The sequence below is a fragment of the Oncorhynchus kisutch genome, linkage group LG10 (genome assembly GCF_002021735.2).
Source record: "Oncorhynchus kisutch isolate 150728-3 linkage group LG10, Okis_V2, whole genome shotgun sequence".
In the NCBI taxonomy this organism is placed as follows: Eukaryota; Metazoa; Chordata; class Actinopteri; order Salmoniformes; family Salmonidae; genus Oncorhynchus; species Oncorhynchus kisutch.
Window position 1 is genome coordinate 47,089,657 of NC_034183.2, and position 246,465 is coordinate 47,336,121.

General features: G+C 41.9%; 6 protein-coding genes and 3 pseudogenes across 11 annotated transcripts; 4 read left to right on the forward strand and 5 right to left on the reverse strand.

Annotated features, from left to right (window-relative positions):
• The first annotated feature begins 14,701 nt into the window (after positions 1-14,701).
• Positions 14,702-29,892, forward strand: LOC109897554 (homeobox protein Dlx4a-like). Of its 2 annotated transcripts, none has more exons than XM_031833808.1 (3): positions 14,702-15,286; positions 18,708-18,904; positions 25,958-26,256. In XM_031833808.1, the coding sequence occupies exons 1-3, from the start codon at positions 14,926-14,928 to the stop codon at positions 26,102-26,104; spliced, it is 705 nt and encodes a 234-aa protein (XP_031689668.1). In that variant the 5' UTR covers positions 14,702-14,925; the 3' UTR covers positions 26,105-26,256. The 2 variants fall into 2 exon arrangements, with proteins under 2 accessions (XP_031689668.1, XP_020347647.1); XM_020492058.2 differs by lacking the exon at positions 25,958-26,256 and adding an exon at positions 28,172-29,892 and having other exon boundaries at positions 14,703-15,286.
• Positions 29,893-39,469: 9,577 nt separating this feature from the next.
• Positions 39,470-47,504, reverse strand: LOC109897555 (homeobox protein Dlx3b). 2 transcript variants are annotated; one of them, XM_020492060.2, is made up of 3 exons: positions 46,901-47,504; positions 43,828-43,850; positions 39,470-41,810 (listed from the first exon to the last, which is right to left on the reverse strand). In XM_020492060.2, the coding sequence occupies exons 1-3, from the start codon at positions 47,250-47,252 to the stop codon at positions 41,490-41,492; spliced, it is 696 nt and encodes a 231-aa protein (XP_020347649.1). In that variant the 5' UTR covers positions 47,253-47,504; the 3' UTR covers positions 39,470-41,489. The 2 variants fall into 2 exon arrangements, with proteins under 2 accessions (XP_020347649.1, XP_020347648.1); XM_020492059.2 differs by having other exon boundaries at positions 43,666-43,850; positions 46,901-47,501.
• A 6,447-nt stretch (positions 47,505-53,951) lies between these two features.
• LOC109897246 (26S proteasome non-ATPase regulatory subunit 11A-like) lies at positions 53,952-70,411 on the reverse strand (annotated as a pseudogene).
• A 595-nt stretch (positions 70,412-71,006) lies between these two features.
• On the forward strand, positions 71,007-76,715 carry LOC109897556 (cyclin-dependent kinase 5 activator 1-like). The gene is made up of 2 exons (XM_020492062.2): positions 71,007-71,715; positions 72,685-76,715. Exon 2 carries the CDS (start codon positions 72,810-72,812, stop codon positions 73,749-73,751), a length of 942 nt encoding a protein of 313 aa, XP_020347651.1. The 5' UTR covers positions 71,007-71,715; positions 72,685-72,809; the 3' UTR covers positions 73,752-76,715.
• A 1,244-nt stretch (positions 76,716-77,959) lies between these two features.
• On the forward strand, positions 77,960-118,819 carry LOC109898251 (vesicle-fusing ATPase-like). 4 transcript variants are annotated; one of them, XM_020493149.2, is made up of 23 exons: positions 77,992-78,276; positions 92,894-92,911; positions 95,063-95,148; positions 95,622-95,721; positions 95,903-95,942; positions 96,188-96,354; positions 96,572-96,679; positions 96,990-97,065; positions 103,978-104,133; positions 104,386-104,585; positions 104,966-105,131; positions 106,959-107,033; positions 107,425-107,612; positions 110,268-110,363; positions 110,514-110,670; positions 110,840-110,973; positions 111,382-111,448; positions 111,693-111,772; positions 111,940-112,074; positions 112,220-112,333; positions 112,567-112,622; positions 113,084-113,127; positions 117,846-118,808. In XM_020493149.2, the coding sequence occupies exons 1-22, from the start codon at positions 78,265-78,267 to the stop codon at positions 113,112-113,114; spliced, it is 2,262 nt and encodes a 753-aa protein (XP_020348738.1). In that variant the 5' UTR covers positions 77,992-78,264; the 3' UTR covers positions 113,115-113,127; positions 117,846-118,808. The 4 variants fall into 4 exon arrangements, with proteins under 4 accessions (XP_020348739.1, XP_020348738.1, XP_020348737.1 ...); XM_020493148.2 differs by lacking the exon at positions 113,084-113,127 and having other exon boundaries at positions 77,993-78,276; positions 117,846-118,819; XM_031833809.1 differs by lacking the exon at positions 92,894-92,911 and having other exon boundaries at positions 78,048-78,276.
• Positions 118,820-120,580: 1,761 nt separating this feature from the next.
• LOC109898252 (thyroid hormone receptor alpha) lies at positions 120,581-214,965 on the forward strand. Its single transcript, XM_031833810.1, has 10 exons — positions 120,581-120,945; positions 166,586-167,022; positions 195,630-195,886; positions 206,194-206,255; positions 207,168-207,289; positions 207,773-207,920; positions 208,073-208,278; positions 210,635-210,781; positions 211,451-211,709; positions 212,054-214,965. The coding sequence occupies exons 3-10, from the start codon at positions 195,831-195,833 to the stop codon at positions 212,302-212,304; spliced, it is 1,251 nt and encodes a 416-aa protein (XP_031689670.1). The 5' UTR covers positions 120,581-120,945; positions 166,586-167,022; positions 195,630-195,830; the 3' UTR covers positions 212,305-214,965.
• A 5,744-nt stretch (positions 214,966-220,709) lies between these two features.
• LOC109898254 (dual specificity protein phosphatase 3-like) lies at positions 220,710-232,511 on the reverse strand. Its single transcript, XM_020493152.2, has 4 exons — positions 232,203-232,511; positions 225,725-225,957; positions 224,992-225,233; positions 220,710-220,754 (listed from the first exon to the last, which is right to left on the reverse strand). Exons 1-3 carry the CDS (start codon positions 232,376-232,378, stop codon positions 225,025-225,027), a joined length of 618 nt encoding a protein of 205 aa, XP_020348741.2. The 5' UTR covers positions 232,379-232,511; the 3' UTR covers positions 220,710-220,754; positions 224,992-225,024.
• Positions 232,512-234,061: 1,550 nt separating this feature from the next.
• Positions 234,062-236,573, reverse strand: LOC109897247 (prolactin-2-like; annotated as a pseudogene).
• On the reverse strand, positions 236,438-239,428 carry LOC109887646 (prolactin-2-like; annotated as a pseudogene).
• Positions 239,429-246,465: the final 7,037 nt, after the last annotated feature.

Sequence of the window (246,465 nt, forward strand, 5' to 3'; positions counted from 1 at the left end):
TGTAGCTCTTTCTTTGTATCATATATCATTGTATCTCTGCGCGCACACACACACACACACACACACACACACACACAGACACACACACACACACACACACACACACACACACGTGGGAGCGGAGACGCCAAGCAGTCTGGGCTGAGTTGAGAAGTATTGTTATTAACTTTTTTTCTCCAGTGTGAATAAAAGCCACAGTAAGGGCACATCCCTACTCCATAGCTGCAGGGCCTGGCTTTGTTCTCCTCCATAATGCACACATAATTACAGTCTTAACGAGAGGCTGAGCCTCCCCTGCTCACTCTCTTTCTCTTTCTCTCATCTGTCCCTCACCTTGCACAGCTATGACAAGTGTCCACGACTCCACCTAGCTACCTACACATGCCCCAAAACAATTGCTTGGTACCAGGTCACCAGTTTGGTAACCCTGCTATCACTTGCTCCCAGCAATGTCCATCCCTCTATCGTTAGAGCATTTTTGCAGAAATACCTCTCAATTTAATTTCACTCTCATCAATCCCTCCAATCCTCATCAATACCTCTGTTAGGTATTTGCACTAACTGTAAGGCGCTCTGGATAAGAGCATCTGTTAAATGACTAAAATGTAAATGTATATAAAAAAGGACATCGTTTTCATACTGTTGAGCTGAGGAAAGTTGGTAGTAGCTTTCATCCCAGAGGCAAGGTGATGTGTGCATCATCAGCAACATGAGAGTAGAGAGATTATATACCAGATAATGATATGACCCTGGGGGAACAGCTAAACAGAAAATAGGCCTAGAACTGAACCCTGTGGGACACCACAGTCTTGAATCTACATCCTGAACTTACAAGTCAGTGGTATGCCTGTCAACCAAAGGGTGATATCTATTCCATGCTCTGAGGGAGTACAAGACAAATCACCTTTAATACATTTTGTTTGTTGCCCTGTGGCAAATTGCATTCTAATATTCACAATGCCAGTGAATAGCATATGGTGTTAGATTCTTGAGTTTGTGCATGGTGATTGATGACTTGTGGTTGATGTATACTGTGCCACACTGAGTCGAGAGGGGTGGTATACTAATGCAGAGGCATGGCCTTACATAATCTGTGGAGGCCCTGCAAAACAAAATAAGAATACTGTTTTAATGAGTAGACATGAAGACAGCTTTGTGAGAAAATGTCCATGTAGATTCAGTCAATCCCCACTGGCCTTAAATTTGAGGCTGATGAACAGACTGACACACAAGATGTGTCACAATGTGTGAACCCATGATTTCAACTCAAACACATAGGGGACTAATATATCATGACTCATGACATTTCTATTTTACATTGTGCATCTATCCATGCTAGACTTCAAGATTAGCATGATGTGGTGATAGAAATGCTAGGGGTGACATACAAATCAACACATTGAACCCCCCCAAAAGGAAATGTTACAGCCAAACATTATATTATAAATGTGATATTAATTACTGATTATTTTCTCAACGCTATTGGCACAGTGAGCATGGTACCAGTGTAGTTTTTTATTTTATTTATTTTACCTTTATTTTAACCTTCCGGCTTGTCTTGGATAAAAACCCACGAGCTGGCAACATAGAGGTAAAATGACATGGTTCATGCGAGGGGGAGGGCGTGTCCGGCGATTACTGAGGTGAAATCTGAGCACGAATGTTGGTGCGAGATGAAAGCGCAGGAATCTATCATTCTCGACACGTCATTTTTTGGCGTAATAACGTCGGTCCTTCGGCAGAAGACAACAAACATGAACTTCTGAAGTCGAGAGAGGCATTACTGTAGGCTTTTTCTTGGAACTCAGCACAGGGATAAAAGTAGTAATGTGAATTTCACAATGGAACCTGTTACGACGTCTTATCTTCAGAAGACCAATATTTATCGTTCAGACTAATTATTTTCAGTAGGCTATATAGACCTAGCTTTTTTGCAATAGCCTATACAAAGACTGCATACAAACCAATAATTTACGAAGATCAATTAGCCTAAATTTAGCCTATGCAATTTACAACAACAGGGCATCATGTCCATAGAACAAACATATTCTTGATTTGTGCAGCAATCCAAGTAAACACTAAATGACACTACTTTAAGGTGCATGTAGCCTATTGAGTTAGGCTTTCCATTGGGTTCCAATTCTATTATAGGCTACAAATTGACATTTGGTGAATCTAAATGTGCAAACGTGTTGGCTCATTGTGTTGGCTCATTGGTTACAATGTTGGCCCCTTGCCAGCCAAGTGGATATTGCGATTTGTTTTCACTTCAAAGTACTTTAGTTTGTTAAACTCCAAATCTATTTTGCATGAAGAAACAACCGGTCATTCATCACAAACTTTGTGAATATCTGGGTTTTCATAATCCAGAAAGACTGCATTTAATCAGTGGACGCCACTAATTTTATTACCTGTCATAATTGTTTTCTTTACTAAAGTAAAGGTTTATTATTTTTATTATTATTGTTAATGGTACTGCATAGGTGTAAACATAATTGTTTTAGCTAGAAATAGCACTTGTATAGCCTAAGAAAGTAGAAGAAATGTGCAGAAACTAGTTTTGAATGCATTTTATTTAAGGGAAACAATAACACTCTTGAACTTTTTTGGCAAAATAGTGATAGTCTTAGAGTTGAGGTCGGAAGTTTACATACACCTTAGCCAAGTACATTTAAACTCAGTTTTTCACAATTCTTGACATTGAATCCAAGTAAAAAGACACTGTTTTAGGTCAGCTAGGATCACCATTTTATTTTAATTAAGAATGTGAAATGTCAGAATAATAGTAGAGAGAATTTAAATAAATAAAAATATTTCACCTTTATTTAACCAGGTAGGCTAGTTGAGAACAAGTTCTCATTTGCAACTGCGACCTGGCCAAGATAAAGCATAGCAGTGTGAACAGACAACACAGAGTTACACATGGAGTAAACAATTAACAAGTCAATAACACAGTAGAAAAAAAAGGGGGAGTCTATATACAATGTGTGCAAAAGGCATGAGGAGGTAGGCGAATAATTACAATTTTGCAGATTAACACTGGAGTGATAAATGATCAGATGGTCATGTACAGGTAGAGATATTGGTGTGCAAAAGAGCAGAAAAGTAAATAAATAAAAACAGTATGGGGATGAGGTAGGTGAAAATGGGTGGGCTATTTACCAATAGACTATGTACAGCTGCAGCGGTCGGTTAGCTGCTCAGATAGCTGATGTTTGAAGTTGGTGAGGGAGATAAAAGTCTCCAACTTCAGCGATTTTTGCAATTCGTTCCAGTCACAGGCAGCAGAGTACTGGAACGAAAGGCGGCCAAATGAGGTGTTGGCTTTAGGGATGATCAGTAAGATACACCTGCTGGAGCGCGTGCTATGGATGGGTGTTGCCATCGTGACCAGTGAACTGAGATAAGGCGGAGCTTTACCTAGCATGGACTTGTAGATGACCTGGAGCCAGTGGGTCTGGCGACGAATATGTAGCGAGGGCCAGCCGACTAGAGCATACAGGTCGCAGTGGTGGGTGGTATAAGGTGCTTTAGTGACAAAACGGATGGCACTGTGATAGACTGCATCCAGTTTGCTGAGTAGAGTGTTGGAAGCCATTTTGTAGATGACATCGCCGAAGTCGAGGATCGGTGGGATAGTCAGTTTTACTAGGGTAAGTTTGGCGGCGTGAGTGAAGGAGGCTTTGTTGCGGAATAGAAAGCCGACTCTTGATTTGATTTTCGATTGGAGATGTTTGATATGAGTCTGGAAGGAGAGTTTGCAGTCTAGCCAGACACCTAGGTACTTATAGATGTCCACATATTCAAGGTCGGAACCATCCAGGGTGGTGATGCTAGTCGGGCATGCGGGTGCAGGCAGCGATCGGTTGAAAAGCATGCATTTGGTTTTACTAGCGTTTAAGAGCAGTTGGAGGCCACGGAAGGAGTGTTGTATGGCATTGAAGCTCGTTTGGAGGTTAGATAGCACAATGTCCAATGACGGGCCGAAAGTATATAGAATGGTGTCGTCTGCGTAGAGGTGGATCAGGGAATCGCCCGCAGCAAGAGCAACATCATTGATATATACAGAGAACAGAGTCGGCCCGAGAATTGAACCCTGTGGCACCCCCATAGAGACTGCCAGAGGACCGGACAGCATGCCCTCCGATTTGACACACTGAACTCTGTCTGCAAAGTAATTGGTGAACCAGGCGAAGCAGTCATCCGAAAAACTGAGGCTACTGAGTCTGCCGATAAGAATATGGTGATTGACAGAGTCGAAAGCCTTGGCAAGGTCGATGAAGACGGTTGCACAGTACTGTCTTTTATCGATGGCAGTTATGATATCGTTTAGTACCTTGAGTGTGGCTGAGGTGCACCCGTGACCGGCTCGGAAACCAGATTGCACAGCGGAGAAGGTACGGTGGGATTCGAGATGGTCAGTGACCTGTTTGTTGACTTGGCTTTCGAAGACCTTAGATAGGCAGGGCAGGATGGATATAGGTCTGTAACAGTTTGGGTCCAGGGTGTCTCCCCCTTTGAAGAGGGGGATGACTGCGGCAGCTTTCCAATCCTTGGGGATCTCAGACGATATGAAAGAGAGGTTGAACAGGCTGGTAATAGGGGTTGCGACATTGGCGGCGGATAGTTTCAGAAATAGAGGGTCCAGATTGTCAAGCCCAGCTGATTTGTACGGGTCCAGGTCTTTCAGAACATCTGCTATCTGAATTTGGGTAAAGGAGAACCTGGAGAGGCTTGGGCGAGGAGCTGCGGGGGGGGGCGGAGCTGTTGGCCGAGGTTGGAGTAGCCAGGCGGAAGGCATGGCCAGCCGTTGAGAAATGCTTATTGAAGTTTTCGATAATCATGGATTTATCGGTGGTGACCGTGTTCCCTAGCCTCAGTGCAGTGGGCAGCTGGGAGGAGGTGCTCTTGTTCTCCATGGACTTCACAGTGTCCCAGAACTTTTTGGAGTTGGAGCTACAGGATGCAAACTTCTGCCTGAAGAAGCTGGCCTTAGCTTTCCTGACTGACTGCGTGTATTGGTTCCTGACTTCCCTGAACAGTTGCATATCTCGGGGACTATACGATGCTATTGCAGTCCGCCACAGGATGTTTTTGTGCTGGTCGAGGGCAGTCAGGTCTGGAGTGAACCAAGGGCTGTATCTGTTCTTAGTTCTGCATTTTTTGAACGGAGCATGCTTATCTAAAATGGTGAGGAAGTTACTTTTAAAGAATGACCAGGCATCCTCAACTGACGGGATGAGATCAATGTCCTTCCAGGATACCCGGGCCAGGTCGATTAGAAAGGCCTGCTCACAGAAGTGTTTTAGGGAGCGTTTGACAGTGATGAGGGGTGGTCGTTTGACTGCGGCTCCGTAGCGGATACAGGCAATGAGGCAGTGATCGCTGAGATCCTGGTTGAAGACAGTGGAGGTGTATTTGGAGGGCCAGTTGGTCAGGATGACGTCTATGAGGGTGCCCTTGTTTACAGAGTTAGGGTTGTACCTGGTGGGTTCCTTGATGATTTGTGTGAGATTGAGGGCATCTAGCTTAGATTGTAGGACTGCCGGGGTGTTAAGCATATCCCAGTTTAGGTCACCTAACAGAACAAACTCTGAAGCTAGATGGGGGGCGATCAATTCACAAATGGTGTCCAGGGCACAGCTGGGAGCTGAGGGGGGTCGGTAGCAGGTGGCAACAGTGAGAGACTTATTTCTGGAGAGAGTAATTTTCAAAATTAGTAGTTCGAACTGTTTGGGTATGGACCTGTAAAGTATGACATTACTTTGCAGGCTATCTCTGCAGTAGACTGCAACTCCTCCCCCTTTGGCAGTTCTATCTTGACGGAAGATGTTATAGTTGGGTATGGAAATCTCTGAATTTTTGGTGGCCTTCCTGAGCCAGGATTCAGACACAGCAAGGACATCAGGGTTAGCAGAGTGTGCTAAAGCAGTGAGTAAAACAAACTTAGGGAGGAGGCTTCTGATGTTGACATGCATGAAACCAATGCTTTTTCGATCACAGAAGTCAACAAATGAGGGTGCCTGGGGACATGCAGGGCCTGGGTTTACCTCCACATCACCCGCGGAACAGAGAAGAAGTAGCATGAGGGTGCGGCTAAAGGCTATCAAAACTGGTCGCCTAGAGCGTTGGGGACAGAGAATAAGAGGAGCAGGTTTCTGGGCATGGTAGAATATATTCAGGGCATAATGCGCAGACAGGGGTATGGTGGGGTGCGGGTACAGCGGAGGTAAGCCCAGGCACTGGGTGATGATGAGAGAGGTTGTATCTCTGGACATGCTGGTTGTAATGGGTGAGGTCACCGCATGTGTGGGACAAAGGAGTTATCAGGGGTATGAAGAGTGGAACTAGGGGCTCCATTGTGAACTAAAACAATGATAACTAACCTGAACAACAGTATACAAGGCATATTGACATTTGAGAGAGACATACAGCGTATGTGTTGAATTGGGAAAGATAGCTAAAACAGTAGGTGAGACAACAACAGCTAATCAGCTAGCACAACAACAGCAGGTAAAATGGCGTTGACTAGGCAACGGGGCCAACAGATAAAACAAACAAGCAGAATGGAGTACCGTGATTAATGGACAGTCCAGCGTGCATCAGCTATGTAGCCAAGAGATCAGTGTCCAGGGGGCAGCGGTGGATGGGGCAGGGAAGCTGGACTGGCGAGTGTTATCCAGGTTTAAAAAAAACTAACAATGACTAAATAGCTTGTAGCTAGTTAGCTGGTTAGCTTCTGGAGGTTCTTGAGTGTGTTCTAAAAATTAAAAATAATAGCAATTCCGTATCACATTGGGTGAGGCAGGTATAAACAAATCAAAAATCAAAAAGAGATAGAAAGTAAATATGGGTCCAGTGAGTGTTTGGGACGCGGCGATTCAGACGGTTAGCAGGCCTGTGCTAACAAGCTAACAGTTCGTAGGCCCGGGCTAAACAAGGTAGCAGTTAGCAGGCCGGAGCTAGACAAGCTAGCAGTTAGCAGGCCGAATTAGCAAGCAGGGAGATAGCGAGGGCTAGAGAGTTAGCCTTTGGGGGACGTCGCGATGGGGTGAGTCTGTTTATTCCTCTTCATGCGGTGACATCGATATACCGGTCGTGGGCCCGGGTATTGTAGCCCAGGAGTATGCTACGGTGGTAGCACAGGTGCTCTGGCCGGGCTAGCTTCAATCTAAGTGGGTGGAAACGCTAGCCAGGAGTAATCATCCGGGGTTGCGGTTTAGCTAGATAGCTAGTTGTGAAGATCCAGCTGAAAAATGTTCCGTTTGCGGTGGGAATCCGGGGATGAAAAATAAATAGGTCCGTTATGCTCTGGTTAGAGTCGCGTTGTTCGAACTGGCGAGAGCTTTCCGAGCTAAAGGTTAGCTGATGACCGGTTAGCTGAAGACCGCTAGCATAGCTGGTGGTTAGCTGGCTAGCTTCAGTTGAGGGGTTCCGGTTCCGAAGTAAATATAAATACTTTAGGAAAAATAGCTACATTGTGTGTGGCGGGTTGCAGGAGAGTATTTGGAAGCTTAGGTTTAGCAAAATGTTTTTAAAGAGATATGCGAAGAAAAATATGTAAAAAACGAAAAAGAAACGATATATACAAGGGACACGACAGGACAACTTACTGCTACGCCATCTTGGATCATGGTTGAGATCCAGGGATACTGGATTTATTTCAGCTTTTATTTCTTTCATCACATTCCCAGTGGGTCAGAAGTTTACATACACTCAATTAATATTTGGTAGCATTGCCTTTAAATTGTTTAACTTGGGTCAAACGTTTCACAAGCTCCACAAGTTTCCACAATACGTTGGGTGAATTTTGGCCAATTCCTCCTGACAGAGCTTGTGTAACTGAGTCAGGTTTTTTAGGCCTCCTTGCTCGCACACGCTTTTTCAATTCCGCCCACAAATTTTCTTTTGGATTGAGGTCAGGGCTTTGTGATGGCCGCTCCAATATCTTGACTTTGTTGTCCTTAAGCCATTTTGCCACAACTTTGGAAGTATGCTTGGGGTCATTGTCCATTTGGAAGACCCATTTGTGACCAAGCTTTAACTTCCTGACTGATGTCTTGAGATGTTGCTTCAATAAATCCACATAATATTCCTTCCTCATGATGCCATATATTTTGTGAAGTGCACCAGTCCCTCCTGCAGCAAAGCACGCCCACAACATGATGCTGCCCACCCCCGTGCTTCACGGTTGGGATGGTGTTCTTCGACTTGCAAGCCTGCCCCTTTTTCCTCCAAACATAACGATTGACAAACAGTTATATTTTTGTTTCATCAGACCAGAGACATTTCTCCAAAAAGTGTCCCCATGTGCAATTGCAAACCGTAGTCTGACTTTAATGCGGTTTTGGAGCAGTGGCATCTTCCTTGATGAGCAGCCTTTCAGGTTATGTGAATATAGGACTCATTTTACTGTGGATATAGATACTTTTGTGCTTGTTTCCTCCAGCATTTTCACAAGGTCCTTTGCTGTTGTTCCGAGATTGATTTTCACTTTTTGCACCAAAGTACGTTCATCTCTAGGAGACAGAACACGTCTCCTTCCTGAGCGGTATGACGGCTGCATGGTCCCATGGTGTTTATACTTGCGTACTATTGTTTGTACATAGGAACGTGGTACCATCACGGTATTTGGAAATTGTTCCCAAGGATGAACCAGGCTTGTGGAGGTCTGCAATTTTTTTCTGAGGTCTTGGCTGATTTATTTTGATTTGCCCATGATATAAAGAAAAGAGGCACTGAGTTTGAAGATAGTACTTGAAATACATTCACAGGTACACATCCAATTCACTCAAATTATGCCAATTAGACTATCAGAAGCTTCTAAAGCCATTCTGTAAACAATTTTTGGAAATATTACTTGTGTCATGCACAAAGTAGATGTCCTAACCGACTTGCCAAAAGTATAGTTTGTTAACAAGAAATTTGTGGAGTGGTTGAAAAACGAGTTTTAATGATTCCAACCTAAGTGTATGTAAACTTCCGACTTCAACTGTGTATACTGTACAATGAGGAATTCAACAACAAAATACTAGTCTTCTCCCGTTTTTTTAACCATTGCCCAAACCCACAAGGTGTATAAACAACAACACTAAATAACAATAAAATAATATAATAGATACAAAACATAAACGTGAAGAACATAAATCAATCAACTCTAATTAGCGGGTAATCTCTGGTAGTGAAGTGAGCTGTATCATAGTCCTGTCACTGCTTCACTCCCTAGGAAGTGTGTGTGTGCATGGCCTTTGCAGATGTATTTCTCACATATGCAGCACATAGTATTTGTTTTACAGTCCTTCTTTGGTGTGCAGAATTGGCATATCCTCCTCTTGCCTGCCCCAGCTGCAGCCTCAGGTGGGTCAGGACAAGATTCAGCCCCCAGAAAGGCCTTCACAAGTGCTGCAGAGGCTGCTGTGCGGGGGAGGCACTCCCTTCTTTGAATGTGTGGCGTTACAAGTGCCTTTCCCAGATGCTCCAGGAACACCCTCCTCTTGTTTCGCTTATCAGGCATCCAGGTAGGGTTGATCTTGTTCCATATCACGAAGGAATTGTATGAGGACACATCAATTATGTTATGGAAGATGACTAGGGACCAGCGGGCAGTCATCCTCCTACAGCTGTAAGTTCCAATCACCTTGTCCAGGTTGTCCACACCTCCTTTCTTGTGGTTGTAGTCCAGGATGATGGCTGGCTTCCTGTCCTCACGATCACTGATCTCAGCCGCGTTTTGTGCAGTGTGCTCAGGAGGACCACAAAATCTGATCTACGACCTGTTGGGCACTGAAACGTGCACTCATGGCCTCAGCAAAGAGAGAACTGGGAGGACTGTCATCTGCAGCACCTTTACAGCCTCTGACTGCATTCCCCATTAGTAAACAATGCTTTCAAGAAAATTGTATTTTGTCTGAAATGCTGTTTATTTTGTCTGAAATGGTTTTTATTTTGTCTGTGAACTTGAGTCATGTGTGGAGTCATGGAGGGTAGATGCTTCACATGCACAAGAAGGTTTTAGTTTTGTCTGAGTTCAATCAGTAGCACACATAATCTCAATTTCTAATAGTGTGTGTGTGTGTGTGTGTGTGTGTGTGTGTGTGTGTGTGTGTGTGTGTGTGTGTGTGTGTGTGTGTGTGTGTGTGTGTGTGTGTGTGTGTGTGTGTGTGTGTGTGTGTGTGTGTGTGTGTGTGTTTCTGTTTTTTGTGGTGTGTAAATTATTTATTTATTTATTTACAGCTTTCATGGAATATGAACAAAGGTGATGTTTCACTTTTTCTAATGTTGGGGTCATTCTCTGAAAAGTCATCACATTTCAAGTTGAAAAAATATAATTTAAGGGGCTTTCTCTGCTGTTAAAATTAGTGGAGGGCAATTTTTTACCCTTAAGAAAACACAAGGGTTAAGCCTACTCTGCATTTGTATCCTCCTAAAACAGATAGGCACCTGATGTGTTATCATGCATTTTCATGTATTTCCTGCAATAAACAAATTGTCACGATCGTTGGTTGAATTAATAGACCAAGGAGCAGCGTGCATAGAGTTCCACATGTTTATTAGATGAAACTCACAGAAAACAATAAAGCGCAAAACGAAACGTGAAACTAATGTAGTGCTCGCAGGCAACTAGACATAGACAAGATCCCACAAAAACCCAGTGGGAAAAGGCTTCCTAAATACACTGCTCAAAAAAATTAAGGGAACACTTAAACAACACAATGTAACTCCAAGTCAATTACACTTCTGTGAAATCAAACTGTCCACTTAGGAAGCAACACTGATTGACAATACATTTCACATGCTGTTGTGCAAATGGAATAGACAACAGGTGGAAATTATAGGCAATTAGCAAGACACCCCCAATAAAGGAGTGGTTCTGCAGCTGATGTTTTGGTCACTTTTGAATGCTGGCGGTGCTTTCACTCTAGTGGTAGCATGAGACACACAAGTGGCTCAGGTAGTGCAGCTCATCCAGGATGGCACATCAATGCGAGCTGTGGCAAGAAGGTTTGCTGTGTCTGTCAGCGTAGTGTCCAGAGCATGGAGGCGCTACCAGGAGACAGGCCAGTACATCAGGAGATGTGGAGGAGATGTGCAGCAGGACCGCTACCTCCGCCTTTGTGCAAGGAGGAGCAGGCGGAGCACCGCCAGAGCCCTGCAAAATGACCTCCAGCAGGCCACAAATGTGCATGTGTCTGCTCAAACGGTCAGAAACAGACTCCCATGAGGGTGGTATGAGGGCCCCACGTCCACAGGTGGGGGTTGTGCTTACAGCCCAACACTGTGCAGGACGTTTGGCATTTGCCAGAGAACACCAAGATCGTCAAATTCGCCACTGGCGCCCTGTGCTCTTCACAGATGAAAGCAGGTTCACACTGAGCACATGTGACAGACGTGACAATCTGGAGACGCCGTGGAGAACGTTCTGCTGCCTGCTGCCTGCAACATCCTCCAGCATGACCGGTTTGGCGGTGGGTCAGTCATGGTGTGGGGTGGCATTTCTTTGGGGGGCCGCACAGCCCTCTATGTGCTCGCCAGAGGTAGCCTGACTGCCATTAGGTACCGAGATGAGATCCTCAGACCCCTTGTGAGACCATATGCTGGTGCGGTTGGGTTCCTCCTAATGCAAGACAATGCTAGACGTCATGTGGCTGGAGTCTGTCAGCAGTTCCTGCAAGAGGAAGGCATTGATGCTATGGACTGGCCCGCCCGTTCCCCAGACCTGAATCCAATTGAGCACATCAGTCTGTTGCACCACAGACTGTCATCAGGAGCATGCCCAGGCATTGTAGGGAGGTCATACAGGCACGTGGAGGCCACACACACTACTGAGCCTCATTTAGTCTTGTTTTAAGGACATTACATCAAAGTTGGATCAGCCTGTAGTGTGGTATTCCACTTTAATTTTGAGTGTGACTCCAAATCCGGGCCTCCATGGGTTGATAAATTTGATTTCCAATGATAATTTTTGTGTGATTTTGTTGTCAACACATTCAACTATGTAAAGAATTTAATAAGAATATTTCATTCATTCAGATCTAGGATGTGTTATTTTAGTGTTCCCTTTATTTTTTTGAGCAGTGTATGATCCCCAATCAGAGACAACGATAGACAGTTGCCTCTGATTGGGAACCATACCAGGCCATCATAGAAATGAAAAAAACTAGACTACCCACCCTAGTCAACACCCTTACCCAACCAAAATATTGAATAAAAATGATCTCTAAGGTCAGGGCGTGACACAAATAGTGAAAATGATTGTGTTACACAAATATGAATATGGCGAACCAATTGATATGCCAAAATTCGTTATAGACTAAATGTTTCAATATTATTTGAAAGAAATATAAGCCATCATTATGGGATAGGCCTATTTATTTCCACCGAATAGCAGGCGTTGGAACATGATTACATAGTCTACAATATGAGGATGAATGGTCTACCATAACGACTACAGTATTATTTTTATTTACGTATTACTGTGTAGGCTAGTGTAGTGTAGGCTAGTGTAGTGTAGGCTAGGCTAGTGTTCCCCTCTTTCCACTGGGATTCTCTGCCTCTAACCCTATTACAGGGGCTGAGTCACTGGCTTGCTGGGGCTCTCTCATGCCGTCCCTGGAGGGGGTGCGTCACCTGAGTGGGTTGATTCACTGTTGTGGTCATCCTGTCTGGGTTGGTGCCCCCCCCCCCCCTTGGGTTGTGCCGTGGCGGAGATCTTTGTGGGCTATACTCAGCCTTGTCTCAGGATGGTAAGTTGGTGGTTGAAGATATCCCTCTAGTGGTGTGGGGGCTGTGCTTTGGCAAAGTGGGTGGGGTTATATCCTTCCTGTTTGGCCCTGTCCGGGGGTGTCCTCGGATGGGGCCACAGTGTCTCCTGACCCCTCCTGTCTCAGCCTCCAGTATTTATGCTGCAGTAGTTTATGTGTCGGGGGGCTGGGGTCAGTTTGTTATATCTGGAGTACTTCTCCTGTCCTATTCGGTGTCCTGTGTGAATCTAAGTGTGCGTTCTCTAATTCTCTCCTTCTCTCTTTCTTTCTCTCTCTCAGAGGACCTGAGCCCTAGGACCATGCCCCAGGACTACCTGACATGATGACTCCTTGCTGTCCCCAGTCCACCTGGCCATGCTGCTGTTCCAGTTTCAACTGACCTGAGCCCTAGGACCATGCCCCAGGACTACCTGACATGATGACTCCTTGCTGTCCCCAGTCCACCTGGCCATGCTGCTGCTCCAGTTTCAACTTCCACCTGACTGTGCTGCTGCTCCAGTTTCAACTGTTCTGCCTTATTATTATACGACCATGCTGGTCATTTATGAACATTTGAACATCTTGGCCATGTTCTGTTATAATCTCCACCCAGCACAGCCAGAAGAGGACTGGCCACCCCACATAGCCTGGTTCCTCTCTAGGTTTCTTCCTAGGTATTGGCCTTTCTAGGGAGTTTTTCCTAGCCACCGTGCTTCTACACCTGCATTGCTTGCTGTTTGGGGTTTTAGGCTGGGTTTCTGTACAGCACTTTGAGATATCAGCTGATGTACGAAGGGCTATATAAATAAATTTGATTTGATTTGATTTAGTGTAGGCTAATAGTTAGGCTATCAAAATTATTCAGGGATCTCTGTCCTGAAACGTTAGCTTCTGCGCGTTGCTCAATTGTTACCAAAAGCAGCATAGGCTAGAGCTCTGGCATAGGCTATGTTCCTACACGTTGACAGCAACCTGTATCATTTAGACTTGTGACTGAATTACATAAAGTGACAACTCTAAATGTGCCATTTAGGCCTAATGATTTAGAGAGTCTTTGGCGCTACATCTGTCATGCCCTGGGCCCGGGCCGGCGTGCGAGTTGATATCTATCGTCATCCATCTGTCTGCAACCTACAGACATAGTTACACATGACCGACTATGTAATGGCTTCCAGTCGAAGGTGAAAGTCTTCTTTCATCACGGACAAGGTTGATAGATGGGGGCAGCCTCTCTTCCTTCTTCAGAAACTATCAGTAATTACAACTTGTCCTCTCACCAAGTACAACCTCCTAAAGAATGGTTTCCCATTTGTTGCATTTTTGTTTAAAAAACATGAATCTTGTATGTTGTGTGTTAAACATGTGCTGGGAAATAATATATGTTTTTGTGTGCGTATTTGATGTTTTATCTTGAGCGTTTTGATTAAGTCACATGTACAACGGTATTATAGCCACTGTGTTGAGCTTCTGTGCCCTCCCTTGAGTCTAGGTATGCGTAGGCTAAATCACGCATTGGCGCCAGGTGTAAATTAAATGTATAGGTTTATCATGTAGCTATGTGTATTGCGTATTAATTAGGCAGGTATACATATATAATAATTGATTATCCTATGGCCTAACTTGCGCGCAAAAGGTTTGTCCTTACGTAAAAACATCGCTGGCAAAGTTGTCAAGTTTGTTGACAATCTTTGCAAACGCTAAAAGGCTACATAACAAAATCTAAACATACTTGACATTAGATTAGCCTAGTTAATATCTGTTACAGTAGGCCTATCTTCTCATTTAGCATACATTGTTTGCAAATTCTGCTGCATTGAAATGTCATTACTGCCCAAACTGGAAGACGGACTTCTTGTAGTTTGTATTAATCTTGTATGGTTTGGCCTCCCGGCAGGATGACATGATTAGCCACCGCAACCAATGAGCAGGCGCGCTCGTGTATGCCAAGCGAGGTAGCAACAAGTTTAAACCATATGCACAAAGTGTTCAGAGAAACAGTGAAGATTTTCCTCTTCTCTTTTTTAGAGACGATAAAATAAAGGGACTGCATAATTTAGAATTTGGAGACAAACGGAAGGATTTAGGAAATAACCTCGTCACCTTAGCTTCGTGCTCTTGGTGTTTTTGTTAGGTAGCCTAACTTCCCTTCTCAGTGGATATGCATCGGTCCCATCTGTAGCACTCTATGGTGCCCTTAACTGCGCCTCGAGTTTATGGACCCCCGCTCAATGATGACTGTTCATTGTCGGACAGTCTGGTTTCTTCTGATCCCTCAAAATCGGCCTTTCTGGAGTTCGGACACGGCTATCCCGGCCACCAGCAGCATCCCCCCGGCTTATCCCACAACATCTATCCAGTGCACGGCTTGCATCCCGTCGGACCCTCGCAGCACGACAGCTCCTTTTCTTCCAGCGGGTCATCCTATGGCCGCACGCTAGCCTACCCCTACCACAGCACTGTAAGCGCACACCACCCAAGTGCCTACCTGCCATACCAGCACAGTAGCCACAACAACGGTCTGGGACGCACGAGAATAGAGGAAACAGGTACGTTTTTAAAAACATCGGTGTTGACATTATGGAGTTTATTCAATGTTTGTTGCCATTTTCAAGATGTAGTTACAGTGGCGAAGGCTATACGGACGCGATGGACTTCAAAATTAGAATTGGGCACTTATATAGCCTACCTAAACCCTATCAGAAGTCTACAAATAAACCACTAATGAAATATAGGGAATTCATAACATATAGCAGGCAGCATTACGGAAACAGTGCTCTGACCTAAAGTTATTAATTAATAGGATAGTAATTTGTAATGCAAAACGCCCATGTTCCCATGTCACATATGTAGTCTATAACACCTGAGCACGTTTGAAAATATTTTATTTTTAACAGTCAATAGTTTACAGGCTACTGAACTTCAAGATACATGCATGGATAAAGCAAGGGACTGTTCTCGTTTCAAATTGAAATGAGAATCAATTTTCATAAGATTTCACATTACCTAGGGCTAATGTGTAGCCTATTTCACCATTTTAATTAATAGTCTAATCTGATATTAGGACAGGTGTTTAGACCTAAGGGTAGGCTACTACTGGTCAGTTTGCATTTATATTATTGGGCCGCGAGACAGGTCGGTTGATTGGCACAATAATTAGCCTACTCTGGATGATGATACAGGTCACATGCAGCCGACATGGGAGGGAAAAACCGAGCCACTAAACATTTTATCCTGTGGTCTCCCACAAAGCACAGGGCCCAAACAAAACATGTAATCTGAAAACCATTTACCTTTGATTACGTTATTGCTTCTGTGATCCTACATTACTTAATTGATATGTTAAAATACAGATAGCCGCATAGGACTAATGAAAGAGTTACATCATTTTACCTCGTTTTAAAAAAAAATCTAAACGTTAAACAAAATACATACAGCATTAATTCCAAGTAGTCTAATGTCAATGATCAAAATAATCCTGTCTCTAGGCCTATACATAAAATCAAGTTGTTTAGAATGGCTAGTCCTATTTGATGTGTGAAGCTGTTTGGGACTAAAAACTCGAAGACATTCAGATAGGAATCAACCTCTCAACAACAACAAAAAAATATGATGAGTGAGCTCGTTTAGGGGCAAGTCAGTTAAGAACAAATGCTTATTTACAATAAAGGCCTACCGGGGAGCAGTGGCTTAACTGCCTTGTTCAGGGGCAGAATGGCAGATTTTGACCTTGTCAGCTCGGGGATTCGATTCAGAAAACTTTCGGTTATTGGTCCAACGATCTAACCACTCGTCTACCTGCCGCCCCAATGCAATCTCACAGGCATTTCGTGTGTTGGCCATGTTAGAAAGTCAATAAGTTTTTAAGGCCCCAGATATTATAAACATTGGAGTCCTCTAGAACATTAACAGATTCATTATGTTATTCTTAGTTCTGATTAAAAGCTGGTCATTGTTCTGAACAATGCATTATAATAATTTTTCTGATGATAATATAACCATGTAATGATTAGTTTAATTCCTACCAATGACAATATAATGGTCCAATAATAATAAAGGAAACTATTGCAACAAATGTTATATCAACATTGATTACGTTGTATGTTGCAATAATTTTTTGGAATGCATAGTTCTAGTTTTAGGGATTTTAAAGGTGCTACACGGGATTTTAATTTTTGCATTGTAATTAAAAAAATGTCCATAACATATCTGTCGCTAATAGTGGAATATTAGTGTTTCACAGTATTACTTACTCCCCAGTGTTGTGATTGGCTGTGATATTCGCCCATTGATTTCTCGCGCTAGAGTGGCATCTGTTGTCAAACTAGGAAAGCTGTTCTGACTTTGTGGCTGTGTTGTCTAGTGGAATAAATACTTGCATTTTGTTGAAGAATTACATTTTAATAATAGCATATTCACTAAAGATCTTCCTTGGTTAAGGCCACAGAACAAAAACAAAAAGACTGCAACAACAACCATGTCTCTGTCACTAATACAGTTGTTAATTTAACACTGAAAAGTGTGGGCCTGTATAGACACTGGACCAGTGTTAAATTGAACACTGTCAGCGTTGATTCAACACGGGAGAATTGTCTGTGCAGTAGCATGTGAGGTAAGGCCTATGAGTTTATGTTTATTATTTGCTATTTGAATGGCAGGCTTAGAATAGAAAAGGGACAATCAAGATTCAACAGTTCCAATGCAACTTATTTAACTCAAAAATACAATACAATACAATACAACTTTATTTTCCATTAGTTATAGCAAACAACAGAAATGTGTCTTCTGCTCATTCTCAACTGCCCCAGACAGCACAAATCACACACAGTTAAGGCAAGCACCGGGTCACCCCTGTATGTTTTGGGGTTAAGGGCCTTGTTCAAGGACCCAAGCCACAAAACAAAAGGGGAATGTCTTAAGGATGTGAACCCAGTAGCATTCCAATTGCCAGATAATCTTTTCTCCAGCTCCTGGCCTGCGATTCAAACCTGCCATCTTCCGGCCACAGGTCCATCTCCCTTAGCCATTGGGCTACCTACCTCCTACCTAAATTCTCTGCAATTATTGTTCAACTTAGCAAATCAAATCTAAATCTTCCGCCCGTGTAAAACAAAAAGTTAAGTATTTATTTGATTTATTTCACCTTTATTTAACCAGGTAGGCTAGTTGAGAACATGTTCTCATTTGCAACTGCGACCTGGTCAAGATAAAGCAAAGCAGTTCGACACATACAACAACACAGAGTTACACATGGAATAAACAAACATACAATCAATAATACAGTAGAAAAATATATATACAGTATGTGCAAATGAGGTAGGATAAGAGTGGTAAAGGCAATAAATAGGCTATGGTGGCAAATTAATTACAATATAGCAATGGTAGAATGTACAGAAGATGAATGTGCAACTTGAGATACAGGGGTGCAAAAGGAGCAAGGTAAAAAAATATATACAGTATGGGGATGTGGTAGATTGGATGGGCTATTTACAGATGAGCTATGTACAGGTGCCGTGATCTGTAGATGAAGTAAATGAAAGATTAACCTCCTCACGCTATTTCACTGGTTGTATTATAAGGATGGATTCATACAGTGTCATGTTACTATGAATGTCTTGTGGGGCCTAACGCAGCTGTTTCCCTAAGCACTAGTCGGTATGTGCACTCTTCATAACAATGGGAATAATGGGGATCAATATGCAGTCATTATATTCCTCATGCTCAATGATCTCTTTTGCCACATGAGATAGAAAAGAAAAGTTGAGCTCTTGCCCATTGAGGGCAAATTAAATGGCTTAACTTAAACATGTATTATTCATTAAATGTATGATTATTATGATGATCATTATTATTATTATTATTGCTGTTGTTGTTGTTGTTAATATTGTTATTATTATTTCCACATTTCTGACCTCAATGGGACTTCCTGGTGAAATAAAATAAAACTTTTCCTTCTTCATCCTTTTGAAGAGCTTGAGAAGCCAACCACGGTGATCGAGAACGGAGAAATTAGACTGAACGGAAAAGGGAAGAAGATCCGAAAACCTCGGACCATCTACTCAAGCTTACAACTGCAAGCACTCAACCAGAGATTCCAGCAAACCCAATACCTTGCGCTACCTGAGCGAGCCGATCTGGCAGCAAAATTGGGACTAACTCAAACGCAGGTACATATTTCTGTATTTTGGCCCAATTTAATTCGTCTATTTCAGTTATTTTGACTGATTTAACTGTTCCATAAGGTGTTTATTACAAGAGGCTCTTCAATGCACAACAATTTTGGTGTCAGTCTCTTTTTAAACATGGTCTGTATAGGTCTCAATAGTTTGAATGGAATAAATGGGCAAGCATTACACAAACGGTTCACAAAGTGAACAATTCCTATGGCCTGTTGTTTACTCGAGTCGGGCAAAATGTTCCTTCTTTGTAAGCATCTCATCTCTCAAGGTGGTGAGAGGTTTAGTCAAAATGATGTGCATGCCCATTCTCAATGGCACGCCTTCTCTTTTCATCTAGGCTACAACACTATATGCATAAGTGCTTGATTAGATACTGTTAAGGCCAAATGTCTCATTAAAAATGAGAATGGAGCCTAATGTTATGGAGTTGTGTATTTAAGGCTTTGAGAATTTCCACTCTAAGTAGTTAAAGTTTTCCGATGCTGTATTATTTAACATATAGGAGAAAATACTGGAACATTATGTTCCTAGGTATCAACCTCCATTAGTTTGATGTCCTGCCATGTTCATGGAGGTGTTAGCCTACTCTCTCTGCCTGTAACTGATATTGTGTCCCCTCCTGAGTGGGAGGCACACACTTTCATGTATATTTGAATGCAACATGGCTGGAATGGCAGGTCCCCGTTGGCAGCGAGGCAGCAGAAGTGCAGGGTGTATCACTGTCCTGTATTACCACTACTTGTCTTACTACTGTGTTATCTATCTCCTACTATTACTTACTTACTCATCTGGGCCTGTATTCACTATGGGCCAGTTTCCTGGACACATTAAGCATTGTCCTGGACAAAAAAAAACTGTTTCAATGGTGATTCTCCATTGAGCATGCTTTTCAGTCCAGGTCTAGGCTTAATCTGTGTCTGGGAAACTGTCCCGAGTCTCAGAGTAGGATTGCTGATCTAGGATACATTTAGCCTTTTAGATCATAATAAATATGATTATGGACAGGGGGAACCTGATTATAGATCAGCACTCCTATACTCTTGAGACGCTCTCATTCCTTGAGGATTTTAGAGGTAACACTCCAGTCTCAGTCATCTCCTTTAGCCTATATAGCTCTTGGTTCAGTTTAAAGTCCTCAATCTCTCAGCCAATGGGTTCCTTTTGTAACTAACTCCTTACTTCTCACTAAGTGCTGTCTGTCTGGCAAGGGAAGAGGAAGGGAGAGGGGGGAACGGTCGCGGCCATTTTGTCTGTCAGTAGGAATAGAGGAAGAGAGCTTAGCAAGTTATTGCTTCACATTTTGTATAAATATTGTCCCAGGAAGTTTTTGGGTTCCCGAAATGAGAGAAAAATTACAGCAAAGAATGCCATTCTGAGGTCGAAAGGAGGTCAACGCAATATTAGCAAGGTGTTCCTAATGTTTGGTATACTCTCAGTGTACGTATATGCTAAATATGAAGAAGCACTTCTCGAAACCTCTCTGATATGGGGCGGCAGGTAGCCTAGTGGTTAGTAACCCAAAGGTTGCTGGATCGAATCCCAGAGCTGATAAGGTAAAAATCTGCTGTTCTGCCCCTGAACAAGGCAGTTAACCCACTGTTCCCTGGTAGGTTGTCACTGTAAATAAGAATTTGTTCTTAACTGACTTGCCTAGTTAAAAAAATATATTATGTTACCTGGGAGGAGGCAGGAATTATTGATAAGGTCATATTGATAAGGGAGCTAGATATATTGGAATCACTCATGTCTTCTTATGTTACCTGGGAGGAGGCAGGAATTATTGATAAGGTCATATTGATAAGGGAGCTAGATATATTGGAATCACTCATGTCTTCTGTCTTCCATGAGCAGCAACCACCTGGCAGATTATGCATGGTCTTTTTTTGCACCAGAAACACTCACCACCACTCGCCAGTCACCACACATTTAACTAAGGAGAGTGGTTTCCCCAAATTGTACGGTACACACATTGATATTTAGTTGGATATGTGGGACAGGATTTTCTGGCGTGATTTCTTAATTACCAAACATTTCAGACTGAAAGCCCTTGTTAGCTGAGTGTTGCTGTTGAAATCTAAAACCAATATTTCCAATTATTATAGGAAAAGCTACTTACATTAGCATGCTGTTGATTGACATTAGGGTCAAATTAATTCATAAATATATGTTCGGTGCAATTCGGCATTAAAGGGGTAATCAGCAGTCGCTATATCACTTTTGGACTAAATGAATGATATGTACCCATTGATTCTTGAAGAATATAACTCATAAAGACCTCATGAACTTAGTTAAACAGTCCTACCCATAAGAACCCAAAATATAAGCTTGTTTTACTCCAGTGGTTTATGTGAGACTTGGTTTTTGTTACATCTGCAAGAACTGTTAATTATATTGCTGGCATGGAATGTGATACACCGTTTTAATTAATATACCCATTTAGTCAGTGTTAAAATACACTGGAGTGTGTTTAAAAAAATTATATATATATATATATTTATAATTTTAACACTTATAGGGGTGCCCACATTATTACGTTTAGGCCTATGGGAGTGTCCTAATGTATTTATGGGAGTGTTATGTTATTGTTATGGTCCTACTCTTTTATTTCATGTTGATCAGAACTGATGATGTGTAGGCTAAAGTCAGAGAAAACGACGTAAAAGTTGGCAGACTTGTGGACTCCAGTCACATGACTTGGACTACTCGAGTCACATGACTTGGACTCGAGTCTGACTTAAATACATTAACTTGAGACTTGACTTGGACTTGGAGCCTCAAGACTCGGGACTTGATTTTGACTTGAGACTGAAGACTTGAAATTATCTGTCCAGGTTTTGTAATGTTTTGTCACTCATTTTGTGGCACAGAGTCTACGTGGATTACACTACATGCAGCCAGAGACAATAGCCGCAGCATAGCAGCATATCACAGCATCACCATTTTGGCTCGTGAAACGCACACTCACCACTAATTGGACCAGAAAACTATCAATCAACACAGGCGAACAGATTGGTGATTTGCTATACAGCTATAGGATCGGGTGCAGCACAAGCATCAAGGCATCAAAGTGCCTTGGTAAAATCACTGGAGAAGCCAGTGTTAGATAAATTCGATTTGGTTTCTCAAGGGGAGGGTGTACTGTCTTGCCCTCTACCAGTGTCCGTTCAGATAGGACAGGTTAAGCCTGATACAGAGGCTATTAATTTTGGGCTATTTCCTGTGTATATTTGGTAAATCTACCTGTATATTTTGTATGGTATGGTGATTTCACCATTGGATCACCAAAACCTAATAAATCTACACTCTGAGCACGTCAACCTGCCTTGCCATCAGCTGATTTCATGCCCTTACCACAGCTACAAGGTCCACATTTTACAATTATATAGGCTAATAAAAATATGTTGTACACAAAATAATGAAAAGAGCTGTCTGGTAGCCTCAATAAATAAACAAAGATTTGTAGTTCAGCAAGTCGTTGCATGTATATATACAGTACCAGTCAAAAGTTTGGACACACCTACTCATTCTAGTGTTTTTCTTTATTTGTACTATTATCTACATTGTAGCACAATAGTGAAGATATCAAAACTATGAAATAACACATATGGAATCATGTAATAACCAAAAAATTGTTAAACAAATGAAATATATTTTATATTTGAGATTCTTCAAAGTAGCCACTGCCTTGATGACAGCTTTGCACACTCTTGGCATTCTCTCATCCAGCTTCATGAGGTAGTCACCTAGAATGCATTTCAATTAACAGGGCTACTTTGTTAATTTGTGGAATTTCTTTCATTCTTAATATGTTTGAGCCAATCAGTTGTGTTGTGACTTAGGTAGGGGTGGTATACAGAAGATAGCCATGGTAAAAACCTTGGTAAAAGACCAAGTCCATATTATGGAAGGAACAGCTCAAATAAGCAAAGAGAAACAACAGTCCATCATTACTTTAAGACATGAAGGTCAGTCAATTCTGAAAATGTCAAGAACTTTGAAAGTTTCTTAAAGTGCAGTCGCAAATGATGAAACTGGCTCTCATGATGATCGCCACAGGAAAGGAAGACCCAAAGTTACCTCTGCTGCAGAGCATAAGTTCATTAGAGTTACCAGCCTCAGAAATTGCATCCCAAATAAATGTTGAGTGAAATGAGTTCTATTATTATTATTTAAAAAAAATTAAAAATTCACCAGGTCAGCTAGTTGAGAACAAGTTCTCATTTACAACTGCGACCTGGCCAAGATAAAGCAAAGCAACAGACACATCTCAACATTAACTGTTCAGCCGAGACTGCATGAATCAGGCCTTCATGGTTGAATTGCTGAAAAGAAACCACTACTAAAGGACACCAATAATAAGAAGAGACTTGCTTGGGCCAAATCTGTCCTTTGGTCTGATGAGTCCAAATTAGAGATTTTTGGTTACAACGGCTGTGTCTGTGAAACACAAAACACAGAGTAGGTGAACAGATTATTTCCACATGTGTGGTTCCCACCGTGAAGCATAGAGGGGAGGAGGTGTGATGGTGTGGGGATGATTTGCTGGTGACACTGTCTGTGATTATTGAGAATTCAAGGCACACTTAACCAGCATGGCTACCACAGCATTCTGCAGCAATACACCATCCCATCTGGTTTGCGCTTAGTGGGACTATCACTTGTTTTTCAAAAGGACAATAACCCAACACACCTCCAGGGCTATTTGACCAAGAAAGAGAGTGATGGTGTGCTGCATCAGATGACCTGGCTTCCACAATCCCCCGACCTCAACCCAATTGAGATGGTTTGGGATGAGCTGGACTGCAGAGTAAAGGAAAAGCAGCCAACAAGTGCTCAGCATATGTGGAAACTCCTTCGAGACTGTTGGAAAAGCATTCCAGGTGAAGCTGGTTGAGAGAATGCCAAGAGTGTGCAAAGCTGTCATCAAAGGTGGCTACTTTGAAGAATCTTAAATCTAAAATATATTTTGATTTGTTTAACACTTTTTCGGTTACTACATGATCCCATATGTGTTATTTCATAGTTTTGATGTCTTCACTATTATTCTACAATGTAAAACATTTTAAAAAATAAAGAAAAACCCTGGAATGAGTTGATAGGTAATGTATTTCTTTGGACTTGACTCGAGTCTTGACCACGTTCTACTTGGGACTCGACTTGAGACTCTGACTTTATGACTTGAGACTTGCTTGTGACTCGTTTAATAGTGACTTGGTCCAATCTGAAAGTTTGTAAAGACTGCCGCATTCGAAAAGTATTCAGACCCTTTGACTTTTTCCACATTTTGTTACGTTACAACCTTATTCTAAAATGGATTAAATAGTTTTTTCCCCTCATAAATCTACACACAATACACCATGATGGGGCCTCCCTAGTGGCGCAGTGGTGCAGTGGTCTAAGGCACTGCATCACAGTGCTAGCTGTGCCACTAGAGATTCTGGGTTCGAGTAAAGGCTCTGTCGCAGCCGGCCGCAACCGGGAGACCCATGGGGCGGCCCACAATAAGCCCAGGGTCGTCCAGGTTAGGGGAGGGTTTGGCTGGCAGGGATGTCCTTGTCCCATCGCGCAACAGCGACTCCTGTGGTGCGCCGGGTGCAGTACATGCTGACACGGTCACCAGGTGTACGGTGTTTCCTCTGACACATTGGTGCGACTGGCTTCTGGGTTAAGTGGGCATTGTGTCAAAGAAGCAGTGTGGCTTGGTTGGGTTGTGTTTCGGAGGATGCACGGCTCTCGACCTTTGCCTCTCCCGAGTCCGTATGGAAATTGCAGCGATGAGACAAGACTGTAACTACCAAAATTGGAGAGAAAAAGGAGTACAATACTCTATGATGACAAAGAAAAAATGTTTTTTATTTATTTTTGTAAATGATTAACAAATAAACTGATTTATCAAATTTTCATAAGTATTTGCAAAAGTATTCATCCCTCTTGGTGTTTTTCATATTTTGTTGCATTACAACCTGTAATTTAAATGGATGTTTATTTGGATTTCATGTAATGGACAAACACAAGATATTCCAAATTGGTTAAGTGAAATTAAATAAATAACGTTTAAAAAAGAATGGAAAAGTGGTGCATACATATGTATTCACCCCTGTTGCTATGAAGCCCCCAAATAAGATCTGGTGCAACCAATTTCCTTCAGAAGTCACATAATTTGTTAAATAAAGTCCACCTATGTGCAATCTAAGTGTCACATGATCTCAGTATATATACACCTGTTCTGAAAGGCCCCAGAGTCTGCAACACCACCAAGCAAAGCAACACCACCAAGCAAGCGGCACCATGAAGACCACGGAGCTCTCCAAACAGGTCAGGGACAAAGTTGTGGGGAAGTCTAGATCAGGGTTGAGTTATAAAAACATATCAGAAACTTTGAACATCCCACGGAGCACCATTAAATCCTTTATTAAAAAATGGAAAGAATATGGCACCACAACAAACCTGCCAAGAGAGCCCACCAAAACTCACGGACCAGGCAAAGAGGGCTTTAATCAGAGAAGCAACAAAGAAACCAAAGATAACCCTGAAGGAACTACAAAGCTCCACAGCGGAGATTGGAGTATTGGTCCATAGGACCACTTTAAGCCGTACTCTCCACAGAGCTGGGCTTTACGGAAGAGTGGCCAGAAAAAAGCCATTGCTTAAAGAAAAAAATAAGAAAACAAGTTTGGTGTTCACCAAAAGGCATGTCGGAGAGTTCCCATGTCACAAATCCCGCTTCCTGAGCCTGTGTTTGCCTGTGTTTCTGTCCTGGAGTGTGTTTCCGGTGTCCTGGAACTGTCTGGTTGCCGGGCGAATTAGCTTGTTGGGAGATCGATGTTCACCCGCACCTGTATCCCATCAGTAATCTGCACACCTGTCCTGATCATCACCTCTCCCCTTCAAAAGCTCTGACCTGACATCCATTCCCTGCCGGATCGTTAGCCATGAACAGTATGTTGTGCCATAGTATCAGTCTCAAGTTGGATAGAATTTGTTTTGTTGTTTTTTACGTATTGCTTGCCTTAAACTTACCTCCGTTTGTTCTGTCTTCAGTTACTCACCCGGATCATTTACCCCATTCCAGCCTGGTCGGAGGAGGATTCCGCTACCCCATTGGATCCACCTATTTACTCCCATCAACTCACCACCGCTGCCCGCTACGCCACCTGGATATATCTATCCATTCACATTCACTTGTAAATAAATACTCACCTTCTTCCTACTCTCCTTGTCCTGGTCTGCTTCTGGGTTCGATTTTGAAAGAACCCCAAGCATATGGAAGAACCGTACTCTGGTCAAATGAGACTACAATTGAGCTTTATGGCCATCAAGGAAAACCCATCAAGCACAAACTCAACACCTCTCATCACCTGAGAACACCATCCCCACAGTGAAACATGGTGGTGGCAGCATCATGCTGTGGGGATGTTTTTCATCAGCAGGGACTGGGAAACTGGTCAGTTGAAGGAATGAGGGAAATTCTTGAGGGAAACCTGTTTCAGTATCTGTGGTATGACTTGAAGATTGCAGTACACCAGTATAACCCATCCAACTTGAAGGAGCTGGCGCAGTTTTGCTTTGTAGAATGGGCAAAAATCCCAATGGCTAGATGCGCCAAGCTTATAGAAACATACCACAAGAGGCTTGCAGCTGTAATTGCTGCAAAAAGTGGCTCTACAAAGTATTGACTTTGGGGGGGGGAATGCTCAAGTTTTCTTTTTTTTTGTCTTATTCCTTGTTTGTTTCACAATAAAAAATATTTTGAATCTTCAAAGAGGTAGGCATGTTGTGTACTGTCACGCCCTGGCCTTAGTATTCTGTGTTTTCTTTATTATGTTGGTTAGGCCAGGGTGTGACATGGGTGATTTATGTGTCTTGTTTTGTCTAGGGGTTTTGTTCTGTCTCTGTGTTTTGCACCAGTTAGGACTGTTTCGGTTTTTCCACATTTTCTTATTTTGTATAGTGTTCACGTTTTCATCTTTCATTAAATATGTTTATAAATAACCACGCTGCATTTTGGTCCTCCTCTCCTTCCCAGGAAGAAAGACGTTACAGTTCCAAACTTATTCAATTTAAGAATGATGGCGGCCACTGTGTTCTTGGGAACCTTCAATGCTGCAGACATTTTTTGGTACCCTTCCCCAGATCTGTGACTTGACACAATCCTGTCTCGGAGCTCTACGGGCAATTCCATCGACCTCATGACTTGGTTTTTGCTCTGACATGGACTGTTACCTGTCGGACCTTATATAGACAGGTGTGTGCCTTTCCAAATCATGTCCAATCAATAGAATTTACCACAGGTGGACTCCAATCATGTTGTAGAAACATCTCAAGCATGATCAATGGAAACTGGATGCACCTGAGCTCAATTTCGAGTCTCATAGCAAAGGGTCTTAATACTTATCATACTTATCTTTGTCATTGTGGTGTGTGTGTGGGGGGGGGGGTGGTGAGGGAAAAACAATTTAATACGTTTTAGAATTAGGCTGTAATGTAACAAAATGTGGAACATTTGAAGGGGTCTGAGTACTTTCCCAATTGCACTGCAAATGTAATTAATTCAAGAAATCACAACAGTATTTCTGTCATTGGCATGTTTGGGGTGACACTCTTGGGCAGCCCTTGCGAAATGTGAGCTATCTGAGCCGTGTTTTCCACTCATCTCCACAATCAATTGCAATTCATAATTAGATTTTACGAGAGCTGCTTTTACCACACTGTGGGTGTTGCGGTTACATAAACGTCTCACCAGGCTCTCTCCATATCAAAATATCTCTGTAAATTCTCTGTATTGTTCGTAGAATGGGGAAAACAACCTTAAAGGAATGCCAAACGTATTGCTTGCCTGGTCTGTAGTGCGGTTTACAGTTCATTCTCCTGGCAACCTGAACTCACCCACCAGCTTTATTTTGTCATTCTTGTGAATGTTCTGTTTTTTGTCCAACGTATTGTTCTCAAATGGAAAATATTTGTATTATTCCTTTTCGCTAACAATGCAGTCAAAGCCTACAGTTATAATTCCAATAATGTAATGCTCTATTTGCCAGTATGCTGGCAACATGCAAAGGTACATAACAATATTATCAAATAACAATTATATTAACAACAATGAGGCCATGGATATTATAATAAACTATTATTATTTGTATTATTATAGTGAGTACTGAATAGACTAATAATAATAGTAGCTTATTAATTATGATAAAGATTATAATAATAGCCTAATTGCAGGATTAATATACTAAATTGTATTTATTGTTGCAGGTTAAGATATGGTTCCAGAACAAACGCTCCAAGTACAAGAAGATCATGAAGCATGGCCCGGGCGGACCGGAGGGAGAACACCTGCACCCTGGGTCATCTGGGTCTCCGTGTTCCCCAGGGATGCCGCCACTTTGGGACGTTTCCATGGCAAATAAGGGGACGCCTGCGCAATCCAGTGGATACATGAACAATTTCGGACACTGGTACCCAAGCCACCACCAGGAATGTATGCCGAGAACTCAAATGATGTGACGGGATGTGGACAATGGGATGGAATTCTATCCGCTCTCCTCAACTGACTTTACTCAATCTCAACATTTAGATTCGTGTTTCGTCTCCTCTTGTACACGAACCGCGTAGCATATCCCCTTTTAAATGTAGCTCCAAGCCCCAGCTATCACATTAGAGTCTTAATTTTTTTAACGACGTTTAAAGGTCTTTTGCTTGAATTTCATCCGAGGTTTTGCCTACAATTTCGTGGACATGAAGAAATGACTTTGCCTTGGAGGCTTGTGTGGATCTGGAATTTGAATGCAGTTCAGTTTCAAATAAAGCCTCAGTGGTCAACTATGCACTGCAATAATATATCTTTTTACGAAATGAGCAATCCGAAGATTTCAGAAGTTTGAGCATGAAAATGCCTAACTCTAACATATATATATGATTTAAATATTTGATGCAAATACATAAGTTCGATTAGGCATGAGTTTATAATTATTACTATTATTATTAGTAGTAGTAGCGTTATTAGTAGTAGCCTATTATTATTATTAAAGTAAATATCAAATATACCAAAATACGGAAAAAAACGGACATCTATGGCGCAATGAAAACTAACAAAGGGTCATGTATTTTACCCTAAAACATTTGAACAAGCAAAAGAGGGTATTATTTTAATGTTGACAATGATTTTATAAAATGGTTATGTCAATTAAAGGTAATTGGGATATAGCTTGTTAAATAAAACTTTCATTCCAACAGTATAATTACCAGCAATTTGCAGGCAACAAAATATTATTCTCCAAAACTGAAAGTCCATAGGAACTAATAGGAAAAGAACAAGGAGCATCCATCGGCTGTTGCGGGTCTACAAGGCAACGGAATCGTCATTAACCCAAATTGCTTGCAGGCGTAAGCTAATTGTAGCCTATCAGCAGTCCGGCACAAATAGCTGAACAACGAGAGGCAAAAGACATGATAGTGAGAGTGCTATCATGAGGGTGCAAACAAACCAACTGTGGTGATTTTTTTAGTATAGGACTAACTATTGAGCACAAAGGTGGCAACACATGTCCAAGAGTGGTGTGGCGATAAAAACAATTCTGGGGCCCGTAGTTTTTCTTGATCTTGTAACCTATCCACGTAAAAGTCAATGCCTTATACTGTATACATGATTCACCTCTTGTAAAAAAGTTTTCATATGGGCTGTGATGGGACCAGAGTTTTTCTAATCAGGTCACGTGGGTTTAAAAAAACTCCTGGGAAAACTGGCTTTGGTGAGGATACCCTGGATACCCACCCTGTCAACTGCTGCAACCTTGTACTTGCTCATATCTGAATTGTGTTTTAAAGGGACTGGGGGGTTCCTTTACACGTACACACAGAGAAAGCAACATGATTGGACAATAAAACACACAGGGCTGAGCTTGCTTTATGCAGATTTGCATCGTGTAGTCCTGCTCTATGCAACTGTAGGCTGAATAAAACATGTACTCACAGTTTTTCAGCTATTGTGTTTATTGATTAATTCCAGTTAATAATTTTGGACTGAAAATCCTAAATTGCCTAGTCAGCCCAAGTTTGAATATAAACCACATTTGATCCATTCACATTTTCTCACAACCAAATGGGCTATAAATAAGCCTACACAACGTTACCTCTTCGTTAACATAGGCTAGAGGGAGGCTAGACAATGCAGCTACTGTTGTTTAGTAGCCTACAGTTGATCAGACTGAAAAATTGTCTCGTTACCAGGCAATACAGTGTGTACGATGGCTAATGTTTAGGTGTATAGGCTGTTACATTTATGTAATAGTCTTTGCTTGTGTATGTCGGGAGTGTTGTGTTATTATGCTTGCTAAATAAATACCAGCCAGAGGAAAGTGAAGAGCGCACCTTGAGCTTTGTCCAGCCCGCGCTACCTGCGATTTCCGTGAATCTGATTGGTCAAGACAAGCAAAGAACCCGCAGCAGCACTCGGATGGAAGGACAGAAAGGACAGAAATTGTGCGGGAGTTGACAAATAAGGCAAATCGGTCTAAATAACAGCACTTTGCCCCTCTTTTGAAAACTTTGCTTCGATATATTTTATTGAAGAAAATTAACGTTAAATAAAAAAATAAAAAAGTGAAATAAAAGTTAAATTAAGTAAAAAAGTGGTTGTAAAATGTGTTGTAAAACTATTTTCTTATAGCCCGGCGGTTGTCAATGTGCGGTTCGATTATTTTGCCCAAATGGCTACTCAGGGTTAAATATGCTAACTACGTTATATTGTGTTGACCACAATATTACCACTGCGACCTACCTTGGTCTGAAGGTAGGCTTTGGCACGTGCTACCGGAGTTATCGGAAGCTCTTAGTTCCCAGCGGGGAATTTTACTTGAACGCAGTAGCGGTGCGTGGGTAAAATCACTGGGGAAGCCAGGGAAAAAAGCCATATTACAATTGATGTGTTATGATAATTGCGTTGTTTTCTCTATAACCAATTAGTTCATTCATATGCATTACGAACGTGATATACAGGCCTAAAGGCCGAGACAATAAGAAGACACAGTGGCAGAATAAATTCAATCACACGTTTGATTCATCACAAAACCGGGGATCAAGTCCATAAAGCACATTGCATGACCTACAGAATGGTAAAGCAAGTTAATGTTTCCAACATTTTCGGACCACTAAACAACTATTGATTTACACTGAAAATAAATCTAAACCCAACATGCAACAATTTCAAAGATTTTACTGTTCATAAGGAAATCAATTAATTTAAATAAATTCATTCGGCCCTAATCTATTGATTTCAAATGACTGGGAATAGATACAGATATGCATCTGTTGGTCACAGATACCTTTAAAAAAAAGGTAGGGGCGTGGATCAGAAAACCTGTCTTCGCATATAGAGTTGATCGTGGTCTGTGGAATATTGTCCCACTCCTCTTCAATGGCTGTGCGAAGTTGCTGGATATTGACGGGAACTGGAACACGCTGTTGTACACATAAATCCAGAGCATTCCAAACATTTTTATTTTTTTATTTGACCTTTATTTAACTAGGCAAGTCAGTTAAGAACAAATTCTTATTTTCAATGACGGTCTAGGAACAGTGGGTTAACTGCCTGTTCAGGGGCAGAACGACAGACTTGCAACCTTCCGGTTGCTAGTCCAACACTCTAACCAGTAGGCTACCCTGCCGCCCCAATGGGTGACATGTCTGGTGAGTATGAAGGCCATGGAAGAACTGGGACAGGAATTGTGTATATATCCTTGCGATATGGGGCCATGCATTGTTATGCTGAAACATGAGATGATGGCGGCGGATGAATGGCATGAGCATTCAAATTGCAGTCGATAAAATGCAATTGTGTTTGTTGTCTGTAGCTTATACCTGCCCATACCATAACCCCACCGCCACCATGGGGCACTCTGTTCACAACGTTAACATCAGCAAAAAGCTTATGCGTAGTCTGCGGTTGTGATGCTGGTTGGACATACTGCCAAATTCTCTAAAACAACGTTGGAGATGGTTTATGGTAGAGTAATGGACATTCAACTCTCTGGCAACAGCTCTGGTGGACATTCCTGCAGTCAACATGCCAATTGCACGCTCCCTCAAAACTTTAGACATCTGTGGCCTTGTGTTGTGTGACAAAACTGCACATTTTAGTGAACTTGTATTGTCCCCAGCACAAGGCGCACCTGTGTAATAAGCATGCTTTTTAATCAGCTTCTTGATATGCCACACCTGTCAGGTGGATGAATTATCTTGGCAAAGGAGAAATGGCCACTAACAGGGATGTAAACAAAAAAAAAACATTTTAGAGAAATAAGCTTTTTGTGCGTATGGAACATAATGTGGGATCTTTTATTCCAGTTTATGAAACATGGGACCAACACTTCCCATGTTGCGTTTATATTTTTGTTCAGTATAGAACCATAGAGCGTTACCACAATTCACATAGAAAACAAAACTGCCTCCACTATTTCAGCACCATTTCAACTTCAAAATTTCAACATCATCAAATCACCTATGCTTAGTGTTATACAGTGACAACTAAAAGATACCAAAAACAATTTAGTCCAATCAATGTAAGCTAAATATGATGTGGCTGTCTATGTTTCTGATTTTAATGTGTGTGTGTGTGTGTGTGTGTGTGTGTGTGTGTGTGTGTGTGTGTGTGTGTGTGTGTGTGTGTGTGTGTGTGTGTGTGTGTGTGTGTGTGTGTGTGTGTGTGTGTGTGTGTGTGTGTGTGTGCGTGTGTGTGCGTGTGCGTGGGTGTGTGCGTGGATACGTGCGTGTGCAAGTAGAAAAACATGTTGACTCACCCTACTTGTAGAGAAACTCCAATGCCATCCTCCTCTCTTTCATGTGGATGAAACAGACTATCACTGTCATACAGTACATACTTTTATTTTTTGTTTTCTTAAGTTTCCTGGCTAAAATGCTTCCTCGTTAAACTAACTTACTTTCATGGGCAATGTTAGCTAGTTAACATGAGCCTTCTACTGTTCATCTAGTTACATATTGAACTTCTATCCTCACAGGCCAGGGGCACAATGTATGGATTTATGGCTGGATCAGAATCACTGGCTGGTATGGAGAATTAAGTAAAACTACAAGTCCAAATCCCTTTCTCCATCCATGGCTAATTTAGGAAAGGGACTATTTCTGCTAGCTAGCCACTGGAGGACAACAACACAATGAGATGCAACAATTCAAGATGTTTCTGTCAATGACGTATGCTCTCCATGCGATGATGGGAGTGACGCCAAATCCAAACTGGCTTCCCTTGACACTGGACCCATCACAGTTGAGCTCACTTTAGCTTAACGCTGATTGGCTATTCTTTTATACTTTTTTTATCAAGGGGAGGCCAAATGCTTGCTGGCTTCCCTTGCATTCAATGCTGCGGGCGGCAACAGTGTCATAATCTTGTGGACCAGACAGCATCAGATAGATGGCCGACACATGCAGAGACAGAGGGGCGCTGTTTTGCATGCTCGGATGCATTCTCCGGATGAGATACATTTAGCCTCTTGCGAATTGAAGTAAAATTATTAAACACAGAGAGGAAAGATGTTTTTCCTATTTTTTCTTGGTAAATGTTTTGGGGAAGCCTGGCTTCTTTTGCCATCCGTGAATACACATTACTGCTTGAACAACACTCCAAGTTGGAATTACAAGTGGGAAACTTAGAGAAAATGTTGTTACCCGAGTTGACGAGTTGTGACATTTCACCACTGACCTTTTACCTTTTCAACCAAAAGATGACAAATACGTTTTTGACAATTACAATGTAATTAATAAGGAAAATATAGATAGTTTGTCCATTATGTCAAAGTTAAGCAAGTTATCTAACTTAGTTATAAGCAATGTTAGCTAGCTTATCAACATCTTATTGGTTGAAGAATTGTTCCGACTTCAAAGGCACGTGAACACATTCATGTAGACTTAGCTACCATTTCCCAGTTTCCCATTTCCCACGAGTACATGAAGCAACACTTTATCCATAATCGGTAGATGGTTTCGGCCTATATGAATTCTGCATCATTTACAAAGCAGTGCGCAAGAAACAAACCTATTCAAAACAGAATTGACCCCCCTTCCCAAATCAAACATGGGTGCTAATGTTGTCTCCTCGTTTTGCATGCACATGCTTCCCCTTCTTCCTGTCTGTTGCAGCCAATCATAGGTGGCAGCATGACACGCATGTTTAGCAGGGCTCATTAGCTAATGGGGGGATACCTAGTCAGTTGCACAACCGAAAGCATTAAACCAAAACACGTCTTTTGCATTTAACCCAACCCCTCTGAATCGACTTCCATGTTATCAGCACCCGGGGAGTAGTTGTTGTTAACTGCCTTGCTCAGAGGCAGAACAGCAGACTTTTCCACCTGGCCAGCTCGGGGATTGAAACCAGCAACCTTTCAGTTACTGGCCCAATGCTCTTAACCTCTAGAGATACAGGTGTGTGAACCACAGACACAGGTGTGCACGCAAAGCAAGACAATTCTGTCCTAATTATTTTGGAAATGTCTACGTACAGTATATGGATAGACCTATAATTTCCAACCTCGGAAAAGTGTCCTAAACAGGTAGGCCTACATCACAGGTACAGTCATTTCAGCACGACTTATCTCGACCACATCTATAATTAAATAACGAATAAGAGGTCTACGTTTAGGGTTTGTGGAAGGAGAGGTAGTGGTCAGAGCAAGGTGGCAGAATAAATATGCAAATGATATGGAACCAACCCAACCTTAGGTGCAATGCATCCCCATCTACAATTAGTAACACCCCAAGCAAGTGGCAGAAAAGTGTCCCTGCTGCAAACATCAACACTGAGAATAAATATTCCAGCGGCCAGTGGGCCAGCAAAAATTCCACAGCTGCCTCTCAAGCCTCTTTCCATCCCATCTTTGTTTGTATGTTTCTTTCCCCATATGAAAATGACAGTGGTGAGTGATGTTTGTGGTTGGCATGAAACAATATCCCTTCCATGACATCTGTAAGCTGGGATGTTGTCCTCTGTGCTTCTCAGTTCTCACCCAACCACCAAATCCACCGCTAGATACCCCCCCCCCCCCCCCCCCCCCCCCCATAGGTTTGCTTGTGAGAATAAGAGTGGGAATATGGATTCTAGCATCTATCTCGTGTAAGTGACAATTAGCATTGCCCTCACTGGTTCCCAATAATACCGTAGACGTGGACCGTGGCTGCACCTACTACACCGAGAATACAAAACATTGAGGACACCTGCTCTTGCCATGACACAGACCGACCAAGTGAATCCAGGTGAAAGCTATGATCCATCATTGATGTCACTTAAATCCACTTAAATCAGTGTAGATGAAGGGGAGGAGAATGATTTTTAAGCCTTGAGACAATTGAGACATCGATTGTGTATGTGTGCCATCTAGAGGGTGAATGGGCAAGACAAAATATTTAAGAGCCTTTGGGGGTATAGTAGTAGGTGCCAGGCACACCAGTTTGTGTCAAGAACTGCAACGCTGCTGGGCTTGTCACGCTCAACAGTTTCCCGTGTGTATCAAGAATGGTCCACCACCCGAAGGACATCCAACAAACTTGGCACAACTGTGGGAAGCATTGGAGTCAACATGGGCCAGCATCCCTGTGGAACGCTTTCGACACCTTGTAGAGTCCATGCCCCAACTAATTGAGGCTGTTCTGAGAGCAAAAGGGGGTGCAACTCAATATTAGGAAGGTGTTCCTAATGTTTGGTAAACTCAGTGTAGTTACTTTGTTTGTTTGTTTTTCAAATGTGGTGGATTCTGATCGATCATGTCCGACTTCGTTTACGATTCAGTTACCATGACAATGTTGAATGTGCTAAGTTGCTTGGTGGGATAAAACCCCAATGCTACCCCCTCGGCCCCACACACCAGACATATAATCAACTCATATCTCCTCAGGCTTAAGGCATCCAGTCAGCCTGCTGAGTGAGGCATGAGAGACCAGAGGCCCACACACAGAGCCAGGGAGCGCTCCTCCTACTAACTACAACATTCATAATGTTCTTCCCCTAGAGTCATTGGTAGAGGGGTGGCAGGTAGCCTAGTGGTTAGAGTGTTGGGCCAGTAACAGTAAAGGTTGCTAGATTGAATCCCCAAGCTGACAAGGTAAAAATATCTGTCATTCTGCCCCTGAACAAGGCAGTTAAGCCATCATTGTAAATAAGAATTTGTTATTAACTGACTTGCCTAGTTAAATAAAGGATAAAAAATAATGTTGTTTATGTACTGTGGATGAAAATAAGCATTTCCTCACACAGATGAACAGAGGTAAAGCACATCACATTGGTCTCGTTGCTTGACTGGTTTAGGTGAGTGAGCTGAGAGATGGGGGACTATGACCTGAGGCGGGGAAGGAAACAGCAGCCCAATCTTCCACGACACAGCTACAAACTTTCCTTCCGCTTTTGAGTTTTCCCGTTGTGCTTGCGACAGGTGATGTCATCACCTTGTCTTTCCGCATCTTCAGAGTTACCGGCGGCTGCCGAGAGGCATTTTTCTTTGTCACTTGAAAGGTCTTTAACAATAAGATAAGCGCAAAGGCTTCTATAAACAGAAACCAAAAATTCAGCCCAGCCCAAAAAGACATAGGTCTACTTCCTAATTTCACGCCATCATATAAATGTGTCAATCCTTCATAACAGAAGAAAAAGAATGAATGAACATATATGATAGTAAGGACAGTGCTGGATCAGGGTGACATACATTAACTATTTCATTTCATTTTGTTGTTGTTGATGTTTGTCAAAGAGCACAGTGACATCATGGAAAAAATGACCTTGAATTGAAGGACCTAAAAGGTATTTACATTCATCAAACCCTGTGACACCATCTTGTGCCATTCAAGTGAAAACCAATCCAGTCCAAGTAGGGCTAGATCAGAACAGATTTCCAGCATAAAGGTAAAGTAACTTCTATAGCGAATTTTATACGCTTCAAACTGAAGAGTAATTCCAGCTCTTGAATAATACAAGGAAAAAAAGCAGGAGTGATTGTCAGGATCCATCCTTCAATGACTCTTACGCCAATGATTGGCTTTCAACATCAAATAAATTAAGCTGGCTTGGATCAAAGGAAGATGGCAGAGAATGAATCTGCCTGTAGTAAGTCACTTAAAAAAAAGGTAATCCCAATCAATTTTAGTCGATGTTGAAGACTGGATCTATGCATTCCCACTAGCTGGGCACAGCTGACAACTTGGCCTTTGAACTGCTATTGTAAGGTTAACAATATACAGCCATTTTAAATATTGTATTCCACAATGCAAATGAAGATTTTCACAATATACCTCTAATATGTTTTCTTATTTTTTTTAGATAGTAATGTATTTGTTATCCCTCTAATTTTCCAGACTGAATTATTTTCTTATCCCCACAACAGCAGTACAGTCAGTGCTGTACTAAAAAAAATGTTTTTCGTCACCACAGCAATACAGTCAGGGCTGTTCTAAATTATTTTATTTTCATCACCACAGCAATACAGTCAGTGCTGTACTAAATAATTTTTTGGTTCAGCAGTGTCATATTGGGATGCACCTCTCATAGACCATAATTTATATCTATGCTCAACCCCAGGCTTGAACCTCCTGCAACATAGTTTTACTTTGAAGTCCAGAGTGTAGGAATACAGGTGAAATCAGCTATTGACACACATGGTGGCATAGCAGAAAGATCAGAATGCCATGAACCAAGAGTTTAGATCCCAGGTGAGGACATGTTGAATAAAAATGATTGTATAATTAAACATTCACAATGTAATTATGTATGTCAATATCACGTTTAAGGTAAGACCCAGGTGCAGACAGTGTCGAAAGAACAAAAGTTTATTATTCGAACAGGGGCAGGCAAAAGGACAAGTCAGGGACAGGCAAAATGACAGGTCAAAGGGCAGGCAGAGGTCAGTAATCCAGATAGGTGGGGCAAAGGTACAGGGCAGCAGGCAAGCTCAGGGTCAGGGCAAGAAAACAGGAGCAAAAGCAGACAGGAGCAAGGGGGAACAATGCTGGTAGGCTTGACGAACAATACGAACTGGCAACAGACAGAGAACGCAGATATAAATACAAAGGGGATAGTGGGCGACACCTGTAAATATAATTAGGTAAAACAGATCAGGGTGTGACAGCCAAAGTGTGCCTAATATGTCAGTTGAAAACACTGTGACTGCATGACGTTCCGGAGACATCCTAACCACAATTTTCTGTTTGCAGGGCATCACCTGTGAAATCTCGTTAAAAATATCCACATGTGAAACTTCATATAAAATATCATCACGTGAAGTGTTCCAAAACCACATGGTTTCACTTGAAATTTCAGATGAAAAATAAAATGTTGCATGTGCAAAACTTGAAATCACGTCATTTTTCTGTAAGTGAGTACTGTAACAGTGGGGCAAAAAAGTATTTAGTCAGCCACCAATTGTGCAAGTTCTCCCACTTAAAAAGATGAGAGAGGCCTGTAATTTTCATCATAGGTACACTTCAACTATGACAGACAAAATCAGAAGAAAAAAAATCCAGAAAATCACATTGTAGGATTTTTTATGAATTTATTTGACAATTATGGTGGAAAATAAGTATTTGGTCAATAACAAAAGTTTATCTCAATAATTTGTTATATACCCTTTGTTGGCAATGACAGAGGTCAAACGTTTTCTGTAAGTCTTCACAAGGTTTTCACATACTGTTGCTGGTATTTTGGCCCATTCCTCCATGCAGATCTCCTCTAGAGCAGTGATGTTTTGGGGCTCTTCTGGGCAACACGGACTTTCAACTCCCTCCAAAGATTTTCTATGGGGTTGAGATCTGGAGACTGGCTAGGCCACTCCAGGAGCTTGAAATGCTTCTTACGAAGCCACTCCTTCGTTGCCCGGGCGGTGTGTTTGGGATCATTGTCATGCTGAAAGACCCAGCCACGTTTCATCTTCAATGTCCTTGCTGATGGTAGGCTTTGTTACTTTGGTCCCAGCTCTCTGCACTATTCACTAGGCCCCCCATGTGGTTCTGGGATTTTTGCTCACCGTTCTTGTGATCATTTTGACCCCACGGGGTGAGGTCTTGCGTGGAGCCCCAGATCGAGCGAGATTATCAGTGGTCTTGTATGTCTTCCATTTCCTAATAATTGCTCCCACAGTTGATTTCTTCAAACCAAGCTGCTTACCTATTGCAGATTCAGTCTTCCCAGACTGGTGCAGGTCTACAATTTTGTTTCTGGTGTCCTTTGACAGCTCTTTGGTCTTGGCCATAGTGGAGTTTGGAGTGTGACTGTTTGAGGTTGTGGACAGGTGTCTTTTATACTGATAACAAGTTCAAACAGGTGCCATTAATACTGGTAATGAGTGGAGGACAGAGGAGCCTCTTAAAGAAGAAGTTACAGGTCTGTGAGAGCCAGAAATCTTGCTTTGTTTGTAGGTGACCAAATACTTATTTTCCACCATAATTTGCAAATAAATTCATTAAAAATCCTACAATGTGATTTTCTGGATTTTTTTTCTCATTTTGTCTGTCATAGTTGAAGTGTACCTATGATGAAAATTACAGGCCTCTCTTATCTTTTTATGTGGGAGAACTTGCACAATTGGTGGCTGACTAAATACTTTTTTGCCCCACTGTATATGCCATTTATGCAGCAGACACAGTCCACACATTTTGGTATGTGACCCCAGTGAGAATCGAACACACAATTCTGGTGTTGCTAGTACCAGGCTTTAATAAACTGAGCCACATACAGGACTTCTGCAAATACATAAGTACAGTACTGCAAATTACAATACATGTCTACAATACAGATGGAAGACGTATAATTGCCATCCCCATGAGCGTACCACCCTCCTTCTGGCTATAGAGGAGGCATGCAATGATTCCAATCCAGACCAATTTAGACCGAAAGATCTTTCCCAAGGTACATGAATAATGAGGATATTTACTGCCATTTCGATCAAAACCTATGGCCAAGGCCAAATGCTCAAGACAGGCTTGATGCAAACTAGTTTATGCTAAAGATTGTTTCTTTCATTTCTTTCATTTGATTACATTGTGAAAGATGTCTTCAATGATCACACTTTTGATCACACATGGGATAGAAATGATGGAAATTTGATGTTCAGTCAATTTTCATGGGTAGTGCAAGTCTATAGCCTAATGTAAAACAGTGTAATGTACTGTAATTTACAGTACTGTAGCATACTACATTCAAAGGACAAGTTTTGGTATTGGATTAAATGGTTGTTAAAATAACTCAATTGAGAATATATCATTATGTTGTGTTTTTGTGATTAAACCAATGTACTAATTATATTTCACAGTAAACGTATATTTTAGATATATGGTTGTGTGGTGACAGATGTTTACAAACAAAATGAATGCACTATGAAAGGTTTTGAATGTAAGACTGGCTGTGTTGCAAGTGTTTTTGTGCTAAAGTTTAAAATATTCACCACATACTTGTGAAAGTAGTACCAAAGTGATAATTTAAAAAATATATATAATGTGATTCCATCTCAATAGAGATCAAGCTCTAAGCGCCTATATATTTATTGGTCTGGACTGTTAATATATAATTTCTTCCATTCCATTTTGTCCTTACAACTGTTTCATAGGATAATTTGTATAAAGAAGTCTATGGAAACAAGATTTGAATGTTATCTCAAGGGGTTATTTACATCTGTGTGTGTGCATGTGTGTGTAAATATTACATCATTTCAATTGGTGTAAATATAATTAATAAAAACAAAAACTTTATTATTCACACAAAAGACTAACTGTAAAATATGTGTTTCTCAGGCACCAAAGTGTCACAATTAGATGTTTTAAGTTCTCACATTGAAGTTCTATTAACATATCAATAGAGTATAAAATAGGCTACATTATAAATAACAACCTGAGTTTATGGCTTTTACCAAAAATCTATTGCAAATGCAAAGTACCAAATACAAATTTTTATTTCCTATAGTTCTCTGCAACTTCCAAGAGATGTTTTGTTTTGAACCATTGTGTAATAAAATGTTGTATGGCTCAATATGTGAATTGAGCCTTAATTACATCTATATAAATGCAAGAAATGGTAAGTATAATTTATGAATGTATGAAAATGGTACACACCACTTCCATGTATCTGTGGGTGTTTCATATTGTGAAGAAACAAAGGGTGTTGAATGCACTGACAGTATATATTTGAATAGCTGTAGATCAAAGAATATGTTCATTTAATGGTCCCACAGTGGTCCCACAGTGGGCCACTATAAAGGAAAGTGCCACCAAATAGGCTGCTATTCCATCCATTCTCATATCAAATCTCTCCAACAGAGTTAAATGAGCCACTGATAATATTAGCAACTCATCACTCTAAACATCCATCTAAACAGAACATGGATTTGTCCATTCGTTTTGTATACAGTTCCTCTGTTTTGAATCCAAAAGGAACAACAGAGACAATAAGTCCTTGTCCATGTTTCCCAACTTGTCCGTGAACTCCAGCCCTCTGTATTGGCACACAAATCCCATCACAGCCCTCTGGGCTTTATTTCCAATGAGTGGCCATGTTGTTGGACCACAGTTTGTTCCGATACGTTTTGTATTAGTACACCGCCCCCATATTCTTTGGTGGTGTTGTGTGCTGAAGAACCAGTCCTGAGTGCTGTGAACGTGACTGTGAGGTCTGTTGATACCAGTGATTAGTGTAGTCCTCCACATAACATAGAGTGGAGCTGAGGGAGGGCTGGGGAGCCTGCTCTCTAGTGGCAGGGTCTGTGGGTATACTACTGTCCCAAATGGCCAGGGACGGGGGTGAATTGCAGGACATAGAGTCACTGGCTCCTGGGCTGTGGTCCAGTGGAACTTCCCCGTATGTGTACAGCTTCTTGAATTTGGAACGCCGATTCTGGAACCAGATCTTGACCTGGAAGAAAAAATATTTGAGCCACAGGTTGTTTGGGATGTTTGTACAAGAAAATGTGAAGGTATGAGTTAAAAATATATTATCTAGCAAAGTTTTGTAATTTCGTATTGACACCCTATGCCTTATTAGAATAGAATATACCTAATTATATTGCATTGAAATTTGGAATCCAGATGCAAACTTAGATCCATAAATGAAGCTATCAATTATCAGATATGAAAACAAACAGGAAGAGGTTAATAAACCCGGTGGTTTGAAATATAATATAAACAATACTGTTTTTTTATCGCTTTGGTAAAAAATGTACAAGTATGTGGTGAATTGTAAGATACATGTTTCAAATTTGTACTTTGAATGTAGTATGCTCCAGTACTGTAAATAACAGTACATGACACTGTTTCCACATTAAGCTATACACTTGCACTACCCATTAAAATTGACTAAACAACAAATTTCCATAATTTCTATCCCATGTGTGATCAAAGGTATGATGATTGAAGACATCTTCACAATGTAATCAAATGAAAGAAATGAAAGAAATATGTTTTAGCAGACACTAGTTTGCATTAAGCCTGTCTTGAGCATTTGGCCATAGAATTTGCAGTAATTATTCTCATTGTTCATGTACCTGGGGAAAAACCTTTTGTCATGGCAAACTTCATTTTGGATACATGTTTATTGTATAGGGAATGCATTTCTTTCTTGTTTTGGACTTTCTGGATTATTTATGCATTGGTATTGTATTGATATTGTATTACTGCACTGTAGGAGCTAGAAACACAAGCATTTCATTCAACTGCTGTAACATTAGCTAATCTGTGTACATGACCACTACACTTTTGTTACATACAGTGCATCTCTGATCAGATTTATTTTTTTACTTACTGTGAAGTAAAATCAGAGTCAATGTCATAGTAGTACATAGTAGTATCATATTTTTTATGTTTATACTTTACAGACATACTTTTTAATATGTAATTCTCAAAATCTGTAGTAGACAAACCAGTTTACGTGTACAATCTATAGGTTTACCAAATATTTAAATGATCATCAAATCAAATCAAATTTATTTATATAGCCCTTCGTACATCAGCTGATATCTCAAAGTGCTGTACAGAAACCCAGCCTAAAACCCCAAACAGCAAGCAATGCAGGTGTAGAAGCATCATCAATTAAGAACAGTCAGATTAAGTAATAGTAACATGTCTTTTAACAAAAGAAAAGTGAATCATATCAAAAGTAATGTGAGTATTGCATTGTGAAAGGAAATTACTTTATATGAACATGTATTTCTAGATTAAACACTGTTTAAGTTGGGCTCCCGAGTGGCGCAGCAGTCTAAGGCACTGCATCTCAGTGCAAGAGGTGTCCTACAGTCCCTGGTTTGAATCCCGGCTGTATCACATCCAGATGTGATTGGGAGTCCCATAGAGCGGTGCACAATTGGCCCAGCATTGTTTGGATTTGGCTGGCGTCATTGTAAATAAGAATTGGTTCTTAACTGACTTGCCTACTTAAATAAAGGTTTTAAAAAACAGCATTTAATTAAGTTTGGTGAAAAAGTGACTATGATTTTGCATGTTGTATTAAGTCAATTGAACATGTGCTAAGAGTTTAAAACAACTGCCTTTTTGATCATCTGTTTTGTACTAAGAGTTGTGAAAATGTACCAAATACTTTTGAAAATTAAAAGCGATAAAAACCTATAACGTCTCAGATGATTCACTAAGTGTAGAATTACAGTATGCAAAAAGATGCCAGCATAGTTCATGGTTTTATTAGACAAAAGAACATAAATCGTAGAGATATTTAATCTCTCAAAGCGTGTCATAACAGTGGTATGTGTCTTCCTCACCTGTGTTTGTGTCACGCCGAGATGAGCCGCTAGTTCGGCTCTCTCAGGAAGAGACAAATACTGAGCTCCCTGAAAGCGATGTTGCAACGCAGCGAGCTGGTAACTAGAATATATGGTGCGAGGTTTTCTGATTTTTCTAGGCTTTCCGTTGACCATTCTCACCTCAGGCTCTGGTTCCTCTTTCGCTAAAAAAATGAAAAATGACAACAGAGCATTAGTAGGCTAAAGGACTTGAGGGGCTCATACATTTACACTAGACTACAGAGGGCTTCAACAGTAGACTATAGGCCTATGCCTACAGAAAAAAAGTATTATGATAACAGATTAATTAATTTATGATATATTTCATAAGTAAACATCATTAAAAAATATATGATTATGCCTTACATTGTTTTTACCAGCTCTGAAATAGGCTTTACTCAATAGCCTAAACAGGGTTTGGTGCACAAAATGTCTCTGTCCAAGATATTACAATGCCCCTCACACTATAATGGGAGATGTCACTAATGAGAGAAGATGATTGGTGCATCGAGTATATAGGCTATTTAGCCGTCATGTATTGTTTGTGGTGTTTTCACATGGAGTGATCAAGTCAAAACTCTAAGACAGGCTATTGAGCCAAAAACCAATGTGTGCCAGACTGACATGTCGTGACACCTCATGTTGATGCATGTGGTTTTGGGCTTAGCCCTGGGCTAAGAAAGATTCTTCCTGGAATGTCAATGCTACCAGCTAAACGGTATGTTATAGGGCCTGGATACCTAAACATTGTTAACACTAAAATTACCAATGACAACGCAAACACAATAGTAGTTCTCTCTCAAATGTGAAGGTTTCAGCTGCTTTGCAAAACCAATTTTGGAAAAAATAAGGAAATCTTTTGCGTTTATAGAATAGGCTACATTTTCATTTTCATTCTAGGCCATATGAACAATTTATATTATTTAAGAGCTTAATAGCATAGTGTGTTATTGCAAAACAATCAAAGTAGACTAGGCCCAATGGGTAATTAGAATTTTAGGATAAAAATTATATAATACACTATTCCCTGGGAGCTCATCTTAAAGGTAAAGAACAGTCAAAATCATGTATTTCATGAAATGTAATGATATTTGGATGAAACCAGATCAAGTATGATGACCAATGTATGAAAAGTATGACTGTTGCTTCTACATTGATCAAGTTTGATCATAAAGTTACTGGTCCCCTCCCCCATGTCAAACAATTGGTTCAGGAGGCGGGATTATTAAGGTGATAGGGTCTCATAACCTTAATTTTCTATTACCTAATTTAAATAAGTACCACCTTGTAACCAACATCGGAGAAGGCGTGGTTGCAAATGGGCCTGTGTAACCGTATAGCTTCCATCCCTCTCCTCCCCTACCTGGGCTCGAACCAGGGACCCTCTGCACACATCAACAATAGCCACCCTTGAATTACCGTTACCCAATCGCTCCACAAAAGACACAGCCTTTTGTGAACAACTACTTCAAGGTCCCAGAGCGAGTGAAGTCACTGATTTAAACGCTATTAGCGCGCACCCCGCTAACCAATTCACATTGGTTACACTCAGCCCCCTTTTGACCTCCTCCTTTTCCGCAGCAACCAGTGATCCGAGTCAACAGCATCAATGTAACAGTTTTGCTTCCGTCCCTCTCCTCGCCCGTACCTGGGCTCAAAACAGGGACCCTCTGCACACATCAACAACAGCCAGCCTCGAAGCATCATTACCCATCGCTCCACAAAAGCCGCGGCCCTTGCAGAGCAAAGGGAACAACTACTTCAAGGTCTCAGAGCGAGAGACGTCACCGATTGAAACGCTATTAGCGCGCACCCCGCTAACATTTTACATCGGCTACACATGGTTTATATAGCTAGATAGCTACTTTACTGTGCCAAAATTTGGTGGTAGGGTATCAGCAAATATAATTAAAAGTTTGCCATATTCATCTATGGCAATGTTTACATTTTCATCTGTGTCTGGTGTTAGCTAACTACTGTCTTCAGCCATCATGGAACAAAAGAGAGGGAAGGGTCGTTCAAAACTCTGACGCAGTTGTCAAGTCAAGACATTCGTTAGTGCTGCCTGTGAACCGCATCAGAGACATGCCAAACGGGAAATGTATAAAACATTTTTGACATCAAGCAAATTTGGTGATATACATTGCTATATAATATAATATATATATAATGTATATAATGATATAATCATTGCTTTGTATATCACCAAATTTGCTTGAGATGATTTTACTGCAACACTGCTCAGTGCAACCAAGTTGCTTGAGAGCTCTCATATATGCTCCCCGCCCACTCGCCTGTCTTCTCAAACTTCCTAGTGGTTAGCTATGAGCTAATTTTGAGCATTTCTATTCAAAACTAATATTATGGGTAATATTTTAGTCACTCAAAATGCTATTTTACATGGGATTTAGAATGACTGTTTGGTACCTTTAAGACTTTTTTTTTATTTTTTACAAAAATACAAAATGGGGTAGGATTTAGCTCATTTTATTTTAATTAAAAGTTGTCACATATCACATGTTGTTAGCTTTGCAGCCTAGAAAGCAGAATAGCAAAAAAATATGTTTCTGCATAGCATATCCTTGCAGATTTTTTGTATCACGTGAAGTAAATGTGATAACATGTGAAACAAGTAAAAGCAACACGTGATAACATGAAAGTACACATGTGAAAACATTTCAGCACACATGAAAACATATTATATGAAATAAATCTGACAATTTGGGGAGGCAAAATTTCTACGTGATACCATGCTACATGTGACAACATTTGAAAGTTTTTCAGTTATGAACGCCATGAACCAAGAGGTATTGAGTTCATATCCCACATGAGGACATGTTGAATAATAATTATTGTATAAATAAACATGCACAAAATAATCATGTATGTAAAATAATGTAGGTAGGCCTAAAAATCAATAGTAGGCTACGCTAACGTATACTATTTTCGAAACCTTTGAACTCCCCCCAAATTAATGCCCAACACCAATATTAGGCTGACCAAATGTAAATTCGATTCATATCAATTTAAATAGGCCCATTTAAATTATGTGGCATAAAGGTTGGTCCTCGTCGATAAGCGATAGCCTACGCATTTGGGATGGTTAATTTAACATGGGCCACATTGACACTATTAATAAACTATTAATAAACATAACTTCGAGACAACTCTTTATTCACCAAAAATGGCAACGCGTCTCATGCGTAAAACTTACCGATATCTTGGAGATGTGACTGTATGTCCCGGGTATAATGAGCGTATTGCTTATGGGGATAAGGGGGATACGGGTATTCCGATTTTGCAATGTAGGCCCCCGATACCCCAATCCCATGGAGATTGTAATGGTGATGATACGAGTATGGTTTCATTGGTTGCGAGTAGGACTGGCCGTGGCTGGGGTAGTAGCCGTGGTGGCTGTGCATCGTCTGGCCGCTGTAGAACCCCATGTCCATGGGAGAAGACTTTGGCAGCGTCGGGAAATCATTGGAGCCAGGGTGACAGCTCACTGTGGCGTGGGGATCAGACGACAGGCTCGATGCCGCCTTCTCAGAAGTAGTTCCATTCATCCTGCTCCGCCCTCCTTCACTCTCCTAATAAAAACCTCCAGAAAGTGTGGAGACTTGTAAGAAATGCGTAGTAAGTTGAAAGTTTGAAAAGAAGTTTGAAAAGAAAACATCAACTCCCGAAATAAAACAAAAACAATAGGCCTATTGTGGAGCATCGAAATCCTCAGAGCCCATCCAAAGTCCCTCGGCGAGACTGCACTGCACTGTGGCGGCACCCAACCCAATTGAACTCAAATTTACAGAGCGAGGGGAGTGGATGCTTCATTCCCATTGGTTCCAAACAGCCTCTGCTTCGTTTACCCTGAGGGATAAACTCGAAAATTTCAAGAACCTCCCCCGGACAGAACCACAGTCCCACAACCTTTCTGAAAGTAGAAGATACATTTTCTGTTGGATGTGTTTATTACATGTTTAGTCTGTCTGCAACAAGGATTTGCACCATTCTTCAGTGGAGTTGTGTATACAAACAAAAAAACGTAGCCTATATATATAACTAGGCAAGTCAGTTAAGAACAAATTCATATTTTCAATGACGGCCTAGCAACAGTGGGTAAACTCCCTTGCTCGGGCAGAACGAAATATTTTCACCTTGTCAGCTCAGGGATTCTAGCTTGCAACCTTTCGATTACAAATCCAACGCTCTAACCACCAGGCTACCTGCCGCCCCTATATGCATAGGTTTGGTCCTATGCTATTTATTCATGGGCTTTTGGATCAATTTGATAGACTAAATCCTCTTTAGGTTGGCTCGTGACTTGCCCTAAGGCCTTTCCCTAGGTGTAGCAGCCCTATAATTGTGTCATCGCTAGTTACCACAATCAATAAGTAAAACCCCCCCTATTTCTACCATTTATCTTCTTAAAATCGGATTTTAAACCTACCCGTAACCTTAACCATACTGCTAAACCTTATGCCTAACGCTTTTTGTTTTCATTCATATTTACGAAAGCCTAAGCCAATTCTGACTTTGTGACTGTGGTAACTAGTGGAAACCCAAGACGTGGCCGGCCATTCCATGCACATCCTCCAAAATGACACCAAGGTTTGGATAAATCAAGGTAACGTGTGTGTAATTCGACTTCGCTTATTATCAGATATGCAGCAAATGACTCATACAAAACACAATTAACTCATATACCCTATAGATAAGTGAAAGTGAAACCAAGTGAAACTCTCATGAAGGTGTGTAAAAACAAGAAACATCAACTTTCGCTTTCCTCTTTTAACTTCCATGGTTGAACGTTTTTAACTTTTGTCTATTAGCAGTGGACCATGTTGTACAGAGCCCCTTGGGGATCGTGATAGGGGGTTAAAACAGCCAGGCTAATCAGTTCCCTCGGATTTTATCCATTCCCTCTGTTTTTTATTGATTTGTTCTCTCTATTTTATTATCCATTCCCTCTGTTTTTTATTCCTTAAATCGTTGGTTTTTGTTCATATAAATTACTCCTGAACTCCTTGTGGATTTATGTAGCCTCTCTCCCATCATGGTCTCATAGACTAGACATAACATAGTAACTTTAAATCTGGTACATTCAAATTCGTGTGATATGTGACATTTGGTATGGAGTTTGAATCTCATCACAGACAATTTTAGCTAATGAGCAACTTCAACTACTTACTAGTTTTTAGCTACTTTGCATGTCAGCTAACCTTTCCCTAACTCTAACTTTAACCCTTTAACTTAAATCCTAAAATTAACCCTAACCCATAGCCTAGTTAGCCAGCTAGCTAACATTAGGTCACCTAGCTAGAATTCGTAACATATCATACATTTTGTAAGTTTGTAAGATATAATACGAATTGTAATTCATAACGTAAATGGGTGACGGAATCCAAAAATGTATACATACCATATGAAACATAGCATACTAAATCTCAGATTTGCATACAGAATAATACAAAATGCCCTGAAACCAGCTTGGATCTCTAAATATAAATCTACATAAATATGCATGTATAGGTCTTGTAGTTATCATCCGCTAGTATATAGACTTTTCCTTTTGAAGGACTGTCTGTAACTATTCTAAGCCTAACCACCTCCGAGGCCTGAGCCCTAAGCCTAACCTCTCTGACCCACATGCCTAATCCTAACCACTCCTGAGGCCTGAGCCCTAACCTCTCTGGCCCCTGTGCCGAACCCTAACCACCCCAGAGACCTGAGTCCCAACCATAACCTTTCTGGCCAATAAAACCAAACCATAACCACCCCAGAGACCTGAATCCTAACCTTAACCTCTCTGGCCTCCATACCTAACCCCAACCATTCCTGAGGCCTGAGTCCTAACCCTAAACCCTCCTTGGTTCTCATGCCTAACCCTAACCCCTAGGGAGATCCAGTCCCTTTTCCCACCATGATAAGTTTAATTGACACTTTTACCTACAACTATAAAAAATATTTGTCTACAAATTATTTTGAATATACCCCCCTATTTTCTTATGGCAAAATACATCCCGTTTTGTTCAATGTATATGAGATCATCCTCAACAGCTAACATCACTTTTTGTGAATTTTGAAGAATTTATGTAGGCCAATAATATAAAACATAAATCACATAAAAGCCTCAGAATTCATAAAGGTCATGTTAACTGACTGCTATTATCGGGGAGGGGGGACGTATTATGCGCGAAATGAGGGCGGAAAGCCTTTATGCGTAGATATTGATATAGCCTATAACCATCACATCTAAGTAAACTTGGGAGTCACGCGATGATATGGTGTGTTGTCCTCCCACTATGACTCGTGAAAACATGCAGTTTGTTAGGCTACAGATTAAATAAATGTATTAACTTCAGTGGTGAACGTGCACAGTGATGCGTTTTATGCCGGTTTCCAATAAATATCTCGTGTGACATGAGGATCGATGCTTGACTGCCGTTTGACAAATACAAATATTCTCGCTATTATCCATAATAATCTCATGTCGACTAGCCTACCCGCACAGGCACTGTATCTGTCAGTAGTTGGCTGGAGCGCACGTGCCAAGACCAGAGTAGACACATTTTATATTTAACACAAGCCACTGATAGCTATTTGCTTTGTTGCAATTACAATATGTTCAATTGGATATTTGCCAGGCTAGGGTATAGATAGCTAAAAAAAAACTCCTCCGAAATACAGATTTAAGGTCATGAAGCAGAATTCCTGCCTAGGGATGAGAGCACATCATTACACCAAATTTGCACTCTGAGTGATTTTGCATGCCCGTTTCTATTATTTGCCCTTATGATTCAGAGGCATATAAAAACTCTATGGCATATGGAAATAAGCTATTGAATGGTCAGTGGTCATCACCATTTGAAGCATGTAATTAAATATAATTACAATTTGGCTGCAATATGTTATAGGCCAAGTGGGACCATCATGGTAGCCTAAAAGAGAAGAGGGAACTAATAAAACATGAGGGAATGGATAAACCTTGGAAGCTAATAAAGAGAGGGAAAGAGAGGGAACAAATAAAAAAAGAGGGAAAATCATTTTTAAAAAGAGGGAATGGATTAGCCTGGCTGTTTATTTTTCAAGACCCCTAAGTGGCTCCATAAAGGTTAATTAGGTGGGATATAAAATGCAGTCTTATTCATGATTAGATTAGACCATTTTTGAAGTTGGAAAACATTTGACAAACTGATTGGAGTGAAATGTTTCTTGAATAAGCATGTAGCCTGTTATTTCATAGTACTTTTGTCAGACAGTAGACACACCAATTACAATGTTAACATGGCTCAAGCAGAGCGTGAAGGATTTAGACATATATATTACCAAATTAGTAAATCTAAAGAGATTATTTTCCCCTTTCATCTGTGACCCAACTACAAAACAATTTAACTTGTGAAAATTCTAATCCAATAGCGCTCCCTGGTGTCTGATAAGTGTAGCTACATGATGACATTCAGATGTAACCTGTGCACCTTTTGGTGTCTGTCCCAGATGACACTGTTCCCTATATGGTTTACCACTTTAGGACAGGCCCTATAGGGCTGGGCTATGTTAAGATGCCCTAGCTGGGTAAAATGGTTTGGTGAATAGACCCAGGACTCATTGCAGCTCTGACTGTTCAATCATCTTTTGCCTATGTTTGAGTTGTCTAAAATTTAATAAAATTTAACAATTAATTTACCCTGATAAATGTAGCACATATGCTGAACCTGATAACATATGCAAGATAAAACTCTATATACAGAGACACGATAGATTTGAAAACAAATCAAGGTATTTCTTGATTATTGTAATAGGCAAAAACGAGGCAAAGTCCATCTAGTTTAGGTCCTTCAAACAGAAAATTAAGCTGTGACATTCAATATATTTATTAGCACTTGTCTTTTCTCTGTCTCATGGGAAATGGTCGACTAGTAGTCCTTGCAAAAAGTAGTCCCCAAACCTTACAGCTTTTAACTGTAAGCCCTGTTTTTTTAAATACATGAGGAATAAACAACCAACGCACTGCACTCCCTGTCAGCTAGTCACAACACATACAACCAGGTCAATCACCACCACTCCCGAAAGCACAGAGGGCTTATTTTATTCTCGTTTAGTGTAATAAAAATAAAGGGATGGGCGGGGTGTTAGCATGGCAGGCCTGACAGACACACACCTGGCAACATTATGTACAAACTGGAATTGGAGGCAGGGAAAGGAAACAATTACACCTGGATTAAAATACTATTAGAGATCATATCAGGTACTTTATATGTTCTCGATTGAGCTAACCTGTTGAAATGGAACAAATAGGAAAGTCCCAAAAAGGAAAATCACACCCTCCTGGCTCCCCAGGCAGGATAAAACAAACACTCAGTGCTTGAACGATTTTCAAACAACAGGTCTGGGAACTATAAAACGGTGTGGCGATGACTGTGTCCTTTTCCTGTGGCATGTTCGCAGGGACAGTGGTCCGTTTCATCTGTCCACTCTGGCACAAAGCCAGCAGACCCAGATTGCCATCTGTGTGTGTTGGGGGGGATGAAGGCAAGAAAACATATGGGTTGGCCAGGGGTTGTTTGGCAATAGAACTGAACCTTAAGGCAATGTAAGCCCACCAATTACACTCTTTCAGAGATCTTTCATGCATGTTATGTATATGTTTGTTTCTTTATTGTTCATTTTTTACAAGATTCCCTGATGGTCGGCAAAGAGGGGGATGCCGAGGAACATAGAAACCTGTGATGGAGATGCCAGTAGTTGGAATGTCTGTTTTTTTATTTTAAATGTACCCAGACTGAATTGAAGAGGGGCGGGGGTGGGGGGGCAGCCTATCCCTGTCAGTTTGTGGGTTGGTCGGTTGTTTTTTTTGCTTGCTGGGTTGTTTGAGTCCGAACACCGCCCTCTCTCCCCTTCCCGGAGTGCTTCACAAACTTGCCGGACAAGCTCTGTGCTGGGGTACAGGTGGTCTCCTCTTTGGGAAGAGACAAAAGGGAAAATATATTAACTAGCAGGCTGGGGCAGCAGATTTAGGGACCCCGATCAAGCCTAGTCATGGACTAAATAGCATACTCAATTGAACGTGGTTAATCTGTGTTCGGGAAACCGTCCCATAATTTCCAAAGCAGGGCTGTCATACATACCTATGACACATATTCAACATACATTTATTCTATAAGACTCCAATTCTGCTCACGGCTCAGGGGACTGGCTGACCCATGTGAGCTTCTTGGCTTTGTTGTAGAGTGAGTCCACCACTTTGCTCATGTTCCGAATGGTCTCCATGACCGCCTCATACGTTGTGTCTACTGCAGGCTCATCGAAGATGATCAGCACACCCTCGCCTTTGTCCAATATACCTAGAGAAGGAGGTGGAGGGATGGTGTCAAGTAGGTACAGAGTAAAGGCAAAAAAAACTCAGACCTAAAAAAATGTGATTGTCTTCCTTTAACTTGAAGTTAATTATTACATTTTCCGTAAAATGACGGGAGGAGGACATCTGGATTTAAACTCCCCTATGTATTTATTTGGGAAGTAAAGCTAAAGGTTTTAATTTGGCTCTATGCTCCAGGATTTTACATTGGTCGGCAGGTTTTAGCTTCAATGTCCAAATGAATACATATATATATATATGTACAAATAGCCTTGCTATGAATTCCCTGCCAGTAACCTATCAGCATCTCACAATCCTTTCAAGCTGCCCACTCCATTTCCCATAACCCTAGTGGTACAATAAACTGGCCTCAATGTGTGACCTGGGTTGCTAAGGGGGTACATAGTTAGTGGGCAGGACACCTGACAGCTCTTCTGACTGTACAGGCCAGTGTCTGTTCACTCCTCTGAGGGGACTTGTGGGAAGGAGTGCGTGCAGAACTGAGTTGTTATTGTTGTAACGTGTGTTTACTATTTACTGTTGGTAGTAGATAATGATAATTGTTTGCTTATATAGTCTTGATCTATACAGTCCTTTATATTTATACAGTCCTTACCAGTCCTCTTGCTGTGCTAATAGTGTACAGCCTATTCATTACTGCGTATGTCCTGTATTACAGATCCACATCCTTCCAACATCTATTCCCTGTCTGCTGTGAGTGTGTACAGCAATAAAGTTCCCTTGTGTGTAACTGAGGTTGCCTCATTCCACTCTTACCGGGGAAGGTGCTAGCGGGTCACAGATCAGCCTAAACCGAGTCGCTCGCTTTCAAGCCTACTACTTTTAAACAAAGAAATTCGGATTTTTACAGACTTAACAAATTCTTAAAGAATTTTACAAGAACAAAAGGCTAGTCTTGGACTGGAAAGCATGCGCCCACCCTCCACAAAATGCTCAGCTGTAAGCTCACCTGTACCCTGGAGAAAGGCTTGATGACACGGATGAGGTTCTGTTCAAGCAGGTTGTCATAAGAGCATGGTCAAGTGTGTGTTTATGATGGAGTCGTCTCTCAGCTCACCTCTGTACTCTGTCAGGGCCTGGAGAGAGGGGGGATAGAGGTATGAAGTGGGGAAAATAGAAGGATATAGATAGGTGAGAAAGTAAAGATTTAGCAAAAGAGGGATAGAAAGAGAGGAAGAGCAAAACAGGTGTTAAGGAACCTACAATATGGGATAAACAATGCAAGGGATAAAAACAGCAAATGAAAAAAATGCATCACTGTTATTCAGATCACTCAACATGCTCTTTCTTACCTTTTCAAAATCGTCCAGCGACCGGTTATTGCTGGCCTGCGCCACACATTTCATAGAGTCTGTCTGTCTCCCGGCGTGCCGCAGGGCTAGCTTTCCACTGACGAGACCCTGGACCTCCTCAGGACTACAACAAGACAACAGGTTACTCACTCATCAACTTTCCTCTTAAGCTCTTATCCACACATAACCAACTCCATAACTAACTGTTGTGCTGCATATTTACTAAAATTCCAAAGTTATATCATAAGTAAGTATAGTGATTACACATTCATCATCATTACAGACAACATAGAGTTGAGCGTTCAGCTGCTTACAGGTTGAGCATGATTTTGCAGAGCAGCATGTATTTGAGAGCGGTGATCGCTCTGGGATGGTCGATGGAGTCATAGCCTTCGAAGGACTTGTAGAAGTAAGAGTAGGCAGTCTTCCAGTCCTTCTCCTTTGCTGCGTGGATGATCCCTGTAAGGGTGGAGGGGTGAGGAGGCTATCAACCTGCTCAAATCTGGACCTCAAGTCCTGTTGCAATGCTGATTGTCATGCTTGCTCTCTAATCAGGGATTGATTTAGACCCAGGACACCAGCTGAGCGCAATGAGGTAAACATGGAAATCTGCATGGCCACCTCTGTACAACTAGAAAAAGTCAACCTGCAGCTGTGTCTAGTTAGGACCCGGGCCTTTATGCTTGGCGGATGTGGAAGAGCTGATGCCCTACCACTTTAAAATGATTTAAATATAAATTATAAAATGTTTAATAAATCACTGAATATATTTTTTAACTGCAGAGGCCACTCCTACACAGTGGACATAAGAATTAACTAGTGTTGTAGGGGAGGCGAATGGAGAGTTATGGACCTGACTGCATGTCCATGGCGGCCTGTAGCTTGGGCGGGCAGTAAATGCCATTGGCGGTGGTGCGTGCAGAAGTGAGGGCAGCACGGGCCTTGGGCAGGTTGCTGAGGCCGTGGTACGTCTTACTCTCCAGCAGCTGTACCTCCACCAGCAGGGCCTTGTCATCCATTTTCTTCAGTTCCTGGAGTAGCTGGGTGCCTGTGGGAGAGAGGGATGGAAGAGGGAGGGATGGAGAGAAAGGGAGAGACATGAATGAATACGCCAAGCCAGAGTTGGCAGATATGAAGGGCATTTTTTAAAGTACTTTAATTGGGACTGTTCAACTGAAGTGTATAAAACAGAGTTAACATGTATCTGATGTGCACTTATTAGGAATACCAACTGTAATCATATTCTGCTCTTTTTGTTGTGATTAATATATTTTTGTTTCAGTACAAACAAAAAACACACCTAGATGAAGCGCCTCTTGATACCGCTTTGTGTCAAAATACAGAGAGATGAGACGAGCCTAGAGAGAGAGACAAAGTCAAGGATAACACCACCTCATCTAACATAACCACCAGAGGTCCATTTTAAGAAAATTCTAAAATTGTTCAATTGGAATTTCAACTCAATTCCCAAATTGACAGAATTGAAATGTGTCATCAAGATCCACCAATGGCCCTTGAAGCAAGAACTGCAGCGCTACATAGAGCGAAATAGACTCAAGAACCCAAAGACGGGCTTAATTTCCATCCACTGTAAACCATTTAGTGAGGTGAACCAAACCCATCATGTCAGTGCTCCCGCTCAGCTCTCTTCCAGTGGAGTCCCCTCTTCCACTCCTCACCTCCAGGGCCTGTCTGAGGAATGTTCTCTTCTCAGCCATGGCCCACTCGATGCACTCCAGACACAGCTCCACCTCCTGGCCTGTAGCTGCCTCCATGTCTAGAAACAGGTCCAGCAGCGAGCGCACCAGCCGCGCCGCCTTGGCATTGCTGATGGAATTCAGAAACGGCCGCACATACTTCAGGAGACCGCCCAGCTCTGAGGGACCCAGACAGCAGGTTGGAGGGGATCAGTTAAAGCAAGCCAAGGTGAGGAACAGAAACACTAATGTTGATCACAATGACTAGGTATTTGGGATGCAAGGTGATTTGTAGATCAGTAATTCTGGGCAGTACGCATGCAATGTAATCAAATTTCAAACTTGCGCAGTCAAGGAGAAACTTGTCACCGTCACTCAACATTATAGAAAAAGTTAATTCCACAGCTTCGTGATTTGTTTCCTAGCCATACTGAAAATCATGACAAAACTAGTCAGTATTAGTGTTGCACGTTATACCCAGGGATGAAAATCTGATATCAACTTGAGGGGACAATTACATTAAATTCTCACCAAAAGTAGTGCTGTAACACATAGCCTACATTGTAATATGTTAAATGCATATTGAGGAACCATAATCACTACTACTGGATAATTGATAGGTAGTTAACTGAAGGGCTGTCCCAAATTGTTCAAATGTTTAAATCATTATAATACTACTACTACATATAATAGTTATAGCAGTGTTCCTTATCAGACCACTATATTTGCAGGTGTTTGTATTTACAACCAGCAATACCAAGAAAGGCCAGTAGGTGGCAATGGTACTGTACACTGTTTATGGGTGCAGTTTTCGTAAATACTGTACAATGAGCATGGTGTGATCTCATCTAAAATAATCTCCATTGTGAACCATCAAAGTTGGTCTCAGTATTGAATTGACATTTGACTTTTTCTGATACATTTATATAGTCATTAAATATGTGCCACTGACCTGAATCTACTACAATAGCTTTACAAGAACAAAAAGCTCAAAATAAGTACAGTTCTAAAAGCGAAACTACTACTAACCCAAATAAATCAACCAAAATATCCTTCAAAAATACTTAATTATTGTTCAGTCAGTGTCTCAACTCTTCAAACAAAAGCTATGGACAAGTATGTCACAAAATAAGCCATTTTAAATAAAATAATAATAATAGTAAGTGTACAGTCATGTACGAAAAACTACTGAACAAAATAACAAATTTACTATATACCAGGGGCTCTCAAACAGGGGTCTGTAGACCCCTAGGGGTCCCTGGTGTAACTGCAAGGGGTCTGTATAATGAACATATTCAGTACCACAAGGTTTCCAGTAACTTTACATATAATATAGAGGGGGCGGGGGTCCTTGAGGACTGCTCAAAACCTTGCCTGCCTTGCCTCAAAATATGCAGGGGTTCCAGTACCCAAAAAAGGTTGAGAACCACTGCTATACACACTGCTGAACCAAACATATATTTGTCAGATTCAATGGATTCAAAAAATTGCTGGCAGACAATTTCCCGCGAGACTGTCCAGCCTATACATTGTACATTACAGACAACTATGCCATTCAGTCTCTCTTGGCCCAAGCTAGTCCGTATCCAAGTCTTCATCCTGCGGAGTGCACTGAATCTCCTCTTAGCCTCACATGAAGACATTGCCACCACAAACAAAATTCTGACCAGCATCTCAACTTGGTGAAACAACCCCCTGCACCTCCACTGGAAGCCTCCTTGAGGACCTCTGCTGCCTCCCCACTGCTGCTACAGGGTTATTTGTTGCGAAAGAGAGGCAACTGCACTGAAAGAGAATCTATGTTTAGCTCAGGGTACTGATCTAGAGACTCATCCAACTCCCCCTCTTTCCACCTTTTGCCGGACGTTTAGACTGTCCTGGTCAAAATGGTCACCAAACTGAACCTCCACACCATCCAACACTTTAAAAAAATTCTGCCCTATAGTGATCCACTGCTTTTCCAGCAAATCATCTTGAGTGTGTCTCAATGGATTCAATCAATGTTGTTGCTTTCTCATACAGTGCAAGGTAGCTTTCGTCATTTCTCTTGCCTCTAAGAGATGACAGCACACTGAGTTTTCTGCAGTGAAATGTTAAAGGATTCAAGCTCTCCAAGAACAGCAGAGGCAAGTGTGAGGCCCAACAGTCTTGCCTATGCTGAAGTGCTCAAATAATCCACTGGCAGTTGAAGCTGTCTTGGATGCAGTTATTGCCATCTCCTCTAGGCTGCTTAGTACCCGCTCATACTGCCATAGCACAGCTCTATTAGCAGTATTCCACACAGCCCTTGTTGGATATAGAGGTGTTAGGGTGGTCAGATGTGCATCGTCGGACGTGGCAAATGATTCAAATATGCTCTTAAACTTTCCTGACTGGCCATAGAGGGCACCTAACTGATTGACCCAAGTAAGGGAATCCCGGATCAGTGGGGAGGCTGAGCAGCCAGCCTGTGTAATCAGATTTACACAGTGTGCTCCACCATGCACATAGAGGGCTAATGGCTACTGCCTCCTCACAATTGCTAGTGCACCTGTGTATTTTCCTGCCATGTTTGAGGCACCATCGTAACTCTGCTCACGTAAGCCAGACATGGGCAAATTGAGCCTCAACACATCAGTTGCTACTTTCACAATGCTCTCGCCTGTTGTCTCCGACACCCTGTATAGCCCAATAAACTCCTATTGAGGGATAAGGTCATGGTCAACATAACGCAGGCAGACACTCTCCTGTTCAGCACCAGAGACATCTTGAGTAGCGTCAACAATTACTGAAAATTGTACAATCGGAAGAGACCTAATCTCAGCTGCAATGCCTCGAATGACTATTGGACATGATGTTCAGAATTTCCTTCTGTGCTTTGGGGCCTGTGTACATTGTGGTACGCTCCGTTAACCACTTCAGTAAAATGGGATCGTCCCCTAAGTTTCAAAAGCTGGTATAAATTCCCACTCATCTGTGTGGCCTCTAAAGGCTTGTCCCGGTCTTGCCACATGCTGCACCGAACTAACAATTTTCATCAAGCAATTCATGCCTTGCGTCCTCCTGCCGTTTACCCCACGCGCTGGATAACAGGGCACGATTGGATTTAGCTGGTGTGCTGCTACAGTTACAAAGTGGGTTAGGCAGTTTAGATGTGCTGTGAATTTTACAATGGATTTTCTCCAGTTCCTAAAACCTGCACTAATGAAGGCAGCATCTGCTTTTTGGCCAAAATATGGCTGGCTTGAAACCCTTGGCTACAGTGCAAACAACACTCCTTTTTTTGATGGATTATAAGGTAGCCAGGGGAAATCGCGAAACCATTTCTCTTGAAACGTCAACACTCACTTGGCAAGAGTTTGCAGTTCTATAAATTGTGGGTGTGGCTGATATGGTTTTGTGCCATCACTGAGGTAACTGAACAATGCTGTGCCACTGTCCCCTATACTGGTGCTGCTGGCAAAAAGGTTGACACCTGGTCCTGCCGTGGCTGTGACACTGTCCTCTGAAGTCTCTGTCCCTTGCTCTTTCCCTTTCACCACCTTCACTGCCTCACAGTCTGTCTCCTAGAAAATAAATAAGATGTTTGAAATACTCCTAAATACTGGTACCCAAAACTACACAATCACACAATCATAAACAAATATTGGTTCAGTCACCAGTTTAAGTTGAGTGGGGGTATCCATGGCATTGTCCAATTATGTCCCTATTTTACAAGTCTAAAAAAGAGAACCTTTCATAATGTTGTCAAACAAAGACTCAACAAACTTACCTGAGACTCCCTGTCTCAGCCAGTCTGTCCCTGCCTATCTGTCCCCAGTTCTACTGTCTATGTGCCATCTGTTGCCCGCTCTGCCTAATTACATCATTATGAAACATTTACATGTCACGTTTTTCTTATGAACATTTTATCAACTAATCTTTGAGATATTCCGGAAACCTGCCTCACCCAATGTGATACGGAATCGCTATTATTTATTTATTTATTTTTAGAACACACTCAAGAACCTCCAGAAGCTAACCAGCTAACTAGCTACAAGCTATTTAGTCATTGTTAGTTTTTTTTTAACCTGGATAACACTCGCCAGGCCAGCTTCCCTGCCCCATCCACCGCTGCCCCCTGGACACTGATCTCTTGGCTACATAGCTGATGCACGCTGGACTGTCCATTAATCACGGTACTCCATTCTGCTTGTTTGTTCTATCTGTTGGCCCCGTTGCCTAGTCTACGCCATTTTACCTGCTGTTGTTGTGCTAGCTGATTATCTGTTGTCTCACCTACTGTTTTAGCTAGCTTTCCCAATTCAACACCTGTGATTACTGTATGTCTCTCTCAAATGTCAATATGCCTTGTATACTGTTGTTCAGGTTAGTTATCATTGTTTTAGTTCACAATGGAGCCCCTAGTTCCACTCTTCACGCCCCTGATAACTCCTTTGTCCCACCTCCCACACATGCGGTGACCTCACCCATTACTACCAGCATGTCCAGAGATACAACCTCCCTCATCATCACCCAGTGCCTGGGCTTACCTCCGCTGTACCCGCACCCCACCATACCCCTGTCTGCGCATTATGCCCTGAATATATTCTACCATGCCCAGAAACCTGCTCCTCTTATTCTCTGTCCCCAACGCTCTAGGCGACCAGTTTTGATAGCCTTTAGCCGCACCCTCATACTACTCCTTCTCTGTTCCGCGGGTGATGTGGAGGTAAACCCAGGCCCTGCATGTCCCCAGGCACCCTCATTTGTTGACTTCTGTGATCGAAAAAGCCTTGGTTTCATGCATGTCAACATCAGAAGCCTCCTCCCTAAGTTTGTTTTACTCACTGCTTTAGCACACTCTGCTAACCCTGATGTCCTTGCTCAGGAAGGCCACCAAAAATTCAGAGATTTCCATACCCAACTATAACATCTTCCGTCAAGATAGAACTGCCAAAGGGGGCGGAGTTGCTGTTTACTGCAGAGATAGCCTGCAAAGTAATGTCATACTTTCCAGGTCCATACCCAAACAGTTCGAACTACTAATTTTGAAAATTACTCTCTCCAGAAATAAGTCTCTCACGGTTGTCGCCTGCTACCGACCCCCCTCAGCTCCCAGCTGTGCCCTGGACACCATTTGTGAATTGATCGCCCCCCATCTAGCTTCAGAGTTTGTTCTGTTAGGTGACCTAAACTGGGATATTCTTATCGGCAGACTCAGGAGCCTCGGTTTTTCGGATGACTGCCTTGCCTGGTTCACCAATTACTTTGCAGACAGAGTTCAGTGCGTCAAATCGGAGGGCATGCTGTCTGGTCCTCTGGCAGTCTCTATGGGGGTGCCACAGGGTTCAATTCTCGGGCCGACTCTTTTCTCTGTGTATATCAATGATGTTGCTCTTGCTGCGGGCGATTCCCTGATCCACCTCTACGCAGACGACACCATTCTATATACCTTCGGCCCGTCTTTGGACACTGTGCTATCTAACCTCCAAACAAGCTTCAATGCCATACAACACTCCTTCCGTGGCCTCCAACTGCTCTTAAACGCTAGTAAAACCAAATGCATGCTTTTCAACCGGTCGCTGCCTGCACCCGCATGTCCGACTAGCATCACCACCCTGGATGGTTCCGACCTAGAATATGTGGACGTCTATAAGTACCTAGGTGTCTGGCTAGACTGCAAACTCTCCTTCCAGACTCATATCAAACATCTCCAATCGAAAATCAAATCAAGAGTCGGCTTTCTATTCCGCAACAAAGCCTCCTTCACTCACGCCGTCAAGCTTACCCTAGTAAAACTGACTATCCTACCGATCCTCGACTTCGGCGATGTCATCTACAAAATGGCTTCCAACACTCTACTCAGCAAACTGGATGCAGTCTATCACAGTGCCATCCGTTTCGTCACTAAAGCACCTTATACCACCCACCACTGCGACTTGTATGCTCTAGTCGGCTGGCCCTCGCTACATATTCGTCGCCAGACCCACTGGCTCCAGGTCATCTACAAGTCCATGCTAGGTAAAGCTCCGCCTTATCTCAGCTCACTGGTCACGATGGCAACACCCATCCGTAGCACGCGCTCCAGCAGGTGTATCTCACTGATCATCCCTAAAGCCAACACCTCATTTGGCCGCCTTTCGTTCCAGTACTCTGCTGCCTGTGACTGGAACGAATTGCAAAAATCGCTGAAGTTGGAGACTTTTATCTCCCTCACCAACTTCAAACATCAGCTATCTGAGCAGCTAACCGATCGCTGCAGCTGTACATAGTCTATTGGTAAATAGCCCACCCTTTTTCACCTACCTCATCCCCATACTGTTTTTATTTATTTACTTTTCTGCTCTTTTGCACACCAATATCTCTACCTGTACATGACCATCTGATCATTCATCACTCCAGTGTTAATCTGCAAAATTGTAATTATTTGCCTACCTCCTCATGCCTTTTGCACACATTATATATAGACTCCCCCTTTGGTTTCTACTGTGTTATTGACTTGTTAATTGTTTACTCCATGTGTAACTCTTTGTTGTCTGCTCACACTGCTATGCTTTATCTTGGCCAGGTCGCAGTTGCAAATGAGAACTTGTTCTCAACTAGCCTACCTGGTTAAATAAAGGTGAAATAAAAAATAAATTAAAAATTAAAAATTAGGCTACTAGGGTTCTTACTTTGCGTTGTGGTGTACTGAAAAATGCTCTGACTTCCATCTTTGCTGGCGACACACAGTGTGCAGTTCATTTACAGTGTGCAGTTTATTTTTTGAAATTTAGGCGCTATTAAGTGTCTATAATCAGCACAAGTGCTTTCATGGCATATTATTGAAATAAATAGTTATGTTTACAGTAATTTATTGGGTGGGACAAATCATGGCGCGTCCACCCCATCCCCCTGGGATTGCCGCCTATGGGTATACTGGTACCACGGTACCAAAACATCATGATACCATTTAAGAATACCGTAGTACTGTTTCATTTGATACTACTGACTTTTTCATCCCTACCGATCTAAAGAACCTGCTGGTGTCCATTATAAAATGTTTATAAAAGTCAGATTTGTTAATAAATTCAGTTTCATGCGCTTATCACGTGTGGCAGCTGTCAACCAGCACCATCCCCTAGACCCTACCAGCCCTCTCACCTGCTTCTCTCCTCCCGCTTTTCACTCACGTCGATTCCCCCATCAGTTTTTTAAAATACAATTTTGCCGTGATAGCGAGCAGAGATGCAGACCCAGATGAGTCTTCTGTTACATTTGACATGCAGATCATTATGCATCTATATCCCATGATGTTGGTGGCACCTTAATTGGGGAGGACGGGCTCGTGAAAATGGCTGGAGCCATTCCATTTGCACCATTCCAGCCATTATTATGAGCCATCCTCCCTTCAGCAGCCTCCACCAATGTGTATTCCTTCCTCCCATTGTTCCTGCCAAATCACAGGTAGGCCTTTGCAAATATTAGCAAAATCAGCCATTCTATGCAGTATTATATTATATACTGAACTGTGCGAAGTTAAATTCAATGTGTTGTATTGAGTAGAAGTCTGAATTTCAGTGACAGGTTTTTGGAGAACGTTTCAAAAACGTAAACAAGCGTCTGGGGACGGGGCGAACAGGATGCTAGGCCACAGATTTTCTTCCACCATGGTATCGCGATACTACTCGGTATAGTGATACTTGGCCTGGTATCGTATTGTTTGCAAAATGTTGGTATCGTGACAAGCCTAGTCAGCATCATTCTCTAGTAGAGGTGATATGTGAGTCTGCACTTATCCACCTGAAATCGGAGGGGATGAGGGAGGGAGGATGTGTCACCTGCAGCCTGGCCCGTCTTCGCCAGCAGACCACCCAGCTCCAGGATGCTCTGCTCTTTGACACACACGGCCTCCTCATCGCTCTCCTGGATGTCCCTCTTTACTGGAAAAAAACAATAGAAGAATACTTGTTGACATTGGCAGCACAACCTTTTACACGTAGACCTAGCGTAATGGCAACCCGTTAATGATCCTTCCGCAGGTTCACCTACGGAAACCTTGTTATGACTTTTACAAATTCCCTAACCCCCGGTACGTCTTTAAACGTTAATAACTAAAATTATAAGTCCAATCTGGATGTTTTTTTGGAGCGCAATGGCACACCAAGTCCTGCATATCCATGCAACCAAAGTTGATTTTGCATCAAATGTAATATCGGATAATCGTGTTAGAAGGTAATAAAAAAAAGTCCTGGGGGCAGGGGGAGGGGGAAAGGACAAACTAAAGGGTGTGCAATGTGTAGGCCCACTGAGTGTACATTCTGAACCTTGTTTGAGGTCAGGTGCTATTGGCTATTGAAATTCTAAAGCTTACAAAACTCATGTGAGATGAAAATGGACAAACAAAATGGTCTGCAATATAGAAGGGTAGTCAGTGTACATTTGGAACCTTGTTTGAGTCCAGTAGGTCACATGACCTATTGATATTGGAAACATAAAAAATGAATGTAAAGTCATGTGAGATGAAAATGGACAAACAAAAGGTTGTGCTACATATCAGGCTACACAGTGGATATTCTGAGTCATTTGAGGGTTGTAGGCCATAAGACTAAGGAGCTATTGAAAGTTGAATCTTTTACAATTCTCGTAAAATCTCATGAGATGCAAATGGTCAAACACAAAAGGTGTGCAATATGTAGGCCCACTGAGTGTACATTATGAACCTTGTTTGGGGTGTGCAGATCACGTCACCGAGGTGCTATTGAAATTTTTTAAATAATTCAAAATAGTGTGAGATGTAAACCGACAAAAAAAAGTGTGCTGTGCGCCTATGTCATCGGGTTAGATAGAACCAGTTTTGAAAGTTTTAGAAGTAATGGTTAAAGAGCTATTGAAATTTGAAAAATTTGATTTGTCACCATGTTGATGGTCCTTAACTGCTGTTGGTGGGCGTAAGGGTTAGAAAAAGGCATTAGTCGGATAGCTATCACATTCGCTAACATTTAGCTAGATTGGTAAATTAAAAAATATTTAGCTAGCTAGATGATTCCAATCTTAACGTATACGTTCAGCTACAGTAGAAGGTTGGAAATGCCTTTTGTTTAGATTAACACAGCGTAGCTGGTGCAAGATATGGCTTAGAAAACGTACCTCAATCAAGGGATATATATGGAATTGTACTCCGAATTGTTCCATTATCCCACCTACTACATGAGAAGATTGAACGACTGCTAATTAAGTAAACCGAAGTTTTTGTTCTCATGCTAGCTAACAGTAGCCACGAAAAAGTGCATTTTAGCCTATTCTTTGATTGAAATACCGGTCGATGTAGCGCGAGAGCTTCTGATACAGCTCAAACAGCTTTGATAAGCCCAATTATTTTGCAACAATTCTAAAGGCAATTTGTGTAATTTTTTTATATATATATTTTAAAAGGCCACGATTACAAATATCACATTTTCTCTCTCAACTGGTAATTGAAGTACACTTCCCTGTCACCATTCAAGTGCATGGCAACTAGGCAGACTTCAGTGCGTCACACAGCACTTTGCAATGAGCTGGAGGCAGTACGCATTTCAAAATCATGCTTAATTGTTTGAAACCAGAACGTTTCATTACATATGAGGCATGTTTTACCTTGCTTCAAAGTAGCCTAGCCAAAATCCAACCAAATGTGCAGGCAATCATTTTATAAAGACCTCCATATGCCATTGAAACCAGTAGCCTTTTTCTTTCATGTTCTATTGGTTTTCAAATCAACTTACTTTCATTGTCCAGCAGCAAAGGCCAGTGGTATAAAATACTTTAAAGTACTACTTAAGTTGTTTTTTGGGGTATCTTTACTATTTATATTTGACTACTTTTACTTCACTACACTCCTAAAGCAAATGTAAATTTTCCCTGACAGCCAAAAGTACTAGTTACATGTTGAGAGCTAAACAGGACATGAAAATGGTCCAAATTACACACTTATCAAGAGAACACATGGTCATCCCTACTACCTCTGACCTGGCAGACTCACTAAACACAAATGCATAATTTGTACATTATGTCTGAGTGTTGGAGTGTACCCCTGGCTATCTGTACATTTTAAAAACAAGAAAATGGTGCCATTTGCTTTGCTTAATTTAAAGGAATTTAAAATGATTCATACCTATGGTAAAAGTACATTTAGAACCAAATACTTAGACTTTTACTCAAGTAGTATTTACTGGTTGACTTATACTTGAGTAACTTTCTATTAAGGTATATTAAGGGTTTGGCCGGGGTAGGCTGTCATTGTAAATAAGAACTTGTTAACCAACTTGCCTAGTTAAATTTAACGATTGCATACTTTTTTTCCACCACTGGCATAGACACACTCCTAGTCATATTGGTCACCAATGCTAGTTGTTGCATAGTGTGCTGCCATCCTGTTAGAAGGTAACAGATTATTTTATTACAATGGTTAAAATGTATTTTCATTGTGTTCCATGGTGTTATTTGCCCCCTAGTGGAGCTTTCTGGTACTTAGAAAGACTACGCAAACAGGAAGTAGAGAATTTGTTCTGCACGCATAGAAGCAGCTATGGTCCGCCTTCTTGTCAAGCTTCAGCTTTGGAAAATATTTGTTTGTAAGTTCGATTCAAGCATTTAGCGAATGATGATAATATTGTTATTGATAGAGTTGCTTACATATCAATGTTAGTTATTTCTTGTCAAGCTTCAGCCTTGTACAGCTACAGTATGTCGGTGTGAATTGAATACTAAAGTATATTCTTTTCTGTATTTTGCAGTTTCACAACAAACGTTTTCAATATATTAATTCAAGAAAAGTCACACCTTGGGAGTTTTATTGAAGACTTAGTTGTAAGCCACCCCTGTTTCCCAGTGGACCCTTAGTGAGGTTTCTTTTATTGAGAATTTCGGTTGAGAGGTTAGGTTTAAATGTTATATATTTTATTGTATTTTACTGTGCATTTGTGTTGTGTTGCATCTACCACCTGTAGATGAAAAGCAATGAGTGAAGTCGTGGGAGGTGCATCTGCGACAGCCGAAAGGCCAACCCTATTGTGGTTTTCCTACAGCAAGGCTCAGATCAACATGACAGTGTCAACGTGCCATTGTTTATATATATTTTTTATTTATAATGTCTAAATAAACATGTTTCTTAACTCCAATATCAAATGGTGACCTGTCATTCAGAGCAGGTGGGGCATTTAGCTTGAGCCCCACCTATTTTGCATGTTATTTTGGCATTCATATCAAATCCAATTTTATTGGTCACGTACACATGGTTAGCAGATGTTATTGCGAGTGTAGCGAAATACTTGTGCTTCCTAGTTCCGACAGTGCAGTAATATCTAACAAGTAATCTAACAATTCCACAACAACTACCTAATACACACAAATCTAAGTTAAGGGATGGAATAAGAATATACACTACCGTTCAAAAGTTTGGGGTCACTTCGAAATGTCCTTGTTTTTGAAAGAAAAGCTCATTCTTTGTCCATTAAAATAACATAAAATTGATCAGAAATATTTCGTTAATGTTGTAAGTGACTATTGTAGCTGGAAACTGCAGATTTTTTATGGAATACCTACATGCATATCAGCAACCATCACTCCTGTGTTCCAATGGCATGTTGTGTTAGCTAATCCAAGTTTATCATTTTAAAAGGATAATTGATCATTAGAAAACCCTTTTGCAATTATGTTAGCACAGCTGAAAAGTGTTGTTCTGATTAAAGAAACAATAAAACTGGCCTTATTCAGACTAGTTGAATATCTGGAGCATCAGCATTTGTGGGTTCAATTACAGGCTCAAAATGGCCAGAAACAAAGCACTTTCTTCTTAATCTCATCAGTCTATTCTTGTTCTGAGAAATTAAGGCTATTCCGTGTGAGAAATTACCAAGAAACTGAAGATATCGTACAATGCTGTATACTACTCCCTTCACAGAACAGCGCAAACTGTCTCTAATCAGAATAGAAAGAGGAGTGGGAGGCCCCGGTGCACAACTGAGCAAGAGGACAAGTACATTAGAGTGTCTAGTTTGAGTATCCAAAAATGGATATGGTATAAAGTAAATTGGCTAGTATTCCTAGTGTTGATTTGTCAGTGTAACATTTATAGTGTTGATTCAGGTGTTAAATTAACTCTATAACTGTTAAATGAACATTCATTGGTGTAAAATAACCTGTGTTGGTGTTAATAACCAGTGTTAAACCAAAACCACGCCCATCATAATGAAATTTCCCCGCACAATTTTTTAAATTGTTTGTTTCAACATCTATGTTTTTGCATCTTCATTAATTGATTCATTACTTGTATCTTACTCAAATACAAATGACATAATTTGGTTTATTAATCCAATCTGTTACTTGTTGCACCCTTTACTGAAATGGTTGTTCCAGGAAGGTCCTATATATAGGGGCAGTACTCAGTGACAGCACTTCCTGAAACAGGAGGTAAAAAATATATAACATAGTTATAAAATTAACATTCAATGTATCAAAATATATGTTCATTACAGTAATAAACATACACATACAATATTAAATTAGGATAAAAAACTAACATAATTTGGACATACTGAAACTATAAAAACGGTTTCAAGTCAAATTCCTCGTTAAGGATAAGAGGAGACAATATATTGAGCATGTGGATCCAGAAAGATTCCCTTTGAAGAAGTTTCCTCTGAATGTCCTCTCCCCTACATGACATCTTGACCATTTCTATTCCAATGTATCTCAGAGAACTAATAGGATGTCCATCTTGTACAAAATGAGCAGCAACCAGATTTTTTGTCTCACCTGTCCGTATAGTGCTGCGGTGCTCACTGATCCGTGTCTTAAGGCTTCTACGGGTTTTACCTATGTAAGACAGACCACAAGGAAATTTCAACATGTAAATAACATTGGTGGACATGCAGGTAATCAGGCCCTTGATCTGAAGTCTTTGTCATGTGCGGGGGTGGATAAATGTAAGTGAAGCTGCATTGATACAAAAATAATTACTTTCACACTACTTGAAGAAAACAAAATTGGTTTTGCAAAAACAACAACAACAACAAACAACAAATGGGGAACAATATACTCAACAACAGAGCATAAAACATTGCACATTGCTGATGTCCATGGAGTCAGAATGGGAAAATGACAATAGCTGTTTATGCTTACTCTGCGTTCATAACCGAGTGGGAAGTGGGAATTTACCAGTTGTGAAGTCATAAATACCAGTTGGATGCATTCACGTGCTTTTGAACTTGTTGAGAAACACAGATTCGCTAATGGCAAACATCTGCTTAAACCGTGAATTAAAAGTAAATCTATCAAGCTTGTAAACAAATGATAGTATTCAAAAACCATATTAATAGATAGCTTTTTATAAATAATGCTTTGTTGTTGCATATAACTGTCGAAAATGCTGTTATCGAGGTAATTTCCTTAGGTGATGTCAGAGGTCAGCATGTGGAATAAGTGGGAGCTCAAGATGATGATGGGTTTCCCACTAGTAATTACCAGTTCAAGTGGAATTTTCCCAGTCATATGTGGTAAAGTTCACTTCCCACTTGTTCAGGAACGCAGTATTTGTGTACAGTAGTAGATTATTCATGTTGCTAACGCCCTCGACTGGGGCATTAGCCTAGATGTCACCTAATCTGAAACTAAAACCGAAATGACATTTTCTTTCACTGATGGCCAAGAATAACATTCTGAAAGCCATGCCCCTACTAAGCCACGCCTCCAGTCTTCTGATCTGACCAGGTGGATTGTAGCCAGGGATGGGCACAAATTACAATTATGCCTCCAGTCTTCTGCTCTGACCCTGTGGATCATAGCCAGGGTTGGGCATAAATTACTATTTCACTTACAAAATACAACTACAAAATACCCTAAAGACCAATAAGAGAAATAAAATACAAAATAATAATAAAAATAAAAATCTACCTTTGGTGAATGCATTGACACTCTGGATAAGAACATCTGTTAAATTACCAAAATGTAAATGTATATGTGAAAACGAACAACTGCAAAGCACACCGGGTATTTTCATTGGCCTTGTTTCAGGGCAGAGCTCAGGGCAGAGCTCATTAGAGTAATACTCAGCATGCTTTGCAATTACTCATTATTACATATACTGTACATTTTCATTTATTTAATTTAGCAGACGCTCTTATCACACCATAGTTCCATTAGCATTTTGATACCAATGTAGAGTGAAAGGGGGGCACACAATTGTGAACAACTATAAAGAAATAGTATAGAAAAGCAGTTTGTATTTTGAAAATACACATTACAGCTTTCAAAAATATCTTGTTCCAAAATACACTGGACTGTTCTTCAGCCCAGTGTAATACAACATACAAAATACTCAGAAGTAATTCAAATACGTATTTCAAATCCATGTAACAAAAATACTTCTCACCTCTGGTCATAGATGAATAATCAAGCATCAACAACCCAACCTGGCTCTGGCAATGGATTGTGAATTGACCCAACTGCTGGCTCAAAATAACCCAACATGTGTTTTGTCCAATATTTACCCAAGTTTAATTGTTTTTAACCCAGCATTTATTTTGTCTATCACCCAACCATGCAGACACGTGTTAGAGGTAGCTGCCCTATTGAACCCAAACATTATTCCAGAATTTAGCATGCATTGGAGAGATGAAAGGGAAAGGCTAATGTCCTAAATGATGATGTATAGTGCTCTTTATTCTCTTGTAATGGAAATTATCGAAATTATAATTTTGATTAAACACTCGATTCCAAGTGTAGGCTATTCAGCATTGTAAAAAAAAAACTGTCCATCAGAGATGCACTAGGCAGAATTTCACCATCAGATTCAGTTACAAATGCATGTTTATCTAAAAGATATAGACCAACGGATAAATCTTGATCTGCCAATGAGGTTTGAGTTTACAGGCGTGTATCCAACTAGTTTGTATGGCGTAGCTGTATTGGTTGTCAGTGGAGTGAAGGGCACCTCTGGATAGCGGATTCAGCACCATGGACCGAGCACCCAGCGGTTGGCTACCCACACATCCACAGACAAGACCATCTCTAGCGCTACTATTGCAAGAGCGACATAGCAGAAACAGCAGCATACAGCGCGGACCAATAGGATGGCTGCATATCAGTTTCACAGCCAACCCGAATATCTGCAGATGCCTGCATCAAAGCGTCGAGATTTATGCTGGTTTGCTGTAGTATACATTTGATCGTTTTCTTTTCTATGTTTACGTCTTCCTTTTATTCTTTCTCGACTTTCCCCACGGCGTGTTTGAGAGAGATACCCCCCTCTGTCTGCTTCGTCGCGTGGACTGAGATAACAGCCGTGCTATTGATTTTTGCTCTTCAATGGAATACATTTGTATTCTAATAGCGAGTGTTGGCAATACATTTCGCATCTGCTGTGTACCGGTATTACCCTCTATGAGAAAGAGAATATTCCATTATTCTTAGCTGAAGATTGAGACACCGCACATAGACACAACAAGTACCGGGAAACGTTCATTCCTAGAGCTTTCAGTTCCATAGCGCCTTGTATTGCTCCCCCCTCGATACCCCAGGACCGTGGACAGCGCTTGTGCTAGTGGCCGCAGCTCGGTGTGAAAAACAACTATTAGGCCTAACGGTTAATCACAATCATAACAAGATACTCAAGAATGTACTAAAAGTAAAGATTATACAGGCCGTGATTCTGTATGGATTATACCAAAAGACTACTGATTTGAAGGTAAGACATGGTGGCGTTATGAGCAGTTGTTATTCTGCAGCTTGTGTCACCATCATTATCAAGTGATTTAATCAACATGCTATAAACAATACAGTATATTCGGTTTCTTTATATTGCACTGTATTTGTCTTTATTGGACACGATTAAGGAACCATTTTAACATTACAGTGCCCGTTTTTTGCTTGCATTTCTACATCTCCATGTCGTGTGTTATAAATAAACAACATTTATCAATATCACAAATAAAAAATATGTAACATCAACAAATATAACATCTATATCCTTATCAGAGCTGTATTGTGTTAAAGGGGATGGTGTTTTCATTCAAGGCTTCCATTTTGAAGCTAAGATGGATGCTTGCGCACATTTCTTTATCATGCTTCCGTATCATCTCGCTCCTTATATAAAATTCATATTAACGATCTAATGTTTGGCCTGGTAAGATTAATTTGAATTTGCATTCGAAATTTGAGATATTGGGCATAATCCATTTTATAAATTATATTAACATCACGATTGAAATTAAGATTTAACAAATCCTTATATCAAAATTGTATAGCGAATGCTGCGAGATTTGGCCGTTATGAATTAACTGTCTAAGAGGTGTTATATAGCCCAAGGTCTATTCATTTATCTGTGACTAACAAAAAAAACATACAACTATGAATCTCCTATAAACATAGGCTATTTAATAAACGTGATAATTATTCATAGCTTAATTAACACACATATAAGGAACTGATTCATTCATTCAAACCAAGCTGTAAAGGAATTTGATCATAAAATACTTTACCCCAGCATTTTCCAAGATCCACAGTTGTTGTTTTTACGAACCATTGGAAATGCATTCAGAAATCAATGTACAGCTTATTTTCAATACAATTTTCACCCAAGTACCAAATGTTTACCATGCACAAAAAGCTGTAGCATACTACTTTGTAATGCACTTTCTCGTCTGTTTATTGACAGGTATCATTTATCTTCTCAGAGAACAAGAATCTTTGGTTCTTCCCGTTAAAAACACTTTTATCAGATCCCCCAGAGAAGAGAGCCAACTCTTCCACCCCTCCATAACTCTCTCTCCAAGAGGAACCATGGGTACCGTACTGTCCCTCTCCCCCAGCTACCGGAAAGCGGCCCTGTTCGAAGATGGCCCGGCCACTGTGGGCCACTACACGGCAGTCCAGAACAGCAAAAACTCCAAGGACGCCAAGAGCCTCAAGCGCCAGTCCCTCATCAGTGTGTTGCCATGGAAACGCATTGTGGCGGTATCGGCCAAACGGAAAGGTTCCAAAAAGCTCCCACCAGACGACGGGCAGAAGGTCAGCACTGAGCACACCATCACCAACAGCCAGAAGCTGAAGAAATCCCAGTCCTGCGCCAACTTGTCCTCTTTCACCACGCAGGAACCCACCATAGCTGCCAACATCCCCACCTCCAAGACCGTCTCCAACGTTGCTGCCACCGCTAAGAAGAACCCGTTGACTGGTTCCAAGGGGGGCCAGGCAACGAACGCGGGCACGCCCAAGCGGGTCATTGTCCAGGCCTCCACCAGCGAGCTAATGCGTAGCCTTGGTGAGTTCCTGTGCCGGCGCTGCTACCGGCTGAAGCGTCTGTCGCCTACCGACCCGGTGCTGTGGTTGCGAAGTGTGGACCGCTCCCTCCTTCTCCAGGGCTGGCAGGACCAGGGCTTCATCACCCCAGCCAACGTGGTCTTCCTCTACATGCTGTGCCGCGATGTGGTCTCCTCCGAGGTGGCCAGCGAGCGGGAGCTGCAAGCCTCTCTGCTGACCTGCCTCTACCTGTCCTACTCCTACATGGGCAACGAGATCTCCTACCCGCTCAAGCCCTTCCTGGTTGAGGCTGAGAAGGAGGCCTTCTGGGATCGCTGCCTGGAAATCATCAACCGCATGAGTGGCAAGATGCTGCAGATCAACTCCGACCCACACTACTTCACCCAGGTGTTTGCCGACCTCAAAAACGAGAGCAAGAAGGAGGAAGAGAAGACAAGGTTGTTGATAGGCCTCGACCGATAAGAGGAACCATGGGAGAAGGGTAAAGGGAGGAACAGGGGAGAAGTGGGACGGGTGGGATGTGGATAGGGTCAGGGTGGCACGCACGACTACAGAAAAAACAGGACTGTTGTCTGGTAATTCCCATCTTGAATTAGGAGGAAATTGGTTTAACTGGAGGCCCATAATGACCAATTAGGAGGCTCTGGTGTCATATATCATGTTAACAATATTTGGGCATTATAGTACTTACAGACAATCACACAGATACAATTACTGATAACCTTTATGTTGAGTGAACATTAAAACACTGCTTTCAGGACATTTGATAACACAGATGCAGTGTGGTCTGTGGCTGGACACATATTACATATTACTTCAATAGCAGCCAAACCTGACAAGATTACAATGATAGAAAATGATGACCCCTCATAAACCCAAAACAGGTAATCAAATGTCAATGACTTGAATAAAAAGAAGAATGGCTGAGTAAAAGACAGATACATTTTGTGTCCAGATTCAGAGTCAAGAGAATCACTTTAGGAACTTCATAAGTTGTGAGGCCTCTGCAACCCTTTTCCCACTCTCTAAGCTGCATTGGCATCCTCAATGACCCTAAATATTAACACAGACAGTGAAAACACCAGATAACTTCACTGTAGTAGTCTGCTCATGTACTGTACATACTTAGGGGGGGAAAACTAATAAACTATAAGAGAGTCATCAAAGCAACCAAAAGCAAAGCTAAAGAGAGGATCCGTGTGGATTCAACAAGGCAATGTGGGGGAACAAGAAACATGAGGATTCCACTACGCATGAGACCACGTCCCATGTCATCACGTGTCCACTCAGGACATCACGTCTTCACACGTCTTGATTTCCTATGTCCCCCACACAATTGCCAATGCCCCCTACCTCACCACCAACAATAGCCCTGCCCAAGTCTTCCCCCACAACATTGCACTTCTTCCCACAACAAGCATGCCTGGTTTTATTTCACCATTTACAGATAAGAGGGTAACATTACCAAACCTCATCACCCACCAAAGTCCTGATTTGTGTTTTGGTATGGAGAGGAAGCTAGTCCTCGTCAAAGAAAGTGATATGGAATACCAGTAGAACATACTGCTGAGTTGATTGACTTCCATTGCACTGAAACAACACTAGTCGAAAACTACAGGAGACTATTATTGTGGCACTTCATATGATGTGTCCACCTCCTTGATTTCCATTGAGGTCAGAACAAAATGGATTCTCCATTCAGTCATCTCCCTTAATAAAGAGACTCTTTCCTCCCCACTGATGGTTATTTATGTAACGACTTCTGTTGACATGCATGTGTGCTTCTATGGGTTCCTAGCATGCTGCTTTGTGTTTGCACACCACGACAAAGTCCTAAATGGCGCCTTATTTCCTATGTAATGGGCTGCTATGGCCAAAAGTAGTGCACTACATAGGGAATAGGATGCCATTTTTGACATACCCCACATGATTTTAGACAGAGTAGTATGCTGCAATGCTGTCCTTACCTTAAATAATTATGAAATCATGATTACTGATTAAGTCTTCATTTTGATGAAATCCCACCTCCTGCAAGGTTGTGCCATATCGTTCTGAAAATTATGATTTATAAAAACAACAAGGCAAGTCTTGGATCATCATGCAGAACAAGAAAGACTTCTTCATGCAATCATCCTATACATTTCATTAGTTATTATTATATTAATGTGCATGTATGTTGGAGATGACAGAACCAGTGACTTGTGTTCTACCAATGGCAACATGTAACAAGAGAAATATGAATTATCTGTCCATTTCAGAATCTCCACTGACTTGGCTACGTAGCGCTCAATTGAAACTGCCATTGATATTACCAACAGTCTCAAACCTCATGAAAAATATGCATATGAAAATTAGATTGCAGAGCCTGCATACACGTTCTTCCTGTATGATGTGTTTGGGAGGGATTGAACAGTAGATAGCTGATGTATACCTTTCAGATAAAATTGGAATTATAATTATCAAGACATTTTCTTTGCTGTTGAAACGAGTTGTGTGGTATAGGTTCAGTGCTTATTCTCATACAATACTGTAATTTACACTTCCATGTGCTTGAAATAGTTACTGAAAAGAAAAGAAAATAATTCACTGAGGTTTTGCTGCATCTAAATTGATGCTAGTAAATGAAAATTTGAATATTGCTCACTTTTCATTGCTATTAATGTTTATAGCTCCAACCACATCTGAATGTGTGTAATTATTATCTTTACAATTTCAGATCGTTACAGTAAATGGTAAAATATTGACATCTGGATATTTTGCGAACTCTATCGATAGGCCTTCCATGAAAATGCACATGTGTAAACTGGCCAATAATACTGATGAGTAGAAATGTAGTGGAAATGACAAGCAGTTAAACTTCTATACTTGGACTTATATATTGTGTAAAGCAACAGAGATAGTGACTGCCAGGTGGAGTTTCCACCATTTTGTTTTAATCTATTCAGTCCATTCAACTCAGCAAGGGCAAGTCGCGAAGAACAGAGGGAAGGAAACAAATGTTTGGAATGGAACACCCAGACAGTTTGGAATGGGAAACTCAGCCTGTTTGGAATGGAACACAGCCTGGGACTCTATGGAACTTTATGGAGAGGGGTGGAGTTCACCTTGCATCCTCTTCTCTTTGACTAAGTCATAACTATGTGCCATGTTTTCACTTGCAACACAAACAAGACAACACGTTTGTACAATACAAAGTTAATGGGGTTATTAAATGTTTTCCCCTTTTCATTTGTGAATCATATTGTGTGCAACTTTGTTGAACAAATCATGTCAAAATAGTGTTATTAGAGGGAAGATGAGGCAATCTGTGACTAATGTATGTGGATGTGTGACTATGTATGTGAGTGAGAAGAATTTGATCAACTGTTACATTTACTTTATATAAAAAAAATACATTTGCAAGTCTTTATTAAATGTTCTGTTTCATTGTGTCTGATCGTGTGAATGAATGTTGAACATTGAGGAAGTAAGACCTCCATTTTAGACAGTTAGGCTTGGTGGAATTTTCACTGTATTGGATACACCAATCCTGTCCAAGGGACCACACATTATACAACTATATTGCAGACAGGCCAAATACTTTCCACCTCCTAGCTATATAAAGCATTGTATAAACAATATGAGGGGAAACATCTTCCCTTCATCTGTAGGTCATGGAAGCCATCCCTGTAAAAAAAAAAAACATCACTTCCCATGAGCCTGCACTACCCAGTCTAGCCACAACGAGGCAGTAGAGAGTTGTGGCCCATCATCAGGAATGCTGAGCAACCTGCAGTTTGGAGATCTGAGAGGATAGATACTGTATCTAAGTACCGTCATGGAAATAGCTTCACCGTTCCCTCTGATTGGCTGGGTGGAATGTTGGATAAGAGAGGATTAGGTTGCTTAATATGTCTGCCAAACTATAGCCATGTCTGCTGTGAGGCTGCTGAGGTAGCCTCCACTATCCATGGCAGGCTGACTTGAGATTGCAGTCGAACTGCGGAGAATCACAGATCGACAAATCACCTTGCCTTCCAAATAACGATTTACTATGTGATTAAGATTAGCAATTTTGCGCCTTGTCTCGCTCAAAGGGAACCCCCCTTAAAAACACTGGGTGCGCATTGTTAGAATCTAGATCCTAAACTGTGCTGGGTGTGTGGTATCTTGCGAAGGCGCTCCTTTCAGCACTGCAGACAGCGCCTCTACATTAGTCAGGGCCAGGGACAGCGGCCTTCACACAAACAAACATCTAATCTGCAGCGGGGTGGGCAACTGCAGTGCGGAATGGCCTTTTCTGAAGTGGTGGAGGGGTTAGGATGAGCTGTCCACGGTTGGTGGTGCTGAAGGAGCAGCTAGCTGTTTGTTAGTGTGAGGGCCGCTGTCCCTGGTCCTGACTAATGTAGAGGCGCTGTCTGCAGTGCTGAAAGGACCTTCGCAAGATACCACACAGCCAGCACAGTTTAGGATCTAGATTCTAGCTGCTTATTCACAATTGCAGATCACAATGTTAATATATAAACTCCAATAGCTATATTGTGTGCGTAATTGGTTAGCCCATATTATTTACTGGTAAGCTAGGCTACATACAATGTGGCGTTTAGCTTGGTTTAATAACAAAATAATTGTATTGCGAATACTCAACATTAAACAGAGAATAGGCTACATGGATAAGAGTGTGTGAGAGTGGGAGGGGACACACACATGGGATCAGGAGGGAGGCCATTCCATAAGATTGCCAGCCTATCCATCAATCGTGCAACGTGAGGAACGTTCATTGCACGAGATCATTGACGAGGAAGAAGAACGTTCATCGAGGGCTTCCTCTGAATTCGGCCAATCAAAACTGAATGCGTTGTACTTGTCAGTCGTGTGTAGCGTTGGTTCCTCCTGCGTAGCTTGATAGGTAGGATACAGTCCTACTGGCAGTGTTTCCGACTGCCGTATGAATTACCATTCAGAGCTGCACCTCTGAACAACACCAAACGCGAATATGGCGGCCCGGGTAAGATATTTTCTCGTTTTTTCAATATCTCCTTGTCAAAATAAAACGTTTATTTCATTGTAAATAGGGTACAATGCCGAGTGCGACGTATGGTTTACAGGCAAGAATTTAGCTGCAGCAACATGTTATCTGAATGTCAAATTCGACGTCGGCTCAGCTATTTCGATGCAGAATGTTTTTTACGCCCTGGCATTAAGTTTGATAGGCTCCCGTAAAATCTGTTTTTTTACGGGTCGCAGAAACAATTGATCTGTCTTGTATAATCAGCCTACAGTCAGAGCTAGGAAGCTATCGGCCTCTAACAGCATCTACTGCATTAGCTGAGTGAATCGGTTAAAACTAATCCTGGATTTTACATGCCCTTTAGCCGACAGAATGCTTAAAATGGCAATTTAAACCTTTTATAGGATATCTGTGCAAAAAGTGCTTGTAATAATATTGTGAAAAGCATATCACAGCAGCGCACACATGCGTCCTTGTCCATAGCACGACCTCGACATCGCGGGTGTCTTTTTATTAGGCTATATAGCATATGGCAGTTTTGGGAGTCCAGAATATAATCTGTGCTTTCTTGTATTGGAAAGCTATTTTTGCGCTATCTAGATCATGGTTGAGCAACCCCCTTTTTTATGCCCATGGATCAATTTCCAAATACAAATATTTTTTGGGGAACTCAATTTACTGTTGAGAGTTAGAATGGTAGAACAAACAATTGCAGGAAATTAACTCTAAAACTTAAAGGGACCCCAAAAAAATCACTTATGGCCATTTCTTTGAGCCCTAAATTTCCTCAATGTTGTCCAGCGACAACCTAAAGCAGGGGTAAGCAACCCTGTTCCTGGGGTGCTGCAGGTATATATGCTACGCTCAACTTGAACAGACAACACCTTTCTGCTGCATTATGTAGGTTAGCTATGCCCTGCCTGGCCTGCTGATAGAGACTGGTGCCACTGTGCTGCCAAATTGCTATTGGAAATACCGTATATCTCTGGATTATAATCACAGGATGGAGCACTATTTAGAGCTGGTCAACTATCAAGTTATGCAACGCACCTTGGCATGTAGGCCCATCACTAATGCTGATTGAAGCTCTTCTCCTGTCTCTCCTAGTTTTAAACCATTAAATGTTATGGAGATCTAAACTTGCCCATTGAATTTACATAGCTCCAGGCAAAATTGTAATATAGGTGGGGAAAAATAGCATGAGATTTTCAAATCAAAGCCTATTCCATTGGTTGATGTTGTTGCACGCCTGCATTATTCAAACTTGTATCAGAAGACACTACTGGCAATACCCCTCTGTGGTTTGAGAATAAGGACTGAAAACTGAAACTGAAACTGAAACAAGGATCACCTTTCCATTCTCAGTGGATTCTTTGTTGAAAGATAGGCCTATCTACAACAAGACAGCTTTGATTTGTCAGCAGGGTTTGCATCCAGCCAGGGCACCGTGGGCACACAGACACGACCAGAGGTGCAATTTGTGAAAGTCTGACTAGAGCTGTTGTGTTCTTTTTAAACATCTTCACCAGAGGTGTCTATCACAAATTCCCGGGCCCTATGCACTGCTAAGTTATATGACAAGGCATTTTTGGGTGAACCAAATATTTCCCCCTATAGTGCTCTAGTATAATGGCCCCAATGGAATTACAAGACAGTATAGAATATGCTATCTTTATCTATGAAAATAACCAAAATGTCATTCTTTAAGATAGTATTCTACTCCTTCTTGCCATTAAATGTCAAGGCAATGATTAGCTTTTGTACATAAGTGTACTGGATTCAGCAGTTCGTTTCAGGCAATAGACTTGTTTATTTGTTATAATTTCAGTCGACAGACTTGTTTATTTGTTATCATTTCAGTCGACAGACTTGTTTATTTGTTATCATTTCAGTCAACGTACTTGCATTACAGGCATTGAGATGCTTTGAAATCTATGCCTGAGTGAGAGGGAGAATGTGCATCTCTCTACCGAGCCAAGGCATCTGATGATACATTTTTAGTAATTTATTTTTTAAATTAATTTTTATTTCACCTTTATTTAACCAGGTAGGCTAGTTGAGAACAAGTTCTCATTTACAACTGCGACCTGGCCAAGATAAAGCATAGCAGTGTGAACAGACAACAACACAGAGTTACACATGGAGTAAACAATAAACAAGTCAATAACACAGTAGAAAAAATGAAGAAAAAAATAGTCTACATACGTAGTATGTACATAGTCTACATTGTGTGCAAAAGGCATGAGGAGGTAGGCGAATTACAATTTAGCAGATTAACACTGGAGTGATAAATGATCAGATGGTCATGTGCAGGTAGAGATACCGGTGTGCAAAAGAGCAGAAAAGTAAATAAATAAAAACAGTATGGGGATGAGGGCTATTTACCGATGGACTATGTACAGCTGCAGCGATCGGTTAGCTGCTCAGATAGCAGATGTTTAAAGTTGGTGAGGGAGATAAACGTCTCCAACTTCAACGATGTTTGCAATTCGTTCCAGTCACAGGCAGCCGAGAAATGGAAGGAAAGGCGGCCTAATGAGGTGTTGGCTTTAAGGATGATCAGTGAGATACACCTGTTGGAGTGCATGCTGGGTGTTGCCATCGTGACCAGTGAACTGAGATAAGGCGGAGCTTTACCTAGCATGGACTTGTAGATTACCTGGAGCCAGTGGGTCTGGCGACGAATATGTAGCGAGGGCCAGCCGACTAGAGCATACAGGTTGCAGTGGTGGGTGGTATAAGGTGCTTTACTAACAAAACGGATGGCACTGTGATAAACTGCATCCAGTTTGCTGAGTAGAGTATTGGAAGCTATTTTGTAGATGACATGAGTTTTACTAGGGTAAGTTTGGCGGCGTGAGTGAAGGAGGCTTTGTTTGCGAAATAGAAAGCTGATTCTAGATTTGATATTGGATTGGAGATGTTTGAAATGAGTCTGGAAGGAGAGTTTACAGTCTAGCCAGACACCAAGGTACTTATAGATGTCCACATATTCTAGGTCGGAACCATCCAGGGTGGTGATGCTAGTCGGGCGTGCGCGTGCAGGCAGCAAACGGTTGAAAAGCATGCATTTGGTTTTACTAGCGTTTAAGAGCAGTTGGAGGCCACGGAAGGAGTGTTGTATGGCATTGAAGCTCGTTTGGAGGTTAGATAGCACAGTGTCCAAGGAAGGGCCAGAAGTATACAGAATGGTGTCGTCTGCGTAGAGGTGGATCAGGGAATCGCCCGCAGCAAGAGCAACATCATTGATATATACAGAGAAAAGAGTCGGCCAGAGAATTGAACCCTGTGGCCTATCTACAATAGAGACTGCCAGAGGACCGGACAACATGCTCGCCGATTTGACACACTGAACTCTGTCTGCAAAGTAGTTGGTGAACCAAGCAAGGCAGTCATTAGAAAATCCGAGGCTACTGAGTCTGCCGATAAGAATATGGTGATTGACAGAGTCGAAAGCCTTGGCCAGGTCGATGAAGACGGCTGCACAGTACTGTCTTTTATCGATGGCGGTTATTACATCGTTTAGTACCTTGAGCGTGGTTGAGGTGCACCCGTGAACGGCTCGGAAACCAGATTGCACAGTGGAGAAGGTACGGTGGGATTCGAAATGGTCATTGATCTGTTTGTTGACTTGGCTTTCGAAGACCTTAGATAGGCAGGGCAGGATGGATATAGGTCTGTAACAGTTTGTGTCCAGGGTGTCTCCCCTTTTGAAGAGGGGGATGACCGCAGCAGTTTTCCAGTCCTTGGGGATCTCAGACGATATGAAAGAGAGGTTGAACAGGCTGGTAATAGGGGTTGTGACAATGGCGGCGGATAGTTTCAGAAATAGAGGGTCCAGAATGTCGATTAGAAAGGCCTGCTCGCAGAAGAGTTTTAGGGAGCGTTTGACAGTGATTACGGGTGGTCATTTGACTGCGGACCCATAGCGGATACAGGCAATGAGGCAGTGATCGCTGAGATCCTGATTGAAGACAGCGCAGGTGTATTTGGAGGGCCAGTTGGTCAGGATAACGTCTATGCCAGTGCCTTTGTTTACAGATTTAGGGTTGTGCCTGCTGGGTTCTTTGATGATTTGTGTGAGACTGAGGGCATCTAGCTTAGATTGTAGGACTGCCGGGGTGTTAAGCATATCCCAGTTTAGGTCACCTAACAGAACAAACTCTGAAGCTAGATGGGGGGCGATCAATTCACAAATGGTGTCCAGGGCACAGCTGGGAGCTGAGGGGGGTCGGTAGCAGGCGGCAACAGTGAGAGACTTATTTCTGGGGAGATACATTTTTAAAATTAGAAGTTCGAACTGTTTGGGTATGGACCTGGAAAGTATGACATTACTTTGCAGGCTATCTCTGCAGTAGACTGCAACTCCTCCCCCTTTGGCAGTTCTATCAAGACAGAAAATGTTCTAGTTGGGTATGGAAATCTCAGAATTTCTAAGCCAGGATTCAGACACAGCAAGGACATCAGGGTTGGCAGAGTGTGCTAAAGCAGTGAGTAAAACAAACTTAGGGAGGAGGCTTCTGATGTTGACATGCATGAAACCAAGGCTTTTTCGATCACAGAAGTCAACAAATGAGGGTGCCTGGGGATATGCAGGGCCTGGGTTTACCTCCACATCACCCGCGGAACAGGGGAGGAGTAGGATGAGGGTGCGGCTAAAGGCTATCAAAACTGGTCGCCTAGAGCGTTGGGGACAAAGAATAAAAGGAGCAGATTTCTGGGCGTGGCAGAGTATATTCAGGGCATAATGCGCAGACAGGGGTATGGTGGGGTGTGGGTACAGCGGAGGTATGCCCAGGCACTGGGTACAAGATAGGTTGTATCTCTGGAAATGCTGGTTGTAATGGGTGAGGTCACTCCATGTGTGGGAGGTGGGACAAAGGAGGTATCACAGGTATGAAGAGTGGAACTAGGGGCTCCATTGTAAACTAAAACAATGATAACTAACCTGAACAACAGTATACAAGGCATATTGACATTTGAGAGAGACATACAGTGAGGCATAAAGTAATCGCAGGTGTTGATTGGGAGAGCTAGCTAAAACAACGGGTGAGACAACAACAGCTAATCAGCTAACACAACAACAGCAGGTAATATGGCGATGACTAGGCAGAGAGGGTCGGATTAACTACACACAGAGCCTGAGTTCGCGGCTGGGGCCGACATGTAAAAAAATATATAAACAGAATGGAGTACCGTGATTAATGGACAGTCCAGCAGGCATCAGCTAATCATAGTGTCCAGGGGGCAACAGTAGATGCAACAGGGAAGCCACCACTACGCTAGCGACACGGCGTTTAAAGTTAGTAGCCCTGGGCTAGTAGGAGCGTCTGCTCCGACGGAGGCCGGATGAAGGCACAGCAGATGGAGTATTCGTCAGCAGACCAGTCATGGTGGTGCGGCGGAGCGCCGCGTCGACAGAGAATCCAAGCCAGATGGCAAAAGAGGTATTGTGGAATTTAGTTTGCTAGCCGGGAGATGTAGCCTAGTAGGGTAGCCTAGTGGTTAGAGTGTTGGACTAGTAACCGGAAGGTTGCAAGTTCAAATCTGTCGTTCTGCCCCTGAACAGGCAGTTAACCCACTGTTCCTAGGCCGTCATTGAAAATAAGAATTTGTTCTTAACTGACTTGCCTAGTTAAATAAATGTGCCTGGCTCATGGCTAACTTGTGCCAGCTTCGTGGCAGTGGCGTTAGCCACTATATCCAATCGGTAGCAGCGGTGATCCGTTGCCAAGGTCCAGAGTTTACAGCAAGGATCCGGTGGAGTATTGGGCTCTAGCCGTGTATGAGTGGGGTTCGGGTGAACAGCTGAGTAGGCCGGGAGGTGGGCCTCAGGGATAGCTTCGGTACTGGGTACCACGGTGAGTGCAAGGTGAGTGTGAGCTAGCTAGCTGCAAGCTGTGAGCTAGCTAGCTGCAAGCTAGCTGTGAAGATCAGAAGTAGTGGTCCAGGGATTACAGCAGGAATCCGGTGTTGTTGTGGAGAGACAGTCCGATACTGGTAGACTAGCGAGTATTATCCAGGCTAAAAGCAGGGCTGGTATCTGTGCAGAAGGTAAAAGCTGTTAGCAGTAGCTAAACAATGACTAAATAGCTTGTAGCTAATTACCTGGTTAGCTTCTGGAGGTTCTTGTATGTGTTCTAAAATTTAAAATAATAGCGATTCTGTATCACATTGGGTGAGGCAGGTTACCTGCCTGTATAATCGAATAAAAAATCGAAAAGATATTGAAAATAAATAGAAATATATATAGAAAAAATACTAAAGTACACGAGAGGACAAACAAACACGTCTTCACTGCTACGCCATTCACAAGCTATGTCCACTGGCATTGGTCTCCCTTCTTCCCTCGCCCTTGCAGAGTGCACTGCATATTATTGCTGGGCCTAGAGTGTCAGAGCTGCTGAGAGGGACATAGATGGTATCACAGACTGACAGCACACAGTGGACATTTTACAACAGAGGGAAATAGCCTACATGAATACCCCTTACTAAATTCCCTTACTAAGAGGAAAACACAGGAAAGTACGCAGATTCACTATGAACAGTAGACCTAGAGAACTCTCATGAGGACCGCCACAAGAATGGAAGACCCAGAGTTACCTCTGCTGCAGAGGATACGTTCATTAGAGTTATCAGCCTCAGAAATTGCAGCCCAAATAAATGCTTCACAGAGTTAGAGTAACATACAAACCTCAACATCACTGTTCAGAGGAGATTACATGAATCAGGACTTCATGGTCGAATTGCTGCAAAGACACTACTAATAAAGGACACCGATAATAAGAAGAGACTTACTTGGGCCAAGAAACACTAGCAATGGACATTAGACCGGTGGAAATCTGTCATCAGACCGTCGGATGAGTCCACATTTTAGATTTTTGGTTACAACCGCCGTGTCTTTGTGAGACGCAGAGTAAGCGAATGGATGATCTCTGCATGTGTGGTTCCCACCGTGAAGCACGGAGGAGGAGGTATGATGGCGTGGGGGTGCTTTGCTGGTGACACTGTCAGTGATTTATTTCGAATTCAAGGCAGACTTAATCAGCATGGCTAACCCAGCATTCTGCAGCGATATGCCATCCCATCTGGTTTGCGCTTAGTGGGACTATCACACGTTTTTCAACAGGACAATGACCCAACACACCTCCAGGCTGTGTAAGGGCTATTTGGCCAAGAAGGAGAGTGATGGAGTGCTGCATCAGATGACCTGGCCTCCATAATCCCCCGACCTCAACCCAAATGAGATGGTTTGGGATGAGTTGGACCTCAGAGTGAAGGAAAAGCAGCCATCAAGTGCTCAGTATATGTGGGAACTCCTTCAAGACTGTTTGAAAAGCGTTCCTCATGAAGCAGGTTGAGAGAATGCTGAGTGTGCAAAGCTGTCATCAAGGCAAAGGGTGGCTACTTTGAAGAATCTAAAATCTATTTTGATTTGTTTAACACATTTCTTACTACATCATACCATATGTATTATGTAGTTTTGATGTCTTCACTATTATTCTACAATGTAGAACATAGTAAAAAAGAAAGAATACCCCCTGAATGAGTAGGTGTGTCCAAACCTTTGATCATCTATGGCCTTGAGGTAATGTCTAAATGGGCATCTCTTACATGCCCGGTGGTGTAGGAGAATCTACATCCTATGTTGACATCCGATCCTCTTTATTTATGGGCCCTCTCCCATCTTAGTATTTTAATTGGAGAGTTAGCATATTATGTTCCGTTTTTGTAATGTACAACTTGTAAATCAACAAACACAACAGCGCAACGGAAAGATTACTCAGCAAAATCTGTGTTCTGTGCATGATGTGATGGAATGGGGAGGTTTTCAACATGACAAGAATCAGGATTTAAGATTGTTGGAGGAGTGTGACAGGATACGAGAAAATTACAGATTGAACTAGATAGCATTCTCCCTCCTGTGAATCTCTACACATCCTCTACAACCGATAACCACCCCAAACTATGACTCCCACAAACTGCAACTAAACTACTAGCAGTGAACTAAACGACCTTACACAACCACTTTCTGTCCATAACTGTCCCTGCCTCCAACAGTGCATACAGGTCTTTTTAAGGATGTCATAATAATGTCATAACTGCACTGGTAGTATGGACTGGCATTATTAGAACATGACAGAGGAGACTGGTGGGCAGAGATATAGGAGGACGAGCTCATTGTAATGGTTGAAATGGAATTAATTGAAAGGTATCAAACACAGGGTTCCATTTATTCCATTCCAGCCACCACTGGACCAGAACACTTATAGCCAGACCCAGACTGAAGTGTATTGAGACTGTGATGAAGCGCTGAGCGATTAACCAAGACTTCATTTTTTGGATATTAAACAACTAATTGACCGACGTCGGTCCAATTACTTGAATACCATTTAGTTCGGCCCAGCACACCATTTCTCTAGAGAGAAGTCAAATAATTCACGAGAGAAAGGCCTGAAGGGAGTTGTAGTTTTCATTAACCTTTTACTGCAGTGGGCTAAATCAGGGTAACACAGAACACTTTCTTGGTAGTCTTAAATAAATCTACTCTAAAACAAAAGTATACACCTCACAAACATGGTTTGCACCTGTACCATGTCAGATATAGAGTTGAAATGTATTACATTTTGTGTTTGTATCCCAATATTACACTTTATATACAGTATATCACAGAATACTGACTTATAGCAAAAATGTTTGACAAAGAAACACTGGATTTTCAGCAGGTATAAAAAACGTAAGTTCATTCATTATGAAAAATAGGTAATTTCACTGCAGGAAAGGGATATGCAAATATTCAACCTAGTTCAGAGCAGAAACCTGGTAATTAACAACAATGATCATAATCAATTGCGCCTGTTCTGTCCGGCTTGGACAGAGATGGTCCGTGTTGGAGAGAATCAAAACCGTAATGTATCATGGGTAAATTGTGACTGACTGATCTACAAATAATAATAAGTAGTTATTTTTGATGCAAGGTCCTTTGTAGATCAATCAGTCGGCAGTCACCTGCAATGTCGTACAAGCCAAAGGAAACACTTTTAAGCCTAGTTTTGCTATCCACTATACGGATAGCAAAACTAGCTTCACCCTCATGTCGGTGCTAGCAAGCAGGCAAGGTAGGTATCAACAGCCAATCGGGGCTGGAAACTATAGTGAGCCTCGATTGGTCAACAGCAACGAGTACGCAAAAAAAGTTCAGCTTTTCCCAACTTTGGTCCCGCCCTGTTTATGCTCCCTCGCCATGCTTGTATCACACAACGGTTCCTGCCCACTTGGCTTCCCTACATTGAAAATGAATGGGGTTTCGTTGTTTCAACGCCCACAACGTGCTGGGTGGATTTCTGCCATTAGGTTTGAGGAAGATCGAGAGCTACCAGTACCTAGCTCACATTTTTTCATGTGTTCCATCGCAGACTGTCCCTGCTACTATCCAATAAAAGCCATATTGACATTATCCCACCCCTGGTTAGCCACTACTGGCTTAATTTAGGGCTGCAATCCCGTTAACGGAATCGATATGACAACAGCCAGTGAAAGTGCAGGGCGCCAAATTCAAAACAACAGAAGTCTCATCATTAAAATTCCTCAAACATACATGTATCTTATACCGTTTTAAAGGTAATCTTGTTGTTAATCCCGCCACAGTGTCCGATTTCAAATAGGCTTTACAGTGAAAGCACCACAAACGATTATGTTAGGTCACCCCCAAGCCACAGAAAAACACAGCCATTTTTCCAGCCAAAGATAGGAGTCACAAAAAGCACAACTAGAGATAAAATTAATCACTAAACTTTGATGATCTTCATCAGATGACACTCATAGGACTTCATGTTACACAATACATGTACGTTTTGTTTGATAAAGTTCATATTTATATAAAGAATCTGAGTTTACATTCCCCAGTTACGTTCAGTAGTTCCAAAAACATCCAGTGATTTTGCATAGCCACATCAATTTTACAGAAATACTCATCATAAATGTTGATGAAAATACAAGTGTTACACATGAAATTATAGATATACCTCTCCTTAATGCAACCGCTGTGTCAGATTTCAAAAAAGCTTTACGGAAAAAGCTATAATCTGAGAACGGCGCGCAGAATTGATTTTTTTTATCCGCCATGTTGGAGTCAACAGAAATCAGAAATAACATTATAAATATTCCCTTACCTTTGGTGATCTTCATCAGAATGCAGCCCCAGGAATCCTAGTTCAACAATAAATGTTTGATTTGTTCGATAATGTCCATTATTTATGTCCAAGTAGCTACTTTTGTTAGGGCATTTAGTACACAAATCCAAACGCTCGTGCAGGTCCAGCCGAACGTTGGACGAAAAGTTCAAAAAGTTATATTACAGGTCGTAGAAATATTTCAAACTATGTATAGAATCAATCTTTAGGATGTTTTTATCATAAATCTTCAATAACGTTCCAAATGGAGAATTCCATTGTCTGTAGAAAAGCCATGGAACGCAGGTCGCTCTCATGTGAAATGACCAGGACCTGGCTCTCTACCAGACCACTGACTCAAAGCGCTCTCATCCGGCCCCACATCACAGTAGAAGCCTCATTCAAGTTTCTAAAGACGGTTGACATCTAGTGGAAGCCCTAGGAAGTGCAACTTGAACAATATCCCACTGTGTATTCAATAGGGGCTGGCAACGGATCACCGCTGCTACCGATTGGATATAGTGGCTAACGCCACTGCCACGAAGCTGGCACAAGTTAGCCATGAGCCAGGCACATTTATTTAACTAGGCAAGTCAGTTAAGAACAAATTCTTATTTTCAATGACGGCCTAGGAACAGTGGGTTAACTGCCTGTTCAGGGGCAGAACGACAGACCTTTTCAGCACGGGGGTTTGAACTTGCAACCTTCCGGTCACTAGTCAAACACTCTAACCACTAGGCTATCCTGCCGCCCCAGTTATCAGATCATTTATTAGAAACACGGGGCAGGCAAAGGGCAGGTCGAGGGCAGGCAGAACTTCGTGATCAGGTCAGAGTCAGGCAGGTACAGGACGGCAAGGCAGTCTCGGGGTCAGGGCAGGCAGAATGGTCAGAATCGGGGGATGATGGGAAGATGGGCTACACCTGGAGGGGGGTGGAGACAAGCACAAAGACAGGTGAAACAGATCAGGGTGTAACAAAACCGACCTCAAAAATCACTAATTGCTCAGCACTACCGTGATGAGACCAAGACCCGTTTAAATATGAAAAACATGAACCTGAGGAGAGTTTAATGACAAAAGCATTCTAGCTCTCCACAGGCCCTTATAAATAAATGTGTAATTCATTTAGCTAGTTTAGGTAAACTAATTATCTCAGAATAGCAGTGTCAAACTTCTCCCTCGCTGTTAGTCACATGTTCAGTAATACACAGCACTGTTGTATCTGACATATAAATTGGTCTCATTTAAATATTTAGTCTGCAGCCATGTTTTTTTAACCTCAGATATGTCACACAACAAAAACAAAAACATTAGTGTCACTAATATGTCTATAGGCCTATGTTTTTAAGCTCTTATGCACCAGATAACTCTCTGCATATATTGAAAATGTTATAACAACATGGGTTGTGTGTCTTTATAGCTATATCTCCACGATGCGTCGTGCCTAAGAACAGCCCTTAGCCGTGGTATATTGGCCATATACCACACCCCCTCATGCCTTATTGCTTAATTATAGTCACATATACATATGTATATGCTATGTGCCTATATACATATATACATTTGAATGAGTGTACAGTGTGTGTGGGTATCTGTGTAATCTGTAATCCCTGTTTTAGTGTAGGGCCTTCATCTGTGTGAGTGTTGAGCTGCAGCTATATTTAGAGAGAGTGCTACTCTATGTGCTATGGGGGCATTGCAGTGGACAGGCTTGAACAGTTCAAACACTCTTTCCATCAGACACACAATTAATCTGATAGTTGAATGTGATTATGCTTAGACTGCACAAAACAAGAAGTTGAGTTTAGGTATTGATCAGGGTGTTTTCTCTAGGACAAGAGCGACCTTCAAATGTGTCCTCTTGCCCTGCTGTGATGTGATGTGTTCACTCACTAAGCAGTGATGTGTTCCTCTATCTCTGCTGGAGGTGTCAAACAATGAGCATGTGGCAGAATCAGCCAATGAGGACAAAGCAAAATATAACTAATGTGAATTTAATTGTATTGGAATGGAACCAGAAGGCATAGACATCCCTGATAGTGACATTAGCCAGATATATGGAGAAATTGCAGGCTGGACATTTGCAAAATAGGATATAAAAAATCATAATAATCAAGTTACAATTATCTCTCATCTTTCACATTTAGCAGCTATATTGTGTCACTCAAATATAGGATGGGAAATTCCCTACTGCACAACGTAGCCAAATTGCACAGAAGAAATACAAGCACATGACCTTTTTGAATCTTCCTCTAAAAAACATACCATACCCTGCAGGGCTATAACAGTGCAGTCACAGTATAGTCTCATTGTAGTCAAAGTGATGTGTCTGCATGGTCTTTCCCTGACATCAATCTCTCCAACTTTGATGTAATTACTTTCCAGTAGGGGAAGACAGCCAAGAACTAACAAAGTGATTTATCTGAAATAGAAAAAGGAATTGGCTTTCAAACCTGCCATATTAGCTCAATAATGTCTTTAGCTGCTTCTGAATTCATAACACATATCCCTGTGCTGACTCTAAATTGCCCTTCAAAATCTGACCTATGGCCTTCTTGTTGACTCGGTTACAATGGTTTCATGTAAAGATTGGTGTTGGGAGAATGATCCCAAATACATTTGTGAAATAGATTGTGTATGCACTTTTTCTGGTGCCATTATGAAAATAACTGATTGTCAAACTACCATGGAAAAGGTAACGCCTCATTTGAAATATTGCATAAATATTGTGGTTTTGTAAACATGAAATATAGGCCCATAGGCATTTACAGTATATTAAAATACACTGAGTATACCAAACATTAGGAACACCTTCCTAACATTAAGTATCACCCGCCATTTGTCTTCAGAACAGCCTCAATTCATCAAAGGATGGACTCTACAAGGTGTTGAAAGTGTTCCACAGGGATGCTGGCCCATATTGACGCCAATGCTTCCCACAGTTGTGTCAAGTTGTCTTGATGTCCTTTGGGTGTTAGACCATGCTTGATACATACGGAAAACTGTTGAGCGTGACAAACCCAGCAGCGTCACAGTTCTTGACACAAACTGGAGTGCCTGGCACCTACTACCATACCCCGTTCAAGGGCACTTAAATATTTTGTCTTGCCCATTCACCCTTTGAATGGCACACATACGCAATCCATGTCTCAATTGTCTCAAGGCTTAAAAATAATTATTTCACCTTTCTCCTCCCCTTCATCTACACTGATTGGAGTGGATTTAACAGGTGACATCAATAAGTGATCCTAAGTTTCACCTGGATTCACCTGGTCAGTCTATGGCATGGAAATAGCAGGTGTCCTAAATGTTTTCTGTTATGTTTCTACTGTATACATCATTAGGCCTACCCATAGGCAAACCTGATGCACTAGAGGGCTAGAGGCAGAGGTGAATGGCTCCTCCTACTGGCTGCATCCATACATATTTATCTCCAGCACAGACATCTGAATGGATACCTCCCCCAGGACTCCAGCTGATGGAATATTGAAAAGGGATTCCTGAAATAAGGCAGGAGAAAAAGCCTGGAGTGTTCTGTCCTACGAGACCGCAGGGCTGGGTGGGGCATCAAGATTTAGGATTGTGTGTGCGTGTGTGTTCGTGTGCATGCGGGTGTGGGTGTGCGTGTGTATTTATACTGCAATCAGAAGATGGATCACTGAACACCCTTTATTCTTAATCCTGAATTGCGCATAGCACCACCAATGAGCCATTTGTAATATATGTTTTGAATACAATCTAGAGGGTTTGTGGGGCGTGACTACTTTTAATTCAAATGGTGTCTCATTAAATGCATTAAGTTAAGGTATTTATGTGAAGGGTTTTATTCTTTGTACATTTTCAAAACCATGCAATGTCTTGCTTGTTTGTGCATGCTACAGCTCCTATTACCATTTGAATCAGCCATACATGACAGTAACCCTGGGGTTCCATCCATTCACCACATAAGATCACCAAAAATACAAAAGATTTCTGCCTCATGAAAATTCATATTTGTTCTCACATTAAGACAATATTTTCTATTTACAACATAAAGACTGTAAAGCATATATGGCTGACAAATGACAATACTACCAGATTTGGGGTATATTTATAATAGGCGCTAAACTTGCTGAAAATTAACATTTCAAAAACAAGACTAGCCACAGAACAATTTATTTGGGCAGTGTAAATTCACTGATGTCAAAATGTGCCCATGTTTTGGTGTAGTTCAGGACTAGAACAAAACTAAAGTGAGTGAAATGATAAGAATGACCCCAACTCTGCCCCGTTCTGCATGCGCTTGCCACTTGCCACTGTCAAGGTGGTATTCCTTCGATTGTGAATCAATGCACCCGATGCTGCTTCAGCTCTCTGACAGACAGTGGTCCTGGCTGTCTCAATTCTCTGTCTTATGTCCTCCTCTTCCCCTCCCTCTTTGCTTGCGTACGTTGGCCCCCAGGTCGTAATATTTTTCAAGGTATGTATGTAAGTCATTTCCTCATGTATGAACTCCCACGCCACCCGCTATACGTCTAATAGTTTAATTGGACAGTCAGTCGCCTTTATTGAAAGTAGCTTTATCCGCCTCGTCAACTCCCAAAGTCTTACGGAGGCTTCCCCCCTGCTGCCACTGCCGCTGCTCTCACCCCTGGTAGTGACTGTCTCAGGAGAAACTATATACATATGATACATATTTCATCTGCCATTGCAAATCCATTGACTGAGTTGCAATGCAGAGAGGGAATATATTTGCTTGAGTTCACAAACAATGAATTATCATCCATTACTCCTCCACTGCAGTTTCACTAAGAATGTTTAGACCTACTCTTGGACCTGGGTCATACAGAAAAGCTTTAGCCTATTTACTTTTCTTCTGGCTGAGCGAGTATGGTAGATGAAGGGGTAGACTAGACTGCATGTGATGATTTTAGAAATGGGGCAGGGCAGTGTGCCAGCACTGCAGTGCAATACACACCTCTCTATTATTTGCCACAACCCAAGCATTCCCCTTGCTCCCAAACATTACGACTCCCAACACCCGCTGCCCTTGCTCTCCACTCTCCGCCCCGCAGCCGCCACCGCTCAAATGTCAGACAAGCAAGCGTACATGGCAAGCCTGTGTCTATGAGTGAGCAAAATCAGAGATGACTATGGCATGCATTCTTCACAGGGTACGTTCACAACAACGTATATGATCTAACTGAAATCTAACTGAAATTAATGGCGATTCGTCTCCTCCTTATGGCCCTCAAGACCCAGACTAAGACCACACCTTATGACACCCAGAGGAAGATACAACCTATACAGACCCAGACCAAACCAGTTGTTATTTTAGTCCCACTTGGCTCTGACATTAGAGAAGTAAGGCAGTGAGTGTTGGACTTGTGTGTTATTTCACTCATACATGGCCAAATAACTGACAAGATGGTATTCAAAGATGCATCTTAACAACATGAGTTAGGGTTAGGGTTCATCTACAAAGACCATGGTGTCATCATAGACCATCAGCCCAGACCCAGACCAAGACTGTTTTTAAAATGGTCTAGACTAGTCTTGAGATGAGGAACCCAAGATCAACTCTCTATCTACCCTGATTTGTCTTAAAAGCTGGAATGAATATTGCATCATCATCCAGATCTTTCTGTCTTGGTCTGAAAAGTGTATTTGTCGTCATGACAATTGGATCAACATGCTCTTGCTTTTTCTCATCTTTTCTCTTTTACTAACAGTGTTTATAGGTTTGTCCTGTGTACCAAAGGGAAGGCTAAGTACTGCATAGTTTCCTTGGTACATTATGACAGTTCACAGGCAGTCTGAAAGCCATGCTCTTGGCAGCAAACAAGCTGACGAGATTCAGTGCCCTGAAAATCTCTTCATCTTTTCACTCTATAGCCTTTTCACTCAGTGAATTGTGTGAACAGAGCTATGTAAGAGAATGCCAATGTGGTAAATCCTTGCAATAATCTGACATAAGAATGTAGAAACTTCTCAACAAGAATTGTGTTCAGATAAGTTACCACAACTGAGAAAGAATTGTTCTTTTGCATTTATATTTTGTGTTTTGAATTTGTCTTTGGTTTCATTGTATTTTGTATGTCATTCATTCATTCATTCATTCATTCATTCATTCATTCATTCATAGTCTTGTAAGGACTGGAATAGATCCAAACAAACTAACTAACTAGCTAGCTAGCTGTATCTGCTGTCTTTTGTAGCTCTCTTGCATTGTCTGTTTCAAGGCTGGTTTATATCTATATTTGACTATCTTGTGATGTTGGACAAACTTTGATGTTGCCTATGAGTTGAAATATGATGAATTTGCAGAGAAACTAAACATGATCAATGTTCCACCCATAGAAATTATGTGACATATCTACAGTATACTGTTGCATTGCTACAAAGTTGAATAGTTCGTTATATACCGTCACACCATAGTGTGAACTACCAGAATTTCTTAATGATTTTTTTGACTTCCAAGAGGCCATCATGGGTGTGTAACCTAAGTTCCATGATGATGCTACTAAATGTAAAATGAGTTTTCCTTTGGAAAATGGAAAGGAAATGCTGCGTCACCGCTCAACTACTAGAGTAATATCTCCCCTTCAACTTCTCTCTCTCTCTCCTGCAGACAATGCAAGCGGCACGATGCCCGACAGATGACCTATCGTTGACAAACTGTGCTGTGGTGAGCGAGAAAGATCTGCAGTCTGGACAGTGAGTAATCATCCTATACAGCATAGCCCTCTGTAGTCTGGAAAATCACACTACATCAGGGTTCCCCAACTGGCAGTTTTCTGAGCTTTTTTAAAATATATTTTTTCACTGTTGGACATAAAATACTGTAAAAACACCTGGAAATTGGGAAATCTGCTCCCAAGTCACACATAATAATAGTCAAACATACAAATTGTTATGTTCCGGGCCCCCCAACGATCCGCTCAAGAAAAAATTCAGACCACGGCTGAATCTAGTCAGATAATTAGTGCACAGTTTTTGCTGTGAAGTAATGTCTTTTTCTGATTTCATACTACAAAAAAACCCTCTAATAATCATTCCAAAAAATCATTAGCAGAATAGCTGTAATGTAAAAAAAAAGCCGTTGTAAATATGATATTCTATTGAGGTAATTTTGTTGCCTGTATATATGGAACAGATGTCCATGAGTCTCTCTAACCCTCTCTCTACAGACATGTGACTGTGAAGACTACGCCAACTCACAAGTTTGTGTTCACCACAAAAACCCACCATGCCATAGTCCCTGGCACTATCGCTTTCAGTCTGCCACAGGTAAAAAAAAACACACTGTATATTATATTGAATTGTCAATGTATTGTACAGTAGACCCATTTATAATCTTAATGAATTTCTGCAAAGCTAAAATTCTAATATTTTAAGCATACATGCCCCTCTTCTCTCTGCTCCCTGCAATTATTGGCTTACTTATCTCTCTTCTTTCTTTCTGTCTCAGAGGAAATGGGCCGGTCTGTCCATTGGACAGGAGGTGGAAGGTAATTCACTCCATTTCTTTGATGAGTCTGAGGAAAAGAAACCTATGACCATAGCGCAAAGATATTGCCTCATTTGCACTGCACCCTGCACAGTCCCTAATATACTGTACCTTCACATCTTGACCACAGCCCATAGCTCACCTTAACATACAGTACCTATTTAATTTTTGACAGTACAGTATTTCTGAGAGTAGAAATGATACGATACTAGAAACATATCTGACATGAGTCCTCTCCCGTCATAGTGGCCAACTACAACTTTGACAAGTCTCAGCAGTGCATCGGTGCCATGACTATAGAGATTGACTTCCTCCAGAAGAAGAGCACGGACACCAGCCCCTACGACTCAGACAAGATGGCCAGCGAGTTCATCCAGCAGTTCAACAACCAGGGCTTCTCTGTCACCCAGCAGGTCAGTCAGAACAACAAACACTACAGCCAGTCACAACTCTTCCCACATTTCCTGCACACTTCCCTTCCCTGGAGTTACAAGGGAAAAGACTGATGGCTTACATCAATCAAATGATTTTCGATGTGGGTAGGAGTGCACACTTGGGAGAATTGGAATGCAACCTAACACAGCCTTCCTCTCTCTTCTCATCCTCCTACTCATCCCTTCCTCCCTACAGATGGTGTTTAGTTTCTGCGACAAGCTCTTTGGGCTGGTGATCAAAGACATTGAGGCCATGGACGCCAGCATCCTCAAGGGGGAGCCAGCATCAGGCAAGAAGCAGAAGGTACCCAGAGTTACCATTGACCTACTGCTGTAACAACTCAACCCTTCATGATATGGGCTCGTCGGAATTACCCCCCCCCCCCTTCCTTTAAGTAATTAATGATTAGAAATGACTGGACAGGTGAACGCCAAGTGGTGGCGCCCATGCTTTCACCTGCCCCTTCATTTCGAATGTGGTCTCTATTTGACGAGAGAACATGCTGCAAGAGTGCTAGTCGAAGTCCAAAGGGAACTCTGCAGATTTGTACGTGTTTATTTGGAACAGTTATTTGTAATAACCAGTAGTTGGTAATAATTCCTGTTTCCCTTAGATTGACATTGGCCTGCTGGTGGGGAACAGCCAGGTGGTTTTCGAGAAAGCGGAGAGCTCCTCCCTCACATTAGTTGGTAAGTTGCAGAGGAGCCCATACAGAATACAGGTAGATTATGTAGGAGCTACAGTACAAGTCAAATGTTTGGATACACCTATTCATTCAAGGCTTTTTCATAATTGTTGAACTCTTTTCTACATTGTAGAATAATAGTGAAGACATCAAAACTATGAAATAATACATATGGAATCATGTCGTAACCAAAAAAGTGCAAAACAAATCAAAATATATTTTATGTTTGAGATTCTTCAATGTAGCCACCCTTTGTCCAAATTTGAGATTTTTGGTTCCCACCGTTGTGTCTTTGTGAGACGCAGAGTAGGTGAACGGATGATCTCCACATGTGTGGTTCCCACCGTGAAGCACGGAGGAGGAGGTGTGGTGTGGGGGTACTTTGCTGGTGACACTGTCTGTGATTTAATTAGAATTCAACACTTAACCAGCATGGCTAACACAGCATTCTGCAGCGATACGCCATCCCATCTGGTTTGCGTTTAGAGGGACAATAATTTGTTTTTCAACAGGACAATGACCCAACACACCTCCAGGCTGTGTAAGGGATATTCTCACAGCAGAGTGAAGGAAAAATCCAACAAGTGCTCAGCATATGGGGGAACACCTTCAAGACTGTTGGAAAAGCATTCCAGGTGAAGCTGGTTGAGACAATGTCAAGAGTGTGCAAAGCTGTCAGCAAGTCAAAAGGTGGATAATTTGAAGAATCTAAAATATTAAATATATTTTTTAACACTTTTTTTGCGAACTACATGATTTCATGTGTTATTAGATTTGATGTCTTCACTATTATTCTACAATGTTGAAAATAGTAAAACTAAAGAAAAACTCTTGAATGAGTAGGTGTGTCTAAACTTTTGACTGGTACTGTATGGCACATCTTTCTGCACCGTTCAAATTCAAAAAAGTATTCAGACCCCTTCCCCTTTTCCACATTTTGTTACTTTACAGCCTTATTCTAAAATGGATAAAATAATGTTTTCCCCTCGGCAATCCACAAACAAAATACCCCATAATGACAAAACAAAAACAGTTTTTTAGAAAATGTTTACATTTATTAGAAATAAAAAACAGAAATACACCTGTCTATATAAGGTCCGACATTTGACAGTGCATGTCAGATCAAAAGGCCAACCATGAGGTTGAAGGAATTGTCCGTAAAGCTCAGAGACGGGATTGTGTCGAGGCACAGATCTGGAGAAGGGTACCAACACATTTCTGCAGCATTGAAGGTCCCCAAGAGCAAAGTGGCCTCTGTCATTCTTAAATGGAAGAAGTTTGAAACCACCAAGACTCTTCCTAGACCTGGCTTCCCAGCCAAACTGAGCAATCGGGGGAGAAGGGCCTTGGTCAGGGAGGTGACCAAGAACCTGATGGTCATTCGGACAGAGCTCCAGAGTTGCTCTGTGGCGATGGGAGTACATTCCAGAAGAACAACTATCTCTGCAGCACGCCTTTATGGTAGAGTGGCCAGACAGAAGCCACTCCTCAGTAAAAGGAACATGACAGCCGGCTTGGAGTTTGCCAAAAGGCACCCAAAGGACTCTCAGGCCATGAGAAACAAGATTCTCTGGTCAGATGAAACCAATATTGAACTCTTTGGCCTGAATGCCAAGCATCACATCTGGAGGAAACCAGGCACCATCCCTACAGTGAAGTGTGGTGGTGGCAGTATCATGCTGTGGGGATGTTTTTCAGCGGCAGGGACTGGGAGACTAATAAGGATTGAGGGAAAGATTAACGTAGCAAAATACAGAAATCCTTGATGAAAACCTGATTGATGAGAGAGTGATCAGGGCCTCAGACTGGGGAGAAGGTTCACCTTCCAACAGGACAACGACCCAAAGCACACAGCCAAGAAAATGCAGGAGTGGCTTCGGGTCAAGTCTCTGTGTGGCCCAGCCAGAGCCCGGACTTGAACCCATCAAACATCTCTGGAGAGACCTGAAAATAGCTGTGCAGCGACGCTCCCTATCAAACCTGACAGAGCTTGAGAGAATCTGCAGAGAAGAATGGGAGAAACTCCCCAAATACAGATGTGTCAAGCTTGTAGCATACTCAAGACCACTCGAGGTTGTAATCGCTGCCAAAGGTGCTTCAACAAAGTACTGAGTAAATGGTCTGAAAATGTTATATTTAAGTTTTTTTGTCATTATGGGGTATTGTGTGTAGCTTGATGAGGGAAAAAGCAATTTAATCAATTTTAGAATAAGGCTGACCTTAGAGCTTTTAATGTCTCCATTTTGGTTTGGTCAGTGTGTTATTTGGGTGGGCATTCTGTTCTTTTTTCTATGTTTTTGTATTTCTTTGTTTTGGCCGGGTATGGTTCTCAATCAAGGACAGCTGTCCATCGCTGTCCATAGCTTTTTGCCACATGGTTTTTGTGGGTAGTTAATTTTTGTTTAGTGTTTTGCACCTTTCAGGACTGTTTCGGTTATTCGCTTTGTTATTTTTGTTATAGTGTTCAGTTTTAATAAAGAAAGCATGAGCACTTTACCACGCTGCGCTTTGGTCCGATGATTCCTCTTCTTCAGACGACTAATACCGTTACAGGCTGTAACAAAACTGTGGGGTCTGAATACTTACCGAATGCACTGATAACACTGTGTCCATGGGATAGCCATCTTCTGCGTCATTAACTACCTTGAACTACATTGGACTATGTGCAAACTGGAAAAAGCTTATCCATTTATTGTAGTTGGGGACTTTAATAAAGGAAATCTGAGGAAACGCTGCCGAAATTCGAGCAACACGTTTGTGCTACACGCACAACATGGACCCTGGATCATTGCTACTCTCCCTTCCGGTATGGCTACAAGGCCCTCCCCCGCCCTCCCTTTCAGCAAATCAGATCACGTCTCTATTCTGCTCCTCCCCACCTATAGGCAGCAACTTGAACAGGAAGCTCCCGTGGTAAAGGACTGTTCAACGTTGGTCTGACAAATCGGAATCTATGCTTCAAGATAGTTTGTTTGACTGTGAAATGTTCTGGGTTGCCTCTGAAAATACTGTAGTATCTACGTATACACTGACGGGGTTCATCAGGAAGTGCATGGAGGATGGTCTTCCCACTGTGACGATTAGAACTTATCCCAAAACTGTGGATAGAATGAAGTATTTGTGCAAAATTGAAAGCGCGAACCACCGCATTTATCTATGGCAAGGTGGCTTGGAACATGGACGTGTACAAACAGACCAACTACTACCTCCGTAAAGCAATCAAAGAGGTAAAATGATAGTACAGGTACAAAGTGGCGTCGCAATTCAACGGCTCAGACACGAGACAAATGTGTCAGGGACTCCAGACAATCACAGATTATGAAGGGAAAGCCATCCAGCTCGCGGACACCGAAACCTGACTCCCGGATGAGATAAACACCTTCTTCGCCCATTTAGAGGAAAACAACATTGAGCTGCCGATGCGGGCACCTCTGTACCCAAGAAAGCGAACTTAACTGAACTAAATGACTTTGAGAGGCTAGTTAAGGACCATATCACCGCCACCTTACCCAACACCCTAGAGTCACTATAATTCTCATATCGCCGCAATAGATCCACGGACAACACAATCGCCATTGCACTGCACACTGCCCTATCCCACCTGGACAAGAGAAATACCTATGTAAGAATGTTGTTCATCAACTACAACTCAGCCTTCAACACCATAGTACCCTCCAACCTCATCACTAAGCTCAGGGCCATGGTTCTCCCTGTGCAACTGGGTCCTGGACTTCCTGAAGAGGTCGACCCCAAGTGGTGAAGGTAGGAACCAACACCTCTGCCATGCTGATCCTCAACACGGGGTCCCCACAGGCGTGAATGCTCAGCCCCTCCTGTACTCCTTGTTCATCCATTACTGCCTGGCCACGCAAGTCTCCAACTCATCAAGTTTCATGATGACACAACATTGGTAGGTCTGATTACCAACAACGATGAGACAGCCTACAGGGAGGAGGTGAGCGCCCTCAACGTCAAGAAAATGAAGGAGCTGATTGTGGATTACAGAAGAGAGCATGGCCCCATCCACACCGTCGGGGTCGCAGTGGATAGGGTAAAAAGCTTTAAGTTTTTCTGCGTGCTCATCACTGAAACCCTAATAGGTACATTCACACAGACATCGTGGTGATGAAGGTGCAACAGTGTCTCTTCAACCTCAGGATGCTGAAGAAATTAAGCTTTTCCCTTACGATTTTCTGCAGATGCACCATTGAGAGCATCCTGTCAGGCAGTATTACAGTCTAGAAGGGCAATTGCACTGTCCAGAGGGTGGTGGAATCTCCAGAGGGTGGTGTGGTCCGCCCAACGCATCGCCCCGGGGCACACTGCCTGCGTTCCAGGACGTCTACTGCACCCGGTGTCACAAGAAGGCCAGCCACCCTAGCCACGGCCTGTTCACCCCGCTACCATCTAGAAGGCGGAGACAGTACAGGTGTCACGCTCGCTATCCTCAAACTCCCTGTAATAAATCGACCAAGGCGCAGCGTGCATGTAGTTCCACATTTATTTATGAAAGTGAAACCGAAACAATCAAAAAACAAACAGGTAAACAGCAAAGAACGTGACGCAACCGAGGTGCACACAAACACACAGGGAAAAATAATTATCCACAAAACACAGGTGGGAAAAGGCTACCTAAGTATGGTTCTCAATCAGAGACAGCTGTCCCTGATTGAGAACCATACTCGGCCAAAACAAAGAAATACAAAAACATAGAAAAAAGAACATAGAATGCCCACCCAAATAACACCCTGACCAAACCAAAATAGAGAATAAAAAGCCTCTCTATGGCCAGGGCGTGACAGTACGGATTGCAAAAGGTGCGGACTGCAAAACCTGACTCCAAAGGGTAGGGTCCGGGTGGGCCTTCTTTACGGCGGCGGCTCGGGTGCGGGACGTAGACCTCCACCTCAGTCTTGGCCCACTTAGGTGGTGCCTCTGGAGCAGGGACCCTTGAAGCGGGCCCCGGACTGAAGACTCTGGCTGCTCCGGACAGACGGGCGGCTCTGGCAGCTCCGGACAGACGGGCGGCTCTGGCAGCTCCGGACAGGAGGGAGGCTCTGGCAGCTCCGGACAGGAGGGCGGCTCTGGCAGCTCCGGACAGGAGAGAGACTTGGGTTCTGGGAGCAGGCACAGGACTCACCAGGTTGGGGAGACATACAGGCGTCCTCTTCCTTGGCCGAGGCACCAGAGACACAGGGCCGTGGAGGCGCACTGGCAGTCTCGACCGCATAGCTGCCCCCCCCCCCCCGTTCTGACTGGATGCCAGCTTCCACCCGGCAAATGCGGGACGCTGGCACCGAGCACACCGGCCTGTGAATAATTGGCCGAGACACAGTGCGCATCACCCCATAGCACGGGGCCTGACCTGTCACCTGCTCGCCCCAGTAAGCACGGGGAGTGGGCTCAGGTCTCCAACCTGACTCCGCCACACTCCCTGTGTGCTCCCCTTGCCTCTCGGGCTTCAGTGACCGGGTCTTGCCCTCTACCATTCTTTCCTCCCCGGTCCAACTCCTCCTCCAGGTTGGCGCACGCTGCTTGTTCTTCTTGTGGTGGGTAATTCTGTAACGGCCGTTGGTGGAAGAAGGTGAGGACCAAAGTGTAGCGTGGTACGTGTTCGTCATTTATTAAATAGAACTGAACACTAAATACAAAGTAACAAAAAGAACAACCAAAACAGCTCCGTCAGGTGCAAAACACAAAACAGAAAGCAACTACCCACAAAACCCATGTGGGCAAGAGCTACCTAAGTATGGTTCTCAATCAGAGACAACGACAGACAGCTGTCCCTGATTGAGAACCATACACTGCCAAAAACAAAGAAATACAAAAACATTTTAAAAATAACATAGAATTCCCACCCTAGTCAAACCAAAATAGAGAATTAAAAAGCCTCTCTATGGCCAGGGAGTGACAACAGGTGCATCAAATCTGGGACTGAGAGACTGAGAAACAACTCCTATCTCTAGGCCATCAGACTGTTTAACAGTCACCAATAGTCTTAGTCACTGTTCTAGTCAACTACCACCCGGTATTCTACACCTTAGAGACTGCTGCCTTATATACATACAGTAGATAGTCATTGGACACTGGTCACTTTAATAATGTTTACATACTGTTTTACCCACTTTATATGTATATACTGTATTGTAGTCATGTCTCATCCTATATAACTACTGCTGTACACACTCTTTCTATTCAGATATATACACTACCGTTCAAAAGTTTGAGGTCACTTAGAAATGTCCTTGTTTTTTAAATAAAAGCACATTTTTTTGTCCATTGAAATAACATCAAATTGATCCGAAATACAGTGTAGACATTGTTAATGTTGTAAATGACTATTGTAGCTGGTAGGTGATTTCTACATAGGCGTAGAGGCCCATTATCAGCAACAATCACTCCTGTGTTCCAATGGCACATTGTGTTAGCTCCTCCAAGATTATAATTTTAAAAGACTAGTTGATCATTAGAAAACCAAAGCTGAAAACTGTTGTTCTGATTAAGAAGGAATAAATATGGGCCTTCTATAGACTAGTTGAGTATCTGGAGTCCCTGCCGCTGACATTGCTCGTTCTGATATTTCTTAATTTCTTGGGATAATGTGTTGTTGATTTATTTATTTCATTGTCATTGCTAGGTATTACTGCACTGTTGGAGCTATAAACACAAGCATTTACCTGCACCTGTTATAATGTCTGCAAATCTGTCTACGCAAGCAATAAACTTTGATTCGATTTTTTATTTGATTTGTCAAAATACATTTTGAGACCAAATTGACCAAGATTGATCAAATCCTGCAACCATGGGAAAATAACTATTCTTTATCCATTGTTACAGTTTTCATTGTGATGTCTATTTGAGTATGTTTTTAATGCATTTTAAATAACGTTGTATTCAATTCCTCTTTGCCCACTAGGCAAGGCCAAGACCAAAGAACAGCGTCAGTCCATCATCAACCCGGACTGGAACTTTGAGCGCATGGGCATTGGTGGTCTGGACAAAGAGTTCTCTGACATCTTCCGCCGAGCCTTCGCCTCTCGTGTCTTCCCTCCTGACATCGTGGAACAAATGGGTAAGGCTCCCCACTCCATAGTCTTAGTTAGATCATGCAGTACTACCTACAGTGCAGGCACAAAAAGTAAGGTCGAGCCGCGGTATTGGCAGAACAAATGTATGTGCAACATCGCGTCTCTCAGTGCCTCCTAGTGATAATTTGTCACAAGCTAAATTGTCTGTGTACACAACTGGAGCATGCTGTGCTTTCAAAAATTCAGAGATTGTCTATCGACCAACGTTTCTCAGTCATTGTTCCAATGCGCCCCAGGTTGTAAGCACGTGAAGGGAATCCTTCTCTTCGGGCCTCCTGGTTGTGGTAAGACTCTGATGGCCAGGCAGATTGGCAAGATGCTCAACTCCCGCGAACCCAAGATCGTCAACGGCCCTGAGATCCTCAACAAGTTTGTGGGAGAGTCTGAGGCCAACATCCGCAAGCTCTTCGCAGATGCAGAAGAGGAGCAGAAGAGGGTGAGGGCCAGCCGCCATCTTTTTTTGATGACCACAAGTTATTAATCAAACTAAAATATCCATCCACGGCCTCCTGAGTGGTGCAGCATTCTAAGGCACTGCATTGCAGTGTTTGAGGCGTCACTACAGCCCGGGGTTCGATAGCCGGCTATGGCCCGGGAGACCCATGAGGGCGACACACAATTGACCCAGTGTCGTCCGGGTTATGGGAGGGTTTGGCCGGCCAGGATGGCCTTGTCCCATCGCGCTCTAGCGAATCCTTGTCCATCCACAATGAGAAAATCACAAACAAATGTTGTACGTCCATGCATGACTGACTATTTCTCTCTCTTTCTCGTCATCCACTCTGCCTTACTCTCCCCTCTCTTCTGTCATCCTAGCTGGGTGCTAACAGTGGTCTGCACATAATCATCTTTGATGAGCTGGATGCCATCTGTAAGCAGAGAGGTACTGGGCAGGGCAGTACAGGAGTCCACGACACGGTGGTCAACCAGCTGCTGTCCAAGATAGACGGAGTAGAGCAGCTCAACAACATCCTGGTCATAGGTAGGTGTCACGTTCACTGTCTTCAAACTCCCTGTCATAGATGAGCCAAGGCGCATCGTGCATGTAAATCCACATCTTTTAATAAAGTGAAACTTTCACAAAAAAAAAACAGGTAAACAGAAACCGACTGTGACGCAACCGTGGTGCACAGAGAAAATAAATAATTACCCACAATATTAGGTGGGGAAAAAGGCTGCCTAAGTATGATTCCCAATCAGAGACAACGATAGACAGCTGCCTCTGATTGGGACACAAACAAAGAAATAGAAAACATAGAATGCCCACCCAAATCACACCGGGCGTGACAGTAGGTAGTAGTACACTCTTCTGTAACATACTGGTCATAGATAGTTAGTGGTACGCTGTCCTATAAATCAAATTTTATTAGTCACATGCGCCAAATAAAACAGATGTCGACCTTACAGTGAAATGCTTACTTACGAGCCCCTAACCAACAATGCAGTTAAAAAAAAATATGAATAAGAAATAAAAGTAACAAGTAATTAAAGAGCAGCAGTAAAATAACAATAGCAAGACTATATACAGGGGGGATACCGGTACAATGTGCGGGGGCACCGGTTAGTTGAGGTAAAATGTACATGTAGGTAGAGTTATTAAAGTGACTATGCATAGATAATAACAACAGAGAGTAGCAGCAGAATAAAAGGGGGGGGCAATGCAAAAGGGTGGACTTTTGATTCGATGTCCAGGAGTCTTATGGCTTGGGGGTAGAAGCTGTTAAGAAGCCGCTTGGATTTAGACTTGGTGCTTCGGTACCACTTGCCATGTGGTAGCAGAGAGAACAGTCTTTGACTAGGGTGGCTGGAGTCTTTGAGAATTGTTAGGGCCTTCCTCTGACACCGCCTGGTATAGAGGTCCTGGATCACAGAAAGCTTGGCCCCAGTGATGTACTGGGCCGTACGCACTACCCTCTGTAGTGCCTTGTTGTCACAGGCCGAGCAGTTGCCATACCAGATAGTGATGCAACCAGTCAGCATGCTCTCGATGGTTCAGCTGTAGAACCTATTGAGGATCTGAGGACCCATGAGTCTCCCGAGGGGGAATAGATTTTGTTGTGCCCTCTTCACAACTGTCTTGGTGTGCTTGGTGATGTGGACACCAAGGAACATGAAGTTCTCAACCTGCTCCACTACAGCCCCGTCGATGAGAATGGGGGCGTGCTCTGTCCTCTTTTTCCTGTAGTCCTCAATCATCTCCTTAGTCTTGATCACGTTGAGGGAGAGGTTGTTGTCCTGGCACCACATGGCCAGGTCTCTGACCTCCTCCATATAGGCTGTCTCGTCGTTGTCGGTGATGAGGCCTACCACTGATGTGTCATCAGCAAACTTAATGATGGTGTTGGAGTCGTGCCTGGCCGTGCAGTCATGAGTGAACAGTGAGTACAGGAGGGGACTGAGCATGCACCCCCGAGGGGCCCCTGTGTTAAGGATCAGTGTGGGGCAGATGTGTTGTTACCTACACTTACCACCTGGGGGCTGCCCGCCAAGAAGTCCAGGATCCAGTTGCAGAGGGAGGAGTTTTTTCCCAGGGTCCTTAGCTTATCGATGAGCTTTGAGGGCACTATGGTGTATAACATACTGGTCACAGGTACTGTAGGTAGTGGTACGCTGTCCTATAATAGAATACCTGTTATAGTTGTTGAACTTTGCTGAACAGGTGTCAGTTTTTATAGATGTAATTTGAGGTATAGATACCAATCTTACATTAAGCCTCACATAGCACCAGAGATGAATACATGACTCTGGTTTAACTAGTAACTCCATCTTTATATTTATATCCACCTTACACTATTTCTTTTTCCCACAGGGATGACCAACAGGCCTGACCTGATAGATGATGCTTTGATGAGGCCTGGCAGGTTTGAGGTCAAGATGGAGATTGGTAATTATTTTTAATTGAACCTTTATTCAACTAGGCAAGTCAGTTAAGAACAGATTCTTATTTACAATGATGGCCTACCCTGGCCAAACCCAGACGACGCTGGGCCAATTGTGCGCCACCCTATGGGACTTCCAATCACAGCCGGATGTGATGCAGCCAGGAATCAAACCAGGTACTGCAGTGATGCCTCTTGCACTGAGATGCAGTGTCTTAGACCACTGCGCCACTCGGGAGCATCTCTCTGTGCCTTCTCCTTTATTTCCTGGGTTGTTCCTTTTCGTATGTTCCACCACCCTTTTTTGTATTATTGTAGTGACCTCTCTACCTCCCTGAATGCATCTTTACCACTTTCATTCTTCCTTCCCTCCTTCCCTCCTTCCCTCCCTCTCAGGTCTTCCGGATGAGAAGGGGCGTGTTCAGATTCTCAACATTCACACTAATAAGATGCGTGACTTCGGCCTGCTGGCTCCTGATGTGGACGTGAAGGAGCTGGCTGCCGGGACCAAGAACTACAGTGGTGCTGAACTGGAAGGACTGGTCAGAGCTGCCCAATCAACAGCCATGAACCGCCACATTAAGGTTACAGTCCAACCAATCAACAAACATGAACATCCATGATACGCTTAGACCAGTGGTTCCCAAACTTTTTATAGTCCCGTACCCCTTCAAACATTCAACCTCCAGCTGTGTACCCCCTCTAGCACCAGGGTCAGCGCACTATCAAATGTTGTTTTTTGCCGTCATTCTAAGCCTGCTACACACATACTACACATTTATTAAACATAAGAATGAGTGTGAGTTTTTGTCACAACCCGGCTCGTGGGAAGTGACAAAGAGCTCAGGGCACAATTAATAATAATCAATAATTTTTCTCTTTTATTTAACCATCTTAAATCTTATTTGGGAATAACCACAGGTTAATGAGAAGGGTGTGCTTGAAAGGATTCACATAACTGCAATGTTGGGTTGTATTGGAAACACGTAAATAATTTTCCACACACAGTCTGTGCCTGTATTTAGTTTTCATGCTAGTGAGGCCCGAGAATCTACTCTCACATAGGTACGTGGTTGCAAATGGCATCCGTGTCTTAACAGGGTACGATTTTCCCAGGCATGACACTCTAAGCACAGCCCAATCCAGAAATCAGGCAGTGGCTTCTGATTAAATTCAATTTTCACAGAACCGCTTGTTGCAATTTCGATGAGGCTCTCTTGTTCAGATATCGGTTAGTGGACTGGAGGCAGGGCATGAAAGGGATAGTGAATCCAGTTGTTTGTGTCATCCGTTTCGGGAAAGTACCTGCGTAATTGCATACCCAACTCACTCAGGTGCTTCGCTATATCACATTTGACATTGTCCATAAGCTTGAGTTGATTTGCAGACAAAAAATCATACAATGATGGAAAGACCTGTGTGTTGTCCTTGTTAATGCAGACAGAGAAGTGCTCCAACGTCTTAATCACAGCCTCAATTTTGTCCAAATACATTGAATATAGTTGCAGAAAGTCCCTGTAATTCTAGATTCAGATCATTCAGGAGAGAAAAAACATCACTCAGATAGGCCAGTCGTGTGAGAATCTTCTCATCATGCAAGCGGTCAGAAAAGTGAAAATTATGGTCAGCAAAGAAAACTTTTAGCTTGTCTCTCAATGAAAAATACACAAGAGTTCAGGGGCCTTGCTTTAATAAAGTTAACCATTTTCACTGTAGTGTCCAAAACGTTTTTCAAGCTATCAGGCATTCCCTTGGCAGCAAGAGCCTCTCGGTGTATGCTGCAGTGTACCCAATTGGCATCGGAAGCAACTGCTTGCACACTCGTTACCACTCCACTGTGTCTCCCATATACCAGGAGCTGTGCCAGGCGCACCAAGTCTGTTGACTCATCCAGCTGTAACGCATAGAATTCACTGGCTTGTATGCGAAGCAGTAATTGTTTCAAAACATCTCCTGCCATGTCACTGATGCATTGTGAAACAGTGTTGTTTGATGAAGGCATTGTCTGTATAGCTTTTTGGCCTTTACCCCAGCAATGTCCTAGTCATATCCGCAGCAGCAGGAAGAATGAAGTCCTCCACAATAGCATGTGGCTTGCCTGTCCTAGCCACTCGGTAGCTCACCATATAAGACGCTTCTTGCCCCTTCTTATTAATGGTATCTGTTGCTATTATACATGTCTTACTACTAGAAAGTCATCTTAATTCTCGCTCAAGAACCTCCTGTGGCTTATTATTCAAAATGGCATGTTTTGTTTCTAAATGTCTGCGCAAGAGTGAAGGTTTCATCGAGTTGTGAGATAGTACTTTTGCACATATAACACACTGTGGGTGAGGAAAGGCACTACTACCAATATAAGTGAACCCCAAATCAATGTAGTTCATATTTGCACCTCTTCGATGGTCCAACGTCCCTGTCTGTTGTTTGGTGCTTTCCCAGGTAAGGGGGCAGTAACTCTTAGGCTGTATCAGATTCACAACTGTCAGTTTCCATGCTAGCTGGGCTAACAACAAATGTAGAATTTCTGATGCCACTATTGTATGTGCTCGTGGAAGCATAACAACTTGTGTTGTCGACAGGTGCAGGTATAGTACTGCTGGTAGTAGCAGTAATACCAGTAGCGCTGGTATGTGTCTCTATGGACCCGGGCCTTACATTTTTTTTACCATTTATCAATTTTCGACCAAACGGAATGAACAGCAGTTGCGTTTGGCTACATACGGACCGTAAGTGGAATTCCCGCGAGAGAGTAATGGTGATTGGATGTTAATTATTTGATTAGGCTACCTGTATTTGATATTGTGTTGTTATTTCGCCGGACACTAGATGGTTTAATTTTATTTTTGGCAGTGAAACGAGGCTACTCAGTCGAGGAAAAAAACTCAACCAAATGTATAGCCCTGTGGAAAATATAAATAGACTGTTTAAAAATGTGTGTGTGTATATATATATATATATATATATATATATATATATTTAATTAATTTTTTAAATTTTTTTTTAAAGTGAATTACATTTTTATTTGGTGAACCCCGATGGCTTTGCGCGTACCCCAGTCTGGGAATACCTGGCTTAGACTATCCAATTGACAGTTTTGAACACACATGACATGGTTAGACTCCACCCCTTAGCAATGTGCTTTTAGGGGCTTTTATTCATCTCTGCCATAACTCTGTCCTTTGTTAAGTCTACTGTATATCACAGTCAGATCAGACTGATATTTATTTCTGTGGTTCCAGGCCACAGCCACCGTGGAGGTGGACACAGAGAGAGCCGAGAAGCTGCAGGTCACCAGAAGCGACTTCATGGGCTCCCTGAACAATGACATTAAACCAGTAAGTATCTCTCTACTATATGTGTATTTATGTAGGACAGTAGACAAAGTGAATAGGGTGTCATTTGAGATTGACTATCATTCCAAAACTAAAAAGTTCTGCCCACTCCCCCTCCTCTTTATCCTCATCCTCCCCCTCTTCCTCCCCCAGGCATTTGGTTCCAACCAGGAGGATTACGCCAGCTACATCATGAACGGCATCATCAAGTGGGGCGACCCTGTGACCCGTGTGCTGGATGACGGGGAGCTGCTCGTGCAGCAGACCAAGAACAGCGACCGCACACCACTGGTGGCCGTGCTACTGGAGGGTAGGCCTGACCACACACACATACACACACACGTGTGAGCGAACACACATATACACATGCAAGTGAGCGTAGGCACATGCAGGTGGAGCTCACACACTTAAGCACACACACAGTTGAACCCCCCCCCTTCTCTCTCTAACAGTCTTTATTTGTCCATCTGTCCTCTTAGGACCCCCTCACAGTGGAAAGACGGCTCTGGCTGCCCAAATCTCGGAGAGCTCAGAGTTCCCCTTCATCAAGATCTGTTCCCCAGACAAGATGATCGGTTTCTCCGAAAACTCCAAGTGCCTGGCTATCAAGAAGGTGGATGTGCACCATGAAAGAAAGATTGATACCTGCATACTGTTGAATGCTCCTGCAGTTTTATTAAGTGTTTTGACCCTAATGTCTTTGTAAGGATGGCACCATGCTTATAGAAAGAGATGGCCACTGTGCCAGAATCTGGTCGAATGGTAGACTAGTTGTGGCACTGCTGACTTTGGACCACGCATTGCCCCATAGAGTTGGTGGTTCGATCCCTAGGTCCCCCTCTCTCTTTACTAGCTACTTCTCTCCAGTTTATCAGTCTCCCCCTTTTCCTTTCTGATGTATCGATAACAACTAAGAGCAGAAGAAAGATATTATTGCCAATACCTACTGTATTTTATTATTATACAGTCTTTTTGTGTTATTTAACTCTGTGTTATTTAACCCCTGCCTTCCTTCCCTCAGATCTTCGAGGATGCCTACAAGTCTCAGCTGAGCTGTGTGGTGGTGGATGACATTGAGCGTCTCCTAGGTGATTCTCTACCTCCTCATTCCTCTGAAACCTCATTCTCCTTTTAGTCTAGTGGACCTCCTAATTCCATCTCTAGTGGAGCAACAAACTCGTATCTCTTCTAAACTTTCTAATGATGCTGCAGATAAACAAAACACTGCATCTAAAGCCAAGACCCAGTCTTCAATCCTGAAAGAATCAGCAGCAACACTCGTGGGTCCTGTCTGAAGTACTGTTCTGATTTCTTTGTGCTCCACTCCTTTAGACTACGTTCCCATTGGACCTCGTTTCTCCAACATGGTTCTCCAGGCCCTGCTGGTGCTGCTGAAGAAGACTCCTCCTAAAGTGAGTGTTCACTGTTCAGTTCAACACTGGTATGGTTGCATTACTTAATGCAGGTGTTGAGTTATATTAATGTGTTTATTTACACCAGTCTGTGTGTCTATGCGTATAAGTGTGTGCATGTGCATGTACGTGTGTGTAACTCTGTCTGTGCTTTACTCTGCTTACAGGGCCGTAAGTTGTTGATCATTGGAACCACCAGCCGTAAGGAGGTGCTGCAGGAGATGGAGATGCTGGACGCCTTCAGTACCACTATCCACGTCCCCAACATCTCTACTGGAGAACACCTGGTGGAAGCCCTAGAGGTGCGCACACACACTCACACACACAAACAAACAAGTGAACACACACACACACACAATGTAAATATTGATTAAGTATTTTAGTAGCTAATGCTACTGTCTTGCTTGTGTGCCATTTGTTTACTCATTGTCATTGTATCCTTTGTAGCTACTGGGAAGCTTCACGGACGCAGAGCGGGTCACCATCGGCCAGCACGTCAAGGGAAAGAGGGTCTGGATTGGCATCAAGAAGCTCCTGATGCTAATTGAAATGTCTCTGCAGGTCAGTGGCAATCAGCACTCCTCCTCCTCATCATCGTTCAGCTGCAGAACAGTCGACCACAAGCGTCATCCAGTAGCTATGGTCGCTAGAAAGGTCTCATGCCTCAAGAAGTGGTGCAAACGGTTTTATACGGTAGAGCCTGCATAATGCCACATATCAAGGTGTGTCTTCTTCTTTTTCTTCTTCTGTAAACCACTGGTGTTAATCTTTGGTTTCCTGCTTCCTTCCTCCAGATGGATGTGGAGTACAGAGTCACTAAGTTCCTGCAGCTTCTTAGAGATGAGGGGGCGTAAGTACTCCCCAACCCCTCCCCCTTACCCACCCATGCAATCATCTTTCACCCTGCCTGCATGCGACTCAATCACAGCCACCCAATCACTTCCTTGCTTTGACTTTATAACCCTGCCTTCCTCTTCTGCATATCCATTACTCCATTTCTATCTCTGTGAATTTTACAACAAGGATACACAATAACAGGCACATATCTAAGGCTAAAGTAAAAAAACACAATTTACTATATTACTAGTAGTATAATTAGTACAGTAGTAGTGCTAGGACATCAGTATTACTTATTTGACAAATGAGTAAACACAAATGGGATCCTATGAACATGAAACACTGTATCATGCTTGTTCATGTTCTTGAAGAGGGCTATGAATAAAGTTGTCATACTATCACTTTACTTGCCCACTGGCTGCCAATGCAAGGTATCAGTCGTTGACCGGTGTGATCTCATTTTGTCATCACCAGGTTGGATGACGCCAAGCACATCCGAATTTAAGCTGTCGCTGAGGGTAAGGCCATCAGTAGAAGCTACGAGGCTAGCTACCCAGACATTTAACTAGCTTCCCTAGCTACCTCCTCTAGCTTTAGGGAATAGCTTCCCTCATTCAGCTTTATTACAAGGATACCAATGTTTTAGAACTCTAGAAGGCCCTGCTGGCACTTCTGAGATCGTTGCTGTGTCTATTTACGAGGAATACCCTCGGACAAACTTGTGCTATGAGCAACCAAATTCTACATTTCAATGATCACATTATCAAACAAATGACATATCAAGCATATACAGTTGCGGTCAAATATATCAGCTTATGGAAACTGATTTAACACTTGTCATTAAAGAAGCTATTGTTTAGGTAAACTGACATCAGCTGTGAAGACATTTTATAACATGTTTTATGTTATTATAATGATTACGTTATGAGGTTGTTACTGAAGATTTATATGCATGACGTACCTGCCACTCCTGTGCCTCAATCATGTCGATGTAATAAAAACATTACATAAGACAACCTTATGATCATTCTCTCCCTATGTCATGACCTGCCATGACATATTGTCCAGATTTAGTGGCTGATATGACCCTGCTGTGATAGTCTCTGACAATGGACACCACTTATTCCATATCAGGGGTGCATAGCCTCAGTCCTCAAGCCCTTTGAACTACAGACCGACTTCTACCTGGGAATCTGTGACATCAAGTACCAGGGGGAAAAAAGCAGCAAGACTGCAGAACCCTAGGGCCTGAGTTGTGCTCCCCTGTCCTAGATTGCTGTTATTGTTTTTTTACAAAGTGTTCTGAAGAATTTTTGCAAGATTTGATGAAAGCTAGCCGACAAGATGAAGAAGTCTTTGCTTTCCTTTTGAATAGACATTCTACGCAATTACCGTATATTAGAAAGGTAATTAAAGTGCTAAAATTACGGTTAAAAGATATAGTTCACCATTATGGTTCTCTTCTTGTTTTTTGGCATATCATGTTCAACATTACTTTCTGTCTTTTTTGTTGTTGTGTGAGTACATGCTGTAGTACAGAAGGATGTGGTTTATGATACGTCAGGCGCCGACAGAGATGGCCGCCTCGCTTCGCGTTCCTAGGAAACTATGCAGTTTTTAGTTTTTTTACGTGTTATTTCTTACATTAGTACCCCAGGTCATCTTAGGTTTCATTACATACAGTCAAGAAGAACCACTGAATATAAGATCAGCGCCAACTCACCATCAGTACGACCAAGAATATGTTTTTCGCGACGCGGATCCTGTGTTCTGCCTTACAATACTGTTTGTAAGGCAGAACACAGGATCCGCGTCGCGAAAAACATATTCTTGGTCGTACTGATGGTGAGTTGGCGCTGATCTTATATTCAGTAGTTCTTCTCGACTGTATGTAATGAAACCTAAGATGACCGTACAACGGAGCAGATCCTATGCAGCGACCCAAAAAAACGACTCCGAAAGAGAGGGAAACGAGGCGGTCTTCTGGTCAGACTCCGGAGACGGGCACACCGTGCACCACTCCCTAGCATTCTTCTTGCCAATGTCCAGTCTCTTGACAACAAGGTTGATGAAATCCGAGCAAGGGTAGCATTCCAGAGGGACATCAGAGACTGTAACGTTCTCTGCTTCACGGAAACATGGCTCACCGGAGAGACGCTATCCGAAGTGGTGCAGCCAACGGGTTTCTCCACGCATCGCGCCGACAGAAACAAACATCTTTCTGGTAAGAAGAGGGGTGGGGGCGTATGCCTTATGGCCAACGTGACATGGTGTGATGAAAGAAACATACAGGAACTCAAATCCTTCTGTTCACCTGATTTAGAATTCCTCACAATCAAATGTAGACCGCATTATCTGCCAAGAGAATTCTCTTCGATTATAATCACAGCCGTATATACCCCCCCCCCAAGCAGACACATCGATGGCTCTGAACGAACTTTATTTAACTCTCTGCAAACTGGAAACAATTTATCCGGAGGCTGCATTCATTGTAGCTGGGGATTTTAACAAGGCTAATCTGAAAACAAGACTCCCTAAATTTTATCAGCATATCGATTGCACAACCAGGGGTGGAAAGACCTTGGATCATTGTTACTCTAACTTCCGCGACGCATATAAGGCCCTGCCCCGCCCCCCTTTCGGAAAAGCTGACCACGACTCCATTTTGTTGATCCCTGCCTACAGACAGAAACTAAAACAAGAAGCTCCCACGCTGAGGTCTGTCCAACGCTGGTCCGACCAAGCTGACTCCACACTCCAAGACTGCTTCCATCACGTGGACTGGGAGATGTTTCGTATTGCGTCAGATAACAACATTGACGAATACGCTGATTCGGTGTGCGAGTTCATTAGAACGTGCGTTGAAGATGTCGTTCCCATAGCAACGATTAAAACATTCCCTAACCAGAAACCGTGGATTGATGGCAGCATTCGTGTGAAACTGAAAGCGCGAACCACTGCTTTTAATCAGGGCAAGGTGTCTGGTAACATGACCGAATACAAACAGTGCAGCTATTCCCTCCGCAAGGCTATCAAACAAGCTAAGCGCCAGTACAGAGACAAAGTAGAATCTCAATTCAACGGCTCAGACACAAGAGGTATGTGGCAGGGTCTACAGTCAATCACGGACTACAGGAAGAAATCCAGCCCAGTCACGGACCAGGATGTCTTGCTCCCAGGCAGACTAAATAACTTTTTTGCCCGCTTTGAGGACAATACTGTGCCACTGACACGGCCTGCAACGAAAACATGCGGTCTCTCCTTCACTGCAGCCGAGGTGAGTAAGACATTTAAACGTGTTAACCCTCGCAAGGCTGCAGGCCCAGACGGCATCCCCAGCAGACCAGCTGAGCAGACCAGCTGGCCGGTGTGTTTACGGACATATTCAATCAATCCCTATACCAGTCTGCTGTTGCCACATGCTTCAAGAGGGCCACCATTGTTCCTGTTCCCAAGAAAGCTAAGGTAACTGAGCTAAACGACTACCGCCCCGTAGCACTCACATCCGTCATCATGAAGTGCTTTGAGAGACTAGTCAAGGACCATATCACCTCCACCCTACCTGACACCCTAGACCCACTCCAATTTGCTTACCGCCCAAATAGGTCCACAGACGATGCAATCTCAACCACACTGCACACTGCCCTAACCCATCTGGACAAGAGGAATACCTATGTGAGAATGCTGTTCATCGACTACAGCTCGGCATTCAACACCATAGTACCCTCCAAGCTCGTCATCAAGCTCGAGACCCTGGGTCTCGACCCCGCCCTGTGCAACTGGGTACTGGACTTCCTGACGGGCCGCCCCCAGGTGGTGAGGGTAGGCAACAACATCTCCTCCCCGCTGATCCTCAACACTGGGGCCCCACAAGGGTGCGTTCTGAGCCCTCTCCTGTACTCCCTGTTTACCCACGACTGCGTGGCCACGCACGCCTCCAACTCAATCATCAAGTTTGCGGACGACACAACAGTGGTAGGCTTGATTACCAACAACGACGAGACGGCCTACAGGGAGGAGGTGAGGGCCCTCGGAGTGTGGTGTCAGGAAAATAACCTCACACTCAACGTCAACAAAACTAAGGAGATGATTGTGGACTTCAGGAAACAGCAGAGGGAACACCCCCCTATCCACATCGATGGAACAGTAGTGGAGAGGGTAGCAAGTTTTAAGTTCCTTGGCATACACATCACAGACAAACTGAATTGGTCCACTCACACAGACAGCATCGTGAAGAAGGCGCAGCAGCGCCTCTTCAACCTCAGGAGGCTGAAGAAATTCGGCTTGTCACCAAAAGCACTCACAAACTTCTACAGATGCACAATCGAGAGCATCCTGGCGGGCTGTATCACCGCCTGGTATGGCAACTGCACCGCCCTCAACCGTAAGGCTCTCCAGAGGGTAGTGAGGTCTGCCTGCCCTCCAGGACACCTACACCACCCGATGCTACAGGAAGGCCATAAAGATCATCAAGGACATCAACCACCCGAGCCACTGCCTGTTCACCCCGCTGTCATCCAGAAGGCGAGGTCAGTACAGGTGCATCAAAGCTGGGACCGAGAGACTGAAAAACAGCTTCTATCTCAAGGCCATCAGACTGTTAAACAGCCACCACTAACATTGAGTGGCTGCTGCCAACACACTGTCAATGACACTGACTCAACTCCAGCCACTTTAATAATGGGAATTGATGGGAAATGATGTAAATATATCACTAGCCACTTTAAACAATGCTACCTTATATAATGTTACTTACCCTACATTATTCATCTCATATGCATACGTATATACTGGACTCTATATCATCGACTGCATCCTTATGTAATACATGTATCACTAGCCACTTTAACTATGCCACTTTGTTTACATAGTCATCTCATATGTTATACTGTACTCGATATCATCTACTGTATCTTGCCTATGCTGCTCTGTACCATCACTCATTCATATATCCTTATGTACATATTCCTTATCCCCTTACACTGTGTATAAGACAGTAGTTTTTTGGGGGGGGGAATTGTTAGCTAGATTACTTGTTTGTTATTACTGCATTGTCGGAACTAGAAGCACAAGCATTTCGCTACACTCGCATTAATATCTGCTAACCATGTGTATGTGACAAATAAAATTTGATTTGATTTGATTTGTTTAAGGTTGGGGACACTGGTAAATCATTGTCACCTAAAGGAGTCTGAATCAGTCTTATTCTCATCTCTCCACACGTCTGTCTCTCCAGAGAACACACCGACCGCAATGACCGCAGCTACAAGTTCGACTAGAGCTGGAGGAGCGTCTGACCAAGAGGCAAAAGGAGGAGAGAAGGACGTCCTCTGTTCGTCATCCATTCTCATCCAACCAATCCGAGAGGGAGAAGAAGTCATCCCCTCTCACCCACGCATGTTTCAGCGGCAACTGTCGTCATCATCCATCCACCTGACACTATCGACATATCACATTACAGAAACCTATTGAAAATAGCACTGTTCCAATATGTTATCTGTATGAAACGCAATATGGATTGCAAAGTGCTGTCTTATGTATTGTGCATATATTTAGCCATGTATGTTTTAGCTTTCTGTATTTACAGTACTGTGTATCTGTCTTGCTATCTATATTTATTCAGACCAGTAGATATATCAGTCTTGAAAACATGATATATGTATTGTATATACACATAGATTCATATGAAGCGCAAGTCATCAAAATATTTTGAATATTCAGATGATAACATACAGTGGAAGTGAGAAGTGTCGTTTCGGGTGTAACTGTATTTCCCTCCACCCTTATATTATTTATTTTCTGTACATAGTATATATTAAATACAGTATATCATGAATTATTTCAAATAATTCTATTGACTTTAATTGAGTAATATATATCAGTATCGTTGTTCATCTCAAAACAAACTTGAAGATTGTGGATGAATAAGATGAATAAGCATTGCTTCTGTGTGTGCCTGTAAGAGTGAGTGTGTTTGTGTCTGTGCGTAAGTACAGTATGTGTGTGTAATTTAATCCAAATTTGACCAGTCTTTTGTTGTGATGCATTTGTTAATTTATTACTTTATTTATTACATGTGAACAGTACTTGTTGTCAAAGGCTCTTTTTTTGTTCTGTCAATTGACCATGTGTGTCAACATACAGATGTATTATTGCAATAAATTATGTTTTTGGAAATTATTACGAATTAATAAAAAAATGTAAGCTTGAGTCAATAACTATTCAACACTTTTATTATGGCAAACCTAAATAAGTTCAGTAGTATTTTCTTCTTCTTACCAAGTCACATAATAAGTTGGATAGAATCATCAGCGTTTGTGGGTTTGAATACAGGCACAAAATGACCAGAAACAAATAACTTTCTTCTGAAACTCGTCAGTCTATTCTTGTTCTGAGAAATGAAGGCTATTCCATATGAGAAATTGCCAAGAAACTGAAGATCTGGTACAACGCTGTGTACAACTCCCTTCATAGAACAGTGAAAATTGTATCTAACGAGAAACAGACGCCTCACAAGTCCTCAACTGGCAGCTTCATTGAATAGAAAAAAAAACACCAGTCTCAACGTTAACAGTGAAGAGGCGACTACGGGATCCGTAATTGAGATTAAACAAACATTTTTGATATTGTCATATTTAAACAAACTACTGACACAAATAAACAAACAGTGGACCACACCACAAACGTTCACAGCACAGTTTAGCCTACATATGACCTTTAGGCACAAAGCACTCATCTGGACAGGTGTACACTGTAAGGGCATGAAGATTTTATACCATTTTAAATCTTCCCCACTAATAAAGGTCCCTTTGGAAACACTGACCAACTTTTTGTTTCCTACCCTGTCATACTATTGTTTATTTAAAGGCAATGGAAAAACTTGATTTCCTGTGTTTTATATATATTTCCACAATTGTAAAAATTATGATAATACCCTTTTAGTGTAAGAGCTGTTTGAAAAGACCACCTGAAATTGCAGCCTGTTTTGGTGGGATGACGTTTTGGCACACCCTGGTGACATCGCCAGGCAATTAATTAGTTAATACACCAATAAGAAAGAGATGTCACGCCTTGGTCATGGTATATTATGTTTGTCTTCATTTATTTGGTCAGGCCAGGGTGTGACATGGGTTTTTGTGGTGCGTTTTTGTCTTGGGGTTTTGTGGGGTGTCTAGCATAGTCTATGGCTGCCTGAGGCGGTTCTCAATCAGTTGATTATCGTTGTCTCTGATTGGGAACCATATTTAGGTAGCCTGGGTTTCCACTGTGTGTTTATGGGTGATTGTTCCTGTCTCTGTGTTATTGCACCATTTTAGTCTGTTTCGGTTTTCACGTACGTTTATTGATTTTTTTTTGTATTGTGTTTATTCTTCTATTAAACATGTATCGAATTAACCACGCTGCATTTTGGTCCGACTCTCTTTCACCCGAAGAAAGCCGTTACAGAGAGATCCAAATCTCTCAGCCAATAACAGCTAACTTTCAGTTTTCTCCTCCCCACTCCCAAGACAGTCCTAGCAAAAGTCTTGCTTGAAAAATTGCTCTCTGCTAAGAAGTTATTTTTGTTTCTTGTTGACCAGCTTAATATATATATATATTTTACAGTAATGTACTTAATTGTTACCGAGAAATGATTTGATATTGAGATAAAAACTGCTGCATTGGACCGTTAAAAATAAAACATTTAGTGTCACTGTACATATTTCAACAAGCATTTTGTGCTCTATAGCAGGGTTTCACAAACTCTGTCCTGGGCTCCCCCTGGGTGCACATTTCGTTTTTACCCCAAGCGCTACACAGCTAATTAAAATAACCGACTCATCACCAAACTTGGATTATTTTAATCAGCTGTGTAGTGCTAGGGCAAAAAAACAAAACCTAGTTTGGAAAACGCTGATCTATAGGGTTGAACTGCAGCGTTGACATTTTTCCTGTAGAGAGCAGTAGACATTTTGATAAAACTCTCTTGGCTGCATACTGCACGCACCCATACTGTAAAGGAGAGGGGCCTATATGTAGTATTGCTGTCTGTTGCGTTTCCCGGTCGTAGCAGCGGAACGAGAACGGTGCTAAAATGTCCATAGTGGAAAACCAGAGTATTAAGAGCTCATTTACTCCGTTTCTGGAATAGTCTGCTCAACTATTTGCATCCGTGTTTACGGATGGTTGGTTAACGTTTCCCGTCTGATAAATTCTAAACTGCGTTGTTCGTTAAATTCCTGACCAGGAGATACGTACGACTACCACCGGTAGCCAGGGAAACTGGTTGGATTTGACACTTGTATCGGCCCGGGACTGCCATGGAAAAGACACCTCCTTTATTCGTCTGCGGCAAGGTGAGTTCTGCTGTCCTCTTGTCAACTCGAGCAGTAAAGCCTATACGAATGGTGTCCATTCATTACTATTTTCCCATTTAGCAGCAGTCTGTGCAGTCAGACATAATCTGGAATGCGAGGCAACACTTTGCTACCACAGTTTAGCCTCGTTTTGTAGCCATGTGAAAAGAGGGTTAATCACTTGGCAAGGCAATTTGCGTGGCTACTGTAACACTGTGAAACTGTTTTGTCAGAGGGGGCGTGTGATCTTGCCGTAATGAGAACATTAGTAGCCTACTTATTTTTGATCCAGTTCTTTTCAAATGAATGTGTTCCCAGTGAAATGTGTTTCTGCTTTGCGCGGTCAAAGTAAATTGCTTTGGAATGACATCCATAGCTTTGGTATTGGTAAATTGGTGTTTTATTAGGATTCCCAGTAGCTGGCACAAAAGCAGCAGCTACTCTTCCTGTGGTCCCATACAAAACATGAAACATGACATAATACAGGACATTAATAGACGAGAACAGCTCTAGGACAGAACTACATACATTTTTTTTTGTACTTTCACAACAGCCATTGGGGTTGTTGTGAAAGTGAAAAGCCCTAGGTACTTATAGAAGGACATGTTAGCCTTTTTTTATTTTTTATTTTATTTAACCTTTATTTAACCAGGTAGGCTAGTTGAGAACAAGTTATCATTTGCAACTTTACCTAGCAGACTTTACCCTGCTAGGTAAAGTCCCCCCTTATCTCAGCTCGCTGGTCACCATAGCATCTCCCACCTGTAGCACACGCTCCAGCAGGTATATCTCTCTAGTCACCCCCAAAACCAATTCTTTCTTTGGCCGCCTCTCCTTCCAGTTCTCTGCTGCCAATGACTGGAACGAACTACAAAAATCTCTGAAACTGGAAACACTTATCTCCCTCACTAGCTTTAAGCACCAACTGTCAGAGCAGCTCACAGATTACTGCACCTGTACATAGCCCACCTATAATTTAGCCCAAACAACTACCTCTTTCCCAACTGTATTTAATTTTAATTAATTTATTTATTTTGCTCCTTTGCACCCCATTATTTTTTTATTTCTACTTTGCACATTCTTCCATTGCAAAACTACCATTCCAGTATTTTACTTGCTATATTGTATTTACTTTGCCATCGTGGCCTTTTTTGCCTTTACCTCCCTTCTCACCTCATTTGCTCACATTGTATATAGACTTGTTTATACTGCATTATTGACTGTATGTTTGTTTTTACTCCATGTGTAACTCTGTGTCGTTTTATCTGTCGAACTGCTATGCTTTATCTTGGCCAGGTCGCAATTGTAAATGAGAACCTGTTCTCAACTTGCCTACCTGGTTAAATAAAGGTAAAATAAAATAAATAAATAAAAATCATTTGCAACTGCGACCTGGCCAAGATAAAGCATAGCAGTGTGAGCAGACAACAAAGAGTTACACATGGAGTAAACAATTAACAAGTCAATAACACAGTAGAAAACAAAGGGGGAGTCTATATACAATGTGTGCAAAAGGCATGAGGAGGTAGGCAAATAATTACAATTTTGCAGATTAACACTGGAGTGATGAATGATCAGATGGTCATGTACAGGTAGAGATATTGGTGTGCAAAAGAGCAGAAAAGTAAATAAATAAAAACAGTATGGGGATGAGGTAGGTGAAGAAGGGTGGGCTATTTACCAATAGACTATGTACAGCTGCAGCGATCGGTTAGCTGCTCAGATAGCTGATGTTTGAAGTTGGTGAGGGAGATAAAAGTCTCCAACTTCAGCGATTTTTGCAATTCGTTCCAGTCACAGGCAGCAGAGTACTGGAACGAAAGGCGGCCGAATGAGGTGTTGGCTTTAGGGATGATCAGTGAGATACACCTGCTGGAGCGCGTGCTACGGATGGGTGTTGCCATCGTGACCAGTGAGCTGAGATAAGGCGGAGCTTTACCTAGCATGGACTTGTAGATGACCTGGAGCCAGTGGGTCTGGCGACGAATATGTAGCGAGGGCCAGCCGACTAGAGCATACAAGTCGCAGTGGTGGGTGGTATAAGGTGCTTTAGTGACAAAACGGATGGCACTGTGATAAACTGCATCCAGTTTGCTGAGTAGAGTGTTGGAAGCCATTTTGTAGATGACATCGCCGAAGTCGAGGATCGGTAGGATAGTCCGTTTTACTAGGGTAAACTTGGCGGCGTGAGTGAAGGAGGCTTTGTTGCGGAATAGAAAGCCGACTCTTGATTTGATTTTCGATTGGAGATGTTTGATATGAGTCTGGAAGGAGAGTTTGCAGTCTAGCCAGACACCTAGGTACTTATAGACGTCCACATATTCTAGGTCGGAACCATCCAGGGTGGTGATGCTAGTCGGGCATGCGGGTGCAGGCAGCGACCGGTTGAAAAGCCTACATGAACTGGCGTGCGTCCGTCCCCCCCAAAAATTCAACATAGTCAATGTTAGTGTAGCAAAATGGATTTGTGGATTTGATCAAGTTAATCTGTCACTATTTAGCTGCATCCTCCCACGTGTCATGAAGGCGAATATGGCTGCTGTAAAACATTTCAGTTATTAATTTGTGTCCATTATTAGCCCAACTAGAAGCCTACAATAGCCTACAAATAGGGCAAAGTGCAATTATAGCATACAGCCTAGGTTAGCCTAAAACTCTCTCTAGCCAAGTTAATTTAGCCACATGGTTGGCCTATGGTTCCTTTCAGTGGAGGCTCCTCAGAGGATGAAGTGGAGGGCCATCCTCAGAGAATTTCATAAAAATATTGGGACATTTAAAAAGTTATTTTGAGATTAAACGTCACCAAATAATTTATTAAAACACACTGTTTTGCAATGAAGGTCTATAGTAGCCTCAGCAGCACGGAGGACAGCTAGCTTCTGTCCTCCCCTGGGTACATTGCCTTCAATACAAAAATAGGATGCTCTTGCTTCTCACCCCCTTCCATAGACTTACACAGTATTTATGACAACTTCCAGAGGACATCCTCCAACCTATCGGAGCTCTTGCAGCATGAACTGACAAGTTGTCCACCCAATCAAAGGATCAGAGAATGAATCTAGTACTGCAAGCATAAGCTACAGCTAGCAAGCAATGCAGTGCATAAAATGTGGTGAGTAGTTGACTCAAAGAAAGACATTTCTTCCAAAATTAAGGAGAAGCGAAAGAGCTAGATAGCTATATTTGGTTGTATGTATTTATTTATTTATTTAGTAGTTTAGTTTAGCCTACTCAAACACCTGGCACACACCGAGAGGGATTTTATGTTAGCTAGCTGACTTTGGCTTATCCAACACTAGAACTCTGCAAAGTCAAGGTAAGCTTTTGGTTTTATTAATTTATTGCCAATTTATTGGGTTGGGAAATTAAATGGGTTCGGAAATGAAAGAGTTCGGTTGATCTCCCAATAATCTGAATTCATTGCACCAGTTATGTCAGAAGCTACAAGGCAGCAGGTTAACCCTGTCAGCTCATCGTCAACATTGCAACACCAATACATAGATTTAGCCCGATATGTCGCGCACAGCCGGGCATGGCGGTTCATCATGCAGAGCAATGAACGGAGAAAGAGAAAAAAATGTTTATACAATAGTGTGGGATTGTGGCACACAATTCGGAATGCCCCCAAGCATCCCATTGGTTCCTGCATGAACCCCTCGAGTGTGCCATCTTCATGCTTGTGTGACACTTTTGATATTCTGGATTTCCCCTAATTTTCTATGTGGTTAAAATGTGTGTCAAAATGGAAATAAAAGTATTATCAGAGTTTTTCGGGGAGGAGGACACGGTCCTAGATAGCTACCTATCCCGCCTGCTGTGTAACGGAGTTCTAGATAGCTAGCTAACATAGTGTCTTTTGCTTCAGCCTGCCGAACACCTGTTTTCGCCATCTTTAATAGAATTATGGGGGAAAGCAGTGCCCAACAGGTGGAAAGACACTGTCTTCCGGTATCCTAGCCAGCTAGCTACCGTTGACACCCCCGCCTCTTCATCTTCTTCGGCGGGGTTTATCGGCAGTTGACATCCAACGTTATGGTGCATTTCCACCACCTGGAGTGCCCCCGTCTCCCATCTGTGTACCGGAGGCCCTAGCTTAAAAATTTACCAATATAAGTATAAATTGCCCACATGCAGGAATGCAGGCCGTAATTACACCCTTCTCAGTTTATATGCATGGTATAGCCGGCGTAGATGGGGAACAAGGTATAATGAACGGTAATGGCTTCATGTATAGTGTTTTGCCTATGTTATAGTATTGGTTTCAAATCTGTTTTTAAATTACAATTATTTTTGTTTCTCATAGTCATCCATTTGGCAGAGATTGACAGTTAAATCATCATATACAGTCATGGCCAAAAGTTTTGGTGAATTACACAAGTATACATTTTCACAAAGTCTGCTGCCTCAGTTTGTATGATGGCAATTTGCTTATACTCCAGAATGTTATGAAGAGTGATCAGATGAATTGCAAATAATTGCAAAGTCCCTCTTTGCAATGCAAATGAACTGACTCCCCAAAAAACATTTCCACTGCATTTCAGCCCCGCCACAAAAGGACCAGCTGACATCATGTCTGTGATTCTCTCGTTAACACAGGTGTGAGTGTTGACGAGGACAAGGCTGGAGATCACTCTGTCATGCTGATTGAGTTCGAATAACAGACTGGAAGCTTCAAAAGGAGGGTGGTGCTTGAAACCTTTGTTCTTCCTCTGTCAACTATGGTTACCTGCAAGGAAACACATGCCATCGTCATTGCTTTGCACAAAAAGGGCTTCACAGGCAAGGATAAGATTGCACAGTAAGATTGCACCTAAATCAAACATTTATCGGATCATCAAGTACTTCAAGGGGAGAGCTGTTCAATTGTTGTGAAGAAGGCTTCAGGGTGCCCAAGAAAGTCCAGCAAGTGCCAGGACCGTCTCCTAAAGTTGATTCAGCTGCGGGATCGGGGCACCAGCAGTACAGAGCTTGCTCAGGAATGGCAGCAGGCAGGTGTGAGTGCATCTGCACGCACAGTGAGGCAAAGACTTTTGGAGGATAGCCTGGTGTCAAGAAGGGCAGCAAAGAAGCCACTTCTCTCCAGGAAAAACATCAGGGACAGACTGATATTCTGCAAAAGGTACAGGGATTGGACTGCTGAGGATTGCTCATTTGAGATTCTCTGATGAATCCCCTTGGCTTCTCAGCCAAGGGAGTGGGCTCACGCACAATTTTGCCTAAGAAAACAGCCATGAATAAAGAATGGAAGGATGTGTTGGTACGAGAGCAACTTCTCCCAACCATCCAGGAACAGTTTGGTGACGAACAATGCCTTTTCCAGCATGATGGAACAAAACTAAGTGGCTAGAGGAAAAAAACATCGATATTTTGGGTCCATGGCCAGGAAATTCCCCAGACCTTAACCTGTTGCAACGAGCAATCCTGTATCCGGGAGCGTAATTATAGCCTCAAGCTCATTACCATAACGCAACGTTATTAACTATTCATGAAAATCGCAAATTAAATGAAATAAATATATTGGCTCACAAGCTTAGCCTTTTGTTGACAACACTGTCATCTCAGATTTTCTAAAAATGCTTTTCAACCATAGCTACACAAGCATCTGTGTAAGAGTATTGATAGCTAGCATAGCATTAAGCCTAGCATTCAGCAGGCAACATTTTCACAAAAACAAGAAAAGCATTCAAATAAAATCTTTTACCTTTGAAGAACTTCGGATGTTTTCAACGAGACTCTCAGTTAGATAGCAAATGTTCAGTTTTTCCAAAAATATTATTTGTGTAGGAGAAATCGCTCCGTTTTGTTCATCAAGAAAAAAACCAGAAAATTCAGTCATTACAACGCAAACTTTTTTCCAAATTAACCTCATAATATCGACAGAAACATGGCAAACGTTGTTTAGAATCAATCCTCAAGGTGTTTTTCACATATCTATTCGATGATAAATCACTCGTTGCAGTTTGGTTTCTCCTCTGTTCAAAATGGAAAAATGCACGCACTTGGAGATTACGCAATAGTTTTGACGGAGGACACCGAGCGGACACCTGGTAAATGTAGTCTCTTATGGTCAATTTTCCAATGATATGCCTACAAATACGTCACAATGCTGCAAACACCTTGGGGAAACGACAGAAAGTGTAGGCTCATTCACAGCCATATAAGGAGACATTGGAACACAGCGCCTCCAAAATCTGGCTCACTTCCTATATGAAATTTCATCTGTAGCCTGTAGCATTAGTTCTGTGGCACTCACAATATCTTTGCAGTTTTGGAAACGTCAGTGTTTTCTTTCCAAAGCTGTCAATTATATGCATAGTCGAGCATCTTTTCGTGACAAAATATCTTGTTTAAAACGGGAACGTTTTTCATCCAAAACTGAAATACTGCCCCCAGAGGTTCAAGAGGTTAATCACATTGAGAACTTGTGGTCAATTCTCAAGAGGCGGGTGGACAAACCTTGATTTCCAGCCCTTTAAGGCTGGATTAGTAATAACTCCCAGAGGACTGGCATTGTTTTGAGGGAAAGCCAAGGCAGACAGGAATCCCCCACATCCATGTTGTGATGGGACGGAGGACTCCACTCTGCTGAGCCTGTCAGTGAGGGCCATCAGTCATGAGAAGGTGGCCATGTGAGAAAGTGGCCTGTCTGCCCGGGGAAGACATTAAAAGACTCGTTCAGCCGCTCCACCGCTAGCAGCCCTATGGGAGCTGAGGGCCAATTCTCTACCTCTCTTTCTCCCCTGAAGGATACACTTGATCATTCTACTCCTCCTCATGGAGTTAAATTAGAAGGGCTGGTGAAAGAAGCATGGTGAAAATAAACTCCAATTATCTCATGCTTACACAGATCCAATGCTTTCCAGCTTCTCATGTACAGGGTGAAGACTGAGACAATTGATCCCAAATCTGTTTTGCATGGAGAGAAATTGGAGTGGAAGAAATCTCATGATCGGCTTGCCCTGCTTATATAGATTCAAGCCAGGTCATTAGAGTTAAAGGAGTAGTTCACTATTGATGGGTTTGGATTTCTGAACTTGAAATGTTATTAATCATTAGTTATAATAGAGACCTGATGGGTCCATAGCTGAGGGGCTACACCAGAGCTTAATGGTTACCTGTAGGGGGAAGGTATATGGTGGAAGCAATTAAACTTGGAATGTACTGAGTGTAGGGATAGCGATCACATATGGCAGGCATTGATAAGGGGAGAGAGCCGTGGATTAGTGATGAAGGGGGACAAGGTTAGGTCACGTTAAGGGAAAAAGAAAAGTTTATTGCCCGTATCACTTAGTTTCCTGCCTAGCAATAAAGATACCATTTTTAGCGAGATGGAGGAGACTCCACCCAAAGGGGGGTTCAAATACCAGCTCTCTAGTAAACATGTTTTTGTCTGTTCAGCTGTTTGATCTTTTGGGAAAAATAAACTTGGTTTAAGCTTTCATAGTGTCCGTCGAGTTCTTACTCTGATAATTAGAACCTAACATGCTGACTATACCGCTCGCGTCAAGTGTGTGTGAGCATTGCAAAATCACTTTAAAAATACACGTTAGTCAATTATTGCACCCACGCTGCTCGCGCGCCAATGAGCGTCTGCATTGCCAAGCGCTAAAATAGAAGTCAGTTCTATTTGTGATGCTGAACGCGGTGCAAGTCCTGCCTCTCCCATCTCCTCATTGGTTTATAGAAGCAGATACCCACGTGCTATCTCGTCATTGGTTATAGCCACGTGGGTGATTGAAAGATGAACTGAGTTCGGTCGGTCGTCATGGTAACTATGAAAGTTAGATGCCAATCGCTATATAAACTCCAAAGAGGGAAAAAGCCTGGAAGGAAGAGACATGACTAGAAACAATTTGGTTTTATGTGTGGATTAATTGTCGGATTAGACGATCTTCAGGTATAATAACAACTCAATGTTTATATCCCAGGACAAATTAGCTAGCAACAGCAAGCTAGCTAAATGGGACAAATTAGCTAGCAACTGCAAGCTAGCTAGCTAAATTTCCATAAATGTTTAATGCTTTTCGGCCTTTTCAATCAAATTAATATAATTTGTTCAGAGTTTTTTTGATATTTCAATCTGCGTGTCGTGATGGAGTTTGGTGTGGGGGGGACAAAATCAATTTGCGCATGATGGTGCACGCGCGCGGCCGATTTGGATACGGTGTAACACTATTTTACGACTTGATGTTAGATGGTTCCTCACCCTGAAAGTAGTCTATGGGCCAGGGGAAATTGTAATCCATAGTTTGGTTATCTTTAAACAGCCATTACAAGCTTCAATTAAGTTTAGCCACCTCTAGCTAAAATCAATGGAAGTGATGGCGGCATGTCAAAATGACCTGAAATCAACTCTATATTTGGTTTGATGTTACTTAAAGCTGCAATATGTAACTTTTTGTGTGACTCGACCAAATTCACATTGAAATGCGAGTTATAGATCTGTCATTTTTATTGAAAGCTAGTCCTAAGAAGCTGTTGATCTGTTCTGTGAGCACTATTTCTGTTTTTGTGTCTTTTACTTTTGGTTTTGTACAACAGCTTCAAACAGCTGAAAATACAGTATTTTTGGTTTTTGAAAAGACATTTCACATCTTAGATGGTACAATGATTATCTACACTATACATTGCTTGTTTTGTCACAAACTGAAATTTGGAAAACTATTCCAATTTTAGCAACCAGGAAATGTGATTACTCCATTATTGCACCTTTAAAAGTGTCCATAAAAAACATGCTCATATGCCCCCATTACTTCCATAGATTTTTAGCTAGCATGGCTAAATATAAGCTGAAGTTTGTAACTGCTGTTTAAAGAGTACTGAACCATGGATTACAGTTTCTCCTGGCCCATGGACTAGTTTCATGGTGAGGAACCATCTAACAAGTTTGTAAAATGTTAATTTATTTTAAATAGTGTCCAATGTCTGTTCAATCACTTGATTTCCATTTAGTATTTTTTTAAATGTGAACTCAATGCACCGTTTCTCTAGAGAGAAATGCTATTAAGCAGGAGAGACACAAATCAAGAACGAACTGTGGGATGCTGTAGGGAGTTGTAGTTTTCAATAGGCAAATAGTCAACCTAGTTCAGCGTAGACCATTTGGTAATTAACTACAATGACCAGAATCCTATGCTCCTATTCTTCCCGGCACTGCCCACAGGCCGCATGAGAGAGGAATGTACACAACACAGCGATGAGAGGGATAGAGACAGTTTGGGAAGTTTAGCTCTAATAACCAATTGATAGTTGTAGCAGACTTGAAAGTATGCCTTAGAACTACTAAAATAGTGATTTCGGCAGACAGCTCTGCAGCATGGGCAGATGTGGCATCCTAGGGCTGGGCAGTATACTGTATTTTACGGTATTGATTCACGGACCAGTTTGGGTTTTTTGTTTACCTTCTATAACGGTATTTGAAGGTTTGGTTTGTTAAATGTTATACGCTGTGTGTAACATCCATTTCTATAGTTTACTTCGCTACTTGAGTCATCTCTCTCCGTGCTCTCTCTCTCCATACCGCTTTTCACACAGACCTAAATCAAAGCCGAATACGAGAAGCAAGAATATGGTCGCTTCATGAAATAACATTCAATGTAGCCAAAGATTATAGGGTCCACTAGGAAACATTTGTCAACACTTTCGTTCCTACCCTCTCACAGTAAAGGCTCCTGAGGGGCGCAGCGGTCTGAGGCACTACATCTTAGTGCAAAAGGAGTCACTACAGTCCCTGGTTCGAATCCAGGCTGTATCACATCCGGCTCTGATTGGGAGTCCCATAGGGTCACGCACAATTGGCCCAGCATTGTCCGGGTTTGCCGGGGTAGCCCATCAATTGTAAATAAGAATTTGTTTTTAACTGACTTGCCTAGTTAAATAAAAAATAATAATAACTCCTCCCTGGCATTTGTCATGTCAAACACTGTAGTGCCCACTATTATATACTAAGTATGGAATTAGAATAATAGTTTTATTTCCATGATTCCAACAGTTCACCCAAGTGTTTTGCTCGAAATCAGAAGTCAAATCGTAATTGCAACATTTGGTAAAAAATAAGGCCTAGGTTGTTTGCCCAATTTGTGCAGCCCTTACGTGGCCTTGTGGAAATGATCTCAAATGAGTGCAGGAAATGCAGAAATGGATGAAAATGGACAAAAATGTTTTTGTTGAATTGAACCGTATAAAACAATCGGAATGGAGAAAGACCCATTGAAATCACTTAGACTGTGTTTCCTCCCTAGGGTCACTCACTACTCATAAAGCAAATGTTATTTTTGAACTTTTATTAAAAAACAAATACTGTCATACCGTCCAATTGTTTTGAAATACCATTATATGATATTTTGACCATATCGCACCCAGCCATATGGCAACTCACTCACTCCCATGTTATCTGGGTACATATGCCGTAGCTTAATTTGACCCAGTTTTTCACTGCAGGAAAATACTCCTTCATCAGGAGGACATTTTAATTATTTTGTGGATTATAATTCATGTACATTTTTGTATGGGTTGTATGCGTCAGTCTCACCATGTGATTTTTCTTATGTGCGTGATGTCAGAATTCGCTATAAATGTATTGTTACGCAACAGGACAGTTAACCCGCGCTTCCCTCAATCCAAAACACACTGCCTGCTAATTATCTGCAGGTTATGTTTCAACTTGTCAATTCTATATGATTTTCGAACAAACCGTTTGAAATTGGGTGCATTCCACCTCAGTAATTCACATAGAAGCAGCACATTTCACTGTGGCAGACAATTTACGTTTGAGGCATGCTATGCTAATGTAACGTGAGGAATATCTAGATGAGCCGGACAAACTTTTCTCTTCGATGCGAACTCAAGCACTCCCCCAGTGTTTCCTGCCCTGTCTTTTTAATTTTGTATATATTTTTTTATAATCATTTATTACAAACAACACAAGGAAGGGGTAACATTAAAGTATTAGAACATGAAGGACAAACAATACAGCATCAAGACACTATCAAACATGTGTCAGTCTTTCCGCAACAGAGCCATCTTTATGTGTGAGGGTGCGTGTGCATGATAGTGATATAAAATATGTCATAGTTTCCTTTTTCATGATCACAAACTTGTGAAACCCGAACCCTCCAAGATCCCCTCCACAGTTCCCCAATAGCTGTCCCTCAACCATTTGAGACCCCGATATTATTAGTATTGGATAGAAAACACTCTGAAGTTTCTAAAACGGATTGAATAATGTCTGTGAGTATAACAGAACTCATATGGCAGGCAGAAACCTGAGAAGAAATCCAAACAAAGTGGAAAATCTGAGTGGAAAATCTGAGGTTGGTCGATTTTCAACCCAGTCCCTATTGAATACACAGTGGGATATGGATAGAATTCCACTTCCTAGGGCTTCCACTAGATGGCAAGCGTCTTTAGAAACTTGAATGAGGCTTCTACTGTGTGGTGGAGCCGGATGGGAGCTCGTTGAGTCAGTGGTCTGGCAGAGAGCCAGGTCCTGGTCACGCGCATTACACATGATATAGCGACCTGTGTTCCATGGCTTCTCTACAGACATAGGAATTCTCCTGTTGAAACTTTATTGAAAATTTATGATAACAACATCCTAAAGATTGATTCTATACTTTGTTCGGCAAGTTTCTTCGACATGTAATATAACTTTTTTAACTTTTCGTCCGACGTTCGGATGGACCTGCACGAGCGTTTGGATTTGTGTACTAAACGCGCTAACAAAAGTAGCTACTTGGACATAAATAATGGACATTATCGAACAATTCAAGCATTACTGTGGAACTAGGATTCCTGGGAGTGCATTCTGATGAAGATTGTCAAAGTTAAGGGAATATTTATAATGTGATTTCTGTTGACTCCAACATGGCGGATAATTTTATTTATTTTCTGAGTGCCGTCTCAGATTATTGCATGGTTTGCCTTTTCCGTAAAGTAAAAAAAAAAGATCTGACACAGCGGTTGCATTAACGAGAGGTATATCTATATTTCCATGTCTAACAATTGTATATATCGACCTTTTTATAATGAGTATTTCTGTAAAATTATGTGGCTCTCTGCAATATCACCGGATGTTTTTGGAACTACTGAATGTAATGCGCCAATGTATACTGAGATTTTTGAAAATAAATATGAACTTTATCAAACAAAACATACATGAATTGTGTAACATCACTAACAGAGGTTAGTGATTCATTTTATCTCTTGTGCTTTGTGACTCCTCTCTGGCTGGAAAAATGGCTGGGTTTTCCTGTGAGTTGGTGGTCACCTAACATAATCGTTTGGTGCTTTCGCTGTAAAGCCTATTTGAAATCGGACACTGTGGTGGGATTAACAAGATTACCTTTTAAAATGGTATAAGATACATGTATGTTTGAGGAATTTTAATGATGAGATTTCTGTTGTTTTGAATTTGGCGCCCTGTACTTTCACTGGCTGTTGTCATATCATCCCATTAATGGGATTGTAGCCCTAAGTTAATGAGACATTACAGGGATCTAGCTTATGGACTTAATATAAAACTTGAGTCATCGGCATACATGGCCACCTTTTTTTTAAGCCTTGGATTTCTAATCCTCTAATGTTGTTATTGGATCTGATTTTAATAGCTAGCATTTCGATGGCCATAATGAATAGATATGGTGACAGCGGACACCCTTGTTTAACTCCTTTTGACAATTCAAAACTCTCTGAGAAGTAGCCGTTATTTACTATTTTACACCTGGGGTTGCTATACATTATTTTTTTACCCATTTTATAAGAGAATTACCCGAAATTGAAAAAATCCAGGCATTTATAAATAAAATCCACTCTTAGTTTATCAAATGCCTTTTCAAAATCCGCTATAAATACCATTCCTGGCTTCTTATGTTTCTTGATGTTCTATCATTTCTAGTAGTTGCCGTATATTATCTCCAAGGTATCGTCCATGTAAAAAACCTGTCTGATCAGGATGAACAATACCTGGTAAAACCCTTTTAATTCTGAGTGCCATTTTGCTAGTATTTTTGCATAACAACATTGAAGTGTAAGGCGCCACCAGTTTTTTAGATAGACCTGGTATTTTATATTTGCCATCTGGGTCTTGTTTTAGTAATAGAGAAATCAGACCTTCCTACTGAGTACCTGACAGACTACCATTTCTATAGGAGTAGTTAAAACAATCGAACAATGGAGCTTTCAGTATATAAAAAATACTTCATACTCTTCCAGTATGCCATCAAGCCCTGCGGTTTTTCCAGACTGAAAGGATTCAATAGCCTCAAAGTTCTTCCTCTGTATTTTGGCCTTCTCACTGATCTTTCTGTACCTTTTTTTTGTTAATTTTCCATTTTTTATATTATTTGGAAATTTGTGTTCATTGTTGTTTTCCTTACTAAATATTACTGTGTGCATTCTTAGTGCCTTATTAGCTGATCCCAATACAGTTTGTATGTTATGTAATTATCTATTGTAGCCTACAATATTTATGTATGGAACATAATGTATTCCTTTATAACCGTCGACACGCGAGGTACTGATTTCATAATGGTTTATACTCAATTGTGCTTATGTAGTTAAATGTTTCTATTAGTTCTGTAGAACAATGCCATATGGTGTCAAATAAGTACTAGCTTGTGTTGTATCATTTGAAGCTGCCCTGGCCTTATCATGACTATTGGATTGGCCTGTGTATCAATTTAGTTTGTTTAGCGTAGCTCTGCCCTGCACCCTTGTGGAGCCCTTGCGGAGCTATATTTAATGACAGTAGCCTCTTCACTGCCAAAAATAAAATTAAACCGTCTCGTGTTCAGCGAAATAACAATACAATGTCAAATACAGGTAGCCTAGTCAAATAATTAACATCCAATCACATTAACTGTTACTCTCTCGCAGGAATTCCACTATGTAGCTGCTGCTCATTCCGTTTGCTTGAAAATCGATAAAAAAATAATAAGGCCCGCGTAGACACATCAAATGTATTTATATAGCCCTTTGTACATCAGCTGATATCTCAAAGTGCTGTAAAGAAACCCAGCCTAAAACCTCAAACAGCATGCAATGCAGGTGAAGAAGCACGGTGACTAGGAAAAAGTCCCTAGAAAGGCCAAAACCTAGGAAGAAACCTAGAGAGTAACCAGGCTATGAGGGGTGGCCAGTCCTCTTCTGGCTGTGCCGGGTGGAGATTATAACAGAACATGGCCAAGATGTTCATAAATGAACAGCATGGTCAAATAATAATAATCACAGTAGTTGTCGAGGGTGCAGCAATTCCGCACCTCAGGAATAAATTCAGTTGGCTTTTCATAGCCGATCATTAAGAGTATCTCTACCAGTCCTGCTGTCTCTAGAGAGTTGAAAACAGCAGGTCTGGGACAGGTAGCACATCCAGTGAACAGGTCAGGATTCCATAGCCGCAGGCAGAACAGTTGTAACTGGAGCAGCAGCATGGCCAAGTAGACTGGGGACAGCAAGGAGTCATCATGTCAGGTAATCCTGGGGCATGGTCCTAGGGCTCAGGTCCTCCGAGAGAGAATTAGAGAGGGCATACTTAAATTCACACAGGACACTGGATAAGACAGGAGAAGTACTCCAGATTTAACAAACTGACCCTAGCCCCCCGACACATAAACTACTGCAGCATAAAATACTGGAGGCTGAGACAGGAGGGGTCAGGAGATACTGTGGCCTCATCCGATGATACCCCCGGACAGGGCCAAACAGGAAGGATATAACCCCACTCACTTTGCCAAAGCACAGCCCCCACACCCCTAGAGGGATATCTTCAACCACCAACTTACCATCTTGAGACAAGGCAGAGTATAGCCCACAAATATCTCCACCACGGCACAACCCAAGGGGGGACGCCAACACAGACAGGAAGATCACGTTAGTGACTCAACCCCCTCAAGTGACGCACCCCTCTTAGGGACGGCATGAAAGAGCACCAGTAAGCCAGTGACTCAGCCTCTGTAATAGGGTTTAGGGGCAGAGAATCCCAGTGAAAAGATGGGAACCGGCCAGGCAGAGACGGCAAGGGCGGTTCGTTTCTCCAGAGCCTTTCCGTTCACCTTCACACTCCTGGGCCAGACTACACTCAATCATTTGACCCACTGAAGAGATGAGTCTTCAGTAAAGACTTAAAGGTTGAGACCGAGTCTGCGTCTCTCACATGGGTAGGCAGATCATTCCATAAAAATGGAGCTCTATAGGAGAAAGCCCTGCCTCCAGCTGTTTGCTTAGAAAATCTAGGGACAATTAGGAGGCCTGTGTCTTGTGACCGTAGCGTATGTGTAGGTATGTACGGCAGGACCAAATCAGAAAGATAGGTAGGAGCAAGCTCATGTAATGCTTTGTAGGTTAGCAGTAAAACCTTGAAATCAGCCCTTGCCTTAACAGGAAGCCAGTGTAGGAAGGCTAGCACTAGAGTAATATGATCAGATTTTTTGGTTCTAGTCAGGATTCTAGCAGCCGTATTTAGCACTAACTGAAGTTTATTTAGTGTTTTATCCGGGTAGCCGGAAAGTAGAGCATTGCAGTAGTCTAACCTAGAAGTAACAAAAGCATGGATACATTTTTCTGCATCATTTTTGGACAGAAAGTTTCTGATTTTTGCAATGTTACGTAGATGGAAAAAAGCTGTCCTTGAAATGGTCTTGATATGTTCGTCAAAAGAGAGATCAGGGTCCAGAATAACGCAGAGGTCCTTCACAGTTTTATTTGAGACGACTGTACAACCATCAAGCTTAATTGTCAGATTCAACAGAAGATCTCTTTGTTTCTTGGGACCTAGAACAAGCATCTCTGAGTTTAAGAGTAGAATGTTTGCAGCCATCCACTTCCTTATGTCTGAAACACAGGCTTAAGACCTAAACCAGGCCAGAACTTGTCCATGTAGACCAATTTGGGTTTCCAATCTCTCCAAAAGAATGTGGTGATCGATGATATCAAAAGCAGCACTAAGGTCTTGGAGCAAGAGGACAGATGCAGAGCCTCGGTCTGATGCCATTAAAAGGTAATTTACCACCTTCACAAGTGCAGTCTCAGTGCTATGATGGGGTCTAAAACCAGACTGAAGCATTTCGTATACATTGTTTGTCTTCAGGAGGGCAGTGAGGTTGCTGCGCAACAGCCTTTTCATTTTTTTTGAGAGGAATGGAAGATTCGATATAGGCCGATAGTTTTTTATATTTTCTGGGTCAAGGTTTGGCTTTTTCAAGAGAGGCTTTATTACTGCCCCTTTAGGGAGTTTGGTACACATCCGGTGGATAGAGAGCCGTTTATTATGTTCAACATAGGAGGGCCAAGCACAGGAAGCAGCTCTTTCAGTAGTTTAGTTGGAATAGGGTCCAGTATGCAGCTTGAAGGTTTAGAGGCCATCATTATTTTCATCATTGTGTCAAGAAATATCGTACTAAAACACTTGAGTGTCTCTCTTGATCCTAGGTCCTGGCAGAATTCTGCAGACTCAGGACAACTGAGCTTTGAAGGAATATGCAGATTCAAAGAAGAGTCCGTAATTTGTCTTCTAATAATCATAATCTTTTCCTCAAAGACGTTCATGAATTTATTACTGCTGAAGTGAAAGCCATCCTCACTTGGGGAATGCTGCTTTTTCGTTAGCTTTGCAACAGTATCAAAAATAAATTGAGGATTGTTGGAAAAATAAGATGATTGAGCAGCAGTGAGGGCTCTTCGATACTGCACGGTATTGTCTTGCCAAGCTAGTCGGAAGACTTCCAGTCTGGTGTGGCACCATCTCCATTCCAATTTTCTGGAAGCTTGCTTCAGAGCTCAGGTTTTTTCTGTATACCAGGGAGCTAGTTTCTTATGACAAATGTTTTTAGTTTTTAGGGGTGCAACTGCATCTAGGGTATTGCGCAAGGTTAAATTGAGTTCCTCAGTTAGGTGGTTAACTGATTTTTGTCCTCTGTCGTCCTTGGGTAGGCAGAGGGAGTCTGGAAGGGCATCAATGAATCTTTGTGTTGTCTGTGAATTTATATCACGACTTTTGATGCTCCTTGGTTGGGGTCTGAGCAGATTATTTGTTGCAATTGCAAACATAATAAAATGGTGGTCCGATAGTCCAGGATTATGAGGAAAAACATTAAGATCCACAACATTTATTCCATGGAACAAAACTAGGTCCAGAGACATGTTGGACAAAACCCACTGAGTCGATGATGGCTCCCAAAGCCCTTTGGATTTGGTCTGTGGACTTTTCCATGTGAATATTAAAGTCACCAAAAATTATAATATCTGCTATGACTACAAGGTCCGATAGGAATTCAGGGAACTCTGTATATGGCCCAGGAGGCCTGTAAACAGTAGCTATAAAAAGTGATTGAGTAGGCTGCATAGATGTCATGATTAGAAGATCAAAAGACGAAAATGTCGCTTTTGTAAATTGAAATTTGCTATCGTAAATGTTAGCAACACCTCCGCCTTTGCGGGATGCACGGGGGATATGGTCACTAGTGTAACCAGGAGGTGAGGCCTCATTTAACACAGTAAAGTCATCAGGCTTAAGCCATGTTTCAGTCAGGCCAATCACATCAATATTATGATCAGTGATTAGTTCATTGACTATAACTAAGTAACCCTATTTTGTTAATTAGTGCCAGTTGATGACAACGCTTCCGGATCCGGGATGGGTAGTTACAAGAGTTAATTAACTACAAATTCTATCTTTTGGGAGGGGCAGAAAACAGGGGGCCAGAGACAATTTCTCTGCTCTACTGGTAGTACTGCTACTACCAGCAGTACTATACCTGCACCTGTCGACAACACAAGTTGTTCTGCTTCCACGAGCAAATCCATTTTTTTTTGCTGTCAGGACGAATCTCTAAACAACTCAGCTGCCAAGACTAAATTCGAAACTCAGTTGGCTAGTTCAGCTATTTTATTTATTTTATTTATTTTTATTTTACCTTTATTTAACCAGGTAGGCAAGTTGAGAACAAGTTCTCATTTACAATTGCGACCTGGCCAAGATAAAGCAAAGCAGTTCGACAGATAAAACGACACAGAGTTACACATGGAGTAAAAACAAACATACAGTCAATAATGCAGTATAAACAAGTCTATATACAATGTGAGCAAATGAGGTGAGAAGGGAGGTAAAGGCAAAAAAGGCCATGATGGCAAAGTAAATAAATATAGCAAGTAAAATACTGGAATGGTAGTTTTGCAATGGAAGAATGTGCAAAGTAGAAATAAAAAATAATGGGGTGCAAAGGAGCAAAATAAATAAATAAATTAAATACAGTTGGGAAAGAGGTAGTTGTTTGGGCTAAATTATAGGTGGGCTATGTACAGGTGCAGTAATCTGTGAGCTGCTCTGACAGTTGGTGCTTAAAGCTAGTGAGGGAGATAAGTATTTCCAGTTTCAGAGATTTTTGTAGTTCGTTCCAGTCATTGGCAGCAGAGAACTGGAAGGAGAGGCGGCCAAAGAAAGAATTGGTTTTGGGGGTGACTAGAGAGATATACCTGCTGGAGCATGTGCTACAGGTGGGAGATGCTATGGTGACCAGCGAGCTGAGATAAGGGGGGACTTTACCTAGCAGGGTCTTGTAGATGACATGGAGCCAGTGGGTTTGGCGACGAGTATGAAGCGAGGGCCAGCCAACGAGAGCGTACAGGTCGCAATGGTGGGTAGTATATGGGGCTTTGGTGATAAAACGGATTGCACTGTGATAGACTGCATCCAATTTGTTGAGTAGGGTATTGGAGGCTATTTTGTAAATGACATCGCCAAAGTCGAGGATTGGTAGGATGGTCAGTTTTACAAGGGTATGTTTGGCAGCATGAGTGAAGGATGCTTTGTTGCGAAATAGGAAGCCAATTCTAGATTTAACTTTGGATTGGAGATGTTTGATATGGGTCTGGAAGGAGAGTTTACAGTCTAACCAGACACCTAAGTATTTGTAGTTGTCCACGTATTCTAAGTCAGAGCCGTCCAGAGTAGTGATGTTGGACAGGCGGGTAGGTGCAGGTAGCGATCGGTTGAAGAGCATGCATTTAGTTTTACTTGTATTTAAGAGCAATTGGAGGCCACGGAAGGAGAGTTGTATGGCATTGAAGCTTGCCTGGAGGGTTGTTAACACAGTGTCCAAAGAAGGGCCGGAAGTATACAGAATGGTGTCGTCTGCGTAGAGGTGGATCAGGGACTCACCAGCAGCAAGAGCGACCTCATTGATGTATACAGAGAAGAGAGTCGGTCCAAGAATTGAACCCTGTGGCACCCCCATAGAGACTGCCAGAGGTCCGGACAGCAGACCCTCCGATTTGACACACTGAACTCTATCAGAGAAGTAGTTGGTGAACCAGGCGAGGCAATCATTTGAGAAACCAAGGCTGTCGAGTCTGCCGATGAGGATATGGTGATTGACAGAGTCGAAAGCCTTGGCCAGATCAATGAATACGGCTGCACAGTAATGTTTCTTATCGATGGCGGTTAAGATATCGTTTAGGACCTTGAGCGTGGCTGAGGTGCACCCATGACCAGCTCTGAAACCGGATTGCATAGCAGAGAAGGTATGGTGAGATTCAAAATGGTCGGTAATCTGTTTGTTGACTTGGCTTTCGAAGACCTTAGAAAGGCACGGTAGGATAGATATAGGTCTGTAGCAGTTTGGGTCAAGAGTGTCCCCCCCTTTGAAGAGGGGGATGACCGCAGCTGCTTTCCAATCTTTGGGAATCTCAGACGACACGAAAGAGAGGTTGAACAGGCTAGTAATAGGGGTGGCAACAATTTCGGCTATCTGTCAAGAAATGGGCGGGTTGTTACTTGATCCTACTGCTACAATTGGATAGGGGGAGGCTGTAGCTCTGCTTCCTTTCATATCTCTCTCCATTGCTCAAATCGCTTGGTGCTGTTTACTGCTACTGTGAGAACTACATTAGCTCAATGGTGATGATATTTGCTATCAAGCCATAAATGTGCAAAATATCTAACAGAATGTGCATCATTGTTTTAATCTTGTTAGATATATTATGCACATTAATGGCTTGTGGAAAATGAACACTTCAATGAAACAATCAATAGTAATTGTCTTATTTGGCAGTCTTATTTGGCAGCAACATGAAGACTGTTGGAACCATGTTCTCTTCCTGCAACCTGTGAATGGTGTACACCTGGCTGAACAAAGTTGGGGTTGTCTTGAATGTTCCATCTGCAAATCAGTCCTTTTGAGTTGAACAGGTACTCAAAGTTCTGTGTAGTTGTGAAGATCAGAATTATTTCTGGCTCGGGTCCACTATCATGCTGGAGGAACAGCTCTCCTTTGTAGCCCTTATAGCTGTCAGGGATGACGAGTTCGGAAAGGGATGTAGGTACAGCGGGCACCGCGTTGTTCTTTTGTCGATGCCTCTGCAACAACTTTACTGTTCTGAAGAACAGAGGCCCTCTGAAGAGAGGGCATTTCTCCCCAAATAGATGCAGGAAGCCATGTGTACCACAGTCCACAACTTGGTCGGTTTCTTCCTGGGTCTCCAGGCTTCTCTCCTTCAGGCCATTCATCACCTTTTGGATCAGAATCCGAGCATTGTCCGGGATATAGTTGTGTTCTCCAGATAACCCTCACTGACAGGGTTATCTCCAGGTTATGTGACCTCAGCATTCGAAAACATCATATTCGGTGCATTTCCAAAAGGATTTATTTGCGATCTGTCATTCCCGTCTGTAGGTCTCATGCACCAGGATATTTTTTTTCACGCAATTTGGATTCCATGCGCGAAATTGCAAAGAAACTGAAGATAATAATTTGCAAATAAGTTCATTAAAAATCCAACAATGTGATTTTCTGGAATTTTTTCCTAATTTTGTCTGTCATGGTTGAAGTGTACCTATGATGAAAATTACACGCCTCTCATCTTTTTAAGTGGGAGAACTTGCACAATTGGTGGCTGACTAAATACTTTTTGCCCCACTGTATGTGGCATTGTGTTTTATGACAAAACTGCACATTTTAGAGTGGCATTTTATTGTTCCGAGCACTCGTTGCACCGGTGCAATGATCAGGCTGTTTAATCAGCTTCTTGATATTCCCACACCTGTAAGAGATTCTCACTAACAGGGATGTAAACTAATTTGTGCCCACAATTTGAGAGAAATAAGCTTTTAGTGCTTATGGAAAATTTCTGGGCTCTTATTTCAGGTCATGCAATATGGGAACAACACATTACATGTTTTGGTTTACTATATACAGTGCATTCGGAAAGTATTCATACCCCTTCCCTTTTTCCACATTTTGTTACGTTACAGCCTTATTCTAAAATTGATGAGGAAAAACATTTATTTGATCAACCTACACACAATACCCCATAATGACAAAGCGAAAACAGGTTTTTAGAAAATGTATAAATAAAAAATATACATTACAATTCTATTTACATAAGTATTCAGACCCTTTTACTCAGTACTTTGTTGAAGCACCTTGGAAGGCTACTGCAATGACTCCTGGCAAAACAGCTGCTTCATGAAAACTCATAATAATGTTAGCATTAGCTACAGTAGAAGATTCAGCATTGTGTGTGCAGCACTAGGCTATGTAGGCAGCTGGTTTGTTAGCAACATTTCAGTGACTGGCTCAGCTTGCAGGCTAATGTACAAATTTATGCTAGCTTTCATGCTTCAGAAAAAAAAAAGTCAAACTTCAGAAATACTGTTTATTGAAGCACAGTAATCCTTAGCTAGGTGTAAAATGGGGCGAAATAAGACTTCCTCACCAACAAAACATTATTCACAGCCTTTGTATTGTTTTAGCTTAGATTAATAAAGACTGTTTTGAGGGAGCATACGATGTCACCTAGGTAAACATTTCAAATGTTAGACTGCACATTTGTAGCTGAACCAGGGATACTTTAAGGAATATGTGGCTGAACTTCTTTTGATCTATCCCATTACTCTTTGCAAGATACGAGACCCGATCAGTGCAGACAGAATCGTCACACTATCTGATGTAAGACAATGTAATATAAGTCTGGCTCCCGAGTGGCGCAGAGGTCTAATGCACTGCATCTCAGTGCTGGAGGCGTCACTACAGACCCGGGTTCAATTCCGGGCTGTATCACAGCCGGCCATGATTGGGAGTCCCATAGGGCGGCGCAATTGGCCCAGTGTCGTCTGGGTTAGGGGAGGGTTTGGCCGGGGTAGGCCAAATATAACATAAATACACTGAGTGTACAAAACATTAAGAACACCTGCTCTTTCCATGAGACTGACCAGGGGAGGATTTTTAAGCCTTGAGACATGGATTGTTTAAGTGCAATTGAGGCTGAATGGGCAAGACAAAAAATGTAAGTGCCTTTGAACAGGGTATGGTAGTATGTGTCAGGGGCACCGGTTTGTGTCAAGAACCGCAACACAGATGTTAAAAAAAAAAAGAAACGCTCAACAGCGACGTGTGTATCAAGAAGGGTCCACCACCCAAAGGACATCCATCCAACTTAACACAACTATGGGAAGCATTTGAGTCAACATGGGCCAGCATGCCCGACTAATTGAGGCTGTTCTCAATATTAGGAAGGTGTTCTTAATGTTTTGTACACTATGTATGTATAATATATAAATGTAAAAAAAAAATACAAGGTAGTATATAGTTTAGGGGCGCAGAACAAGGTAAGCTGACCACACAACGTTATTGACCAGCATACTATTAGTTAAAGGGATAGTGTGAGATTTTTTGCTATTAGGCCCTTTTTCTACTTAATCAGGAGGAAAATGTTATGTCTCTGCATGCAGGTTGTGGGAAGTTGAAGGTAGTTTTACGAGCTACTGCTAACTAGTGTTAGCGCAATGACTAAGTATATGGGTATACTTAGTCATTGCACTGATTCCAAGCGCTAGATAATGGAATTGTCAGCTATAGGCTCCTGAGAACGTGACACCTTGAACTCTCTGACCTTTTTTCTACATGGGAGTGATTACTGTCATTTCATGGAAGTGTTTTGGTGGAGGGTTGAGTGGAGGGTTGGTTTTGGACAGTGTAGTTTTTCCTAAGGTTTTGGTAGGAAGCCTCTTGTGTAGGTGCCTCCCTTCTGTCGGCAAAATGAATGGCAGAAAATTAGCTGTAAAACTGCATGTTGTGTGAGTATGGATGTGGGTTTGCAGATCCGTGAGCAACTGCGGCCTCTCATGAAGAGTTTGCGCAGGAGTGCAGGCGGGTGTCTCCAAATGTGTGTGCGTGCGTGCGTGCGTACTGTATGTGCTCTGTCCCTGTTTGCATTTTTGCTGAATTAGAGAGTAGGTCTACATCACGTTGGACCTCTGCCCAATTCTTTGATAAGCTGACTAGGAAATGAATTTCCACAAAATTGCATAAATGTAATTATTATAAATATTTAACTTTAATTAAATCAAAAGTGCAATACAGCAAATGAAAGCTAAACCTCTTAATCTAGCCACCATGTCAGATTTGAAAAGGTATTTACTGGCAAACCATGCGATTATCGATCAGTAGATAAAACATTATGAACAGTTACCAGCCAAGTAAATTACTCACAAAAGTCAGAAATAGCAATAAAATGTATCAATTACCTTTGAAGATCTTCTTCTTTTGGCAATACTAAAGGTCACGACGAAACAATAAATTGTCATTTTGTTCGATATAATCCATTTTTATAGCCTAACACGAAACATTTTGTAAACGGCTTGTCATAAATTCAGTGTCCTTCAACTTTGGACGTAAACATTCGATGTAATTACTCACTCTAAATGGACGTTTATCGATTATGTTTGGTTTCATTGCAATCTTCTGTTTGTTAGTAATACAGCCATACTTCATGGTTCTTTTCCCGGGACATATTGACCGAAAGGAACTGATTTGAACACACCAAACTATTTCGGACCAATGACCACTGATCGTCTTGAAATCTAGCTTGGTAGATAGCCAGTGAGCTGAGGTAAACGGCAACATGTAATGGTTCTATCCAGGAAGACTAGCCTTTGTGGTAAACTTAAGAGTAAAGACAACTATTCGCCATTGAAAATTCTACTAGAAGCAGCCATGCTGGTTACGTGTAGCATTTCTGTTTTGAGAGCATTTTCAGAGAAGAAATATGCTGAGTAAAACTTTAAAATCAAAGACAAAGACAAAATATACAGATCTACACGATATTATTGAAGAAATTGATTGAGATGGTGACAGTGAATTACTACAAGATGATTCCGACAGTGAGAATTATTTTGACTCTAAATCTGAGAAGATGTTCCTGTATGGAGAAGACTATGTGTTGGATTGGTGAGTAACGTTATTTGAAATTAATCATATAAAATATTATTCATTTGAGTTGTTTGTGATATTTTTATTTGATTTGCCATATATAAAAAATATAATCAGTAATGAACTGTGTAAAGTACACTGCTCTACATTGTGGGTGGGTGTGTGTCTCTGTCTGTATATTTTAGATATATTTTTCAATTTTTATTTTGTCTAAACATGGAATGGAACAGCTCCTCACCCTACTGATTGATTCCCTACTCTATATGTAATCTATGTCTGTGTCTTTATTTCACAGTCCCATCGATTCTGATTGGGAGCCCATACTGCCACGGTGCAAATCCACCACTGAAGCTAGTCCATCCAGCCGGACCCCTGCTGTCTCCGGCACCACACCTACCCCGCCCGGCCATCAAGAGGTGTGAAATCGGTGACAAAGAAGTGGAGGAAGGAAAGTGTGGAACCTGCTGGCAGAGCGGGGGAGGGTCGATGGCACTCTGTGCTGGGTCTGTGCTTGAGGAGGATGTGGCCCCACCACCTCCAATATTCAGACTAAAAAGGCCACCAGGACCTCAGCTGGACATGACCTCCAAGTACAGCCCCATGCAACTTTTTCAGTTGTTTTTCACCTCGGCAGTTGTTGATTCCCTGGTGTCAAACACATAAGTACGGAGCTAAGAAGCAGGAAGGCAAGAAAGTGACATGGAAGGCCATTTCCATGTCAGATCTTTTTTTTTAATACCTTTCTATGGTCATTTACATGGGTCTTGTAAAGCTGAAAACCCTGAAGGACTACTGGAAATCTGCACCCTTCTATCAACTGCCTTTCCCACCACGGTCATGTCATGAAAAAGGTTTCTGAAAATCTCATGGGTGCTTCATATCAGTGACCCAAAAGTTGACCAGGACAACGAGACAAAGCGAGGCACGGCATGGTTTGATAAGCTCTGCAAAATTAAACCTCTCTACCTCATTGAGGCTTGCAAGACTTATTTTCAGCCCGCCCAGAACCTTTCCATAGATGAGAGGATGGTAGCCTCAAAAGCCAGAATTGGCCTAAAACAGTACATGCATAACAAACCTACTAAATGGGGTTACAAACTGTTTGTTTTAGCCGATTCTGCGTGTGCATACACATGCAATTTCTTTGTCTATGAGGGGAAGAGCAGTTGTGCGACCGTTAAGGGACATAGCTATGACTCCGTTATGCAGTTATTCGATTTTCAGCTGCTAGGGAAGGGCTACAAACTGTTTGTGGACAACTTCTACACAAGCCCTACCCTGTTCACAGACCTGAGGAAGCTGGAGATGTGGGCCTGTGGCACCATTCGGACCAACCGAGTGGGATTTCCAAAAACCAGGGTGAACAACATGCCTAAGCGGGCTGAGCGGGGTACCATGAGATGGATCTGTGAATATCGCCTGCTCTTTGTGAAGTGGATGGATACCAGAGAGGTGGTGATGTGGACAACAATCCACAAGTCCTTCAGTGGTGATCACATCGTCAGGCGTGTGAAGGACGCTACTGGGGCATGGACCACCAAAAATGTCCCCATTCCAGCTGTGAAGGACTACAACAAGAGCATGGGAGGTGTAGTCCCATCAGATGCGCTGATAGGCTACTATAATGTTCTCTACAAAACCATGAAATGGTACAAGACATTGTTTTAGCAATTCATTGACATTGCTGTGGTGAATGCCTTCATACTCCAGAAGGAAATAGCTATGAGCTGTGGACAGCCCCCATCTCACAGCTAGCCTTCAGGGAGCTGCTCATCCAGGAGCTTGCTAGCTACAGCAAGGCCACTGTAGCACCTTCTGTCCCCTCTACCTCTTTCCCTTCTGCTCCAACCAGTGGTGTTCACATGCCAAAATTCATCATTGCAGGCTCCTGCCTCAGGGCAAAAAGGGCTCAGTTAGTGAGGCTTCGTTGTTGTCTGTGCCACAAGAAATCCCCTGTCACCTGCACCACCTGTTCGGTGACCTTCTGCTTCACACCAGAAAGAGACTGCTATGGGCTATGGCATCAGCAGCACAATATTGTGTAGAAGACTGAGGGTCTTCACATTATTGTACATTGAAAGTGTAAATAGTTACCCTTGTTATTATAAAAAAATAATGTATTTATTTGCATCAATGTATCACTGTACCAATTTAGCCACTTGGGTGCATTTGGGAAGCTTGGGTGTCACCTGGGTGTCTTCATGCTCAATGGCATGTACCTCCCTCATTCCTGAAGGTATCTGTCTGAAACTTTGGTCAAATACTGTTGCCCACATATTTTCTTATTTGCAATTATCCCCAGCACCATATCTCAATGTTTGGCTGTTCTTGTTAATTTCAAATATGCAACAAAATTAAAAGATCAGAAAACGTCTGATTATTTCCTTGTATTTTCTTCTACCAGATCTATTGTGTTATTCTCCTACAGTCAATTCACATTTCCACAACCTTCAGAGTGTTTCCTTTCAAATGATACTAATAATATGCATATCCTTGCTTCTGGGCCTGAGCTACAGGCAGTTAGATTAGGGTATGTTTTCAGGTGGAAATTGAGAAAGACTGGAGGGGAATCCTTAACAAGATAAGCAGATCATATGGGGAGACCTCTTCTGTTTGCTTTATCAAACTGCATGATTGACAGGTCGGAGTGTCTTTTACAAATAAAATCAAATGTATTTATAAAGCCCTTACATCAGCTGATATCTCAAAGTGCTATACAGAAACCCAGCCTAAAACCCCAAACGGCAAGCAATGCAGGTGTAGAAGCCTGTTTTTTTTGTGATCCAGGCCAGAGCTTTTGGAAGATGGTGTTCACATCACTGACTTAAATTAATATTTCAGATGCCTCAATGTCTAGACAGATGGCGGTTGTACATTTCAGTTTTGGCCCATTTTTATCTACACCACTATAAGTTCTATAATAATGACTTGGAAGAATGGACTTTTACAACACAGAAGGCGAATCCACATTCCTTGTTCCTTGTGACATTTCCTTTCTCTGTGACATCCCTGACATGTCCATATGCCCATTGTCTTACATCAAATATTGCACTGATCTGTTTCGTATCTCACAAATGGTAATGGGATAGATCAAAAGTTGTCCAGCTACAATGGGCTGTCATAACATTTGAAAATATTACCTAGGTGACATCGTCAGCCGAACGCCATTTCTGCCTCCAAACTGTCTGAATTAAGCAAAAACAATAAAAATGTAAATGTTGAGTTTTTTTGGCGAGGACGTCTATCTAATCAAAGATTATTGTGCTTCAATGAGCAGTATTTCTGAAATGTGACTACAGACATAAATGTGTCCAACAGCTGAGCCACTGAAATCATCTTTAACTGAAACGATGCTGCTAACCAACCAGCTACCTACTTAATGCTACACACAACTATTTAGTGTTGCTTTTGCCATGTTGAATCTTCCAACAAAAGCTAGCTAGCAAGCTACTCTAGCTAGTAGTGGTAATGCTTACGTTATGAGTTTTCATGAAGCAGCTGTTCTTTAGCCACAAGTCTGAGCACAGCTACTGTGCTCCTATGACCCAATGATATGATCGCGTAGAAACATGATGATCTACGGACTGATTTCTGATAAGTCAGATCCTCTTAATTGTGTCTACAACTTCAGGGTAATTTAAACATGTAAAGCAAGCTTTTTTGTCAGTATTGGAAGAGCTAGTGGACTAGCTAGCTAGCTATGTCAGTAAGCTAGCTAGCTACAACAGTTAGCTACGCAGCTGATCAAGTCACTGCACTGGCGACCAATGTCCTTGCACATAATTTGTGCAGGAGATAGCTACTGGTCTGTTTTTATTTATTGCCACATATTAAATCACTTGTTTGTCATGTGGCGGCAGCGGTAGTTGATTTGTGGAAAGAAATGAAGCGGACACTCTGAGGTTGACGAATCAAGAACAGGCTGCCGCCATCACTGTTCGTACTTGCTTGTTAAAATGACAGGGTAAACAAAAACACAACGTATGCGATCTATATGCGATGTCACCCTAATTCCTAGTCCACTACTTTTGACCAAAACCATATTGGCCCTGGTCAAAATTTGTGCCCTAAAGGGAAGGAATAGGGTGCCATTTGGGATGCAAATTTGTGTTTTGTTTTTGTGAACTCAGGTGTCTGGCTCCTAAACTCCAGGTTGGGGTAGGCGGGTAGCCTTAGCTTGGCTCCAGTAGCCCCATTCCTCTTCCTTGAGCCGGCCTTTGCGTTTTTGCAGCACGCTGGACCGATTGGTCTGGTGGCTTTGTAACACTTTATTTCTGTGTTGGTAGCCTACTTGTTTATAGTAGTGCATAGTTTCCCAAACTCTGTCCTCGGGACACCAAGGGGTGCACGTTTAGTTTTTTACCGTAGCACTACACAGCTGACTCAAATAATCAACTAATCATCAAGCTTTGATCATTTGAATCAGTAGTGTTAGGGCAAACAACACCACCTGCACCCCTTGGGGTCCCGAGGACTGAGTTTGGGAAACACTGTGTAGCGACTTTGATATGTAAGGTAAGGAAGCCAAGCTGAGCTCAGAACTGACTCTAAGTATGGCCTCCTATCCCCCAGTAAACTCTGGTACTGAGGGTGTTAAGTCTCATATTACCCTGTTGGCTACTAGCTAGCAACCTAAAAAAAGCCTTTCTAGGAATTTCATAATTGGGGGTCCAAGAACCAGTCATGAGGTGGCCATGGGAAATCAGCATTGAAAATTGACTTAAACTACTAATCGTTTCAACTGTTAATTTGTATCTGCCCTAATCTAATCAAATAAATATATTTGAAAATGAACATAGGGAAAATATTCAAGTTAGATACATGTTCAGTGGTAACTCCCCCTCCAATAATTTTCTCCCCTCCTTGGAATTTTTTGAAAGCTGATGTACTGCATTCTAAACCATTTAAAATATTTAAAAATGCTATTTTGAGAACAGAAAAAAAACAAGCCAAAATTACTCCAGCCATATCACCTTGGCTGCTGTAGCTTCATTCACCTTAGTCGCTCTGCTGTACTTTACTAAACTCTACTTAAGCAATAAGGCCCGAGGGGGTGTGGTATATGGCCAATATAACACAGCTAAGGGCTGTTCTTAAGCACGACGCAACTTGGAGTGCCTGGACACAGCCCTTAGCCGTGGTATATTGGTCATATATCACAAACCCCTGAGGTGCCTTATTGCTATTATAAACTGGTTACCAACGTAATTAGAGCAATTAAATGTTTTGTCGTACCTGTGGTATACGGTCTGATATACCATGGCTGTCAGCCAATCAGCATTCAGGGCTCAAACCACCCAGTTTATAATGTACTTTATACCATGGCATTGTTGAAAACATTTTTCTGATTGGCTTGAAGGGCATTCTAGAGTGTGCTTTATTTCTTTTTATACAACGGGTGGGTCTAATGCTGAATGCTGATTAGTTATAACCGGCTAAATCTATGACTTTAAAATGCCTATTTACTATGTTCCATCTGACTGTGCAATCCACTGTCTCATCAGCCCAGCCAGGCAGTTTATAAACTTGATCTCCACTATAAAAAGCATCTAGACATTATCACGCATTACTTTAGACTAACATTTAGTTTTCAACAGCAGAGATTTGTATAAACCTTGCTGTCTGTCTCTCTGACATTTGCATCATCGTTCTAATATTCAAATTCGATCTCCAACTGTCCCATAGTAATGAATGTGATGAGACAGACAGACAGGCAGGCAGCATTTCTCAGCCAGTCGAAATTATGAATCAGCTGTCATCATTTTTATGAATATATACAAATAAATGTCAATTGGAAAAATGAAATGCAGCTAGTTTGCAGTCTTTCCTGCTTCAGTTTGAAGTGATTGTGTTGTTGGCTAGCTCCTCTGAATAACCGTGTCCTATGCCATTTTCTATGCCAGGCGAAATCACGCCCCATTAGCTCATTGTTATGGATGCATCCAAATAAATGTCACTAGAAAGCAGCTTATGCAAATGCAGCTTCTGTTGTTATTCTGGCTGCACTGTTTGACGTGACTGTACGTTAGCCGTAGTTGGCTAGCTAGCAAGTAAGGGATAAGAAAGTTACCAGCCAGTATGGCAATGGAACATTGTGTGCAACTAGTGTGCCAAGCTTGTAGCGTCATAGATAACCTCGAGGCTGTAATCTCTGCCAAAGGTGCTTCAACAAAGTATTGAGTTAATGGTCTGAATTCTTATGTTAATGTGATATTTCCGTTTTTATTTTGAATAAGTTATCAAAAAATTCTAAACCTATTTTTGCCTTGTCATTATGGATATTGTATGTAGATTGACCTTTTTTTAAATCAATTTTAGAATAAGGCTGTAACAAAGTGGAAAAAGTCAAGGGGTCTGAATACTTTCCAAATGCGATGTAAATTACCCTTTCTTAAATATATATTTGACCTTATAATCGCTGGAGACGTGATACTAGTCATATGGCAGCAAACAGAAACATATCAACTGTACCACAGCAATGTTTATGAAATGTTGTGCCATTATGCAGAATTTAAATTGAACAGCCTTTTTCCCTTGCAAGGATTGGGCACTCTCAAATGTCTGGTTCCTATGTCTATCATGTTAAATATTAGCCACAACCTGCATCGACCATCAGTAGGCCCAATAACCACACGTATTCAACTGCCAATTTAGTTCCCTTCAATTGGTACAGCCCACATTTTCAGTCCATTTAACGACATTGTTTTGTTTACCTTAGGGCGGCAGGTAGCCTAGCGGTTAGGAGCGTTGGGCCAGTAACCGAAAGGTCGCTGTTTCAAATCCCCGGGCCGACTAGGTGAGGAAATCTGTCTGTGCCCTTGAGCAAGGCACATAACCCTAATTGCTCCAGGGTCACTGTCAATAATGGCTGATCCCTGGCTCTGAACCCACTTCCCAAGGGTGTCTCAGGGGGAGTGGGGTATGTAAAAATAAAATAAAAATTCCAATTTACTTGTGAAAAAGGACCGATGTATTAATATTATCAATGTGCTTCCTCTGTACACCGTCACGGCTGTGTGGTTGTTGTTGAGGATCAGTAGTAACAGTTGATAATATATAGAAAGTAACATTTTAGGGTAATTAAATCATTTGGGCGTGCAGATCAAGCGTAACAGTTTGAACCCGACGGATGGTGCAATATTTGGTCATCACACAGTTCCATGGTTATTGCAGACAATAGACGAAGGTACTACTTATTGTGCACTAGAACTGAATGAGGCAATTATCAGAATGAATCAAACCATTTTCTTTTGTGTGTGTGAAGGCTCTCCAAACCTGATTTATAAATACTTTCCTAAACCTAAATAATCTTTAAGATCAAAGTATTTTTAAATATACAAATTGGTGCTGAAACAAAGACTAATATACATATATTTAGATGTCTTTCTTTCTTGAGCCCTAATATTCTGAACCCGTTCTCTCTATATTCTAGTGAGTCTGTTGACAAAATTCAAACTTAAATTTACACCGTATTTAAAACGGTGAGGTGGTGAGGCCTAAGATAAATGGTCTGAACCCCCTATTGAATGAAAACTCCACGAGAAAATCTGTTAGCCAGCAAGTGGGAGGCAGAAAAGATTTCGCATGGGCCATCACATCCTCAAAAAGTATTACAGCTGCGCTACAGTGCATCTTGACTGTCTACATCACCGCTTGGTATGGCAACTGCTTGAAATTTGACCGCAAGGTGCTACAGAGGATCGTGCGTATGGCCCAGTACATCACTAGGGCCAAGCTCTCTGCCATCCAGAACCTCTATAACCGGCAGTGTCAGAGGAAGGCCCTAACAATTGTCAGACTCCAGCAACCCAAGTCAGACTGTTCTCTCTGCTACCGCATGGCAAGCGGTAATGATGAACCAAGTCTGGAACCAACAGGACCCTGAACAGCTTCTACACCTAAGCCATAAGACTGCTAAATAGTTAGTCCGGGTAGCTATTTGGTTAAGTCTATCTGCATTGACCTCTTTTTGCACAAACCTTTTTGACTCATCACATACGCTGCTGCTACTGTTTACTATATGTCAGTTCTTTAATCCTAGTTTTATATGTACATATCTACCTCAATTACCTTGTACCCCTCCCTGCACATCGACTCTGTACTGGTACCCCTTGTACTGTATATAGCCAAGTTATCATCACTCATTGTGTTATGTAGTTAGATTGGTAAAAACATTGCCAAATTGATTGTATAATGGTGTAATTGATTTATTAATGCATACAATAGCTGCCTCTAAAAAATGTTGACCTAAAAATTGTCTAATGGAATGATATTGAACTCAAAAGATGCCCAATGATTGAACAGAGCAGTAGCTGAGTTTATCTGTTTGGATCAACTGTCATTCTGACTTTGGCTAATACGCCTTCTTTTTTTGTTGTGGTATTGTTTTGGTATGGAGTATCGTGATGGTATGGAGTATCGGGATACTCAACCTGGTATCGAAGTAAAAATTCTGGCATTGTGACAACACTATGAACTTCACATGTTGGTGCTCATGGGTCCTTTTAGATGGAAATGTCCCTATCCAGTTTTCACCCCCCAGCTCGGTGCCAATGGAGAGAATATGAGGTGAGGAGGCTATTTTAGGTCATTCAAATGCAGCCGTGGTACCACCACCAGTGTTGTGTGCTCTAAGGTGGCATAGGACGACCCCTGGTCTATGTGCCATAAAATAAGATACAGTTACACAGTGCAAGGTTTTCCTCTGGGCTGGGTGGTGAAGTGGGTCCACTTCCCTATCTTTATAGATATGAATTACCTATCCGAATAGTTACGTTTACAGACTCACCAGACATACGAACTGAACTCGCCTCTGCCGCCAAATGAGTGGCATTTTGAGGTTGTTATCTTGTCATAAATGGACAGATGACCTCGTGCAAACCCAAGACAAGTTTACTGTTGTCCCAGCAGGATGCTTTGGCTGTGTTAGTTTGACAGAAGTGTCATTCACCTAAAGTACTGGATACTGCTGAGAACCGATAGCTTACGATGTGATGTGAGATTCTAATGGCTGTAGTTATCATACTTTCTGCATGGCGCCACTGGTAATGCCGCTTTTGTACATTTTGTTCGGAATAAGATGTTCCATAGTATTTTCTGGAAAGTTTAGCAAATTACCAGAAATGAAATGATAGTTGACATGTGACATGTTTCTAGAAAACTATGCATCTCTCCATTGAAAATGCTTCCTCTCTCTTCCCTTCCCTCCCTCCCGACAATGGCAGCCAAAATTGGATCCGCATGTCCCCCTGCCTACACACAAAGAAGGGACAAATACGACAATATCCTGGTGAAATGACTCCCCCTCTTTCTTCCCTCAGGCTAGAGGAGATGAGACATTACTCTTTGTGAAGCGAAAACATATCATAGATCATAAGGGGGGTTTTAAATACAAGAACATTTTGTGGAAGCTAATCAGAAAGAAATCGTGGTCGGGCCATCTGGAGAGCGAGGGGCTATTTTGATCTATGCTTTCAGGCACACTTTATTACTTGACATAATCAAGTCATATGCACTTCATTTAACTGTTTTCTTATTCTGGAATGAAGCAATTTGTCATTATGGGAGCATGTGGTGTTTATCATATAAATTTATTTGGTCAGTGTGATGGGGTCAGTAAAATGATGATCCATGTAGTTGGGTGGTTAGACTATTTGTCATTGCAAGCTGTAGCTACGTTGTTTGACTTTGTGCTTTTTTCCCCAGTTCAGACTGGACAACAAAAAAAAGACTCAAATGTACAGCCCAGGTTTGGGTTGTGGCACTGTCTTTTGAAACGACTCTACTAATGTTTTGCGCTGTTCAGTTACAAATGGATAGGATTTAAATCTAACCTGAAACGCATTCGTACCTTGAGCATTCACAAACATGTCTTTAGACTCCAATTCCAGGCAGTGTCATGCAGTGTCCATATGAATTTGACATGGGTTTTAATGCATCTAAGTAATCTGGTTTGAGACTGATTTGTTTTGGTCCCGCTCCCGCCCACACCCTCAGCTTTTCATACCACACCTGCCCGCTCCTACTGGCTTTATGACTCCCACCTGCTGCTGCAAGAACTGGTCCCGGAACCACCCGCAATCCCGCAATGTTATTTTAGGCGTATGTGACACAGCTCACTTGCCAGCCATGGTCCCAGAAATGTTGCACCCTAAAAATCGAAATGTGTAGAAATAACCTAAAAAATAGGTTCCATTACCAGAGATTCTCAAGTGGCCAATTATATTAGGCTTGGCTATATCAGTATTAAAGGTGTCTGGTTAGACTGTAAACTCTCCTTCCAGACTCACATTAAGCATCTCCAATCCAAAATTAAATCTAGAATTGGCTTCCTATATTGCAACAAAGCATCCTTCACTCATGCTGCCAAACATACTCTCATAAAACTGACCATCCATAGACCATCCATAGACGTCATCTATAAAATAGCCTTCAACACTCTACTCAACAAACTGGATGCAGTCTATCACAGTGCAATCCGTTTTGTCACCAAAGCCCCATATACTACCCACCATTGCGACCTATACGCTCTCGTTGGTTGGTCCTCGCTTCATACTCATCGCCAAACCTGTAGCCAGTGGGTTATCTTCAAGTCTCTGCTAGGTAAAGCCCCGCCTTATCTCAGCTCTCTGGTCATCATAGCAGCACGCGCTCCAGCAGGTATATCTCACTGGTCACCCCCAAAGCCAATTCCTCCTTTGGTCATCTTTCCTTCCAGTTCTCTGCTGCCAATGACTGGAATGAACTGCAAAAATCTCTGAAGCTGGAGACTCATATCTCCCTCACTAGCTTTAAGCACCAGCTGTCAGAGCAGCTCACAGATCACTGCACCTGTACATAGCCCATCTGTAAACAGCCCATCTATCTACCTACCTCATCCCCATACAGTATTTATTTTTTTATCTTGCTCCTTTGCACCCCAGTATCTCTACTTGCATATTCATCTTCTGCACATCTCCCATTCCAGTGTTTAATTGCTACATTGTAATTACTTCGTCACCATTGCCTTACCTCCCTTATCTTACCTCATTTGCACTCACTATAGACTTTTTGTTTTCTTTTGTTCTACTGTATTATTGACTATGTTTTGTTTATTCCATGTGTAACTCTGTGTTGTTGTATGTGTCGAATTGCTACGCTTTATCTTGGCCAGGTCGCAGTTGCAAATGAGAACTTGTTCTCAACTAGCCTACCTGGTTAAATAAAGGTGAAATAAATAAAATAAAATTACTGGACTATATCAGCCAATAGGCTAGACATACAGTAGTTTGAAGAGAGCACAGTTGGAGAGAGCGTGCACTGACACTTCTCTTGAGCTACCTTTTGCATTAGCCTACCTTTTTTAAGGAGCTTGACGATCTTCAAAAGGAGACAAATATGGGTGATCAACATTTATTTCTATGCAATATAGCCTAATCATATTGAAGTTAATTTCCTTGGAAAGATATCTGCCACCTGATTCTCTGCCCATGCATAGGCAGCCTACTCTATTTCATTGAGACCACACATTTATCTCACACTTTCAGCTAGGAGAGGAGAGGTAGGCTACTAAAATTGAAGCAGTGAATTCCACAGTGTGTGAGTAGTGTGACAAAGATGTGCTTTTAATACAATTTATAGAAAAACACATACAAAGCAAGAGGGCCAACAGTTTCCCTTCCCCCAAAAATGAATCCCAAAGTTGTCTGTCTGACCACCCACTCCCTCAGCATGAAAAATGATGACCATGCCGGAATCTCTGTTTGGGACCAGCAGGTCCCGCGTGATGCCCTCTAGTGTGAACCCAATGGAGGTTCGAGGTCAGGATCCACTACTGTTGCCATCCAGACCAAGACTGTGGTGAGGAGCAGGGCAGGTGCAAAGACACAGGGATGCACACACACTCGAACCCATCTGCTTCTGTCTGGAGCAGGATTCTGTAAGCAGTATTCTGTCTCACCCCTCGTTCAGGAACTGGAACACGGCATGGTATCACCTTTCATTAACACCCCCACACACTACACACACATTCCACCACTACCAAATGGTAACAAAATAGCAGATGACTCCTCCCATGTGCTCAACTCAGAGTTTGTTCTCATTCAGGAATGTGCAATGAATGTGTGTGGCCTACATGTGTGTTGGTAGCATCGGTCATCAAAATTGTTATAACAATTATAATAAATGCAACCTTTGGACAATGGATGAATACACTCCAAACCTTTTTAGAAATCTTTTTATCCATCAGATATTGACTGAATTATAGCACTTAAAACATTTTACTGGCACGGACAAATAATGAATGGAGTTCAGGGATTTTGGTGGGAATTTGGCTATTACATTTTTTTGCCAAGTTGCACTTTTTTATCCAATTATATTTACTTTTTCTAATGGTATTTAAAAAAAAAATGTGTAAAAAAAAAATATATATATATATATATGTGTGCCTTGTTAAGTACACTGGGTGTATTTTCATATATGAATAGATTACCATAAAGGGGTGGACCAGGGCTGCAACCAAAAAAAACGTGCAATGTCTAGGCCTATCTGTGCTGTCTATACTGCTTCATTAATTAATTACTTGTTCCATAATTCAATTGTGTAAAAAGCAGGATGCCCTTGGATTAAAAATCAACATGCTTGGCTCTAGATTACACCTATCTATACATACTTTACATTGTTTGCGAGTCAGATATATCACTATAATCCGAGTGTTCATTTTCAGAAGTTGCTTTAATTTCAGCATACATCATTTGTGAACATTTCCATTGTATTAATCTCTACGGGATTGGTGTCTCTCCACCGGGACGGTTGAGCTAATGTGCGCTAATGTGATTAGCATGACGTAACAAGAACATTTCCCAGGACATTGACATGCCTTATATGGGCAGAAAGCTTTACGTTCTTGTTAATCTAACTGCACTCCTCTGCACTGCATTTAAAGTTGCTTTTACTGTGAAAAAAAGACCATGCTATTGTTTGAGGTGAGTGCACAACAACAAACATTTCACTTCTGAAGGTATATAATGTACTTACATTCAGTCATCTTGCTCTGATTTGTCATCCTGAAGGTCCCAGGCATAAAATGTATCATAGTTTTGCTTGATAAAATAAATGTTTATATTAAAATGTAGGAACTGGGTTCTAAAGTTTGAACCCCTGCTGTTTCCACAAACTTCAAAGTGTTACCTTTCAAATTGCTTACTTTTTAAAATTCCACAGAAAATGAACACCCATCAAAATGTTCTCTTTCTTGTGATGTAATTGTCGAAATGAGGCATTAAATACCAGACGAAGCGTTCTTATCGATTGAACGGAAAGACGATGTATTCCATTGAACACATTTCAGCCATTACCTGGGTGTGTTTGATAGGTCATTAAAAACATTTCCGCAGTCTGTGTATTAACGTTACGTAAATGGGAAAAAAGGACAGGTACAAACAAGAGTATGAAAGAGTCGCAGAAGTAAAATGAAAGCAGTCAATCAAGTAAGATTTAAGTGACAAGGTTCTGCGCCCCTCAAACAAAAATATGGCTGAAAAAGACAGATTCTCAGTTGGGCGGGGGCATGCTAGTGTTGGTGGATATGTCCTAATGTGTGTTAAGCTGTTACTGTTACACCCTGATCTGTTTCACCTGTCTTTGTGATTCTCTCCATCCCCCCTCTAGGTGGCACGCATTTTCCCCATTATCCCCTGTGTATTTATACCTGTGTTCTCTGTTTGATGCCAGTTCGTCTTGTTTGTTCATGTCAACCAGCATTTCGTGTCTTAGCTCCTGCTTTTTCCAGTCTCTTTTCTCGCCCTCCTGGTTTTGACCCTTGCCTGTCCTAACTCCAAGCCCGCCTGCCTGACCATTCTGCCTGCCCCTGAGCCTGCCTACTGACCTGTACCTTTTCCCCCTCTGGATTATACCGACCTCTGCCTTACCCTGACCCTGAGCCTGCCTGCCGCCCAGTTTCGTTGCCTCACCTCTTGTTTACTGACCCCTGCCTGCCTTGACCTGTCTATTGCCTGCCCCTGTTGAAATCTTAAACTATTGTTTATTCGAAGTGGTCTGCAGCTGGGTCTTAACTTCATACCTGATAGTACGAACTGGCCATGACTGACCCAGAACACCCGGACCAGCTGCACAATGCCATCTCCTCACGAGAAATTGCTTAGTGGGCTGATGGAGGGGGTCCAAACGTTGGCTGAGCGCCATGACCGGGTGTTGAACATGCTGCTGGAACAATTCCGCATGTGGGTGGGTGGCAGCAGCCTTCCACGGTGGTAACCCCACCATAACTCGGCAGTTAGTAGCGCCGCCCACCGGCTACTCCACCTTCCCAGAAGCCCCGGTTACCTCCTCCCGGAACGCTTTAATGGAGAGCCGAGCACCTGTTGGGCGTTTCTTGCTCAGTTTGCTCTCATTTTCGAGCTTCAGCCCTCCTCCTCCCCCTCAGATCACTTAAAAATAGCCTACCTCATCATGCTGATGTTTGGAAGGGTTCTCACCTGGGCTACCGCCGTATGGGAACAGCAGCCGTATGCGCTGGCCTGGAGGGGTTCGTGGGAGAGGTGAGGAAGGTGATGCCCCGTTCTCCGGGAGAGTAGCTGCACGGAAGCTAATCCAGCTCCAACTAGATGCCCCGATTGTGGCCGACTATGCGGTGGATTCCCGTAAGTTGGCAGCGGAGAGTGCGTGGAACCCGGAAGCACTGTTTGACATGTTCCTGCACGGCGTCTCGGAGGAGGTTATGGACGAGCTTGCGGCTCGGGAGTTACCCACACAATTTAGACTCCCTCATCGCTTTAGCCAATTGTGGGAACAGATGGAGAGGAAATTCGATTTCACTCGCATGTCCAGGGATTCCACTTCGCCTCCAAGTCATCCCGGAAGTCCCTGACAGTCCTGTGGCCGAGAGCACCCGAGATTTCCCAACCTCCCTCGAGAGACACCAAGGAGGGCCGAGGCACTGTTTCCCGAGCCAATGCAATTATGCAGGGCTGGGCTGTCGCCAGCGGACCGGCAAGACCAGATCAGCACAAGGAGCTGTCTGTAATGCGGGACTTTTGTCATTTTGTGTCCTCGTGCCCGGTAAAAGACCAGGCTCACCGGTAGGAGTGAGTACTCTAGTGGGCCATCTGGAGAACTTTTCTGCTTCCCTTACTCGTATCCCTTTTCATGTCATGCTGCTGTGGGGAAACCAGTCCAAATCTCTCCTGGTACTCATTGACTTTGGGGCCGATGAGAGCTTTTTGGATGCCACACTGGCTTCTGAGCTGAACATCCCCACATTCCCGTGGATGTTAACGCGTTGGACGGGCACTCTATAGGTCGGGTCACCATAACACCACTCCCATCAACCTACGTGTTGATCACAGCGAGACCATTTAGTTCCTGCTCATCAAGTCTCCCCAGATCCCTGTGGTTTTGGGATTCTCCTTGCTCCAGCGTCACAACTAGAGGTCGACCGATTATGATGTTTCAACGGCGATACCGATTAATCGGACAATTTAAAAAAAAAAATGTATTTTTAATAATGACAACTACAACAATACTGAATGAACACTTATTTTAAGTTAATATAATACATCAATAAAATCAATTTAGCCTCAAGTAAATAATGAAACATGTTCAATTTGGTTTAAATAATGAAAATAATTGTTGGAGGAGAACGTAAAAGTGCAATATGTGCCATGTAAAAAAGCTAACGTTTAAGTTCCTTGCTCAGAACATGAGAACATATGAAAGCTGGTGGTTCCTTTTAACATGAGTCTTCAATATTCTCAGGTAAGAAGTTTTAGGTTGTAGTTGTTATAGGAATTATAGGACTATTTCTCTCTGCGATTTGTATTTCATATACCTTTGACTATTGGATGTTCTTCAAGGCACTTTAGTATTGCCAGTGTAACAGTATAGCTGCCGTCGCTCTCCTCGCCCCTAACTGTACTCGAACAAGGAACACATCGACAACAGCCACCCTCGAAGAAGCGTTACCCATGCAGAGCAAGGGGAACAACCACTCCAAGTCTCAGAGCGAGTGACATTTGAAACGCTATTAGTGCGCACCCCACTAACTAGCTAGCCATTTCACATCGGTTACACCTGCCTAATCTCCGGAGTTGATAGGTTTGAAGTCATAAACAGGTCAATGCTTGAAGCATTGCAAAGAGCTGCTGGCAAACGCACGAAAGTGCTGTTTGAATGAATGCTTACGAGCCTGCTGGTGACTACCACAGCTCAGTCAGACTGCTGACTCTGGTGTCCTTTGACAGCTCTTTGGTCTTGGCCATAGTGGAGTTTGGAGTGTGACTGTTTGAGGTTGTGGACAGGCGTCTTTTATACTGATAAGTTCAAACAGTTTGCAAATAAATTCATTAAAAATCCTACAAATGTAATTTTCTGGATTTCTTTTCTCATTTTGTCTGTCATAGTTGAAGTGTACCTATGATGAAAATTACAGGCCTCTCTCATCTTTTTAAGTGGGAGAACTTGCACAATTAGTGGCTGACTAAATATATTTTTGCCCCACTGTGCAATGAACGCAAGAGAAGTGACACAATTTCAACTGGTTAATATTGCCTGCTAACATGAATTTCTTTCAGCTAAATATGCAGGGTTAAAAATCTATACTTCGGTTTATTGGTTTTAAGAATGTTTATGGTTAGGTACAGTCGTGCAACGATTGTGCTTTTTTCGCAAATGTGCTTTTGTTAAATCATCCCCCGTTTGGCAAAGTTGGCTGTTTTTGTTAGGAAGAAATAATCTTCACAGTTCGCAACGAGTCATGTTAGCAGGCAATATTAACTAAATATATACAGGTTTAAAAATATATACTTGTGTATTGATATTAAGAAAGGCATTGATGTTTATGGTTAGGTACACATTGGAGCAACGACAGTCCTTTTTCCGAATACGCGCAGAACATCCGTTCATTGTGTGGACCGACCATACAAACCTGGAGTATCTTCGCACCACCAAGCGCCTCAACTCCAGGCAGTCAAGATAGGCCCTGCTGTTTACCCGGTTCAACTTTCCCTCCTGTCGGCCGGGGTCCAAGAACGTGATGCCGGATGCCCTGTCTCGCCGCTATAACCCCATGGTCCTGATTCCAGGAGGTCCCATGAGCTGTTGCTATCGATAAGGTGTCTGATTCACCATTTTCACCTCGATTAGAAGTAGAGGAACTTTTGTCAGAGGTTGCTTGTTGTGAGCGCTGAGGGAACTTTATACACTTGGCCAGATGATTCTGCATCTTTGCTGCATTCTTCACATATGATTTGGCACAGAATTTGCAAATGTACACAGCTTTTCCCTCTACATTAGCTGCAGTGAAATGTCTCCTGTAAAGATTAGAATGATTTATTTGTTTAAATACCAAATACAATTCCATGTACAGATGAATAGTTAAGCAGTTAGATTAAACAACTCCTTTGTAAGATAAATGTTTTAAAATGAAACATGTATGGAAACAGGTGAATTAACACTCAGTTAGCAGGCTCTCTCTCAATCTTTTTATTTGATTTATTTAACCTTTATTTAACCAGGTAGGCAAGTTGAGAACAAGTTCTCATTTACAATTGCGACCTGGCCAAGATAAAGCAAAGCAGTTTGACACACAACGACACAGTTACACATGGAGTAAAACAAACATACAGTCAATAATACAGTATAAACAAGTCTATATATCTTAAACCTACATGGTAGCAAAAACTAACTAGCAGAAGTTGTTAACAAGTTAGAAATTATTTAAACACACTTTGCTGTAGGCTACCATTTACTAGTTAACAGAAAATGTCATATAAAATATATTCACTCCACCCGGTATTGTAATCAAAACTTACCAGAAAGCATGTAGTCCTTGGCTGAGACAGTTTAGTAGTGTGGGCTCAATAGGATCTCATTAGTGTGCAAGATCTTGAGAATCAGCTATACATGTGATGGAAGAATGCACTATACATGCAGAGGTTTTCCACAAGACCTAGAATTGCCTTATGTGTATCCCACAAAAAAGGTTCACTGTTATAAGCTAACTTTTTTTGAGCAAAATTCCCCAAATTCCAGGGCTTTAACTTCCCATGGAAGATTTCCGGATATTTACCAGAAAGTTTCTGACCTTTTGCAACCCTAGCTGCCCTAGCTACTACTACCAGGTGCTTCTGCTGCCTCTACTCTGGAACAGGAGCAATGACTCTCTCATGCAGCTGCCCTGGCCAATGGTTTGGTTTGGTGGCTAGTCAGTCCACTCAGCCTGCATGCCTGGCAGCTTTTATAAATGGGGCATGCCCAAAACCTATATATATAAAATGACATTAATTGTCATCAATCACTGTCATATAAAATAACGTCTGTGTCGTCAATTATCCCATTCTTATCGGCAGAGTCAACAGCCTTGATTTCTCAAATGACTGCCTCGCCTGGTTCACCAACCACTTCTCAGACAGAGTTCAGTGTGTCAAATCGGAGGGCCTGTTGTCCGGACCTCTGGCAGTCTCTATGGGGGTGCCACAGGGTTCAATTCTCGGGCCGACTCTTTTCTCTATATACATCAATGATGTCGCTCTTGCTGCTGGTGATTCTCTGATCCACCTCTACGCAGACAACACCATTCTGTATACTTCTGGCCCTTCTTTGGACACTGTTAACTAACCTCCAGATGAGCTTCAATGCCATGCAACTCCCATTCCGTGTCCTCCAACTGCTCTTAAATGCAAGTAAAACTAAGTGCATGCTCTTCAACCACTCGCTGCCCGCACCTGCCCTCCCGTCCAGCATCACTACTCTGGACGGTTCTGACTTAGAATATGTGGACAACTACAAATACCTAGGTGTCTGGTTAGACTGTAAACTCCCTTCCAGACTCACATTAAGCATCTCCAATCCAATATTAAATCTAGAATCTGTTTCTATTTCGCATCAAAGCATCACTCATGCTGCCTAACATACCGTCGTAAAACAGACTATCCTGCCAATCCTTGACTTCGGTGATGTCTTTTACAAAATAGCCTCCAACATTCTACTCAGCAAATTGGATGCAGTCTATCACAGTGCCATCCGTTTTGTCACCAAAGCCCCATATACTACCCACCACTGCGACCTATATGCTCTCGTTGGCTGGCCCTTGCTTCATATTCGTCGCCAGACCCACAGGCTCCAGGTCATCTATAAGTCTTTGCTACGTAAATCCCCACCTTATCTCAGCTCACTGATCACCATAGCAGCACCCACCCGTAGCACACGCTCCAGCAGGAATATTTCACTGGTCACCCCCAAAGCCAATTCCTCCTTTTACTTTCCTTTCAGTTCCCTGCTGCCACAATGACTAGAACGAATTGCAAAAATCACTGACGCTTGAGACTTATATCTCCCTCACGAAATTTAAGCACCAGCTGTCAGAGCAGCTCCCAGATCACTGCACCTCTACATAGCCCATCTGTAAACAGCCCATCCAACTTCCTCATCCCCATACTGTTACTTATTTATTTATTTATTTATTTATCATTTGCACCCCAGTATCTCTACTTGCACATCTATCCCTCCAGTGTTTAATTGCTAAATTGTAATTAATAGGCCACTATTGTATATTCAATGTCCGATTTGTTATTGTTACCCATCTACCAATCACTGCCCTTCTTTTGCTTCTGCTTTTGAACATCTCCCTGGTCTTTGTAGTTGAATCTGTACTTAAAATGTAATACTTGAAAAAATAAATCATGTCAACCCCTATTATTTCAATTATTAAGACAAAGTTGACTTCTGAACTGATTTAGGCTTGCCTAAACAAAGGGGGTGAATACTTATGTTATGACTTTATTTTAGTTATTAATTTGTAAACATTTGTAGAATTTTCTTTTCTCTTTGACATTATCAAATATTTTGTGTAGATCAATGACAAATATAATTACATCTATTTAAATCCCACTTTGTAACACAATAAAATGTGAAAAAGTTCCAAGAGGTGTAGACTTTTTGTAGGCGCTATGTGTCAGAAGGGCTGCTGTATGCATTACACACACACACACACACACACACACACACACACGCAGGTCCATAATGTCTGTCTTTTTCAGTTCTGCCCACAAATCTTCTATGGGATTGAGGTCAGGACGTTGATGGCTACTCCAATACCTTGACTTTGTTGTCCTTAAGCCAATGTATGCTTGGGGTCATTGTCCATTTGGAAGACTCATTTGCGACCAAGCTTTTACTTCCTGACTGATGTTGCTTCAATATATCCACATAATTTTCCTCCTCATGATGCCATCTTTTGTGAAGTGCACCAGTCTTTGGCAAGTCTTCGGCTTGCAAGCATCCCCCTTTTTCCTTCAAGCATAACGACGGTCATTATGGCCAAACAGTTCTATTATTCTTTCATCAGACCAGAGGACATTTCTCCAAAACGTACGATCTTTATCCCCATGTGCAGTTGCAAACCGTAGTTTGGCTTTTTTATGGTGGTTTTGGAGCAGTGGCTTCTTCCTTGTTGAGCGGCCTTTCAGGTTATGTCAATATAGGACTCCTTTTACTGTGGATATAGATACTTTTGTACTTTGGTTTCCTCCAGCATCGTCACATGGTCCTTTGCTGTTGTTCTGGGAATGATTCGCACTATTCGCACCAAAGTACTTTCCATCTCTAGGAGACCAAACGATTCTCCTTCCTGAGTGGTATGATGGCTGCGTGGTCCCATGGTGTTTATACTTGCGTACTGTTTGTACAGATGAACGTGGTACCGTCAGGCGTTTGGAAATTGCTCCCAAGGGTGAACCAGACTTGTGGAGGTCTACAATTTTCTTCTGAGGTCTTGGCTGATTACTTTAGATTTTCCATGATGTCAAGCAAAGAGGTACTGAGTTTGAAGGTAGGCCTTGAAATACATCCACAGGTACACCTCCAATTGACTCAAATTATGTCAAATAGCCTATCAGAAGCTTCTAAAGCCATTGCATAGTTTTCTGGAATTTTCCAATCGGTTTAAAGGCACTTGACTATGTATGTACACTTCTGACCCACTGGAATTGTGATACAGTAAATTATAAGTGAAATAATCGGTCTGTAAACAATTGTTGGTAAAATTACTTGTGTCACACACAAAGTAGATGTCCTACCCGACTTGCCAAAACTATAGTTTGTTAACAAGAAATTTGTGGAGTGGTTGGAAAAATGACTTTTAATGACTCCAACCTAATTGTATGTAAACTTCCGACTTCAACTGTATGTGTCGTATAGGCCAGTGTGAGTGAATATGTGTGTGTTCCTTTTGAGCAAGAACTATTCATTTATCGGATTTCAAACCAGTCATGCAGGTATTAGCGGCTGCTAGAGCAGACAGGGATTGGATGATAAATGCTAGGCTTAATCTGTGATCCGGAAACAAGTCCGCTGATAGTCTGCCCTGTGAGTTTGAAGGTGTTTCGTACTCAATCGGCTTCTTTGTGTTTATGTCAAACCCTACTAATCTGTGTGTCTTACAGGTGCAGGCAGACTGATCCACTGGAAAGCACCTTTTCAGGAGGTAGACAAGGACAGAGCGGTGGTGCACGTCTCAGAGGCTTTGAGACCCAGGGCTTGCCAAGCTAGTGGGTTGCTGCCTAAAACCAACACGGAAAGAGCCTGAAACAGTTTGCCTGGGTGGCAGCATCACATCTTCAGACCCAGGAAAATGGCACGCCTGGGAGGCAGTCAAAACCAGAAAGCTGCATGCTTGGGGGACAGTCACTTACATTAAACAGCACAGCGGCAGGCCTGAATGGTTTGGGGAACTTAAGAGGAGCGCGCTGCATTAGGGGCTGAGATGGACTAATAAGGGAGCCTGGGTTGCATCATCGGCCAATAATAGCTCACCTCGAGGAAAGGGCTGTAAGAAGAACAGTAAGACCCAGCAGAGCGCGGTGATCAGAACAATCCACAGGTGAGTTCTCTGGTTCCTTCCCACTTGGCCCTTTCTCGCAGCCTTATGATGCAGTGGGTGAAACAACAGAAGTAGTAGGAATAGAGCCTGGTTGGATAGCTCAGAGCTTCAGCTCTTTATATTCGTATCTGCACATGGAATTTGAGGAGTAGGGGCAAGGTTATCTCAAGGTTTATGGTATAGAGTTAGGGTGCTCTTAAGGTGCTCTTGAGTCAAGGAGTTTCTCAAAACGCGGTCGACTAACTTATTTCCCAACATGAGTAGCCTGAGTAAACCAGTCCATCCACTGCCTCTTGTGTGTTGTCTGGCTGTGGCGTTAATCCACTGGAAGCTCCCTGTACCTCTGACCCTTTGATTGGCTAATCCTCTTTGACCCGCCAGGTGGCGTGAGGGTTTCTGGGAGAGAGATTCAAAGTGGAGGAGGGAGCTAGACTGTCTGAGATCGAAGTGACTGATCCAACTGAACAGGGCCCATGTTCAAAAAGCATCTCTTAGTAGGAATGCTGATGGAGGATCAGGTCCTCCTTTTCCATATAATCCTATTCATTATGATCTCTTAAAGGTTAAACTGATCCAAGATCAGCACTCTTTATGAATACTCGACCTGGTCCTTTGTTCGAGCCCTTTTCTGTATGCCTTTTAACATGACTGTGCTAGTGCACTCCGGATTGTTTGTTTGTGGGGCTATGGCGATATCCCACTGCTGACACCAATCTGGCACATTTGGTGTGGACACACCTCGGAGTTGATGTTTGACTGTTGTGCGTCATAGTCTAAGACAAGATCAGAAACCAGAACCCTAGGCCGACCAATCAGAGAGGCTCCTGCCATGGAGAGTTCACCTTACGGAACTTGTGGAAAGCTATGTGTTTGTGTGTTTGTGAGCGTGCTAGCATGTGTGCTTCTGTGTGTGCTCGCATCTGTGTGTGCGTTTTGTGTCCGTCTGTCTGTGTGCATGTGTTAGGGCCGGGACTATAACAATATTATGATACTTATTAGTATCATGGCAAGGAAACAAAACACAAAGTGTATGTAACTTTTTTTGGGGAAAACATCCCTAATGTTGGAAACAAACATTATGTTGTCATCCAGACTCACATGTGTTTATTTTACAAGCAGCAGGTTTTTGAAGGACCAAAGAGTTTGGTATGCTTCGCGTTTACATTTTTTGGCATGGAAAGAATATTGTGATACTGGTATCGTCAAAGTGTCTGTGTCTGTCTCTGTGTGTGTTTGTCCGTGCCTGCTGAAGCTCAGCGTGTGTCCAGACTACAGAGTGCAAACCGGGTTAAAGGTAGATGCTTTCATCATACAGAACAATGTTACCAGTCAGAGACGACAAGCAGGTTGCCTGGATAATCTATGACACTTGCCTATATCCCTACAACTAGTGTTGTCACGATACCAGAATTTTGACTTGGATACCTACACCAGGTTTAGTATCGCACTATTCAATACCAAAACGATACCACACAAAAAAAGAAGGCGCATTAGCCAAAGTCACAGAATGGCACTTGATCCAGACAAAAAACTCAGCTACTGCTCTTTCATTCCATTTGAACATTTTTCTGTCAATTATTGAGGCAGCCATGTATGCATTAATTGAATCAATTATACAATAAATGTTACTTTTAGTTTTACCAATCTAATTGCAAAACAGCATAATGCTAATCATTTGTTTGAATGGTAAGTCTCTATTGATAAACTGAGTAAATCAAAAGGTAGCCTAGGTCTGTCTATTCACAATACTTTACAATACAGGTCAGTGCATATTATTCAATAGCAGTATGTGCATGTATGGATTTTTATTGAGCTTGTTGTAGCTGATTTCAAGGGGCTACAGATGACAAATAATCACTTCCATTTAGGACTTATTTTATTGGAAACTTTAAAGAGAAGGAAAGTTGGCCTACAATTAACTACCGGGATCTTCTTGCATTGTAATGTGTTCTGGCCTGTAAGGACATTGTTTTGTGAAAACAGTAATGAACAGTTTATACATTTCTACATGCCGTGTTGCATTATTCAAGTGTGTCAATTCTGTGCAGCATGCATGGGGACTGGGGAGCAAATGCAGCCCAGACAGCTCTGGCAATGAATGAGTAAGTGGATCATGCTTTGCTCTTCGCGCTATAAATGGGCTGTGCTGATAGACTTGATCCACTCAATCTCTTTAGACATATTTGACAGAAGTACCGAATGTAACAGTCCAGTCTCTATTGGGTAGAGATGGGTTGGGTGTTCTGGGGAAGGAATGTGACAGCCTGCCTGGGCCAGATGGAGATTGTTATTGGGTTTGTGGGGGGCCTTGTGGCTCGTGAAAAGAGGGCATGGTCTTCAACTCATTAACATCCCGTCTCCTACCCTAACCAGGCTCCCTCCCTGTACATTAGATACACTGAGTGTTTTTTGGGTGGATGGAGGGAGTGATGGAGGGCGAGGCACCATGGAGGCACCAGCGAGGTGTAGACTGCTCCCAGATGGCCAGGCCTGCATCGGGGTTTGAGAGCAAAACATTCTCAACACTTCATAAATCCCACCTGGAGCCTACTGCTCTACTGCTGCGGCTGCTGGGGAGTTTCAGGCCAAACACACTCCGGAACCCTGTGGAACATTCCGCCCACCACACCACTGCTCTGAAATAATACTGATCTAGCCCTGATCTATCCCTGATCATGAGCACTGGATTGTTCCACAGATAGACCTACAGTATAGTTAAAGTAAACCTTCATGCTCCATTATGACATTTGGCCTGTAGTCAGTCAGATTTTCTTAGCTCACTGGTCACCATAGCAGCACCCACCCATAGCACACCCTCCAGCAGGTATATTTCACTGGTCATCCCCAAAGCCAACACCTCTTTTGGCCACCTTTACTTCCAGTTCTCTGCTGCCAATGACTGGAACAAATTGCAAAAATCACTGAAGCTGGAGACTTATCTCCCTCACTAACGTTAAGCATCAGCTGTCAGAGCAGCTTACCTGTACACAGCCCATCTGTAAATAGCACACCCAACTACCTCATCCCCATATTGTTATTTTTTTGTTGTTGTTGCTCTTTTGCACCCCAGTATCTCTACTTGCACATCATCATCTGCACATCTATCACTCCAGTGTTAATACCAAATTGTAATTATTTCGCCACTATGGCCTATTTTTGCCTTGCTTCCCTAATCTTACTACATTTGCACACACTATACATAGATTTTTCTATTATGTTATTGACTGTACATTTGCTTATCCCATGTGTAACTCTGTGTTGTTTTTGTCACACTGCTTTGCTTTATCTTGGCCAGGTCGCAGTTGTAAATGAGAACTTGTTCTCAACTGGCCTACCTGGTTAACCTTTCTGGCGCAGGCAACCCACCTCTACAACATCCGGTGAAATTGCAGAGCGCCAAATTCAAAATACAGAAAGTCATAATAAACATTCATAAGAAATACAAGTGTTATACATCGGCTTAAAGATGAACTTCTTGTTAATCCAGCCGCTTTGTCAGATTTCAAAAAGGCTTAACGGCGGACAGTAAAGGAATTACAAAAGTCAGAAATAGCGATTTAAAATGAATCACTTACCATTGAAGATCTTCATATGGTTGCAGTCACAAGAGTCCCAGCTACACAATAAATGTTGGTTTTGTTCGATTAAAGTCCCTCCTTATATCCCAAAAGCTCTGTTTTGTTGGCGCGTTTTGTTCAGTAATTCACTGGCTCAAAGGCAGTCAAAACATGCAGACGAATACATCCTAATAGTACCGGTAAAGTTCGTAGAAACATGTCAAACAATGGTTATAATTAATCCTCAGGTTGTCAATTGTCTAAATAATCGATAATATTTCAACCGGAAAATAGCGTATTCAATAGAAAGGAAAAAGAACGAAGGGCGCGCACTCGGTCTTGCTCGCAAACCAGCACTGCATGATTCTACAGTCCACTAAGAGAAAGGTCTCATTCTTCTTCCTGAAAGCCTGAAACAATGTCTAAAGACTGTCGACATGTAGTGGAAGCCATAGGAACAGCAATCTGGGTCCAAACCCATTAGATACTCTATAGCCATTCAATTGAAAATACCCACATCAAAAAAAATCCCACATCCTGGATGAATTTTCCTCAGGTTTTCGCCTGCCATATCAGTTCTGTTATACTCACAGACATTATTATAACAGTTTTGGAAACTTTAGAGTGTTTTCTATCCACATCTACCAATTATATGCATATGCATTACTTTTGGCACGCTTCTCATCCAGACGTCGAAATACTGCCCCCAAGCCATAAGAAGTTAAATAAAGTGCCTAAATGGTGCCTATCTTTCCAATCTTTCCAATTTATTTGGGATTGAGGATTATAGCTGGATATACAGAACAGATGGTGTGGAACTCATCTCGACGTTTGAGATCCTAAAAAGTCTGAAAGAACTTTGATTCTGTAGTGAACTATCCCTTTACGGAGCCATAAAGTCCAGCAAATGTTAGCCTCACGGCTCTGTCGACTTGTCAGACAGACTGATGGATGCATGGCGAACAAGTGTTAGCCTCACGGCTCTGTCGAGTTGTCAGACAGACTGATGGATGCATGGTGAACAAGAATTCACACCCACACACTATATCAAGTCAGAAACCAGCATGTACAGTATATCAAGTCTGAGAGCAGCCCATATTTTAATAGCAGGCCTGGTCTGAATTGCACCAGCCAACAGGTCTGGCTTCTATTCCCTCCAAGCCTCAGTTTCATACCCATCACACATGATAAACTTCAGCTTCAAGTTTGGAAATCTGCCATTGATGTCCAGTTGTTGATGTGTCCACAGAACTAGAAGTATTTCACCATTTTAATGACATGCAGAACCCCCCAACACATACAAAATTGGCAATGCCTTTCCTGAAGTTGGAATCCGTTGGGGTGAAACTGCCACGTCGGTTTGCGACATTACAACAACAAAGACATTACTTTAAGCTAAACAACCAACACTGTTGTACATCATTGCACGCACAATAGAACAGCTCCCGAGTGGCACAGCGTTCTAAGGCACTGGATCTCAGTGCTAGAAGCATCACTGTTTCGATTCCAGGCTGTATCACAACCGGCCGTGATTGGGAGTCCCATAGGGCGGCGCACAATTGGCCCAGCGGCTTTAGTCTCCTTTTCATAAAAATTACAAAAACAATAACCAATGCGACCAGTGACGCTTTTTTACCATTCGTAAATTCCCCTAGTAATGTCTCCGCTTTATAATAAAGTTGGATTGATTGATAAAGATCAGTGATGTAAACTCTCAAGTAAAAATACTTTAAAGTACTACTTAAGTAGTTTTTTGGGGTATCTGTACTTTATTTCACAATTTATATTTTTGACTACTTTTACTTCATTGCATTCCGAAAGAAAATGATGTATTTTTTACTCCATACATTTTCCCTGACACCCAAAAAGTACTCGTTACATTTTGAATGCTTAGCAGGACAGGAATGGTCCAATTCACACACTTATCAGGAGAACATGCCTGGTCATCCTACTGATTCTGATCTGGTGGTCTCACTAAACACACATGCTTGGTTAGTACATTATGTCTGAGTGTCCCCCTGGCTATCAGTAAATGAAGAAAATCGGCCATATTGTTTCCTCAATATAAGGAATTTGAAATGATGTATACTTTTACTTTTGATACTCAAGTATGATAAGTAAATGTAATTGCTAAAAGAGTCCTGTCTACTAACCTGTCCTTAATTTCTACCAGTATTTATTACTGAGAATTAATATATTGTCTGTTCTCTGTAAGGATGACCCACTGATTGCAGCTTGTTACCGTGCCGACACACTGACAGCGGGAGGTGTGATGTCTGCCTGTAGTCTGGGGCTTCAACTTTAACCCATTTGGAATGCCTCAACCTTAATTAACAAACACAACAAGTTGTTGATTACTCCCCTTCAAACACACACACACACACATTACACCTCTGCCTATCTGTGCGGATGAGATGTGGAAGACCGACAAAGTGAAGTAGAGAATCTTAGACATAGTTAGGCTCACATGTTAACACTTTACAACTGGACTGGGGGGGTTGGGTGTTAGAGCTAAAGTTTGACTGTATGTTGTGGTTGTGTTATTTCCGAGACCTGAGAGAGAGCAAGATTTTCAAAACATAAATTCAACGTTAGTGTTTCCAAACATGCAAGGTTAGCTCCGAGGTTTGGTGTGCTTTCTGCTTCCTCCCACAAACCTATCCCCATATTCCTGCCAATATTGCCTTTGCAATCACCGTGTACACTCAGGGTCTTTCATGTCCATTGATTGTGTAGGGGGGCACGGTTTTCAGGGGCCCTATAAAAGGCCAGTGCTGCCTCGCCTTTTGAAGAACATTGTTCGCGGTCATGCAAGATTATGTCTATAAGGAAACCAGAGACACTCCACCACACAACCTCTGCCCTTCCTCTCCCAGTCACCTCCCCCTGGAGAACAATATAGGTGTCTACTGTAGACACTGTCTGCATCCCAAATGGCACCCAATTTCCTATATAGTGCACTACTATAGTGCTCTATGGGCCTTGATCAAAAGTCGTGCACTATAAAGGGAATAGGGTGCTATTTGGGATGCAGTCCATCTGTTTGTTCTGTATTGCTGGTTTAACACTGGTCTTTCTTAAGCATTCATTATAGTAAAAAAAATCTTTACAGTAACAATCGTATCTTTTGTGATTCACAGCACTTTCAACAGTCAAGCTTCTGTTTTCACGAAAGGGGGAGGGGGGAGTGAGAGGTTTTATTTCCCTTCTCAGCAGCACCATTGATCTCTATCTCTCGTTGGTGTATATGGAATGTTCTAATGTTTGATGGCGTACTGTGAACACTGGAATGCAAATTGTCAGCCTCACTGCAAAGGTGTGTGTGTGTGTGTGTGGCACTCTCGCATTGTGCTCCTACTCTTACCTGAGTGCTTTGTCACATTCTCTCTCTCTCTCTCTCTCTCACTCACTCACTCACAGACAGACACTCCGGTTGCAGCTTTATTTTTTTTTAATGTTACCTTTATTTAACTAGGCAAGTCCGTTAAAAACAAATTCTTATTTACAATGACAACCCACTGTTCCCAGGTAGGCCAACGGGCAGGACGACATTTTTACCTTGTCAGCTCAGGGATTCGATCCAGCAACCTTTCAATTACTGGCCCAACATTCTAACCACTAGGCAGGCTACCTGCCTCCCCAGCTAGGGGAAGAGGATTCCCTGCGCTGTGTGTTTGGGTGGTGACGCAGCCAGGCAGGGGTTTTGGGCATGCCTCATTTATAAAAGCTGCCAGGCAGCTAAAAACTGACTAGCCACCAAACCAACCCATTGGCCAGGGCAGCTGCCTGGGAGTCATTTCTCCTGTTCCAGAGTAGAGGCAGCAGAAGCACCTGGTAGTAATTTCCGGATATTTACCAACCCTAGTAGCTAGGGTTGCAAAGGGTCAGAAACTTTCTGGTAAATATCTGGACATTTTCCATGGGAAGTTAAGCCCTGGAATTTGGGGAATTTTGCTCAAAAAGTCAGCTTATTTTTATTTTTTACCTTTACCAAGTCAGTTAAGAACAAATTCTTATTATCAATGACGGCCTAGGAACAGTGGGTTAACTGCCTGTTCAGGGGCAGAACGACAGATTTGTACCTTGTCAGCTCGGGGGTTTGAACTTCCAACCTTCCGGTTACTAGTCTAACGCTCTAACCACTAGGCTACCCTGTCGCCCCGACAGTGAACCTTTTTTGTGGGATACACATTAGGCAATTCTAGGTCTTGTGGCAAACCTCTGCATGCATAGTGCATTCTTCCATCACATGTATAGCTGATTCTCAAGATCTTGCATACTAATGAGATCCTATTGAGCCCACACTACTAAACTGTCTGAGCCAAGGACTACATGCATTCAGGTAAGTTTTGATTACAATACCGGGTGGAGTGAATATATTTTATGACATGATTTTTTTAACTAGTAAATGGTAGCCTACAACAAAGTGTGTTTAAATCATTTCTAACTTGTTAACCATTTCTGCTAGTTAGTTTTTGCTACCATGTGGGTTTTAGTTTGCTTTAGCCTGCTAACTGAGTGTTAATTCACCTGTTTCCGTACATGTTTCATTTTAAAACATTTATTTTACCAAGGAGTTGTTTAATCTAATTTCTTAACTATTTATTTGTACATGGAATTGTATTAGTTTTTGTTTTTTTACTAAATGTTTTGTAATTGTGCCACAGGCACTATCTGATGTGTGGAGACATTTCACTGCAGCTAATGTAGAAGGAAAAGCTGTGTACATTTACAAATACTGTGCCAAATCATATGTGAAGAATGCAACAAAGATTCAGAATAATTTGGCCAATTGCGTAAAGTTCCCTCAGCGCTCACAACAAGCAACCTCTGACAAAATTCCATCTACTTCTATTTGAGGTGAATCAGACGCCTTATCAATAACAACAGCTCATGGTCCTCCTGGAATCAGAAGTTTTTTTCGACACAATGGAGGAACGTAGTCAGAGAAATGCTGATGAATGTCTTGCTCAAGCTGTGTATGCAACTGGTTCACCTCTGATGCTCACAAGGCAATGTGTATTGGAAGAGATTTCTGAATGTTCTTCACCCAACATACACCCCTCCAACCAGACATGCTTTATCTACTCATTTGCTGGATGCAGAGTTCAAGTGAAGGTCAAGCAGCAGCCTGTATTGCAATCATCTCTGATGGGTGGTCAATTGTTCGTGGGCAAGGAATAATTAACTACATCTCCAGCCCTCAACCAGTATTCTACAAGAGCACAGACACCAGGGACAACAAACACACCAGTCTCTACATTGCAGATGAGCTGAAGGCAGTGACATTCAATGACTTTGGACCACATAAGGTATTTGCACTGGTGACGGACAATGCTGTGAACATTAAGACTTCTGGTCTAAAGTGGAGGAGTTCTACCCTCACATCACGCCCGTTGGCTGTGCTGCTCATGCATTGGCATTGAAACCAATGGATTCACTCTACAAGAGAGCCAAGGAAATGGTTAGGTATGTGAAGGGTCATCAAGTTATTGCAGCAGTCTACCTCACCAAGCAAAGTGAGAAGAATAAGATCACCACATTGAAGCTGCCCAGCAACTCCCATTGGGTGGTGTTGTCATCATGTCCTGGAGGGATAGGAGTCCCCAAGAAATGGCCATATCACAGTCTGCTGATATGGACAACCCCATCAAGAGGATCCTCCTGGATGATGCATTTTGGGAGAGAATGGTACGCAGCCTGAAACTCCTGAACCTATAGCAGTAGTCATTGCACAGATTGAGGGAGACAATTCCATCCTGTCTGATGTTCAGACTCTGATTGCAGATGTAAGAGAATACATCTGTACTGCCCTACCCACTTCACTGTTGCTCCAATCAGAGGAAACTGCAGTTCTGAAATACATCAAAAATACTTCTGCCTAAAGCCCATACATGCCGCAGCGTGTTGGACCCCAAGTATGTTGGCAAGAGCATCCTGTCTGGTGCAGAGATCAACAAGTCCTATAGTGTCATCACTACCATGTCTCGCCACCTTGGCCTGGATAAGGGCAAGGTTCTTGGCAGTCTGGCTAAGTACACTTCCAAGCATGGGCTTTGGGATGGAGATGCAATATGGCAGTCGTGCCAACATATCTCATCAGCCACTTGGTGGAAGGAACTTTGTGGATCTGAGGCTCTTTCCCCTGTTGCCTCCATCAACCTCCAAATCCCACCATTATCAGCCACCTCAGAGCGCAACTGGTCCTTGTTTGGGAACACCCACACCAAAGCATGCAACAGGCTGACCAATACAAGGTTGAAATATTGGTTGCCATCTGGGCAAATTTGAGCAGTTTTGAGCCTGACAACGAGCCATCCTCAACAAGGTTTGAAAGTGACAGTGACGATGAGGCCTCAGTCTGATGTTCAAGAGGTGGACATTGAGGAGGTACAGGGAGAAGACATGGAAGCTTGAGAGGAAGACAACCAAAGCTTTAGTTTCTAGTCTATCATTTTACAGATGTATGTTGACATTTTTGGGGGGAGATGCGATGGATCATTCAGTATTCCCTTTTGTTGTTCAGTGAAATCAACTCATTTAATTAAAGTTCCATTTGTAACTAAATACACTGCTCAAAAAAATAAAGGGGACACTTAAACAACACAATGTAACTCCAAGTCAATCACACTTCTGTGAAATCAAAAGGAAGCAACACTGATTGACAATACATTTCACATGCTGTTGTGCAAATGGAATAGACAACAGGTGGAAATTATAGGCAATTAGCAAGACACCCTTAAAAAAGGAGTGGTTCTGCAGGTGGTGACCAAAGACCACTTCTCAGTTCCTATGCTTCCTGGCTGATGTTTTGGTCAATTTTGAATGCTGGCGGTGCTTTCACTCTAGTGGTAGCATGAGACGGAGTCTACAACCCACACAAGTGGCTCAGGTAGTGCAGCTCATCCAGGATGGCACATCAATGTGAGCTGTGGCAAGAAGGTTTGCTGTGTCTGTCAGCGTAGTGTCCAGAGCATGGAGGCGCTACCAGGAGACAGGCCAGTATTTCAGGAGACGTGGAGGAGGCCGTAGGAGGGCAACAACCCAGCAGCAGGACCGCTACCTCCGCCTTTGTGCAAGGAGGAGCACTGCCAGAGCCCTGCAAAATGACCTCCAGCAGGCCACAAATGTGCATGTGTCTGCTCAAATGGTCAGAAACAGACTCCATGAGGGTGGTATGAGGGCCCGACGTCCACAGGTGGGGGTTGTGCTTACAGCCCAACACCGTGCAGGACGTTTGGCATTTGCCAGAGAACACCAAGATTGGCAAATTCGTCACTGGCGCCCTGTGCTCTTCACAGATGAAAGCAGGTACACACTGAGCACATGTGACAGACGTGACAGAGTCTGGAGATGCCGTGGAGAACGTTCTGCTGCCTGTTACATCTTACAGCATGACCGGTTTGGAGGTGGGTCAGTCATGGTGTGGGGTGGCATTTCTTTGGGGGGCCGCACAGCCCTCAATGTGCTCGCCAGAGGTAGCCTGACTGCCATTCGGTACCGAGATGAGATCCTCAGACCCCTTGTGAGACCATATGCTAGTACGGTTGGCCCTGGGTTCCTCCTAATGCAAGACAATGCTAGACCTCATGTGGCTGGAGTGTGTCAGCAGTTCCTGCAAGAGGAAGGCATTGATGCTATGGACTGGCCCGCCCGTTCCCCAGACCTGAATCCAATTGAGCACATCTGGGACATCATGTCTCGCTCCATCCACCAACGCCACATTGCTCCACAGACTGTCCAGGAGTTGGCGGATGCTTTAGTCCAGGTCTGGGAGGGGATCCCTCAGGAGACCATCCACCACCTCATCAGGAGCATGCCCAGGCGTTGTAGGGAGGTCATACAGGCACGTGGAGGTCTTTGTTCTATGATTTTCGATTGAATCAAGCCCCTGTTTACATGAGACCGTTATTATAAAGATAGCTGGTGCTTAAGCCACAGACTTCCCACCATGAGCAGATTGTGGCTGCACCACATAAAGCTTTACATTACCACCCCTCCCCCCTCTAATATTGCTCAACATATTGAACATGACTGCCTTCTAGCTATAGAGAAGAAAGAGAAGAGAAGGAGAAAAGCAATATGATGAAAGTATTTTGAAAAACTTCCACCTTTTGTAGTGTTGATGAGATATGACAGTGGTTCCACTCCCTCTACCCTCCCTTGATGCTCGCCATGTATCTGGCACTTTTACAATAAAGATCCCTTCTTCTGCTTCTTGTCCACCCCTCCTCCTTATCTCATTTAACATTTACATTTGAGTCATAAGACAGACGCTCTTATCCAGAGAGACTTATCTCCTTTTCTTTTCCTTTCCCCACCGGGGAACAAAGCCTCCGCGTTTGTATTAGATGGTTTTGTACAAAAAGATCTTATCTGAGCTGATCAACCAGAAACCGTTAATAGGATAACGTATATAATTTAGTCAGCTCACATCCATGACTATTCACTTGTACATCCATTTGACTTGTTTGGAGATTAAATATTGCAATTATTTGATTGCCACCTGCAGAAATCAGTGATTCAGACAGCTTTTTGGGCACATTCTTACAATTCTGTGACTAATCTTTATATCTGCACAGCTGGCTCATTTGGTTGTGTATTCTACATCACTATGAAGATATTAAATTATATTTCATACAGGTATGGTAATGCGAAATTTATCTAAGACCCTAAGTTTTTATTTATTTTTTATTTTATTACACTAGGCAAGTCATTTAAGAATAAATTCTTATTTACAATGACAGCCTACGCCGGCCCAACCCTAACCAGGACGGCTGGGCCAATTGTACGCCGCACCTATGGGACTCCCGATCATAGCCGGTTGTGATACAGCCCGGGATCGAACCAGGTTCTGTAATGACGCCTTTAGCACTGGGATGCAGTGCCTTAGACCGCTGCGCCACTCGGGAGCCCAACAGTTGTTTGGTGGTCATATTGGAAAAAGGCTTATGTTACAGTTGAAGTCAGAAGTTTACATGCATACACCTTAGCCAAATACATTTAAACTCAGTTTTTCACAATTCCTCACATTTAATCCTAGTAAAAATCCCCTGTCTTAAAGGATCACCATTTTATTTTATTTTCACCTTCCCAGTGGGTCAGAAGTTTACATGCACTCAATTAGTATTTGGTAGCATTGCCTTTAAATTGTTTAACTTGGGTCAAACATTTTGGGTAGCCTTCCACAAGCTTCCCACAATAAGTTGGGTGAATTTTCGCCCATTCCTCCTGACAGAGCTACTGTAACTGAGTCCGGTTTGTAGGCCTCCTTGCTTGCACAGGCTTTTTCAGTTCTGCCCACACATTTTCTATGGGATTGAGGTCAGGGCTTTGTGATGGCCACTCCAATACCTTGACTTTGTTGTCCTTAAGCCATTTTGCCACAACTTTGGTAGTATGCTTGGGGTCATTGTCCATTTGAAAGACCCATTTGCGACCAAGCTTTAACTGATGTCTTGAGATATTGCTTCAATATATCCACAGAATTTTTCTCCCTCATGATGCCATCTAGTTTGTGAAGTGCACCAGTCCTTCCTGCAGCAAAGCACTCCCACAACATGATGCTGCCACCCCCGTGCTTCACGGTTGGGATGGCGTTTTTTCTCCAAACATAACAATGGTCGTATTGCCAAACGGTTCTATTTTTGTTTCATCAGACGAGGACATTTCTCCAGAAAGTACGATCTTTGTCCCCATGTGCAGTTGCAAATCCGCAGTCTGGTTTTTTATGGTGGTTTTGGAGCAGTGGCTTCTTCCTTGCTGAGCGGTCTTTCAGGTTGTCAATATAGGACTCGTTTTACTGTGGATATAGATACTTTTGTACCTTTTTCCTCCAGCATCTTCACAAGGTCCTTTGCTGCTGTTCTGGGATTGATATGCACTTTTCGCACCAAAGTACATTAATCTCTAGGAGACTGAACGCGTCTCCTTCCTGAGCGGTATGATGGCTGCATGGTCCCATGGTGTTTATGCTTGCGTACTATTGTTTGTACAGATGAACGTGGTACCTTCGGGCATTTGGAAATTACTTCCAAGGATGAACCAGACTTGTGGAGGTCTACAATTTTTTTTCTGAGGTCTTGGCTGATTTCTTTAGATTTTCCCATGATGCCAAGCAAAGGGGCACTGAGTTTGAAGGTAGGCCTTGAAATACATCCACAGGTACACCTCCAATTGACTCAAATGATGGCAATTAGCCTGTCAGAAGCTTCTAAAGCCATGACATAATTTTCTGTAATTTTCCAAACTGTTTAAAGGTACAGTCAACTTAGTGTATGTAAACTTCTGACCCACTGGAATTGTGATACAGTAAATGTTAAGTGAAATAATCTGTCTGTAAATATTTGTTGGGAAAATTATTTGTGTCATGCACAAAGTAGATGTCCTAACCGACTTGCCAAACTATAGTTTGTTAACAAAAAAATTGTGGAGTGGTTGAAAACAAGTTTTAATGACTCCAACCTAAGTGTATGTAAACTTCTGACTTCAACTGTACGTGAATCATGTGATGGTCCTGTATCTATAAATCTTTTTAAAACCCTGTTCTAGCTGTGTGTGTGAAATGTGGTACAATCCAAAAACGTAACTGCCATTTTAATGTTAATAGTACCATATGTCCTATTTTTAAACACTAGTTTTAGCTGGTGCTTTCAAAGTTGGTTATATTATATATAAATTGAATGTTTATTTCATGACCTTTCAGAACCACTTGTCAAACAGATTAACGTATCGGGGTTTCCTTTTTTAAGCGATTTATACAGATAATTCTTTATGTACGCTAGAGGTCAAAGTTCTGTTGACTTCAACATTCCAGCAATGTCGAATGGCTAGCTATGAATGTAAGCTTGCCATTGATATATTAGAGGTTATACAGTGCATTTGGAAAGTATTCAGACATTTCTCAAAATCTTTGCAAATGTATACAGAAATACCTTATTTAGACCCTTTGCTATGAGACTTGAAATTGAGCTTAGGTGCATCCTATTTCCATTGATCATCCTTGAGATGTACCTATAACTTGATTGTTGTAGTAAACTCAATTGATTTGGAAAGGCACAAAACTGTCTCAATAAGGTCCCACAGTTGACAGTGCATGTCAGAGCAAAAACCAAGCCATGAGGTCGAAGGAATTGTCCGTAGAGCTCCAAGACAGGATTGTGGCGAGGCACAGATCTGGGGAAGGGTACCAAAAAATGTCTGCAGTTTTGAAGGTCCCCAAGAACAGTGGCCTCCTCCATTCTTAAATGGAAGAAGTTTGGAACCCCCAAGACTCTTCCTATACAGCTGGCCACCCGGCCAAACGGAGCAATTGGGAGAGAAGGGCCTTGACCAAGAACCCAATGGTCATTCTGACAGAGCTCCAAGTTCCTCTGTGGAGATGGGAGAACCTTCCAGAAGGACAACCATCTCTACAGCACTTCACCAATCAGAACCTTATGATAAAGTGGCCAGACAGAAGCCACTGCTCAGTAAAAGGCACATGACAGCCTGCTTGGAGTTTGCTAAAAGGCACCTGAAAGACTCTCAGGTCATGAGAAACAAGATTCTCTGGTCTGTTGAAACTAATATTTAACTATTTGGCCTGAATAACATGTAAAAATATATATTAGAAACTGATTTGTTTATTATTTTTTTAGGACATGGAAAACTTGTAAAATTACCCTTTTTTGTGTTGGTATTTGTGGTACAATGCATAATGTCTAATCAAATAATAATAATTATGAAATAGATAAGTACAGATCCTAATCTCAGTGATCCAAGAGCACATTTCTTGAAAAATGACACTTGAGAATGCTTGGCTCAAATGTCAGTTTCGCTAGAATGAGCCATGTGTATTAGAGCGAGGTTTAAGTGCCCTGTTCAAAGACCATTCCATTAAGCAATAACCAAAGAGAGGGAGCGCTACACGGTAAGACAGGGTACAATATTGGAGTGAGAGAAATATAGAGCTACTCAATCAAGAGACAGACCAATGCTATATATATATATATATGAGAGAGAGAGAGCTGTAGAGTAAGACACACAGAGAGAATGCAATTAAGCAGGAAAGAAAAGAGAAAAAAAAGTTATTAATCATGTCAGATCAGCAGCCAGAAAATGTATGAAAATTGTGCCTCAGTAATAGTTAGTAGGCTAATTTCCTGCCTCGAGGCATGTACACAGAAATTTTAATTGACTCTGCAATAAATCACAACATAGTAATTGAGAGGAGCAAGAAATGTGCACAGAAGAGAGACGTGTAAAGGCTAGGGATAAATGAAAATAAAATAATTGAGATAAACAAACAATAGCCAGAAAGGCTATTGTAGGAAAATAAATGGTAGTGGAAGAAGAATGCAAAAGAGAGAATAAAGGAGAGATTGACGAGAAAGGGGAAAGAAGGAGTGAAGGTATAAGATGACATGGGGCAGTTATCCAGTATAGCTGAAGTCCTCCATGGTCCATTGGTTTTGTGCAGCTAGCCTAGACAAAGCTATATGTTATGCTAATGCTAGTAAACCTACACACAGCCAATGCAGGCTAGTAAGCTAGCTGAAACATTGTTATCTGGGTCATTCTACAGAAGTGGTTCAAATTACAAATTTGTATCCTATTTTTCCCAAACATTCAGCAACCATGTGTTACAATGTACAGTATGTCAGATAGACATCAAATACTCACACAATTTGTATTGAATATTTTAAATTAATTCCTTACTAGGCAGTACATTTGACACTACTCAAACATAGTGAAAATGTTGCAATAAAGGGAGAACCAATAACCCTAACCACACTATTGATTATTATAAAGTCAGTCTCATCTGTAACTGAACATTTCAAGATGGTAGGAAAAAATAGTATGTCACAGAAGAGTACTGAAGAGTACTGCAATAGTTTTCTGTGAGTTGAGTTTGATTCCTGCCCACAGCTGGCAGCACCGAAGTAATCACCAATCCGGAGCGCAGCTGCATGCAACCAGATATTACTACCCATGGTCAATATGGTTAGACATTTGATATCCCTATGGGGCTAGTTAGGGACCATCAGTATTACACCATGTATATAGGACAAGGTCAACAGCTCAATTTCTATTACTTAAAAACTCAAACCAACACTTAAGTTTAGAAATTCATATAAAATACATAGGAATAAGTTAATGAGGCAACTAAAAGATGTGCAAAATGAAAATATCATCCCATTTACAGGCTAGCTAACATTACCTAGTGTGGCAGGCTAGCTAAAGTTTAGCTAATGTTAGCGTAGCTAGTGCTAGCTACCTCATTACAACTTAGTTAGGTCGTAACTCATACAAGTGTATTGTCCAGATACTGCTGGTTATGTAACATTATCATTGGATAATACTAGTGATGTAGGCTAGCTACAGTGCCTTGCGAAAGTATTCGGCCCCCTTGAACTTTGCGACCTTTTGCCACATTTCAGGCTTCAAACATAAAGATATAAAACTGTATTTTTTTGTGACGAATCAACAACAAGTGGGACACAATCATGAAGTGGAACGACATTTATTGGATATTTCAAACTTTTTTAACAAATCAAAAACTGAAAAATTGGGCGTGCAAAATTATTCAGCCCCTTTAATGGCTATATCGTAAACAGTCATGAAAACAAAAATGAGCTTTTTGGTCTTAAATTAAGGTTAGGCATAAGGTTAAAGGTTAGTAGTGTGGTTAGGATTAAGGTTTAAAAGCTAATTGTAGAAATAGGCGCCCTGTATTACTTTGTGGCTGTAGTATGTAGTGACGACCTACAGTAGAATTAGCTTGGACCGGGTTACTGCCCTGATGACGGACTCTCACACATTGGGTGTGAGACATGCAATTCTTCTCACGCTCATAAGCCACACCTCTTATTTATCACGCATTGAAAAAAGTACTGCTTTTATTTTCTAATTAATCCAGTGCGTTGACTTTTCAACTGTGCCTCCCAAGATATTTTGAAATCTGAGCACATGCATCTGCAATTCTACCTCACAAGCATTGTAACTGCGGTAGCTTCATCTGGGTGATATACATAAGTTTCCTGCCACCGCACTGTGAATCACGGCAGATTGAAGCTTGTGATTGGTTTAATAAGGGTTCGGGACCAAGGTGATTGGATGCACGTTTGCAAAGAAATGCCCCTCACAATTAGAGTGTAGTCGGCAGCCATGGCAGACAAGTGTCGTGTCTTTGACTATCATTAAATGTGAAGACTGTTATTTCATCAAATCAATTCTCTCTTTATTATTACTTGATTAAACTAATCATGTAAACTTTAACTAGGAAGTCGGGCACCACAGGACATTTTTTATAGAGTCTCTATTTCCCAAATCGACTCTTCAGGTATTTTCATATCTTATCGAGTACAGTCTTGTAATTAAGGTATTATTATTACCTCATCAGTTCTCATTACTGAGAATACCCTTGGATATCTGCATGAACCCTAGCCTAAATCATGAATCAGCGATATACAAATTGGCTTAATTATTTATTTCCTAACTAACTAATCAAATCAAAGAAATACATAAACAAATAATATAGTTATTGGCTACTAACACAATGCATTGATTAGTCCCTAGTGGGCTAAACCGGTATAGGGGCTTGGTAGACAATGGAAAGGGGTGGGTACAGATAACAAGCGGGAAAGACTAAATGTATTCACTACACACAGCTGATTATTATATTCATTCAAATGCTAATCCTTTGCACATGAACGGCCGCTTATTCAAAAATAATTGCAAAGTATATATTTACGCTCATTATGTCTTTGTCTTCTCTGTTGGAATCGCCGGTCCGTCTGCTGGAGAGTCAGTTCATCAGAGAGTCTCTGGTTAACTTCCCCAGAAGTCACAATGTCTTTCGTAGTTTTCGCTTTCTCAGCGGCTCCGTATAGTGTCTGTTGTAATGGATACGTCCGGCGTACAGATGGTAATTGCATAGGACAGATGCTTCCGCGGTTGTCTGTATTCTCATACAAGACTAATGTAATTTCCAGCTGCAAACTAGTAATTCTACGTCTAGGATTTGCTCTTATTCTGTATTGATCGATAGTATCAGTGTTGAGCCGTGTAGCCAACACTACATGCTGTCTGGTCTCCTGGCGTATGGAGTTGTAGTTCTTAACCATTTAACATGTAGCATGTTTTCTAGTCTTCTTAACCATTCGCGATGTCTGGCTTACCCTGTGTCTCTTTGGCATGAAATGTAAATTTCATCATGAGTAGTTTTATACTCTGGAGTAGAAAAGTGGGGTTCCATGACCCCTGATATACTGTCTGGCTCACGGGGTGTGCCCATTGACTAGTTAAACTGTATATGAAAATCCATACTCTCGTTTAAAAGGTTAACATCACATTATATCTTTTCACAAATAGTTTCATATTTACTCATTGATTTTATCCAACGTCTAAATGTAAATCTGATCATTGGAAAGTGTACACAAACAGAGATATACAGTAATGTGGGTCTCCTGTCTTTCATGAGGTCACCAAATGAAACAACTTCATCATGACTGTCCCTTAGGTGTCCACGGACCACTGTAAACTGTGTTCCACATTCCAACCTCGAACACTACAGAGCACAGAGGCAGCGTATTGCATGACCGCCATAAAACAGCAGACTTCCCGCGCTGTAGAGCGGACCCACTGTAACCTGATCCTTGAGATCATCACAGGAGGAGGGTTATGACACTTGGCAGGCATGTTTGTTCTATGTTGAACACAGTTTATGAACTATATTTTCAAAAAAGCAGCATGGCAACTTGTAGCGCTGTTTTGTATAAAACTATTTGATGTTACTCCTGTCCCTGTCGCAGAATGCTTTCTTTTGTCAGCATGTGATACTAGTGATTTAATCCACCACTTGCATGAGCTCTGATCCATAAACTACATTATTCACCTAAGTTGGTCATTGGCAATTTAGCACTAGGTTTATTAGGCTGTAACATCAAAAAGGCAGCATTCAGCAGGAACTTCTGTAGGAGGATCTTATTTATTTATTTTTTACCCAAATGTGTAACTGATTTTAGTGGGGGACAATGCATTAAAATATCATTTGGGTTGGATGTAAGTACAGATTTGTCATATCTTCAAGAGATTGTATTATCTGTTTAATTTATTTGGTCTTTCACAATAGCTGATGTACAATACCAGTCAAAAGTTTGGGCACACCTACTCATTCAAGGGTTTTTCTTTATCTTTACAATTTTTGTATTATTTGTAGAATAATAGTGAAGACATCAAAACTATGGAATCATGTAGTAACCAAAAGTGTTAAACAAATCAAAATATATTTTAGATTCTTCAAAATAGCCACCCTTTGCCTTGACAGCTTTGCACATTCTTGGCACTCTCTCAACCAGCTTCATGAGGAATGCTTTTCCAACAGTCTTGAAAGAGTTGCCACATATACTGAGCACTTGTTGGCTGCTTTTCATTCACTCTGAGGTCCAACTCATCCCAAAAATCTCAAATTTGGACTCATCAGACCAAAGGACAGATTTACACGGGTCTAATGTCCATTGCTCTTGTTTCTTGGCCCAATCAAACCTCTTCTTCATATTGGTGTCCTTTAGTAGTGGTTTCTTTGCAGCGATTTGACCATGAAGGCCTGATTCATGCAGCAGAGGTAACTCTGGGTCTTCCTTTCCTGTGGCGGTCCTCTTGAGTGCCAATTTCACCATAGCACTTGATGGTTTTATCGACTGCACTTGAAGAAACTTTCAAAGTTCTTTACGTTTTCCGTATTGACTGACCTTCATGTCACCTCTTAAGCCTACCCCCTACTTTTTCGAACATTCTGTTAAAAATCGCGCAACATTTCAGCGTCCTGCTACTCATGCCAGGAATATAGTATATGCATATGATTAGTATGTGTGGATAGAAAACACTCTGACGTTTCTAAAACTGGTTAAATCACGGCTGTGACTATAACAGAGCGTGTGTTTCATCGAAAAGCGCAAGAAAATCTGGTCACTGAAAACTGAAAAAAGTATCAATGCGCCACTTGCATGTATTGTTGAATGGAAACTAAATTAAATGTGGCCGAGATTGCAATTCCTACAGCTTCCACACGATGTCGCCAGTCTCGTCATTTGCGGTGCCTTTGTTTCTTGGTCAAACGTACTAGAGAGATCACTTTCCATCCGGTCTCCGACAGGAAGTTTTGGAAGAGAGATTTTGGAAGATGATTTGAAATCGTGGAGCTATTGACTACACATTGCCCCGTGATCAATTTGATAGATTATTAGCGTTTACTGATACCTAAAGTTGGATTACAAAAGTATTTCGAAGTGTTTTGTGAAAGTTTATCGTCGACTTGTTTAATTTTAAAAAATGACGTAGCGTTTTCAAACAGTTTTTTTCTGAATCACAGTTTCCATAGATGGCTATTTTGGGTATATATGGACCGATTTAATCGAAAAAAAGACCCAATAGTGATGTTTATGGGACATATAAGAGTGCCAACAAAGAAGCTCGTCAAAGGTAATGAAAGTTTTATATTTTATTTCTGCTATTTGTGTAGCGCCGGCTACGCTAATTCTTTTGTTTACGTCGCATTCAGGTATTTTGGGGTGTTGCATGCTATCAGATAATAGCTTCTCATGCTTTCGCCGAAAAGCATTTTAATAATCTGACTTGTTGGCTAGATTCACAACGAGATTCACAACGATTAACACCTGTTAATTGAAATGCATTCCAGGTGATTACCTCATGAAGCTGTTTGAGAGAATGCCAAGAGTGTGCAAAGCTGTCATCAAGGCAAAGGCTGGCTACATTGACAATACATTTAGATTTGTTTAACACTTTTTTTGGTTACTACATGATTTCATATGTGTTATTTCATAGTTTTGAATTTATTATATGATGTCGAAAATAGTACAAATAAAGAAAAACTCTTGAATGAGTAGGTGTGTCCAAACTTTTAACTGGTACTGTAAGCCATTAGAACAATTCCCATCCCCTTCAATGGGTTAAAATATATACTAATTAGTTTGCAAGAACACTACTAATCAAATCAAATTTAATTTGTCACATGCGCCGAATACAACAGGTGTAGACTTTACAGTGAAATGCTTACTTTTACAATTCCTTAACTCATACTTTTATTGTTTTATTTGTCTTTGATAATCTATTTAAAAATAGATTTAGAAATTGCAATGAGGGCTTTTTGTAAACATTGATGGATAATGTTGAATATAGTCTATATTTAAATGCCCCTTGCCTCATCCAGTTTAGACATTTCAGTATTGTGCACAAGCTGCTAGGCAGAAATGGTAGGCATACATGCAAAAGATCTTGCCTATGTAGAGTAAGGAGATGGTAATGGTTTTACAAATCAGTCTCAACCACCTGAAAATTGGTATTCATTACATTTCTCTTAAATGTTAAGTGGTTTGTAGAACTTAAATATCACATATTCAAACCACAGGATTTGGGAAGCATCAGGATTTTCGACGGTCCTATTTGAAAGGGATAGTTCACCCAAATTAATTACTTATTTAAGTGTTTGTTTCTTATGGAGAAGGAGCAACTGCAATCCATCCTAGGGTTAGCCACTGCCACCAACCGTTAATATTAGCATTTTCTAACCAAAAACCAATGTAATGTCCTGCAGTTGCCATACTCAAAAGTTCATGCCCAAATAATTTCAAAGTATCTTCAAACCAAGTGGTCCAACTTTTTAAAGAGTCATGAATACATCCGGTCTATGACTTGATTTTTTTTTTTATTCCACCCTGGTCATGGGGCTAAGTCATGTGAAATGATGGAGAATTGCAGAAAATGAGCTTCAAAACAGAAATCGAAAAAAACAAGCAGTTTGCAGCCGAACATGCAACATACAGTAGAGAACACACACATGGGGACCCTTGCATGTTTTGTCCCAATTCACCTTCATAACCTAGCAAGGTGGCAGCAGCCTGATCGCTCTGTTTACCATTCTATCATGATATCTGAAGTGAAAAAGAAAGTTGAATGCATTGATTAGGTTAGTTCCACCATGCTAATCATAACCACCATTTATAATGCAATCAGTGCCCTGTGTTTGTGTGTTACCAACCAGTATCTTTGATGAAGGGCCAGGAGTTGATCTACACTGCCATGCTGGCAAAGACCTTACCTCCAGTCTCACCTCTTGCCCGCTCACCAACGGTCGTCAACGGGGGGACCAGATTTAGGTAGGTTTAGTCTGAACTGTTCAAACTGTTTGTTTGTCAGATATCACTTATCCTAACTGCCATCGGTAATAGAAAAGTTACTGTGTATGTGTTCACAGATGCATCTATGGAGCCAGCACTTGGACACTTGCAAGATAAGATAATGTCCCGACTGACAGGCGGTATTGATACTGATATCTCTAAATGGAGAGTCCTGGCACCCGGCATAAACATTTTACTAGACACAACTTACTTGTATTGTCTTTCTGGATTTTCGAACTACCCCAAGTTACCAACAGCGTTTGGCAATTACACTGCTACAGTTAGGCCCTAATGCTTAGGCTACACACTAATGCCAGATAAAAACAATGAAAGAAAAACCTCAATGTAGCCTATATGAATTGCACAAGACTTATACATTTATGGATTTTTAATTGTTTTATTTTTATTCAACCCGCCTGCCACCCACCTGTCCTTCATCCACACAATATTTCATGACCTTAAACCCGCCCGCAGGTATTATTAGTCAACGGGCATCCAAATTGACCGGGAGAAAAAATAATACCATTGCAAAATAGTCATTTTTATTCACTGATGGAAGTACCAGTCGATGGAAATATATTTGACTGTCTTGCTTATTGGTCTAAAGGTTCATTTGCATAATTTTGTGGAATTAGATTGGCGCCTGTGTATTTTCATTAGTCTTCATGTATCTTATTTATCACACGTGCATAACATACAGAGAGAGCCTATTTTGAGCAGAGTATCACCTGAGACAGCGCTAGAGATGCTGCTGCAGCTCCTCAGCTCGTTGCTGCTAGAGTGAAATGTGTTTTTATAAACCCAGATTAATTCGATTAATTACCATAATCTAAATGTCATTCTGAGGACCGTCGGAGGACGCCCTAATGGGTTACCCACACAACGAATGTGGGTTCGGTAAATTTATCAAATTAATGGTCAATTAAATTCTTTCTGGTCACATTGTCCAGTGCCGGACAACCCTGGTGTGTGTGTGTGTGTGTGTGTACCGGTATGTATGTGTGTGTGTACCGGTATGTATGTGTGTGTGTGTGTCTCCCGGTGTATGTATGTATGTGTGTGTCTCCCAGTATACAGTTGAAGTCAGAATTTACATACACCTTAGCCAAATAAATTTAAACTCACAATTCCTGACATTTAATCCGAGTAACAATTCCCTGTCTTAGGTCAGTTAGGATCACCACTTTATTTTAAGAATGTGAAATGTCAGAATAATAATAGAGAGAAGGATTTACACTCAATTAGTATTTGGTATCATTGCCTTTAAATTGTTTAACTTGGGTCAAACGTTTCGGGTAGCCTCCACAAGCGTCCCACAATAAATTGGGTGAATTTTGGCCCATTCCTCCTGACAGAGCTGGTGTAACTGAGTCAGGTTTGTAGGCCTCCTTGCTCCCACATGCTTTTTCAGTTCTGCCCACACATTTTCTATGGGATTGAGGTCAGGGCTTTGTGATGGCCACTCCAATACCTTGACTTTGTTGTCCTTAAGCCATTTTGGCACAACTTTGGAAATATGCTTGGGGTCATTGGCCATTTGGAAGACCCATTTGCGTCCAAGCTTTAACTTCCTGACGGATGTCTTGAGATATTGCTTCAATATATCCATATAATTTTCCTGCCTCATGATGCCATCGATTTTGTTAAGTGCACCAGTCTCTCCTGCAGCAATGCACCCCCCACAACATGATGCTGCCACCCCCGTGCTTCCTGGTTGGGATGGTGTTCTTCGGCTTTCAAGCTTCCCCCTTTTTCCTCCAAACATAACGATGTTGGAGCAGTGGCTTCTTCAGGTTGTCGATATAGGACTCGTTTTACTCTGTATATAGATACTTTTGTACCTGTTTCCTCCAGCATCTTCACATGGTCCTTTGCTGTTCTGAGAATGGTTTGCACTTTTCAAACCAAAGTACATTAATCTCTAGGAGACCGAACGCGTGTTCTTCCTGAGCGGTATGACGGCTGCGTGGTCCCATGGTTTATATACTAATGTCTGTACAGATGAACGTGGTACCTTCAGGCGTTTGGAAATTGCTCCAAAGGATGAACCAGACTTGTTGAGGTCTACATTTTTTTTTTTTTACTTTTGATTTTCCCATGATGTCAAGCAAAGAGGCACTGAGCTTGAAGGTAGGCCTTGAAATACATCTACAGGTACACCTCCAATTGACTCAAATGTTGTCAATTAGCCTATCAGAAGTTCTAAAGCCATGACATCTTTTTCTGGAATTTTCCAAGCTGTTTAAAGGCACAGTCAACTTGGTGTATGTAAACTTCTGACCCACTGGAATTGTGATACAGTGAATTATAAGTGGAATAATCTGTCTATAAACAATTGTTGGAAAAATTATTTGTGTCATGCACAAAGTAGATGTCCTAACCGACTTGCCAAACTATAGTTTGTTAACAAGACATTTTTGGAGTGGTTAAAAAATGAGTTTTAATGACTTCAACCTATGTTAACTTCCGACTTCCGATAACTGTATGTATGTGTGTGTGTGTCCGTGTGTGTGTGTCCGTGTCCCAGTAGGGCTTTACATCATGTGCTATAGAGCGTTAACAAGGTCTGACCTGAAATCACATGCGCCATCTAGCAACAGAAGTGCAACAGAAGTGAAATGATTACTGGGGAAACAGTCTGTTTTTTCTCTCTATGTTTAGTAGAACTGTGCAGGTTGTCCTGACTAGTACTCTCATTGCAACAATGATACAGTAGAGATTTACTCTATTCTATGTATGTATATATATTTGTTTTTTCCAGTATACTGTGTACTCTATGAACCTGTCTTGCCACACCCCTTTTTCCATACAGATGCTTCATCTATTTCAAAGCATTGATTATGTATAGGTCACTAAACATTAGCTTGTTCAGAGACTCTCTTCAGTGTTTGACTAATGCATTGATCAGCAATGGATCCATTGGATGTTGAGTCGACGTGGAATGTTGCACTATTCCTTCATTCTTCCCATTGATCCTAGATGACACAAGTGTGGCCGTGACTCTGTATGCAGGCTAACCAGTTTACACACGACACAAGCAGGACACACACTTAACATAGATTAAAGGGGAAATCTGGAATATTTACTGCTGCTCAATGGTCATTTCAGTTGAAGATACAAACCCATTGATTCTTGAAGAATATAACTTATAACAGCCTCATGAGCTTAGTTCAACTGTTTTACCTTATCATAACCCAAAATATAAGCACATTTTACTCCGTTTTTTTTGTCATTTGAATTTGTTTCGAAACTATAGTTTTGAAATATTTGTATTATCATATTGATCTCATGGGCTATCAGTCCATCTATTAATGTAAACCAAGTGGAGGGACTGCAGTTGGGCTGCAACACAAACTCAGAATTGTGGCTTTTTGCAGATAAGCATTATATATCCAGAATTAGCCATGGGCTAGCCACTCACAAAAGCTCAAAGGAAAGGTTTCCTAGACAAATGGTCTGTTTCTAGAACATTCTCATACACACACAATCTGCACTGTGTCACCAGCTTTTAGTCACACCTCCTGGTAGCTGAGTTATACTGAACAAAAAAATTATTATAAACTGGGTGGTTCGAGCCCTGAATGCTGATTGGCTGAAAGCCGTGGTGTGTGTATATATATATATATATATATATATATATATATATATATATTATATTTAATTTTTCTCACTTTTATTTAACCAGGTAGGCCAGTTGAGAACAAGTTCTCATTTACAACTGCGTCCTGGCCAAGGTAAAGCAAAGCAGTGCTACTCATACAACACAGAGTTACACATGGAATAAACAAGCGTACAGTCAATAACACAATATTTAAAAAAAAGTGTATATACAGTGTGTGCAAATGGCGTGAGGAGGTAAGGCAATAAATAGGCCATAGTAACGAAGTAGTTACAATATAGCAAATTAACACTGGAGTGATAGATAAGCAGATGATGATGTGCAAGTAGAAATAATGGTGTGCAGAAAAGTAAATAAAAACAATATGGGGATGAGGTAGGTAGATTTGTTAGGCTATTTACAGATGGGCTATGTACAGCTGCAGCGATCGGTTAGCTGCTCAGATAGCTGATGTTTATAGTCAATGATGGAAATGTATAAGTCTCCAGCTTCAGCAATTTTTGCAATTCGTTCCAGTCATCGGCAGCAGAGAACTGGAAGGAAAGGCGGCCAAAGGACGTGTTGGCTTTGGGGATGGCCAGTGAAATATACCTGATGGAGCACGTGCTACGGGTGGGTGTTGTTATCGTGACCAGTGAGCTGAGATATGGAGCAAGTGGGTCTGGCGAGGGCCAGCCGACTAGAGCATACAGGTTGCAGTGGTGGGTGTTATAAGGGGCTTTGGTATCAAAACAGATGGCACTGTGATAGACTGCATCCAGTTTGTTGAGTAGAGTATTGGAAGCTATTGTGTAAATGACATCGCCGAAGTTGAGGATAGTCAGTTTTACGAGGGTATGTTTGGCGGCATGAGTGAAGGAGGCTTTGTTGAAAATAGGAAGCTGATTCTAGATTTAATTTTGGATTGGTAATGTTTCATATGAATCCGGAAGGAGAGTTTACAGTCAAGCCAGACACCTAGGTATTTGTAGTTGTCCACATATTCTAAGTTAGAACCGTCCAGAGTAGTGATGCTAGTCGGGCGGGCGGGTGTGGGCAGCGAACGGTTGAAGAGCATTCATTTGGTTTTACTAGCTTCTAAGTGCAGTTGGAGACCACTGAAGGAGTGTTGTATATCAGACCGTATACCATGGGAAAGACAAAACATTTATTTTTATTGGTCTAATTACATTTGGTAATCAGTGTATAATAGCAATAAGGCACCTCGGGAACAGCCTTTAGCCTGGGAACAGCCTTTAGTGCGTAAGAACAGCCCTTAGCTGTGGTATTGGCCATATACCACACCCCCTCCCTCGGGCCTTATTGCTTAAACACAAAATGCATCAATTTCAACAATTTTACTGAGTTACAGTTCATATAAGGAAATCAGTCAATTGAAATAAATTCATTAGGCCCTAATCTATGGATGTCATGACTGGGCAGGGGTGCAGCCCACCCACTGGGGAGCCAGGCCCAGCCAGTCGAGATGAGTTTTTCCCCACAAAAGGGCTTTATTAGAGACAGAAATACTCCTCAGTTTCATCAGCTGTCTGGGTGGCTGGTCTCAGAGGATCACACAGGTAAAGAAGCCGGATGTGGAGGTCCTGGGCTGGAGTGGTTACACATGGTATGTGGTTCTGAGGCAGGATGGATGTACCGCCAAATTCTCTAAAACAACGTTGGAGGCGGCTTATGGTAGAGAAATTAACATTAAATTCTCTATCAACAGCTCTGGGGGACATTCCTACAGTTAGCATTCCAATTGCACGTTCCCTCAACTTGAGACCTCTGTGGCATTGGGTTGTGTGACAAAACTGCACATTTTAGTCACCTTTTTTATATATATACCACACCTGTCAGGTGGATAGATTATCATGGCAAGTGAGAAATGTTCACTAACAGGGATGTAAACAAATTTGTGCACAAAATGTGAGAGAAATAAGCTTTTTGTGAGTATGGAAAAATTCTGGGATCTTTTATTTCAGCTCATGAAACTTGGGCCCAATTAGAGGGGACAACAACAACAAAATGGTCATGAATTATGTATTGCTCTCCAAAGATTTAAATGCCATAATACTTTCAGATAAATTTCAGTAAAATCGATCAACCGCTATTAATATACCTTTTAGATTTAACAGCTATTATAAATGAAAGATTACCAGTGGTCTCATAATGCATTTATGTCTTACTATGTATATTTTATGTATCTGTTCGTCTCTGCTAATCTTCAACATGTTTCAAACCTTTTCTAATTTCTCTGTCTCCTTTTCTCAGCACATCACGTGTTAGACTCTAGAACTGGGGGTGGGCTTGCCCCACCGATGTTCCACACAACCATCTCCGGGGAACGTGTCACTGCTGCCATCCATCGATGGCCGTCGTTTGACGGGGAAAATTGTGAATGCTGAGCAGGCTAGTGAGGTTGGGGCCCGCCCTCAGTCTCCGCTCTTTGGCTACTGGATGGAATTGAGGTGAATGGAGCCCATTTCCAACGTCGAGGACCCCAACTCATCAGAGGGAGATGTGAAACGGTCAGTCCATGTTCCTCCCAGTTCACTGGTGTGTACGAGGGGGATTTCTGTGTGTGGATTTGTAACAACAACGTCCGTAACATTTCAGATACACAATACAGCACTTAGTTCATCCCAAAGGATTTTTTAACGCTGCCTCTGAGGATTGCATAACGGTGTGTCATAATGTAGAGAGGAAGAGAGAGAAGTTATATAATGCAATTTAATGTATAAATCTGGAGATCCAGATTTATACATCCAGTTACACACACACACACACACACACACACACACACACACACACACACACACACACACACACACACACACACACACTGCCTCCTGCCCAACACTGCTCACCCTTCCTTCTCATTAAATGTGCAGATGCTGAATTTTTCCAGCAAATTGGAGTCACATGTTTAAATGAGCACAGACCGTTAGAGAAATACAAACATTAGATTTAAAATCTGTGTGTGTCGAATGTACTGTATTTTATATGTTAATGAAAGGATGTATGGATTATTTTGCCTATACTACAGAGGATGTGGTGGAGGTGTATGGTGTGTGAGTGTTTGTGTTTATGTGTGCATGCGTTCATGTGTGTGTGTCCACTGTGCAGGGATTAACATAACAGAGTGTAGGATTAGGAGTAAGGGGTGGTCAGATGGAACGGCAGGAAAGCGGAGGACAACTCTGGACACATCCATATGTGACGCCAGCAGGGGATTGTCTTTGGTGTGTCGCTATTTATGTTTCGATGTGTGTGTGTGTCGCTCTGTGGGTGTGTGCATCTGTGTGCATGTGTGTATGTCACTGTGTGTGTGTGCGCGCGCGGAGTATGTCTGTGCACATGCATGTGTCCTTGTGTGAGCTACCTCATGCATTCCCCCCCCCCCCCCCCCCCCCCGGTGATCTCTGAGTCACTCAGCTCTTTGATCTCACACACACACATGGAGCCCTGGGGCAATCACAGTGATGCCGCTACTGTGTGTGCGCATTAGGATTAACTCTATAGAGCAGCGTCTGAACATACTCAGGGAAGTTTGGCGCCCACCACACCATTTCACTTACCAGCTTTAATTTAATAAGGAGTGTGAAAAAGGAAGCGTTTATGAATACAAATATATTCTGGGGCCTTGCTTATCCAATCTGAAGATCAACAGCGGAACCAAAGAGTCCTCAAGCTGTTTCAAATTCAAACCTTTATTATTCATTGATTTCAGGTACAAGTGGATATTGATATTAACTTAATGCATTGATCAATATACTCTTTCAGTATCACTTTAGATCAGGGCTCTCCAACTATGTTCCTGAAGAGCTACCCTCCTGTATGTTTTCGCTCCAACCTCAGTTTAAAAACCTGCTAATTATTATAATCGTATGCACTAGATTAGGGTTGGAACGAAAATCTGCAGGACAGTAACCCAGGAACAGGGTTGAAGAGCCCTGCTTTAGATAATTGTTAAGAATATTCGATAAAACATTATCTAGATAAGTGAAGAAAAAATAAGTACTCTACTTGCCTTCCTTGACTAATATTACGTGTCCTGTAAAATGGGGTCAGTGTTTAACTTGATGCACACGACGCGTGTACATATACAGCATGTCCCCAGAGATGTCTGTTGATAAGATTTAACAACATTTGTCTGTATTTATGTTGTTCCCCAATCTGTATTTCTGTTGTTCCCCAACCTGATCTCAGAGCATTTTGAATTATTCTGTACTTAAATCTGACATACTCCAATTAGTATAATATGTTAAGTTTCATGTGGTATGTATTAATTTGTGGATGTCCATCACCCATTTCGTATGATATGTTACGAATTACAATTTGTGTTGTACTGTACATTATGTTACGAATTTGAAAAACGTACAATATGTTACAAATTTGAAAAACATGTTATATGTTACGAATTCTAGCTTGGTGGCTAACTTTAGCTAGGCTAGGTGTTAGGGTTGTGTTTAGGCTAACCCTTAGGTTAAAGGGTTAAGGTTAGGGGGAGGGTTAGCTAACATGCTACTTAGTTTCAAAGTAGCTAAGACAGCATCTTAAGTTGTCTGATGAGATTCAAACTTGCAACCTTTGGGTTGCTAGATGTTCGCGTTATACGCCAGACCAACCACCCTACTTTAGGTTTGGCCTTCAGTAACCATCTGTCTTATGTAACAATGCAAAGTGTAACATATCATACCAAATGGGGTACACGGATTTACTTACAGAATAATATGAAATGCTCTGAGACCAGGTTGTGTTCCTATCAGACTCCAACACTATGTCCTGTCCTGCAACAACAAGCCTGTTTATTATTCACAAGCTTTTTCCTGCATGGGTGACATCCTAGCACTGTGTGTGTGCGCGTGCATATGTACACGTGTGCGCAGTTATTGACTAATGTTTGGCCTAATGGGCTGGTCAGTGTCTGAGAGAATATTGTAATGGTTTACGCATGTTAGTTTTACTAGGTGGTTAACATAGTTTACTTTATCACAAAGCACAGTACTTCTAATCACGGCCAGATAGTGACATCAGCTACTAGTCATATCAGTGATGCCATCGTATGACATCACAGCCTTGATTACTGAAAGCTATGCAGTCCAAGAACCCAGGCAAGTTAATAGGCAGATACACACACCTGACTTCTGACTGAACAGGAAAAGGACCAGATACATAAGACCTCCTGAGGTAAAGAGGATCTGTGAAAAGAAACCAGCCAGCAGGCCATTAATCCAATCTCAATGTAATGAAAGGTTCAGTAAAAAAAAATCTGTTTGGCCAGTCAGTCGGTGGTCAAGACTTGTCAAACAAACATCAACTTCTTCAGACTAGGGTCCTTTTTTTCTGAATTTCCGCCTGACTGACGTGCTCAAAGTAAACTGCCTGTTACTCAGGCCCAGAAGCCAGGGTATGCATATAATTGGTACCATTGGATAGAAAACACTTTGAAGTTTGTCGAAATGTTAAAATAATGTATGAGACTATAACACAATTGATATGGTAGGAGAAAATCCAAAGAATAACCAACCTGAAATTGTGTTTTTTGAGATCCCATGCTCTTACAATGGAAAGCTATGGGGCATATGCAATTCCAGCTCCCAGATTGCATTTCCTATGGCTTCCACAAGATATCAACCAGCCTTTGTTTAAGGTTTCAGGCTTGTTTCTTCCCAAACGAGGAAGAATTGAGTTTTAGTACAGGGAGTCAGTTGGAAATCAGTCTGTGCGAGCGTGACGAGCACCTGCTAATTTTGCTTTCCTATCGAACATACTTCTTTCCATATTAAATATGATAGTTTAATTACATTTTAGGGTACCTGAGGATTAAATGGAAATTTATTTTGACTTGTTTTAACAAAGTTTAGCGGTAGCTTTTTGGATTCCATTCTCTGCATGTTGAACAAGTGGATTACTCAAATCGTTGGCGCCAACTAAACTGACCTTTTGGGATATAAAGAAGGGTTTTATCTAACAAAACGACCATGCATGTTGTAATCCTTCGGATTGCAGGTTTGCAACCTGGTAACCTTTGGATTGCAAATCAGAGGTCGATTTTCAAAAAGTAAGAGAATATTTAATCACTCTTTGTGATTTTATGAAGCCTGTGCTGGTTGAAAAATATTTTGATGTGGGGTGCAGTCCTCAAACATCGCATGGCATGCTTTCGCTGTAAAGTCTATTGTAAATCGGACAATGCAGTTAGATTAACAAGAATTTAAGCTTTTAACCGATATAAGATACTTGTATGTACCTAAATGTTTAATATCCATAATTTTTCAGATTATTTATTTGAATTGCGTGCCCTCCAATTTCACCGGAAGTTGTGAAAAGGTGTCCCGATACAAAGGTATCTAAGCAACTGTAATACCTTTAACATGATATCCTGTTCCCTGATGTGGTTTATATATACACAACATGACCTAAAGTACAGTGCCTTGCGAAAGTATTCGGCCCCGTTGAACTTTGCGACCTTTTGCCACATTTCAGGTTTCAAACATAAAGATATAAAACTGTATTTTTTGGTGAAGAATCAACAACAAGTGGGACACAATCATGAAGTGGAACGACATTTATTGGATATTTCAAACTTTTTTAACAAAACAAAAACTGAAATATTGGCCGTGCAAAATTATTCAGCCCCCTTAAGTTAATACTTTGTAGCTCCACCTTTTGCTTCGATTACAGCTGTAAGTCGCTTGGGGTATGTCTCTATCAGTTTTGCACATCGAGAGACTGACATTTTTTCCCATTCCTCCTTGCAAAACAGCTCGAGCTCAGTGAGGTTGGATGGAGAGCATTTGTGAACAGCAGTTTTCAGTTCTTTCCACATATTCTCGATTGGATTCAGGTCTGGACATTGACTTGGCCATTCTAACACCTGGATATGTTTATTTTTGAACCATTCCATTGTAGATTTTGCTTTATGTTTTGGATCATTGTCTTGTTGGAAGACACATCTCCGTCCCAGTCTCAGGTCTTTTGCAGACTCCATCAGGTTTTCTTCCAGAATGGTCCTGTATTTGGCTCCATCCATCTTCCCATCAATTTTAACCATCAGGACAGGGACTGTCCCTGCTGTAGAAAAGCAGGCCCAAACCATGATGCTGCCACCACCATGTTTGACAGTGGGGATGGTGTATTCAGGGTGATGGGCTGTGTTGCTTTTACGCCAAACATAACATTTTGCATTGTTGCCAAAAAGTTCAATTTTGGTTTCATCTGACCAGAGCACCTTCTTCCACATGTTTGGTGTGTCTCCCAGGTGGCAAACTTTAAACAACACTTTTTATGGATATCTTTAAGAAATGGCTTTCTTCTTGCCACTCTTCCATAAAGGCCAGATTTGTGCAATATACGACTGATTGTTGTCCTATGGACAGAGTCTCCCACCTCAGCTGTAGATCTCTGCAGTTCATCCAGAGTGATCATGGGCCTCTTGGCTGCATCTCTGATCAGTCTTCTCCTTGTATGAGCTGAAAGTTTAGAGGGACGGCCAGGTCTTGGTAGATTTGCAGTGGTCTGATACTCCTTCCATTTCAATATTATCGCTTGCACAGTGCTCCTTGGGATGTTTAAAGCTTGGGAAATCTTTTTGTATCCAAATCCGGCTTTAAACTTCTTCACAACAGTATCTCGGACCTGCCTGGTGTGTTCCTTGTTCTTCATGATGCTCTCTGCACTTTTAACGGACCTCTGAGACTATCACAGTGCAGGTGCATTTATACGGAGACTTGATTACACACAGGTGGATTGTATTTATCATCATTAGTCATTTAGGTCAACATTGGATCATTCAGAGATCCTCACTGAACTTCTGGATAGAGTTTGCTGCACTGAAAGTAAAGGGGCTGAATAATTAATTCCACTTTGGTTGTAGTGATACACCAAGCAGTCACAACAAAGATACAGGCATCCTTTCTAACTCAGTGTAATGAAATTCGTCTTCCTGTAACGAGGAGTATGACAGATCGGACCAATGTGCAGTGTGGTAAGTTTGTCATTTTTAATGAAAAGACACTGAACACGAAAATACAAAATAACAAAGTGAAAGACAAAAATGAAACAGTTCTGTATGGTGAAGACACAGAAAACAATCACCCACAACTCAAGTGGGGAAAACAGGCTGCCTAAGTATGGTTCTCAATCAGAGACAACGAACGACACCTGCCTCTGATTGAGAACCATACCAGGCCAAACACATAAATACTACATAGAAAAAAGGACATAGACTACTCACGCCCTGACCAAACTAACACAAAGACATAATAAAGGAACTAAGGTCAGAACGTGACACTCAGTTGCTGGTGAGAAAGGAAACCACTCAGGGATTTCACCGTGAGGCCAATGGTCAATTTAAAACAGTTAGAGTTTAATGTCTGTGATAGGAGAAAACTGAAGATGGATCAATAACATTGTAGTTACTCAATAATACTAACCTAATTGACAGTGAAAACAAGGAAACCTGTACAAAATGAAAATATTCCAAAACATGCATCCTGTTTGCAACAAGGCACTAAAGTAAATGCTCCAAAAAATGTGGCAAAGCTATTAACTTTTTCAAGCGTAGTGTTTAGCTACATCATGTTATGGGTATGCTTGTAATCTTTAAGCACCTGAGATGTTTTCAGGATAAAAAAGAAAGTGAATGAAGCTAAGGCAAAATCCTACAGGCAAAATCCTAGAGAAAAAGCTGGTTCAGTCTGCTTTCCACCAGACACTAGGAGAAGAACTCACTTTTCAGCAGGACACCAACCTAAAACCCAAGGCCAATTCTACACTGGAGTTGATTGCCAAGAAGACAGTGAATGTTCCTGAGTGACCGTGTTACAGTTTTGACTTAAATCTACTTGAAAATCTATGGCAAGACCTGAAAATGGTCTAGCAATGATCAACAACCAATTTGACAGAGCTTGAAGAATTTTGAAAATAATAAATCGGCAAATGTTGCACAATCCAGGTGTAGAAAACTCTTAGACTTACCCAGAAAGACTCACAGCTGTAATCGCTGCCAAATGAGCTTTTACAAAGTATTGACTCAGGGGTGTGAATACTTACGTAAATTAGATATTTATGTATTTCGTTTTCATTACATTTGCAAACATTTCTAAAAACATGTTTTCACTTTGCAAAGCTGTCATCAAATAAAGGGTGTCTACTTTGAGGAATCTAAAATATAACATTTTGATTTGTTTAACACATTTTTGGTTACTACATGATTCCATATGTGTTATATCATAGTTTTGAAGTCTTCACTATTATTCTACAATGTAGAAAATAGTAAAAATAAAGAAAAACCCTTGAATTAGTAGGTGTGTCCAAACTTTTGACTGGTACTGTATATACACACTGAACAAAAATATAAATGCAACATGTAAAGTGTTGGTCCCAAAAATTCCCCAAATGTTCCATACATTTGAAATCTTATTTCTCTCAAATTTTGTGCACAAATTTGTTTAGATCCCTGTTGGTGAGAATTTTTCTTTTGACAAAAGAATCCATCCACCTGACAGGTGTGGCATATCAAGAAGCTGATTAAACAGCACGATCATTACACAGGTGCACCTTGTGCTGGGGACAATAAAAGGCCACTCTAAAATGTGCAGTTTTGTCATACAACACAATGCCACAAGTTTTGAGGGATCATGCAATTAGCATGCTGCTGTATGAATGTCTACCAGAGCTGTTGCCAGATAATTTTATGTTAATTTCTCTACCATAAGCCGCCTCCAATGTCAACTAGCTCTATGCAAAGGAGACGTGTCGCGCTGCATGAGGCAAATGGTCACACCAGATACTGACTGGTTTATTTCAATTGACTGATGAACTTATATGAACTGTAATTCAGTAAAATCTTAAATTGTCACATATTACATTTATATTTTTGTTTAGTGTATCTATAAAAAACTGCTTGTGTTTCAGTTTGTGTTTTCTCTAAATTCAACACTGGCAGTGAATTTCAAAACACTGAGAACTAAGAGCAATTGATAAAACACCTATTTATATTATTGATCAAAAACACATTTACCTATTTTATTTTCCTTTGTAACACCTTTCAAAGACTATCATTGGAATACTTACCAGGTGTTACATAAAAATGTCACAACATGGTAGCTGTGTGTCCCATTGTATTCTACAATCTCCATGATTACATAAGCAAAGCCTCTGTGATTTGGGATTAAAGATCAAGTAATTCTGAGGGGGAGGACTGAGGGATTTTGAGAAGGGAGGGATGGAACAGAGAGAGACAGAGGTTTCTTCTAAAGCTCTATCACATGAGGTGATAGTTATCACTAGGGATGCATGATATATATGAGCATATCGGAATCGGGCGATATTAGCTAAAATGCAAACATCGGCACTGGCCCGATGTCTAGTTTAACACCGATGTGCAAAACCGATGTCAAAGCTGATGTGCATACCTAATATAACGTAGGTAGATGACGTAATGACGCCGCGTAAAATATAGGATTTCCTACTGAGGAAAGCCGTATTGCATGCTCAAGAATGTGCTGGTTCTCATACCGCTGCTGCCATTTCAATGGCATTTGAGAACATGTTTGAAACTTGGAAACATGAACACTCCTAGCACTATTCAAACAACTGACTCGAGAAATAAGCTCTAACTGCGTCTGCAGCAGACGTGATAACCTGTCATGGCATTGAAACGCCTGCTCAACAAAAATGCCAACACAGGCTGTCGAGTTAACTTATAGGAGTACTCTACTAGAGGTTGTGAACTAGCAATTCGGTAGCGTTCTCTCTGAGCCTCTACTGTGTTGCCCCCATGCTCGATGCTAGGTACCGCTACTTTGATGCAGACAAACAGGGTTTACGTGAAATGTTAGACAGCTGGACAAGATGGAAATGGACACAGTGCGCACCGAGGAAAAGAGGAAAAGAGGCCACGGACAGACAGAGCTGAAACTTCACTGCTTGACATGAATGATGAAATCCTGGTTGAGACTAAACAATGAAACAGCACAGCAAGTAAGTGAAAGAAATAGGTTTTGATTATGTTTTACTGGTAATGGGGACATGTGTAAATGCCAGCAAAATAACTTTTTTTTGTGTGTGTGTGTTTTAAACTATTTCATTGTACTAGAATGCTTAAAAGGCCGCTAAAATTTAAAATATCGTTTATGGGTATCGAACGTTTCATAAAGGTGCATCCCTAGTTATCACCAATTGGCTGTCATCAGGGGGAAGGGGTCAACAGATGAAAGCATGAGCGAGAGGGAAGGATGGCGAGAGAGATGGAAAGAGGGAGAGAGGTTGGGACAGTGAAAGCAACATACTCCTTTCCAGAAAAGGAGAGGGAAAGCGAGTGGGAGGGAGTGTGAGTGAGAGAGTAGTGAGAGCTGAAGCACCCAGCCAACATCACAGAATCCTAGATACTGTACCGAGAGGATCGCTCTGGAAGAATATACTATTCAGATCTCTCAGGGGGATATACAGACTGCAGCCATGCATATTCTGCAACCCTACTGCATCAACAGGTGTGTGTGCGTGTGAGCATATGACAGCCAATGCCAAGTTTCACATTTGAAAAGGAGGGTAAACCATTTTGGGAATAACATATCTCTGATGGAGAAGGGGAGAGAGGGAACCGGGAGAGATTGAATGTAGAGAAGGGACAGGTAGAGAGAGGACGGAGAGGGGTACAGAGGAGGAGAGAAGACAGAGAATCACTGAACTCACATTGAAGGCAATGTGCTAAGCCAATCATAACTCTCACTTCAACTGTAACTTGATGTTACCAGTCATTTAGATGAAGCACAATTTAGGGATACTTGATGGAAGTTGATCTGTAAAACTGTCATACATGGATGAATGATTGTGTCAAGGGAACTAGTTTCCTTGTGACGCCTGTACATGTGTGTGTACGTGAGTGTGTGTGCACGAGCATGGTTAAGTGAATGTCCTTGCACCTCCCCCTCCACATAACCACAGAACCCTTGAGGCTGAGTGAATGAAAGAGACAAAAACTAATGGTGTTGTTAGGGAGTGACTGTGTATTATATTGACCATGTCAGAGAGGTTATGCATAGAGAAAGACACCGGGACCTGTCCAGGACAGAGAAAGAACTCTGTCCTTATGAAACTAGCCTGATCTGCCATAGCTTCCCTTCAGACAAGTGAAGTGAAAGGAAGCATGAGTGCAGTGGTCAGCCTGCTTGACCAGGCTAAAGAAAACAGTTCCTCCTAAGGGGAGCAGCAGCACACGTCAATGACTTTGATGGTAAAATAAAACTGAAATACCCAAATAGATGTGTTGTAACATGGGTATCAACTGATGTTAATGTGTGTGGTGTGTGTTAGGAAACCTCAATTTTCTAAGCAGAAACTACATTTGTCTTGTGAATTTTGTGATTCATAATAATGATATTTCTCTTTCTAGCTCCCCCCTCTGTTTCTAATGTTACTCACTCACTCACTCGTGTCTTTTCAGGCAGTAGTCCAGATCTATGCCTGGTGTATGTTTTGTTAGGTCACTAAGATGGTCATGTCATGTGGATTACATATAGGAACCAGGTTACTGTGAGCCTAGTAACTGAATGACATTGGGGGATTTTCAGAAGAATATGTTGTTTGGGGGATGGGAGGTAGTTTGTCATGTCAATGAAATGGTAATCAGCTTGTGAAGAGATATGTATGGCTGCCCTGCTTTGTAGTTGTCTTGTTTTGATTGTGTTTTGGGGTGTGGTGGGATTTATGGTTACAGGGCGGTTGGTGATTGGTTGGTGGGTGGTGGCTTGTATTTTGGAATGTTATTTTTTAAGGTGCTTGTATGTTTGAATTAAAAAGTTCAAATCCCCCCCCCCCCCCCCCCCAGCTGGCCCAATGGACCAAAAAGGAAGAGAAAGAACAGCACATGTTCATTGAAGAGCATGTCTGGTAAGTTCATGTACAAGCCATTGGCCACTATTCCTCAGTTAATGACAAGTCAATGCTAATTTACACATTTTTGCATCATTTAGCTATTCCAAGCCCTTACTCTCTAGCCACTCAGCCACATGCTTTGGATACATTTCTATAAAGTATTTTTATGAGGGGCATGTTTTAAACACACAGCATTCCTAGCTGGTCAGTGAAATCATTTAAAAAATATGTATTTTCTCTACTTAAACCATATGGTGTATTACAGTATGTGGAGAATCTGCCAAATAATTGCTTTCAGTATTTTAGACTCAGGGTTGCAAGGTTGCAAGTTCAAACCCCCGAGCTGACATGGTACAAATCTGTCGTTCTGCCCCTGAACAGGCAGTTAACCCACTGTTCCTAGGCCGTCATTGAAAATAAGAATTTGTTCTTAACTGACTTGCCTGGTTAAATAAAGGTAAAATGAAAATATAAAATAAAAATACTCTGAAGACTTTAGGTGGTGAGTGACTTTAGGATTTCCCCTGGAGTGCTATTAGGTCAGGGTGTGTGGGTATGTGGGGGTGTGTGTGTATATATATGTGTGCCCACACAAGACACACAGACCTAATCAAACACAGGCATACACACTTCTCCTGTACATGTGCTTTTGTTGCTCCCGTGCTAACACTTCTCTCTTCTCCTTCCCTTCTTCCTCTCCTCCTCTTCTCCCTCCCTCTCCTCTTCCTCATGTTCTTCCTGTTCTTCCTTTCTCTTCCACATTGTCTTTCCTCTGCCTTTGCTGCCTCTCTCTCCTCCTCCTCTTCCTCCTCCTGTACTCCCTCTTCTTCCTCCTGTACTCCCTCTTCTTCCTCCTCGACTCCCTCTTTCCTCCTCTTTCTTTCTCCTCTACTTCCTCTCTCCTCCTCCTCTCCATCTCTCCCTCAGCACTGAGCCTCTCTGTCCCAGGATACATCCCCAGCTACTTGGAGAAGGATGAGCCATGTGTGGTATGTGGAGACAAGGCCACCGGCTACCATTACCGCTGCATCACATGCGAGGGCTGCAAGGTGAGAGACATGGCCCATGACTGGCCTGTATAAGACTTCAAGGACTGGTTGGGTAACATTTTATATGACCTAGGCATTCCACGGTAACTACTTGGGAATAACCTGATTTTACTTTGTATATGCATTAAAGGAGGAAGTGTTATTTCTCAAACTGTGTATATTAATAATTTAATTTAACTGTCGACAATTATCGCAAAATTATTGACATTATATTAGTGACGTTTAAAAAAATATATACAGTTGCATTCAAATACCGTGTATTGTCACCCTTGCACTTTTCTTAAAGAATTCTTCGATAAATAAGTTGAAATTGAAAAATAAACTTTGGTCTCCACACCTTATGGGATTTTCAACATTGCAAAACCAATTGTATTTTTCTAAACTTAGCCCCTAAGCTAATGAACTACCAATGTGGTTGATATAATGTCATTATGTTGATATCGTACTTTGAAATAACTAAGTTGATGCAAGCAATGTCCACAGGGTTTCTTCAGGCGAACTATCCAGAAGAAACTTCACCCGGCTTACTCCTGTAAGTACGATGGCTGCTGCATCATCGACAAGATCACAAGGAACCAGTGCCAACTGTGTCGCTTCAGGAAGTGCATCGCAGTTGGCATGGCTATGGACCGTGAGTGTCACACTCCATGAGTGTGGGACCATAAGTGTCAACCATATATTTCACAATATATCACACCTACCTTCTCACTGCTTTACATTTCCATTACTTCTACATTTAATACTGAAATAGAGTAGGTTCACAAAACAACTCTGTGTCCTTAGTGGTGCTGGACGACTCTAAGCGGGTAGCCAAGCGTCGTCTGATTGAGGAGAACCGGGAGAAGAGGAAGAAGGACGAGATCGTGAAGACTCTACAGACACGTCCGGAGCCCGACAGCTCGGAGTGGGAGCTGATCCGCCATGTGACAGAGGCCCACCACCACACCAACGCGCAGGGCTCCCACTGGAAACAGAAACGCAAGTTCCTGGTGAGATGCTAGGCTAATGCTATGCTAATCTAAAGTTGGCTAAGCTATAGGCTAGGCTAAATAAGATAGGCCAGGGCTAAGCGAGACTAAGTTAAGCTAATCAACAACCGGTAGATTTGTGGGTGTATTGGTTTACTCAGTAAATTAAAATTCATCATAAAATAATGGTCCATTCACCAATTCGTGAATGGATGTTTGACTCACTCACTGACTGAATTGCACAAGTCACATCTCCTTACTCATTGTTTTATGTCAGATAGTTGTTTTATGTCATCTGCAATGATTGGTTGAGGACTGCTTGTCACATAGGAACGCCACCTCCTGTGGGGAGACATTGCTCAGTACTAACAGTAGGAATGTCATTCAGAAAAGCTATTACTGAATCTGCCCTGTTGCCTTAGCAACCAATTCTACGTAGCCCCCTCTGAGAGGAAAGTACTTCCCCCATACACACGTGTCTCCATAGCGATGGTTGCCTTGGCGCTGAGGTCCAAACAGTTGTTGCATGGCAACCAGGCCAAGGAGACTTAGCATGCAGAGGCTATGTTAAAATGGTTTTATTGTTCAAAGTAAAGTCGACGTGGATCTGCTCAGAATGGATTGATCCAGTGCATACCTGAGGTGTTGATAACAACAGCCTCGAAAACAAGCATAACAGAAGGAGCACTGGTACAATCTCACACACTCACTCAGTACATCACCTCACTCAGTACATCACCTCACTCACTCAGTACATCACCTCACTCACTCAGTACATCACCTCACTCACTCAGTACATCACCTCACTCACTCAGTACATCACCTCACTCACTCACTCAGTACATCACCTCACTCACTCACTCAGTACATCACCTCACTCACTCACTCAGTACATCACCTCACTCACTCACTCAGTACATCACCTCACTCACTCACTCAGTACATCACCTCACTCACTCACTCAGTACATCATCTCACTCACTCACTCACTCAGTACATCATCTCACTCATTCACTCAGTACATCAACTCACCCACACACATGCGCACACACACACAAAACAGGCTGCACTGTGAAACCACACATGCGTAGATCATCCGTTCACCTACTCTGCGTCTCACAAAGACACGGCGGTTGGAACCAAAAATCTCAAATTTGGGCTCATCAGACCAAAGGACAGATTTCCATTGGTCTAAATGTCCATTGCTCGTGTTTCTTGGCCCAAGCAAGTCTCTTCTTATTATCTGTGTCCTTTAGTAGTGGTTTATTTGCAGAAATTCGACCATGAAGGCCTGATTCACGCAGTCTCCTCTGAACAGTTGATGTTGAGATGTGTCTATTACTTGAACTCTGTGAAGCATTTATTTGGGCTGCAATTTCTGAGGCTGGTAACTCTAATTAACTTATCCTCTGCAGCAGAGGTAACTCTGGGTCTTCCTTTCCTGTGGCGGTCCCCATGAGAGCCAGTTTCATCATAGCGCTGGATGGTTTTATTGACAAAGTTCTTGGAATTTTCCTCATTTACTGACCTTCATGTCTTAAAGTAATGATGGACTGTCGTTTCTCTTTGCATATTTGAGTTGTCCTTGCTATAATATGGACTTGGTATTTTACCAAATAGGGCTATTTTCTCTATACCACCCCGACCTTGTCACAACACAACTGATTGGAAAGAAATTCCACAAATTAACTTTTAACAAGGCACACCTGTTAATTAGAATGCATTCCAGGTGACTACTTAATGAATCTGGTTGAGAGAATGCCAAGAGTGTTCAAAGCTGGCAAGGCAAGGGGTGACTACTTTGAAGAATCTCAAATATAAAAAAATCATAATATTTGTTTAAAAGATATTGGGTTACTACATGATTCCATATGTGTTGTTTTCATAGTTTTGATGTAATCACTTTTATTCTACAATGTAGAAAATAGTCAAAAATAAAGAAAAACCCTTGAATGAGTAGGTGTGTCCAAACTTTTGACTGGTACTGTATATTTGAAAATAAAGGTAGTGGAATATTGGAATGTATTTGGAAATACACTTGGAAAGTACTCAAATACACACACGTTTAATTTCAAGTACACATTTTTAAATACTGCATTTGAACTCCGGTCTGTTAAGTCCTAGTGGTTTTTGAAATAATGTATTTGGAAACAACGATTTACAAATAATAAAAAAATATTTCAAATAAACTACTTCTATTTCTGCCACATTATTTGAAAATACTCAAATGCAAGGAAAATAAGTCTAAATACAAAATACTTAAATGAGCATAAATTTGAACCGAGGTCTGGTGACAACCGAAATATCAAACCAGAAGGTTGGTTGATCTGTGTTTGCCCAGTGGGACTTTTCATTAGACGCCATCTTGTGCCCCCAGCCTGAGGACATAGGTCAGTCCCCTGGGGCTCCCACCCCAGACGGAGACAAGGTAGACCTGGAGGCCTTCAGCGAGTTCACCAAGATCATCACCCCCGCCATCACACGCGTCGTCGACTTTGCCAAAAAACTAACCATGTTCTCAGAGGTGGGTTTAAAGCGCTTTGTGTAGTGTGTGTTTTTGTGTAAGTTCCTGTGTGTGTCTGTCTCTGTCCTGTGTCCTCATTTGGCCCTGTGTGTCTCTAATGGGACTCATCAACACAGACTTGACTGTGATTACCTCCTCCTTCAGCAGAACTGTTTGTTATGGTGTGTCTGTCTGTTCATTCCTACGTGCGTGCGTTATTACACCTGTTAAATTGTATATTCACCACTGCCTCCTCTATATGACTCATACTGCTCTATAATGAGGACATAATGCTGCTGTTTCTCACACACACACACACACACACACACACACACATTACTCACCTTCATCCACAGTCCCCGACAAACAGTCCCGAAAGGTTGTGATTCACCAGTTATGTAGTCTGTAGCTGGACTATCATTATAAATAACTGTCTCACTGGCCAGCAGAGGAATAATGTCGCTAACTGTTGTGGTTATGGTAGCTGCTAGAATTACTGGATATTTAGTAACATCATCTCTGTCACTATGTTCCCAGGCTGTGTGTATAATGTACATATGCCCTATAGTTACCTTGTCTTGACCTTAAGTGCTTTCTACTTCAGCTGACTATAGGTTTCCTAACAGGCCCCTCACTGCCATGGGATGACACTCTAACAGTCTCCCTCCCTCTCTCCTCTCCTCCCTCCAGCTGCCTTGTGAGGACCAGATCATCCTATTGAAAGGTTGCTGTATGGAGATCATGTCGCTTCGTGCTGCCGTGCGCTACGACCCAGAGAGCGAGACACTTACCCTGAGCGGCGAGATGGCGGTGAAGAGGGAGCAGCTGAAGAATGGCGGGCTGGGCGTGGTGTCGGACGCCATCTTTGATTTGGGCAAGAGTCTGGCGCAGTTTAACCTGGACGACTCGGAGGTGGCCCTGCTGCAGGCTGTGCTCCTCATGAGCTCAGGTGAGGAGCCAGGAGGCTGTGAAAGGTTATAACAACTCTATGAACATACATAATAGCTATGAAAAGACATGAGTGCTTTGAACAGACATATCAGCTCTATGAACAAACGCAACTGCTCTATTAACAGATAAAACAGGCAATCAATGGAAGGACTAACCACTTCATGAACTGACATAACCACTTTAAGAACAGACATAACCACTTTATGACCAAAGAACAACTTTATTGAACACACTGAAGGTCTCCCTATGTTTGTAGCATTTTATGAACAAGCTTCAATATCTCTACCATTTCTCTATAATTATTATTGGTCTTTAAAGGTATGTATTTTGCGTTCCTCTCAGATCGCTCTGGCCTGACATCGGTAGATAAGATCGAGAAGTGCCAGGAGACGTACCTGCTTGCCTTCGAACACTACATCAACCACCGCAAGCACAACATTCCCCACTTCTGGCCCAAGCTGCTGATGAAGGTGACGGACCTGAGGATGATCGGGGCGTGCCACGCCAGCCGCTTCCTCCACATGAAGGTGGAGTGTCCCAACGAACTCTTCCCTCCGCTCTTCCTGGAGGTCTTCGAGGACCAGGAAGTATGAACTGACCCCTGACTTTTGCCCTGGAAGAGATAGAAGAGAGAGGGGGGAATTATGAGGGGGAAAGAAAAGGAGTAACAATTGGCCTCTTTCCTCATTTTGTGAAACACAATATCACCACCAGCAACACGGATAGTCACCAAGAAAAAAGTCACAGAGAAAAACAAAAAGGCTTTCTTTTGTATAGCCGTTTTGATGATTTGCACTTGGGGCTCTTGTGGCTGCTGGGCCCCACTTTGAGTTGGGGGGTGGGCCCCCCTCTAAAGTGGGGTTCTCTGGCTGTAGGGCCTCTCTCTGAGTTGGGGTTCTCTGGCTGCGGGCCCCCCCCCCCTCCCCTCTCTGAGTTGATGGTCTATGGCTGCGCTGTGCGTCTCTATCTAACAGAGAAGCTAACAGCCCTGAGCGGTGTTCTGCTCCTGTGTTGTTATACACCTGGTGCACATGTATGCAAACCCAAACCCACGAGGTCTGGTTGGAGTACTGGTACTGATGGAGCTCTGTGTTAGTGGAAAGGCAATCACTCTGAGAGGCAGATGGTTGACACAAACATACACACTTACATTCACAATCACACAATTTTACAAAACCTCACATATACAGCCACTGATGTACATCTACATTCACCTAACACACACACACACTACTATAGACAAACATATTCATACAGTACATGGACTGATATAGCTTTTCAGAGCTGCCCATCACGCGAGGAGGGCAGATAGCTACTTTATTTTGTCCCACAATCGAGCTTCCATCAGGGGGTTCCACCCTCCAACCAGCTCCCCTCTTCACCAGCCTCCTCACCAGCCTCCACTGGGACAGTTACCAAGTGTACCCCCACACTTTTCTCTTTTGGACTCTTCCCTTCCACCCCTGATGTGCAGAGTTACACATATACCTCCCTTTATGACAATGCAAACACACATACCTATTTATGAATACAAACAATATCCAATTTGTTGTGCAATGGTGCAAGAGTACCTGCATTTATATACGCAACCCTTTACCCTCACACATACAAGTCCTGTATACCTAACTTACAGCATGTATACAGTACACCGGTCTAACTGCATGCACATGTATCTCTGTACCTGCATAATACCCACTGGTTTACCTCCATATACTTCTCATCAGATTGCATACCTCTCTTAACCCGTATGCATATATATATTTTGCTGAATATACATATACAGTTAACATAACTGTCTACCTGTGTATATGTGTACCTCTCCTATACATACCTCTCTGTGTGTACACACACAAAACAATACTGTTCTTTTACCTCATACAGTGCCTTGCGAAAGTATTCGCCCCGGTTGTTGGTTGATCCTCACCTAGGCTGTGTCATTCCACCCATCCCAAACCTCCACTACATCTCCCGTTTGGGCTGCACTGCACTTCCTAGTTGCAGACTGTGTGTGTCTCCTCCATGTTGCCCTGCCCATCACACAGGACTCCCGCCCCCTCTGATGTGGGATTGGTTGAGGGAACGGGGGGGGGGGGGTGTCACTGACAGAGTCTACCTCACCTCCCATGTCGGAGCAGCTGCCCCTCTCAGTGCAAATAAATACACTTCCACAGCTGCCAATATGGACCTGTTTGTTCCTCTACTACACCGTTCAGTATGGTTCTATGACCCCTGAAATGTGAGAGGCCGCTGACCTTTTACACTTTTATTTTTGAAGTATTTTTATCACACAGGACCAAGTCTCATACTGGATTCCCCTATGTATGTTCAAGACAGGAGAAACAACAAACCCACTGGTGGTATAAATATTATCTGTCTGATGACAAACTCAAAGGAAACTTTATTTCGGAGGAAAAGACAGACAAGTACACCTTGGAAGCCAAATGAGCTCAATGGACGGGCCAGGCAAAAGCCCGTGGTAAGAAAACACGAAAGAAAACTCCAATCTTTAACTCAGTTCAGCAGTGTTCACCTGTGGATGGATACCCTGGTTCTCAATGTGGCAGGTCCAGAGACGAGACAAGACAAGACCGAGAGTCCTAGCCGATGCAACCTGCCACATATTGTACTTTTACAGCATCATTCAGAGTAGCAACCCCCTTTCTCCTAAAGGTGTGAAAAGTGGTTGCCACAGAGAGCCACAAAGCCTTTGCGTGCCAGGACAGTGTGGATACAATCAACCGACAAATGTTATCTTAGGTATGTCCTTCCACGCTACCCCCACACCTCCCATTCTCCACACTGTTTCTATTGCACCACCTTAACTAACCACACTACTAAACCAGGAATATCATCTACATTCTCGAACTTAACAGATATCTTCCCGGACACCAATTAACTTCTTTAAATGGAGAATCTCCATCGAACACGCTTCTTAGTCCAGGACTAGGCTTTATCTGGGTCCAGGAAACTAGCCCCAATCTCCCCCTCCACTTTAAGACAATCTCATGCTTTGCCCTCACTCGCTTTAACCTCCCCATAACTCCGTCCTCCCCACAACATAGCTGTCTTGCTCCCCTCTGAACATCCAATTGAACCCCAAGCAAAAGTAGCACTTAGAGAGGAAAGGAAATCCCAGGAACATGAATGATATGTCGTCATGAAGAATGTAAAACTCATAGAAAATCTATATACAGTGTGTGCAAATGTAGTAAGATTAGGGAGGTAAGGCAATAAATAGGCCATAGTGGCAAAATAATTACAATTTTGCAATTAAACACTGGAGTGATAGATGTGCAGAAGATGAATGTGCAAGTAGAGATACTGGGGTGCAAAGGAGCAAAAAAAGGAATAACAATATGGGGATGAGGTAGTTGGGTGGGCTATTCACAGATGGGCTGTGTACAGGTGCAATGATCAGTAAGCTGCTCTGACAGCTGATGCTTAAAGTTAGTGATGGAGATATAAGACTTGCTTTTTTTGCAATTCCTTCCAGGCATTGGCAGCAGAGAACTAGAAGGAAAGGCGGTCAAATGAGGAGTTGTCTTTGGGGATGACCAGTGAAATATGCCTGCTGGAGCGCGTGCTACGTGTGGGTGCTGCTATGGTGACCAGTGAGCTGAGATAAGGCGGGATTTTACCTAGCAAAGACTTATAGATGACCTGGAGCCAGTGGGTTTGGTGACGAATATGAAGCGAGGGCCGGCCAACGAGAGCATACAGGTCGCAGTGGTGGGTAGTATATGGGGCTTTGGTGACAAAACAGATGGCACTGTGATAGACTGCATCCAATTTGCTGAGTAAATTGTTGGAGGCTATTTTGTAAATGACATTGCCGAAGTCAAGGATTGGTAGGATAGTCAGTTTTACGAGGGTATGTTTGGCAGCATGAGTGAAGGATGCTTTGTTGTAAAATAGGAAGCCGATTCTAGATTTAATTTTGGATTGGAGATGCTTAATGCGAGTGTGGAAAGAGAGTTTACAGTCTTACCAGACACCCAGGTATTTGTAGTTGTCCAGAGTAGTGATGCTCTACGGGCGGGCGGGTGCCGGCTGCGATCGGTTGAACTAGAGAAATGAAATGGAGAAGTCCCAGACTGAAAATGTTGTGCACTAAGTGTCTTTCTGCATATTTGTGAACTGGATGGATGATGAAAGTGGATGATGTCACACTTCCGGGTTGAAATGCTGTTTGTCTGACAGATTGATCTCAATAAAGTATTTAAAATTTTTTTGAAAAAGAGACTCCGTTACAGAGCCCAGAAACAGAGGGAAAAAAAAGACGACTTGGATCTTAGTTCACGACTTGGATAATTATGTTGAGGTTTTTTGTTGTCATGATTATTGTTGTTTGTTGTTTAGCATTTGAATTAATTTCTCAGTTAATGTCTGTGTTGTCAGAGCTTGTCTGATATGATGCTTTACTGTGTAAAACAAACAGCTGTAGACACTTTCTGAACATCTGTGCAGTGTAGGGGTGTGTCTCAAATGGCCCCCTATTTCTGACGCAGACTAGGTCTTCATGAAACTTCACTTTGATCTCAGCTGGTTTGTATTGTTCGCTCAAGGTGGAAGACCCCCTTAACTCACTGACCTGGGTTCTCCTCTAACCAATCTTAACCTTGATCTATAAGATGGGTTAAAGTAAAACTGGCTTTAGATGACAACTTGGTGGAAACGTCACCCCATGAATTTGCCGTCTGTCTATCTTAATGTAAACAGGAATATTATATACGTTTTTTAAGAAAAAGTATTACTGTAAAAAAAGAAACAAGCTATAAAAAATTCAAAACAGAAACCACAAAAGAGAGATTTAAACAACTATTCATACCTCAGACAATGAAGTGGAAACGGAATGAAAAGGAGTTGTGGTTCGCATGCATGGATAGCCAGCCGCTGTATCGTACGCTCACATTGTTTGTGTGAAGCTTCTTGACAGGAACTGTATATAAAATGACACCATCTTAAATTCATGTGGTATTTGAGGCTTTTGACATTCGTTCTGAAGTGTAGTTTCTCACAACCACTTCCTCTAATAGGCTCAGGATAGACTCACAGGATCAGGAGATGTTTAGGTGAGGTTCCCTCCACATAGTGTGTATTAGGATGTTCTGTCCTAGCTCAGTATTGAATGTAGCTCAACAAGATCTATGTCACAACTGTTTATGTCCCTCATCACTGTCTAACCAAGCCTGGTCCCAGATTAGGTTGTCTTGTAAACTCCTATGGTCATTATCACGGCAAGTTGAAAAGACTGCACAAACCGGTCTGGAGGCATAAACGCTAGACAAATCATACAGACATTGCTGCTCTGCAGAATGTGATAGTGGTTCTTGTGCCCAGACACTCACTGATCAATTATTTTTGTTAGATGTTTCATAGGTTATGAAAAACATACATCAAGAGATGGTGACATCCCAGAGCTCTTTTTATTTTTATTGTTAAAAAGTTAGACTTACTTACGTCAAACATTGTTAACGTTCAGTTTCTTACTTGGGTATGTTTCCCTCCCTCAACCTCCTCTTGAGACAATTATTTTTATGAAATCAGCCATTGAATTATGTCCAAACAATCTTTAGCAGTGTGCTTTCTCTTCTCTCAACTTACCTTCATGAATACTGGTCTGAAAGGACCAGATAAGTGAAAGCAGTATGGTGGAAACTCATCCATTTCCTGTCAATTTCCAGTGGTAATCATTAATCAAGTACAGTATATAGAATGGGAGATTGTGGGATAGCTTGGAGCGAACACAGTGTAGGCAGAGGGAAAAGTCCAATACCTACTCCTGTGTTTTTCAATCCTGGTCTTTGTGTTGGCAAGGCAAGAGTATTGCCCAAATATTGCTGACAAGCAAATGACCATCTTGAGGTTTCAGTTCAACATTTATCTGCTCTTCCCATCAGTTGAATGGTGTAGAGCATGTCTGATGGATGGGATAGTAAAGTTTCTATTCTCAAATCAAGGACCGGGATTGGGGGAAACACTTTTATACACCATATTTGTTTTGGTAAAAAAGAAAAACATCTGAAATTTCCAATGAGACAAACTGTGTAGAGGTGTTAACAAATTTGCTCAGGTCTTACTAAATGTTATGTGGAGTGGTGAACGGAGGCTATAGAATTCTGTGTTTGTGTGAGGTGGTTGAAGATACAATTCCTAATGTGATGAGTAGGCCTAGAGTTGGTAACAGTAGTCACTGCAGTGCAGCCTAATAAGTTAATTTAATTCACAACTGTTTGGGCCTACGGAAAGAGGGGAGATGCAGATTGTACAATATGATGTCCATCTGGCCTGGTGGAGGAAATTATAGTATAATTCTTTTCATATAATTCAGAGGCACAGACTCTGTGAGTGAAAGGGGCTGGGATTCTGTGAATATGTTTGCTCACCGTGGATGGCAGATGCTATCCGCTGGTCACGCAGGGTAGCCTAGTGTTAGAGCATTGCACTAGTAACTGAAAGGTTGCAAGTTCGAATCCCTGAGCTGACAAGGTACATATCTGTCGTTCTACCCCTGAACAGGCAGTTAACCCACTGTTCCTAGGCTGTCATTGAAGATAAGAATTTGTTCTTAACTGACTTGCCTAGTTAAATAAAGGTTAAATAATTATATAATTTTTTTAACTCAATATTGGGAGATTTGGTAGCCCTGTTAAGAATTATTTTTATTGATTTAAATATTTCTTATATATATTCAAATCAAATCAAATTTATTTATATAGCCCTTCGTACATCAGCTGATATCTCAAAGTGCTGTACAGAAACCCAGCCTAAAACCCCAAACAGCAAGCAATGCAGGTGTAGAAGCACGAAACATATTGACTTTCAATGTCATAGAAATAATATTTTTGTACGTAATGGAACATTTCTGGGATTTTTTTTCAGCTCATGGGACCAACTCTTTACATGTTGTGGTTAAATGACACGTTTCTCTTAGTCTTTAGAAAAACCGAACCGAATGAATCCATCAACGAAGACAGACAGATTAGGGTCTTTTCTTTTCAGCCGTAGTCATTTGACTTCAAAACTATGTTTTTCCAGCAATTGTATTTTGAAATATAAGACCAATTCTAGCTGCTGTTTACTAACAGCCGCAACTCCACAATCAGCTGTTTGAAATTAAGCCAGCTGCCCAAATTGCAGGCTGTGTGGGCCTATGTGCTATGTTTGTGATTTAAACAATTCACAGCGATATTGTAAAGGAAGCTATTAATCCTCGGTGGCTACATTATCCTCTCTGGTGTAGTATTTTGAATTATTTTATTTATTTAGACATATGTACAAACAGGACTAATTATTTAATTTTGTCAAGTTTAATAATTAATTAATTTGGGCAATTTACCAGTTTGTGCTGCACCTACTTCAGCACTCCTTCTCCCCGTGGCTATGTTCATGTTCCTAATGAAGGCACAAAATGGGAGAAACAGTTTCGAAATCTTTCGAATAAGAGTTCTCATTTTGGTTTTCCCTTAGAAAAAGGTATTGATAGTGAATGCGACCGTAGGTTGTCAGGTTATAGATTCAGCACCCCTCAGTTTGTTTAACTTAGCTTATTATTAAGCTTTATTTCAAGAGTTTAGAAATGACAAGGTGATACAGAGGTGGAGAAGGGAGGAAGTTGAAAGGGACAACTCGGGGTTGAACCCAGGTCTCCGGCGTGTGTTGAGAGTGGGGAGTGTTACCACTACACAGATAATCTCTTCATATGGTATTATTGCTTGAGAAAAAGCATATATTATAACTATGCAAGTTGATGCACAGTATTGGTTCTTCTCGTCCTTTTTTTCCATTTTGATGGCCGCTTGGTGACACTTTTTCTCTTATAAAACTGCAATTTTAGCTCAAGTGAAAGCACCGGATGCAAGCCTCAATGTGTGTCTCTCCCCCAGAAAAACATAACCTCATGCAATCATCAGGGTTTCTCAGCCTAGGTCCTACAAGTATTAAAGTTATATAAACGTTACTGTTGATAACCCATGTGACTATGTTGTGCCACGGTTCTTAATCAAATAATAACTTTCAGGGGTTTTGTGAGAATAAAATGTAAAAAAGTATATATAATTGAATTGTACAAACAGTGTACTACTACAACACAAACACACACGAGACAATTCCGGAAATGCACTGTGATTCCTGTCACCTGCTGCTCAAGCCAGTGTTCTGTTCACATTGCATATATTATATTGACTGATGGTGTTATGTTATGTCCGATATGTGTTGTTCTGTGTTGGGCTGACTGGTTCAAACAATCAACCAGGGCAATTGTAAAATGTGGTTTTGAGATTTGTATTCATTGTTTTAAAAGAAAATATTTGTACGGTAGTTGTTGCTAGTCTAGTCGCAATATATGTATCTAATAAATACATACTCTCTTTCTCTGTCTTTATCTGTCTTGTTACAGGGTCTGTTTTGAACTTGAACCTGAATAAGTACAGTACCGTGAACTCCATGTGAGGTTGCTTTATATTGTTGGGGAGGAGATGACGTCATAAAGGCAGTCTTCCTCTCCACCAATCACAGCCTGTCTTTCCCACCCTTGTTCTCTGTGCAACAGATAGACTGTCAGAGCTTCAAAACAGAGCTGCTCCCTCCGGGTCAGACAGGTTGCAAAAGTTTCTGAGATCAAATCAAATGTATTTATATATATATATATATATATATATATATATATATATATATAGCCCTTCGTACATCAGCTGATATCTCAAAGTGCTGTACAGAAACCCAGCCTAAAACCCCAAACAGCAAGCAATGCAGGTGTAGAAGCACGGTGGCTAGGAAAAACTCCCTAGAAAGGTCAAAACCTAGGAAGAAACCTAGAGAGGAACCAGGCTATGTGGGGTGGCCAGTCCTCTTCTGGCTGTGCCGGGTGGAGATTATAACAGAACATGGCCAAGATGTTCAAATGTTCATAAATGACCAGCATGGTCGTATAATAATAAGGCAGAACAGTTGAAACTGGAGCAGCAGCACGGCCAGGTGGACTGGGGACAGCAAGGAGTCATCATGTCAGGTAATCCTGGGGCATGGTCCTAGGGCTCAGGTCCTCCGAGAAAGAAAGAGAGAAGGAGAGAATTAGAGAACGCACACTTAGATTCACACAGGACACCGAATAGGACAGGAGAAGTACTCCAGATATAACAAACTGACCCTAGCCCCCAGACACATAAACTACTGCAGCATAAATACTGGAGGCTGAGACAGGAGTTCACAGAGTAACACACACACAGGCTGACAGACGACTCACTCAGACATCAGTTACAGATTTTTCTGCTCAGGAGAGTGCTTGCAGCACCACAGAAAGGCACAAAAATAGCACACACACACACATACTTCCACTCTCACATACACACTTTCATCAAATTGAATTACATTAAAAAAGGACACTACTTAGTGCTCAAATCCACATTTAGAAACCTTGCAGATACTGTATATGAGACTAGTTTAAATTAAACCAGAGCTTGTGAGTAATGTGAAGTGTGCATGTCATCAATACTATGTTTGAGCACGTGCCTGGGCACAGGTTAATTCAAGCATGAGTTTCTTCACTCTGTGAATGTAAATAGCCTGCCGTCCACGCGTCATATAGTATATTCAATAATACCGCCCAACCCCCTCTACACACACACACTCATGCAAAACAGTGTTACATAACCGGTAGGTAAAGTCATTGGGGAAGCTGGGCAATATTACAACCTATGTGTTGTGATTATTGTGTTGTTTGCTCTATAACCTGTTAATTCATATGCCTTGCAACCGTGATATATACTGTAGGCCTAAAGGCAGAGACAATAAGAACGCACAGTGGCAGAATTAATTCAAACACATCTTTGTTTTATCACAAAGCCAGATAGCAACCTCTGTCCAGTGAAGTCCACAAAGCATATTGCAGGTACAGTAACAGACAGTTACATGACCTATATAGCATGGTCAAGCAAGTCAATGTTTCTGACATTTTCAGACCACTAAACAAATTGATTTAGTCACAAAGAAAACAGGATCTGCCTCCACTATTCCAGCACCATTTCAACTTCAACATTTTAAGATCATCAAATCACCTCTGCTTAGTCTAATACAGTGACAACTAAAAGATACCAAAAACAATTTATTCCAATCAACATGGGACCAGCCATCCCCACAAGAATAGTAAACAAACAAACATTTGACCAACTGGGGACATTTTGTTAGTCCCCCACAAGGTCAAATGCTATTTCTAAGGGGTTTTAGGGTTAAGATTAGAATTGATGTTAGGAGCTAGGGTTAGTTTTAGGGTAATACGCTAGGGTTAGGGTTGAGGTTAGGTTTTTGGGTTAGGGAAAATAGGATTTTGAATGGGACTGAATTGTGTGTCTGAATTGTGTGTCAGCTGTGCGTGTGTGTGCGCAAGTAGAAAAACATGTTGACTCTCCCTACTTGTAGAGAACCACCAATGGCATCCTCCTCTCTTTCATGTTGGCGAAACGGCCTCAAAACTATCTATCACTCTTTCTGGCATACAGTACATAATAGTATTTTTTGTTGTCCTAGGCTACCTGGCTAAAATGCTTGCTCGCTATCCTAACTTCCATTCATGTGCAACGTTAGTAGTTAACATTAGCCTTCTACATCTAGCTACATATTGAACTTTCATCCTCTCAGGCCAGGGGCTCAACAATGTATGAATTAATGGTTGGATCAGAATTGCCGTTATAATCTTTGGCCAGTATGGAGAATCCCTATCTCCATCCATGGCTATTTTAGGAAAGGGGCAATTTCTGCTAGCACAACGAGATGCAACAATTCACATTTTTCTGTCAATTACGTATGCTCTCAATGGGATTTGATTGCAGTGATGCAAAATACCAAGCTTATTTCCCTTGACACTTTTTTGTTGGTGCGCCATGACCATTCACCTTTGAACTTGCTCAGTTTAGCTCAACACTTATTGGCAAATGTTTTTATACTCTTTTTATCAAAGGAGGCTAAATGCTCGCTGACTTCCCTTGCCTTCAATGCTATGGGTGGCAACAATGTCATACTTGTTTGGACCAGACAGCATCAGATAGATGGCCTACCTGTAGAGAGACAGTGGAGCTGTTTTGCTCGTATTCAGTGTCTCAGAGTAAGAGAGCTGATCTAGGATCAGTTCCCACTTTCAAGTAATAATTTGTATTATTGTTATCTAAAAGGCTAAACTGATCCTAGATCAGCAGTCCTACTCCGAGATGTTTTGTGAATACAGGCCATCCTACCCCATTCCTAACGGTATGCAGGCATTACAGGAATATCAGCAGAGCCAGCCCCAGACCAGTTGATACAGACAGAGAACACCAAATGTTGTCCAGCCTGATATATTGCTGCTCACATAAAGGTTATAATGGACTCAATCCCCCTGCTGGTCAATAGCAGAATCTCTACACAACTTTTTCAATAGTGTCAGTATACCTGGTATTCACTGAAGAAATACAATTAGAAAAAATAACGACAAAACTAAATAAGAAATACTATCTGTACTAGTGGTTTCTTCTTTTAAAAAAACAGCTAAATAACAGTTTGGAAGACCCAGAGTTACCTCTGCTTCAGAGGATAAGTTCATTAGAGTTACCAGCCTCAGAAATTGCAGCCCAGATAAATGCTTCACAGAGTTCAAGTAATAGACACATCTCAACATCAACTGTTCAGAGGAGACTGTGTGAATCAGAAACCACTACTAAAGGACACCAATAATAAGAAGAGACTTGCTTGGGCCAAGAAACACTAGCAATGGACATTAGACCAGTGTAAATTTGCCCTTTTGGTCTGATGAGTCCAAATTTGAGATTTTTGGTTCCAACTTCCGTGTCTTTGTGGGACGCAGAGTAGGTGAACAGATGATCTCTGCATGTGTGGTTCCCACCGTGAAGCATGGAGGAGGAGGTGTGACACTGTCAGTGATTTATTTACAATTCAAGGCACACTTAACCAGCATGGCTACTAGCATGGTTTGTGTTTAGTGGGACTATCATTTGTTTGACCCAACATACCTCTAGGCAATGACCCAACATACCTCCAGGCTGTGTAAGAGCTATTTGACCAAGGAGAGTGATCTAGTGCTGCATCAAATGACCTGGCCTCCACAATCACCTGACCTCAACCCAATTGATATGGTTTGGGATGAGTTGGACCGCAGAGTGAAGAAAATGCAGCCAGCAAGTGCTCAGCATATGTGGGAACTCCTTCAAGACTGTTGGAAAAGCATTCCAGGTGAAGCTGGTTGAGAGAATGCCAAGAGTGTGCAAATCTGTCATCAAGGCAATTTATTTTTACCTTTATTAGGCAAAGGGTGGCTACTTTGAAAAATCTCAAAGATAAACTATATTTTTATTTGTTTAACACTTTTTTTGGTTACTATGATTTTATATTTGTTATTTCATAGTTTTGATCTCTTCACTAGTATTCTACAATGTAGAAAATATAACATATAAAGAAAAAGCCTTGAATAAGTAGGTGAGTCCAAACTTTTGACTGGTTAACCATATCAATAGGTTAACCATATCAATACTACATAAATCTCTACTAACTAAAAAGTAATCGAATATACTTTCGAATATATGTTAATTTGGTGTGTCGCATGATCTGTGTTACCAGCAGTGGGAAGATGTGAAATAATATTATAGACCGATGGGATTGGGAGGACTGCATGTCATACAAACGATTGGTCAGGGGCCTTAGTCCTCATGGCGTGTGTGTGTGTAAGAATATACCATGATCTCAGTTAGACTGTAGGCCATATGTAAACCATGATAGTTTCTCATAAATGTGCAAAAAAAACATGCTACAGCAAAATGAGAACTATTTCTTATTTAGACACTCAAATGGAGCAGGAGGAAAAGTAAACCTGATAACATAACCATTCAATGGTTCTCTAGAAATCACCTTGACGAGTAGATGCAAGCTCCACAGCACAGAGGCTAGAAAAGACTGGCAGTGTGAAGGAAGGAAGGAATTGGATGGAGAGACAGAGGGGGAGTTGTAGGGATTGTTCCTGAGTGTGAGGGTTCCTCCCTGATTCAGAGGGGTTGGGTTAAATGCGGAATACACATTTCAGTTGAATGCATTCAGTTTTACAACTGACTAAGTATTCCCTTTCACTTGAATACAGTGTCTTTCTGAATTTAAATCAAAGGACAAGCCATGCTTGAGCCAGCCTACAAGTCAAGGATGGCAGTCAGTGAATGTGCGTATCTGTGTACATTTACAGGTACATACTTTCCAGGTGTCCTGAATACCTACACTCTTTCACGTGTCTGTTTATCTGTACATACTTGTAAGGTACGAGTACAGGGGAAAGAAAACCGTCATTGGTTCCAGAACTTTCCTTCGGCCGCCAGAGTTTCGTTGAGGCGACACAGCTGGCGCAGGAAGCCATCGTTAGGGCCAATCTCTCTCTTCTGTCGTACCATGGACAGGGCGGACCGAATGTCCATCCTGTGGCGCAGCATCAGGTAGGCGATGACCAGTGTTGGGGAGCGGCTGTAGCCCTCTCTACAGTGAACGTATACTTTACCTGAGGGACATGGAGAAGGGTTTTAGGTCAGAGAGAACGGGACACAATATTGCAACAAATAAGGATAAAATATTACATAAAATACTGGGATAAAATGTTGCGTCAATGTATTTCATTTAATATTTCTAAAATTCAACTCAAATTTCCAGTTTCTACATGCACGATGCCAAAAATCTATTAAAATAGAATTGATTCTTCTGAAGTCAACTCTGCATCCATCCCTGGTGTGACTGTGTTGAAACTGAGTCATCCCATGAGACCACAGAAGACCATTTTCATAATCTTAGCGCGATGAGGTCATGTACTGTAATGTATTATATTTCACTGATCTCATGCAGAGGCTCACACCAAAACAATTAACTGTTACCTTACACTTCGCATATTTGTTTTGCCTTAAAAGAAGAAGAGGTGGCTAACTATTGCTCTAAGTGACCTGCACCTCTCTAACTCAGGTGTGCATTTTCCCTCGTCTCAGAAAGGTTTTATCTTACCCTTCCCATCATTGTGTGCCAAGGCCTTCTCGATGAAGTTCGCCCCCTCCTCGAAGTAGATGCTGAGGTCAAAGTGGTCTGTGTCACTGGCGCCCATGCCGTGGTATGTGATGCCTGTGCCAGCGTAGAACTCCGCGTTGGTGTTAACGTGCATGAAGGAGTTGCCTTCCGCTGCATTCAGAATGTGGGTGATGCCTAGCTTCTTCAGACGCATCGTGTTCATGGCCACAATACTAAAAAACAAAGTGCTGTAGGTGTCATAACCATTACAAACCTAGAGTGGTACTATATACAGGCATATACAATGCCTTCAGAATGTATTCATACCCCTTGACTTATTTCACATTTTGTTGTTACATCCTGAATTCAAAATGGCTTAAATATTTTTTTTCACCCATCTATACAGAATACCCCATAATGACAAAGTGAAAACATGATTCTAAATGTTTGCTAATTTATTTGAAATGAAATACAGAAATATCTCATTTACATAAGTATGCACCTGAGTCAACACTTTGTAGATCACCCTTGGCAACCATTACAGCTGTGAGTCTTTCTGGATAAGTCTCTAAGAACTTTCCACACCTGGATTGTGCAACATTTGCCCATTTTATTATTTTTGTAATTCTTCAAACTCTGACAAATTGGTTGTTGATCATTGCTAGACAACCATTTTCAGGTCTTACCATAGATTTTCAAGTAGATTTAAGTCAAAATTCAACTTGCCCACTCTGGAACATCCACTGTCTTCTTGGTAAGCAAGTCCAGTGAAGATTTGGCCTTGTGTTTTATGTTGTTGTCCTGCTGAAAGGTGAATTAATATCCCAGTGTCTGTTGGAAAGCAGACTGAACCAGCTTTTCCTCTAGGATTTTGCCTGTACTTAGCTCCGTTCCGTTTCTTGTTATCCTGAAAAATTCCTTAATGATTACAAGCATACCCATGACATGATGCAGCCACCACTATGCTTCAAAATATGGAGAGTGGTACTCAGTAATGTGTTGTATTAGATTTGCCCCAAACATAACAATTTTGTATTCAATTTTGTATTCAAAATGTGTATTCATTTAATTGCTTTGTCACATTTTTTGCAGTATTACTTTAGTGCCTTGTTGCAAACAGGATGCATGTTTTAGAATATTTTTATTCTGTACAGGCTTCCTTATTTTCACTCTGTCAATTAGGTTAGTATTGTGGAGTGACTAAAAAGTTGTTGATGCATCTTCAGTTTTCTATCACAGACATTGAACTCTGTAACTGTTTTATCATTGGCCTCAAGGTGAAATCCCTGAGCAGTATCCTTCCTCCCGGCAACTAAGTTAGGAAGGACACCTGTATTTTTCTAGTGACTGGGTGTATTAATACACCATCCAAAGTGTAATTAATAACTTCACCATGCTCAAGGGAATATTATTCAATGTTCTTTTTTAATTTACCCATCCTCCATCAACCTTCTTTGCAAGGCATTGGAAAATCTCCCTGGTCTTTTTGGTTGAATCTGTGTTTGAAATTCACTGCCCCGACTGAGATACATTACAGATAATTGTGTGTGGGTTACAGAGATGAAGTACTACTTCAAAAATTATGCTAAACACTATATTATTGCACACAGAGTGAGTCTATACAATTTATGTTATTACTTATTTCAGCTTTTCAGTTTTTTATTAAATTGTATCCTTTTTTTCAAAAAACATAATTCCTCTTTGATATTATGGGTTATTGTGTGAATTATAGTGACCAAAAATCTAAATTGAATCTATTTAAAAAAATCACACAAAATAACATAAAATATGTAAATGTCAGGGGAAGGAATACTTTCTTAAGGCATTGTACATGTGTAGTGGTATAAAGTTGTACAGGGGTGTGTTATTAGCTGTGCCACTACCAGTAGCATGTAAATCTTGGTGGGGCAAACTTTAAAAAATAAGAATTTTGGTGCATGCCAGAAAAGGTGGCAAACTGTACTCAAACCCTCTAAGGCCTTCATAAAGCCCAAGAGAAAATATTTATTTTCAGCAACATGGAGTGAATCCGTACCACCGCTACACCACATCAGCGGAGCCTTGTCTGGCAGCAAAACAGTTAATTCAGCCACGTTTACTGCCTTTAAAAAAACATAGCTGATATGGCTAACATACTTAGAGAAATGTGGTGTCTACTGACAATTGAGATGTACAAATTATGGCATAAGGGGACGGCGAGCAGATAAGAGGCAGTCTGTAATTTTGATTAAGACATTAATGAGCGAGCTAGGACGGATGTTGTTTAACTATTTGTTCAGCACTTTTTAAATGTACAGCGACAGAATTCAGAACATAGGCCGTTCATACAGTATTCTCCCTGTACACCAAGTCAGAACCGTAGGACAAATAAAGGGGGGCATATAAGCAGACAATGAAAGCTCTTACAATATTTGATGATTACATTTCTCTAGAACAGGCTATAGGCTTCATGTGCACCACCAACAGCTAACAGCTTACTACACAACATACACTTAGCATTACTTTCTTAGCTACAGTATACATATACAGTATACATATCTCCCTGGCATATTACATCATTTATGCAGCAGCACACAAGACCATTTTGGATCACGTTGTTGTGCTGGGCTCACTTGAAGAAGAAGGTGGCGCAATGATCTTTCATGGGAACATTTTGTCATCAAACTTTGTTATCAAAATCTGTCATTCTCTGGATTTATGGTGCTTTCAAGACAACTGGGAACTCTGAGGGGGGGGGGGGACAAGGTCAGATCATAATGTCATTGATCTTCAGGTCCGAGCTCTAAAATGAGGCCAGAGTTCCCGACATGGAATTCCGAGTTGGATGACTGTTCAAAACGTATTTCCCAGTCTGAGTTTTCTTTTTTTCCCCAGAGTGCCCAGTTGTCTTGAACTCACTGAAGTCTGTGATTTCCAAGTTCCGAGTTTCCAGCTGTTTTGAACGCGGCAAAAGTCATGCTGGATTGACAGCATGGCCAATGTTGAATGTTTATATTTTTAAGCTTGGAAAAGAGACCCTTAAACCCAGACTTGGACCACACACCCACTCCACTGAATAGCAGGCTAGTGATTGCTCAGCAGGCTAGTTTGCAGTTAGCTTCCTTCCAAAACACTCATTGTTGAATTTGCAATTTCTAAACTCAGCAAAAAAAGAAACGTCCTCTCACTGTCAACTGCATTTATTTTCAGCAAACTTAAAACAAGTTTAAATATTTGTATGAACATAAGATTCAACAACTGAGACAGTTCCACAGACCTGTGACTAACAGAAATGGAATAATGTGTCCCTGAACAAAGGGAGGTCAAAATCAAAAGTAACAATCAGTACTGGTGTGGCCACCAGCTGCATTAAGTACTGCAGTGCATCTCCTCCTCATGGACTGCACCAGATTTGCCAGTTCTTGCTGTGAGATGTCACCCGCTCTTACACCAAGACACCTGCAAGTTCCCGGACATTTCAGGGGGGAATGGCCCTAGCCCTCACCCTTCGATCCAACAGGTCCAAGACGTGCTCAATATAATTGAATTCTGGGCTCTTCGCTGGCCATGGCAAACACTGGCAAACACTGACATTCCTGAAATCACGCACAGAATGAGCCGTATGGCTGGTGATATTGTCATGCTGGAGGGTCATGTCAGGATGAGCCTGCAGGAAGGGTACCACATGAGGGAGGAGGATGTCTTCCCTGTAACGCACAGACGGCCTGCAATGACAACAAGCTCAGTCCGATGATGCTGTGACACAACACCCCAGACCATGACGGACCCTCCACCTCCAAATCGATCCTGCTCCAGAGTACAGGCCTCGGTGTAACGCTCATTCCTTCAACGATAAACGCGAATCCGATCATCACCCCTGGTGAGACAAAACCGCGACTCGTCAGTGAAGAGCACTTTTATCCAGTCCTGTCTGGTCCAGCGAAGGTGGGTTTGTGCCAATAGGCGACGTTGTTGCCAGTGATAACGCTAATAACGTTTCAGTCAGGGACATCACTCGCTTTGAGACCTTGAAGTAGTTGTTCCCCTTGCCCTGCAAGGGCCGCAGCTTTTGTGGAGCGATGGGTATCGATGCTTCGAGCGTGGCTGTTGTTGATGTGTGCAGAGGGTCCCTGGTTCGAGCCCAGGTAGGCGTGAGGTGAGGGACGGAAGCTATACTGTTACATACAGTGGGGCAAAAAAGTATTTAGTCAGCCACCAATTATGCAAGTTCTCCCACTTAAAAAAGATGAGAGAGGTCTGTAATTTTCATCATAGGTACATTTCAACTATAACAGACAAAATGTGCCTCTTTAAGAGGCTCCTCTGTCCTCCACTCATTATCAGTATTAATGGCACCTGTTTGAACTTATCAGTATAAAAGACACCTGTCCACAACCTCAAACAGTCACACTCCAAACTCCACTATGGCCAAGACTAAAGAGCTGTCAAAGGACATCAGAAACAAAATTGTAGACCTGCACCAGGCTGGGAAAACTGAATCTGCAATAGTTAAGCAGCTTGGTTTGAAGAAATCAACTGTGGGAGCAATTATTAGGAAATGGAAGACATACAAGACCACTGATAATCTCCCTCGATCTGGGGCTCCACGCAAGATCTCACCCAGTGGGGTCAAAATGATCACAAGAACGGTGAGCAAAAATCCCAGAACCACACGTGGGGACCTAGTGAATGACCTGCAGAGAGCTGGGACCAAAGTAACAAAGGAGGACATAGAATGCTGAGTTGCATCCAAAGAACACCATACCTACTGTGAAGCATGGGGGTGGAAACATCATGCTTTGGGGCTGTTTTTCTGCAAAGGGACCAGGACGACTGATCCGTGTAAAGGAAAGAATGAATGAAGAAGAATGAAACCCATGTATCGTGAGATTTTGTGTGAAAACCATCAGCTTCCATCAGCAAGGGCATTGAAGATGAAACGTGGCTGGGTCTTTCAGCATGACAATGATCCCAAACACACCGCCCGGGCAACGAAGGAGTGGCTTCGTAAGAAGCATTTCAAGGTCCTGGAGTGGCCTAGCCAGTCTCCAGATCTCAACCCCATAGAAAATCTTTGGAGGGAGTTGAAAGTCCGTGTTGCCCAGCAACAGCCCCAAAACATCACTTCTCTAGAGGAGATCTGCAAGGAGGAATGGGCCAAAATACCAGCAACAGTGTGTGAAAACCTTGTGAAGACTTACAGAAAACGTTTGACCTCTGTCATTGCCAACAAAGGGTATATAACAAAGTATTGAGATAAACTTTTGTTATTGACCAAATACTTATTTTCCACCATAATTTGCAAATAAATTCATTAAAAATCCTACAATGTGATTTTCTGGATTTTTTTCTTCTCATTTTGTCTGTCATAGTTGAAGTGTACCTATGATGAAAATTATAGGCCTTTCTCATCTTTTTAAGTGGGAGAACTTACACAATTGGTGGCTGACTAAATGCTTTTTTGCCCCACTGTAATCAGTTTTGTTTCAGTATGGCTTTTGTCAATAAATGTTTAATTTAAAAATCAGGATGATAAAAGCAAACAAATAAAATGAAAACAAGTTATTTTCACATCATAGGCTGCTGTAGTCCTTATTGGCTATCAGATGTAACTACACTGAGTGTACAAAACATTACGAACACCTTTCTAATATTGAGTTGCTCCACCTTTTGCCCTCAGAACATTCTCAATTCGTTGGGGCAAGGTGTCAAAAGTGTTCCACAGGGATGCTGACCCATGTTTACTTCAATGCTTCCCACTGTGGTGTTGGCTATGCAGTATGTCATTTGGGGCGGCAGGGTAGCCTAGTGGTTAGAACGTTGGACTAGTAACCGAAAGGTTGCAAGTTCGAATCCCTGAGCTGACAAGGTACAAATCTGTCTTCTGCCCCTGAACAGGCAGTTAACCCACTGTTCCTAGGCCGTCATTGAAAATAAGAATTTGTTCTTAACTGACTTGCCTAGTAAAATAAAAATTAAAAATAAAAATTTGGGTGGTGGACCATTCTTGATACACACGGGAAACTGTCAAGCGTGAAAAACCCAGCAGCGGTGCAGTTCTTGACACACAAACCGCTGCGCCTGGCACCTACCACCATTACCCGTTCAAAGGTAGCTCAATCTTTTGTCTTGCCCATTCACCCTCTGAATGGAACATATACACAATCAATGTCTCAATTGTCTCGAGGTTTAAAAATTATTATTTTTGGATTTAACAAGTGACATCAATAAGGGATCATAGCCTTCATCTGGATTAACCTGGTCAGTCTATGTCATGGAAAGAGCAGGTGTTCCTAATGTTTTGTACAATCAGTGTATATGACTGAGGCCAGTGGATGCACTTAGACTATACTCCATTTTAATATCATAATACTGCTACCTCATATTTAGCTTCAGATAAGTGTGCCAAGACCAAAGTTGATCGAATAGCCTTATACCTGTCTATAAAGTTTAGAATGAACATTTCATTGACACATTAACTCAAGCAAATGAAACTCACGCATTTCCAACATATATCCTGGGGAACACCTCGTCGACATGGTGTGTTGGCATGCTGTAGTAACCGTCAACATTGGCACACAGATCATTGAGCTGCTGCACTGACACTTCATAGTCTGACATGTCAACTCGCAATGACACGGTAGGCTGCTTGGTTGCGCTCTGATTTTGCTTCATCCCCTTCTTGACTAGAGCAGAGCTGTTAAATATGTCGAGCAGGTGTCGGTTTACAGAGCGACCAGGAGAGGAGTCAGGTTTTCACCCGGCTGTTGCATTGCTCTCACGAGAGAGCCTCTGAGGGTCTGTGTGTTTTAAAAGTCTGCTTGCGCATGGCCCTCTCTCTCTCTATCTATATATATATATATATATATATATATATATATATATATATATATATATATATATATATATATATATAAATATATATATATATATATGGTCAGTCTATGTCATATATATATATACATACACTGCTCAAAAAAATTAAGTGAACACTAAAATAACACATCCTAGATCTGAAGGAATGAAATATTCTTATTAAATACTTTTCTTACATAGTTGAATGTGCTGAAAACAAAATCACAAAAAAATTATCAATGGAAATCAAATGATCAACCCATGGAGGTCTGGATTTGGCGTCACACTCAAAATTGAAGTGGAAAACCACACTACAGGCTGATCCAACATTGATGTAATGTCCTTAAAACAAGTCAAAATCGGGCTCAGTAGTGTGTGTGGCCTCCACGTGCCTGTATGACCTCCATACCACGCCTGGGCATGTTCCTGATGAAGTGGCGGATGGTCTCCTGAGGGATCTCCTCCCAGACCTGTATTAAAGCATCCACCAACTCCTGGACAGTCTGTGGTGCAACGTGGCGTGGAGCGAGACATGATGTCCCAGATGTGCTCAATTGGATTCAGGTCTGGGGAACGGGCTGGCCAGTCCATAGCATCAATGCCTTCCTCTTGCAGGAACTGTTGACACACTCCAGCCACATGAGGTCTAGCATTGTCTTGTATTAGGAGGAACCCAGGGCCAACCGCACCAGCATATGGTGCAAGGGGTCTGAGGATTTCATCTCGGTACCTAATGGCAGTCAGTCTACCTCTGGCGAGTACATGGAGGGCTGTGCGGCCCCCCAAAGAAATGCCACCCCACACCATGACTGACCCACCGCCAAACCGGTCATGCTGGAGGATGTTGCAGGCAGCAGAACGTTCTCCACGGCGTCTCCAGACTCTGTCACGTCTGTCACGTTCTCAGTGTGAACCTGCTTTCATCTGTGAAGAGCACAGGGTGCCAGTGGCAAATATGCCAATCTTGGTGTTCTCTTGCAAATGCCAAACGTCATGCACGGTGTTGGGCTGTAAGCACAACCCCCACCTGTGGACGTCGGGCCCTCATACCACCCTCATGGAGTCTGTTTCTGACCGTTTGAGCAGACACATGCACATTTGTGGCCTGCTGGAGGTACTTTTGCAGGGCTCTGGCAGTGCTCCTCCTGCTCCTCCTTGCACAAAGGCGGAGGTAGTGGTCCTGCTGCTGGGTTGTTGCCCTCCTACGGCCTCCTCCACATCTCCTGATGTACTGGCCTGTTTCCTGGTAGCGCCTCCATGCTCTGGACACTACGCTGACAGACACAGCAAACCTTCTTGCCACAGCTCGCATTGATGTGCCATCCTGGATGAGCTGCCCTACCTGAGCCACTTGTGTGGGTTGTAGACTCCGTCTCATGCTACCACTAGAGTGAAAGCACCGCCAGCATTCAAAAGTGACCAAAACATCAGCCAGGAAGCATAGGAACTGAGAAGTGGTCTGTTTTCACATTTTAAAGTGATCTACTGGTTGGACTGCAAGTATTCATGTTTTATAATGCAATAAAGATGTTATTTGGTATTTAGTGAAACAGTACATTGTGTATAGTATAAGTGACTTGAGAAATCGTATTCTAATGTTCAAATGTTATCATGATGGTCATTGGTCAACTATCAACATAGACCTCTGTATCTACTAAGAATGACTTGGAGGAATGCTTTGTGTTATCCAAATAAATCATTGAAGATGATTATTCAATGATTATAAGTGCCAATATTAGGTTGAATATTGTTGATGAAATACATTACAGAACATAAACAATAATAAAACCTCTTGAGTTGTATATTACACTGGTAAAATGTGGTTCAGATGACAGGTGTTGAATTTAATGTATAGTCTATGAATAGTCTACAGGTAATGTTGATGACAGAGAGCATTAGTCATGATGTCACAAAATCTAACTTAATAACAACAAATCCCCTGAATTCTCCTTCAAACGGCTACCCCGTTTTGGCTCTGTATCAGTTTGAAAATAGAACAATCCCGAACCAAAATGTCTGATATTTTCTCCTAACATGTTTCTGGTCGCATTTTGGTAGCCCGGCATCGAAGGACCTTGAGGAAACTGTCGATTTTGTGGGAGTCCCTGCGGAAGCAGGACATAAGGAAGTGGAAGTTGAATTCGGCGGGAGGTCTTTTCATTGCCGAGGTCTCCACCCTTGAAGGGGATTGAAGAAATGTACTGGGAGGAGGGGCCCATCTATAGAGAGAGAGAGAGACATTTTTTTTTAAAGCAGAAGATAGTGCAAAAAGTTTGACACCTTGAACACAGTGTTCAATTGTTGAACTAAAACCACTAGTACATGTACAGTCTGGAATGCTTTCACATGAAAACACACACACCGATAAACAGCATCAGTGACCCACCTTGTTGACCAGTATGTCCAGTCCGTCTCCTAGGCTCTTGGAGTAGTCCTGCAGTTCCCTGATCTTACTGCTGATGTCACCATTGGAGGGGTGTGGCAGAGTGGGCGCCTCAGAGGAGAGCAGCAGCAGGGGATCATTCCAGGCCAGCAGGAGGGAGCGAGCCAGGGAGATCAGCTCATTCTCCTGAGGAACACAATGGGTAAAGTCATGAAGGAAAGGTCAATCGAATGCTCCTGCTGTTTTACTGAGTGCAACGCTCCAACCCAAAGGTCTTAATCAGGCTTGACGAAAGGGGAGTAGGAGTAGGGATTGGGGGTTTAGTCAAGGAACTCTTGTGCAGGTTGTTAAATGCACTGCTTTTTTAGAACGGGGTAAATACTAACGTGTATATATACCACAGGGAGGAGACAAACCCAGAGAGGGAGGAGAGGAATGGTACATCTGAGTTAGGAGGCTTCCTCTCCTTGTCTTCTTTCCTTCATCTCCAAGACTCCACTAATCTAAGACTGCTGGATGCAAATTGCTCACAGCTCTCCAATCCTCTCAGATCTGTGCCTAAGGGCTAGAGGTTGTTGCAGGACAGGGCTGTAGATTTGATCAATGAAGTGCTCACGCAGGTAGACTGGGAAAAGAGAGAAGGGGGAGAGATTATAACTAATAGAGAGATGAGTGAGCAGAGCTTTACTGACCGATACTCTAAGCGCTTGCTTCCTTGTCCTTGGGTATCTGGAGTGAGGAGGTGTGACACATAGATGGACGTGGCATCATCACTCGTCCCATTGGTGGGAAGTGAGAGTCCTGAGAGAGAGAGAGGTGGAACAGCACAAAAGCGGTTATAATAAGGTTAACTCGTTCCCACAACCAATGTGAAACCAAAAACAGACATTCCCACAACTTCCAAGCAACCAAATGTGCTAGCTGGGATGGTTGTTACTGACCAGGTCCTTGTTGAGGGAAGTGCTGAGTGAGTGAAGCTTGTCTGATCGCACGGTGTTGGGCTGTAAGCACAACCCCCACCTGTGGACGTCGGGCCCTCATACCACCCTCATGGAGTCTGTTTCTGACCGTTTGAGCAGACACATGCACATTTGTGGCCTGCTGGAGGTACTTTTGCAGGGCTCTGGCAGTGCTCCTCCTGCTCCTCCTTGCACAAAGGCGGAGGTAGTGGTCCTGCTGCTGGGTTGTTGCCCTCCTACGGCCTCCTCCACATCTCCTGATGTACTGGCCTGTTTCCTGGTAGCGCCTCCATGCTCTGGACACTACGCTGACAGACACAGCAAACCTTCTTGCCACAGCTCGCATTGATGTGCCATCCTGGATGAGCTGCCCTACCTGAGCCACTTGTGTGGGTTGTAGACTCCGTCTCATGCTACCACTAGAGTGAAAGCACCGCCAGCATTCAAAAGTGACCAAAACATCAGCCAGGAAGCATAGGAACTGAGAAGTGGTCTGTTTTCACATTTTAAAGTGATCTACTGGTTGGACTGCAAGTATTCATGTTTTATAATGCAATAAAGATGTTATTTGGTATTTAGTGAAACAGTACATTGTGTATAGTATAAGTGACTTGAGAAATCGTATTCTAATGTTCAAATGTTATCATGATGGTCATTGGTCAACTATCAACATAGACCTCTGTATCTACTAAGAATGACTTGGAGGAATGCTTTGTGTTATCCAAATAAATCATTGAAGATGATTATTCAATGATTATAAGTGCCAATATTAGGTTGAATATTGTTGATGAAATACATTACAGAACATAAACAATAATAAAACCTCTTGAGTTGTATATTACACTGGTAAAATGTGGTTCAGATGACAGGTGTTGAATTTAATGTATAGTCTATGAATAGTCTACAGGTAATGTTGATGACAGAGAGCATTAGTCATGATGTCACAAAATCTAACTTAATAACAACAAATCCCCTGAATTCTCCTTCAAACGGCTACCCCGTTTTGGCTCTGTATCAGTTTGAAAATAGAACAATCCCGAACCAAAATGTCTGATATTTTCTCCTAACATGTTTCTGGTCGCATTTTGGTAGCCCGGCATCGAAGGACCTTGAGGAAACTGTCGATTTTGTGGGAGTCCCTGCGGAAGCAGGACATAAGGAAGTGGAAGTTGAATTCGGCGGGAGGTCTTTTCATTGCCGAGGTCTCCACCCTTGAAGGGGATTGAAGAAATGTACTGGGAGGAGGGGCCCATCTATAGAGAGAGAGAGAGACATTTTTTTTTAAAGCAGAAGATAGTGCAAAAAGTTTGACACCTTGAACACAGTGTTCAATTGTTGAACTAAAACCACTAGTACATGTACAGTCTGGAATGCTTTCACATGAAAACACACACACCGATAAACAGCATCAGTGACCCACCTTGTTGACCAGTATGTCCAGTCCGTCTCCTAGGCTCTTGGAGTAGTCCTGCAGTTCCCTGATCTTACTGCTGATGTCACCATTGGAGGGGTGTGGCAGAGTGGGCGCCTCAGAGGAGAGCAGCAGCAGGGGATCATTCCAGGCCAGCAGGAGGGAGCGAGCCAGGGAGATCAGCTCATTCTCCTGAGGAACACAATGGGTAAAGTCATGAAGGAAAGGTCAATCGAATGCTCCTGCTGTTTTACTGAGTGCAACGCTCCAACCCAAAGGTCTTAATCAGGCTTGACGAAAGGGGAGTAGGAGTAGGGATTGGGGGTTTAGTCAAGGAACTCTTGTGCAGGTTGTTAAATGCACTGCTTTTTTAGAACGGGGTAAATACTAACGTGTATATATACCACAGGGAGGAGACAAACCCAGAGAGGGAGGAGAGGAATGGTACATCTGAGTTAGGAGGCTTCCTCTCCTTGTCTTCTTTCCTTCATCTCCAAGACTCCACTAATCTAAGACTGCTGGATGCAAATTGCTCACAGCTCTCCAATCCTCTCAGATCTGTGCCTAAGGGCTAGAGGTTGTTGCAGGACAGGGCTGTAGATTTGATCAATGAAGTGCTCACGCAGGTAGACTGGGAAAAGAGAGAAGGGGGAGAGATTATAACTAATAGAGAGATGAGTGAGCAGAGCTTTACTGACCGATACTCTAAGCGCTTGCTTCCTTGTCCTTGGGTATCTGGAGTGAGGAGGTGTGACACATAGATGGACGTGGCATCATCACTCGTCCCATTGGTGGGAAGTGAGAGTCCTGAGAGAGAGAGAGGTGGAACAGCACAAAAGCGGTTATAATAAGGTTAACTCGTTCCCACAACCAATGTGAAACCAAAAACAGACATTCCCACAACTTCCAAGCAACCAAATGTGCTAGCTGGGATGGTTGTTACTGACCAGGTCCTTGTTGAGGGAAGTGCTGAGTGAGTGAAGCTTGTCTGATCGCTGGGAAGCTCTCTCCATTAGGTCACTAAGGCCAATGGCATGACAGGTGAGAGAGAGAGAGGTTTGGCTTTAGTCAACTTGCCTCCATCAATAACTCTCACACACAGACTAAACACACACATCTCACCTGCTAAGTGGAGTTTGGTACCCTGGGATCGGCGAGCCATCTTTCTTTCTTTTCTCTTCTCTCCTTATCTTCTTGTCCTTCCTCTCCTGCTTTTTGGCTGTCGTTCCTTTTCGTCCCCCTTATATAGTTCCCTTGTCTTTTTAATTTGTGAATGCATAAGTCTGGTGACTGTGCGTATTGTTCAGAACTAGTTTTCTCCTGATCACTAATGAGAAACATTTGGGGTGTCTGTCCCTTAGGTATGTACTCATCAATACCCATGGTATTTTTTAAGGTGAGATAGTGAGGTGGACAAAAGCTGTCGGGGAAAAAAAGAGAGAGGGGCTGGGGGGTGGTTGAAGGGCAATTAGATTCCATTAATATGATTTTTAAATGAAATCATTTATTCGTCCTACAAGGTGGGATCTACAGTACACTATGGAAGTTTAGTTACTAATCGTTTCTGTCAAAAATTCTGTACAGCCTCTCTGTCATGTGTTATTCCCAGATTTGAGGGAACACCATGTCTTGTCTTTTTCCTGTTGTTAGATGTTTATTTGAAAGTGTTGTTAGCTCCTTCTTCCCTTTAGTTTGGCCACTGTGACCAATGTTCACAGCATTTGCTAAATGACCATCTTTCTTATCATACCATTATTACACTGTACCATTCTCTCTCACTTAATCCACTTTCAATTGGGTTCCCGAGTGGCGTAGCGTTCTAAACACTGCATCGCAGTGTTTGAGGTGTCACTACAGACCCGGGTTTGATCCCAAGCTGTATCACAACCGGTCGTGACCGGGAGTCCTATAGGGCGGCGCACAATTGTCCAAGCGGCGTCCGGGTTAGGGGAGGGTTTGGCCGGGGCGGCTTTACTTGGCTAATTGCGCTCTAGCGACTTCTTGTGGCGGGCCGGGCGCCTGCAGGCTGACTTTGAACGGTGTTCCTCCGACACATTGGTGCAGCTGGCTTCCTGGTTAAGCGGGTGGGTGTTAAGGAGTGTGGTTTGGTGGGTCATGTTTCGAAGGACACATGACTTGACCCTTGCCTCTCCCGAGCCCGTTGGGGAGTTGCAGCAATGAGACAAGATCGTAATTGAATCGCAATTGGATATCACGAAACTGGGGAGAAAAAAATAATAATATTTTTTTTTACAAAAATAAACCACTTTCAATGAGCCTCGGGTAGGCTACGCTGCCACCCAGTTGGTATTCCACACAAGTCATCTTTCCACATGGCATGGACTGAGGTGGTTCCAAGAACCAATGGGAAACCAAAAACTTCCCACAACTTCCAAGGATCCAAATGTGCTGCGACTGTAACTGAAACCATACACCACCTACCACCATCTATGTGTATCAGTGCTCTACGCCCAGTGCAGAATCATAACTGGAGGTCCTTGCGTGTGTCTAGAATCTTCATCCCAATCACTCATTGACATCAATACATTATCCTCATACATGATCTACATGTGGCCTGGGGTGGTCTAGCGATTCGGGCTGCTGCCTTCAGCGCACACATATACTGTGTTGTGTGGGTTCGAATCTGACCTACTGGCACAAATTCTATTTCTCTTTGTCTCTTTCCCAGAAAACAAAAGTCAAAAGTAGTCAGAATGTGGTCACATGCATTGGGCTTGAGTTATTCAGGACTGTTATACCTTGTTGAGCCAAAAGAGGCTGCAGATAGCGAGCGAACCAGACTAGAACTTAAATGTTTGATATTAGGCCTACAATTCACCTAAGGACTCCTGTATCCTCAAGAAATGGTCTCTGGTCTCCCTGGGTAACTATAGCACTGCCTTTATTGGGGAATAAATAAGAACTCCTAGAAAGCCGGCAAGCCAGAGGTTTGCTCCTTATGAATCTGTAGCAGTGTGTGTGTGTGCGTGTGTGTGTGTGTGTGTGTGTGTGTGTGTGTGTGTGTGTGTGTGTGTGTGTGTGTGTGTGTGTGTGTGTGTGTGTGTGTGCGCGCACGCAGGTGTCTATATGGTGTGTGCGCGGAGTGTAGACTATTCAGTGTATCATTTACATGTTGGACACACACACGCACACATGAAACACTCCTCCTCTCCCCCCTCGTATTACCTATACCTCTGAGTCTAGCAACTCCCACTGGCTCTCTCTCCTTACCAACACTTTCTTTACCAACCCCTACTTGAACACAGAACTACTCCCAAATGTTTCTTTCTCTATCTTTCTCTTTCTATCATTCTTAACAAACCTTTCCTTACCAACTGCTGTAACACAAAATACAAAACCTCCAAATCTCTCCCTCTCTCTCTCTTGTCTTTTTCTCTCCAAATGTTCCACTGCTTACTGTTACTAAAACAAGAATTGTAGTGGCTGTATTTGTGCTGTGCTGGCTTGATGTGATTTGCAGTAGAGGAATGGGGATGTGGGTTCTGTCCAGGCGTGTGGCTATGGATGTTAGACTCAGGTACAGTAGATGTGATCACTGTAGGAGCCTGAGGAATAGTTGGCCTGCCTGATCTTTTGCAAACCAGTGATGAAACCACAAATATGACAAAAACAAAAGGAGAAGAGGGAGGGAGGGAGTGAAGAGACAACAAAGAGAGATAGAGAGAGTGGGGGGTAGAGAGAGAAAGAACAATGAGGCAACAAAATATTCAGTCTCTTTTAGACAACTTCCTGGACAAAACTTTTCACTGTAATAACTTGGCAGTAGAAAACCAAAATAGTATATTTGACCTCTCAGCTTCCCTATCAAGTCAAAGAAATTCAACCCGAAAACCTAAGAAAATTAACAACTATGACAAATGGTTTGATGAAGAATGTAAAAACCTAAGAAAGAGACAAATTTAACCCCAATAACTACCGTGGGATATGCGTCAACAGCAACCTTGGGAAAATCCTCTGCATTATCATTAACATTTCCCTGTTTAGGTTTTCAGTGAAACAATGTACTGAGCAAATGTCAAATTGGCTTTTTACAAAATTACCGTACAACAGATTCATATTCATCCTGCACAACCTAATTGACAAAGAAACAGACCAAAACAAAGGCAAAGTCTTCTCATGCTTTATTGATTTCAAAAAAGCGTTTGACTCAATTTGGCATTAGGGTCTGCTATACAAATTGATGGAAAAACATACAACAATGGTAAAATCCATGTACACAAACAACAAGTGTGTGGTTAAAATGGGCAAAAAAAACACATATTTATTTCCACAGTGCCGTTGGGTGAGACATGGATACAGTTTAAGCCCCACCCTCTTCAACATATATATCACCAAATTGGCGAGGGCACTAGAACAGCAACCGGCCTCACCCTACTGGAATCTGAAGTCAAATGTCTATTGTTTGCTGATGACCTGGTGCTTCTGTCCCCAACCAAGGAGGGCCTACAGCAGCACCTAGATCTTCTGCACATATTCTCTCTCCCTCCTTTTCTTTCTCAAAGATTTGCCTTTAGTATGCTTTTTTTCTTCTCCCTTGCTATTCACTTATTTCCCCCAACTCTCTCTTACCTAAAATGGTTGGCAGAGCCTCTATCAATTCAATTTAAATTTATGGGCTTTATTGGCAAGGGAAACGTATGTTTACATTGCCAAAGCAGTGCCAAAGCAATGCCAAAGCAATGTAAACATCTCCCTCCTCTGCTCTCTCCCACTCTTTCTAAAAGGGGTTGGTGTAACCTCTCTCTCTCTCCAGTGAAAGAGGTTGGTTCTACTAAGTTTGTGTAAAGGAAATTCCACTACCTCCATACGTAGTGGAATTGTAGTGCACACACACACACACACACACACACACACACACACACACACACACACACACACACACACACACACACACACACACACACACACACACACACACACACACACACACACACACACACACACACACACACACACACACACACACACACACACACACACACACACACACACACACACACACACACAAACACAGAGAGAGAGAGACTCAAACGCAACACACCCCCTCTGTCCATCACATTCACTAGAACTTCAGGAAACCTTTGAATGTTTTTGGAGGCCTCAGCATAGTGATTCCTCTACACACTCACTTGGATGTAATACTTTCTATTTGGAATAAAGCTGTTCTGGGATCAGTTTTAGCACAATGGATACTTTTATTGTGTGCCACAATGATCTCTTTGTCTCTGGCCTATATCATGCTCTTGCTATGTTGCTCATTGAGGCATGCAGAAGGCTTTTGATGTCCAGATGAAGTTCATTATAGGGAAACATGAGATAGAATAGCTATAGCCTGATGCAAAAGAACAGATGCCCTGGGCATACACTTTAACAGCCATGTGCTAACTCTACCAAGTTTTTGTATATTGATTCAAACATAGGCTATGTACATGTAAGGCTCATGTCAAGAGGGTCAGGCACGTGTACTGCTACTATGTGTAGTGTAAGCCTAATGCTTTTTGTACATTTGTGTTCCAGTTATGCATTGAACTGAAGTCGCAGTTCATTCCGGTGAAATCCAGTCCCACTGCAGGACAATGTAATTGGGTGGCATTTAATGGTAATTTAATTAGAACTAGAGTTAAGCCTCTCGTGGTGTTTTCTCATGAATATGAGTCTATAGGAGCTATTAAGGGACATCTGATGCTTCTCTAGGGGAGACAGAGGGAAGGGGGTTGGGTGAAGGGGACATTGGCAAAGATGGTATAAGAACACCGGTGGGCTATCTCACAAAGGTTGTTAGGTTTTCTCTTCAGTATCCCACTTTTTTTGCATGTATGCAACATCACTTATTGGGAGTTAGACTTAAAATGTCCATGCTTTCTTAAAAAGTACGGAACATGTTATAGTAGTAGGCCATGTCCAAAAGACTATGTTTACCAGACTTGAGTCATAGACCCCTTGTAAATAAGGTTGGGAAATGTTCGGGTTTTGAGCTGCTTTACTGAAATATGCACAAGTAGGCCCTAAAGATTTATTTGGCATTCCTATTTTTTGAGTCGCGAATGTTTCGCATTTCCGACTATATTCGGTTTTAAAAAATTCTGTTAAATGGACTGTTGCAAAAGAAGTTACCTGTGCTGCACGTGGGCCTATTCATTTATTCATAGGCCACATTCCTGTGATCAGTCTTTTGTTTGATGTGACCAGTCGCAATGACAGCTGGCAAAATGCCAATGTATTAAATGTGCGTTTCGAATTGAGTAGTAGCCTACATGGAGCCAATGCAATTAGCCTGTGTATTGTTAAAACAATTATGGTTTTGGCTTAGCAGAATGTGCCCACATGCCATGTAAAAATGGTCTTTCTAGCTGTATTTCCTCCTTAGTCTAACATTTAAGTAGTGCGTTTGAATTATTTGCCTTCGAGCCACAATTTTATTAAACAAAGTTTACTACCGAGTTTGAACACGAATGGAATTTCCGTCGCCCCCCCACATGTGTAGTCAACTTTGATATAGGCTACTCGTCTGGATTTATTGCGCAACCTTGGCTAGGCTCGAGTAGTGTTAAATAAGTGTTCGTAATCGTTTATGTTGGGGAGATAATGTCTTGGTTACTTTACTGTACTATAAAAAAAATAAGGTTACTGAACGTTAGTTTAATAACAATGGCACTGACTTCTGTCGGTAGCCTTTGAAGGTAATGACTTGTATGACCATTGTATGTCCACTGAGGTAAGTTGGTTTTATATGCACACATTGACATTCAACAGACATTCATCAAAAGCTATTTAAAAATGTAAAAATCAATAACTAATTCACTGTTTCTCACAGAATCATTAAACTAGATATGATTTATTCTATAAATGTGTAGCATACTTTTACAACCTTTGTTTTGAGTAGATATTCCAGTTCTGACTTGATAGAAATACATACAATCAATAAAATGCCATTTAAAGCGGTATAAATCAATAACTAATTCACCGTTTGTCACAGAAACATCAGACTAGGTATGATCTATTCAATAAATGTCTAGCATACTTTTACAAGCATGTTTTGAGGACAAATTCCAGTTTTGATTTGATAGAAATACATAAAATCTATAAAATGACATTTAAAGCAATACACCAGTCTCAACGTCAACAGTGAAGAGGCGACTCCGGGATGTCGGCCTTCTAGGCAGAGTTGCAAAGAAAAAGCTGAATCTGAGACTGGCCAATAAAAATAAAAGATTAAGATGGACCAAAGAACACAGACACTGGACAGAGGAACTCTGCCTAGAAGGCCAGCATCCCGGAGTCGCCTCTTCACTGTTGACGTTGAGACTGGTGTTTGCGGGTACTATTTAAATGAAGCTGCCAGTTGTGGACTTGTGAGGCATCTGTTTCTCAAACTAGACACTCTAATGGACTTGTCCTCTTGGTCAGTTGTGCACCAGGGCCGTGTCCAGCTACTATTGTCATTTACAACATTAACAATGTCTACACTGTATTTCGGATCAATTTGATGTTATTTTAATGGACAAAAATGTGCTTTTCTTTAAAAAACAAAGACATTTCTATGTGACCCCAAGCTTATGAACGATAGTGTACATATATACTGTATATATATATTAGCATGGGTATTGAAAGATACCATAACAACAAAGCACTAATATAAAAAGTAAGCGGTACATGTCTGGTTTTTGGGCTAAATGTATACATTATGATTTGCCTCTGAACTGTATGTGAACCCCTCTGCAATCTACTGGCACTAACCATTAAGAACTATGACTTCAACCAGGCTGTCCCTATGCTATTTTCTCTCTTTCTCTCTTAAACTGCTAGCACAAAGCCTATGTGAAAATGTGGTTTTTCACAAAAGATAATGAAAAAAAATATCACCTGGCCCAAATCAGCTAAACATAATTCAGCAGGGAGGTGTGCAACTACCACACATTATACCCATTATACCAGTAAAAAAACTGTCACCTACATAGGTATTACAAAATCCCTTTCAGTTCACATTCCTTGCAGAAAGAACTATTTGCAAACCTTTTAAAACGTCCAGAAAGACAGTGGTCTTTAAAGGGTATTTATACTTTAAAATACATATTTTATGTGAATGGATGTGGATGAAAGCTTTCTGCCAGTGTTTTAATGTCCTAGTTTAATTTTTTTCTCTACCTCCAACTCTATGTATCCAAGTGAGCCTATGAGGACCTTGGGGGATCAGATTTACCATTATACTCATTGATCAAACGTATAACAGACAGACACTGCTCAAAAGGAGTTGTTTGTGATATCTACACTCAGTTGCCACTTTGTTAGGTTCACCACCCTATTCACAAAAATAAATTGCTCCTACAAACACCAAGTCCCGTGGTCTTGGCTTGCAAGACACTAAAGCATGCAGAGAAGTATTCAGGTATTCTGTTACTGTTTGTTTGAACTTTAGAATGTGCAAATGACAGCACAGTCTGTGATGGTCTTTTGTAACTCAGAAAAGTTCCAAAACTGTTATTTTAAATATTCCAACACTCAGCTGGTACTGACTGTAATAAACTACAACTGGACTTAAACATTTGAACAGTCTATCTCCTTTCCCAATTTCATCAACTGTTTTGAATTCACGGTGTTCCAGATGCAAAGGGGGTTGTACCTAAGAAAGTGACCACTGCATCTATAGACTTTCCAGAATGTGTTGTATATTATATTGTATTAAACATTTGTCTGTAAGTGTTGAACAGTTGAATCTATTACCTCAGGAAAAAAGCCTGGAGAATGGAAATACTGATACTGGAAAATACATTTTGGGAGGTTTAATGTACTTTGATGTAAACTCATCAAAAAAAGAAATGTCCCTTTTTCAGGACCCTGTCTTTCAAAGAAAATTTGTAAAAATCCAATGTGTGCTTTGCATCATCCAGAGAAAACTGAAGATCATCTGACCAACTGGGTTTGTCTTTGTGTCACATAACAGTACGCTATGAAAACACATGTAGTTTCATACTTCAAGACATTTAGAAATATGAAACTTTGTCTTGAAACTTTTTTATCAAGGTTATCCTCGTGTTATTGCTAGGGTTGAACATTTTGGGGAATATTCAGAGGTGGAAACTTTCCGTGGGAATTAACAGGAATATATGGGAATTAATACCAATTAAATGTGGAT

Bases quoted from the DNA above. Each gene is read 5' to 3' on its own strand.
- LOC109897554 (XM_020492058.2), top strand. From the start codon at position 14,926: ATGGTGCCCTTAACTGCGCCTCGAGTTTATGGACCCCCGCTCAATGAT. The intron at 15,287-18,707 runs GTACGTTTTTAA...ATCCTTTTGAAG, and splicing joins CACGAGAATAGAGGAAACAG to AGCTTGAGAAGCCAACCACG. The intron at 18,905-28,171 runs GTACATATTTCT...TTATTGTTGCAG, and splicing joins TGGGACTAACTCAAACGCAG to GTTAAGATATGGTTCCAGAA.
- LOC109897555 (XM_020492059.2), bottom strand. From the start codon at position 47,252: ATGAATGGAACTACTTCTGAGAAGGCGGCATCGAGCCTGTCGTCTGAT. The intron at 43,851-46,900 runs GTAAGTTTTACG...TCATTTTTTTAG, and splicing joins GTCACATCTCCAAGATATCG to CGAAAGAGGAACCAGAGCCT. The intron at 41,811-43,665 runs GTGAGGAAGACA...TTTTTCTTCCAG, and splicing joins TCGGCGTGACACAAACACAG to GTCAAGATCTGGTTCCAGAA.
- LOC109897556 (XM_020492062.2), top strand. From the start codon at position 72,810: ATGGGTACCGTACTGTCCCTCTCCCCCAGCTACCGGAAAGCGGCCCTG.
- LOC109898251 (XM_020493148.2), top strand. The intron at 96,355-96,571 runs GTCAGTCAGAAC...TCCTCCCTACAG, and splicing joins GCTTCTCTGTCACCCAGCAG to ATGGTGTTTAGTTTCTGCGA. The intron at 110,364-110,513 runs GTAAGTATCTCT...TTCCTCCCCCAG, and splicing joins TGAACAATGACATTAAACCA to GCATTTGGTTCCAACCAGGA.
- LOC109898252 (XM_031833810.1), top strand. From the start codon at position 195,831: ATGGAGCCCATTTCCAACGTCGAGGACCCCAACTCATCAGAGGGAGAT. The intron at 206,256-207,167 runs GTAAGTTCATGT...TCTCTCCCTCAG, and splicing joins TTCATTGAAGAGCATGTCTG to CACTGAGCCTCTCTGTCCCA. The intron at 207,921-208,072 runs GTGAGTGTCACA...CTGTGTCCTTAG, and splicing joins AGTTGGCATGGCTATGGACC to TGGTGCTGGACGACTCTAAG.
- LOC109898254 (XM_020493152.2), bottom strand. From the start codon at position 232,378: ATGAAGCAAAATCAGAGCGCAACCAAGCAGCCTACCGTGTCATTGCGA. The intron at 225,958-232,202 runs GTGAGTTTCATT...TTTGTTTTTTAG, and splicing joins AGGATATATGTTGGAAATGC to TATTGTGGCCATGAACACGA. The intron at 225,234-225,724 runs GTAAGATAAAAC...CATGTCCCTCAG, and splicing joins GGCACACAATGATGGGAAGG to GTAAAGTATACGTTCACTGT.